This window comes from Malaclemys terrapin, chromosome 1 (assembly GCF_027887155.1).
Source record: "Malaclemys terrapin pileata isolate rMalTer1 chromosome 1, rMalTer1.hap1, whole genome shotgun sequence".
In the NCBI taxonomy this organism is placed as follows: domain Eukaryota; kingdom Metazoa; phylum Chordata; order Testudines; family Emydidae; genus Malaclemys; species Malaclemys terrapin.
In genome coordinates, this window is record NC_071505.1 from 313660324 (window position 1) to 313893422 (window position 233099).

At 43.9% G+C, this 233099-nt stretch overlaps 3 protein-coding genes across 6 annotated transcripts; 1 reads left to right on the forward strand and 2 right to left on the reverse strand.

The window, feature by feature from the left end:
• Positions 1-28802: 28802 nt before the first annotated feature.
• MPHOSPH8 (M-phase phosphoprotein 8) lies at positions 28803-71740 on the reverse strand. 2 transcript variants are annotated; one of them, XM_054015503.1, is made up of 15 exons: positions 71684-71740; positions 71014-71170; positions 61949-62104; positions 57913-58764; positions 55550-55655; positions 44496-44750; positions 43668-43793; positions 43496-43584; positions 42404-42544; positions 41611-41697; positions 39956-40110; positions 38125-38279; positions 31990-32117; positions 31178-31261; positions 28803-30071 (listed from the first exon to the last, which is right to left on the reverse strand). In XM_054015503.1, exons 2-15 carry the CDS (start codon positions 71014-71016, stop codon positions 30030-30032), a joined length of 2379 nt encoding a protein of 792 aa, XP_053871478.1. In that variant the 5' UTR covers positions 71017-71170; positions 71684-71740; the 3' UTR covers positions 28803-30029. The 2 variants fall into 2 exon arrangements, with proteins under 2 accessions (XP_053871478.1, XP_053871477.1); XM_054015502.1 differs by lacking the exons at positions 71014-71170; positions 71684-71740 and adding an exon at positions 70429-70690.
• Positions 71741-85698: 13958 nt separating this feature from the next.
• Positions 85699-189092, reverse strand: PARP4 (poly(ADP-ribose) polymerase family member 4). 3 transcript variants are annotated; one of them, XM_054015504.1, is made up of 37 exons: positions 189014-189092; positions 186312-186444; positions 178594-178789; positions 177277-177415; positions 168895-168973; positions 168153-168266; positions 163833-163982; positions 161675-161812; positions 159830-160003; positions 158537-158697; positions 156804-156941; positions 153497-153595; positions 153104-153287; positions 149835-149994; positions 149136-149260; positions 147338-147469; positions 147004-147090; positions 146239-146403; positions 145399-145445; positions 143471-143552; positions 142918-143055; positions 134616-134811; positions 134282-134352; positions 132933-133120; positions 130757-130856; positions 126581-126751; positions 126339-126419; positions 123979-124059; positions 121736-121831; positions 119620-119778; positions 118908-119024; positions 108443-108583; positions 101690-102997; positions 101189-101308; positions 90339-90441; positions 88102-88231; positions 85699-86393 (listed from the first exon to the last, which is right to left on the reverse strand). In XM_054015504.1, the coding sequence occupies exons 2-37, from the start codon at positions 186441-186443 to the stop codon at positions 86219-86221; spliced, it is 5877 nt and encodes a 1958-aa protein (XP_053871479.1). In that variant the 5' UTR covers position 186444; positions 189014-189092; the 3' UTR covers positions 85699-86218. The 3 variants fall into 3 exon arrangements, with proteins under 3 accessions (XP_053871479.1, XP_053871480.1, XP_053871481.1); XM_054015505.1 differs by lacking the exon at positions 118908-119024; XM_054015506.1 differs by lacking the exon at positions 101189-101308.
• A 4439-nt stretch (positions 189093-193531) lies between these two features.
• Positions 193532-224596, forward strand: CENPJ (centromere protein J). Its single transcript, XM_054015508.1, has 16 exons — positions 193532-193542; positions 195156-195590; positions 198979-199102; positions 201611-201758; positions 204688-204793; positions 205079-206720; positions 210449-210581; positions 212439-212604; positions 214382-214624; positions 215237-215336; positions 217202-217302; positions 219221-219322; positions 222814-222954; positions 223033-223117; positions 223210-223330; positions 224270-224596. The coding sequence occupies exons 2-16, from the start codon at positions 195156-195158 to the stop codon at positions 224460-224462; spliced, it is 3840 nt and encodes a 1279-aa protein (XP_053871483.1). The 5' UTR covers positions 193532-193542; the 3' UTR covers positions 224463-224596.
• Positions 224597-233099: the final 8503 nt, after the last annotated feature.

The following is a 233099-nucleotide window of genomic DNA, read 5'->3' on the forward strand; positions in this document are numbered from 1 at the left end:
CTGAGATGAGAGGTTTGGCACAAGTAGTATCCATTGGTCAACATACAGTTGCTCTCATGCTCCAACCAAAGGGCATAACACCTGGCATGGATTAACCCCTCTTCAGTTCCAGCTCAGACTATGCAGCTGTAAGAGAGAATTCTGGGTCCAGTAGAAGTTGTCTGTTTTCAATAATGTAAAAAACTATTTCAAATGGAGAAAGTTGTAAAAACTAGAAAATCTCCTGCCTTGTCCCTTCTCAGTCAGTGACAAGAACAAGTTAGTGCCTTGGCAAGGCGTACATTGTCACCAACCCTGATGGACACGTTTCACTTCCTGGGCCTGCCATCTGAAGTCCTCAGAGCTCTCAGCTCCAGCAAAGTACACGTAGCAGCTATCAGTGCTTTGCAACCTCCTGTGGAGGGACAGTCGGTTTTCACTCATCCTTCGACTGCCTGATACTGAAAGGGCCTTATATGCAAATACCTGCCCATGCAGCCTGTTGCTCCTCAACCTTGTCCTTACCATACTGATGAACTCGCCCTTTGAACCTCTGGCCTGCTGTTCCCTCTTACTTTCCTCGTCACTATTACCTCTGCAGGAAGAACAGGCAAACTGATAGTAAATGACCCTTTCTCTACATTCCATCAGGACAACATCTCACTGAACTAGCATCCCAGATTTCTACTGACAATGGTTTCTTGCATCTACCTCAACCAATCCATAGATTTTGTTGACCTTCTTTCCCAAACCGCACACTTCAAAGGAGGAACAGCATCTTTACTCCCTCAACATACAAAGCCCTCACTGATGAAAGCAGGTTGGTGTCTAAGACATCACTTTGGACACCACGGGACACAGCTGACAACGCAGCTAGAGCCATGAGGCTTTATTGTTAGGCATTCTGCAGGGAGATCCAGAGTATTCTTGAATGATTTCCCCTTCGATTAATTCAATCTCTTCAATGAGAATAGTCACTACACACACTCCTCTCTCTAGGCAGCCCCAACGAGAAACAGCTACAAGCAAACAGACATACCTAGACCTTCCCTCAGCCCAGCATTTTATCTCCAGCATCTTTACAAACCACCGTGCAAATGACAAAGGGTTGCGCAGCAGTTTTGACCTCTGCCAGTCCCATCCAAGGGTTTCTCTTTTGATAGGACACCAAGGACTGTGTACTTATTGATGGCATCCAGTATTGCCCCTTATTTTGGTGGGTGCCTTAATCGCTTTACACACTCAACGGGAGGGTGACAACAGACGAGTGCTAGAGATCATCTACTCTGGCTACACAATTGAGTTTCTCACCTCCCCACCACAAACTCCCTTCCTGGCCCCCTCTCAAGAGGAGATCCTTCATCAGGAGGATAACTCTACTCCAGAGAGGGACCCTAGACCACATATCACCCCAACCAAAGGGGTTCTACTCCCCATATTTCACAGTTCCCAAGAAAAATGGAGGATGGAGACCAATTCTCAATTTATTCAACTAATTGTATTTATTTGCAAGATTTTCATGATACTGCCATCAATAATTCCCTCCCTGGAGCAGAACACAGGGATCACGACCTTTGACATTAAATGTTTGCTTTCATATGGATATTCACCACTCCCACAAAAGGTTTCTCAGATTCATGGTAGGACAAGAGCACAGTCAGTTCAGAGTATTCCAATTCAGGCTGGTGAGAGTACCCATGGTCTTCATGAAAGTCTTCTCTGTGGTGGTAGCCCAGATGAGATGCAATAGCTACAGATCTTCCTGTATGTGGATGATGGGCTGGGAACAGGCAAATCAAGCCAAGAGGGCCAGTCAGCAACCATATTCGTACTCCATCTTCTGATATCATTCGGAGGTCTGTGTAAACAAAGAAAGTCCATTTTGACTCCTACAAGGACTACAGATTTCATAGGAGCAGCTTCCAGAAAAAGCTTACCTCTCTCTAGACAGATTTCAGTTTTTTGGCAGCCTGATGGAATCAAGTCACCCTTAGACCTCACGCCACACTAAGGGTCTGAGATCCTTCAGAACTCAAGAGTTCTAAAGGAACTCAAATGTGGAATTGCAGAACTACTAATTGTAGTATGTAACCTATCATTTAAATCACCTTTGTACCAGATGACTGGAGAATAGCTAATGTGAGGCCAATTTTTTAAAAAGGCTCCAGAGGTGATCCCAGCAATTACAGGCTGGTAAACCTAACTTCGGTACCAGGCAAATTGGTTGAAACTATAGTAAAGAACAGAATTATCAGATACATAGATGAACATGATTTGTTGGGGAAGAGTCAACCTGGTTTTTGTAAAGGGAAATCATGCTTCACCAATCTACTAGAATTCTTTGAGGGGGTCAAAAGCATGTGGACAAAGGGCAATCCAGTGGCTATAGTATACTTAGATTTCCAGAAAGCCTTTGACAAAGTCCCTCACCAAAGGCTCTTAAGCAAAGTAAGCTGTCACGGGATAAGAGGGAAGGTCCTCACTCACGAATCGGTAACTGGTTAAAAGATAGGAAACAAAGGGTAGGAATAAATTGTCAGTTTGGAGAGAGGTAAATGGTGTCCCCCATGGGACCAGTACTATTCAACATATTCATAAATGATCAGGAAAAAGGGGTAAACAGGTGGCAAAAATTGCAGATGATACAAAACTACTCAAGATAGTGAAGTCCAAAGCAGACTGAAGAGTTACAAAGGAATCTCACAAAACTGGCTGACTGGGCTACAATGTGGCACATGAAATTCAATGCAAAGCAATGCACATTGGGGAAAAATCTCAACTATACATATAAAATTATGGGGTCTAAATTAGCTGTTACCCACTCAAGAAAAAGATCTTGGAGTCATTGTGGATAGTTCTCTGAAAACATCCACTCAATGCACAGCAGCAGTCAAAAAAGCTAACAATGTTGGGAATCATTAGGACAGCGATAGATAGTAAGACAGAATGTATCATATTGCCTCTATACAAATCCATGGTACATCCACATCTTAAATACTGCATGCAGATGTGGTCGCCCCATCTCAAAAAAGTTATATTGGAATTGGAAACAGTACAGAAAAGGGCAACAAAAATAATTAGAGGTACGGAACAGCTTCCATATGAGGAGAGATTAATAAAACTGGGACGTTTCAGCCCGGAAAAGAGATGACTAAGCGGGGGGGGGGATGATAGAGGTCTATAAAATCATGATGGGTGCAGAGAAAGTAAATAAGGAAGTGTTATTTACTCCTCATAACACAAGAACTAGGGGTCACCAAATGAAATTAATAGGCAGCAGGTTTAAAAATAAAAAAAAAGGAAGTATTTTTTCACGCAACTTACAGTCAACCTGTGGAACTACTTGCCAGAGGATGTTGTGAAGGCCAAGACTATAACAGGGTTCAAAAAATAACTAGATAAGTTAATGGAGGACAGGTCCATCAATGACTATTACCCAGGATGGGCAGGGATGGTGTCCCTAGTCTCTGTTTGCCAAAAGCTGGGAATGGGTGACGGGATGGATCACTTGATGATGACCTGTTCCATTCACTCTCTCTGGGGCACCTGGCATTGGCCACTGTCGGAGGACAGAATACTGGGCTAGCTGGACCTTTGGCTTAAGAACAACCATATTGGAAGTGTTGGATCCAACAGCTGCCACCTGCATCCTAAGATAGTCGGAGACCTATATCTCCCCAGAGGACATTTTTGCTCTCCCTTATCTTCAATCCTCTCAGCTCTGACCTTATTTGGAGATGTTGTTACACTGAAGGAAGAAACCATCACAAAGACATAGGGCCAATCTCTTCTCCGAGCTGCGAACCCTGGTACCTATCCATTGGTACAGATGGTTTTGCCAGTCTATTGGGAACCAGCCCTTTCACTGGATGAGTCAGCAGACCCAGATGAACCTCTACCATTCATAGGGAGGCAAGCCTGGACAGAAGTTCCATGGGAGATTGGGGGTTCCCAATGCCATGGGTTCTGCCCCAACTCATGGACCTCTCATCCTGGCACTACTGTGGCTCCCAGAGGCCTTACTCTAGGCACCTTGGCTCTGCATGAATCCTTTGTACCCAGTCTTACCTGACACCAACCTCTATCTGAGGCCTGGTCTGCACTAGTCTGTTATTTCTGAATTAGCAGAGTTAATTTGAAAAAAAACAAAATGATTCCATCCACACGACCAAATGGGTTTTTTTTTTTAGTTAAAGAGCTCTTTAATCCAATTTCTGTATGCCACCTCTGCAAGTGGAGTAGCGCTTATAGCGAGATCGCAATCCCGGGTTAAAGGTATTGTGGACGTAATTCGACGTTATTGGCCTCCGGGAGCTATCCCAGAATGCTCCCTTGTGACCGCTCTGGACAACACTCTCAACTCTGATGCACTAGCCAGGTGGGCAGGAAAAGCACCGGGAAATTTTGAATTTAATTTCCTGTTTGGTTACCATCAGCACAGTCCACCATCACAGGTGACCATGCAGAGTCCACCATCACAGGAGCTCACGCAGTCCCGGATTCGCAGACAAGCTCCAGCATGGTCCGAATGGGAGGTACTAGATCTCATTGCATGTTGGGGAGACGAGTCTGTTATGGCAGAACTATGTTCCAAAAAAAAGGAATGCAAATACGTACGCTAAAGTCTCCAGGGCCATGACGGAAAGAGGCTACTCCAGGGACACAGAGCAGTGTTGTACAAAAATCAAGGAGCTCAGGCAAGCATACCAAAAAGCCAGGGAGGTGAATGGGCGCTCTGGGTCACAGCTCCATACTTTCCGCTTCTACTGTGAGCTGCATGCAATTATGGGGGGTGAGGTCACCACTACCCCACCACTGTCTGTGGACACCTGCAAGGGGGGAGTTGCATGGAGCGAGGAGGAAGAGTCATTGGAGGAGGAGGAGGACAGTGCACAGGCGGCAAGTGGGGAATCCGTTTTCTCCCCTAGCCAGGAACTATTCTTAACCCTGGAGCCAATAACCTCCCCCCACTCCCAAGGTGGGCTGCCCGACCATGACCCTGGAGAAGGTACTTCTGATGAGTGAGAGCCTGATTGGAGCCATGCAGTGGAGGGCAGGGGGAAAACCCAGCCATGCTGGGCTGTTCGCGTTTAGTTTAAAGGGCTCATCCCTGCTCAGAGCCTCATCGGAGCCACGTGGTGGGTGTGGGGGGGGGGAGGAGGAAACGGGGAGTGTTGTGTGTAGCAATCATCCCACAGGCCCTTCCTTTATATGGTAAACCCACTAGGCATTGCTTGCTATGGGAAAGGGGACCCAGCAGTTTGAAAGCATTGAAATGAATGTAGAAGAAGCAGAACCCCGCCTGCCCTTAGGCTGCCTGCACGCTGAATTCTGTTGCCCAGCCGTGTGTGATGACTTACTCACACCAAAGTGTCCCCTTTGTTCTCTGAAATGTATCTTTTAACATACTACCCTCCCTTTTTCTCCTCCCACAGGTGCAAATGTTTCAACACAGCCTCTATCTACTGCATCCCAGAGGCTGGTCCAGATTAGAAGGCGGAAAAAATGAACCCGGGATGACATGTTCGCTGAGCTCATGCAGTCCTCCTGCACTGATAGGGCCCAGTTGAATGTGTGAAGGCAAACAATTGCGGAGTCCCGTAAAGCATTACAGGAACATGAAGAGAAGAGGGATGCGTGCGATGAGAGCAGGCAGGACGCTACGGTCAAGCTCATGGGGGAACAAACTGACGTGCTCCGCTGTATGGTGGATCTAATGTGGGAAAGGCAGCAAGACCACAGACTGCCGCTGCAGCCCCTTTATAACTGCCCTCCCTCCTCCCCAAGTTCCATAGCCTCCTCACCCAGACACCCAAGAACATGAGGGGGGAGGCTACGGGGACCCACACACTCAAACCCAGAGGATCACCCAAGCAGCAGAAAGCTGGCATATGCGAACTTTTGATTTGGTTTCTGGCCTTGTCCTTCCCTACTCCTCCACCCCCCCCCCACTTCAATACCCTCCCCTCCCCCGGTCTACCTTCAGATTTCTCTCAATGTGTTGTGCAACAAGTAAAGAACAGTTTTGAAACAATTTTAACTTTATTTCCTTTCATATATATATATAGGGGGCAGGTAACTTCAAGAGAAACAAACATAACTGTCACACCATACCCTGGCCAGTCATGAAACTGGCTTTCAAAGCTTCTCTGATGCGCAGCGTGTCCTGCTGCGCTCTTCTAATTGTCCTGTTATCTGGCTGTGTGAAATTAGCCGCCACGTGAGTTGCCTCAACCTCCCACCCTGCCATAAATGTCTCCCCCTTACTCTCACAGATATTGTGGAGCACATGACAAGCAGAAATTACAATTGGAATATTGAGATCTAACCGAGTCAGTAAACTGCGCCAGCATGCTTTCAAACGTCCAAAAGCACATTCTACCACCATTCTGCACTTGCTCAGCCTATAGTTGAACTGCTCCTTACTGCTGTCCAGGGTGCCTGTGTATGGCTTCATGAGCCATGGCATTAAGGGGTAGGCTGGGCCCCTGAGAAGAACTACAGGCATTTCAACATCCCCAGCAGTAATTTTCTGCTCTGGGAAGTAAGTCCCTTCCTGCAGCTGTTCAAACAGACCAGAGTTTCTGAAGATGCAAACGTCATGCACCTTTCCCGGCCGGCCCACGCTGATGTCAGTGAAACGTCCCTTGTGATCCACCAGTGCTTGCAGCACCATGGAAAAGTACCCCTTGCGGTTTATGTACTTGCTGCCCCGGTGTGCCGGGGCCAAGATAGGGATATATGTTCCGTCTATCGCCCCGCCGCAGTTAGGGAACCCCAGCACATTAAAGCCATCCACAATGGTCTGCACATTTCCCAGAGTCAATACCCTTGATAGCAGCTGGTCAATGATTGCGTTGGCTACTTGCAGCACAGCAGCCCCCACAGTAGATTTGCCCACTCCAAACTGATTCCCGACTGACAGGCAGCTGTCGGGCATTGCAAGCTTCCACAATGCTATGGCCACCCACTTCTCAACTATGAGGGCTGCTCTCATTTTGGTGTCTTTGCGCTTCAGGGCAGGGGACAGCAAGTCACAAATTTCCATGAAAGTGGCCCTACACATACAAAAGTTTCACAGCCACTGGGAATCATCCCAGACCTGCAACATTATACGGTCCCACCAGTCTGTGCTTGTTTCCCTGGCCCAGAATCGGTGTTCCATAGCATGAACCTGGCCCAATGCCACCATGATCTCCAAATCGCCACATGCTGTGCTTCTAGGAACGTCTGTATCCAGGTCTTCATCAGTATAGTAATCACACTGTCATCACTTCCTCACCCAATTTTGCAGGTACTGCACATACTGCTGGATAATGCGCGAGGTATTTACAATGGTCAAAACTGCAGTGGAGATCTGAGCCGGCTCCATGATTGCCACGCTATGGTGCCTGCATGGGTAATCCTGGAAAAAGGGTGCAAAACGTAGGAGGCCTGTTTGGTTCAAGATGGCCGATAAAAGGTGGTAAATGGTTGTCTTCTGTAGCTTTCATGGAGTCGGGAAACTCGCTAAAGCTGCAAGAGTGGGAGAGCAGAGTTTGTGGCGGAAGCTGTGCAGCTCAGGTCACGATGGCCGAAAAACAGTGGGGAATTGTTGCTGTCTGTAGCTCCACGGGAGCCTAGGACTGACAACATGGAAAAAGCAGTGGAAGCTGTTTGGTTCAGTTCATGAGGGAAAAAACACGGTGGGGAATTGTTGCTTTCTGTAGCTTGCAAGCAAGCCCAGGACAGACAACATGGAAAAATTAGCTAGCGATGCAAGAGCAGGAGAGCAGAGTTTGCGGCAGAAGCTGTGCTGCTCGGTTTACAGTAGCCGAAAAAAGGCAGGAAATGGTTAGATAGAAGAGTAGATAGACAGACGAGAGGACATGCGAGGTGGATTCATAGTACCAGGAGACAGGTGGTGCACTGTACTGCACCGTCTGCCGGCAGTATGGCATCTGCTGTAGCTTTCACGGAGGGCGGAGCGAGTGACAGCACACACCCAGAAACACCCGTGAGAATGTTTTTGCCCCATCATGCACTGGGAGCTTAACCCACAATTCCAATGGGCGGCGGGGACTGCGGCAACTGTGGGATAGCATCCCACAGTGCACCGCTCCAACATTCGATGCTAGCCTCGGTACTGTGGATGCACTCCGCCGAATTCACGTGCTTTAGTGGGGACGCACAACACTGAATGTATAAAATCACTTCCGAAAATTCGAATAGAATAAATTAGAATTAATTTCGTACTGTACCCTGAGTAGGAGGAGGAGAAAGTTGAGCCAGATCTAATGGTTCCAGTGGCTATCTCGTCCTCCCCAGATGAGGTGCTCACCCTGTCTTTACCATCTCTGCCTGATGATCACAGGCTCAAATCATGAGCTCTTAGAGTGGCATTTGAGTTCCAGATCTAGTTCAAAGAAGTCCTCCAAGAGCACAACATTGACTGCTGGACATTTTGCAACTCTTGGGTTCCAGTTGAGAGGCTCTGCTGGTCAACAAGGCAGTTACGGTTCCAGCCAGCATAGTGGGGCACACTTCTGCCTTATATGCTCCTATCCCAAAAAAGGCTAAGAAGCACTACTTGTACCATTTAAAGGAGCAGTGTTCTTTCTTGTTCTCACACCCAATTTCCTGATGGTACAAGAAGCCAGAGATTGAGGCTGCAGCACTCCAAGATGACACCTTCAAATGCCTCCATCTCCTATGAAGAAAAGTTTCTCCTTAACAAGACTTCAATTTCAATTGCTATCTACCAGGCCCTGTAAGCAAAATACAATTTCACCAATTATGTGAAGATTTTGGACTTAAGAAGACAAATCCCATAAGACGATAGAGCCTGATTCCAGAACCAAATTGATGAGGATATAAACTCATGGCCAAAACATCTTCAGGCAGCAGTGGATGCTGCTGATACTGCTTACAGAGAGAAGACTACTCCAATTGTTCGGAGGAGAGAATCCTAGTTACAGTCCTCAGGTTTTTCTGGGGAGGTACAAAGTACCACCGAACACCAGCACTTTGATAAAATTAACTTGTTTAATGAAAAGACAGAATCTTTTCACTCTTTTAAGGACTCAAACAACTACTTAATTTGCTGGGCATCTATACCCTGTCCCAAAAAGTAAACACCAGAAACATGCGTACAGGCTGTAACTGTGCCTCAGTGGGTAACAACTGAGGATGCCAAATTCAGGACGAACTGCTGAGAAATAGGGCAGATACACCCCATGGCTAATTCCCATAGGATATACCAAACCAGCAACAAAAGTAAACTGTTTCACTACACTGGCTAACAAGAAGTCATAAAGGCAGTTTCCTTGGGCATTCCAGTTCTTATGTCACCACCAAAAATACTGGATTGAGAGATGAGTGGTTCTTTATAACCAGACTCATCAAATAATAGGTTCTTCTGATCCCAAAGGACCAGCCACACACCCAGGTCAATATATAACTCAGATCTTACCCAAAATTCATGCTGATGCCAATCCTTTAGTATTTAAAATCTAAAGGTTTATTTATAAAAAGAAAAAGAAGGGTGAGAGTTAAAATTGGTTAAAGGACTCAAATACATATAATAAATGCAAAGTTCTTGGTTTAGGCTTGTAGCAGTGATGGAATAAACTGCTGGTTTAATAAGTCTCTGGTTGCTTCCAAATCATTGGAAGGACCTCAGTCCCTTGGTTAGAATGCTCCCATTAGTGTAAGTCCACAGTCCAGAGATTTGAGCAGGACAGAGGCAAAATGGATGGGTTTCCAGGGCAATTATATCCTCTGCCATGTGGTGGGAAAGCCATTGTTTCAAACAAAAACCTCAGCACAAGTAGTGGAGAATCACAGGTGACCAGATAGTGTTTTGAGTCACATGGGCAAGTCACATGTTCATGCCCAATTTTGCTCAATCTTTGCAGGAAGCCATTACCTATGTTTCAGACAGCATGTTTACATGACAGCCCACTCAATGTAGATGGGCGTTTCCCATGGTCCATTGTGAGTTAAGTATCCTTTTGATGGGCCACTCAATTTGAATAGTCCCTCCAAGATGTGCTGGCTAACTACTTCATGGGCGTTAGCCCAGGAGCAAACATTTGAAATCCAGGTATTAGAGCCATATTCATAACTTCAAATACAAAAATGATACATACATATAGATAGCATAATCATAACTAGCAAATCATACCCTTTCCATAGATACCTTACATATCCTATTTTGTACAAGATTTGTTGCAAATATTGTGGCAGAGCTCTGACCTTGTCCCCATGGGTCCTGCGCTTCTAGGCGGTATATACTAGCCTCAGTGGCTCTCTGTGACCCTCCACATAGCCCTTCCCTCTCTAGGGCCAGGGTTACAGTCTACTGAGCCCTTTTCATCATAAGCCAGCAAGGAGGTTGGTGAGAGAATTCCCACAGTCTCTGTTGTCCCTAGGGCTTGTTTTAGAACAGTTTAGCCTCCTGTCCTGACAGGGGCCCGACTTCCCCTCCCAGGAGGTGTTCCTTGTAGTTGTGGGTTGGGGGGAACCCGGGCCCGCCCTCTACTCCGGGTTCCGGCCCAGGGACCCTAATGGTAGCAGCTGTTGGCAGCCAACCTTTCACTGCCAGAGTTGCCACATTTCCCTGGGTCACTTCCCCACAGCTCTCCTGCTTCTCCCTTCTTCACCCTTACCTTAGGGCTCCCTTACCAATAACTTGAGGGTGTCTTCATTAACCAGCCCTTCAGCCGCACTTCCTCTCCTCTGGCTCCCTGGCTCTCCTCTGCCTGACTGGAGTGAGCCCTTTTTATAGTATCAGCGGGGCCTTAATTAGAGTCAGGTGGTCACATTAGCTTAATGGCCTCACTTGACTCTTTGCAGGTTAATTGGAGTCAGGTGTTCTCATTAGCCTGGAGCAGCCCCTGCTCTGGTCAGTCAGGGAACAGAAAACTGTTAATCCAGTGGCCAGTATATCTGCCTTCTGCTATTCTGCTGTACCCAACTGGCCTGGGTCTATCACAATATATAATAGTGGTTGCAACAATGATCTATATAGTCATATTTTAATTATAACATCACACAGGCCAACACAGTTTCCTCCACTGTTTCACCATCAGCGCAGTCACAAGTTACCCTGCAAACAACAGAGGGTACAGAGACAGATGTACACAGCTTCTTTGACACCTACTGCTACAGCTCACCCTCCACCCTCATCAATCAAGAATTTTTTTTAATGGGACATTTGAGATCCATGCTCCTTTGTTGACGCCTCATTATTCTGCCCCCCTTGTTTTTAGTGCCCCCTTCTCCAAAACTGGAGGGCAACAACAACAGACACGTGGATGCAGAAAATTATTCATTCTAGCTATTCAACTGAGTTTGTCACCTCCAATCTACAAACCCCCTTCCCTGCCGCTTTTCAGGGACCAATCTCACAAGGAAATCCTACATCAGGAGATGGACTCTTCTCCATCAAGGAGCTGTCGAACGAGTGCCACCTCAACATCCAGGGAAAGGGTTTTCCCCTTATTTCTTAGTCTCCAAAAAGAACAAAGGATGGAGACACATTCTATTCCAAACATTAAAATTCTGCATGGTTACATTCCCATCAATAATCCCTTCTCTGGAAGGGGGCACATGGTTCATGGTTCGACATGAAAGACACTTACTTTCACAGACATTCACCGATCCTACAGGATGTTCCTCCTTAGGCAAAACCATTACCAATTCAGAGTCCTCCCATTTCGACTAGTTGCAACAGCAAGGATCTTTACAAAAGTCCTTTCAGCGGTGGTGGCTTAGATGAGAAGACACTGCTTTCCAAATCTCAATGACTGGCTCCTGCCAGGCATATCCAGCAAAGAAGTCGAGTTGGGAACCTTATTCCTACTCAACCTATTATCTTTCCTGGGAATCTGCATCAATGAAGAGAAGTCCACTTTGATTCCCACAAGGATCACAGATTTTATAGGCATGACACTGGACTCAACTACAGCAAGAGCCTACCTCCTGATGGAGAGATTTCATGCCATGAGTAATTTGATAAAACAGGTCACCCTCAGACTACAGTAAGGGTCGGCCTTTCCCTTCTAGGCTAGATGGCCTCATGCACCCACATAATGTAGGCAGTGGAGGTGGAGCCTGGCAAACAAAACTGGTTTCAGTCCAACTACTCACCAGAGAAAGACAACATAAATGGCAGAATAATAATCCTGGCCAATGTCACACCTTCTCTTGTATGGTGGGCAACCCACGAAAAACATTCAGGTGAGTTCCTTTTCTCCCACCCATAGGTGAGGCAACTATTATCACAGATGCTTCCCTCTTAGGTTGGGTAGTCCACATGGACAATCACATTGCACAAGGCACCTGGACCCCTTAAGAGACCAGGATGCATATCAATCTACAGGAATTAAGGGTCATCCATCTAGCCTGCAATGCATTCTTTCCACTCATTTGATCTCAATATATCCAGTTAATGTCAGACAACATGATGACTGTCTTCTACATAAGCATGGAAAAGACAATTCCTTCCTTTGTGTATGGAAGCTGTGTTAATTGGTGCATCAGAAACCACATAACTCTTTTGGCAGTATACCTACCTGGTGCACAGACAGTTGTCCATAGACCACCAATAGGAGATTAATTATTCCACCCCGAATGAGATTTTTTTACCCTGTGCGAAACAGTGTCTTAGAACCTCTGTCTCAGAGGTGAACAGGAAACTCTTCCTATAGTGCTCCAGAGCAGCTCTGGGCTGGGGCTCGAAGGGCAATGCCCTTCTGCTACCTTGCATGGACCACCTCAGATATCAGAGGGGAAGCCGCGTTAGTCTGTATCCACAAAAACAACAAGGAGTCCGGTGGTACCTTAAAGATTAACAGATTTATTTGGGCATAAGCTTTTGTGGGTAAAAAACCCACTTCTTCAGATGCACCTCAGATATGCCTTTTCTCTCATCCCACTAATATCGATGTCTAGTTGGCAGCTGGTATCAAGCGGAGTGCCCCCAGAGTCGGTCCTGGGACCAGTTTTGTTCAACATCTTCATTAATGATCTGGGTGATGGGATGGATTGCACCCTCAGCAAGCTTGCGGATGACACTAAACTGGGGAGAGGTAGATATGCTGGAGGGTAGGGATAGGGTCCAGAGTGACCTAGATAAATTGGAGGATTGAGCCAAAAAAAATCTGATGAGGTTCAACAAGGACAAGTGCAGAGTCCTGCACTTAGGACAGAAGAATCTCATGCACTGCTACAGGCTGGGGACCGACTAAGCGGCAGTGCTACAGAAAAGGACTTGGAGATTACAGTGGATGAGAAGCTGGATATGAGTCAACAGTGTACCCTGGTTGCCAAGAAGGCTAATGGCATATTGGGCTGCATTAGTAGGAGCTTTGCCAGCAGATTGAGGAAAGTGATTATTCCCCTCTATTCAGCACTGGTGAGGCCACATCTGGAGTACTGCATCCAGTGTTGGGCCCCCCACTACAGAAAGGATGTGCATAAATTGGAGAGAGTCCAGCGAAGGGCAATGAAAATGATTAGGGGGCTAGGGCACATGACTTATGAGGAGAGGCTGAGGGAACTGGGCTTATTTAGTCTGCAGAAGAGAAGAGTAAGGGGGGGATTTGATAGCAGCCTTCAACTACCTGAGGAGAATGGAGCTCCGCTGTTTTCAGTGGTGGCAGATGACAGAACAAGGAGCAATGGTCTCCAGTTGCATTGGGGAAGGTCTAGGTTGGATATTAGGAAAAACTATTTCACTAGGAGGGTGGTGAAGCACTGGAATGGGTTACCTAGGGAGGTGGTGGAATCTCCATCCTTAGAGGTTTTTAAGGCCTGGCTTGACAAAGCCCTGGCTGGGATGATTTAGTTGGGGTTGGTCCTGCCTTGAGCAGGGGGTTGGACTAGATGACCTGCTGAGGTCTCTTCGAACCCTAATCTATGATTCTGCAAAAGATTTGTCGCGACAAAGCTCAGGTCATCTTCAGTTCTGGTTCTCGGACCTGCTGAGGATTTCAATCCATCCTCCCATCAGCATCCAACCACCTCCAGATCTACTGATGTAACCAGGCATCCCAACCCAGGCCCTCTACAACTCATGGCCTGGTATTCGAATAGGCATCAGGTACAGAACGCTCGTGTTCGGTATCAGTCCAATCCACTCTCAACCAAAGCAGCACAGATTCTATCAGCAGATGCTATCTGGCCAAAAGGAGACATTTCTCTTTGTCACAACAGCACAGTTGTCTCCAGAATCCACAGGGATTTCTGTCATTTTATACTAACTACTCACCCTTAAGACATCAGGCCTTAATCATAAGCTCCTTATGGGTCCACCTTGCAGCAATCAGCGGCTTTGATTCGCCACCTGAGGCCCATACTATCTTCACTCAAACAACTAGATTCTTGAAGAGACTCCTCTGAACTTTTGCACTGGTGACGAAACCAACATTACAATGGGATTTTGATCTTTTCTTTTCAGTATTTAACAGACCTCCCTTCAAACCAATAGCCACATGTGCTATGTCCCACTTCTCGATGAAAGTTGCCTTCCTAGTCATCATCACATCAGCCATAAGGGTTAGTGAGCTGGAGCCTGTGACATACGGGGGTACAACCTAGACTAATGGGCGGCTGTGTTACCCCTGCCCTGCAACCTTGGATGTCTTACAATGCCTTGCTGAAGAAGCTCCCACAAGCCACACCCTGAGTGTCTATATAACTGCAGTCTGCCAACTACACCCTGGCTCTCACCAGCCTTGGTTATACTGCATGGTGATCCCAACACACCCCCAGTTCCAGATTTCCCCCCAGAAATGTATGTCTTGTACTGTCCAGGAGAGGGCTGGGAGTACAAATATATTAATCCCATTATTCCTTTAATGGAACAATATGCCACTTTATTACCTTAAATGGTTATCCAAATACTTCAACTAAAACACACTGGATTAGATAGAACAGTAAAACAAGTTTATTAAGTACAAAAAGAGAGTATAAATAATGAGACATAAAAGTTACTGACCAAACTTTTCAACAGCTGTTTTCTTTTATCTTCTCAGGTGCAGAGAATGTGATGGGCAGGGAGAGAGCAAGAGAGAGATGAGTGCCTTTGGAGTGTTTGTACCTCCTTTTTATAGTTTCAGTCCCCCTCTGGAAAAATATTTCCATCTGAGACCCACGAGACAAAGTTTACGTGGAAGAATATTCCCTGCTGGTTTGTTTTTTTTTCCCACCAGTTTGAACTTCTTTTGTTTTCCCTCACTGCTTGATGACCCTGTTTCCTGCTTAAATGCAAATTAAGGCAAGCACACATTCCTTCAAGACAGACCTGACTTCTGCATGGGTAAGGCTGTGGGGTTTGGAACATGCGTTAATATCATACAGGGAAATCTTATAACTTCACATATAATGTTGCCACACATTTTATTAGGACAATACTGACCAGCAAATTTCGAATGATACAAGGCACACCTTGTACAAAGATTTTTACAGTAGTAATAGGGTGTGAATTCTGCCAAGCCAACCTTTATGTACAGCCCAGAGAAAAGTCAGAGCCCTCATGGCAGATCCAACTATATACCACTTTTCATAAAGAGAAGGTCTCTCTTCACCTTCATCCAAAATTCATTCCTAAAATAACTTGCGAGTTTCTCACAAACTCAAACCATCTGCTTACCAGTATTTTTCCCAAAACCTCATGCTTCTGATGAGGAGAGAAGGCATTGTTCTCTAGACATCCAACAGGTGCTGGCATTCTATCTGCAGTGAATGAAAACAATTAAGAAAACACCTAGACTATTTATCATCGTAGCAGAGCGATCAACAGATCATGCATTACCTGCACATAGCCTCTCTAAATGGATCTCTGGCTGCATCATTTTTTGTTACCAACTAGCCTGAAGCACGCCCCGCTCCAACCCGCTAAGAGGGTAAGAGACCACTTTACCAGAGTGCAAGCAACCTCTACAGGATCTCTATGAGATGTACCTCTACTAGATATATGTAGAAGCTCTGTCCATGCTTTCACAAAACATTTTGGATTGGTCCAAACCTCTACTTCATATACAGCTGTGGGAATGGCAGTACTTCAGACATCCATGCTATCTGCATCCTCACACCCACCTCCTGTTTGACTACTGCTTATGTCCCACATGTGCAATACACTTAGGGACCATCACTAGAAGAAGAAATGAGGTTACTTACCTGTAACTGGAGGTTCTGAGAGATATGTGGTCCCTGTCTATTCCACTATCCAACCTCTATCCCCCTCTGCTGTGGATCACAACTGGATTCATGGTAAGAGAAGGAATTGGAAATGCGTTGATCCGCACTGCCCCATATATCATCCATTCAGAGCATGCGAAGAGCAACTGCACACACACGGAGCAACGGACACTACTTACTACAAATCTCTGATCTCAAGTGCATTGTGCACAAGTGAAGCCACATATAGAAAACAAATAGGGACCACACATCTTGAATCTCCAGTTACAGATAATTAATCTCCATTGTTTCCTTAGTATAGCTTTGGTAAACAATTTTCAATGAATTTTTAATAGTATTACAGGAAGGGAAGTTAAAGTCCTCACACCAAGGAACACCTCTTCCCACAGTACCCCAATATGGGTATCACACTATGCCCAGAACACCAGGCTTTAAAAACTGCTTCCTGTTCCTGCTCCTTCTCAGTCAGTGACTACCACTACCAACGCCTTTACTAGCTTGGGAAGTGCATATCTCTGCCAGGTGCAGTATTTGTCACTCCTTCCTTAGCTGCACCTGCCAGGTGTGGGAATTCCAGCTTTAAAAGCACCTCTTGGAGAAGGCTATGAGGCTGTGACCCAAGCCAGTGGACCCGAACTCCTGTGCATTGGCTAGAATCAGCAAGAAGCGTGCCTTCTACCATGAGGTCTGACTTAGGAATGAGGGTATACACACCCATAGACTCACTCTCAGGGTCTAATTGGGAAGGTAGGGAAAGCTCTCCATGTCTACTCTAAAGAGAACTGAATCAACCGTGCCCAAATCAACTAAGTCTTTGCCCTAAGCCCCCAAGTATTCAGAATGTTGTAAGTCTAAGAGCCATGATAAAAAGGCTCATAAGAGCAGGGCTCCATCAGTACAGACTCTGCACCTCCTTCACCGATGCTAATGATACCACCCAAGTCAAAAAACTGAGAGCCAACAGCACCAGTGAAGAATACCCACCAGGAACTTCAACCACTGATGGTACCACCACAACTCTGTACATCATCAGCACATAGTCTCCCAATACTTACTCCATTGGTACGGGCAGATGGAACCGTAGTCTCTAAAAGGAGAATGAAGACCTATACCACACCAGAGAACATATTTGTCCTCCCATATCCTTAATCTCTCCTGATATTGGGACTGTCCTTCACCAGAGTGACCTTGACTCCATCAAGGGACATGAGCTATGAGGGAAGTTATCCCCCATCCCCACTACCAGTCACAGCTTCACTCTGATGGGACTGGCTCCAGCAGAATCAGTCACAGGAGGAACTGTCATCATGAAGGACATCAGCTCAGGCAGGAGGTTGAAAGCCTCCTGGTATCACTTTGTGTCGAGACATTTCCCTCAGGCAGTGGTACCATACCTCAGGGACCCTCCTCAACCCCTCTTACTGGCCATACTGCAGATCATGGGACCCATACTCATGGCACACAGGTGGGTGTGAGCCATCAGGGAGTCTCTCCATACCTTCCCTCCTAGGGAACAGCCAGAACTTCCACTTGATCCCACAGAAGAGAGACTACAAACCACTTCTCCTGGAACTAGCAAGGCTATCCTTATCTCCAGATGAAACAGCCACCCCAACATCTCAATCTCCTCCAGACAACTAACAATTTTGGGAGCTATTATGCTGGAGCTCCTGTGCACCCTGATCTTCTTAGATGATGTCCAGGCTACACGACACAAACTCCTAGACATTCTGAAACCTATAGGGTCCAGCTGCACAGCACTTCAAGTAAATGAGGACATTCTGGAAATTGCCAGAGCTGTGTGCCATACACCAGCTAAATGTACTCCCACCCCAAAGAGGGCTGAGAAGCACTACTTCATCCTGGCTAAAGCAGTAGAATTTCTTTTTACTTATGTGGCATAAGAACATAAGAATGGCCATACTGGGTCAGACCAAAGGTCCATCAAGCCCAGTATCCTGTCCTCTGACAGTGGCCAATGGCAGATGCCCCAAAGAGAATGAACAGAAAGATCATCATCAAGTGATCCATGCCCTGTCACCCAATCCCAGCTTCTGCAAACAGAGGCTAGGGCCACCATTTCTGCCCATCCTGGCTAGTAGCCATTGATGGACCTATCTTCCATGAATCTATCTAGCTCCCTTTTGAACCCCGTAATAGTATTGGCCTTCACAAGGAGTTCCAGAGGTTGACAGTGCGTTGCATGAAAAAATACTTTCTTGTGTTTGTTTTAAACCTGCTACCTATTCATTTCATTTGGTGGCCCCTTGTTCTTGTTTTATGAGAAGGAGTAAACAACACTTCCTTATTTACTTTCTCTATACCACTCATGATTTTATAGACCTCTATCATATCCTCCCTTAGTTACCTCTTTTCCAAGCTGAAAAGTCCCAGTCTTATTAATCTCTCCTCATACGGAAGCCGTTCTATACCCTTAATTATTTTTGTTGCCCTTTTCTGAACCTTTTCCAATTCCAATATATCTTTTTTGAGATAGGGTGACCGCATCTGTATGCAGTATTCAGGGTGTTGGCATACCATGGATTTATATAGAGGCAATATATTTTTGGTCTTATATCTATCCCTTTCTTGATGATTCCCAACATTCTGTTCGCTTTTTTGACTACCGCTGCACATTGAGTGGATGATTTCAGAGAACTATCCACAATGACTCCAAGATCTCTTTCTTGAGTGGTAACAGCTAATTTAGACCCCATCATTGTAAATGTATAGTTAGGATTATGTTTTCCAATGTGCATTACTTTGCATTTATCAACATTAAATTTCATCTGCCATTTTATTGCCCAGTCACCCAGTTCTGTGAGATCCTTTTGTAGCTCTTCACAGTCTGCCTGGGACTTAACTATCATGAGTAGTTTTGTATCATCTGCAAATTTTGCCACCTCACTGTTTACCCCTTTTTCCAGATCTTTTATGAATATGTTAAATAGGACTGGGCCCAGTACAGATCTCTGGGGGACACCACTATTTACCTCTCTCCAGTCTGAAAACTGACTATTTATTCCTACCCTTTGTTTCCTATCTTTTAACCAGTTACCAATCCATGAGAGAACATTCCCTCTTATCCCATGACTACTTATTTTGCTTAAGAGCCTTTGGTGAGGGGCCTTGTCAAAAGCTTTCTGAAAATCTAAATATACTATATCTCCTTTGTCCGCATGCTTGTTGACCCCCTCAAATAATTCTAGTAGAATTCTAGTGGCACTGAGCTCCTTGGTTGTTCAGGCTACCTAAATGAGGTCTAGGAGGCCACCCCCTCCAAACGTCTAGATTTGTTGGGGAAGAAGGTTTTGATATCTACTTATCTTCAGTTTAGACTATCATAGTATCAGGCACTTGTGGCGAAATGTGATTTCCTGAACTATTCGAAGTATCTGGATTTCATGGACAAGCTACCCCAAGACAACAGGGCCAAATACCAGGCCCTTATCAAGGGTGGCAAACTGGTGACTAGAACCACATTACAATCAGTGGTTAATGCAGCAGACACAGCACCAAAGTCAATGGCAACTACCATTGTGATGCACTGAGTCATTCTCCTGAGAGGTCCAGAACACTGTTGAGGATTTGCCCTTTGATGAGGCCAACCTTTTCAACACAAACACTGATGAGTCCTTGCATTCTCTAAAGGACTCCAGGGCAACCATCTGCTCCCTAAGAATATATATACCTGCCCCAAAGAAGAAATACCATTAACACCCTACAAACCAAGGCCTATAATGCAACAGTTCTACCACCAGCTGTCCTATGAACTGCTTCGTAAGAGACAGCGTACAAAAATTATGGTACACTGCTCCTCCTGCGCCAACAACTCCATCTCACCTGCCCACCCCAAGCTAAAATATAATTTTTGATAGGACACTCAGGAGCTGCAAACCACTAGTTTTGCCATCCCAATCAACTCCACATATCGTTTGGTGGCTCCTAGCATTCTTTTTCCACAACTGGAGTGCAATTACAACGGACAAATGGGTATTGGATATTAAGGTTAAGATTTTGTGATGGTTCTTTTTAGTAAAAGTGAGGACAGGTCACGGGCAATAATCAAAAATTCACTGAAGCCAGTGACCTGTCCCTAGTTTTTTTTTTTTTTAGTAAAAAGGGACATTTTTTTTCACCAGGCAAAAGACTATATATTTTTTATTATATATATTATTGTAACAGGGTCATGCCAGAGGGCTACAGGAGAGTGATTGAAGGCAAATATATTAGCCCCAGGTTAAGTAGGTCCCTTTTCCCTGGGTAAGGTAACAGGGAAGGTTCCAGAACTATCAGGAACTTTCTGGAAACAATTAAGGCAGACAGGCTGATTAGAACACCTGCAGCCAATCAAGAAGCTGCTAGAATCAATTAAGGCAGGCAGACTAATCAGGGCACCTGGGTTTAAAAAAGAGCTCACTTCAGTTCGTGGTGTGCGTGAGAGGAGCTGGGAGCAAAAGGTGCAAGGAGCTGAGAGTGTGCTGCTGGAGGACTGAGGAGTACAAGCATTATCAGACACCAGGAGGAAGGTCCTGTGCTGAGGATAAAGAAGGTGTTTGGAGGAGGCCCATGGGGAAGTAGCCCAGGGAGTTGTAGCTGTTACAGAAGGCACTATAGACAGCTGCAATCTACAGGGCCCTGGGCTGGAACCCGGAGTAGTGGGTGGGCCCAGGTTCCCCCCAAACCTCCCAACTCCTGATCAGACACAGGAGGAGTTATCCCAGACTGTGGGTTCCACCAAGGGGAAGATCTTTGAGGTGAGCAAATCCTCCAATAAGTGCAGGACCCACCACGGTAGAGGAGGAACTTTATACACACACACACACACACACTAAGTTGTATAGAAACAATACTGTACACAGCAATGATGATTGTGAAGCTTGGTTGAGGTGGTGAAGTAAGAGGGTGGGATATTTCCCAGGGAATGCCTTACTGCTAAATGATGAACTAGAACAGCTGAGCCCTCAAGGGTTAACACATTGTTAATGTAGCCTCACACTCCACAAGGCAGCACAAATGGAGGGAGGGGAGACAGCATGGCAGGCAGACAGAGACGGAGACACACACCCTGTGTGTGAGAGAGAGAGAGATGCGCATTGCCCCTTTAAGTACGCTGACCCCACTCTAAGTACACTGCCTTTTTAAGTAGATCAGCAAGTTGAGACAGCAGCTGCTGCCAGCACGCTCCCTCTGTCCTGAGCCCTGTCCTGTCTCCTCCCACGCTCTATGGAGATGGAGTAAGTGGGGGGAAGGAGTGGGGGGAGGCACCCTGACATTAGCTCACTACTGAATTGTGTAACATTTTCTCTGAGTGGGGAATGCCCCACTTTGGACTTGTTTACCTATCAGACAAATAGGAAATGCATTTACTGCTGTAGGGGAGTTCAAAGGCAGCACTCTAGAAGGAATGTTCTCCTAATGCTTTGAATCATGCCTTCACATTGCACTACTGCCTCACATCCTACCGAAGATACAACAGGATAAGGCAGGGGTCATCTTCATTACCCCCAGACAGCCCAGGCAATTCTGGTTTTCAAGTCTTCTATGAAGGTCATCCTGCCTGCTGATCAATGCTCAGTCCTTCATGTATTTCTTGACCCAGGAGAGTGACAGGGTCCAGCATCCCAACACCGCAACATTTCATGTCCTTGCTTGGTATTTGGCTGGGCATCAAGCCCAGAATGTCCCTGCTCCGAAGCCATGTACATTGTCCTTAAGAGCAGAAAGGACCCCATCAGCAAATGCAACTTAGTCAAGTGAAATGTTTCTGGTATCTGGGCCCAGCAAAAGCATACAACTCCAGCAGCAGTGGCTATTCATGTTATTCTACACTATCTTCTTTTGCTCAAAACAACAATTTTCCCTAAACTCCCTGCAGGTCCACCTGTCATCCATCAGTGGATGGGTACTCAATTTTTATTCACCCAGTAACAGATTCTTGAAGGATCTCATTAGAACCTTCCCTCCAGTGAAGAAACCAACTCCTCACTGGGACCTTACCCTAGTACTTTCAGCTCTCACTAAGTCAACCCTTTGAACCACTAGCTACATGTTCCCCGTCCCTCCTGTCAAGAAGGATTGCCTTCTTCATTGCCATCACATTGGCCAGAAGGGTAGGCAAACTCAGGACCCTATCAGCTGGTCCTCCATACACACTATTCCATAAAAACAGTCTTGCTATGACTACACCCAAAATTCTCTCTTTAAGATAGCTTCAGATTTTCACGTAAGCCAGTCAAATTCATTTACCTGTGTTTTTTTCTGAAGCCCCATGTGTCGTGAGGAAAGGGGACATTATTTCCTCAACATGTGACAAGCACTGGTGTTTTACCTGCAAAGGACAAAACCCATCAAAAAATCACCTAGACTATTTGCTGCTACAGCAGAATGAATCTGGGGCCAAACTATGCTCAGAGAATCAAAGTGGATCTCTGGTTGTATGCTACTTTAGTTGGCACAGTTTCTTCCTCCACATAGGTAAGGGCTCAGTCTAGCAGGGTACAGGCGACTTCAGTGGAATCGTTCCAAGTGGTACCCCTGCTTGACATTTGCAGAGTAGTTATGTAGCATTCTATTCACACATTCACTGGTCCTGTCCCTTGTCCAATACTCCTTTGCTGATAGAAATTCTGTCCCAAAAGAATGTACCACCTGCATCCTTGCAACTGACTCCTCTCTGAGTACTGCTCATCAGCCACCCACAGAGGAGGACACATAAGGACCAGCACTCAAACAATGGGAAATTACTTATTTTAATAGGTGTACTTAAAGATGTGTGGTCCCTATTTTTATTCCATTACCTGACCCTCCTTCCACTGCTTCGGATAATCTGATTTGTGGTAGCGAAGGAACTGGAGAGGCAGTTGGTCCATCCTGCCCCTTATACACTTGTTTTGAAACACAAGGAGATCTAGGGCACAGGTACAAACCAACAGATACAGCTTGCAAAAGTTTGCAGGCTCCAGGCACATGCATACCTACAGTGGAAGACAGATAGGGACCACACATGTCAAAAAACTCCAGTGACAAAAAAGGTAAGTAACTTCCCTTTTGGAGAGCCCCTTCTCTCCTGTCCTGAGACAATGCAATATAAGCTAGTGCTAAAGCAACAACTATCATGTAGCAAGCAGGTACAGAAAGAGTGAATAATTAAACTAAGTTCCTGGGGGTTATGTACTTTTAACAGTATTAAACATGCTGAGGCCTCTGGAAACTACTGCTTGAAAAATAAGATAAGGTAGATGAAGGCAGGCTCCCTCCCTCTCAAATAACCCCCTTAAAGCACAATTGAGTTCCTCACTCAAATACAAGTCCAAAAACCCATTGCGAGGACTCCAGCAAAACCACCACAGCAGTATTATCTGTGAGGAAAAAAGAACTGAATGCACAGATTCTGTTTCCACTTTCTGAGCCAATTAACAGAAAGGTTGCACCAATGGAAAATTGCCTCCCTGCCCCATGTAGGAAGCAAGGAGGTGTAACTAGTGTAGGGTTACCATATTTCAGCAAGCAAAAAAGAGGACAGGAGGAGCCCCACCCTAGCCCCGCCCCTACCCCTCCCACTTCCCGCCCCCCTCAGAACCCTCAACCCTCCCCCCGTTCCTTGTCCCCTGACTGCCCCCTCCTGGGACCCCTGCCCCTAACTGCCCCCCAGGACTCCTCCCCCTACTTAAGTCTCCCTGCCTCTTGTCCCCTGACTGCCCCAACCCTTATCCACACCCCCACCCCCACACAGACCCCTGGGACTCCCACGCCCCATCCAACCACTCTCCACCCCCTGACAGCCCCCCCAGAACTCCCAACCCATCTAAACCCCTCTGCTCCCTGTCCCCTGACTGCTCCGATCCCTCTCCCCACTCCTGCCCCCTGACAGCCCCCCCAGAACTCCCAACCCCCCACCCCCTCACTCCTTGTCCCCTGACTGTCCCCTCCTGGGACCCCTGCTCCTAACTGCCCTCCAGAACCCCACCCCCTACCTAAGACTCCCTGTTCCTTGTCCCCTAGCTGCCCCCTCCTAAGACCCCCCCCAACTGCCCCCCAGGACCCTACCCCCTACCTGTACCCTGACTGCCCAAAATCTTCTCCACCTCCCCCAAAAAGCCCCCCCCGAACTCCCGACCCCCCCCTTGACTGCCCCCTCCAGAACCTCCCTGCCCCTTTTCCTGCCCCCTGGCCCCCTTACCCCGCCGCTCAGAACATGGTGTTGGGCTCTGTGCGGAGCCGGACACGTGGCTGCGCTCCCCAGCGCAACACACAACCCGGTCCCTGGCCCTGCACAGTACTGCCAGAGCGGGGCGCGGGGCTGCAGGGGAGGAGCTGACGAGGCCGATGCAAACGGCCCGGCCGGCTCAGAATGCGGGGGGGGGGGGGGAAGGGAGGAGGAGCTCTACAGCTGCTCCGGAATCTAGCCCGGCAAGCTACAGGGGGAAGGGCTCTGGCTGCCAGAGCCCCAGGCGAGAGGCTGACTTTCCTGCAGCCCTCCCAGCCGCACCTCGCTCTGCCTGGGGGGGAATCCCGGACATTTTGAGTGATTTACAAATTCCCCCCGGACGCTATTTTTAACACAAAAAGGAGGACATGTCCGGGTAAATCCGGACGAATGGTAACCCTAAACTAGTGCTTTTCCAACAACAGGAAGCACAAAATATGGGAAACAGGAGTATACCATGGACAGCAAAGAGGAACTCGACCAAGTTAAACTGGCTGCCGTGGGGTGTAGGGGGACCTCAAATGCCAGAGTGCTCACATTTTGCTGAGAGAAGCTGAAATGTGCAGGAGGAAGTAGCATATGTTTATGTAGGCTTTGTAAAGAGCTGAGGCAGAGCAATGCTAATCTCTAGTCTACACTACGAGGTTAGGTTGAATTTAGCCGCGTTAGGTCGATTTTATAAGCAATGCATCTACACAACCAACCCCGTTCCATCGACCTAAAGGGCTCTTAAAATTGACTTCTGTACTCCGCCCCAGCAAGGGGAGTAGCACTGAAATCGACCTTGCTGGGTCGAATTTGGGGTAGTGCAGATGCAATTTGACAGTATTGGCCTCTGGGAGCTATCCCAGAGTGCTCCAATGTGACCGCTCTGGACAGCGCGTTCAACTCCGATGCACTAGCCAGGTACACAGGAAAAGTCCCTTTTGGAGCATTCAGTGAGAGATAGAAAGTCTGGGTGATTTATGGGATAGTTTAGTCCTGTCTATGTAAGAAGCCAATGCCCTCCAAACATAAAAATTATGGAGTGTGTAATGTGTTCTATCTGTGTGGGGTTTAGGGGTGTGGTCAGAGGGAGGCTTTATCCTCAAAGACGACCATGTATGGGGGTTCCACCATGAAAGCCCACAGTGCTCCCACACGTCTGAAAAATGTCACTGCCCCAAGAAATGCTACTTTCATAGAATGGTGTAGCAGTGATTACCCCTCTGATACTTGAATCGTGTTTCTGATGAACTTGTTGAATTACCGGAGGTCGAGCATTGGTCTCCATCCACCAGAGTTCTTGTTAGGGGAAATTGATGGTTGGGATGCAGCAACTTGAGAAATATTGTTGTCCCCTCAAGGCCAGCGTCTGCGACCCTGTGAGGCAAATCACCGCTGTTGTTGTGAATACATTAGCCGGTGGTATCATTGGGATGTAAAGTAATTCCTCTGTTTTCTCTTAGGTTTGGGGTTATAGGTTCCCAAGGATCGGAGAGTTGCTTGTGAGTGAGTGGAATGAGTCGTCTGTCTTTTTGGTGAATACTTTGGGCTGGCAAGTCTTCCACCATGAATTGCACCTCTTCGGGTAAGCGAGAAAGATAGAGCCATGAACTTCTCCTTACAACCACTGTCAACGCAAATGTTGCAGCCCTGCCTCAGAATCAAGTGCTGCGAATTGTTCTCCCTTGTCTTGGCAATAAAAATCAATCAATTCAGACATTTTTGTGTAGTTTGTATAGTTGTATTTTGTTAGTAATGTTGCATAGTTGGCTATGCAGAGATGAGGGGTAGCCAAGGAATAAGATTTATTGCCAAAATTGATCAAGTCTTTTCCAGTTCTTACCATGAGTTGTGTTTCAGGGCTGTTGTTGCATGCCATATTGCTGGACTGCGTCTACCACTAAGAAATTAGGTGCTGGATACGAAGTCGACGCCCTTTGTTGATACACAGACCTTCCGCCGGCTGGAGGGGAAGCTGCAGGGGTCCACAGAATGACCCTTACAGGGTCCATCAGTGCCTCATTTATGTGAAGGGCAATTTTTTTTTTTTTAAACAAAGCAGATGTATGCAAAAAAATCCACTAGCTCATGCTGTATCACTGGGACTTCCTCAAGGGAGATGTCCAGAGAGGGCCACCCTCTCAAATAAGCTATGGAACAGTTTGAAATCATCCCCTGTATTAGGGGAAGGAGGCATAAAGGTGTCCGCTGTGGACAATGATGGCAAGTGGGTAGGTGATCTCCCCTGCAGGGGCGGAGGTTCTTCTTCCACCGAGGTTGCTGGTACAGAAGCTGTGGGGAATTAGCGTGTGCTGGGTCTGGCTGTGACAGGCAATCCCCCCTTGTGTGGGCATACGACCCAGGAAGTCCAGTATGCCCATTGGGATGGGAGCGGCATAGGGGGTCCCCATACCACTGTAAGTATCTGGGGACAGCATAATATGCCCCAGGACAGACTCCTGGGTTGACTGACTCCTGATGGATAGGAGCCGATGGGGGAATAGCTCCCTGTTCTTCCTCATCTTCCTCCTTCAAATAAGGAGCGAGTCAGTGAGTGATGTTGGGGACACAGGGAGACTTGGTGCCGAGGGTATCATTCTCATATCGGTACCGCAAATAGGGGGATCAGGGGCAGAGCCAAATAAATACCAGAAGCCTCTGTCTGAGGAACTGCCGCTGTGCTGGTTTAATTGGCCCCTGGGGCTGCCTCCTTGTCAGTGCCAGGGCTGCAGAGGGGAAGGCGGCACTGCTGGCTGCACCTCTGTGTGTGTTGGACGTGCCTTTGAAGAAGCCGCCTTTTATAGAGGTGCCATGCCGCCATTTGTAGATTGCAGTGCGGAGGCACAGGGTTTTGGTTACCCCTTAGTGCCTGTGTCGGAGCCGGCTCTTGTAGAGTCTCTGGCTCTAGGGGTGCCGGGGTTTTCCACCACCTTGGCTCCCGATGCTGCCAGCACAGCTGGTGCCAGCACCAGATACCTGCCCACGGAGCAGCTGTGGATTGTGGCATGGAGGCACAGGGCTCCGAAGTCTGTCTGCAGCGATGCCGCAGCTCCCGGCGCTGACAGCACAGCCAGTGCTGCTATTATCTGCAGGACAGCTGTGGGTTTTTATTTTTTATTTCTGTGGTGGGGACCCAGGTGCTTCCTCGAGTGACACCCAGCAGGGCACTCCAATGTGGGGTTGGAGAAAGCACTTCTGTCCGAAGCTGTGGCTGGTGAAGGGGGAGGGGGGAGAGAAGAGAGGGGTCCCAAGCCTAATGCCCCGAGACAGGTCCAAGAGACCTCTCCATTCCCTGTCTGTGAGCCTGAGGCAATGCAACACTGCCTGCAGCAGCGCGAGGCAGGGACCACGCATGTGCAACCCAACCAGCACTGCTACTAAAAGTCTCCTACTACAAGCACAAACACCTAAAGTGGAGCACCCACAAGGACAGCACTCGAAGAAGCATCCATGCACTATTTCTGCCCCCCCATTCCCCCCCCCCCCCCCCAAAAAAAAAACCCTGACAAAACCAGTGACTATGGTAACTTGGAGAGCAGCAACAGATGTTCCTGGAAATGTTTTAGGTTAGTTTTATGTACCTTGCACTGGAGAGAGTAATTTCTAAATGGTGGCTATGTTTATAAAGTAAGACTGCTTAAGGTAATCGGTTCAAAGATCTTTTGTCCCAGTCCTCACACAGCTCTTGAATTTCTCCAACCTCCATCACTGAAGGTTTCAGTACAAAAGCGATGTCACTGTGTAATGCACTCTGGCACATCAATCACATTTTGTTGAAAGTACCATGCATACATATGGAATTGTAAAACTAACTGAAAAATGACTACCCTAGTCAACTACACTTATCAAAAAGCCCTCGGAAATAAGAAAACAGAGATTCAGGAACAGATCCTGTTCCTATTGAAATCAATGCAAGTTTTGCTTCTGACTTCCATTGAAGCAAGCCCTCTCTCAGGGTTATTTCACAACAGCAGAGTTTAAGATGAGTCAACTGCTAACAAGGCAACTCACATAATGTGAAAAGTGCACTTATACAAGATTCCCAGATGCATGGGGTTGATTGTACTTGATCCTGAACTGGTGTTCACTTTCACACATCTATGATGTTGAAGTAATAAAGGAGATACTTAACATTACAAAATTTGTGCAGAGTAGCTACATCTCCCCTAGAACAGATTTGTTAATTTCCATACACAGTGCTTAAATAAAAAGGATAAACAGCTATTTTGATACAAATTAGAATGTATATTTGCAAAGGGCATGTGTCACTACTCTAGTTTTATTTAGTTTAATGTGACATTCCACAAGATTGAAATCATGTGAGTTAATTAAAACTATTGTAATTTGGTATCTAAAAAGTTAAACCCTTTAGCTTTTCTTTCAGAACCAGAAGTTAATCTGTTTGAAGTTACATAAAATCATAGTTCTTAAAAAGGATACATAATACAGTTGCACCATTTTAATGGTGAGCACTCCAATACAATAAGCATTTCTTCCACAATAGTACTGGTAACAATATAGGCACATAGCGGCATGTAAATTACACATAGCAACCAGAACAGCAAAGGCACAATCTGGATTTTTACCTTTCAAAGTGACGTTTAATTTACCAACAAAAATATTGTTCTATACTTCATGCAGAAGTTTTACATTTGTATTTAACAGCACAAAACCATTACAGAAATGCGGTCGTCTAATAAAACAGGTCATTTAAATAAAAGATAGCAGCTCTTTGCCTCGAGGAACTAATGTTTGGATTAGAGGGCAACATATGAAATTCCATTTCAAAGGGTTTAGACAGTCTGAACCCTGTGAGCATCCTTTTGTCTACAAAAGTATTGTCTGGCAACTGAAAGTAATTACAAGTTTTCTAGTTTATTGTAGGTATGTATTTATTTTCCTCTATGTCTACACAAGAAGACCTGAAGGATTAAGATTATCTGTAAAACTATCAATTGTTTCTCCAATATAAAAGTAGATTTTAAACTTTAATATAAACTATACTTTCAAAACAAACTTAGGCATTACTTGAAGTAACCATTGTTTAAATGTAACTGCTAGCTTATTTTTGTCATGAAGTCCCACTGATGACAGATCTCCTTTATCCACCATTAAGAATGCAGCCCTTAGCAACTCAAGGTAAAGTCTGTAATGCAGCAACTTTGAAGTTAATTCTGCCCACGGCTCCAGGAATATGACAGTTCTGCATTTTACATAGAAACATTACCATTAAGACAAGTAGAAAATTTGTGTTTACAAATGAAGATCTTCATAATTACTAAAAAAGACACGTTTCTTCTAATTTTCTTAACTAGCTCTTATATGCACCATTCCACATTGTGGAAAAGCTGAAATATGCAGTCTGGACTCACTCTACAAATTAAAGAAAAAAATGGAATTACAGGTATTGGCACAAATACTTACATTTACACCTGTACAAAATAAAATTGACAATCCTTTCCCACCAGTTAGAGTAGAACATTCATCTGCTATCCAACAGGTACTTTCAAATATAGATTGCCTGATTAAATGTGTTAAGATGGGAACACAATCTGAGAATAGTGGATGTGCCAAAAGTTCCAAACTGCTTCATCAGTCTTTAAATGGAGGGAGGAACCAGAAGTATGTCCAAAGAGCTCAGTGAAATAATTATTCTTGCAACTTCATGAGGTCACTGCAACTGCACTCTGTATGCCCCTATTAGCAACTTTACCTGCAAGAAGGAAAAAAATGCTTCAAATGACCATCCATATATCTTGCACAAAGGTAAAAGTACTGAGTGAAAGGGGAGGTGGAGGAAACTTGCTAGTAACTGAAGAAAATGCAGTATATATAATCTGTACTTGGTGGATCAGAATTTTTTGGACCCATATTCTAAAGTGAACAGTTTGAAAAATCAAAATTCAAAGGAAAGTACTTAACAATATTCTGAAGTGCCTTAAGCATCCTCTGTTCATACAGCAAACAAATTCGTAAATTAACGTACTCCAAACCTTGAAGAGAAGCTTCAATAGAATTACCTCCCTTTATCATGTTAGGCAGCAATCAAGTTTTTAGAAAAGCTTTTTGGATGAAATGCTGATGTATTTGATAAGCAGCATAATTAAATACAGGAGAACCTCATTACTCTGTAGTGCTAGAGTGAATAAGAACCACAACTCCTCCCAGAAGCGTTATTAGGACAGGATCAACCTATCATTACTCTTGTGACTGTTGTGATCACTGCAGGAACCATCTGGCAGCATCTAGCAGACTTTCTACACTTCTAAAAAGGAAATTGCACACCCTGATTTCAATGCAGGCTCTCGGGAACTGCTTCTGAACTTTCCATGGCACTGACACCAGTTACACGGGTTTAACAAAAGATGGCTGGTAGTTGCTCTGTGCCCACAATGTCATTCAGTGCACATCCAGTAGCTGCTACCTTTACTTGCTCCCTATTACCGACCTAGTAAACACCATTTGCAATACTTAGTCCAACTGCAATTTAAGCACTTCATTCTGGGGTATGAATTATTCGGGCTATTGTTTATTCATGACGGAAATATTTCCATCTTCAAAGTGAATCTCATCAGCGGTGACCCTAAGTGACTTTTGGCAACGTCACAGATAGACTGGGACAGGGGCTGAAAAAGATTGTCAACTGAACTGAAGGGAAGGAAATGAAGAACACTTTAAAGAATTTTACATTTATAGGCCAGGCCTATAATTTGGAGTACTGAGACTCCTGGAAGAGAAAGACATTGAAACTTCTGTCAAAATAAAATCACTCTCCCACCACCTCATTACAAACATTTTGTACAGGTAAGCATATCTCACCTTGGCAGTAGGCGCTTCTGTCAACCGTATAAAAAGCTTGTTAAGGCCTGTAACAGGACTGAAGGAATAAATAAAGTGACTATCCTAAAAGAAAAAATTACAATAAGTTAGTTAGTGCTGGTGTGTGGCAAACACTTCTCTGGGCACTTTGAGGTGAAATGCAGAAGCACTGAGAGATTGGAGTTAAGAACATCTCATCCATAGCTACAAGTGTATTTTTTGGAAAGATAGTTCTGAGACGACATTAATTAAGCCCTTTGGTGTAAATACATCATTCTCTGAAGAAACAGAACTAGGGAATGTGATTATATTGAAGCACTAATGAAAGGTAAACTAAGGGATACAAGTTTAATTACTACAAATTTCAGCATAGTATACTTAATGCAAAGCAGTTTAACTCAAACTTAGTTCTTTCATGGCTAAGAGACTGGGATTCTTGAGCTTTTGAAATTCTCATGTCACTGATTGAGGCTGACCAGAAAAGGCACTAAGATTGACAATTTGCCCACTTCCTGCTCAACTCCCTACTGACAGTGTTTCACCTCTGATACCCTGATCTTCACTAGCCTTGAAGACTAGAAATGGCTACTAAATATTCCCATTTCCTCTGTAGTTTCTCTATAGATCTTTCAACAGATATATATATTTTTTTAAACAAAGAAATTGCAATTTACTATATTAAAAGGCCTGTCACAAGAAACATGCTGGGACTGAAGTACAATTCAAATCCCTTGAAATTACACAGATTACAAGTTTGTTTTTTGTAGAGGTGCTATAAAAGCAGATTAACTAGTTAAATGGACAATACTTACCAAAAATACAGGAAGCTGGAATTTATCATTTAAAACCACTGCTTGCACACTACATGGTCCACAGAGCCGAGCAATAACTTCTTTACCAAAGAAGTTTGAATGGAAAACAAATAGAAGAATTCCAGATCCTAAAGAGAAGACAATTTGATCAATTTCATAAAGAAAATGTGATCCATCTGAAATTAGAAGGTTTATGATTTTAAAAAGTTACACCCCCCTTACCCAAACTGGTAAAGGAGACCTAAAACTAGGTCCACTGTACCCTTGAATAAATCCTCATTTAGATGGAGGGTATTGTGGTTTTTGTTTTTAAATAAAACTTCACACTACTACACTGTACATTATTATAAGATCGCCATTTTGGTTTTTGATGTTGGCAAATATTGACAAATACTAAACTTTACTGCTTTGGTGATGCATAACCAGTCCATAGTGTTGCTGTTCAGAACCACCAAGATTCCAGACTCCCAAGCCAATGGAAAGCAAGCTCATTAAAGGACGACTGCCTTCATCATTGGGGCAAGGTGTAGGATAAAAATGAAATTAAAGAATTAAAGTTAGCTTAAGTTTGGTAATGGGAAAAAACGGTTACCTACCTTCTCGTAACTGTTGTTCTAGATGTGTTGTTCACGTCCATTCCACATTAGGTGTGTGTGTGCTGCATGCACGAACGTTGGAAACTTTTCCCTTCGCAGTATCCGTTGGGCTGGTGGAGTCCCCACCTGAGTGACGCCACTGCCCGTGCATATATATCCCTGCTGGCCAGACCCCCTCCAGTTCCTTCTTGCTGGCAACTCCGACAGAGGGATAGGAGGGCGGGTGGTGGTGGAATGGACGTGAACACCACATCTCGAAGAACCACAGTTATGAAAAGGTAGGTAACCGTTTTTTCTTCTTCGAGTGCTTGTTCACGTCCATTCCACATTAGATGAATTACAAGCTTACCTTTGGAGGAGGGCAGGAGTCACGGAACAACTGATCGGAGGAGCACCCCGCCAACCGCCGCGTCCTCTCGGGCCTGCTGGTTGACCGTATAGTGGGTCATGAAGGTATGCACCGACGACCAGGTGGCTGCTCTGCAGATCTCCTGGATCGGGACTTGTGCCAGGAAGGCCGCTGAAACTGCTTGCGCCCTGGTCGAGTGGGCTGTGACCGCTGGGGCCGGAACACCTGGGAGGCATAACACACGCGAATGCAGTCTGTAATCCAGGAGGAGATTTGCTGCACCGACACTGGGAGGCCTCTCATCCTCTCAACCACTAACAGCTGCGTGGATTTACGAATGGGCTTTGTGCATTTCAAGTAGAACGCCAACGCTCGACGGACATCCAGGGTGTGCAGGCTGCAGCGACTCGGGTCCGCATGTGGTTTGGGAAAAAAAACACCAGCAGACAAATGTCCTGGCCTAGATGGAATTGTGAGACCACCTTTGGGAGGAACTTGGGTGCAGACGGAGCTGCACCTTGTCTTTATGGAACACTGTATATGGTGGCTCCGAGGTGAGTGCCCTCAGCTCAGATACCCTTCTGGCCGCAGTGATGGCCTCCAGGAAAGGTGGAGGAGGGAGCAGGTAGTGAGGGGCTCGAACAGGGGCCCAATGAGCTTAGAAAGGACTATGTTGAGATTCCATGGAGGAACGGGGGGCTTGAGTAAGGGAACACCCACTCCAGTCCTTTAAGGAACGTCCCCACCATTGGGTGGGAGAACACTAAAGCCTCTGAAAACCCCGGGTGGAAGGCGGAAATGGCCAGCAGATGCACCCTGATTGAGGACAGTAGATACTCTAGAATGATCAGCACTGGAGCCTGGTGTAGCTGAACCTGTTGGGGCCCACCGCAGCACGAGAACTTCTTCCACTTGGCCAGGTAAGTCGCCCTGGTAGAGGGCTTCTTACTACCAAGTAGAACCTGCTGCACAGGAAGGGAGCACTGGCTCTCCAAAGCGTTCAGCCATAGAGCTTCCGTGCAGTCAGATGCAGTGACTGCAGGTCGGGGTGGAGGAGCTGCCCTCCGTCCTGCGTGATGAGGTCCCGGTGCAGAGCAGGGTTACCGGGGCTTCTGCCGACAGCTCCAGGACCGTAGTGAACCAGTGCTGGCGGGGCCAGGCCGGGACGACGAGGATGACCGCTGCCCTGTCCCTGCGCACCTTGAGCAGGACTTTGTGCACCAGAGGAAGCGGGGAAAGGGCATATTTCAATTCCCCTCCCCAAGGGATCGCGAAAGCGTCTGCTATTGAGCCCAGGCTGCAGCCCTGGAACGAGCAGAACTGCAGGCATTGTTCTTGGTGGCAAACAGGTCTACCTGGGGAAACTTGCAAAAGAGCGAAAACACGACGTCCGCTCTGAGCGTCCACTCGTGCATGCGGTACGACCTGCTAAAGTGGTCCACCAGTTTGTTCCGTACCCCCGGGAGGTCTGACGCCTCGAGGTGGATGGTGTGGGCTATGCAAAAGTTCCAGAGGAGGAGAGCCTCGTGGCAGAATGGTGAGGAACGGGCTCCGCCATGCTTGTTTACATAAAACATGGCGGTCGTGTTGTCCGTCAGAACTGTCACGCTGTGACCACTCAAAGTGGTGTGAAAGGTCTGGCAGGCTAAACGAACCGCCCTGAGCTCCTTCACGTTGATATGGAGCAACCGCTCTGCTCCCTACCAGAAACCCTGAGTCCTGAGGTCCCCTAGCTGAGCACCCCATCCGAGGTCTGATGCGTCCGTCACAAGCGTCAGGTCCGGCTGTTGTGCGGCAAAGGGGATGCCTTCGCAAACCACTGTCTGGTACTGCCACCACCGCAAGGAATCTAGCACGTCCCCCAGGGCTGTCACTACCAAGTCCAGGGGGTCCCTGCCTGGGCAGTATGCACGGGCAAGCCAAGCCCGCAGCGTCCTCAGTTTCAGTCTGGCATGCTTGACCACATGCATGCATGCTGCCATGTGGCCCAGCAGCCTCAGGCAGCGTTTGGCCGTCGTAGTGGGCAACTGGCACAGGGAGGTCACTGCCTGCTGGATGGCCAGGAATCGTGATACTGAAAGGCTCGCCTTTGCCTGTACCGCATCTAGGACTGCCCCTATGAATTCCACCTTCTGCATTGGAATGAGGGTGGATTTGGGGACACTGACCAGGAGCCCCAGAGTGCGGAATAGTCTCAGGGCCACCTGCACGTGGGACCGAACCTCCTCTTTGGACCGGCCCACCAGGAGCCAGTCGTCGAGGTACGGTAAACTTGAATCCTCTGCCTCCGTAAGAAGGCCACCACTACCGCCATGCATTTTGTGAACACCTGTGGGGCTGCAGCTAGGCCAAATGGGAGAACCGTGAACTGGTAATGTTCTTGGTTCATGGTGAAATGCAGGAATTGGTGATGCCCTGGGTGGGAGGCGATATGAAAGTACGCGTCCTTCATGTCGAGGGCAGCGTACTAGTCCTCCGGATCCAGGGAAGGGATGATGGTGCCCAAAGAGACCATGCGGAACCGGGCCTTGACCAGGAACTTGTTGAGCCCGCATAGGTCTAGAATGGGTCGAAGGCCTCCTTTGGACTTGGGAATGAGGAAGTATCGGGAGTAGAACCCTTTCCCCTTTAGGTCTTTCGGTACCATTTCTACCGCCCCCGCGTCTAGGAACGTGCGAACATCCTTTTCCAGGAGGTGCTCGTGAGAGGGGTCCCTAAAGAGGGACAGGGAAGGGAGGTGGGGAGTAGGCAGGGAGAAGAACTGCAGCATGTATCCGTTTCGCACCGTGCATAACACCCAACAGTCCGACGTAATGCTGGACCATGCACGGGAGAAACGGGACAGGCGGTTCAGGAAACAAGGGGACGGATCTGGTGGTTGGTCTGGTACGCTGTCCTTGAGCGCACCTTCAAAAGCCTGGTTTAGGGCCCAGCTGGGACTTATGTTTGCCTTGGCTTTAGCCCGGCCTATTGGAGCTATTATTATTATTACATCGCCTCCTGTTATCCCTGCTTCGCCTGCAGTAGGGTTTGTGCCTAGGATGAGGCTGGTAGTGACGCTGAGGAGGCGGCTGTGGCTTGAAGGGCTTCCTTTGAGTCGCTGGGGTGTGCATACCCAGCGATTTGAGTGTAGCCCTCGAGTCCTTGAGGCCACGTAGCTTTGCGTCTGTCCGGTCCAAAAAGAGCCCGGACCCTTCGAAGGGGAGGTCCTGGAGCGAGTTTTGGACCTCAGGGGGCAGACCTTCCTGCCAAACAGGTCCAGGAGCTTCGCTTGGGATCCCCCTGCTCAACCGTTGCCTTGACCTGCAACCCCAAGTTATGAGCAACCTTACGCAGTAGCTCTTGATGGGCTCTGTGGTCTATTGGCGGAGGCCCTAATACTGCTGTGCCTGCTACTGCTTCATCCGGGGATGACAAGGAGGTCAGCAGATGCTCAGCTTCCTCCTGCTGGTCCCCTTTCCCTGCGGGAGGGGCTTCCAGCTCGGGCCGGGACAGCTGACCTTGGGGCAGCACCGGATTCTGTGCCGGTGCAGGTGGTCTGGACACCGTAGCTTCCCGCACGGAGGAGCGTCGGTGCGGGGACTGGTGCACCGAGTAGCTGGCCCTGGAGGGAGCTCCTTGCCGCTTGTGGTAGGCCCAAGGGGTCCAGAAGGGCCAGTGTCCTGGCGGTCCCCACTCGGGTTGCCACCCAGCCTGGTGTTCTCTGTTGTCCGGTGCGGGTAACTGTATCGGCCCAAGTCGGAGCCGGACTCCAGCGACGCCGAACGTGAAGGCCACGGCGATGCCGTCGATCTGTGCTGACGGGAGGTCGATGAGCGGCTTCTTGCCGATCGGGAACAGGACTGGTACCACTGCTCCCGGGACCGATATCGGCGCTCCCGAGACCTGGACCAGGACCAGGACTGGTGACTTCTGGAAGCCTTCGGCGATGACCAGCTCGCCTTCTCCGGGTGCCGGAGAGCGTCGGGTCCCTTGCACTAACCCCGTGCGCTGACTTGCCTCCGGTACTGAGACTTCCCTCTGCGTCAGGGGTAACTGAGAGTCCACAGACTCTGAGCTCGACTGGGACCAACGCTGGGAGCGATGCCGGGATGGTGTCTTCAAATGGCGCACCATTGCTGGCTTTCCCTTTGATGGCACCCCGGGCCCGAGTGCCGGAGGCTTCTCCCTGGTCGGGAGGGGGCTCACCACCGACAACCCAATGAGATCCTTCGCTGCCTCAAAAGGTGTCAGGCGTGGAGGGTTGATCTATTACTCCCTTGAGCCCGTCGTCCTCACTGAGTTTACTTGGGGCTGGACTCAGTGGGACTTGTGGCGCCGGTACAGCATCCATCATGCTCTTCCCGGTGCCCGGGCCCTTAGATGGTGCCGGTCTCCTTTGTGAGGTCTCTTGCCGACTCCGGGGCACTCCACACCAAGGAGGCTGGAGCCAGCGTCTGGTGCTCTGGCCCTGATGGCTGCAGGGCGGCCTCCATCAACAACTGCTACAAACGAATGTCTCTCTTTCTTTGTTCTAGGCTTAAACGCCTTGCAAATCTTACACCTCTCTATTTGGTGTGCTTCCCCCAGGCAATGTAGACAGGAGTCGTGGGGGTCACTAACTAGCATAGGCTTGCGGCACGTGGCGCAAGCCTTAAACCAGTGAGCGGGTGCTGGAAGCCTCCAACTAATCTGTTAAGTGTCCACAACAAGGGAATGCTAATGAACTGATAGCAGTTAAGTACTCTAAAGCTAAGGGATTGTTTCTCCTACGAGAGCAAGAGGTTGTTCCAACGCCACCATGGACGGTAAGAAGGAACTGGAGAGGGTTGGGCCAACTGGGATATATATGCACGGCGCAGTGGTGCCACTCAGGGGGGGGCCCCCGCCGGCCCGACAGGTACCGCTAAGGGAAGTTTCCGATGCTCGTGCACGCAGTGCGTGCACACCTAACGTGGAATGGATGTGAACAAGCACTCGAAGAAGAATGTATGTTGTAAAGAAAGACCCTGACTAATAAGGAGAAGGAAGGCCTCGAAAAACAACAAATTAAAAGGCCAAAAAGGAATGAAGTAGGGAGGATGTTTGATTCAAAAAATAACTAATGAAATAAGGGGAAGTTTCTGAAAACATGGAATTTGTGGTTAAATTAGCGTTGTGTAATACCATACATTGTTTTAACTGCAAATTAGAAACAGATTCTAATCTTACCTTCTGGCACATTCTGTGGGGGTTTATAGTTGAAATCCATAGAAAAATCTGGTCCTTCACAGAGACGATGACATGCAATCGGAAAGACAGGCTCCAGCAAGGCAAGACGAGCTTCAAAGTAATCCCTAATTGCATCTTCTGCTACTCTTGAGAGCCTAAATAAGCAAACAAATGATGCTTGGGGTACGTCTATACTTACCTCCGGGTACGGCGGTAAGCAATCGATCTTCTGGGATCAATTTATCGCATCTTGTCTAGACGCGATAAATCGATCCCGGAAGTGCTCGCTGTCGACGCCGGTATTCCTGCTTGGCGAGAGGAGTATGTGGAGTTGACGGGGAAGCCTGCCTGCCGCGTGTGGACCCGCGGTAAGTTCGAACTAAGATAGTTTGACTTCAGCTATGTGAATAACGTAGCTGAAGTTGAATATCTTAGTTCGAAGTGGGGGGTTAGTGTGGACCAGCCCTTATAGTAGCTTTAGACCAACTGTATTCCCTTCTAGATAAGGATCCTATCACTGTACAAAGTAACAGATGTGCACAGAAGGATTCTAGATGGCAAGATTTAGGATTCCATCCTGCTTTACATTTAAGAGGAGATATCCCAATTCCTGGAAATGAAGAGCTGCTATCAAATTTTATCAAGAATCTAGTTTGGTTGTGAGATTTGCTTGCTTATGTCTGATCTGCAGATGTTAAATACCACAATGAACTTCAGACAGGTACACCACAGAATCTTCAAAAAATTCAAACTGGTGACAGTTCTGGAAAGTTCTCCAATAAAGAAACAAAATTCCAACAGGAAATACTCAGCCCCCTCGGAATAACTCAATGGCCAGGCAGAGACAGCATCTCTACCAGCAGTGCTACTGTGCTGATTAGCACTTTGCTTGTAGCCAGGCTGATTTGCAGTTTTACTTATGATGCTTCATGTGAGAACAGACAGTTCCCAATTCATGTTGAGTAAAAATTCAATTTAAGAGAGATAAGACTCCCACTGAAGAGTTGATTTGTGCAGTGACTGTGATGAGGGAGTCAGACAAAGCCTTTCTACTAGCAGCAGACAACCAAACTTTCGAAGGGAAAGACAGCATCTGACAATAATATTTAGCATTTTAGACCTTTACAAGTAGGTTTTAAACACCCATGTGAAACAGGGAATCTTGAAACCGACGGGGTTAAATGACTTAACCAAGGTCAGAGGTGGAATTAGAACTCTGGGGTTCCTGGTTCTCAACTTTAGAGATGCTGATTTTAATTTAAAGCTTTAAATTATTCCTATTCAGTGATGACCCTCTCCCTGTCTGTGGTCGTTGAGATTATCTCTAGGACTCAAACTGAAACCTCTGGTTTTATCATGAGAGGCCTAGAGGGAAAATGGTGAGTTCTGGATCTGAAGGACTTTGAGGATTTGGAAGGGCCTAGTTTGCTTGATATTGGTCTATTTGTTTAGTTTTAATTGTTTCTTCCCCTCTACCTAGCAGTGCTACAAGACATTAGTCAACTAATAAGCAGACAGAAGGATAGGTGGGAATAACTACTGTGGGTGCTATTAAATAAGAGTGCCCCCAGAGCACTACACGGGCACATTTTTATAAAGTGAAATACCTTAGCCCTTGCTGCTTGTCAGTTACCTCCTCATTCTGCACTTTTATTCAAGGTTTCAAAAAATGGTTGGGTTACCTATCGCTACGTGATTTTGGTACCGCTTAATTTATTTTTTCTGCCAAGGGGAAACTTGCATTTCTCTGACTTTTTTCTCAGTGACTTAAGCCAAAATCATGAAGCACATCTGAACTTTTAGACAATAAAGAACTACACAGACTACTTACGTTTCCAAGTGACTCTTGAGCAGGTCATACACCAGTACGTTATTACACTGTTTAGCAAAATGAAGTGCACTGTTCTGATGCTTTGACAAAATGTTACAATCTGCTCCACTTTCAATCATAAGTCGTACTATGTCAGAGTTCCCTCTCTTACAAGCCTACACATGAAAAAAATAACACACACACATGAGAAATAGCAAAATACTCCGTAATGAGAACTGAATCACAGCAGAATCAGCATTTTAAAAACTAATTAAGGATTGAGGAGTTCATAAAATTGAACTCAATCACAATATTTACAGATTACACTCTAGTACTTTTAATTCTTTCTGGATGTTAATTTCATATTTTAATGACAAGTCTCCTACTTGTAAACCTATTATACATGGCAGCCATATTCTTTATGGTTCCCTCTAAATAGATTATGCTGTACACAAAAGTTATGCATTTCACTTAGCATGGACAATCTAACCCTAGTATGAGAAATTCAACATATGGAATTCCTTGCGAGAGCTCACGTAATGGGTCACTGGATAGAACATTAAATACAGTCCACCTGTCTGACTGTTCTTCCCAGGTTGTATGCAGCATAGCTGTAGCCATGTCAGTCCCAGGATATTGGAGAGAGAAGATGGGTGAGGTAGTATCTTTTGTTTGACCAAGCTCTTCTTCAGGCCTGGGAAAGGTACTCCCAGCATCAAAGCAAAATGCAAAGTAGAACAATATCATACTCAAAGGAAACCTGCACAGCACTTTCAAAAGATGAGCCTGGGAGCTTAAATTCATCAGTCTGCTAGATACTAAAAATCATGAACTGAACAGAAACACTGAATTTATGGCTTACGACAACACTCTTTTTGTCTTATGGCTGCAGAGGTGTTAATGGGCCACTCTACCTTGAGCAGTCCCTTACAATATGTGCTTGCTACTTACGCTAAACAACCTGTTTCTCCTTGCATTTTGCTGTGAATATGGGAGTACCTACCTTTCCCAGATCTGAAGAAGAGTGTATCTTGAAAGCTTGTGTCTCTTGCTAATATAAGTTGGCACAATAAAAGACATTACCTCATCAACCTTGTTCTTCCCAGGGACATTCAGGGTCTCAGCATTTCCCCATTACAACACTGACCAACCTTCTCTTGCTAGAAAAGAAGTACAGGAAAACCCTACTCTGGGTTATCACCTGAAGGCAAAAATAATTGGGTGTGGAGGCATCTCTCACTTTTTGGAGTTTTTGACTTCCTGCTGAGGAACCAGACTGGCCTGCAATCCTTAACTCACATTCTCTTGATCTGGGAAATGAAGAGGGAAACCACCCTGCAGTTAAACCTGTGTGCAGATGACACATGTATTTTGGGATTACATGCAACATGCAACTTTAGTGTTGCATTATCATAAGCTTTTCCATTTAGTAAGAGATGCATTAGTACACAGACAAAGATTACTGCACTAATGACAGTGGTCTGAGGGCTTTGACACAAATAGTAGATCTTTGTCCTATATTTAAAGCCTAAAATGTGGTTTGAGAAAAGACCATGGAAACAGACCTGGCCACAGACATACCTCTACATACCACATTGTCGTCCTCCTATAGTATGTTTCCTAAAATGCTGAATATTAGACAATATCAAACAATGTCAGGACAAAACTGCATTTACCTTCATTAAAGCAGTTTCACCATTGCTCTGCTGGACATTAAGATAAGCCCCAGCTTCCAAAAGAATAGCCACTGTAGTTAGAAAGTTCTTAAAAAAGAAAGAATAGAACAGAATAGTTAAACTTTAAATTTAAAAATATTTCAAAACAGTAAGCTAAATATAGAATGCAGAATGACCAAAATTTTAGTAGCATCTAAGACCCTAAAATAAGGCATCAAAGTGGTACTGCATTGCTCCTGGATGTCAGGTTCATCTGCAAGCTTTTAACAGCCCTGCCCCTAACCACCAACTCATCCCCTCCCAAAAGTCGTGAACAGGAGGATTTTCATTCTGAATTAAGATAAGTTAATTCTTCATGAACAGCTAACTTCCAAATGAAATAACTGACACTTTGTTACATATAAAACTTTACAGTAAGGTGTTTTATCATTTGAAGTTTCAAATAAATTGATACTGTCTTATTTCATTTACTTAAACACAGTAAGAAAATGATTAAATAAAACAGAAGTTTTGTCATAGGATCAATGTTACCTGCTTTGTCAGGGCAAGTCTTGACAAGCAGCAGTTTGATATTTACAATTTTCATACATTCATATTGCAACAGATTGTCTTCATTAACTACATTCAAAAATAGCAGTTGAAGGTCAGCAGTCAACTAACCAATCTGAGTAGCTGGCGCAGATGCAAATTTGGAACAAATACTTCAGTTAACTTAGATGCAGCAAGCTGAGCAATGACAGTTTGAACTTAAAGTAAAGGCCAAGACGTAGGAATACTGTTAAAGGAAACTAACCTTTTCAGCTGCGTGTATCAATGCAGTTGTTCCATTTTTCTGTCTACAGTTGACTTTAGCTCCTTTTCGGATAAGGAGCCGGAGGAGATCATCATGCCCTCCCGCAGCAGCAAGCATCACTAGTGTCATTCCACTTGAATCCTGCAACAGTTGTTTACTTTTCAGTCACAAACCTACAAATGGGAGCCTGTTTACACTAACTACACCTGCAAAGGCACCCGGTTATACCACAGTTCCATGTAAGTATAGGTTGGACCATGATGATGTCTCTGAAAATGTGCTACAATCTCTGCCAGCCCAGAGCTTCAGCACAGTTCAGGGATGCCATCATGGATCATCTACATTTAAAAAAAAAAAGTCAAGACATATATAAATGGGCTGGGGGGGGACAAGTGCACTATAACCAGGCCACATTCAAATCATTCCCACTAGCTCTGGCATAGATATAATGTATCCTCCTGGTTAGCAAGACTTACCAAATTTAGTGTAAATGCTGTATTTAGTTGCAAATCAACATGTTGTAATGGAAACCCGCCAATGAATCAACATTTCTTTAGGAAAATAACTAAAAAGTACAGATGCAAAACAAGATTAAAACCCATGATTTAATCAATGTTTCCCGCTTGCTGATTTAAATCATGATGAAAATCAGTGATTTAAGTCAATCTATTTCTCATGCTTATATATGTTTTAGAAGTACATACATTTTAGGAATACTTATCAAGTTTTACAGCATATAGTCATTTGCAATAGACTCGAACCCCCAAAGAGTTAACTGCCTGTTTTATTTAAAGGAAATGGAGGAGAAATCAATAACCATTCAAAATACCCAAAACGCAACTATATGTGTATGCTAAATATAAGCTAGTCAGATTTAAAAACCAAATATCTGAAAGTTAGTTCCTGCTTACCTGCCAATTTAGAGTCTAGGGTTCTACTTAAGTGCATTTATAATATTGAACTATGCACATATTTGCTTACCAATTTCAAATCTGAACAGTTTAACCTGAAGAGCTCTATGTAAAGTCTCCTCTTCCATAAACTGGATTTCTACAAAATTTCCCCTCAATACTTCCTCTTTACAGAGATTACCTCTTGATCTGGATTATATTCTTCATTTGAATTAAGCGCCATCTTTACTGTAACATAGTCTCCATTTTTAACAGCATCCCTCAGTAGAGCTGAAAGAAAATTCGTTCTATTGGTATATTCACTTTAGAACACCAGATAAGAAATTTTTCCCCTCTTCCCAAAAATTACTTACTACTTGATATTGGTTCTGTTGAAGAGTGAGTCTCATCTTCTCCATCCAAATGCTTCTGAAAGTCTTCCAGGGTCAGCCATTCTAACTGCATGTCCATGCCCAAACTCAAGACTTGCTGCCTGCCATCTATCACACAAACCCCAAACGAGTTACTTGTTTTGTATAGCCACCAAAATGTAATCACTGCCTGCTGTCTGTATTGACTGGCAGTATAATGTGCACAGAATCCTGCACATTTGTTTTTCCAGAGCCAAACTGGAGGTAATGATCCATAGTGGGGGAAAACGACAAATAAAGTGTTACAAACATTACAAACTGGCACAAGTGTTCAGTAACTTGGGGCCGAAAGTCTGAACCAGAGCCTGCCACTGTGTGGACGGAGCCCGAAGGCCTATGGCTGAAGCCTGCCACCCCTACTCACGGGGAAAGTGGAGAATTCACTAACTGCCTACACCTCCAGTGTTTGTCTCCAGAGCGGGGCTGGGCCCAACCACTGCTGGCGACCCTGGGAGAGGGGCCACTGCTTTGCACACCCTGCCCTCCCCTCCGCCCCCATCACAGGCCAGGAGGCTGTGGCCACAAGAAAAGGCCCTGGTGGCCACATTTGAGAAACACTGGTCTAGACAATATTATAATCCCTATACAGACTAGTGGAGAACCCTAGACATTTAAATCCTTTGCCAAGACTCCAGTGCTGTCAGTCAAGAAAAACAGATTCCTCAGATTGAAGCAATGTGAATGGACAGTTACAGCCATACAACTTAGTAGAACTCAGTAGGACTCCATTTTTGCACAGCAAGTCTCAGTGGACTTATTTTTACTACTTACCAGAATTCTCCTCCATTTGACATACATTGTCCACTTCCCGATCACCTTCTGCAGCAATGTAAGTCCAGGTATCTGTCTCATCTCTTGTGCTTCTCCTTTCCTTGTATAATTGTTTATTTTCTTTTGATTTGAATTCTTCTATGAATTTATAGTCCACTGAAGAGTCCTCTCTTTTTCGATTATTCTCAGAGTATTCATTTTTTTCTTCTGAAGATATATTAAACAAATCAAAAGCACTTTTGTTCTCCTTCAAACCTAGAATATAATTGAGAGATGTTTAATGGGATTGACTACACATGCAAGCCATAGAAGTTTATTAAATAATAAGTCCTGGTTGGCTGAAACAGTCAGAGTTTAAGAAAGTTTTTATTTACCTTCTAGAGGTTATCAATACCAAGGCCTGGAGCCAGGTTAAAAAATTTAGGGTTACCATACGTCCTCTTTTTCCCGGACACGTCCGGCTTTTTGGCACTCAAACTCCCGTCCGGGGGGAATTGTCAAAAAGCCGAACATGTCCGGGAAAATGGCGGCTCTGCTCCTCCCCTGACTCTTCGGCTCGGTTTAAGAGCCGAGCTGCCCGAGCACTATGGGCTTCAGGCAGCCCCCTTGCCTCCGGACCCCAGCCGCCGGTCGGGCACTTCCCCTCCCAGGCTCCGGCGGCACAGGGTCCGGAGGCATGGGGGCTGCCCGAAGCCGGTAGCGCTAGGGCAGCTCGGCTCTTAAACAGAGCCGAAGAGTCAGGGGAGGAGCAGAGCCTCCGGCCGCGGCGACTCTGCTCCCCCTGACTCTTCGGCTCTGTTTAAGAGCCGGGCTGCCCGAGCGCTACCGGCTTCGGGCAGCCCCCATGCCTCCGACCCTGCGCCGCCGGAGCCCGGGAGGGGAAGTGCCAGGCTGGGGGCGCAGGGTCTGGAGGCAAGGGGGCTGCCCGAAGCCCAAGCGCTACCGGCTTCACGGTTTGCCGGGCAGCCTCCAGACCCTGCACCCCTGGCTGGGCGCTTCCCCTCCCGGGCTCCAGCTGCGCTGGGGAAGCGCCAGCCGGGGGCACAGGGTCTGGGGGCTGCCCGGCAAACCGTGAAGCCGGTAGCGCTCAGGCAGCCCTTTCCGCATGGCTGGGAGTGGGAGGGAGCAGAGTTAGGGCGGGGAAGGGGCGGAGTTGGGAAATGGGCGGGGCCAGGACCCCGTGGAGGGTCCTATTTTTTTATTTATTAGGTATGATAACCCTAAACAAATTAGATCACTCATGCATGTGCAAAAGCCAAATTCAGTGAAGATTATTTACCTATGATTATCCTATGCAAGTCTGAATCCTGACTAGATTCAAAACCTAATTTCATCCCCCTTTAGAATGTTAATTTAACTAGAATTATAATATGAAAATATATTGCTTCTTTGTAGGACTGTCGATTAATTGCAGTTAACTCACATGATTAACTCAAAAAAATTAATCCCAATTAATTGCACTGTTAAACAATAGAATACCAATTGAAATATATTAGATTTTTGGATGTTTTTCTACATTTTCAAACATATTTATTTCTATTACAACACAAAATACAAAGTGTACAGTGCTCACTTTATATTATTTTTATTACAAATATTTGCACTATAAAAATGATAAACAAAAGAAATAGTATTTTTCAAGAATTAGAGGGGTAGCCATATTAGTCTGTATCCACAAAAACAACGAGGAGTCCGGTGGCACCTTAAAGACTAACAGATTTATTTGGGCATATGCTTTCATGAGTAAAAATCCCACTTCTTCAGATGCATGGAGTGAAAATTACAGATGTAGGCATAAATATACTGACACATGAAGAGAAGGGAGTTATCTTACAAGTGGAGAACCAGTATTAACAAGGCCAATTCAGTCAGTCCACTCCCAATAACTGATGAGGAGGTATCAATAACAAGAGAGGGAAAATTGCTTTTGCAGTAAGCCAACCACTCCCAGTCCCTATTCAAGCCCAAATTAATGGTGTTAAATTGGCAAATGAATTGTAGCTCTGCAGTTTCTCACTGCAGTCTGTTTTTGAACTTTTTTTGTTGAAGGATGGTTACTTTTAAATTTGTTATTGAATGTCCAGGGAGATTAAAGTGTTCTCCTACTGGCTCTTGTGTGTTACCATTCATGATGTCTGATTTGTGTCTCTTTATTCTTTTACGTACAGACTGTTGGGTTTGGCCAATGTACATGACAGAGGGGTATTGCTGGCACATGATGGCATATATCATATTAGTAGATGTGCAGGTGAATGAGCCCCTGATAGTGTGACTCTAGTGGTTAGGTCCTCTGATGCTATCGCTAGAGTAGATATGGGGACAGAGTAGGCAACAGGGTTTGTTATAGGGATTGGTTCCTGGGTTAGTGTTTCTATGGGTGGTGTGTAGTTGCTGGTGAGTATTTGCTTTCAATTCACCTCATACAAGTACTGTAGTGCAATCTCTTTATCATGAAAGTGTAATTTACAAATGTAGGGTTTTTTGGTTACATAACTGCACTCAAAAACAAAACAATGTAAAACTTTAGCGCCTACAAGTCCACGCAGTCCTACTTCTTGTCCAGCCAATTGCTCAGACAAATTTGTTTACATTTACAGGAGATACTGCTGCCTGCTTTTTATTTACAATGTCACCTGAAAGTGAGAAAAGGCATTTGCATGGCACTTTTTTAGCCGGTATTGCAAGGTATTTACGTGCCAGATATGCTAAAAGTTCATATGCCCCTTCATGCTTCAGCCACCATTCCAGAGGACATGCTTCTGTGCTGATGATGCTCGGTTAAAAAAAGAAAAAAAAAGTGTCAATTAAATTTGTGACTGAACTCCTTGGGAGAGAAGTGTATGTCTCCTGTTCTGTTTTACCTGCATTCGGATACATATTTCATGTTATAAACAGTCTCGGATGATGACCCAGCACATGTTGTTCATTTTAAGAACATTTCCACAGCAGATTTGACCCAAGGTTTAGGAATCTGAAATATTGTCCAGAATCTGAGAGGGATGAGGTGTGGAGCACGCTTTCAGAATTTTTAACAGAGCAACACTCAGATGCAGAAACTACAAAACCCAAACCACCAAAAAATAAAATCAACCTTATGCTGGTGGCATCTGACTCAGATGATGAAAATGAACATGCTTTGGTCCGCTCTGCTTTGGATCGTTATCGAGCAGAACCCGTCATCAGCATGGATACATGTCCTCTGGAATGGTGGTTGAAGCATGAAGGAACATATGTATCTTTCGCACATCTGGCACATAAATATCTTGTGACACCGGCTATAACAGTGCCATGAGAAGGCTTGTTCTCACTTTCAGGAGACATTGTAAACAAGAAGCGGGCAGCATTATCTCCTGCAAATTGTAACCAAACTTGTTTGTCTGAGTGATTTTGGCTGAAGTAGGACTGAGTGGATGTGTAGGCTCTACAGTTCTACATTGTTTTATTTTTGAATGCAGTTATTTTTTTGTAAAAATTCTATTTTTGTAAGTTCAACTTTCATGATAAAGAGATTGCATTACAGTAATTGTATGAGGTGAACTGAAAAATACTCTCTCTTGTTTTTTACAGTGCAAATATTTGTAATCAAAAATAAATATAAAGTGAGCACTGTACACTTTGTATTCTGTGTTGTAATTGAAATCAATATTTGAAAACGTAGAAAACACCCAAAATATTTAAATAAATGGTAGTCTATTGTTTAATTGCACAATTAATTTTTTAATCGCTTGACAGCCCTACCTTTTATGTATTCTCACTATTGACCTCACTGTTTGGTAGATGGCAGTGTAGCACTAACTATGCTAACTTCTTAAGATAGGAGAAAAGAACATTTGACCAAAAAAGGCATCATTAATTCACTTATTTCTGCCCTTCCCCGAATCTGTTAATTCTCCAAGTGATAACTGGGGATTCTTAAGTAACCTATATAAGGTTCTTGAGGTGTACGATCAGGGAGACTATCGCCTCAAATTGGCCTTCTGGGAGGAAGACTCTGGGGCTTGGGTAGTGTTGAGCACCGCTCCAATAAACTATCCTCTGCACCGGAGTGAGGGTGAATTTCTAAACGTTTATTAGTAGGCTAGAGCCTTGAATGTTGACTGGATAAGGTGGATGCTGTACTGATCCCTGACCAGCCAGTCGTGCTTACACGGGTAGACTTGCACCCCTTGTCTCAGGTAGGCCGTGACTACCACCATGCACTTTGTAAATAGTCACGAGGATGCTGACAGGCCAAACAGGAGAACTGCAAACTGGTAATGCATGGGGTTCACAATGAACCTGAGGAACCTTCTGTGATCTCAGAAGATCGATATATGAAAGTAGGCAAAATTCAAATTTGAGGGTGGTGGACCAGTCCCCTGGATCCAGAGAAGGAATAATGGAAACCAAGGAGACTATGTAAAACTTCAGTTTCTGGAGGTAGCTGTTGAGCTGGTGCAGGTTGGCTTTTGGAACTAGGACATAATGGGAGTAAATCCCTTTTCTCTTTAGATCCTGTGGAACGTCTTTCCATGGCTCCCACCCAAAGGAGCAACTGAATGTCACAGGCCGGAAGTTGCTCATGAGAGGGGTCCCTGAAGAGGGACTGGGAAGGAGGGGTAGAACTGAACTGGATGGTATATCCCACTTCCACCATGTTCAGCACCCAACGGTCTGTAGTTTTATGGGACCATGCTGACTTGAAGTAGGACAAACAGTCCATAAACAAAAGGGGAAACAAGATCCGGAAACTTAACCTGGTACAACATCCTTGAGCGTCCTGTCAAAGGACTTAGGGCCGCCCAAGTGTCTGCAAGAGGCAGACTGAAGTGGAGGAGGAGTTGTGGCCTACGCCTAAAGTCCCTGCTCTGTTTCTGTTGTGGGTGGGAGGGTCAAAGAACCAGGATGACTGCTTCAACCTGAAGTGCTTCCTCAATGTCGCAGGGGTATACAAACCCAGGGACTTAAGGGTTGCTCTGGAGTCTTTCAGACAGTGAAGCTTTGTATCGGTCTTCTCAAAGGGTAGGTTCTGGAGGGTATGCTGAACTTCCTGTGGAAGGCCCGAGGACTGAAGCCACACACTCTTACATGGCTACCACAGATGCTATGGACCTGGCTGCCGAATCCGCTGCATCAAGGGCTGCTTGCAGGGAAACCCTTGTTATGGATTTCCCCTCCACCACCAGGGAGGAGAACTCCAGTCTGGCTTCTTTGGACTTCAACATGTGGTACTCCATATTGAAGTCATATCTGTCCAGCAGCGCCTGCTGGTTAGCAATCCTAAGTTGCAGGCCCCCAGTGGGGTAGACTTTTTTCCAAACAGGTCCAGATTCTTGGAGTCTGCCAATCCCTTCTGGTGGGAGACCACCATGGATCTGGGTGGGGTGGGGTGGGGAGTAGTTCCCACTGGTGCTGGAGATTGGTGCTGAGGCAGGGAAGATTGTGGTGCAACCAAATGGACAGTTACCCTTTCAATGGCACTGGGCCCCCAATGGTGACCAGTGACTGCATACTCCCTTGCACCCCATGGCACTGACATCACCAACTCCTGAACTGCTGGTGATGCCAGCACCGACAGCAAAAGCAGGTCTGTGATGGCAACAAATGTCTTCGCAGTGCCATCTATACCAACAGCACCAGTACAGTGCCGACCTTCCAGTACAGTTGGGTCTTCTTGAGCCAGACTCAATGGTACCCACAGAAGGGCCTGAGTCAACGGCACCAGGTTCTGGGCGCACTCCGCTCTGCTCTCCGTGCCTGTCCTCCCTTGGGGATGGGGAACAAACTTTCTCAGCCAGCAGCTTCTTCTGCTTCTTCCTCGGCACCGGGGATGGCGAACGGTGCCGAAATTCCCGTGGTGGAAGGAGCACTCCTCACCCATGCTGAAGTACTCAGTGCCAAGTCCGATCGGCACAACTCATCCAAGCTGGATGAGCAAGCATTTCAGAGGTGATTAAGAAAAAGCAGAAAGCCGACAAGGAGTGGAAGATGGGAGGGATAAGCAAGGAAAGCTACCTTATTATGGTCAGAATATGTAGGGATAAAGTGAGAAAGGCCAAAAGCCATGTAGAGTTGGACCTTGCAAAGGGAATTAAAACCAATAGTAAAAGGTTCTATAGCCATATAAGTAAGAAGAAAACAAAGAAAAGTGGGACCGCTAAACACTGAGGATGGAGTGGAGGTTAAGGATAATCTAGGCATAGCCCAATATCTAAACAAATACTTCACCTCAGTCTTTAATGAGGAGCTTAGGGATAATGGTAGGATGACAAATGGGAATGAGGATATGGAGGTAGATATTACCAGATCTGAGGTAGAAGCCAAACTCGAACAGCTTAATGGGACTAAATCGGGGGGCCCAGATAATCTTCATCCAAGAATATTAAAGGAACTGGCACATGAAATTGCAAGCCCATTAGCAAGAACTTTTAATGAATCTATAAACTCAGGGGTTGTACCGTACGGCTGGAGAATTGCTAACGTAGTTCCTATTTTTAAGAAAGGAAAAAAAAAGTGATCCGAGTAACTATAGGCCTGTTAGTTTGACATCTGTAGTACGCAAGGTCTTGGAAAAAAATGTGAAGGAGAAAGTAGTTAAGGACATTGAGGTCACTGGTAATTGGGACAAAATACAATACGGTTTTACAAAAGGTAGATCGTGCCAAACCAACCTGATCTCCTCCTTTGAGAAGGTCATAGATTTTTTTAGACAAAGGAAACGCAGTGGATCTAATTTACCTCGATTTCAGTAAGGCATTTGATATGGTTCCACATTCTAAATTGGAAAAGATGGGGATCAATATGAAAATTGAAAGGTGGATAAGGAACTGGTTAAAGGGGAGACTACAACGGGTCATACTAAAAGGTGAACTGTCAGGCTGGAAGGAGGTTACTAGTGGAGTTCCTCAGGGATCCGTTTTGGGACCAATCTTATTTAACCTTTTTATTACTGACCTTGGCACAAAAAGTGGGAATGTGCTAAGAAAGTTTGCGGATGACACAAAGCTGGGAGGTATTGCTAATACAGAGAAGGACTGGGATATCATACAGGAAGATCTGGATGACCTTGTAAACTGGAGTAATAGTAATAGGATGAAATTTAATAGTGAAAAGTGCAAGGTCATGCCTTTAGGGATTAATAATAAGAATTTTGGTTATAAATTGGGGACACATCAGTTGGAAGTAACAGAGGAGGAGAAGGACCTCGGAGTATTGGTTGATCACAGGATGACTATGAGCCGCCAATGTGATATGGCCGTTAAAAAAAGCTAATGTGGTCTTGGGATGCATCAGGTGAGGTATTTCCAGTAAAGATAAGGTGGTGTTACTACCGTTATACAAGGCACTGGTGAGACCTCATCTGGAATATTGTGTGCAGTTCTGGTGTCCCATGTTTAAGAAGGATGAATTCAAACTGGAACAGATACAGAGAAGGGCTACTAGGATGATCCGAGGAATGGAAAACCTGTATTTTGAAAGGAGACTCAAGGAGCTTGGCTTGTTTAGCCTAACCAAAAGAAGGCTGAGGGGAAATATGATTGCTCTTTATAAATATATCAGAGGGATAAATATCAGGGAGGGAGAGGAATTATTTCAGCTCAGTACTAATGTGGACATGAGAACGAACGGCGGTGGGGAAGTTTAGGCTTGAAATTAGACGAAGGTTTCTAACCATCAGAGGGGTGAAATTTTGGAACAGCCTTCCGAGGGAAACAGTGGGGGCGAAAGACCTCTCTGGCTTTAAGATTAAGCTTGATAAGTTTATGGAGGGAATGGTTTGATGGGATAACGTGATTTTAGTCAATTAATCAACAGCGTGCCATCGCTGGTAAATAGTAGCAATGGTCAATGAGGGTCTGGCTAGAGAATCTTGCCTGCATGCTCGGGGTTCTACTGATCGCCATATTTGGGGTCGGGAAGGAATTTTCCTCCAGGGTAGATTGGCAGAGGCCCTGGAGGTTTTTCGCCTTCCTCCGCAGCATGGGGTGGGGGTTGCTAGCTGGAGGATTCTCTGCGACTTGAAGTCCTTAAATCACAGGATTTGGGGACTTCAACAGCTGAGGCAAGGGAAAGGGGGTGGGTCAGCTTTTGTGGCCTGCATCATGTGGGAGTTCAGACTAGATGATCATACTGGTCCCTTCTGACCTTAAAATCTATGAATCTATTTACCTCAAAGAAAATAGAGAAAGAACAGTTTATTATGCCATATAAAGCAGAGATCAATTGCTTAATATACCTAATTATACATTTTCCCTGCTTACTGAGTCTCAGTGTGACACTTGTGAATGCACATTATCTACCAGTGTCTTGAAATTCGAGTTGTAATTTGAAATAGCTAGTCAGATGCAGTCCTGCAGATGTGCATCTGTGAGGCTGGTGCGATACGTGGACTTGATCATCTTCATTTATGAGAATGCCATCTCACATAGATAGGTGGAACCAAAGCAAGCTTTCACTTTTAAAGCACAGGACAATAGAAGGGGATACTTTTCTTGGTTTACGCATTCCCAAAAATTGCTGTCCTTTGGTCTGGCTTTTAGCTCAATGTCACTTTGCATGGTAATTATCTCCATATCAATTCCACTACTTTGTAAATCAAACACCTGATGGAATGTCGCAGCCAACCTAACAATGTCTGCTAGAAAGAATGGATTTGAGATACACATGATTGGCTCCATCATGTCTATTTCTTGAAATCCTCTGCTAATTTGGTCAACTGGGCACAGAACTTTTCTGGGTGGAACCATTTTCCTCTGTCTTCAATTTTTTCTAGTATTTTCCCCAGACTCGGGAAGTGCTGCAGCATTTTATTCTTTAATTAGGAGGACCACAGACCCAATTTCAATTTGAATGCATTCACTGCACTGATCATATGTGATGAGTCTGTCCTTTCCCTGCAGTTCGCTCATTCAATTTGGATGTTATGTCAGTAAGGAACCCGAAGTCTAGCAGCCATGCATTGTCTGACATCTCATTGCACACTTCGTTCCTTGATTTTAGAAAAGCGATGATTTCAGGCATTAGATCCAAAAATCTGTGCAGGACTTTCCCCCTGCTTAAGCACCTCACACCTGCATGGAGGACCACTGTAAGCAGCATCCACTTCGTCAAGTAAATATTTAAAGAGGCGGTGCTGGAAGGCTCTTGTCCCAATCAAGTTTACAATTCTGACAATTATTTTCATTAAGTGTGAGAAGTCCATCACTTTACTCGCTAGTGCTTGCTGGTAGATTATACAGTGGTAATTCACAAATGAAGGAAAATCTGGATCATTTTTCAAAATGCAACAAAGCCAGCATGTGCGCTAAGCATGGCAGGTGCACCATCCGTTGTGATCAAAACAAGTTTCTCGATTGGAATGATTTTCTCAAGCATGTAATTTTTGAATTCATTGTAGATATCGCCTCTTGTTTTCTCTTTAAGAGGCAAAACAGTCAGAAGGTCCTCTTTAGTTATCGCATCCTTAAAAACCATTTGAACAAAAAACTACCTGGGTTGTGTCGGTCATGTCAACCGATTCATCAAACTGCAGTGAAAAGCATTCAAGGTCATTCAAATCCTGCTGTAGTTGCTGAAAGATGTCTTCGGACAAAGATTCCACCTGTTTTGCTACTGTGGAAGCCCCAAGTGATATGTTCTAGACTGCCGTCATTATTTCCTCTTTGTTTTTGAGATCTTTAAATAAGGAGTCCGCTGCCACAGTCATTGCCTCTTTAAATACTTCTCCATCTGTAAATTATTTCTTGTGTTTTGCCAGCAGATGGCAAACACAGAACGATGCTTCAGTAGAGGCCTCCCCTTTTGCTGCTGGTTTAGTAAAACATGACTGTTGAGCTTTCAAAACAGCCTTCAATTCATTAACTTTCTTTGTACGGAGCACGCTATTTAAGGGGAAACGGTCCTTAAATTTGCTATGTATTGTTTTGTGGTGCCTTTCTAAATTCCCTTTTACTTATCGATATACTTGTGTGACATGGAAGTCCTATGCACTTATCTTTCACTGTTGCAAACAGAAATTCATTTTTCCATTCCAAATGGAAGTTGTAGGTTTTCGGTTTCTTTTTAGATGGCCCGGGTTTGTAATTCATTGTTAACGCTAGCTAGGTATGTATTTTTTAATTATAAAAAGAGAAGAGGAGAGCACTAGCTACAACTGTAGTCTAACTGACACTTCTGAGCAGTAGACGTGCACGCCATGCATGATAAGCTTTTCTTTTTTCCCCAATTCTGCACTTGCAACCAAAGGTGTCATGAGTTATGGCGCCTCCTGGTTATTAGGAAAGAGGAGGAGTGCACTTCTGTACTTTGTGAGGATAAGATTGGTCACGCTGGAGCCTGTCTCTACCCCGGTTCAATGTGCAAAGAAGAAATAAAGTTTCACTAAAACCCAACAACCTTCAATGAAAGGGCCCTCGAGCTTGGTTGTTTCTTTGCATTCATCTGTCAGAGCCAAGTGCTCAAATCTGACCAGCACTTCATGCAGGCTTCCCAACTCCAGAGGGAGAATGAAGTCAGCGCTCTCTGCTTTCCCCCAACCGCCTTCCTTCTTGAGCAAGCACCCAGACAAAAGGAGAAACCCCCTGTAGGGCTTGCGGGAAGCATGGCTTTGCATTTTCCCCCTCAGTGTCCCCTGGCATGTAGGACGGCTGCCCTGCAGGCTGGTGACCCTGGGGAAAAGCCTGTATGGGCAGGCGCACCATGGGGTTTGGTGGAGGTTGTTTGCTTGACCACAAGCCCTGTAAAGGGGATGGTCTGGGCTGTCGTCTAACTCCGTCTGCGCTCCTAGCCAAGGAAGCGCTTTCTCCTCAATGCTCACAGGCATCAGCCCCAACTCCCCTTGGCGGCTGGTTAGCCGATTGCTTTAATCCCCCACCACGGAGCTCCCTGCTGAATGCGCACAGGCAATCAGTGCCAGCAGCCTTGCCTCTCCTCCTGAGGCTGGGGGGGCCGTACTCAAAGAAATACCTTCTTGTGGGCTCCAGGATCGACTGGTCGATTGCAATCGACCGGTTGGTGACCACTGATCTAAAAGCTCTTTGTTCTTTAACTGTGCAAAAGCCTGGATTATAACTTACTTTTTAATCCCTTCTGTTCTTTTCTGACTTTTTCTTCCTTTTCAGAGTCATATCGTTTCTGAGGTTTTTCTTTTATTTCATTTTTCTTTACTTCCTTTTCCTGGTACTGAAGGCAAAAGATAAAATTAAAGTGCTATGCTATATTAAAGTGAAATGACCAGTTTTCAAATGCTAAGGACCAAAGTTCAGAGTTCTGCATTTCTCTGCCAGACCCATCAGTAACATTAGTAATTAAATTAGTGTGGAGAGCAGGGTGATAATAAAATGGAGAGAGTGAATAGCACAGGTGACCTATAGTGGGAAACAAAGCCTTTCACACTTGATTTGCTGATTTAAAATCCAGACAAGGTTGTTAGAGAATAAAAGTCATCTTATCTGTACACAAACTTACATAAAAGGTGTTTAGTGCCCTTAGTCCAGTTCCTATTGAAAAGATGTTCACATGATAAAATTACCACCAAAATTAGCACTATTCAATCAATGCTTTAAGCAGCAGAGTTTGGACATACACAAGGACAGAATAAGGACATATTAGCATGACAGTGAATTATACTATGATGACTTTATAATGGAAGAGACTAGAAACTATTAGCATCCACATTTCTTTGTTCTTTCAATACCCCAAGTATGCTAGGTGCTTTTCTAGCACAAATAATACACAAAGTCTCTGTTTCAAAGAGCTTACAGTTACCCTTCTTGTGATATGTCTAAAATTAGGACAAACTGTAGGGAGCAGAAAGTGTGATGGAAGCCATGGGTAACAAAAAGATCTTGCTATTACTCAATGAAAACATTCACATCTTGCTATGTGCACAAACTGCAAGCAGGAATACAGTGGTCTCAGGCAGCTAAACAACATTACATTGTTCAATAGCATTTTTTATAGAAGGCCATTTTAGTTTTTCCCCAATACTGTACACTTATTCTTTACCTTTTCTACCCCAGATCCTCCTTAAAATATAATCTTGTGCTCAGTTAGGAACATAATAGTACCTCAAATCAAAGAAACAAACTGCTTCAGAAATGTTTTGAGATTAATCTGAAGAGTATGTGTCTTAAATGTTTAATTTCAGATGTTTATTCTATATTGTCTACATTCTATCTAAAAATAACCACAAGAAACTCTAGCAAGACAAGCCTCCTGCACAGCTATTTGGGAGACTCAGGTTTATAAGTGATTTCAGGATTCCAATGCCTAGTTGGATACCAAAATACACAAATTACAGTAATGGTATACTTAAAAACACAGAGATGGCATGTTAGCCATACCATATAAGAACACTTCACAGTGTGATAATGACTGGACACTCACTAGGTGGCTGAATGCCTTACTATAAAATAAGGGGAAGAATGCCAAACTAAAGGTGATCAGAGATGCAAGGTAAGGGACAAGTGGCTAAAATAGATAGTACAAGGGTTGTTTAGAATGAAATCTAACCACTTCTCAAACAACTGAAAAAAGGAAGCTGGAGAGATTCATAGGTGCTAACTCTATGGGTGCTCTAGGGCTGGAATACCCTCGGAAAATAAACAGTGGGTGCTAAGCACCCACTGGCAGCACTGCAGGTTGCACCTCCTCCCCCCCGGCACTTCCTGCCCACCAGCGGCCCTGTCAATCAGCTCCTCCCACTCCCTCCCACCACAGAACAGCTGTAGGGGCAGGAAGAGGAGGGGGAGAGGGTAGGAAGAGGCAGGGGAAGAGGTGGAGTGGGGACAGGGCCTGAGGCAGAACAGGGTTCAAGCACGCCCCAGCAACTCATTAAGTTAGGGCCTATCATAATATAATATATGGAGATATACCTATCTCATAGAACTGGAAGGGACCCTGAAGGGTTATCGAGTCCAGCCCCCTGCCTTCACTAGCAGGACCAAGTACTGATTTTGCCCCAGATCCCTAAGTGGCGCTCTCAAGAATTGAATTCACAATTTAGCAGGCCAATGCTCAAACCACTGAGCTATCCCTCCCCCCATGGAGAGATTTATACTCTATTGAAGACTAAACAGAAGGAAAAAAACAAGCTAACTTAATATACACTTACTTTTTTAACAGTTTTAGGATTACCTTTGATAAATTGCCTCTTTCCTTTGACATGTCCTCCAGATTCAGATCACACTTAGAGACACGCTTCTTTCCTAACATGCTCCCTTCTTTATTATGTTCAGTATACAAGGAAAAATTTTCAGAGTCTCCCCTATAGAGTGTGCAATGGGCTTCTCTTTCATTTTATCCTCATTAACTCTCCCAATTATCTCTTTGTCTTTGCGATCAGAAACAGTAGGCTTTTGAGGTGTCTGAAGTATGTCCCTGGCATAATATTTGTCTGATTTAAACTTTGTTTTTCAAATTTCATAACACTGCTTACCTCCCCAACTGAATCAGTCGACTTGCGTCCTTTTTCATCAGTGCACAATTTCAAACTTTTTTGCACTAGAGTAGGTGTAGGTGAAACTTTGTCTAACTCTGCAGAAGCTTTTGCCTTTTCTTGAGCTTTTTGTTTTTTGTGCATATTTTTCTTCTCCAAATAGGTGTCCTTTGTTTCCACTTTTCTACTTTCCTCTTTGTAATCTTCAGCCCTTTTAAGTTTCTTCTTTTTTCTTTTAACCTTAAACTCAATGCTGTCCTCTTCAGTACTTGCTGACCCATCTGGCTGCCTATCAGCAATGGAATCCTTCATAAGAATTTCTTGTTCAGATTTCTCTTTTCCACTTTTTATCTTTTGTTTCTCCTCTCTACCCTCAGAACACAAGTCTGAATTTTCATTGTCAGCTACTTGAGAAAACGAATCATCTAGGGTGCTTGACTCGGAGTCAAACTGAAGGTCACCATGTTTTTCCTTTCGCAATTTTTTATTTTCTTTAGAATCCTCTTTACATTTGGTCTTTAAATCTTTAATTTCTCCCTTCTTTTTCTTGATTTCTTTAGAATCTTCTTTCTTCTGCTTCTTAGGATCTTTTGAATCTTCCTTGGTTTCTGAAGTTCTTTTCTTTGGTTTTGAATCTAAAATCAAACTATCTGAGGAGTTTTCACGTTCCAGTCTGGGTTTCTCTTTGAATTTTGCAGATTTTGATTTTTTCTTTTTCAGATCATCTGGGCTTCTATCCTCGCCATCTTTTGATTTTTTCTTCTTCTTCTTTGGTGACGTGTCTTCTTTTGCTTCACTTTGCAAGTCACTGTCAGATTCTGCCTCAAATAAGTCGTCATTTAAAGACAGCTTCTATAAAATGAAGAAAAACAGAAAACATTTCTTTCCTCCTTTCCCAATTAAACTTTATTATTTATGTACTTCAGTGCACAACAGTGTTATACATGCTTAAATCCATAGTGCCCAAACCCAGGGTAGTGCAAGATTTCAAATTTTTAAATACATCTGCAATTTGTAGTGGTTATTCCCATTTTAGCTGACCATTACTAAATCCTCTTTGAAACGGGACTAGATCAAAGTGCATTAACAAACTTAATGCATGCCAGCAGGGTCCACAGGGACAGATAGTCCATGGCAGAATAGTGCAGGGGAAATTCACCCCCCCTGCTTCCTGTGAACGAATTATTTGTATAGACAAGCCCTTACTCAAGTTACTACCCCTAGAAGTGGCATCAACAGGCACATGGAGGAAAAATAAAATAAAAACAGGCAGGATGTATCTGGGTAGCTATGTTGAGCAGCAAAATAGAGCAGAAACTTGATTCTGGATTCTTTCTTGCTTCAAGAGTCGGTCCTGGTCTACACTTAAAGTTTAGACTGACCTAACTGCCAGTGTAGAAATGACTAGCTTCTTCCATCAGTTTAGCTACCAATTCTTGGGGAGGTGGATTTTCTCCTCCGAGGAAAACACCCTGTCAATGTAGAGAGTGTCTACATTACAACGCTACAGTGGCATAGCTGCAGCTGTGCCACTGTAGCACCCATAATGTAGACATGTCTAATTAACTTGATATTGCAAAGCTGATCTACTGATTCTCCAGAAGTAAGGCACAAGAGTCCAAAGAAACCTGTTGTAGGTTATTTTAAAGCACATGGGTATGTCCACACTGCCATAAAACAGACAGGGCTGGCCTGAGTCAGCTGACTTTGGCTTGCGGGGCTCAGGCCCCAAGGCTATAAAATTGCAGCATAGACATCTGGGCGTGGGCTGGAGCCCAGCAAGGGGGAAGAGGATCCCAGAGCTGAGCTCCAGCCTGAGCATCTACATTGCAATTTTATAGCCTTGCAACCTGAGCCCGATGAGTCCAAGTCAGCCAAAATGGGCCAGCTGCAGGGTGTTATTGCAATATAGACATACCCTATAAGAGTCTCTTCAAAACTCATGTGCCCATCATCCATTGCACTTACTATAAATTAAACAGGAACAAAGAAAAAATCCCAGAGATTACTGGGGAAAGAACAATCAAACAAGGCAGGGAGGGAAAGTACGGCTTCAAAGAACGAGTGAGCAAAGAGTTCTCACTGGAAGAGGATAGCGTTTGGTGTGGGGACAGTAAATACTGAATGTTGATTAGACTGGCCCCTTACCATTTAACTAAATTGGGCTTAAAATTAAACTTTGAGATGAATCTGGGTGAGGTACATTCATTCCCTGTCTGATGCAGAAAACTGTCTAAGACAAATAATAATAGCAAGGCTGAGGTTTAACAAAAAAAAAAAAAAAAAAAAAGATAGCGCAAAACAGAGCAGTGCTTTAAACTAAAAAGACTATCCATAATGGTCTCCATTCCTGCTGCCCTCCCTGCAAAAGCTTAGTCTACAAGAGACAGAAGAAAATGGTGGTAAGACTGATATCAGATTCTGCATTCTGTGCTTACAATTATTCCACTGGTATAGACACAACTGTTACTATTAATGAGAAACACAGTTCCTATCTGTAATTCTAGCTTTCAGAAGATAACTGCTTTATCTATGTAAATATTTAGTAATCTAGTTAACCTTGTTTCATAATATGGACTGAGAAGTAAGCATTCCAATATACAAAATGACTCTCTTGTCCGGGGGTTGGCAACCTATGGCATGCGTGCCAAAGGCAGCACACAAGCTGATTTACTGTGGCACGCTGCTGCCAGTCTGGGGTCCCCGCTGTCGGCCTGGATGGACGGAACCCGGGCCGGCAGCAAGCTGAGCGGGGCTGGCAGCTGGGACCCCACTCAGCCCGCTGCCAGTCTGGGGTTCCATCTACCGGCCCCTGTAAATGTAAAATGTATTACAGGCACACGAAACCTTAAATTACCGCGAATAAATGAAGACTTGGCACACCACTTCTGAAAGGTTGCCGACCCCTGCTCTAGTCTTACAGTGTAAGGATATCCAAACCAGCAGGAAAGCATGCAAACCTACAGTAGGCTTTAAAAGATTACATGTTCAGATGCAAAATATACCCATCAAAACTTAAGTGTTAAGGAATGTTTTCAAACTACTCTAATAGGAGAGCCCATTTTATATTGAAATGTAGAAATTTTTTTTATTTTTATGACTATTCTAGGAGAAAAGATAACTATACTAGCAGGTCATACACTTCATTTCTTGTATAGGCTGAGTTTATTGCACAAACCAGAGGTTCCTTCCATCCTCCCCTACAAGCTCTCTGTGTTGCCATCTCCCATTCCCCTTCTTTTTCAGGGATTCACTGTAACGCCCCACAACCTCCCTGCTGCCATGGGTTTTGCATGCCCCAGTTTCTCTCCCCCCGCCCATGGCAAAAGCTATATGCCCCCCCTTTGGGAGTCCCCCATGCTCCACCACCTATGACAGGAGCTCTGTGTGCACCCTTATTTCACCTCATTCTCTCCAGTCCCTTTCTCCCAAGCCAGACACTCCCAATTTATCTGGGTGATTAATCATTCAGGGCATCAAAATATTAAACTGTATTAAGAAGCCAAACAGGAGTATTTTTATGCCACAAGGCATTAACGGATGTCATCAATTAGCTGTTTGAACTATATACGATTGCAGAGGTGCCTGAAACAATGATTGTAGTAATCTGATGGTAGGGTTTCCATTTCTCGCCTTTTGGTTTTCCAGTTTCCCCAAAAATCAATAAGGTTCTGGCCACTGATGCCTTGCACATTCCCAATAACTTTGGAATTGATCAGATACTAGGTTCATAAGTTATTACATACAGAGAAATGCCACCAAATTAAATGTAAGGACCTCACAAGCTTGGCCAAAAAGGGCACTTACGGCATTTTTTCCCTAATTTAAGAGATTTTTGTAATCTTACCCAAGCTTTAATTAATAGTAACTCCCAAGCAAGCAAGCAATGGTCATTACAATAAAGGCCTCTACTACAAAGAAATTTTGATCATATTTTAGAGTCTGCACACAACTCCATGGAACATTTAATACCAGAAAATAAGGCCTAAAAAGGGAAAGCCGTCTTTATTGGAAGGTGAGGGGAAAGCAGACATACCTGTATGTCCTTCTTAACGAATTTAGGCTTATTATCCACAATTTTTTTTCTGAATTCAAGCAGCACTTCTTTACAGTCTTCCAGATGAACCTCTGGTTCCCAGGTATCATCATCTGAGGTATATCCCTTCCACCGCACTTTGTACAGAATTTTACCCTGTGAGAGCAAAAAGTACTTATAAAACAAGAGTTTATGAAGGGGGTGGGGGGGGGGGTTTCTACAGTATCGACTTGCTCTTGTGAATCTCAATGTATAATGGTTTAGTCTAATCTGACTTTATAGGATGAAAATGTTAATTCCTAAAAAATGAGATGAGCCGTGTTTTGCTATAATCATTCATCCAAACATGTTCTCATAGTTTGAAGTATTACACAAAAGAGGTTTTAAGTACAGTGAGTATAAAACTTATTTCTTACAGTAGTTCACTAAACTTCTGTTAACCATTTGGTTTTGCCTGAAGTTCTTTGCTGCTTCTCCAAACAAATTTAGTAATTTCATATTACAATGTGAACAAATCATTTTCCTAGATCAGGATATACTGTGATGGGACACACACATCATCTACTCAACTTCACAAGAATGAAGTCTGCTACAAGAACTCAGTTTTTTCCTTTCCTGGCTTCACATTGCAGCATACATGTGCCCAAAAGCACTTGAATTGAAGAGCAGGGTGGAGTTAAAAAAAAAATAGGGCTGTCAATTAATTGTAGTTAATGCACACGATTAACTAAAAAAATTAATCATGATTTAAAAAATAATCGCGATTAATCGCACTTAATAGAATACCAACTGAAATTTATGGAATATTTGTGGATGTTTTTCTACATTTTCAATATTGATTCCAATTACAACACAGAATACAAAGTGCACAGTGCTCACTTTATATTATTTTGTATTACAAACATATGCACTGTAAAAATGACAAAAGAAATAGCGTTTTTCAATTCACCTCATACAAATACTGAAGCGCAATCTCTTTATTGTGAAAGTGTAACCTACAAATGCAGATTTTTTTGTTACATAACTGCACTCAAAAACACAACAGTGTAAAATTTAAGAGCTTACAAGTCCACTCAGTCCTACTTCTTATTCTGCCAATCACTACGTTTCTTTACATTGACGGGAGATACTGCTGCCTGCTTATTTACAATGTCACTTGAAAGTAAGAACAGGTGTTCGCATGGCACTTTTGTAGCCGGCGTTGCAAGGTATTTACATGCCAGATACGTGCTGGGTCATCCTCCGAGACTGCTATAACATGAAATATATTCAGAATGCAGGTAAAACAGAGCAGGAGACGTACAATTCTCCCCCCCAAGGAGTACAGTCACATAAATTGACGCATTATTTTTTTAATGAGCATCAGCATGGAAGTGTGTACTCTGGAATGGTGGCCGAAGCATGAAGGGCATGCAAATGTTTAGCATATCTGGCACATAAATAGCTTGCAACACCAGCTACAACAGTGCCATGTGAACGCCTGTTCTCACTTTCAGATGACATTGTAAACAAGAAGCAGGCAGCATTATCTCCTGAAAATTGTAACCAACCTTGTTTGTCTAAGTGATTGGCTGAGCAAAAAGTAGGACTGAGTGGACTTGTAGGCTCTAAAGTTTCACAGTTTTATTTTTGAATGCAATTTTTGTACATAATTCTACATTTGTAAGTTCAACTTTCATGATAAAGAGATTGCACTACAGTACTTGTATGAGGTGAATTGAAAAATACAATTTTTTTACAGTGCAAATATTTGCAATAAAAATAAAGTGAGCAGTGTACACTTTGTACTCTGTGTTGTAATTGAAATTAATATTTGAAAATGTTGTAAACATCCAAAAATGTTTAAAATAAATGGTATTCTATTGTTTAACAGAGCGTGATTCATTTTTTTTTTAATCGCTTGACAGGCCTAAAATAAGTTAAAAAAAGATTTTAAAAGTCATGATTTATTTTATTTAAATGTTAATTCTTTACTTTCTTCCCATTTTATAGTGTTATCGTGCTAAAATAGATGTTTTGCATTTTTTTCTTAGTTTCCTAATTGTTAGGAGAATCTCAGATTTTAAGAGATCTCCCCCCGCCCCCACACTTCAATATTTATCCTTGCCGAAAAAGGAAAGTGCAGGGTCTTACCAACATACTCATTATAGTACAACTCTACCCTGATATAACGTGACCTGATATAACAGGAATTCAGATATAACGCAGTAAAGCAGCACTCCGGGGGGGCGGGGCTGCACACTCCGGTGTATCAAAGCAAGTTCGATTATAACGTGGTTTCACCTATAACGCAGTAAGATTTTTTGGCTCCCAAGGACAGCGTTTTATCAGGGTAGAGGTGTAACAACATAAATTCAAACACAAAATAGATAAGCAAATAATTGTGCTATATTTGCAACCAGCACCACCTTCTAATATATTGAACTTTCAAAAGTGAAAAAGCTGCAATGCTTAAACCAAAAACTGTACTCCAACAGGGTTTTGCACTCAAGTCATATCCCGTCTTGATTTAAAGAGGTCAAACTGCCTAAGAAGAACAGGAGTACTTGTGGCACCTTAGAGACTAACAAATTTATTAGAGCATAAGCTTTCGTGGGCTACTGCCCACTTCTTCGGATGCATATAGAGTGGAACATATATTGAGGAGATATATATACACACACACATACAGAGAGCATGAACAGGTGGGAGTTGTCTTACCAACTCTGAGAGGCCAATTAAGTAAGAGGAAAAAAAATGTTTTTGAAGTGATAATCAAGCTAGCCCAGTACAGACAGTTTGATAAGAAGTGTGAGAATACAAGGGGAGATAGATTCAATGTTTGTAATGGCTCAGCCATTCCCAGTCCTTATTCAATCCTGAGTTGATTGTATCTAGTTTGCATATCAATTCCAGCTCAGCAGTCTCTCGGAGTCTGTTTTTGAAGTTTTTCTGTTGTAAGATAGCCACCCGCAGGTCTGTCATTGAATGGCCAGACAGGTTAAAGTGTTCTCCCACTGGTTTTTGAGTATTATGATTCCTGATGTCAGATTTGTGTCCATTAATTCTTTTGCGTAGAGACTGTCCGGTCTGGCCAATGTACATGGCAGAGGGGCATTGCTGGCATATATCACATTGGTAGATGTGCAGGTGAACGAGCCCCTGATGGTATGGCTTACTTAATTGGCCTCTCAGAGTTGGTAAGACAACTCCCACCTGTTCGTGCTCTCTGTATGTGTGTGTGTGTGTATGTATATGTGTGTGTGTATGTATATATATATATATATATATATATATATATATCCTCAATATATGTTCCACTCTATATGCATCCGAAGAAGTGGGCAGTAGCCCACGAAAGCTTATGCTCCAATACATTTGTTAGTCTTTAAGGTGCCACAAGTACTCCTGTTCTTTTTGCGGATACAGACTAACATGGCTGCTACTCTGAAACTGCCTAAGCACATCCCTAAGTCACCTCAATCTCCTCCTGGAGGAAAAAGATTGGCCATCTTATGTCTCTCACTATAAGACTGTTTTCCAGACCACATATCATTCTTTTAGTATTTCTCCAAACCTTTTCCAATTTGTTAACATCCTTTTTGGAGTGCGGATACTAGAAATGGACATAGTATTCCAGTAATGATCTCACTAATATACTGAGGTAATATCTCCCTACTCCTATTCAAAATTCCCGATTGAACATCCAAGATCATACTAGCCATCAAGTACACCACATCACTGGGAACTCATGTTCAATGGGTTATCAACACCATGTCCCAACTTCTCTTCAGTGTCACTGAATTCCAGGATAAAGGATGGGGGACTGTAAGTGTAACCTATATTCTTTGTTCTTGGATGTATGACTTTTCATTTGGTTGTATTAAAAACATACGTTGGTCAAATGAGCCCACCTTACCAAGAGACCTGTCTCCACTTATATTTACCATTCCACCAATTTATATTCTCTGCAAATTCTACCAGCAGAGATTTTGTTATTTCTTTCAGATCATTGAAAGAAATATTGAATAGCATTGGGCTAAGAACAGATTCCTGGAGCATCCTGCTAGAAATACCCCCACTAGATGACTCCTCATTTAGTTATTTTGAAATCTTTTAACCAAGTTTTAACCTATTTTTATATGTGCTACATTGATTTTGTAGCATGTAAACTTTTTTAAAAATCAGAATATCATGCAGAATAAGTCAGATGTCTAACAGAATATGCTTTAACTTCTGTAAATGTGGTTACCATTATCAACCAATCTCACCAAAAAATAATATCAAATCTGTCTGACAAGACCATTTTCCATAAAACCATACTGATTGGTATTAATTATGTTACCATATTTTAATTCTTTATTAAGTACGTTCCATGTCAGAATATCCATGACATGAGACAATTTCACTAACTGAAAAGGCTCTGGATTAAAGCACTTTATATGCAAGAGGATTTTGTTTCTTTTGAGGGAAAGTGAACAGTGGTTCTCAAAAATTACATTGTTTTCCAACTATTTTGGAGAGAGAAGTTTCAAAAGAAATTTTGCTCCTCTTGACTATTCTAAATACATTTGTCATCAGCAAGCTCTGCATCTCACTGTTCACCCCCTTTTGCAGATCCTTAATATATTAAACACAAGACCTAGTACACAACCTTGTAACATCCCACTTAATCTTTTACACTGTTGAACACTTACCATTTATTCCCATTTGTTTTCTATACAAATCAGTGTCTAAGACTATGTCTACACTACAAATTACATCACTCAGGGGGTGATTACATCATTTTAAAGTAAAACATTTTCTGTTCAGATTTAGGAATGTTGTAAGCTTCAAATGTTCAATTTTCTTTTTTTTTTTGGTAAAGTCAGATTATTTTGAGAGAAATATTTTCCTTTCCAAGTTAAAAAGGACACTATCAAGGTATTTCAAAGAAAAAACCTTCCCCCACTATTTCTTTAAAGCCCCTCACAAACTTAAAACATATTGAACAATGCAATACTTTGAAAGAACATTTTGTTTTGGTGCAAGTTAACACTTACTTCAGAAGGAGATACGTCTTACACTGAGGTATATGTTAGTAAAAAGTTAGCTGTTTTAAGTAGAAAAATTCAAGAAATTAGGGCTAACTCCATAAACCAGAACTCTTCTGTGTTAAGCTGAGGTGTTACAGATCTGGCAGATAGTGAACATCAACAAGTTGCACATAAATGTAGTAAGTCTTGAAGCTTTTGCACTTCAGTTTTAATCTGAAGGACTATTTTATTTTCCCTCTACATTTTGGCTATTTCTCCACAATCAGAGTGCCTATAAAATTTTTTTATATGTGATGCAGAATTAGACCTATATAAAAACCACACAAAATAATACTTAACAACACTTCAGAGTTTCCATCATGTTCTATATAAATTTCAAAAGCAGGGCTCTTTGCTTAAGTCACATTTGTATCTTGCAGATACAAACCTTAATGCTTGGTCTATACTAGGAAATTAAGTCAGTATAACTGTATTTCTCCAGGGTGTAAAAAATCCACTTCCCTGAGTGAAGCAAATAAACTGACCTAACCACTTGTGTAAACAGAGCTAGGTTGACAGGAGAACCCCTCCTGTCAGCATAGGCAGCACCTTCACTGAAGCACAACAGCAGCACAGTTGCAGCAGCTTATGTGTAGACAAGCCCTAAGGGCAGGTCTTCACTACGGGGGGTGGTGGGGGGTGGTGTCGATTTAAGATACGCAAATTCAGCTACGCGAATAGCGTAGCTGAATTCGACGTATCGGAGCTGACTTTACCCGCTGTGAGGACGGCGGCAAAATCGACCTCCTTGGCTCCCCGTTGACGGCGCTTACTCCCACCTCCGCTGGTGGAGTAAAGAGCGTCGATTCGGGGATCGATTGCCGCGTCCCAACGAGACTCGATAATTCGATCCCCGAGAGATTGATTTCTACCCGCCGATTCAGGCAGGTAGTGTAGACCTAGCCTAAGAGTAGCTCAGCATTTCAAAGAAAGGCTAACAAGTTGTGAAAGACATTCCTGCTGTCTCTAATATTGTATTCCTGGCCTGAGAGATTCTGTATCCCTAATGGATCCATGAAAACTACCTAGAAACCACTACAAGGAAAGTAATTTCATACAACAGCAGTGAGAACTTAGAATACTTTTGATGATTACATGATTTAAGTTATATTCAGAAACAACTGGAAGTTCAAGATGGATTAAACAATGTGTTCATTGAGACAATACATTTACTAAAGGACCATGTTTGTCAGAATCTTATCCCAGTGAGCCACTGATCCAGGAAATGGGTATTTTCACAATGTATTTTACCACTGCAACTACCGGGGAAAAATTGTCAACATGATTTTTTTTTTTTTAATTCTTTCATCCAAAGCTACAAAAAGCCGTATTTTATATTAGAGGTTATATAATAAAAGCATTAAGATACAACACTGTTCTCATGGGCTTATAGCCCAACAAAAACAAAAAAATCATCCCAGACAAACCTGACCCACAAGAATACATATAACCTCAAATATCAGCACCTGTGTCTTTAATGGTTTTATGATTGGGACTCAAAAATGAAAGTATTTTAGGAACAATTTTCTGTCCGTGCCACTTTAAAAATGATTCTCCTTTGTGCCTTTATTCCATGTTACACAGAAGAGTTTCACCACTTCATGTAGCCATAAAGAAAGGGTTTGACTCTCCCAGCTTGAGATCCCAGGCTAACTGATCAACTGGGTAGAGACAGTTATGCTAAATGAAGTACTTAAAGCAAAGTATTTTAAATTAGCTTCAAGCAGCTTGAGTTATAAGTGGCCCATAAAAGTGGAAACAAAAAGAACAGAAACCCAAATTCAAGCCTATGCAAGATGCTGCCCTGCTACCTTTGGTTATAACATTTGAAAATGAAAGCATGTGTGTTGTGAGGGGAAGAGATGGGGAGCCAGCCCACATGAAGGCATCAGCTGTTTGGCTGTTTCCCTCACAGCCCCTCACCATAGTCTAGCCAGGGATCTAAGACTCAGGTGCAGAACAGAGGAATGCCTGGCCAAGGGAGAGGTGAGACAAGAGTGACACAGCGGCAGGAACTGTGGGAGAAGGGAGAAAGTCAGGTGGCTTCTGGGGAAAAGAAAAGAGAAGGGAATGAATGGAAGAGGTAACAGGCAGGGCCGGCTCCATAACAGCAGCTAGCTCCAGCTACAGGTGGAAAGCTGAGGAGTCTTGGTCTCCCTTCATCCACTCACTACCCCACCCAGCCAGTTCTCCTCTCATACACTGCCTACCCCCATCTCTGCCAGGCCAGCTCTCGCCTCTTGCAGCCTGCAGGGCCAGGTTTCCATGTCTTTCAATCACCCACCACACACACTCCCAGGCCGGGGCTCCCCTCATTCACGCCCCCCCTCCCCGAGCCAGGGCTCCCCTCATTCACACACACACACACACCCACCCTCCCTCCCTCCCCGGGCCCCTCTCATTCACACACATCCCCTTCTCCCCGGGCCGCAGCGCCCCTCATTCGCACCCTCCCTCCTCTCTCCCCGGCCGGGGTGCCCCTCATTCACACACCCCCCTCGGGCCGGGGCGCCCCTCATTCGCACCCACCCCCCTCGGGCCGGGCCGGGGCCCCCCTCATTCGCACCCACCCCCCTCTCTCCCCGGGCCGGGGCCCCCCTCATTCGCACCCACCCCCCCTCCAGGCGGGGGCTCCCCTCATTGACACCCACCCCCTCTCTCCCCGGGCCGGGGCCCCCCCTCATTGACACCCACCCCCTCTCTCCCCGGGCCGGGGCCCCCCCTCATTCGCACCCACCCCCCTCTCTCCCCGGGCCGGGGCCCCCCTCATTCGCACCCATCCCCCTCTCTCCCCGGGCCGGGGCCCCCCTCATTCGCACCCACCCCCCTCTCTCCCCGGGCCGGGCCCCCCCCACCCCCCTCTCTCCCCGGGCCGGGCCCCCCCCACCCCCCTCTCTCCCCGGGCCGGGGCCCCCCTCATTCGCACCCACCCCCTCTCTCCCCGGGCCGGGGCCCCCCTCATTCGCACCCATCCCCCTCGCTCCCCGGGCCGGGGCCCCCCTCATTCGCACCCACCCCCCTCTCTCCCCGGGCCGGGCCCCCCCCACCCCCCTCTCTCCCCGGGCCGGGGCCCCCCTCATTCGCACCCACCCCCTCTCTCCCCGGGCCGGGGCCCCCCTCATTCGCACCCATCCCCCTCTCTCCCCGGGCCGGGGCCCCCCTCTTTCGCACCCATCCCCCTCGCTCCCCGGGCCGGGGCCCCCCTCATTCGCACCCATCCCCCTCTCTCCCCGGGCCGGGCCCCCCCTCATTCGCACCCATCCCCCACTCTCCCCGGGCCAGGACCCCCTCATTCACTCACACACACACCCCCTCCGCGGACCGGGGCTCCCCTCGTTCACCCCCCCTCTCCCCGGGCCGAGCGCCCCCCTCATTCACACCCCCCGGATCCCCCTCCCCGGGCCGGGGCTCCCCTCAGTCACCCACCCCCTCTGTTTTCACATCCAGGATCTTCTCCACTTCGAACACATCCTCCTCCTCCTCGCTCTCGCCGCCCGCATCGCCCGCGGCCTTAACAGAACCCGCCGCTGCCGCCTCGTTCTCCTTCTCCGCCTCCTTCTCCACTTCAGCCGCCGCCACCTCCTCCCCGCTCCCGGCCGCCGCCATATTGGGGTGAATTTCAAGCGACTACACCGAAAAAAGCTGCGACAGCCACAACCAGGCGGGCAGCCCCGTGACGCGGCCTCCTCGGCCAATCAGCGAGCCGAAACGCAACGTAGCCCCCTCCCACGCCCCAGCGTTAATCCCAGCGGCCGCTAGGGTTTAGAGTGACAGGTCCAAGTAGCCAATTGGTAGCGCCGCAGGGAAGAGCCAATAAGAAGAAGAGGCGCAAAGGGGCGGGGTGGGGGAGAAGTTCCCGCAGCGTGCGCGCGGGGCGGCGCTCGGAGGCCGTTTGTCTGATCCCGGCGGGGAGCCGCAGGCCTGACCCCAGCAACGAGCCGGGGGCGGGGCGGGGCTGCTGTGACATTCCTGTCTCCTCCTCTAGCGGGCCCCTCCCTGCCCGCCGCTTGCCATGCCAGAGCCTCCGGGGCCCACCGCTGCCGTCTGCCTCCTGCGTCCCGGTCCGCCCCAAGCGCGGGTCCCAGGGCCAGGAGGGGCCACGGTGCTGGTCCGGTCTGACCGCCTGTGGAGCGCAGGCCAAGGGCTTCCCGTTGGAACTGGAGCGTATCTTTAAGAAAAAAACAGCTGATCTTTATTTAAAAATTGCTAGAGATGGAGAACCCCTACCCCAACAAGAAGGAGTTACTTTGGCTCACTTAGACCTAGAGCAGGGGGGTTTCATCGGCACTTATGGCCTTCCACCCTCCTGAGTTACCTGGTAGCGATGCCTAGTGACACCAACACAATGGTTAATGGTCCTCAGTGTTAAAAATGTGCAATCAGGGCCGGCTTTAGCAAGAGCGGGGCCCAATTCCTGGGGGCGGGGCTTGCAGCAAGCCCCACCCCCAGGAATCGAGCCACGCTCCGGCCGGGGTTGCCGGGCTTGGGTCCAACCCGGAGCCGTGCCGCGGGGGCCGGGCTGGAGCCGCGCCGCAGGGGCTGGGCCGGAGCCGCGCTGGGCTGCGGGGGCTGGGCCGGAGCCACGCGGGGGCCAGGCCAGAGCCGCTGGGGCCTGCGTGCTCGGCGGGAACGGGCGGCGCCTCCCCGGAGCCCTTCTCGCGCCCCCACCACCCCAGCTTACCTTGTGCTGCCGGCCTGCCCCTGCTTCTTTTCAGACTTCCTGCGAATCTCTGATTCGCGGGAAGCAGGGGAGGGGGTGGAGTGTTCAGGGGAGGGGAGGAGGGGAAAGTGAGCTGGGGGGCGGGGTGGAGAGCTGCAGCGCGGGGCCCTCTTGGCGCGGGGCCCAATTCAGCCAAATCGGCCTAAAGCCAGCCCTGTGTGCAATGCTTCATCATCATCAGGGCAAATACCAGAGCACAAACCGGATTGATCTCTGGCTAGGTTCTAATTGGCCACAACCTGCAGGATACAGGAATGACCCTTCCTCAAGGTTTCATTGGTCACTTGCCTCAGCAGCAGAGAATCTCTTGGCCATTTCAGCTATGAGGAGGATTGACTAAATTGTTGCAGGCGGTTGGCTTCAGACCAGTATAAACACCTTCAGGATGTAAACATACTAGCTAAGGGGGGTGTGGTGTACTGATCTCAGAAGGCCTCTCCTTCAATGCTCTGCACAAGGGCCCATTGTTTTGACACAATTTTAATATCTTGATCATAAAGGGTTGAATTCACAGAGGTTGTGTGTCTGTTACAGCCTCACCTACAAAACCAGCTTCTTGACTCAGTCTCTAGTGACTCATCTATTCAACTCTGGAGGTCCTCAGTGCAATCTCCAGTGTGTTGGCAAAGATGAAAGCTGTCACATTAACTCAAGCGTAATAGCCACATTATACTCATAGTAATTGCTTTCTGCCCACACGGGCATGCACAGAAATTCAACGTTGACCCCTTTTGGGGGGGCATGTTCAGCTCTTCCCTCCTGCCCCAGCTCCGGCTGGAGCTTGCTCTTCCCTCCTTCCATCCCTCCTGCTCCCTCCCTGCCCTGGCTCCAGGAAGAGCTCACTCTCCTCCCTGTAACCCCAGGCAGGAGGAGCTCGCTGTCCCTGCCACCGAAGCCTTAGGACTGGAGGAGTTCTGGGCCCCCAGATGATTATTGGGGGTGGGAGGCTGTGCTCCAATTTGCCCCCCCCTTGTGCATACCTCTGTGCCCACATTGATTATTAGTATTGTTTTACAATAATGCCTAGCAACCCCAATCAGGATCAGAACCTTCTTATCTAGGATGCTGTACAATCCATCACCCATATCACTTGCAAAGGCTGGTGAGCGCAGTGTTATCACTTCATGTCCTAAACTATTGCATATTTGCATTATTGTGTTTCATGTTAGAAGTGGCTTCATTTCAGGGGTGGATGATGTGGTCTCTCTACATAGTTTCTATAGAATTGGCAATATGAGTCTCACAATATTTACTGTGCTTCTTATAGCCCTAGGTCCTGAAGCTAAGAATCTCAATTTTCATTTATAAGACCCAGAAAACCTTATTAGCCTTCACGTTGCAGAGAATAGCCAGCAAATGTGAACCAAGTGTACCCTAAAGCTCAGAAATCACTTATGCTATGTCTACACTTAATACTCCTGGGGGAATTCTGCACCAAAAAATTAAAAATGCTGCACACAATTTTAAAAATTCTGTAAAATTCTGCATATTTTGTTTGTCAAAATAACACAATCATGCCAGTTTCAATTATTTTGGTAATTTATTTCAAAACACATGTCAGCAATTATGTCTGTAACAATACAGAGAACAAAAAAAGATTCAGGGAATGTTTTTTGACAAATAGATTCCTTACTAGGCATATTAATACAGAACTTTGAGCAATAATTCATTTAAACTACAATACATAAATGTATTTCCCATACCCCTCAGAAGCTGTGCAAAGGCTTGGGGGAGTCAAGGTGGGAGAGGGAAGTAATTGCTGGGAAGAAGCCTGGAAGTGAACTTGGAGGTTTGTTGAGTGTGGGTGAAAGAAGTATTGAACAATTTTTGGGGGGGGGGGAAGAGGGGGATTGTTAGGGAGTTGGGGAACCTACCCCATGCAGTGCCTCTCTCATTCAGCCAAGCACATCTGCCCCATCCCCATGTGTCCCTGCACCCTCATACCCTTTCAGTCAGGCATAACAGCACGTGTCCCCATGTGGCCCTGTACCCCCACTTCCTCCCATCTTCATGTGGCCTTGCACCCCCACTCCCAATTCAACCAGGCGTAGCTGTCCCTGTTCCCATGTGTCCCTGCAGCCACACTCAGCCACCTCCCTCCCCGCCCCATGTGGCCCTGCACCTCCACTCCCATTCAGCCCCTAGCTCAATGTTACCACACTAGCTCCTGTTCTCCTGGCCCAGTCTGTCCTCCCCACTAGCCCTTTTGAATCCCAGTCTGTGTGACCCTGCCGCCCCAGCACCCCCTTGTACCCTGCCCTGTCCAATCCCCCATATCCCATGCCTCCTCACCTGGTCCCACGGGCACAACGCTGTGAGGAAGGCAACCTCTGCCCCTCCTTCTCCATGGCTGGATACCCAGTAAGTTAGCTGCCCTCTCTTCTGGCACAACATCAGTCCCTGGTGAGTGACAGGTGTAATTGCAGTTTCCCTTTGCCTCCCCACCAGAAGCAATTATTCTGCGGAGAGGGAGGGGGGAATTTGGGGGTGATATTAATTCTACACTTGTGTGATAGTGCAGAATTCCCTCAGGAGTAATTAAAATGCTACAATGGCATACCTGTAGTGGCACATACACTGCAGCAGTGCTTCAGTGTAGACTTGCTACAGTGATGGGAGGGATTCTCCTGTTGCTGTAGGTCAGAGGTTGGCAACCTTTCAGAAGTGGTGTGCCTAGTCTTCATTTATTCACTCTGATTTAAGGTTTCGTGTGCCAGTAATACATATTAATGTTTTTAGAAGGTCTCTTTCTATAAGTCTATAATATATAACTAAACTATTGTTGTATGTAAAGTAAATTAGGTTTTAAAAATGTTTAAGAAGCTTCATTTAAAATTAAATTAAAATGCAGAGCCCCCCGGACAGGTGGCCAGGACCCGGGCAGTGTGAGTGCCACTGAAAATCAGCTCGTGTGCCACCTTAAGCACGTGTGCCATAGGTTGCCTACCCCTGCTGTAGGTAATCCACATCCCCAAGAGGGGTAGCTAGGTAGATGGAAGAATTCTTTCATCAACCCAGCCTGTCAACAGTAGAAGTTAGATTGTCTTAACTACATCAAACCCCTGAGAGAGACATAGCTATGCTGATATAACTTTTCAGTGTAGACCAGCCCCTTAGTCAAATAAAAAGAAACCAAATTTTATTATTTTTAGCTAACTCATGATTTTTGGGTCTTGACTCATTATTATAGAATGCTTGGGGTGGGCATTATTGTTTATAAATCATTTGAAACCCCTACTGTAAGCTCTTTGCAGCAGGCACATTTTATTACTTTAATGTACAGTCCCATCAGATTTAGGATACTCTATATAAATAGTAATCCAGAATGAAAAATGGATTATAAATGTAAAATTATTATCACAATATAATTTGGCAGCCTACAGATTACTTTTTAGCTTGTAAATGCTGCACATTCAGTCAGCCAAACGGGGTTGTATAAGTGTGGTACAAGATGCTTGACTCAACTGGTGGGCAGAGTATGCTGTTTTAGTACTCATAGGCCCTATGCACCCAAGAAGCTAGTGCCAAGCTAATATGAGCTCTCCTAGACATGCAGCTAACCCTTGCTTTCAGTCTACCTATCTCCCTCGCATATATTTCCTTGTCCTTCCCATATCCCCCCTTGGGTTTTTTTTCTTCCCCATTGTTGGATCTCTCTGTCCATCCTCCCTTTCTTGATGGTTCTAGGCAGCCACCCTGCTTCTACAGTGACAGCAGCACTACGTGAACATGCTGTGATCCTTATTTGGTTTGCTCTTCTGTTGCTGGTGGGTATCTCTAGGAGTAATTCTCTATACAACAGAGACATAAATGTGGTCCTTCACTAGTGATGGGGAGGATCAAAAGTTTGGGTGGGGACTGGGGAGAAATCCTTTCCCAGCTGCAGCAGATGATCCTGCCTGAGCTGATGCTAGCCGTAGTTCTTTTTCAGTGAACTAGCAGTGCTAAATTGACAAAGATCACATCAATTTCTTTGCTGTTACTCCTTGACAAGCACTGGGCAGCAGCAATGGCAATATACTGCTTTTTCCACAGAGGGATTTGAAAATACAGAGTTTGCCTGTGTAAGGGGTGGGGGAGGAATCTAACAAGCACTTCAGTTCATTTTTTAAAATTGAGTAGTATTTTACATCTGGAAATAATCTAGTGATGTTTAAAGACAATCCCAGCTCTGGTCAGATATCTTTGTTTTCTACAGAAGAGTCAGGGGGGAAATGACAGAGATATCTTCTTTCTGTAGGGGGAAACCACTTGCTTGTTTGACTGCATTTACTGCTGTTGGGATTTTAATATATTCCAGCAGTAGTTCCTATGGAATTCATGTCATTCAAATTAATGGAATGTCAGGCTGTGCCATGTATGTCTAGTTGCACTGTAGATGGGCATGTGCAGGCTACATCATGATCAGTGAAATGGTTATGCGTTGCTATTAATATAGTTAATGACGATGAAGGAAGGAAAGTTTACCTTCTATTCATATGATTATTTCAGTCTGTACTAGTGCATCCGTTTACATTACAAAAGCTTCTTCACAAACCACAGACTTAGAAGCGTTTCTTTTTATACAAGTACCTACCTGTTGCAGACTTTCTTGTTCTTAAGGCACTGGCATCCTAGTTTGTTTCCTTGTGAATTTAGCATGTGGCATAAATATGTTTTAACTGCAGCAAAGCCTACCAATTTTTAATGTCCCACTTTTAAACCCCTCCAAGAATGAAAAAATGGAGAGGAGTTGATAGAAAATAGTATTGACTCTAACTAAAAACTATTTAACCTGCATCCTTCCTTCAGGCAGAGATACTGGGATAATCAGCCAAATTCATCCCTACTTAACTCTATAGACTTCCTTTACGTCAGAGACAAATTTGGCATAAATGTTTGTTCTTTCATTCAGTCTTTCAGATCAGGCCTGAGGACTAATGGTTGTGAATTATTCACTCTTCTGTAGCTGAACTTTCAATCAGGTTTCACAGTTAATGTACCTTTTCCCCTTCTTTCATCGGGTTATGAATTGTAAGTTTTGGACAATATGAGGTAAAATTCTGGCCTCATTAAAATCAATGGGAGTTTTGCCATTGACTTAAATGGAGCCAGGAGTACACAGGTGCTCTTTTTCTTCTCCATTTTAACAAGTCTTTAACTCCTCTCCTTGGATTTTGGACTCAAGGTTCTCATTCCAGGGTAGAAGTTGATCAATTTGATACCACTTGCAGATTACATATCAACATTTGTTGATTTAAATAGGCATTTTAAAATTATTTTTAAAACCTACAATCTACAAAATCTATGGAAGATTCAAAGTCACTATTTCTTTTACTTTCCCCTTGCAGTATGGATTCAGCTTGAACCTACTAATATATGCAAGAAAATTAGCAAAATAAATAAATAGCTCACTCATGTTCAAATAGTAACAGAAATCTGGCAACAGTAATAAATTATAGCATTAATAGTGTAGGGCTTGCTTCTAATTAAGTCAATGGGAGTGAGAGCAGGGCTTCGATGAGGCATAACTCTAAGCACATGCATGGTTTCATTGAAAGGATTACTCACATGTTTACATTTAAGCAAGTATAAATCAACATTTTAGTACCAAATGAGAGTTGATAGGTTGGGGATGGTTTGTGAAAGACTTTGAAAGTGAGTACAAGTACCTTATCTCTGATACAATAGGGAAGGAAGAGTTGTGATTAGATGTTGATAGATGTTTGGCTGCATGCGTGTGTTCCCTCTGTGTGCCGCCCCAGCCCTGTGCAGACAGCTGGTAAGGCAGACCTCAAGAGAACCACCTAATGATCACAAGTTCCATTAAGGGACGAAGGCACCTAGCCAGGTTTATTGTTGACAAAACATGGTACTAGTATCCCGAAGACTCTAGCAGACCACTAGTACATGTATGCCCATAACAATGGACCAGCTTAGTGAACGGCGGGACGTTCCGTTCCTCCATAAGGCCAGACAAAGATACTCCCTCTGAGATACATCTTTATACCCTGATACAAACAAGTTAGTACTGTCTTTTGACATAGTTAGTTACTGCCACCTGATGTAGCTAGTTATCATCTTGTACATATTGGTTCAATCAAAACATCTCCATTACATACTGTCATCCTGACCTTATCTTTTAGAAGTGGTCAGTGTGTTCCTGTTATCCTTGGGGAATGTTTTTGTACCATCCTTGATATCGGGATGTCTGGTACTATTTGATATCGTGATGTGTTTGTGTGAGCACTCTGTGACTAGTACTTCTTAGGAATGTGTATTTCTGCAATATCAGCCCTGTTCTTACCAAATTCTGTGAGCAGGTCCTTCCTCATACTAGGCCTCTGATACAAGAGCTTATGTCTCAGGCTTTCTTCCTACTAAAAGAGCTTGTGAAAGGATTCAAAGAGAAGGGAGACATTGTCAAAGCTACAGGCTAGGAGCATGATTTTTGCAACAGCATTCTGAATGGATATGAACAGGGGAAGATTGGATTGGTCAAGGCCAGAGAAAAGAATGCAGTAATCGAGACTGGTGATAGTGAGAGCCTGAATGAGATTTTTAGCTGTGTGGATGGATAGGAAAGACTATACCTTAGGGATGTTATGCTGAAAATATCTGTAAGATTTAGACATAGCTTGGATGTGAAGACCTAGAGAGAGGTCTGAGTTGAATATGACAGTCATATTTTGGGATACTGCCTGAGTGACAGGCAGGTTGGTGGTGTTTTCCACAGTGTTCGAGAAAGGAGGTGGTGGGGAGAGTTTGAAGAGAAGGATTAAGAACTCTGTTTTAGTCATGTTGCCCTTGAGCTGACAGCTAGACATCCAAGAGGAGTTGCCAGAAATATAGGCTGAGATTTTAGCATAGACAGAAAGAGACAGGTCTGGAACAGAGATAGATTTGTGAGTCATCAGCATAGAGATAGTAGTTATTTGTTTTTGCAGATGAGATTACTCAGAGATAAGTTGGGGGGGAGAAGAAAAGGGGACCAAGGACAGAGCCCTGTGGAACCCCAGAAAAAGTTGAAGGGCGGATGAGGAGGAGCCTGCAAAGCACATGCTGAAAGAGCAGTTAGAGAGGTAGGAGGAGAATGAAGAGAAGGCAGTGTCATAGATCACAAGATTTCAAGAAGAGAGAATGGTCGACTGTGTCAAAAGCAGCTGACAGTACAAGGAAGATGAGGATAAAGGAGGGTCTCTGAGATTTGGCTAGTTATTAGAGAGCAGTTTCAGTGGAGTGCAAAGGGCAGAAGCTGGATTGGAAAGGATCTAGGATGGAACTGGAGGAGAGCAACTCCAGACAGCGATTGTAAACAATACGTTCAATGAGTTTAGAGGTGAAAGGCAGAAGGGAGATGGCGCGGTAGTTGGAGAGGCAGGTGGGATCAATGAGCAGTGTTCCCTCTAATTTTTTCCATCCATGTGCAGAATGAATTTTATGTGCACCATATTGAGGTGATGTGCGCCACCACTAGAAACCAAAAACCTAGATATAATATATATTTTAAAATGTTACCAGAGGGATAATTACTCCAGCCAGGACAGGTTAGGCATTTTAGAACTCACTACTCAAAGAATTAAATTTAAGCGTAAGAGAGAAATAAAAATTATGAAATGCATAGACCAGCCAAAAAACTAAAATAACACACTTTGAAAGAAGTATCAGGAAGTAACAACAACAACAACACAAGTATGTGTTGGGAGGTGAGTGTGAAAGACACTCTGTGTGTGTATGTGACAGAGATGTGTATTCCCCTTTTAAGAACCTCGATCCCACTTTAAGTACGCTTTAACTACCCTTTTAAGTAGATCAGCAAATTCAGACACAGCAGCAGCTGTCAGCAAGCTCCCTTTGTCCTAAGCCCTGTCATGTCCCTGCCCCCCAGCTTTGTGGAGGTGAGGTACAGGGGCGGGAGGAGGGGAACACCCTGACATCAGCACCCTGTTACAATCTATCAATGTGGAGGAAGAAATTAAGGATGTTATGGACCCCTGCTAAGAAGTCACAGGTACGGCTGTCCCTGAATTAGGATTGATCACCTAATTGATCTCAGTGCAAATAAGGATAAGGGACAAGAAAAGGTAAACTAAAAGGTGCTTTATTTAACATAAGGTAAGTATATGGACAAAATATCTCAGTGGCTTGCATGGCTATGAAGCCCAGAACCCCCTCCCTCTACAAATGACAGACAAAGGTATTTATACTTTACAGATCAAAGTTTGTCTGATTGTCTGTCTTGGCCTCGAGATGTTGGATCCGGACCTACCACTGTGCTTGGGAATGACAGGGAGTGCAGGAGGAACTCGGACCTTTGATGACTGCTGGACCAGGATTAGGATCAGAATCACCTCTCAGGTAAGTAGCTGTGGTGGTATCTCTCAGAGATCTTCTGGCGGTTCTTGATCCGACAACGCGGGCTGCTGCTAGGGAAGACAGCACCCTAGAGCCTGTGAGTGGGGCTTTTATATCCTCTAGTCTCTAGGCAGATTAGTGACCACCTGGCCAGTTCTTTTCCTGCCTTTTCCACAATAGAGCACGTAAGGATGCTGCCTTTGGTGGGACACTTCTGAGAGTACCAATTCAGGACAAATTGCTTAAAGCAGGGCAGTTACAGCCCAAGGCCAGGGTTCCTTTGCACACCAAGGCAAACCAAACCAGCCAAACAGAGACGACTTCGGTTTTACCCCACTGGCTAACCATAAATCACACAAGCAATTTCCTTAGACACTCCAGTTTCCCTGTATCACCACCAGTGCCACTCGTTATGGGGATGAATGGTTATGAAAACCAATGCCCCAGTGAAAGAAAAAGGTTCTCCCGATCCTAAAGGACTAAGCCCCAGACCCAGGTCAATATACAAATCAGATCTTACCCACAAATCATGCTGTTGCCAATCCTTTAGAATCTAAAATCTAAAGGTTTATTCATAAAAGGAAAAAGATATAGATGAGAGCTAGAATTGGTTCAATGGAATCAATTACATACAGTAATGGCAAAGTTCTTGGTTCAGGCTTGTAGCAGTGATGGATTAAACTGCAGGTCAAATCAAGTCTCTGGAGTACATCCACAGTTGGGATGGGTCATTCAGTCCTTTGTTCAGAGCTTCAGTTTGTAGCAAAGTCCCTCCAGAGGTCAGAAGTAGGATTGAAGACAAGATGGAGGAGATGCAGCAGTCTTTTATAGTCCCTTGCCATGTGGTCTCTGCTTTCTTTGTTCCAAAGACAAGCTATCCAGCACATGGCATAGAAAAACCTTACAGTTCTGTCCATAGGCATGTTCCTGCATACCTTGCTGAGTCACAAGGTGTATCTGCCTTCTCTCAATGGGTCAGTTGTATAGCTGATGGTCCTTAATGGGCCATCAAGCAGGCTAGACATGCTGACACCAAATTTCCTGGGGTGTTACCCAGAAGCGTAGCACAAGTTTGAAATACATACAGTATAAAGCCAATATTTATAACTTTAAATACAAAAATGATACATGCATACAGATAGCATAATCATAATCAGCAAATCACAACCTTTCCATAGAGACCTCACACGACAACCTTTGTACAATATTTGCTGCAAATATATAACAGTGGTTGCAACAATGATCTATGCAGTCACAGGTTATGTCAGTAATGTCACAGAGCACCAAACTCAAAAAAAGGGCACCAGAATTCCAAAGAGAAGGGTAGCCAACATGGCTGCCAAACAACTACTAGACATCATTCAAGATGGCGATTTTAACAAATTTTTGACATTACCATTACCCAGGTAAATAATTCTATGTTTGTGACTGGATTGAAGGAGGCGAGAGTTGTAGGAAGGGAAAGGAAGGCAAGGGAAGGTCACATTGTATTTTGTAAATTTTCCTGTTGGAAGCAATTAGCAAGATCCTGTGCAGGCAGAAGGAGAGAGGGCTTAAGGAGTGAGGCAAAGGTGGGAAAAAGGCAGGTGGGATTGCAGGTGTGGGATTCAATTAAGGTGGAAAAATAGAATTATTTAGATAGGAAGGCAGCAGAACAGAAGGGGGCAAGAATGAATTTGTAGTGGAGGACATCAGCCTGGTGGTGGGATTTATGCCAGAGATGCACTACAATGTGAGAGTAGGAGCAGAGGAAGAAGTCATAAGGGTTTGCCAGGGTTGGGGGGATCGACAGGATGTATCTTGTGGTGCGAGACAGACGCAAACAGTTAAAGGTGGAGGAAAGTGAAGCATTAAGTTAAAAGTGCCATCTACACAGCTGCCTGGCCATAGGGGACAAGGTGTGTCTCTCTGACCAAAAGAGGGCCACTCCACTTCACTGCATCAGGCAGCAGCACTCGGGCCCCACTGGTGGGACTGAGCAGTAAGCAGTCTGTAGTTCGTACCCTCCTAGAAGAGCCAAACCACCATTAATAGTCTGGAGTTCTAGCTTCCTTAGGCAGGGCAGAGTAGTAAGCAGTCTTTTGCCCAGAGTCTCCCAACTAGGGCAGACAGCAATTAACAGTCTATCAGGGAAGGTCTGGCCCTCTGGGCAGGACAGAGCAGGGAGTAGTCTTTAGCCTACGCCTCCAGGCTAAGGCAAACAGCACTGAACCGTCTATAGGGGAAGCTCTGGCCTTCTGGGCAGGGTAGAGCAGGGAGCAGGCTTTTGCCTAAACCTCCTGGCTAAGGCAAGGCATAAGTAATACACAGACCTTGGGGTACACTGCAGATGGCGGTCCCAGCAACTCCTCTCCAGGGTTGGACTCCTCCGGGGGCAGGGCACAGTGCAGGCTCAGCTCCAGTGCTTGGCAGTGATCTGGAGAGGTCTGTCTCCTTCCCCAGCTACCACTCAACTGACTGAGCTGCTGGGCCCTCCTTAGTATTTCCTGTGCCACTCCTGTACTTCCAGCGAGGAGGTCGGGGCAGGTTTGGCTCCACCCACTAGGGGAAGTGTAGTGATCCCTCGCTCTCAAGTCCAGACGGAGCCTCACTACAAGGCCATACCTAGTATGGAAGGAGGTCTTCCATTCATCTCCTTCCCAGATCCTCACAGAGTTATAAGCTCTGTGGAGGTCCAACTTTGTGAAGACCTGGACAGAGCAGAGTGTTTCAAGCAGTAATTAATAAGCAGTGAAAGGGTACTGGTTTGGATTGTAACCTTGTTCAGAGCTCAGTAGACCACATGAGGCTGGAGGAAGACATCTTTCTTTACCACAAAGAAGATCAGGGCCTCCCCAGGGGATGTGGAGGGGTGAATGAACCCCTTCTACAGGTTTTACTTGAGGTAGCTCTGGAGTGCCTGTAGTTCAGGTTCAGAGAGGGAGAAAATATGCTTAAAGGGAAGCTCAGCTCCTGGCTGGAGGTCGCTGGGGCAGTCATAGCTGCAATGGGGCTATAGAGTGTTGGCTTTTCTTTTGAACATGTTGGCATATGTTGATATTCAACAGGAATCTGTGCAGCCACTAGGTAGTTGTAGGGGTTGCCAGGGTCGCCCTTGGATCCTCTGTTAATGTTACTGAATTCTTTGGAGGACTGAGAAAGCCACAAATGGTAGCTGGTCCCAGCTCGGCTTTCGGGAAACAGGACTGTCAGCAAACTGGTAGGTGACAGTTCCAGCGAAAGGAGTGACTATAGACTTCCCTAACTCGGGGGAGTCCTTGCACTGGGTGGGAATATGGTGTGCTTGGGTAAAATCCAGATCAATGAAACTGCACAAGGCTCCCAATTCCACCAGCACCTCAGGTTGGTATTGGGCATTGCAGGGTGCTTGAGTTGGAGAGGTGTTGGGCGCTGATTGGCCATCACCAGGGAACTGGTGGGCAAAGTGTTTGAGTAGCCTGCTGGGGAAAGAGGAACGGCACCAACCCAGCCTGGACTCCCCCTATCAGGGCTGAGGGTTGGTGTTTTCTGATCGGGGTGCTACCTAGACCTTCACAGGGCAGCTTGATGCAAAGTGTCCTGGTTCCTCATAGTACAGGTAGAGGCCTGATTCCCAGCATTGATTCTTCTCCATGTCAGAGAGGTGGGGCCAGACCTGATCGACTTGCATGCATTTGAGCAACAGAGGCAGGAGTGGTGATATGGGAGGCTGGGGCCGGAAGGAGCTAGGAAGACTATCTTTTTTCTCAGCAACTCAGGACTAGGAGCCCAGCATAGGCGTCGGGTATAATAGGCCAGGGGAAATTCTGCCTCCCCCTGTGCTGCTGTGGCCGCTGAACCCCCAGTTGCAGGGTTTGGCAGTGAAGTTTTTGCTTTATGATGTCCCAGGCAGGTTCCAGGGTGGCTGAGGAGGCACATGCCGTCTCCTCAGACGCCCAGGAACCTGCATGGGGCATATCAAAAGTGTCTTCTAACAGACGCTTTTTCCCTGGGTGGGCTGGGTCCGGGGAGGGGAAGCATGGCACTTCTCTCAGCCAGCCCTGGGCTCCTCCAGGCTCTGGCTTGCCCAGGGCTCCTCCAGGCATGTGGATGGGGGGGACTCAGGGCTTCAGCCAGCCTGGGGCTCCTGTGGCCAGGGGAGGCGGGGGAAGAGGGGCCTTGTGGCTCTGGCCATTGGGGGGGGGGGGGGGTAGGGGTCTCAGGGCTCTGGCCATGGGAAGGGTACAGGTGGTTATGTGAATGCACTCTGCTGACACTAAGAGCATAGTGTAGACATATTCATATATGGAGATATACCTATCTCATAGAGCTGGAAGGTCATCGAGTCCAGCCCCCTGTCTTCACTAGCAGGACCAAGTACTGATTTTTGCCCCAGATCCCTACATGGCCCCCTCAAGGATTGAACTCACAACCCTTGATTTAGCAGGCCAATGCTCAAGCTACTGAGCTATCCTTCCCCCCCACGGTTTAATTAAATTAAATTAAATTAAATTACAGCAGTTTAATTAAAGCAGTTGCTATATGTTGGCATAACTTTTGTCGACAAAACTCTGTAGTGTAGACAAGGCCTAAATCTGCCCCAAGTTTCCCTGCCAATTTTTGTGATTTTACAATCACATTTCCTATTTTTCAAAAGAGTCTCTCTCTCTCTCTCCCCTTGTGTAAAAGACCCACACAAACTAGGGAATTTGACTATGTGCAAAATGCTGTTAAACAAACTGAAAAGAAAGCCAGAAAAATATACTTTTTTAAATGACTTTCAGTGATTAATCATCATTAAGTGTTTATTGTAACAACTAGAACAGGAGTACTTGTGGCACCTTAGAGACTAACAAATTTATTAGAGCATAAGCTTTCGTGGACTACAGCCCACTTCTTCGGATGCATATAGAATGGAACATATAATGAGGAGATATATATACACACATACAGAGAGCATAAACAGGTGGGAGTTGTCTTTGCTCTCTGTATGTGTGTATATATATCTCCTCATTATATGTTCCATTCTATATGCATCCGAAGAAGTGGGCTGTAGTCCACGAAAGCTTATGCTCTAATAAATTTGTTAGTCTCTAAGGTGCCACAAGTACTCCTGTTCTTCTTTTTGCGGATACAGACTAACACGGCTGTTACTCTGAATATTGTAACAACTGTACAGTAGATAAAAAGTTTTCAAACCAAAGTGAGATTTTTAGCATTATATTGTCTCTGTGAATGCAGATAACCATTTTCTGCGTTTGCAGTATTTTCCACATTGTCTTAAAATGCAGCTTCATTTAAAACACATTGCAGTAGTCCAACCACAAGGTGCCAAAGACACAGCTAAAAGTAACAGGTTTCAGATTAGCAGCTGTGTTAGTCTGTAGCCTCAAAAAGAACATGAGTACTTGTGGCACCTTAGAGACTAACAAATTTATGCTCAAATAAATTTGTTAGTCTCTAAGGTGCCACAAGTACTCCTGTTGTTTTTACAGGTAAAAGTAGCAATGTCTGTGTTGGAAAGAAAAGGCTGCTACCTGGACATCCAGAAGCAGTTGGGCATCTAATGATTCACAGATTGCTGACATGAGAGAGGCATATGCCCCTAATCATTATCACAGATACGCAGCTTCTTTTGGCTGCATTTTGATGAGAAACTCAACTGAACGAATTATCTAACTACCTAAGTGAAAACCTTGAAATGTTTATTTGCTTTTTATTATTCAGCTTCTTATACCTCTTGACATCAGTGTATTGAAATATTTCCTTGCTGATGTAATTCCTTTATTACATTACAGTTTTTTTATATAGTGCTACTGGTCCAAAGAAGTGGATAAGGTTTATAGAAGAAATCAAATTTATATTAAACACATTATAAAAGCATTAGCACTGCAAAATGGTTAATTTAAATTAAAAATTATCTAACATAGAAGCTAAATAGAGTTTTAGACAGTGAATTGCAGTATATGTTTACTCTTAGTAAAACACTATATTTAAATTTAAAATTACTGTCCTTATTGATGACAATATAAGAAAAAACCCCAAATTTCCATGTCTTTGGTTAATTTCCTGGATATTAAAACTACCTAATAATTATACAGATATAAAATCAAATTATCCTCTATTAATTTAGTGAACTCCTGTAATTTGTCTTATAATTGCAAAATGAGTAAAGTAGTTAACTCTTATAGAAGTCTTCTGTGATTAAATACTTGGAGGAAAGTTGGTGCTGATTAACTCGATACCCAACAACTTCTTAGTGGCAGAGTCCCAATCCTTCCCAAGTTCAAGTCGATAGCAGATGGCTGGAAATTGTCTGTCAGTTCTTCTTACCCATTCCACTGCTTTCTTTACTGAAGCAAAAGCCCAGTGAATAGCACTGTATATAGAAATAAAGTGTGATTATACTGAAATATGAGAACAGTGACTTAACTGAGCAGTTCCTGCAGCTGTCTACAAACTAAGCACAATCAAATGCACCAAAGGATACAAAAAGAAAATCTTGCCCTTGCCACCGAAGTCACTTGGTGGAGAAAATATCAACAATGCTTCAACCCAATCATTAACAAAAGATCTCTTTTTATATAATATATATATATATATGATAATTTGAGGCAGAGATTTCAAGGAAAAACAAAGTCTAGCCTGAGCAGCTTTCTTGGTCTTTTCAGAAAGCATTGTCATGGAGAAAGATGTAGGGTCAAATTCACCACAAATGTTTGGGCTTGTCTACATGGGGAAGTTAATGTGGAATAAGTTAGGGAGTGATTTTAAAGTGCACTGTCTACTTCGCACAAACTCCCTGCGTGGACACTCTTAATTCGCACTGAGTGCCTTTATGAACTTTAGCTTAATACACTTCCAAAGTGTAACAGTGCAGAGTAGTTAATGTGCACTAGCTACTTCAGTGACATAGGTAGCGTGAATTAGTCCATAAAAAGCATCTCATCAAGGCAGTAATATCAGATTTGACTCAATTTTTGGGTCCTCAATGTGTTCACATATATGCAGAGTTCCTCCCATTTTCCTTTTCTCCCTACTATGTTTTAACCCAACATCACATTTTATTATTATGTACTACATTCCTGATTGAGGTTACAGGACAAAACTAATTTAAGCATCTCTCTAGTTTGTTTAGGTTTTTATATCATACTCAACATGTAGTAGGTGTGTGCCTTCCAGTAGCGCATTAAGCAACATGACACATCTATCATATGTTATTTGTAACTTGTCACAGAAACCCTAGGTATATAGAGCCAGATAACATCTCCCACAGAAACACCTGAGGCAGGGAGACTACAGAGGAAGATTTCACAAGGTTTTCCTTGCTGCAAGTTCCTATAATTTTTGGGGGTGGGTGGAAGGAGCAGGAAGGTGGGGTATAATCCCCCACACTACATGCAGGGGTTAAATTCCCAGAATTCACATACCATGGGGAATCTGCTAGAGGCCGGAGCCATCTGTATGGTGTTCCTGTTCCTTCATGTGCTCCTAGATCTCTGCTGCGCTCCCCCTTCCCTTTTGGTGGAGTGGTGCTGACAGGCTCCCCAGCTGTCTGGTGTTCATTGTACCTCCTCAGTAAAGGGAAGTTCCATGATGCAGAGATCGCCCATACAAAACGTAATACAGCATGCAGCTATATTATATTGCAGAGGATTCTCATCTGGGGACCATCTGCATTGCCCAGGCCACTTGGAGGGTTAATGGACAGAGTGGGGATTGTGGTGTGGATGATGTTGATATCAGGGATGGACGGTTTGGTCCAGATGATCTGTGCCATACATCTAAGAGCCTCATCAAGCCCTAAAATTAATACTGTTCCCATTTACTATATAAATAAAAGTTTTTTGCTGATGCAGGACATTGTTTATGTATTTCTTAATTTTATAGACCACATTTTGAAAACAAAGATTTTGTTGTAAGAAGCAATGCATCGACACTGTCAATTATACTTTTCATTAACAGTCATATGCTGTCGTATATTAGTTACCAATACCCAATAACTATTCATTTCACGCATGTTAAAATGTTCAGCAGTTTACATTCATACATTAAATATTTAATGTATGCATGAATCTAAAGCACACCTTGAAGTAGGTGAATCATCCAGTTTCATTAGAGATTTGAAGGTTATCCCTTCCAGTTGCTGATTATAACGTATGAACTGCAGTACCAAAAGTGTAGCAATCAACTGCAATACTTCTCTTCCTTTAGGACCTAAAAAGGAGGGAAAAGGGTGTGATTCCTAGTATAATTGTTACTTGTCAACATTAATATTAATACTTGTCAACAAAGTTAATATTTTATATTTTGTAGTACTTACTGTCAAAGTAATAGTCATGCTCACATAATCTAGTTATCCTAATGCTGTTTAATTTTGTTTCATCACCCAATATACACAATAATCCATGCTTTTTTAAAAACAGTTTCAGAGACATATAGTTCGCTGCATTGGAGTCAGAACTCAAGGGCTGGCAGTGTGCTGCTGGGTTTTTGTGGTTTGGGGTTGCTTCCATCATGTTCCACTTAGGTCTTTGTGCAAGCAGCAAGGGGAAACTTGTACAATTTCTGATCTCTGATGAAGCACTGGAGCAGCAGCTTTGGTAAGACAGTGATTAAACTGCACATCTCAACCCAATTTTTATTTTTGCCCAGTTTGCACTCCCCATGCACACTTTAAGCACTGTCCCCAAGTGATTCAGAGAGGACAAACTTTGTTCATGTTAATTTTCTGCCTGCCAACAGCACAGAGCAATAGCTGACAAGGAAGAAGGAAATGTATACATGAAAGATGTAAACAACATAATGGGAAGGGGTGGGAAGAAACAGTACATCAGTGTAGTTTGGAATGTATGTGTGAACAAAAAGACAATCCCTGCCCCAAAGAGCTTACAATCTAAACAGACAACACAAACACGTGATGTGGAGGGAAGGGTATACATAGAAGCAGAGTGAACAATATGATGGCAGCAAATGTCCTTCTTCAACACTTAGCCAGACAGTTGGCGGTAGCGATCATTCGCCATTTGGTCCATTCCTGCACAACTGCAAAGGATTGACAGCCTGAGAGTCCAACATTGGAACAGACTTGATGAACCCATGTAATAGGAGGTCTGCCTCTGGGCCGCCTCTACACCTCGGTTGGTGCAATTTTATCCCGGATGTTACAAGCCACCCGGAGAACGGCGTTCGCTGGAATGTCTTGTGGCATCCTTGTGACATGTCTGAAAAGTATAAGGTGCTGCGTGCGGGCAATGGCACCGGTAGTCTGTAGACCCGAACAACCACAAACATCTGCATTACAGATGAAGTCATTCCACTTTATGCCCAGTATATAATGTTGACATTTTGTGTGGAAAGCATCCAGCTGGTCCCTGTTCACTTCTACCCTCAACCAATCTGCTGAGCAGAGGATTGGCTATAGGCATCCAAATGCCATGCTAGTTCCATTTTTATGGAAGGGAGAGGTAGCAGGTCAGCTAAATGGAAAGTGAAGGGAAGAGGGTGAGGGTGAGGGAGACAGGGCAGGGGAAAAGAGGGTAAAAGGGGCAACAAGTTTGGAGTAAAGCTAAGGTGAAGAGACTGAGGGAGAGGAAGGGAGTTTTGAAGCAAAAAGCCATTCAGCACAGGGCAGAGAAAGTCTAGTCAAAACCACAGAAAGTTCTCCGAGGTCCCTGCTTTGTTTGCCTGTCACTAGTGGCTGGAGACTCTGGCTGGCTCCTCTTTGCTGTTTATTTCCAAGCCCACATGAGGGAGAGAGTGAGAAGGGGCACTACCTAGGTCCTACTGCCCCCAGAATATAGGGAGGACTCCCCTGCATAGTTTTGGGTCCAGCAGGGTGCTGGGGGAGGGATGGCCTCAGCTGGGTACCATTTTGCCTTCCTCTCCATTATGTAGAAGTGACTCCACCTTTCTGAGGATGAAAGTGGGAACATTTGAGTCTGATTTTTTTTCCTAATACAATTAAACATTTCAGAGTTGCTTAATCTAGCATGTATAATAACCAGGACAAAAAGAACCTCCACTGCTGCCCAAAATATGCTGCCTCCATAGGACAGGCACACAGCAGCCAGGACACTGAAAGAACGCTCTAGCAGAAACTTGAATTTTTAAAAATTAGTAACTTCAGAAAACTTCAAATTGATAGTGTCTATTTAAAATCTAGGGTGAGCCAATCTTAAGACATTGTTAGTAATATGGAAAATATACATTAATATAAGCTCTACTGCACACACATGGTTATTACATTTAAAAAAACCAAACAAAACCATTAACTGTAATACCATCCAGCTACTTTTAATGAATGAGAAAACAACTGATGTACCTAGGGACCAAATGCCTTTTTTTGCAAGGAAAATATTGGTTAAATAATCCACATCAAGATCCAAAATAACCCCAAGTTCTGGGCTGAGATTCCAAAAGCCATCCTGTGAAATAAACCAAACAAAAAAACAGACAAAGGTCATTTAAGACATTGCAAAATTCACATTAAAAATATCAAAGTACAGATAGGAAAGTAATTACAATAAAATGTTCAAATGACTTATGCAAAAAATATAATGTACTTTCGTGAATTAGTCAGTGATCCACAAACTTTAAGATCTAAAATTCAAAAGCATGATGTATCGACATCATAATTTTAATCAGTGTAGCTAAAATGGATTCTTACTGTGAGCCTATTCCTTAACCAATCCACATACTACCTGGCTGCAGCCAGCGTACCAACAGTGACATATGTACCACAGTTGGAGAACCTCTGGAATAAATTATCTGACCAATCCTACATCAGTGGAGTACTAAAAACAAACCAATAAGATGAATGCAAATCATTAGCTTCTTTCCATTATTTATCCCACGTACAGTAATGTGTTATTTGCAATGATATGTGTGGGTTAGAATACTGAGTGGGGCGCTCTGACTGGGAAGTGAACCTCTTGGGGGATGGGGAGGTTGAGACAGGGGAGCAGAAAGCACAAGAGGTGGGAACATTGAGTTTCAGAGGGAAGTGGGACAGCAGTGGTGGCATCAGCAGCAAGTTCTTTATTTTCAGATACAAACCAAACAAACTATTAACTTGCAAAAAGTTTTAAAATAAATAATTTGAAAATTACACTAAAAATAATGCTCAAAGTAGAGTACTTCCCCAACTGAAATCAGCAGAAAAGGATCCACTCCACTGAGAAAACAACAGCCTCCATTAAATTAGTAAATGTGAAATACAATGTTAAGTTTATTAAATCCCATTCCATTTTATTTGACACAAGATTGGAAATTCTGATAAGTAGGAAAGAGACACATACTAGACAGTTTGCTACTCTCAAAACAGGCGGAACACAAAGCTTTGAACTTTCACATTCAAATCAAAATGTGTCCCAGTTGGTAAGTATAATGATCTTGAAATCAAATCTGATTTTGCATAAATTTAAAAATATTGATTCTCTAATGTTAAATATTCAATAGGCTGGCCTGAACTGGAACTGCATTTTTGTTCTTGCAGCTTTACAAGAACAAAAAACTGCAAATGCAATATTATGCCCACAGTTACCTGTGGACACAATTAAGGTAATTTAGATGACTAAATATCTGATTTAAAGGCATAATCAGGTAAACACAAAGTAACATTAAAATGGAGGCAAGGTGCTGGAAAATCTGTCCCCTTAAACTTAATTACAGTAGTAAATTACATTGTGTTAGAAACTTTTTTTCTTTAATGAATACTCAGGTTTGGCAATCCTGCAGGAATTATTTATATATAAAAAATGTTGTAACTCACTGGATTTGACCCCAAAGTGAAGAACAACTGCTATAGACAATACTGCTGAAGGCTGTTACAATGACCAGAGGAGATAGCCAACAGGAGTAGCAAATGAGAGTTTTATGAGGGAGTTTAAAGAGGAAACATGAAGCCAAATGTACCCAATAAACATTGTCTAAACTTAGGCCAATAATCACTGCTCCCCTCTCCCTGCCCCCAAAAACCCTACAAGTGTAAAGAGAATGCAGCCAGAAGTCCAGCATCAAAGTGAGGGCTATCCAGTTTATTGCACTGAATATAGCATGTATGATTACCTGCCTTGTGGGCAGGTGGCATGTGTGTGCATTCAGTGCAAGCAGCTCACCGAGACCAAGTACAGGCTCTTGAGACCAGAGTGAATGAACCAGATGAGCTAAGAGAGACAGATGTATGTAGAGGAGATTTTCCAGGATACAGAAGAACAGTCCCTCTCCCAGTATGATAGCCTCTGTGCTATTGAGGAGGTTGAAAGACTAGGAGAAGGAAAACATCAAACTGGAGTAGAGGGAAATAATCCCATAGTTAGGACTCTCCTTTCAGATGATGTCATGGTATCCTCTTGCACTGAGGATACCTGTCCAGGGGAGGGGACCCCAGTTATTATGAAGAGACAGTGTGACAGAATGTACCTGTGTCCACACAATTGTAATATTTTTTTGTACAAAGTATGTCTTGTAAGGTATCATTTGAAAATTCATAATTTTCTAGTAAATATTGTCCTGATGAAATATGTGTGGCAACATTGTATGTTAAGTTATAAGATTTCCCTGTATGATGTTATTAACACATGTTCCAAACCACAGCCCTACCCAAGCAGAAGTTGGTGAACAGGTCTATCTCAAACAAAGGAATGTGTGCTGTGCTTGAACAGAAAACAGAGTCATCAAGCATGAAGGGAAACAAAGAAAGCTGAAACTGGTGAGGAAAAAGCAGCAAGAAACATCCTTCCCCACAAATTTTTTGTCTCTTGGTACCCAGCTGGAAATGTTTTTTAAGAGGGGAACTGAAACTATAAAAAAAAAAAAAAAAAAAAAAGGGACACACCCCACAACACCTCCTCTCCCCGCCCATCGCACTAATGCAACCTGAAGCGACAAAGAAAGCATTCATTGGACTCTGGGAGAAGGGGTCCTGACTTAAAAAGTCTGTCAGTAAGACTGCTGAAAGCTTGTGGTGAGAAAACTCTGCTTTGAATTTAACATAGTTAAGATATGCACCAGTTGAGTTTTATCTTTATTTTTCTTATAACCATGTCGGACTTTATGCCTCATTACTTGTACTCACTTAAAATCTTTCTCCTTGCAGTTAATAAACTTGGCGGTTTTTTTGTTTTATCTAATCCAGTGTGTTTAAATTGAAATGCAGGGGAAACTCCATTTGCGGTGGCAAGTTGTATGCATACTATTTCTATTAAAGAAATAACAGACTTTATATAACTTCTATTGTCCAGGAGAGGGCTGGGTAGTAAAGGACATACATTTCTCATGGGAAAACTAAGACTGGGGGTATGTTGGGGTCACGCTGCAGTATGACCAAGGCTAGTGAGAGCTGGAGTCTAACCCAAATCTGGCTGGCATGCCGCAGTTACACACAAATACTCAGGGTACGGCTTGCATGCTGGAAGGCTATTTGTGAGCAACCCAGGTGGGAACTCCTTCAGGCATCGTAAGGCATCCAAGATTGCAGGGCAAGGGTGGCACAGCTACTCTTTAGTCTAGATCAGTGGTCTCCAACCTTTTTATGCACAAGATCGCTTTTTGAATTTAAGGGCAACCCAGGATCTATCCCGCCCCTTCCCCGAGGCCCCAGCCCTTCCCAAAGCCCCGCCCTGCTCACTCCATCTTCCTCTCTCTCCGTCACTCACTCTCCCCCACTCTCACTCATTTTCACTGGGCTGGAGCAGGGGGTTGGGGTTCGGGAGGGGGAGCAGGCTCTGGGCTGGGACCAAGGGGTTTGCAGTGTGGAAGGGGGCTCCAGGCTGAGCCTGGAGCAGGGGATTGGGATGCAGGAGGGGGTGAGGGGTACAAGCTCTGGGAGAGAGTTTGTGTGCAAGAGGGGGCTCCAGACTGGGGCAGAGTGTTGGGGTGCAGGAGGGGGTGCGGGTGCAGGCTCTGGGAGGAAGTTTCGGTGCAGGAGGGGGCTCCAGGCTGGGGAAGAGTGTTGTGGTGCAGGAGAGGGTATGGGGTGCTGGCTCTGAGAGGGGGCTCAGGGCTGGGGCAGAGGCTTGGGGTACAGGAGGGGGTATGGATACGTGGCTCTGGGAAGAGGGTTGGGGTGTGGGCTCCCGGCAGGGGGGTTCACTTACCTCAGGCAGCTCCCGGTTGGCGGCGCAGCAGGGCTAAGGCAGGCTCCCTCCCTGTCCCGGCCCCATGCTGATCCCGTAAGGGGCCAATGTGCCCCTGCAGCCCCTGGGAGGGGCACATGGGTACGCACACTGCTCCTGTCTGCAGGCACTGCCCCTGCAGCTCCCATTGGCCACCGTGCCACATTCCTGGCCAATGGGAGCTGCAGGGGTGGTACCGGCAGACAGGGGCAGCGCACAGAGACCCCTGCCCACCGTCCCCTTCCCCGAGGCTGCGGGGGTGTGCTGGCCCCTTCTGGGAGCGGCGTGGGGCCGGGGCAGGCAGAGAGCCTGCCTTAGCAGCAGCCCCGCTACACCACCAGACTTTTAGCGGCCAGAGATTGTGATTGACTGGGAAAGTCTCCGGGATCAACCAATCGCGATGAGGAAATTACTCACTTTGTGCAGTAACAATGGTTCTTTGAGATGTCTGTCCCTAAGGGTGCTCCACTGAAGGTGTATGTGTGCCCCTGAGCCTCTAATTGGAGATTTTTGGTAGCAGTATCCGTTGAACCCACATACATGCTCTCCCTCCCTCATGGTCTGCCTCAAGGCTATCTAGCGCTGCACGGGCGAAGTCCCCTCACTTCCCTCTCCACCCCAGAGCCCTATAGAGAACTCCAAAGTAGAGGGGAGGAGGGCTGGTTGTGGAGCACCCATAGGGACAGACATCTCAAAGCACCATCAATACTGCACAAAGTGAGTAACTTCCTCTTCTTCTTCGAGTAGTGTCCCTATGGGTGCTCCACTATACATGACTCCCGAGCAGTACCCACCACTGGAATATGAGATTTCAGAATGGAGTCTGTCACTACAGAGTGTACTGTGGAGTCAAAGATGGCGTTGGGGGCCAAATCTTAAGTGATCGCATAAATGTTCTGCAAAAGTATGGGCAGAAGTCCAAGTCGTTGCTCTACAGATTTCTGAGATAGGGATATCTTTAAGTAATGTGACCGAGGTAGAAATTTACCTCATGGAGTGCGCATGGACTCTGGATGGAAGCAGGTTGCGTCCTTGATAACAGTGATTAATGCAACCAGAGACCCATTTGGATAGTCTTTGAGCCAATATCACAAAGTTTTTGGATCTTTCTGTGGACGAAAGGAAGAATTTAGGGGATTTCCTAAAGTCCTTAGTCCTGTCCAAGCACAATGCTAGTGTCCTTATGCAGAATCATCTCCCTGTTGTCACAATACAGTTTTGGGAAAAAACAAGGAGATGAATCTGTTGATTCATATGGAAAGTGCAGAGAAAGTAGGGAGAAACTTGGGATATGGCCTTAGGGTTACTTTGTCTTTAAAAAAGGCCGTGAATGGTGGGTGTGCCATCAGGGCCACTATTTCTCCTATGTGCCTAGCTGAGGTAATGGCAATTGGAAATGCTGTTTTTATGGACAGGTGTAAGGGAGAGCAAGTTTTCCATGGACTCAAAGGGAGGTCTAGTCAAAGCCCTGAGAACTAGATTAAGATCCCAGACTGATGCGGGAAGAGATTCCCAATGCCTTTAAGGAATCTATGCGTCAGCAGGTGAGCAAACACTGAGAATCTGTCTACCCGGCAGTGGAAAGCCGTTTTCACTGAGAGATGTACCTTAAGGGAGCTGAGAGAGAGTTTTGACCTCTTGAGGTCTAAAATGTAGTGTAAAATCAGAGGGAGGGAAGATGAGGTTGGGTCTATGTGTTTAGAATGACAACAAACTTGGAATCGTTTCCATTTTGCAGGCGAATATGTCGAGTGGTCAACTTTTGGCTGTGTAGCGACATGTCTTTGCTCATCAGAGCATTCTGCCTCTAAGCCTTGGAACTAAGAAGGAGCCAAGCCTGGAGGTGGAAGAACCGCAAGTTGGGGTGAAGGATCAGCCCATTGTTTTGAGAGAGCAGGTGAGTAATGTGCCGAAGAGGAACAGGAGGGCATATTGCCATCAGTGTCAGGTAAGGGAGCCAGACTTGTCATGGCCAGGAGGGGCAATCAGAATAACTCTCGCTTTGTCTCACTGAATGTTCAACAGGATCTTGGACAGAAGAGGAAATTGATGAGGGCGTTTCCCAGTGAATGTTTCCCCAGGCTGGCCCTGGAGCAGTAATGACATTTTTTGTTCTGGGAAGTAGCAAAGAGATCCATAATCAGAGTTCCCCTTAGGGCGAATATATCTTGAAGCACCTCTGAGTTCGGTACCCACTCATGGTCGTGACAAAAATTCTGACTGAGACTGTCGGCTATCATGTTCTATATCCCTGGTAGATAGACAGCTGAGATAAGCACATTGTGATGGGTGCATCAATTCCAAAGTTTGAGTGCTTCCTTGCAGAGGGAGAGAGATCTGGCACACCCTTGGTGATTTATGTAAAACATACAAGTCATGTTAAGTCTATCATGACTTTCACATGGGTGTTCTTGATGAAAGGCAGAAAGTGTGCACAGGCATTCCTGACAGCCTTTAGCTCCCAAAGAGTGATATGGAAGGTCACTTGCCCTGAACCTTGTGGTTGTGTAGGTGAGCTCCCCAGCTTATTAGGAAAGCATTCATCCCAGGGTGGCGAGTCTGTGTAGTGGGAGGAACGCTCTCAAGGTTGGTGCGGATAAACTCCAGTTGCTGTACCGGGATTCGTGCACCACTAAAATGAAGAGAACCTTGGAGAATACCCTGGGTGGAGCAGTCTGAACTGATAATGGTCCTGCCCCAAAGGTAAACCATAGGAAATTTCCTGTACAATGGTTATATTGAGATATGGAAGTAGACATCTTGTAGGTCGAGTGCTGTAAATCAATCTCCTTGCTAGTGTGACCATCTTGAAAGTCTGCACCTTCCCGTATTTGTTTAATACCCTTAGATCTAGAATGGACCTCCGACCTCCCTTCGCTTTGGGGATCAGGAAATAATGAAAGTAAAGCCCTTTGCTCCTGAGTTGCACTGGAACTGGTTCAATGGCCCCTAGGCATAACAAATGATATATTTCCTGATGAAGTAGGTTCTTATGAGAAGGGTCCCTGAAGGGGGACAGGGAAGGAGGGTTGGAATGGGGAGGGACATGAATTGAATGGCATAACTCTTCGAAATAATCTCCAGGACCCATCTGTCAGTGCTGATATTCTCACAACTGCTGTGAAATAGGGCCAGGTGACTTCTGAAGGTGACAAGTGTGTAGTTGGCAGCTCATGTTGCAAGGTATAATTGTTCAGGCCCTTGACCAACCCGTCAAAAACGCTTAGAAGAGGCGGTTTGAGAGGTCGCAGACTGGGGTGTGGTCTGCTTCTGCTTTTGAGCTCTGGTCTTCTTACACTGTGGCTAATAACAGCCTGAGATGGTGGGTATTGAGGAGATTGTGACCTGTGCTGTGGCTGAGAGGTATATCTTCTCTTCTGTCCCGCAGTGTAGATTCCTAGGGAGTGTAATGTGGTCCTGGAATCCTTCAGGATGTGGGGAGAAGAATCGGTCTTCTCTGCAAAGAGTTTGGGCCCTTCAAACAGGAAATCTTTTGCAGAGCTTTGGGAAATGCAGAAAGGTGTAGCCAAGAAGCCTGCCTCAGTACCACTGTCCTGGAGACTGGGCGGGCTGCTGTATCAGCTACATCCAGTGCTGTCTCTAGCACCAGTCTGGCTATTAACTGACCCTGTCTAAGAATGGTCTGAAACTGCTCCTTGTGTCTCTCCAGTAAATGCTCCAAAAACGCATTCAGTTTCCCATAATTAATAAAATTTTATTTGACCATGACAGTTTGGTAATTCACGACTCTAAACTAATGTCGCCGGCAAATTTGCTTCTTTGGGAGGGATGTAGTACTTTTTTTTGCTGTGTTGCTGGTTGGTGCGGTGGAGGCTGGAGTCTGCTGGATGACTTTGGTAGGATCTAGAATAGCCTCATTAATTGGGAAGGCAACTCTGGATGAGGAAGAGGTGTGCAGAATATTCACCAACTTGTGATGTGTATCTGCCACCTCCTGTAGAGGAATCTGTAGCTCATCTGCCACTCTCTTGGTATGATCCAGCAAGTTCTTAAAATCATCACCTAGTGATGGCGGGGGGGGGGGAGAGACATTACAGCCTCATCTGGTGGAGATGAGGAGAAGTTTGCTTGGGGGGGTAGCTTCCCCTTCGAGTCTTTCTTCCTGTTCTGAAAAAGCTTCCTCCTCCCCCAGCTCAGGGGCTCAGGGGCTCTGGACAGCCAGGCTGTAGGAGACCATCTGGTGGACTCTCTCTGAGAGACACTGGACAGCTGCAACATGTGTGTATGTTGCCCAAGGACTGCAATATAGCCACGGGGGTGGGGGGAAGGAGGGCAGGCTTGGGCAGAGGGGTTACTCCAGGTGGCCTGTATCACAATTGTGGGTTGGCTCGATGGAATTGGGGAGGACCCTTGTATTGTGATGGTGGGCCACGATGAGGAGTCAGGGAAATGACCTCCTCCTGGCCACTGTCAGACTGGTCACTGGGTAAGGGCACACAGATGAACACTATTTCTGGGGAAGAGTCAGCATGGCTTTTGTAAAGAGAAATCATGCCTCACCAATCTATTATAATACTTTGCTGGGATAAACAAACATGTGGACAAGGGAGCTCCAGTAGATATAATGTACTTGGACTTTCAGAAAGCCTTTAACATGATCCTTCACCAAAGGCTCTTAAGCTAAGTAAGCAGTCATGGGATAAGAGGGAAGATCCTCTCATGGATCAGTAACTGCTTAAAAGACAGGAAACAAAGGGTAGGAATAAATGGTCAGATTTCACAGTGGAGAGAGGTAAATAGCGGGTCCCCCATGGGTTTGTATTGGTACCAGTGCTGTTCAACATATTCATAAACAATCTGGAAAATGGGGTAAGCAGTGAGGTGGCAAAGTTTGCAGATGATACAAAATTGCTCAAGACAGTTAAGTCCAAAACTGACTGCGAAGAGTTACAAAGAGATCTCAAAAAACTGGGTGACTGGGCAACAACATGCCAGTTGAAATTCAATGTTGATAAATGCAAAGAAATGCACATGGGAAAACATAATCCCAACTATACATACAAAATGTAGGGGTCTAAATTAGCTGTTACCACGCAAAAAAGAGATTGTGGAGTCACTGTGGCTAGTTCTCTGAAAACATATGTTCAATGTGCAGAGGCAGAGAAAAAAGATAATCGTATGTTAGAAACCATTAGGAAAGGGACAGATAATAAGACAGTAAATATCATCATGCACTATAAAAATCCATAGTAAACTCACACCTTGAATACTACGTGCAGTTTTGGTTGACCCATCTCAAAAAAATATATGTTATAATTGAAAAAAAAAAATACAGAAAAGAGAAACAAAATTGATTAAGGGTATGGAACAGCTTCCATATGAGGGGAAAGAAAAGCGTAGAAAAGAAACGACCAAGGGGGATATGAAAAAGGCCTATAAAATCATGAATAGCGTGGAGAAAGTGAATAATGAAGTGTGTTATTTACCCCTTTACATAACACAAGAATGAAGGGTCACCTGATTAAATTATTGTAAACAAAGCAAACAAAATGAAGTATTTCTTCAAACAACACACTGTCAACCTGTAGAACTCATTACCAGGGGATGATGTGAAGGCCAAAATTATAACTGGGTTCAAAAAAGAATTAGGTAAGTTCATGGAGGACAAGTCCATCAATGGCTATTAGCCAAGATGGTCAGGGATGCAACCCCATGCTCTGGGTGTCCTAAGACTCAGACTGCCAGAAGTTGGGATTGGATGACGGGATGGATCTGTAAATAATTGCTCTGTTGTGTTCATTCCCTCTGAAGCATTTGGGCCCACGCACTGTCAGAAAAGAGAATAGCAGGCTATATGTACCATTGGTCTGATCCAGTATGGCTGTTCTTTGTTCTCACTCTAGCTCCCATTAATACTTTACTAAAGACTCTGACTGCTTATTAATTGTACCAGAACACTGAGTTGAAGATTTAGAAAATTTATCTTATAATTTCAGCATCTCAAAAATATTGAGACACATCTCTTGGTTGAGGAGGCTATTTTGAGGATTCCTAGTCTGATCACTGGAGCTGCCAATGAAATCAACAAATTCAACCAAGATTTTGTCTCATCATGTATCTTACAAAATTAGATTATAAATAAATAAGAAAGATGAATTTGCACAGTGCAAATCTGCTTATCTGATGGCAGGACTGAATGGTCTCAAAGTGCAACTGCTTTTTGAACAACAAACTGGCTTTCAAAAAGGCAACATATTGGAAATTGATTTCTTTCTGAGTAAATCTACAGAATAAATTAGATTGTTGATAGGGTGGCTGCCCCTCACTGGCAGAAAAGGGGTTAAAAGCATCCCTAGGGAGGCTGTGCTGGAGGCAGCCAATCAGAGAAGGGTTGTAGGGAGCGGCCAAGCAGGCCCATATAAAAAGGGAGCTGCATGGCAGAGAATGCAGTTCCCTGCTGGGAGCCCAAGGAGGAAGGACTGTGTCTCTGGAGGGCTGAGAGAACTGCCAGCACCCTGGACAGAGCAGTGCTGCTAGCAGGGAGGGGGGGGGGGAGGAATGGATGACAGAGGCCCTGAGGCAAGGGCAAAGAGAATGCTGGGGCCATGAGGAAGTGGCCACACAATCCACTGCAGTAGCCACTAAGGGAAGTGGCTGAACAGTGAACTGCAGGTCCCCTGGAAGGGGGAAGCACAGTGTGTGGCACGGCCGGAGGGCTGTGTCGCTGAAGAGGATGCCATGGTCCTTCAAAAGATGTGGGTCCTAGAGCAGGAGTGACAGCGGCGAGGCACTACCCGAAGAGGGCACAGTAACATGCAGAGCTAATTCCCAAGACAGCCAGCAGAAGGCGCCAGAGTGGTCAGCGCACCCTGTCAGAGATACCAATATTGTTATTTATATTGAGGAACCCTGAGGAATACCAAGTAAATTCTCCTGTAGGATCCAACAGAAGTAACTCTTCACTAGACACAGATTTACATTTAGATGCCAACAGAAGAACCCAAAGTACACTATTTGTAATAAAAACAATTTTTAAAAAGTTATTCCTTGTATCTTGCTTTTAAGTAACGCAGATATGGAAACAACGGCACTGTACCTGATTTTGGAGCTCAAAAATCTGAGTCCAGGTTACAGCACTTGGTGGACTTTGTTGAATCCTCATCTGTGGTAATGTTTTACCAAGCTTTTTTTCCCTCATTGCTGTTAAGACAAGATCCTTAAAAAACAAACAAACAAAAAAAAACAACCACACACAACAGAAATATTCACTAAGAACCTGATTCTGCCTTATTCATATTAAATAGTACTTCATCACACAACTAATTCCACTGAGATCTATGGGACTACTAGTGTAGTAAAGTAAGTTTAATCAACATGAATAAGGGTGGCAGAAACAAGATCCAAGTTTATATCACTCCATTAAAAGTTAATTAAACCTCCAAAATATAAATCACTATAAAACAGCAGAATTTACCTCCTCTTCTTCAGCATCCCTTGATGTGGAAGTCCAGGGCAATCAAGAGCAACTACTCCTGTTTGTTTTGGCTACATGTTCAACATCAGAGAAAGGCAAAGCATAATTCAGACTTCTACTAACCTTGCTGAGCCGATGATGAAGTTTTTCTCTACGCTTTGGTGCAGTTTGTAGCATTGGTGATCCTAGTCTTAACCTAGCTGGTGAAGCAAGAACTTCAGGAGTAACTTGTGCTTCAAAATTTGCCTTCTTCAGGGTTCTGCCCACAGGAGTAAATGAGCTCTTTATATATGAAGAAAGCCCCTGAGTGAATTCAGGAGAGCAAGGAGGAAGGCCAAAAAGAGAGCAAGGAGCTTGGCCACCAAAAAGAGGGCAAGGAGCTAGGCCACCAGGAGGAGGGCAAGGAGGAGGAGGAGGAGCTTGGCCACAAGGAGGAGGGCAAGGAGCTGGGGCACCAGGAAGAGGGCAAGGAGCTAGGCCACCAGGAGGAGGGGCACCAGGAAGAGGGCAAGGAGGAGGGCAAGGAGCTAGGCCACCAGGAGGAGGAGGAGGAGGGCAAGGAGCTGGGGCACCAGGAAGAGGGCAAGGAGGAGGGCAAGGAGCTAGGCCACCAGGAGGAGGGCAAGGAGGAGGAGGAGGAGCTTGGCCACAAGGAGGAGGGCAAGGAGCTGGGCCACCAGGAAGAGGAGGAGGAGGGCAAGGAGCTGGGGCACCAGGAAGAGGGCAAGGAGGAGGGCAAGGAGCTAGGCCACCAGGAGGAGGGCAAGGAGGAGGGCAAGGAGCTAGGCCACCAGGAGGAGGAGGAGCTTGGCCACCAGGAAGAGGGCAAGGAGCTGGGGCACCAGGAAGAGGGCAAGGAGCTAGGCCACCAGGAGGAGGGGCACCAGGAAGAGGGCAAGGAGGAGGGCAAGGAGCTAGGCCACCAGGAGGAGGAGGAGGAGGGCAAGGAGCTGGGGCACCAGGAAGAGGGCAAGGAGCTAGGCCACCAGGAAGAGGGCAAGGAGGAGGGCAAGGAGCTTGGCCACAAGGAGGAGGGCAAGGAGGAGGGCAAGGAGCTTGGCCACCAGGAAGAGGGCAAGGAGGAGGGCAAGGAGCTTGAAAAGAAAAATTAATGCCAGTAGCCTGTGAACGTTGAGGAAAAGGCGGACGAGCTAGAGGCTTGGAAGATTTGTATTGTAAAGGTGATTGAATATGCATGACGAATTTTGGTTGTGGCTCAGAGATAGATGCAAATAGTCCAACTTCAGTGGCACCAGCATCATATTCAACTTCAGCAGTCTTTATAAAACTGAATCCAATGGAATCTGGTAAGATGCACTGTTCAACCAAGGGAAGTTCTTTGTCACTTTGAAATTGGAGACTTTTCGGCTTATTATCTCCTCCAATTTGGAGGTGGCCAGAAAAACCACTAGTTACTTCATGAAAAGGAACCTGTCGAGTAAAATTATAAGAAAACAAAATATTTCTGGAGTTTAAACCAACTTTTTTTGTGATTAAGACCATATTTTCATTAGACACAGTATCAATCTATCATCATCATGCTCAATACAAAGCCTATTTGTCTTGTCAATTAAACAATTAACTTCTTTCCCTGCAGCTGAAGCCAGGCAAAAATTCAGACTAGAAATAAGGTGCACATTTTTAATAGTAAGGTATTGGACTAATTTCACAATTTCTATGCAATTAATGAAATCATGATTTACACAGGATCTTACCCATTGTGGGATCTTGGCTGAGGATGTGTAGAACAGGGTGAAAGGGAAAGTATTCTTATGAGCTGGGTGAAACCTTGTTATGGGCTAAATTAAAACATCTTTGAAAGTGGGTGTGAATGGACCCTACAATTAACATTACTGTCAGGATAAGGTTGGCAGGATGCCCCCCTAAGATAAAAGGGGTGTGAACCCATCTAGGAGTTTTGGACTGAGTGTTTAATGGGGTTATTCTGAATACTATTTTGATATGTATGTTCCCTGGGTGGAGTCACAACTGCTTTTGTTTAATGAAGGGTGGGTCCTGCTTAATTTATCCTGACAGTCATGTTAATTGTAGAAATAACAGGAATACTTGTGGCACCTTAGAGACTAACAAATTTATTAGAGCATAAGCTTTCGTGGACTACAGCCCACTTCTTTGGATGCATATAGAGTGGAATATGCTCTATATGCATCCGAAGAAGTGGGCTGTAGTCCACGAAAGCTTATGATCTAATAAATTTGTTAGTCTCTAAAGTGCCACAAGTACTCCTGTTCTTTTTGCGGATACAGACTAACACGGCTGCTGCTCTGAAACCTGTTAATTGTAGAGTGCATTCACACCCAATCTCAAAGAGACGAACAGCAAGGCCTTGCCTACACTACCAAGTTTTGTCACCAAAACTGCCGTTTGTCGACCCAAACAGTGTAGACACTGCAAGGTGACTTTTGTCAGGGAAAATGCCTGGTTTTGGCAACAAAAATACATCCACCCTCATGAGAGATTTCTGTCTTTTTCCTCTACATTTTTCTCGACAAAGTGCCAGTATAGACACCACGCTTCATTTAATTGCTTTAATTAGCCTCCAGATGGTGTCCCACAATGCCCAACCTGACCGCTCTGGTCAGCAGTTTGAACTCCGCTGCCCTGCAGCCAGGTAAACAACCTCCCCATTAGAAGCCCTGGGAATTTTAGAAATTCCATGTCTTGTTTGCTCGGCATGGAGAGGTCTCATCACATCTTCCCAGGTGACCATGGTGGGTTATCGCAGCAAACACTCTCCTGCTTGGACCACTGCAGAGCTGTTGGATCTGATCATCATATGGAGGGAGGAGGCTGTGCAGTCACCGCTGCCTTAAGCCATAGGAAGTGGGATACCTACAGGCACATTTCTCGAGACTTGTGCGAAAAGGGCTGTGATCAGTCCATGCTGTAGTACAGAGCGAAGATAAAGGAGCTGAGGGAGGCGTACCATAAGGCGAGGGAGCAAACCATCGCTCCAGTAATGCACCTAAGATCTGCCGGTTCTATAAGGAGCTAGATGCTATCCTCGGTGGCGACCCCACCTCCAATGCCAAGAGCCTTGTGGCAGCGGAAGGAGGGCCTAACCTGGAGGGTGAAGTTATTGATAAAGAGGTGGAGTTAGATGAGGATGTTCAGCTCCTGGTGGGGTCACCTGGTAGGGTAGGCAGCCAGGAACTGTTCTCCACTCCAGAGGTGTCTAGCCAGTCTCAGCAGTTGCTCTCTGGCAAGCAAGAAGCAGGAGATGAGACTCCTGGTAAGTGACTATGGCTTGTGTAATGGAGAGGTGGGTTCAGGGCATAGAAATATGGGAGGCTGGCTCTGTTTCTGTGAGATGGACATTTCCCTGTGTAGCTAATCTGTACAGGGGAAGAGGGTGTTGATGCACCCCAAGATCTCATGGGAATCCTGAAGAGAGATCTCCAGGAAAGTTTCCTGGAGGTACTCGGTAATCTTCTGCTGAAGGTTCCGTGGCAGAGCAGCTTTGTTCCTTTCCCCATTGTAGGAAACTTTCCTGCACCATTCGGCAATCACTTGTGCAGGGACCAAAGCAGCACACAGGCGAGCAGCATAGGGAGCAGGGCAGAAGCCACATGCATGGAGTAGATGTACCTTTGTTTCCCTGCTTACCCTTAGCAGTGAGATATCTGCTAGAATGACCCCGCCTGCGGAAAACTGGAAGAATTTTCATTTGTTCCCTAATATGCTGCACCATGACCCTTGCAAAGAGTGTGTGCTCTTTTCTCCATGTGAACTGCCCCCCACCAACACTCAAAATACTTTGGGTGTTCGCAGAGATGTGTGCCTGGCTACGGTCAGTGAGAAAGTGATGGTAATGTTGCAAAAGGTGTATTTAACAGAAATGTTTCAATTCTGTATGTGAATTTAACAATCCCGCTTCTGTGCATTGTCCCCTGTGCTTCACCAGATGTGGCCTTCAGGAACACCCCATGCACCCCGGCCGAGATTCTCCACCAGATAAGAAAGCGCTCAAGATGCAGCAAAGAAGACATGTTCCGGGAGGTCCTGCAGTGCTCCAATGCAGAAAAAAGGGAATGAAAAGAATGCTGTGAAGCCGAAGGGCAGGACAGAAAAGAGAATCACCCTTCCCTCCCCGCTCCACCTGCACATTCCTTTCCACCTTCCAGGACTTCTTGGTTTCCCCTTTACTCCACCCCCTCAGACAACTTTCACAACAATAGCTGGACCTACACACAGCTGTGAAAGTCTGTCCTTCCCTGGTTCCTCCTTTCCTGCCAAGCATCTGTGTGTTGGTGTGTGCTGTTTCTTGTGCAATAAAAGTAAACTTTGATAATGGTAAATCATCTTTAATTTTTTGCTACAAGGTGGGATTGCAGGCACTGCCAATAGATGCACAGGCATTTTGATCACTTTATTACAGGAATATAAGGCTCCAAATGTCACCATTGCCCCCTAGGAAAACTACATGGCATGTAACATTGAAGCAACTCAGACAAAGATATATGTTACTGGTGGTCATTGTCAAAGTGCTGCCTCAAAGCCTCCCTGATTCAAATAGCTCCCCTCTGGGCTCCTCTGACAGCCCTGGTATCTGGCTGCTCAAAATGAGTTGCCAAGTGGCCTGCCTCAGCACTCCACCCCTGAGCAAACCTTTCACCCTTAGTTTCACAGAGATTATGCAACATACAGCATGTGGCTATGACCATAGGAATATTATCCTCAGTGAGGTCCAACCTGCCATGATGGCATCGCCAGCGCGCCTTTAATCTGCCAAAGGCACATTCAATTGTCATCTAGCACCTACTGAGCCTGTTGTTGAACTGCTCCTTACTGCTGTCAAGGTGTCCCGTGAAAGGTTTCATGAGCCACAGCTGTAAGGGGTACACAGAGTCCACCAGGATCACTATGGGCATTTCAACACACCTCACTCTAATCTTCTGGTTAGAAAAGAAAGTCCCTGCTTGCAGCTTTCTGTACAGGCTGGTGTTTCTGAAGATGCGTGCACCATGCACCTTCCCAGACCACTCCACATTGATGTCAGTGAAACACCCATGGTGATCCACAAGCACTTGCAACACCGTGGAGAAGTACCCCTTCCTATTAATGTACTCTGTCACCATGTGGTCTGGTGCCAAAATTGGAATACGTGTGCCATCTATTGCCCCTCCACAGTTAGGGAACCCCATTTCTGCAAAGCTGTCCACTATTTCACACACATTTCCCAGAGTCACGGTCCTTCGTAGCAGGATGCGATTTATTGCTCTGCACACTTGCATTAACGCAGCCCCAAAGGTCGACGTCCCCACTCCAAATTTATTCATGACCGACTGGTGGCAGTCTGGAGTTGCCAGCTTCCACACAGCAATTGTCACACGCTTCTCTACCAAGAGGGCAGCTCTCATTCTGGTGTCCTTGAGCCGCAGGTCTGGGACGAGCGCTGCGCACAGTTCCAGGAAGGTGGCTTTCTGCATCTGAAAATTCTGTAGCCACTGCTCGTCATCCCACACCTGCATGACGATGTGATCCTATCATTCAGTGCTTGTTTTACGAGCTCAAAAGCGACGGTCTATCCTATGCACCTGCTCAGTGAATGCTAAAAGCAATCTAAAGTTGCTCCTATCCATATCATGCAGAATATAAGGCACCTGTGAGTCTTCCTCAGTTAGAAACTTTCCAATTAACTGCACTGACATCCGCAATGTCTTCATAACAGTTAACAGAGTATAGGAGAGCAGTGCGGGATCCATCCCTTCTCACAAAGATGCTAGGGTGCACAGCAAAGAAGGGCCGTTGAAAAAACACAAAATAGGCGGAAGCCCATGGAGTGCCGGGACAGAAAGCAATACATCATGGGACATTTAACACTGTCCCAACATGCGCCGTGATCCGCTCCGTCGTTCCACAATACCCAGCAACAGAAGGACTGTGGGACAGGTACCCACAGTGCGTTGCTCATACTGTCCATGATGGTACCCCCACTGTGGACATGATCTTGTGACAGAGGAAGCAAGTGTGAATATGAAATTGTGATTTTTATTATGTCAGCATCACTTTTGTTGACACAAATTGGTAGTGTAAACATGGCCCAAAAGAGTAAAACAGCAGCCTCTAATGTAAGTATGGTATAAGACCCTGAAAAAGCGAGGGAGAGAGATCTTTAGCTAGCACTAGACCCAAAGAGGCTTGGGGCTATAAGCAAAGAAACTATTTGTTTTCTGGTTCCTCCTGCCTTCGGGGACATAGGACCTTGTACATTCCTTGTTAATAAACAAGACTGCATTAAAGATATACCAGACTCTTTCATCAATTTCTACCCCCAACCGGAATATCCCCAGCGCCTCAAACTTTTACTAGCTGTTTGGGTCAAAAAGGGGTAGTAGTATTTTGTGGGGGTATTGTGGGTGCTGAATGAGGCATGGTGGATGTAAGAGAGGAGGACTCCGCCAGCAAACTAAGGTTTACTAGCTGAGGGATATATGACATCCCACATATAAATCGATTTAAGCAGCCTTGGTACAGATGCAAGGACAAGCCTGAGAGAAGTACCACCATCTGAGTACTCTAAAGAAGACAAGGCCTTGGACTAGACAGACAGGGAAGAATTTACACTGGAAGAGAGTAAAGAGCGACTAGCTCCCTCTTCTCTCTCAAAGATCTCTGCTGCAATGGGGCCTGATGCCATAACACCTTTTATGTACCTTGCCTTTCTTTGGGAAAGAGTCCTCGAATTTTTTTGAACTTCATACAAACATTTATGTAATTAATTGCATCCAGAATAATAAGAAATGGTGCAGACTTTATAAACAATTACCAACTGCTACCTTATAAACCATCTACTACTACAACTGAGTAATACACAAAAAATGTTAAAAACAAGAACATATTAAGCATATTTACCGATTCACCCACTCCTCTATTAGAAAACAGGTATCCATATCCAGATGTATCATGCTCCCAGTCCATGTAGGGTAAAATGTCTAAACGTTCTGGAGCCATAGGAATGTTTGGAAGACCAGCATGCTGAACTTCATTAGCATCCTAAATTAAAATTAAAATTAATTAAATTTTAAAAAGCAGCAGGTTTAAAACAAATACAAGGAAGTTCTTCTTCACACAGCGCACAGTCAACTTGTGGAACTCCTTATCTGAGGAGGTTGTGAAGGCTAGGACTATAACAGCATTTAAAAGAGAACTGGATAAATTCATGGTGGTTAAGTCCATTAATGGCTATTAGCCAGGATGGGTAAGGAATGGTGTCCCTAGTCTCTGTTTGTCAGAGGATGGAGATGGATGGCAGGAGAGAGATCACTTGATCATTGCCTGCTGGTCCACTCCCTCTGGGGCACCTGGCATTGGCCACTGTCGGTAGACAGGATACTGGGCTAGATGGACCTTTGGTCTGACCCGGTACGGCCGTTCTTATGTTCTTATGTAAAATGCAACAGAATTACAAACTAGAGAACTGTCTTCAATTTTATTGTAATCCTTAAAAGTGATGCTTGTTATGCCAGAGATTCCCTGTCTATCAGACAATGTAAGGTTGAGAGTCAAATGCTGGGTGAAATTTGCGAGGAAATATAGAGAGGAGGTGTATTCAGTATATGAAAGATGCTCGGTATACACAAACACACAGTAAATGTAACTTTAGAATGCCTGACTGCATTAAGGGTTGTTGTATCATAACACACTATTGGTAGTAAACGGACTGACACACTACACTGGCAATGCACCTCCATGTATTTTGAGAAACCTCTTCAGTATTTTATGTAACTTCAGTTCAGAAATTACCCTCTCACTTGCTTTCAAGCAAGCAGATCAATCAGACAGTTTAAAATTTTGGATGTCAGCTGTTACTCATTTGTCTCTTCCCCATCACAACTTCCTTATACAAGTTAATGGTTGAGAGCAACCCAGCACACCAATATGTTGTAGATTACCACAGTTTATGGTGGTAATCTCTATGTAATTTGGAGAGGTAAAGCCACGATCAGTTATGGTTCAGTTAATTGAGTGACAGCGTAGAAGCATCTCACTGGCACAATCGGTGCAGCTGACTCTGACAGCTTCCAGTGCTGACAACTCCCTTGGCCAACAACCCTCCTCAGTTCCCCAGGTCGGAATCCCCTCTTTGCCCATAGCCTCTACAGCAATGTCCTGTTCAGATTCCCCCTACAAATGCTCCCCAGCCATGGTACCACCCTTCCATAAGCCCCTGCTCTGTGCTGTAGTCTCTCAGCTAGCGGAGACAGCAATCTCTGTCCCCCACAATGCAACAATACTTCCTCCTCCACCAGCAAACATGCCTACCCCCATCTCCAGTAATCCCCCCACTCTGGCTGAGCCACTACTAAAATGGAGATTCAGTTTTGGATCAAGAGCTGATTCTCTTGCTTGCATAAGCCACCGGATGCTTGTCAGAGTGAACTATCAGCAGCCACCTGGGTCTGCCAGCAGGACAGGAGTGACCAGTCCCCCTCCTCACACTCCCTCAGCTACCAGCTCCACACTGCCACCTATGGTTTGTTAGAACAAACATATCAGCTTATGATCCACAGAGGGGTCACCAGCTAGTTGAATACTGGAGATGGGGGAGAGAACATTAAATCAGGTTGGTGATCCATAGCTGAGGCTCAGTGAAGGACAGTTACCTGTTCCATAACTGGCGTTCTTCGAGATGTGTTGCTCAGGTGTATTCCACTATAGGTGTGCATGCTCGCCACGTGCACCGGTGCCAGAAGTTTTTCCCTTAGCAGTACCCGTAGAGGGGGAGCACCGCTGCGATCCCTGGAGTTGCGCCTCTATATCGTGCCATAAAGGGGACTGTGTGCTCCCCCCACCCTAAGTTCCTTCTTGCCAGACAACTCCGACAGAGGGGAAGGAGGGTGGGATATGGAATACACCTGAGCAACACATCTTGAAGAACGCCAGTTATGGAACAGGTAACTGTCCTTTCTTCTTCGAGTGATTATTCATGTGTATTCCACTATAAGTGACTCCAAGCTATACCTGATGGAGGTGGGTAGGAGTTTTAAGTGTTTGGGGTTTTTTTTAGGGGTTACCCGGGCGGAGCACCACCCTACCAAACCCTGCGTCATCCCGTGTTTGGGAGACGATCGCATAATGTGATGAGAAGGTGTGGACAGAGGACCACGTAGCAGCCCTACATATATCCTGAATAGGGACGTGAGCCACATAGGCAGCTGACGAGGCCTGGGCTCTCGTCGAATGAGCCTTCACTATAGGAGGTGGGGGAACCCCTGCCAGGTCGTAACAGGTGCGAATGCATGAGGTGATCCAGCGGTAAATCCGCTGGGTGGAGACCGGTCGCCCCCTCATGCGCTCGGCCGATGCAATAAACAGCTGGGGGGGGACTTTCTAAATGGCCTGGTTCTATCTAGGTAAAAAGCCAGCGCCCTACGCACATCTAACATGTGCAGGCGTCGTTCCTCATTGGAGGAATGGGGCTTAGGACAGAGGACCGGGAGGAAAATATCCTGATCCATGTGAAAAGCCGCTACCTTCGGCAAAAAGATGGGGGGAGGGCGAAGCTGAACTTTGTCCTTATGGAAGACCGTATACGGTGGTTCAGAGGTCAGGGCCCTGAGCTCAGAGACCCGGCAGGCTGAGGTGATAGCCACTAAGAACGCCACTTTCCACGACAAGTAGGACCACGAACATGTGGCTAAGGGTTCGAAAGGAGGCCCTGTGAGGCGGGAGAGCACTAGGTTCAGGTCCCAGAGCGGGACTGGGGGTCTAGCATAAGGGAATGCCCGATCTAACCCTTTTAGAAACCGGGACGTCATGTGATGTGAAAACACCAACAGGCCCTGCACCGGGGGGTGGAAAGCCAAAATGGCCGCCAGGTACACCCTGATAGAGGAGGGCGCCAGCCCTTGGGTCCTAAGGGACAGGAGGTAATAGAGAACAAGCTGGATAGATGCGGAAAAGGGAGAGAATCATAGAATCATAGAATATCAGAGTTGGAAGGGACCTCAAGAGGTCATCTAGTCCAACCCCCTGCTCAAAGCAGGACCAATTCCCAGCTAAATCATCCCAGCCAGGGCTTTGTCATAGAGGAACCTCTATCCCTCACCCACATAGAGAACCGATACCATTTGGCCAGGTAGGTTCGATGTGTGGAGGGTTTCCTACTTTCCAGCAGGACCCGTCGCACATCCTCAGAATATCTCCCTTCCTCCTCATTCAACCACGGAGCAGCCACGCTGTCAAGCGGAGTGGGGCCAGGTTGGGATGGAGGAGATGACTCTCCTCCTGGGAGAGGAGGTCTGGGCAAAGCGGCAGCTTGTGAGGGAGGGCCGCTAAGAGTTGCAGTAGGGTCCCGTACCAATGTTCATGGACCCAGTCTGGGGCTATAAGGATGACCCGCGCCCCGTCTGACTTCACCTTCTGTAGGACCCTGCCTATCAGGGGGAAGGTCAGGAAGGCGTACAACAGGGGCCCCGATCATGGGAGCAGGAACGCGTCCGAGATCGCACCCTCGCCCTCTCCCGCCCTGGAGCAGAACCGGGGACACAGTCGATTCTGGGCGGTGGTGAACAGGTCTACCTGGGGAGTGCCCCACTGTAGGAAGATCCACCCGGCCACCTCCCTGTGCAGGGACCACTTGTGCTGTTGGGAGAACACCCTGCTCAGGCAGTCCGCGAGCATGTTGCTCTTGCCGGGCAGGTAGAAGGCCCTCAGGAGGATGTCGTGGGCTATATAGAACTCCCACAGGAGCAGGGCTTCCTGGCATAAGGCCCGGGAACGCGTACCCACTTGTCTGTTGACATAATACGTCGCGGTCATATTGTCCGTGAGGACTCTGACCACCTTCCGCTCTATGTGCTGGCAGAAGGCCACGCACACCAGGCGCACGGCCCTGAGCTCCCTGACATTTATGTGCAGGGTCAGTTCCTCGGGAGACCACATACCCTGGGCCCTGAAGCCCCCTGACGAGAGCTTCCCAGCCCAGATCCAAGGCATCCGACACTAGATCTAGTGAGGGAGGGGGATACCCCGAAGCATGTTGCTCGGGAGGGACCACCAGTGCAGGTCTGCTACCACCGTTGGTACGACCTTGTCCAGGCCATCCCTGGCCTGGGAGTACCGGGAGGCCAGCCACAGCTGAAGGGGCCTCATCCTGAGCCTGGCATGTCGCACCACAGAGGTGCATGCTGCCATATGGCCTAGGATTTGAAGGCACACCCGTGCCATAGTTACCGGAAAGGCCGTGACCGAGGCGATGAGAGCTTTGAGCGTCTCGAATCTCTCCCGTGGGAGGGAGGCCGTGGCCACCCTGGAGTCTAACAGCGCTCCTATGAAGTTTATGTGCTGAACCGGGACTAACATGGATTTCTCCTCGTTTACCACTAGGCCTAGAGCTGCGCAGGTGTTTAGCAGGAAGTTCATCTGCTCCTGCACCTGAGACCGAAACTTGCCCTTGAGCAGCCAGTCGTCAAGGTAGGGGAAAATCTGCAGTCCTTTCCTCCTGAGGTGGGCCACCACCACCGCCACACACTTTGTAAAGACCCTGGGGGCAGAAGACAGGCCAAAGGGAAGGACCATAAACTGGTAGTGGTCCTGGCCCACCAGGAAACAGAGGAAGCGCCTGTGACCTTCGAAAATGTGGATGTGAAAGTACACATCCTGGAGGTCCATAGCCGTAAACCAATCCCCCGGGTCTAAGGATGGAATAATAGTGGCCAGGGACACCACGCAGAATTTGCAACGAACCAGGAACTGGTTGAGATTCCACAGATCGAGGATGGGCCGAAGCCCGCCCTTCACCTTCGGGATGAGGAAATACCTGGAGTAAAATCCCTTGCCCTGGAATTCCCGAGGTACCCTCTCCAACGCTCCCAGGGAGAGGAGGTTCTCTACCTCCTGACTGAGGAGGAGGGTATGCTCCGGGTCCCCGGCCGCTCCCGGGACGGAGGATGGTGGGGAGGGAGCGAAAGGAACTGCAACCTGTACCCTTGGGAGATGGTGCTGAGAACCCATTGGTCCGACATTATACGGGACCATTGCAGGCGTCAGGCTGATAAACGGTTGGTAAAACTCAACTTTATTAACTGGGGGGGGTTTACACTGGCAACAGGCCCGATGACCCCCCCCGCAACGAGTCAAAAACGCTGTTTCCCTGGCCTCTTGGCCTTCGAGGGCCCAGGTTGTGGGGCCGAACGGGATTGGCGTTGGGAGCGATGCCTCTGCTCTCTCTGCCTCTTAGGCGGGGGCTCGTATCTGCCCCGTGCCGGGGGAGCCGAGGGCTGCGGTCTGGGCTTGTCCTTGGCAGGTGGGACATACAGATTGAGTGTCTGCAGGGTGGTGTGGGAGTCCTTCATCCTGTGCAGACAGGTGTCTGTCTGGTCTGCAGATAATGCTTTGCCATCAAATGGCAGGTCCTGCATTATAGACTGGGACTCCACCGACAGCCCTGAGAGGGAAAGCCACAATGCCCGCCTCATGGAGATAGCCGTGGCCATCGAACGAGCCTCCGTGTCAGCTGCGTCTGAGACAGCCTGAAGAGCTGCTTTAGCTACAGCTGTACCTACGTCAAGCAGTGCTTTGAACTCTTCTGTTCTGCTCTTGGAGGGAAGGTTCAAACTTTGGCAAAGAGCCCCACAAGTTAAAGTCAAAGCGACTCAGGAGGGCTTGGTGGTTTGCCACCCTGAGTTGGAAACTGGCTGAGGAATAAACCTTTTTGCCAAATGTGTCCAGTCTTCTGGCCTCCTTATCCTTCAGGGTCGGTGCGGGTGGGTGTAAAGAGTTCGGAGTGGGGTGGGTGTAAAGATACTCGTGCCCTTTCGTGGGCACGAAGTATTTACGTTCCGCCTTCTTAGAGATAGGCGGGAGGGAGGCTGGGGTCTGCCATAGGCCTGTGGAGATGTTTGCCACTCCCTGGAGAAGTGGCAGTGCCACGCGGCCCGGTGCTGAGGAGGAGAGGACATTAAAAAGATTGTCCGATGGTTCCTCCATCTCCTCCGCCTGCAGGTGTAGGTTGGCGGCTACACGTCGGAGGAGCTCCTGGTGCGCCTTGAAGTCCTCTTGAGAAGGAGGAGGCGGTGCCGCTATGGACTCATCTGGTGCCTGCAGGGCGACCAGGATGGTTCTGAGAGCATTGGGCGGTGCCGGTATGCCACAGTCCGCATCAGGGTCCGGTTGCAGTGTCGTCGGCGCGGCACCGGAGGACTGCCCTTGGTGCCGAGACGGGGACGCAGAGCGGGCTTGGGATGCCCCAGCCAGAGAACGGGGTCCCGGCGGTGCGGGCGCCTGGGGCCACGGTGCCCCCTGGCACCACTGTCCTTGCCAGGGTGCCCCTTGCCACTGCGCCACTTGGGGTCCCACCAGGGTTATCTGTTCCTGGGGAATGGTGCGGGCCAAGGCAGAGGTGGCCGAGGATCGCATGGTGCCTTGGGAGCAGCTCAAGCGGTGCCGTCCTCGCCGGCTCCTGCCACGGGATTTCGACCTTGACGATGAATAGGTGTAGACGTCGGAGGGCGTATCCCTGGACTCCCTTCAGTGGCTCTGGGCGCGGCATCGTGGTGCCTGGATGCACTCCAAACGTGGCGATCATCGTGGTATGATCGGCGGTGCTGTCGGCGTCGAGATGCACTCTCACTTGACGCGGAGTGTCGATGCTTCCCATGTCGGTGCCTGCTGCCTCTGTGGGTCGAGGACGACTCAGGCGATTCACTCCCAGGTGACCCCGACAATGGAGTGGAGGTATGTCTGGGGCTACGGGAGGGTCCAGCAGATCGGAAGGAGGTCTCCACAACTGACATAGCCGGTGAGGGCTGGAAGCCCAACGGTGGTTTCCCTCGGGACCGGGGCCTCACCTCGGACGGCCCGCTCGGTACCGGCATGGCGAGGATGTCGCGCGTCGCCTGGGCTGCCTCTGGCGTGGAGGGAACCCGTATCAGCGCCGAGGTCCATGCGGAAGGTGCCGGACTTCTCCGCTCCGCATGAGTTGGAGGTCTGGGCCCCGGTGGGGATCATGGGCTGTCCAACTCAGGTCTGGCCTCACCCCTGTCCTTCTCACGGCATCGCTGGGATTTGCCCTGTTTCTTGGCCGGGGAGTGATGCCGACTGGTGGATGGGGCTTTGCTCCGCACCGATGACGTGGTACCCGGGGCCGGGTCGGGTCGGCGCGCCGGTGCCGGGGCCAATGTCGATTCCATAAGGAGGGCCCAGAGACGAATCTCGCGCTCGCGTTTAGTCCGGGACTTAAACGATTTGCAAATTTTGCACTTCCCACTTATGTGAGATTTGCCCAGACACTCGGAGTGCGGATCGCTTCTGGGCATGGAATTGCGACAGGAGTCGCATGATTTGAAGCCTGGGGCACGGGGCATGCCCCGAGCCAGGCTACTAACTAAAGAAGCTATCTATCGATGAACAAGGACGACTAAGGCTAGAAGCGCTGCAGCCAAGGCTGGAGCACAAAGTTCCGACTACCTTCACTGGCGGCAAGAAGGAACTGGGGGGGGGGGGGGGGAGCACGCAGCCCCCTTTATGGCACAATATAGAGGCGCCACTCCAGGGGTCGCAGCGGTGCTCCCCCAGTATGGGTACTGCTAAGGGAAAAACTTCCGGCACCGGTGCACATGGCGAGCACACACACCTATAGTGGAATACACATGAGCAATCATTCGAAGAAGAAAAATTAGTTTGCTTTAAAAAAAACCCAACAAAACAAACAAACAAACAAAAATCACAGCAGTACCACTGTAAGTGTTTGAATTTCATGGGCTATGCAGGGCTGCTGACCCCCGCTGACCCCTCAAATACATGCTCATTTTCCAAATAGCGGATCCTGGTGTCAGCTCCTTGCCAGCCAGGCAGAGCCAGCACTGCAGTGTCTCTCTTCGGCCTGCTAGAGGCTGCTGTTGGTAGGACCATGCCTTCTAATCTCTGTGCACTGTCAGGGATATCCCCTGTCCCCACCAGCTGGCCAGACAGGAAAGCAGCAGTGGTGGTCTGGGGAAATACAACCTAGATGAAGCTACTATTAGGTGCATAATTGGTTGGAAAACCATTCCCAGAGAGTCGTTATCAGTGGTTCACAGTCAAGCTGGAAGGGCATATCGAATGGGGTCCCAGAGGGATCAATCCTGGGTCTGGTTCTGTTCAATATCTTCATCAATGATTTAGATAATGGCATAGAGATACACTTATGAAGTTTGTGGAGGATACCAAACTGAGAGAGATTGCTAGTGCTTTGGAGCATAGCATTAAAATTCATAATGATCTGGATAAACTGGAGAAATGGTCTGAAGTAAATAGAATGAAATTCAATAAGGGCAAATGCAAAGTACTCCACTTAGGAAGGACAATCAGTTACAAAATGGGAAATGACTGCCTAGGAAGGAGTATTATGGAAAGGGATCTGGGGGCGTCACAGTGGATCGCAAGCTAAATATGAGTCAATAGTGTAACACTGTTGGAAAAAAAGCAAACATCATTCTGGGATGTATTAGCAGGAGTGTTGTAAGCAAGACACAAGAAGTAAATCTTCTGCTCTACTCTGTGCTGATTAGGCCTCAACTGGTGTATTGAGTCCAGATCCGAGTGCCACATTTCAGGAAAGATGTGGACAAATTAGAGAAAGTCCAGAGAAAAGCAACAAAAATGATTAAAGGTCAAGAAGGGGAAGAATGAAAGAAATTGGGTTTGTTTAGTCTGGAGAAGAGAAGACTGAGTGGGGGACACAATAACAATTTTCAAGTACATAAAAGGTTGTTACAAGGAGGATGGAGAAAAACTGTTCTCATTAACCTCTGAGGATAGGACAAGAAGCAATGGGCTTAAATTGCAGCATGGGGGCGGTTTAGATTGGACATTAGGAAAAACTTCCTAACTGGCAGAGTGGTTAAGCACTGGAATAAATTGCCTAGGGAGGTTGTGGAATCTCCATCATTGGAGGCTTTTAAGAGCAGGTTAGACAAACATCTGTCAGGGATGGTTTAGATAATACCAAGTCCTGCCTTAAGTGCAGGGAATGGGACTAAAAGACCTCTCGAGACCTCTTCCAGTCCTACGATTCTATGAAACTGAGCACAGGCCCCAATCCCTGCCCCGGGCCTGCCAGTCAGTGCCACATGTTGAGACATTCCACCCCCAGGACAATGCTCTCCCCCTCTCCTCCCCATGAGCAGCCAAATGAGCCCAATTCCATGATTTTTCCAACAGTCTCCGGGCTGTAGGAAAAATCATGGTATTGGGCTAATTTCACAATTTCCATGTAATCCATGAAATTATGATTTACACAGGACCTTATCCAGAGTGGGATCTTGGGTGAGGATGTGTACAGCAGGGTGGAAGGGAAAGTATTGTTATAGGCTTAGTTAAAACATCTTTAAAATTAGATGTGAATGCACCCTTACAATTAACATGACTGTCAGGATAAGTTAAGCATGACCTCCTCACCTAAAACAAAAGGGGTTGTGACTCCATCCAGGAGTATTGGACGGAGTAGTGAATGGGGTTTGGGCAAAGAGTGTATGTATGTTCCCTGGGCGGGTTCACAACTGCTTTTGTCTTGGGTGGGCAGGGGCTCCTGCTTAACATATCCTGCCAGTTACGTTAATTGTGGGGTGCATTCACACCCAATCCCAAAGAGGCAAACAGCAAGAGAGCGAAGCAGCAGCCTGAAAGACCCTGGAAAAAACTAGGGAAAGAGATCTTTAGCTAGCACTAGACCCAAGGAGGCTTGGGGCTACAAGCAAAGAAACTGTTTTTTGTTTCCTGGTTCCTCCTACCTTCGGGGACCCAGGACGTTGTACATTCCTTGTTAATAAGCAAGATCAGTATTTTTTGATGCAGCGCCTTTCATCAATTTCTACCCCCAACTGGAATATCTCCAGGGCCTCAAATTTTGACTAGCTGCTTGGGTCAAAAAGGGGTATGTAGTGTGGTGACGGTCGTCCCTCCCCATCTGGGTCGGAGGGAAGCCACACCACCTCATTATGTCACTGGGATCACTGCTTAACATCAGGGGAATTAGCAAATCAGGTGCTAATGCCCCAACCCTCTCGGTGGGGCAGCGCACCAAACAGTATGTGGGCTCTGGCCCTCGGGCTGGGCAGAACACTACACAGATTGTTACCTCAGCTCTGGCAGACAGAAGACAAACACAGGTCTTTTTGCCTATGGTGGGGAGGCTGCCACTCCTGGGTGGGGTTGGCACAAGGGGGTAGGGGAACCCAGGCCCTCCCTACTCCACAGGTTCCCAGTCCCAGGCTGTAAGTAGCAGAATGTTCTGTCACTGGGTCAATGGGGATCCGCCCGAAACACACTGACCTGGATTCAGGCAACCAAGCTATACTCTAGTGTCCCTGGGCCACTTCCTACTACCTCTTAGTACCTTGGCTCTGTAGGTGTCATCCATCTCCCCGAAGTAGCTAGCCATCAGCAGCTCCTCCCTGGACTCGGTCTCCTCTGGGGTCAGGGCACCGCCTGGTTCATCAGCACAGTAAGAGGTCTGCAGCGAGCAAGATACGTCTGTCTCCTTCCCTGGCTCGGTGCCAACTGAGCTGAAGGTTCTGCCTTTTGTACTTCCCATCCTGTCTCTCAACTCCCAGTGAGAAGGGTGAACCCGGCCTGACTCCACCCACCCAGGCACAGAAAGTAGTTCCTCCCCTCTGGATCGAAGGGAGGCCACACCACAGGGTAACAGTATTTTGTGGGGGTATTGTGGGTGCTGAATGAGGCCTGGTGGATGTAAGAGAGGAGGACTCCGCCAGCAAAGTAATGAGGTTTACCAGCTGAGGGATATGTGACATCCCACACCTAAATTGATTTAAGGAGCCTTGGTATGGATACAAGAACAAGTCTGACCCTGATTCAGGGTGGCTACGCTGGACAGTTAGTTGTATTGTACTTATTGAAGTACCACGGACAGAAGTACCACCATCTAAGTACTCTAATAAAATAAAATTAAAAAAAAAATCCAGAATAATAAGAAATGGTGCAGACTTTATAAACAATTATCAACAATTACCTTATAAACCATCTACTACCACAACTGGGTAATACACAACAAATGTTAAAAACAAGAACACATTAAGCATATTTACCAATTTACGTCTGCCAAATCCCACTCCTCTATTAGAAAACACGTATCCATGTCCAGATGTATCATGCTCCCAGTCCATGTAGGGTAAAAAGTCTATATCTTCCTCAGATATAAGTTCAAGAATGTTTGGAAGGCCAGCATGCTGAACTTCATTAACATCCTAAATTAAAATGCAACAGAATTACAAACTAGAGAACTGTCTTTAATTTTATTGTAATCCTTAAAAGTGATGCTTGTTATGCCAGAGATTCCCTGTCTATCAGAGAATGTAAGGTTGAGAGTCAAATGCTGGGTGAAATTTGCCTGACTGCATTAAGGGTTGTCGTATCATAACACACTATTGGTAGTAAACGGACTGGCACACTACACTGGCAATGCACTGCCTTGTATATTGAGAAACCTCTTCTGCATCTTATGTAACTTCAGTTCAAAAATTACCCTCTCACTTGCTTTCAATTTCAAAGGCAGATCAATGAAACAGTTTAAAATTTTGTATGTCAGCTGTTACTCATGTGTCACTTCCCCATCACAACTTCCTTATACAAGTCAATGGTTAAGAGCAACCAAGCACACCAACATATTGTAGATTACGAAAGGAAAAGAGAATATTTCTTCTGTGAGAATGTAATGCAGTGGTCTGAAATATGTAGATGAATGTACAGAATCCTAATATACAAAGGTGATGTTTAAATTTCCTTTTTTTTCTCATATATGAGCAAGATACATGACCTGCTTTATTATACTTATATATGGGAAAGATATTTTCCAACATATTGGAACCAGTATGCTTTTTAGCATGTTATCTGATTTTATAGTGCCAAGTTTATACTGTTTAAGTTTAACTGTTGTTTATGATATTTCACAGTAATCAGAGAGCCTGAGTAGAATGGCACTTTGTTTATAAAATTTGTATTATATAAAGATAATTACTAGGAGGTAATGACAGAGATGATTACATTGTCTGAAAATCAGAGACAAGAACTGCCCGAAGAGTGAAAGCTCTGACTAGTCTCTTGCTAGGGAGTTAGTGACCAAGTGCAGAGCAGATAGTACAGAGAGTGTCTCACAGAGCTTAACAGTAAATCTTTGGCTGATTAAGGAGCCGTATTTACAAGAAAGGGACAATAATTCCACCAATAACTATTATACAGGATTGCTGGGATATTATACATGCGATGACATCTATCAAATGTGTAAGTTATATTCTTAAAAGGCACAAACAAAACAATACTTATTTCTATGAACAAAATCTGTGCCAGCCTATTTTTAGTTTGAAATGCAGTATAAATGTAATTGTCCAAAATATGGACATGTCTCCTGTTCCTTAAGTTATCCCAACTTACTCAATGCCCTCCATGACAGTCAGATAATTATACCGTAATAGGGAATTGATTATTTTCCTTTAGTATACTTATAATCCTAAATAAATATTAATAAATAATTAATAACGATCAGTATTACTTATATTATAATAGTTCCTAATGTGCTAGATGCTGTACAGACATATGGGAAGACGCAGTCCTTGCTGCCTGCAACCCAAAGAGTTTCTTTCAATTACAGTTGCAGCAATACATTGTAAGAGTATTGTTCTACTAGATTTAAAAGTTCTTTCTGGACCAGAGATAGTGACTTTATAGGAGTTGTGCCTACAGATATAGTCCAAAAGTCAGAACACTTGCACAGTTCTGAACTTTGCCACATACATACACAGATACAAAGAGAAAAATGCAGTTTCTAAATCATTAAAAAAGCAAGTATCTTCAAAATAAACATAGAGATTGTGCCTCTCTGTTGGTTCACTTGCAAACATCCAGTCTGGGTAGGACAGACACAGACTTTGTTTGGATGCCTAGGTGCTCCAACAACGTATGATATAAAAGAAGCTTCATAAAGAAAGTAACATATCATTCAAAAAGGACCAAAGAACACAAGCTTTTGCAAAAATAATAATTTTAGTTCTTCTGTAAAATAACTAAAATTGTTCACTGTGATAATATTAAACAATATGTGCTTTAATTCTTACAAGATTACAGTAATTGTTTTTCTTTTCAGTTATTTTCTAAAGACTTTTTAGAGACATATAGACTGTAATGGGATATTTTAATGGAAACACATACCCTTTTTTCTACTGCCACAAAGCTTGTAAACTGGGTTATGATGGAGTGCTCCACGCTGAGGTTAATAATCAGGACTTTCAAAGTGTGTTTCTTCATCTAGGTTGTTATATAATAACAAAATATGTTTAAAAACAAAACATACAGTGAAAACAATATTAGCTAAAATAAGTGTCAATGTCAAAACTGAATATACAAATATGTTCTTATGTACTATGGACAGAAGTAAACTAGCTCAGCTTGCAGCTATTTCTAAGCAGAGCTTATGTGGTTATGTTTGTGTACCCAATTTCCTGCTTCCTGTTTAGAAGTGTTTTGAAGGGAAAGGGGCTAATCCTAACCCTCTCAGCTACTTGCAGATTTATCCACTTGTGCTGGGGGAGAGGAAACTGGAAATGGTAATTCTTAAAGAAAAACTGCACTGGAATGGTCTTGTCACAAGTCACTCAGGGCTCCATTGGGCTTCCAGCTCCTTCGAGTGCAAGCATAGGACTCCTTATCAGATCCTAGATCAATGACCGTCATTACTGAAACCTAAAGGGCAGCATGTCAGCAGCCCAACTAAAGCAAAATACCTTGCACCTATGGGACACAATTTGTGTCAAGTCAGGATTGAAAATGCTCAAGCCTGTTCAGGACTCAGAAACATCCTGTACACAGACATACAATATACTGAGACCTCTCTGAAAACAACAAACACTCTTGTTCTTCAGAATCTCAGCTTTCATTGAATGAAAATAAAGTAAGCCTCTAGCTGTTATGGCTGTGAAGAAAATCTCAGAAATGTGAACTGAGTGTAATGGGTGTGGAGATTTCTGTTGGTATGCAGAGCATGGACCAGTAGCTCTGAAACGTGTGACTGGCCTCCCCATGAACTCATTTTAGTGAGGTGTTACCTCAAATGCCCAATGATGATAATTTAAATGTCAACAATGTTAACTATTTGTAAGAAAGCAGTATGAGGGTGCCACAGATTTGCAAAATTTACTATCTGCGAATTAACTGTCTCACTTTGGTGCCTCAAGAGGATGGCATTTGGAAGGTACCATCACTTATTTATTCCCCCCAATTTGCCGAAGAGCACATGGGCATAATCAAGTCCCAGTGAGGAGGAGACAAGCTCAAGGAGACTAGCAGAGCTCTGAAAACATGCACCATCATATTTTAAACATCTGGACAATTTACTGTGATGCAGCATTACACCCACCTCACATGGATGGAGCTTATTTTGTAGGCAGAGCTGTGAAAAGTACCACTACTATATTTTCCCTCAGTCTAACCCCAAAGCTTGGGACCTACTCTTGCAAACTTTTCTCACATCAGGGTCCTACTGGCTTCTAGAACTCTGACTTCTAGTGGGACTACTCAGGTGAATAAAGTTTGCAGGATAAGACCCTCACACATGCAAGCAAGTAAAGGTTTACAGGATTATGCCCTCATGTCTATAAACATATGTGAAACTGAATGTTGAAAAATTGGAAGGTGTTCAGAAAAGAGCTACAAGAATGATTTAAGATGTGGAAAACATGCCTTCTAGTGAGACACTTAAGAAGTTCAATCTATTTGGTTTATCCAACAGAAGGTTAAGAAGTGACATGATCACAGTCTACAAGTACCTACATGAGGTAAAGATTTCTGACAGTAGACAACTCTTTAACAGAAACTAAGTGGAACAACTTATCTAGGGATGTGATGGGTTCACCATCACCTGAAGGTTTTCAATCAAGATTCTCTCTCTTTCTAAAAGATATTCTATAGCTCAAACAGGGCTGGCTCCAGCTTTTTTGCCGCCCCAAGCGGCGGAAAAAAAAAAAAAAAAAGCCATCAATTCGGCAGCCGGTCCTTCCCTCCGAGAGGGACAGAGGGACCCGCAGCTGAAGACCTGGACATGCCTCCCCCTTCCACGGGCCGCCCCAAGCACCAGATTGCTGCGCTGATGCCCGGAGCCAGCCCTGAGCTCAAACAGAAGTGATGGGCTTGATGCAGAAGTTACTGGGCATATTTTTTTTTTGGCTTGTGTTATCCAGGACATCAGACTAGATGATCATAATGGTCCATTCTGGCCTTAAAAATCTATGGGATTCATACTGCAACCTTCCAATTTCCACTCCCAAGTCAAAGATTCTCTCCACCTCTCCTTTTCCCATCCCCATTTCACTGAACCCCTTTAACAGTTCTTGTTTTAAGCATAAACTGAGATAAAATAGTGGTTCCTAGTTCATATTCTTATCTTTAGAATGACAAACCTCATGTTCTGTTTCATTTTCATGAAGTATCCCATCTTCATAATCCCTAATGAGGGCTCTTGCTGTGAGTTTGTGGAGAAGCTACAGTAAGGAAAAAAGACAAGTTCAAATGATCACCAATTTAAAACCCTGTATTTAAAAATCTCAATTTTATGTATTAGGTTTTATGATTTTTAAAGTCTTCTGATCAATGATGATCCAGTTTCAGGATAACTGGCATCTAAAGTTACATTTTATTGAATGTTAAAAGTTTCAAGGGAGTATTTTCCATAGAGGAGCATTACAGCCCACACCTTGTTTGAAATAATTTTGTATTTTTATGATTAGTGCTCATTTTTTTAACTTTTAAAAATCATCATACCTTTATACCATCAATAATTCCTGCTCTGGGGCACAGTGAACTATGCAAACTGGTGATGTAATTTGTTTCAACTGCACCTCTCTAGCCAAGAGGAGGAAAATAATCTGTACATCTGTAATATGTTAAAGCCAACAGGGAGTGGGAGTACTGAAGACTGTTAAACCCAGCCCAGTAAGGACATGGAGCAATGGGTCATCCAATCATCTCCTTAGGTCCATTTAAAAACAAAACAAAACACAACATTGACTGACTCTGAAGGGGACCCCTGGTGAGTCCTTTTTGGCCAGATGTTGGTAGCCACAACAAAGGGATCTTTCTGGATAAAGGGGAAAGGAAAAAATGGCGGGAATTCTCCGATTCTATGTGAGGCATAGAAAAATAACACTCATCTTCTAAATTTGGCCCAGATTTTCATAAGGCAGCTTCTTCTTTTGCAATCACAATTTGCACCTGTCAAAATTGCATTTGTCCTTTCTGCACCTTTGATTAGTCTTGGGGTCAAAAGAAGGAGTATGATTTGTAGAGGTACAAACTACAAACTTGACCCATGAAGAGGAATACTGATCTGAAGCCCAGATGAGAATTTGAACCTCTCAGGACAGTAGTTTAAAGAGTACCTGACTCATTAGGATAAGTGAGTACCTCCCCCATTCGCACCAACCCAGTTTGTCTGTATAAGAGCTTGGAAATTTACTGAAATAGCTTTCAAAGTGGATTAAGCTAAACAGCAAAAATGCACTCTGATTCCAGAATAAAAACGCTCGCACATGAATTTACATCAAAGTAATAATTTCAAAATAATTATTAATGAATAATTATTCTGGAATAGTTATTTTGGTGAATTTCCAGGAGTAGACAAGCTCTGAAAAGTAAATAAATGCCTTTTAGCCATTTTCCTCTTTTCAGTTTAGAAAGTTATTTAGGACTGTTGCCATGCTTTCCCATAGGGAGTGGATTTGAAGTTTCTTCAACATTAACTGAAACAGTCACAGCCTTTGTTCACATTGGATAGTGCTGCCTTTTAGGATCCCTCCTCTCTCAGGGCATGTCTACACTACAGATTTAAGTTGACCTTTGTTAGGTTGACTTACAGCCATCTCAGTAATTACTGCAGTGACTGATGTCCACAGTACTCTTCTGTCGGTGGTGCGCATCCTCACCAGGAGCACTTCCACAGACTGAAGAGGGGTAGTGTGGGGGGCTGAAAGCCAGGACTCTCAGCTCTGCGCAGCTCACCGCCAGGAGCCAGCTCGGCTTCTTGCCTCCCAACTGGGAGCTGAGGCCAGTTGCCAACCGGGTTCTCAGCTTCTCGCCTCCCCTCTGGGAGCGGGGGCCAGCCACCTGGGCTTCTCGCCTCCCTGAGCTTTTTTATCAATTTCACGGTTCCAGCATGGAGCCCTGAAATTGCCAACAGCCAATGTAAGTAAAGAGGTATCTACACAGACACTGCATTGCCCTAACTACACCCACATATGCCCTATGCCTCTTGTGGATGTGGAGTTAGTGTATCGGTGTAGTAAGGCACTTACATCATCGGGACAAAGCTTTAGTGTGTATACTGACATAATTAGGTCATAACTAGCTGCCTTATGTCGTCTAACTATATAGTGTAGATCAGGCCTCAGTTCTTTTAGAATTTTTCCAAAAAGCAATGGCTTAAGTATTGAAAGAGAATGCTGCTGCATCATCCCCAGCAGAGGTCAGCTAACATCACCTCAGCAACAGAAACTACAGAGGTAGACCCAACAAATTCCTAAAATGAGAAGAACCACCTTCCACCCAGGTAAGTTTATATTTTTCAAATCAGTCTGGGCCAGCAAACATGCAGGAAATGTGCTCACTTATCCCACATAGGTCAGCTGCCTTTTTAAAAGCTTCCTTCAAATGAGGCTGAGGTTCTTTATTAAAACAGTAGAAGCCAAAATGCCGAAAACAAGGGTATGTGCTATTTTAAAACAACATATATATGGTGTGTATAAATAACATTGGCCTAACTCACTGTTCCTGTTGTCTTCTGTAATTCAGTGGTTGATACCATTGCTTGCAATTCTTGGTCATTTATTAGTGCATTTAAGGTGGCCTGAAAGAAATAAGAAAAGTATTCCTCTCATTTTTCCCTATCATTCTGTGCTATCAGCACTTCTGCAGTGATGCTCAGTTTCCAGAAATGCAAATAGAATTGGAGTTGTGAGTAATGAGATGCATATCTTTAAAAACATGTTCCCTGGTATCATTCATTACCTGAGTACAACGTGGGATAAATCCATAGACAAGAAGTCTTTCATTGTTAAATAAAGACTGTATTTGAGCAGGAGCCTGCAATGGCTCTGGTGCATTTGAGTCAAACTGTTGCCATTTAATAGAGACAGAACTGCATCCTGGAGAAAATATTCTGGATGTCTGGCTTTCTATCTGTGTAAAAAGATGCAAATGAGTTAAATACGTTACTCTACTAGGAAAAATATCACAAGAAGGGGTTTTCTTGTCATGGCACCTCCCCGAGAGATACAGGTCTGTCTCATCTTACGCGGGGGTTCCGTTCCGCAGTTAGCGCGTAAAGCAAAAACTGCGTATAGCCAAAATTCCATTGAGTTCAATGGCGGGCAAAATCACCCGCACTACAGGTATAGTATTAAAATTGTTATTTTTCTCTTTTTTGTTTTTGCCGATCGTGTAAAGTTGAAATCGCACACGTTAAATGCACATAAGAAGCGACAGACCTGTAGTAGGTAGGATGACGGAAGTATTCTTCTGTTGACCTAGCTGTGTCTACACCAGGGGTTTAGGTTGGCATAACTGCAGTGCTCAGGGGCGCGGATTCTTCATAAGAACATAAGAGTGGCCATACTGGGTCAGACCAAGGGTCCATCTAGTCCAGTATCCTGTCTTCCAACAGTGGCCAATGCCAGGTGCCCCAGAGGGAATGAACAGAACATGTAATTATCAAGTGATTCATCCCCTGTTGCCCATTCCCAGCTTCTGGGAAACTAAGACTAGGGACACCATCTCTGCCCATCCTGGCTAATAGCCATTGATGGACCTATCTTTCATGAACTTACCTAGTTCTTTTTTGAACCCTGTTATAGCATTGGTCTTCATAACATCCTTTGACAAAGAATTCCACAAGCTGACTGTGCATTGTGTGAAGAAATACTTCCTTTTGTTTGTTTAAAACCTGCTGCCTATTAATTTCATTTGGTGAACCCCCAGTTCTTGTGTTATGAGAAGGAGTAAATAACACTTCCTTATTTACTTTCTCCACACCAGTCATGATTTTATAGACCTCTATCATATCGTCCCTTAGTCATCTCTTTTCCAACCTGAATAGTCCCAGTCTTATTAATCTCTCCTCATATGGAAGCCATTCCATACCCCTAATCATTTTTGTTGCCCATTTCTGAATCTTTTCCAATTCCAATATATCCTTTTTGAGGGGTGACCACATCTGCACGCAGTATTCAAGATGTGGGCATACCATAGATTTTATATAGAGGCAATATGATATTTTCTGTCTTATTGTTTATCCCTTTCTTAATGATGCCCAACATTCTGTTAGCTTTTTTGACTGCCGCTGCACATTGAGTGGATGTTTTCAGAGAACTATGCACAATGACTCTAAGATCTCTTTCTTGAGTGGAAACAGCTAATTTAGACTCCATCATTTTATATGTATATTTGGGATTATGTTTTCCAATGTGCATTACTTTGTATTTATCAACTATGAATATCATCTGCCATTTTGTTGCCCAGTCACCCAGTTTTGAGAGATCTTTTTGTAGCTCTTTCCAGTCTGCCCTGGGACTTAACTATCTTGAGTAGTTTTGTATCATCTGCAAATTCTGCCACCTCACTGTTTACCCCTTTTTCCAGATCATTAATGAATATGTTGAAATGGACAGGGCCCAGTACAGACTCCTGGAGGACACTACTATTTACCTCTCTCCATTTTGAGACCTGACCATTTATTCCTACCCTTTCTTTCCTATCTTTTAACCAGTTCCAATCCATTAGAGGACCTTCCCTCTTATCCAATGACAGCTTACTTTGATTAAGAGCCTTTGGTGAGGGACCTTGTCAAAGGCTTTCTGAAAATCTAAGTACGCTATATCCAATGGATTCCCCTTGTCCACATGCTTATTGACCCCCTCAAAGAATTCTAGTAGATTGGTGAGGCATGATTTCCCTTTACAAAAACTATGTTGACTCTTCCCCAACAAATTATCTTCATCTGTGTGTCTGACAATTTTCTTCTTTACTATAGTTTCAACCAGTTTGTCCAGTACTGAAGTCAGGCATACCGGCCTGTAATTGCCGGGATCACCTCTAGAACCTTTTTTTAAAAATTGGCATCACATTAGCTATCCTCCAGTCGTTTGGTACAGAGGCTGATTTAAATGATAGGTTACAGACTATAGTTAGAAGTTCTGCAATTTCACATTTGAGTTCCTTCAGAACTCTTGGGTGAATACCATTTGGTCCTGGTGACTTATTACTGTTTAGTTTGTTCCAAAACCTCCTTTAATGACACTCAATCTGGGACAATTCCTCAGATTTGTCACCTAAAAAGAATGGTTCAGGTTTGGGAATCTCCCTCACATCCTCAGCCGTAAAGACCAATGCAAAGAATTCATTTAGTTTCTCCACAATGGCTTTATCATCCTTCAGTACTCCTTTAGCATCTCGATCATCTAGTGGCCCCACTGGTTGTTTAGCAGGTTTCCTACTTCTGATGTACTTAAACAAAAAATTTGTATTACTTTTTGAGTCTTTGGATAGCTGTTCTTCAAATTCTTTTTTGGCCTTCATACCCCTGCATGCTGTAGCTATGTCGACCTAAGTTTTAAGTGTAGACCGAGCCCTAATCAAGATGAGTACAACAGAATCTGACATTAAAAGTAGAGAAATAAAATAAAATTCATGGAGTTTTTTCACTTTATTTTATTCTCTCAGTGTTGTAAACAAGGAACAAAACTGAAACTTGGTTCTTATTCACACCAAATACCATCTCCTTTTCCCTCACAATGTAAATTACATTAAAAACAAGGTGAGACAGTAGTGAAAACTGACAAGTTTCTGGTTGAAAGCAAACACTGCTGCAGCTTTCCAGCAGAGGTTACTCAAAGAGTAGCAGCCAACATCGCCTCAGCATCATAAACTACTGAGATAGCCCCACCAAGTTCCTAAAATGAAAATGTGATGGGGGGGGACCTACCCCATGCCAGCCCCAAAAGGGTTAACTGTGCTTTGCAGGCTGAGGAAGCCCCGCCCCTCCAACCTTGCTGGGCATGTTCAGCCTGGAGGCAGAGTATAAAAGGAAGCAGCCTGCTCAGCTCAGTCTGGGCAGGCTGCTGAAGGGGGAGGACGCAGACTGCAGGCTCTCTCCAGTGAATTGCTACATGCCCCATCTATAGAGCTATGGCATGCAGAGTTCCAGACAGACTCCAGGCTGTCTGACAAGCCCTGAGAAGAGACTGCGCCGGCAGGAGCTACGCCATTTGAGGACCCTAGAGACCTGTGGGAACCATGGAGCATGCCGAGGGAGAAAGGGTAGAAAGCAGCCCAGGGGATTTAGACTTTTCTCCAGTGAGTGAAACGGAGAACCAGTCAAGATGTTTTGGGAGGATTCCTGCTGACTCAGTGGTGAGCACCTCCACCATGACCAGGGCCCCAGGCTGGGACTCGAAGGAGCAAGGAAGGCCTGAGTCCCCATGCTCTGGGCACCACACACCGCAGCGAGCCAATAGTACCCCAGAAGTGGGAGCCTTTATTGACTTTAGCCATTAGGCCACGCTGCCCTGAGTAGAAGGGCCGCCCTCATTGACTCTGGCCATTAGGTCACGCTGCCCTGAGTGGAAGGGCCACTTTATTGACTCCGGCCATTAGACTGTACTGCCACGTTTTATAGTCAGGGTCACGAACACAGGACCCAACTGGCTGCTATAAAGTTTTTTCCTTTCTTCTCACCATATGTGACCCGGCACTTGGGATGGAGCGTACATACCCTGTGAGAGAGAAGTACCACTTTTCACCCACATGAACTTATATTTTAAAAATCAGAGATGTCAAAGAGGAAGAGGGGTGGGAAGATATTTCAGAAGCTTTTCTTTTTTGTGAGGTCCCTGGTCTGAAACTGGTATGGTATCTGAAAGTTAGAGGGAGTTGCTTTTCAGGTGGAGTCCAACGTCTCACTTAAGGGGGAACTGCTCTTTGAGACACAAAGGCCCCATTCCCCAATACAAAGAAGTTCTCCATCTGTTAAAACACCAAGAGTACTCCTGTCTGAAACAGCAAGGCCTCACAATCCCCAAAGATGCTCCTCCCAATTTGAAACTTTGAGGCTCCCAAAGAGTTCCACCCAAAGCAGCTGCTAAAAGTGTAAAATTCAGAAAAAATATATTCAGGATTGATAAAACTTACCTTTTTTAGCCAGTTATACTTCGATTTTGGGTCAAAATATTCATATGCTCCAGCACCATATTGAGACAAAGATCTCAGCATGTGATGATTTGCTGTGGAACTAAGCACATTTTAAAATATATTTTTTTGGTTTTTAAGTAAAAACTGATTATCTGAAATTGATTCCAAACATTTACATTTTTTTTAATAGAGTAGCAAGTTCTCCAATCTCTCTAAATCCCCCTCCTTCATTCACATCTATACTAAACAAAGCTCAGAACTGGCAAGATCCAACACATGCTCCATCCTGACAGAGGGTTGCTTATATTTATCACTATTCTAATGCTATCAAGAGTGAAAACCAAGAGCAGCAGCGTTTCCCATGTTCATCCCCAGTGCATATAGGTTTAAAACCCACGTCCTAGCTCTGAAAATTCAGCATTCAATTAGTGCAAATCACACACAGAGAAAAGCCAACTCATTGGTTTCCCACTGGATGTAGTGAAATGAGGGATGAAGTACATGTTCAGAGGGTTTTAAGGAAAATGCATTCTTGAGTTTCTCCATAACAGATGTAAGATCTTTGAGGCAGGGGTTTTTCAAAGGGGCCTACATGAAATAGATGCCCTACTTCCATTGAAAGCCACTGGCATTTCATTTTGGACTGTCAAGCAATTCTTTCTGGAAATGGTTGATCTTAAATCAAGATTGTGGGGCCAAAATTGCTTAACAGACAAGAGTTTTTACGTAATGCAGAATTTTGCATGATCTATTTATAAAGGATGGAAGCTATTGTAATTAAGTAATGTGAAGGGGAAGGGCAATGAATGTATAAAATAAAGAGACCGCCTAACAAAATGGATGACATGGAAGACAAGTCTCAAATAATCTGTAACTCTAAATTGGGTGGCATTAGGGAAAAAAGAAAATAGGATTTGATAAACCCATTTTCTCAAGATAAAGAACTTACTGCTAAAAAAAATGCTACACCACTGACAATGAAAATTAACTGAAAAAAAATAAAAAAGAAGGAATAAAATTGCATTTACCTCAAAAACAGGACAAAATTCACAGGCCTGAGAGAAAGTGTGGCATGCACAATTTTAAAGTCTCTTTACAACCGTTGTTACACTTTGCAATATTCTAAAAATTCTAACCTTTCACTTAAAAAAAATCTATTTTCTTCAGCTGCTGATATACAACCATCACAATATAAAAAGATGCACTGCTTCTCTGTTAATTCAGCTTTGCAGAAAACTGTCTCTATTCAAACAACAGCATCAGGAAAGGTGTGAACTTATCTCTGTTATGTCTCATTCACCATTGTTACTTTAACTCAACCAGTGTAATATGTTAACAGTATACTTTGAGGTCTGGTCTATGCTTAAAAGCTACATCAGTATAAATACGTCAGGTGTAATTTTTTTATTGAAATAGTTATACCATAAGAGCCCTAGCATGGATTCAGTTATACAAGTATAAAGGTAACTTGTAATGTTATCGTTATTCCCTTACCCATATGGGAATAGCTGTACCAGTGTAAAGTACTTTAATACCAATATAACTGCAGCCACGCTAGAGGAGGTTGTACCAAAAGTGGTATAAAACTTTCTAATGTAGACAAGCCCTAGACTTTTGCAACATGTTAGTCAAAACATGTTAGCTGACACCTTTTAACACATCTTTAAATCCTACTCTAGACAAAGCCTAATTAGAACCAATTAAGTGCTTATTTTAGTAAGCAATGGTAATTTCTTTTTAAATCTTTATTTTTAAAAAAATATCAATGCAGAAAACTATGTTACTGCATTATTAAAGTTATGGAGTCAGGAAATGTTAAAAGTTAAAGTTTCAGCAATGTTAACTACTTTCCCATTCTAAGGCATGCTTTTTATATTAAGCAGGAATATATTAAAATTACACATTTCAGAAGAATGAGAGAAATAGACAAAACTACATATGTGCAAAGTAAATTCTACTGAAGGAATCTCAAATTTGAATTTCCTGTAATTTTTTATTTTAATAGTAGAATGTGGCATTCACTTTTTGCATTCCATCTATATGTACATGATAAAGACAGCACATTCACAAACCTGATGATCCTCAACACATTGACATTTCATTTCAAGTAAAATGATCAGTGATTTTTAAGCCTGAAGCACAGCACAGTACAACTGTTTATTCATTCTGTACTTACCCAACACCACATGTAAATAACCTGGTGTGTCTGACATTCTCTTTCACAATTTGGAAGGTCATGCTCTCATTCTGAATGTGCCCATCGGATAGAAGAAGAATGTTACGCTCTCTTTGAGAAGGATACAACAAACTTAAATAACGTAAGGTTTTCCATAAGTCAGTATTTCCCATTGTTGGTGTAGCAGACTAAAGAGAAAAAATAATAAAATGATTATCTGAAAGTCTGGATTTAATTTCTAACTTTCCCTAGAATAAACTATAGTGAAGAGTTAAGTTTCCCTTCCCATGGTAAATTTCTCCTGGTTTACAAGTACAAGTGATTGCTCACTTCTTAATTCTGAGCTTGACTTCTGCCTTTCTGTAGTCAGGGCCGGCTCTAGGCACCAGCTTAGCAAGAAGGTGCTTGGGACGGCCACTCCGGAGAGGGGCGGCACATCCAGCTATTCAGCAGTAATTCGGCGGAGGGTCCCTCACTCCCGCTCGGAGTGAAGGACCTCCCGCCGAAGTGCCGCAGATTGAGATCATGGCTTTTTTTTTTTTTTTTGGGGGGGGGGGGGGGGAGGGGGAGGCTGCTTGGGGCGGCAAAAACCCTGGAGCCAGCCCTGCCTGTAGTTATTATTATCTGCATTGTGATAGTGCCTATGTGCCCCAGTCATGGACCAGAACCCCACTGTGCTAGAAGTTGTACAAACACAGAGCAAAAAGACAATCCCTGCACTCCAAAATTTACAATCTAATCTTCCTTCCAAGATAGTGCCAATTGAATTTTGCCTTTCATTGGGACGACCAAGTGCACTGGCATATTCAAGTGCTGTCTTCACTGCCAGTTTTCCTGTCCTGCTGCAAAGTCACCAGAGGGCAAAGGGAGGGGGCATGACATTTTAAAAGGTAAAATTTAGGAGGGACATCAGGAAGATTTCCTGGTAGTCAGATTTATTACGCTGCAGAGAAGTTTTCTAAAGGAAGGAGTGGAAGCTCCATCACTTGAGGAGTCATTTAAAACCAAACTGGACAAGATAATAAATAGAGAATAATCCTGCATTTCAGGAAGATCAACTGGATGATCCAATATGACTCTCCCATCTCCAACTTTTATTGTCCTATGACTAACACCTACCATGAGTTACCTTAAATTTTCACTGAGCTATAACAGGACATACAACAGAGATGATGCACCTGTTACCAGGGAAAATGGGCTCTTGTATACTACTGAAACTAAGCCATGGAAGTAATTTAGAAGGTGGCCTCAAATAAAGCCACAAAACAACGTGATGGTGGACGTTACATGGAATCCCTGCGGGCAAAGAAACTCTCAGTAGCCTACAGAGGAAAAACAATTTTACTTACTATAATAAACTCCTTCACTTCTGCAAGATCACTTTTGATATTCTTTGAATATGAAGAAAATTCTGTAAAATCTGTGGAATGAAAACTGAAATTAAGCTCTTCCTTTCAACGTTAAGTTATATTTCATTAACTAGGAATGGTGACATTACCTCAGTGACTGGTTTCATTTTTAGTATTAGAAAAACCATAATAAAAGTATTCTCTACTACTAAATAATAGAGACCGTCAGGTTTCCAGTTTAATATATTACTGCTTGTCTAATAAAAAAGATGAGCATAAAGATAAGGATGACAAGAAAGTAATAAAAGTGAGCGTCTAACAAAAGAAAACTTACTCGTGCCAAATCTGATAACATTCACTCTCTGTCCAAAACAAGACATTTGTAGAACATGGAGAGCAATCTGCTTTGCTTGTTGCAGTGTTGAACCCTCCATGGAATTGGAGCAATCTAGACAAATAATAATTTCTCCGGACAGTTGGATTCCTTTAAACCTTGTTTCAAACTTTGGTTGAAATACAAGCATGCATGCCTGAAGAAAGAAGAGTTTGATAATCAACACAATGGATCACTGTTATTTATATAGTGCCAAAAGGGTGCTAAACATTTTACAAAGATCACTATGTGTATCGAGGTTTTCAAAAGGTCACCCATTATTGTGGTATCTGAGCATAATAAAGCCAAATGTCTAGGGCAGTTGTTTTCAACCTGTGGTCCGTGGACCCCGGAGGGTCTGCAGGTGGTCTAGTATTTCCAAAGGAGTCCGCACCTCCATGTGAAAATTTTTAGGGGTCCACAAATTAAAAATGGTTGAAAATCACTGGTCTAGAGGTTAGCAATTAGGTTTTTTGTTTGTTTTTGTTAAATCTTGATGAGAGTAGCTCTCCCTGTCCTGTGTCCCTAGCTTATCCCTCGTGGGTGAGAAACTCAGTGGGAAGTTTGCAAGTGTTTTCTGTTCCCATCTATTTTACTTTTCTGCAATCAGAATGGAGTTGTTTCTCAGAAATAAGAAACAGGCTTATTTTTTAAAATCATCAACACCATCATCACTTCATGCAAAGTCCTAGAATTTTAAAAATAAATTTATTTCAAAAGTACAATGTTTTTCCTGAAGAAAACAGGAGAACAAGTGTGCACTGTATTGCCTTGCACTTGTGATTGGTTAAAAAGTTCAAAAACCTGCATTCTCTAAGCTTATAGAGTGGAAATACAGAAAAGAAACCCATGAATTCAATAAAAGTTTATTACAGTAGGTAGCTACTTTGTTATAGAAAAGATTGTATGTATTGTTTTAAAATTTTCTCACATAGTGGAATCCCTCCCTCCAGTATGATCATGGGTTATCATCTATGGTGTGGTGAGATGAGCGTATTCCATCCTCAGCTGAACCATGATACACTGATGCTAGGACTTGAGACAGGCTACAGCTGTGGCCTATTAGGTATCCGAAAGGTAAAACCACCAGCTTTGTCTTATGAACAGAGAGACTATAAAAAGCCCGTGTACAGAGATTCTGAGGTCAAGGCTTTAATTTCAGAGACCCGCCTAGCTGATGCCGCCGCCACCACCAGGAACACAGCCTTCCATGACAGGTGGGAAAGGGAGCAGGAACCCAGAGGCTCAAAGGGTGGGCCGGTGAGCCTACAGAGGACCAAGTTAAGATCCCACTGTTGGACAGGAGTCCGTACCTGCGGGAAGAGTCTCTTGAGCCCTCTCAAGAATCTGACCGTCATGTCATGGGAAAACACCATCTGTTCTTGGATTGTGGGGTGAAAAGTGGAAACAGCCGCTAGATGCCCTCTAATGGAAGAGTGTGCCAGACCCTGGTGCCTCAAATGGAGCAGGTAGTCCAGGATAGCTTGTATGAAAGAATGCGAGGGAGAGATGCCATGCTCGGATGCCCAGCGGGAAAACCTCGTCCTACTCCCCAGGAAGACCTGTTGAACTCCTTCCAGACAGGTCTGTTCCTCTGGATTCAGCCATGCAGCATCCACGCCGAGAGGTGGAGGGACTCGAGATTGGGGTGGAGGAGCTGACTGTGGTCCTGTCACAGCAGGTCCGGGAGGTTGGGCAGGGGCAGGGAGTGGCCACTGACAAGTTCAAAGCGTGCCGATCCAATGTTGGCCACGCTGGGGTGATCACAACAACCTGAGCTTTGTCTCTCTTGATCTTTGCCAGGACCCTGCTGATGAGTGGAATTGGAGGGAATGTATACATCAGACTCCATGACCACGACAGGCATCGGGGAGGGGGTCCTTGCTTAGACCTTGCAGAGAGCAAAACCGGTGGCATTTCCTGTTCTGTCTGGTAGCGAACAGGTCCACTTGGGGAGTTCCCCACCTTTGGAAGATCATGCAGGCTACCTCTGGATGGAGTGACCACTTGTGGTGAGAGGAGAAATCCCCACAGAGCTGGTCCGCCAGCGTATTCTTGACACCGGGAAGGTGACAAGCTTCCAGGTGAATTTAGTGGCTGATGCAGAAGTCCCATAGATGGAGCACCTCCTGACAGAGAGCCGATGAGCGCGCTCCCCCTTGCCTGTTGATGTAGAACACCGAGGCTGTGTTGTCCATCAGGACTTGTACCACCTTGCCAGACAGGTGGGGCAGGAAGACTCCGAATCCCAGACAGACTGCTCAGAGCTCTGTGACATTTATGTGCAACTTCACCTCCTCTGGGGACCACATCCCCAGTGTCTGGAGGTTGGTGAGATGCACACCCCAGCTGAGGTCCGAGGCATCCAACACCAACTCGATAGAGTGATGCGGACTGTCGAACAGAACTCCTTTCAGGATTGTCCTGTGGTCGGTCCACCATCGCAGTGAGGTAAGTATTGCCTGGGGAATGGTAACGATCTTTTCCAGGGACTGGGAATAGACCGTCCCCAGTCATGGTTGCAGGAGCTGCATTTGGAGCCTGGCATGGTGGACTACATAAGTGCACGCTGCCATGTGACCCAGGAGGCACTGACAGACCCTGGCTGTAATCAGAGGGAATGCGGAGACTTCTGCGATGAGGTCCATCAACGTGTGGGACCTTTCCAGTGGCAGGAATACCCTGGCACAGATCGAGTCAAAGATTGCTTCGATTAATTCTATCCTCTGCACTGGCACTAACATCAACTTTTTGTTGTTTACCAGTAGGCCCAGAGAGCGGCACGTGGCCTGAAGCACCGCAACATCCCTTTGGACTTGACACCTGGAGCTGCCCTGGATGAGCCAGTCATCGAGGTACAGGTAGATCTGAAAACCCCGGCACCTGAGGCAAGCTGCTACCACCGACATACACATGGTAAACACTCTCGGTGCTGTTGCCAGGCTGAACAGGAAGACCGCAAACTAGTAGTGGGGGGGGGCCACCGTAAACCAGAGGAAGCATCTGTCTCCTTGAAAGATTGCTATGTGGAAGTATGCGTCCTTCAAGTCGAGGGCGGCATACCAGTTGCCCGGATCCAGGGAAGGGATAATAGAAGCCAGGGTGAGCATGCAGAACTTTAACTTCTTTAGGTACTTGTTGAGGTCTGGTAGGTCCAGGATGGGCCATAGACTGCCCTTGGCCATTGGGATTAAAAAGTACCAGAAATAGAACCCCTTGTTCCTGTACTCAAGAGGAACTTCTTCCACTGAACCCAGCTGTAGTAACCCCTTTACCTCCTGTGCAAGGAGATTCTCATTAGAGGGGTCCCTGAAGGGGGATGGGGAAGGAAGTGGGAAGGTGGGGGTAGAAAGGAACTGGAGGGTATAACCCTGTTCCACTGTGCTGAGGACCCATCGGTCCAAGCAGGGAGGAAGAGGGAAAGGCAGTTGGAGTACACTGGGAAAGATGGATCTGGGGAATAGTCTGATAGGTGGCCCTCTCAAAACGACCGTTTGGCCCCCTGCTTATTACAGGTCAAGCCCCCTGGGCAGAGGGTGGAGGTAGGTGGCTCGGGCGGCGCTTGTAGCTCTTGGCTTGTTTATGGGGCTGGTCTTGTGAGGTTGACTCCCGTGGCCCTGCAGCTGCTGCGGTTTGAACCATGTTGGGGCTGGGACATAGAGACCCAGGGTTTTCAGGGTGGTGTGGGAGTCCTTGAGGCCATGCAATTTGCTGTCTGTTTACTCCTCAAATAGGGACGAGCCATCAAAGGGCAGGTCCTGCACTGACTGCTGAGCCTCGGTGGACAACCCAGAGAGGAGCAGCCAAGAGGCTCGCTGCATGGAGATAGCGGAAGCCCTGGTGCGGGCAGCAGCATCTGATGCTGCCTGGAGGGCTGCCCTGGTCGCGGTCGTGCCCTCATTGAGGATCGCTTGGAACTCCTTCTTGGAAGCCGTGGGGAGCGACCTTTCGAACTTGGCCATGGCTTGCCACATATTGAAGTCATATCAGCCAAGGAGGGCTTGGTGGTTGGCCACTCTCAGCTGAAGACTGGAAGACAAATAAACCTTACTTCCAAAAAGATCCAGCTTCCTTAAGTCTTAATTTTTGGCGGTGGCCCCAGGTTGTCCTTGCTTCTCCTTGTGGTTAACCACCTCAACCACAAGGGAATTGGGGGCAGGGTGGGAGTATAAGTACTCATGCCCTTTGGTTGGCACGAAGTACTTGTGTTCGGCCCTTTTAGAGTTAGGGGCCAGGGAAAAGGAGGTCTGCCACAGGGCATTAGTGATCTTAGAAACGCCTTAATGAAGGGATGGAGTCACGCTGGCAGGAGCTGCGGAGCAGAGGACGTCAAACAGGTTGTCCGAGGGCTCTTCCAATTCCTCTGCCTGAAGCCCCAGGTTAGAAGCGACCCTCTTCAAAAGTTCCTGGTGTGCCTTGGCGTCATGCTGAGGAACTGGGCGAGGGGGCCCCGTGATAGCCTCATCTGGCGATGATTAGGATGATGCCTGTGCCTTGGGAACCTCCACGTCCATTGGTGGTCCAGAAGCTTGCTCCCCTGCGTCCTCCTGGACCTGTGGGGTCTTACCCCCAACGTCTCCTGGGAAGGCTGGGTGAACCCCCATGGGTTCCACGGGTACCATTGTGCCGGGCACTCCACTTGGGGCCATGGGACAGGTTTTGGAGCTGATAATATAGTCGGCACCATTGGTACCGGGGCTTGTCCCACAGTCAGGGAACCTCACTCTGAGCTGGAGCTACCAGTGGAGTCATCTGGCCCGGGTGACCAGGATTGGGCTAAGCAGTGACTCTTGTCTGACTGGTGCCAGTTGCTGTGTCCCAAAGCCGACCTGTCCAAGTGAGACTGTCTTGGTCGGGCACTCAGGGACCGACGGCGTTCAGTGGATCTGCGTCAGATATCTGGCAATCCACGCCTCATGCCTGTACCGGTACCGGGATGTTGAATGGGACTGGGAGCTACTACGAGCCAGTTGCCGGGAGGATTGTCCTGAGTAGGGTGACCTTCCTGTTGGAGATGGGTGATGACGCTCTCTGGTGCCCATATCGGTCCCGGGATCAGTACTGAGCCCTTGAAGATGGTCAGGGCCAGTCCTGGAGTTCTTGCCAGGTGGTGCATGCCTCCGAGGATCTGTGCCAATCTACTGTTGAGGTACGCCTTGAGTCCCTCGATTGGTGCCCTGGTGTGGGGACCAAAGAGGGCTCCGCTGAGTCTGCCTCTCCTGTCCTGAGGCGTGATGGCTGTAGGCGGGAGAACGCTGGTGACACATCCCTCTCGATGGGAAACGGTACTGCTGAGGCAGGGACACACACATATATCCCAACGCGGGTGTTCCCCGAGATCGGGGTACTGCTGGAGCTGGTGAGGGCGGCACTGGGAGCATCAGGATCTCCTGAGCTGCTTGAAGGGCTTCAGGCGTTGATGGCACCTGAAACTGGCTGCAGCCTGTACAGCTATCTGGAGTTGCAGGCAAGGCATGGGATGGGCTGCACCGCTCGACTTGAACTGGGGCCTGACTTCCCGAGGGGGCGTTGAGCTGCCTGGCACGGTTGTTGGCTCGCCCCCAGCCCTCTCCTTTCCCTTGCAGGAGGTAGGAGATCTTCCCCTCACAGTCTTTTTCAGCTTCTTGACTGGAGCTGTGGAGGGAGACTGGTGCCGGGTCGTGGACGGCACCAGCGAGCAGTGCGCACAGAGGCCACGGTGCTCCGTGCGGAGTCGGGCCGCTGCTCCAGTGCTGGGTGAGTGCCGACTCCATTAGGAGCACTCTTAGATGGATACCATGCTCCTTCTTTGTCCTAGGTTTGAAGGACTTGCAGATATGGCTCTTGTCACTTATGTGCCCCTCGCCTAAGCACCTTAGGCAGCTGGTATGGGGATCACTGACAGGCATAGGCTGTTTGCAGTGAGCACAGGGCTTAAAGCCTAGGGACCAGGGCATGCCCCGACCCCCAGCTGGGTCCTGTTTGGGACTAACAGAGAGTTTGAGAACTACTACTAAGAGTAACTAAGAAAACTACTAACGATATATAACTATTTTACAGGATTTCAAAGTTCACAAGAACTGAGAAGGAATCAATGCTAGCCGAAGCAACAGACGTTCCAGCACCATCACTGGTGGCAAGAAGGAACTGAGGGTAGGTGGAGCTGGCGGCACCCATTATACTGCGCCATGCTAGTGCCACTCAGAGGGCACCAGAGCCAGTCCCCCACGGATACTGCTGAGGGAAAAAATTTATGGCACCGGTGCATGTGGCAAGCACACACACCTAATATGGAATGGACATGAGCAAGCACTCAAAGAACCACCTTATATTTTGGTTCACCTTTCATCTCTGGTTGAACCACTGTAGCATTTTCCTCCTCTTAAAATGGAATATTCAGCAGATAAATAGCAAATACCACACACAAGTGTAAGAGATTAGACAGTGTCTTAAACATTTTTTGGCAACTCTCTCTTAGTTTGGAGTCACACATTTTAAAATGCATCTTTTAGCTTTTCCTTTCTTTGTGTGCTTCAAACTTTTATAACTAAAATCTGTTTCTATATGTGGTATTAGTAAAATACTTTGTTTTTAAATCCTTTTGATAAACCAGAATTTCAGATATTGTTCTTACGGATGCATTAATATTTTAATTTCCAAACTTTCTATTGTGCAGGTCAAATCCCTTAAAATAGAACCGATGCAGTTCCTTTAAATGTTTTCTTGAGTGTGTGCAATTATAACCTGTACATTCAGTACACAATGACCCCTTTGTTGCTGATCTCTGCTAGAGCTTTTGTGCCATGATCCTGAATGCCAGCTTTCCCCTGGATGTGACATTTCCAAAGGACATACCGGATGACATCTGACAGTCCTGGAGATGCATTTTTCCCCACATACCTACTACATCAGTCAAATGATGCAGTTAAGGAAGACACTTTGTTTTAATTGATACCAATATGTTGTTATTATCCCCCAAAAGTATTATTTTTCCCCAAAAGTATTCTACTTTTCTGCCCACTTATTGAAGTTACATATTTCCAGACTCACCCAACAATTATCGGTTCATTTTAACTCCTGCAAAGAATACAGGAGTACTGATGCAATAGAAACAATAGGAGTTGCAGTGTCAATATGGAGTCACATCCCTCTGAAATATATATGTCTGCACAACTAGCCAGAGAAAAGCGTGCTCAAACAGAAGTAGGGATAATCAGAAATATTAATAATGAATTGTCTGTGATATCACTTGTGCTTAGAAATTTGTTATAGTATTATTTCTGATAATAGGCCCCAGTCCAGCAAATACAGTTCAAAGGGACCACTCCTTTGAATAAATTTAAGTTTGTGTGTGCATGTTTGCAGGACTGGGGCTTATATCAGAAAGATTCTGTGGAAAGTTCAACTAAAATAAAAGATAGAATTATGAAAATTCCATTTAAATGGAACTATGTCCTGATAGGAACTATTACTAATTTGTACTTGTTGGCTGCGAAGATGCAAATACAATAGTTGAATATTTTAGTTCCCTTCTCACTCCTCAAGACATTTTGGGTGAAATCCTGGCCCCACTGAAGTCAATGGGAGTTTTACCATTGCTTTTAAAGGGGCCAGCATTTCACCCCTCATCTTGCAGTACTTTTTTCCCACTGAACTTGGCAAATATGGCTGCTTTATGTTCTGTGCACTGTGAAATATATAACTTTCTTCAGATTTAAATCTGAGTAGAAATCTTTTCTTTATATAATTCTAAAGACCAACAAGAAAATGCTTCAAATTAACAGTTAAGGAGATCATTTGTTGCTATTGTGCATGTGCTTTAACGCTGTATATAAGAAAACTTAGTTATAGAAATTTTTTCAATGTACCTGCTTTATAATGTTTTAAAGTGTACTTTAAAGTTAAAGACCAAGGATGGAGCACTTGCTAAATAAAATATGAAAGCAAACTGAAGGGAAAGGGTCACATAGATCAATAAGATGAATGATTGTACAGACTGAATTTGTTAAATTGATCAAAAAGATATTACCGCAAGTAAGTCTGGTACAAAGTGTATATTCATGACAATTACACAGAAATACTGTCCCATAATCTTTTTTTCTTTTTAACATTGATGGCTTATATTTCTTTAAAGCTTTTCAAAGTACATAATTAACCATATCAAGCCAAATTCTGCTCTGACTTACTCTTCACTAAATTCAATAGGATTTATATGAGTGGTACGTCCTGGCAGAATTTAGTCAATCCATTATCTGATAACGTATAGTAGAAGTAGCAGTTGTACCTCACTCTCTTTGTTTGGATGCTTCTCTACCCACATTCTGGGTAGATATACTTGAGAAATCCAGATTTCTAGAGCAAAGCCACAGATGTCCAAGGAACTATTCTCCTCAGTCCTGATTACGGCTTTGCAGTCTGTTTTCTAGAGAGTAAAAAGCAGACATTTATCAATTGCTGCCAAAAAAGCATTCAATTGTACAAAACTGCATGCTTTTAAGAAAAACTCAGGCTTGAAGATGTAACATTAGGTATGAGATGTCCCAAAGTTTTTTTTTAACCATTAAGATGATGGTTTTCATTTAAAAATATATATTTTTCTTTAGAGTGACATTAAATGTTCTAAATGTATTTTAAGATTAAAAGACTTCCATTGAAGTGGCTCTAAAAAGTGCACATGAAAAATTTTTTTCATTTGATATAAGGAAACGGAATTACCAGTTTACATGATGAGTCCTATATAAACATCGTATGCAATTTATTTTAAAAATATAAAAGGGTCCTTTTAAAATACAAGACATAAGCTCTAAAACAGAAAAACAGTTGCAAGATTTACTTACCTTTATTTTAAGTGTGTGCGTCCAACTATGAATGCGTTCAATGCTGTATGGCATTTCAATAGACATGGCCACACAGAATCCACTAAATAAAGAAAAAACAATTGACACACAAGGCAGTTTTGGAGAAGAGGATATTTGGCATGTATGCCATGCTTCCTCCATCAGGAACACATCAGTCTATGTTCCCTATCCTTCACAGCTCTTAGGGTAAAGGCAATAAGCAGTGCACTACTTGTAGACTCATAGGCTGGGTCTACACTACCCGCCTGAATCGGCGGGTAGAAATCGACCTCTCGGGGATCGATTTATCGCGTCCCGACAATCAATCCCCGAATCGACGCTCTTACTCCACCAGCGGAGGTGGGAGTAAGCGCCGTCGACGGGAAGCCGCAGAGGTCGATTTTGCCGCCGTCCTCACAGCGGGGTAAGTCGGCTGCGATACGTCGAATTCAGCTACGTGAATTTGCGTATCTTAAATCGACTCCCCCCTGTAGTGTAGATGTAGCCATAGACTTCAAGGTCAGAAGGGACCATCATGATCATCTAGTTGGACCTCCTTGCTTTCTTCTGCCCCATGCTTCCCTTGCAAAACCCTTTCTATCCCCAAGACACTCCAAACAGCGTACATGCTGATTCACTAAGGATATTCATAGATACATGGACAGAAGAGGCCATGAGATCATCTAGTCTGAACTCTGGTATAAAATAGACCATAGACTTTTACCTAATTACCCCTGTAATGAGCCCAGTAATTTGTGTATGACTAGAGAGTACCTTCCTGAAAAACCATCCAGTCTTGACTTGAATACATCAAGAGATGGAGAATCCCCCATTTCCTTTGGTAGATTAGCCATAGGAACAATCACCCTCACTGTTAAAAAAATTGTGCCTTATTTCTCATTTGAATTTGTCTAGCTTTAATTTCCAGCCATTGGTTCTTTTTATGTCTTTTGCCACTAGATTAAAGAGCCCTTTGGTACCTGGTATTTTCTGACCATGAAGGTACTTACACACCACGATCAAGTCATCACTTGCTCATGTATTTGATATGCTAAACATACTGTGCTTTTTAAGTCTCTCACAATATGGCATTTTTTCTAACGCTCAAATCATTTTTGTGACTCTTCTCTATACCCTCCCAGTTTTTTCCAACATCCTTTAAAAAATATGAACACCATAGGTGGGTTGTCAGTAGATGCTCAGCACCCACCATTTTTGCCCTGTGGGTGCTCCAGCCCCTGTGCCTATGGATTAGCCCTTTTTGTTGCAACATTGTGTGCATGCATGTACATGGATGTTATGTAGTTTCCAACACTGAAAATTCAGTTCCTGGAGTAGCATAAGTGCCCATTAAAGCTCTTACTGCTTTTACTAGTAGAATAGCTCATGAACAGGAGCAAGTGGATATCTGCAGAGGCACTGCATGAAGTAGAACTATAATTATCAATTTCTCAAGAAGTATTAAGTTATCAGAAAAAAATTCACAATTTAATATTAAAAAAATATTAAAGATGCTAATGAAAAGAAAAAGCTAACAATCAGTTCAATTTTAAAAAGTACACTTTCAGATAGTGCAGGCCCAAGGGATTAGGTTTTGTGATGCAAAGTTTTTATAAAACCTGGTATTGAGAGAAATGTTTTCAGGAAACAAACAATCCAAAATATTCAATCAAGTGCAGTGGAGATGGAGTTTGCCTAAAAATTATTGCCGTGTAGTGTTTGCAACCTAAATACAGCAGCAGTTTTGAATCAAAAGTAAAAAGTCCTTTTGTCATCCAACCTGAACGAAATGCCATAAACCCCACATAAATAGTGAAAAATAAATTTTACACGCTGCTTCACATTTAAGAATCTAAGTTGTTAGTAACAAAAATAAGGAAACTTTAAAATAATTTTTTATATCAAATACCTTATTAAATGTTACTTACCCCTTTTTTGTTCCTATTTGTTTAACACAAACCTTCTTTACTGTATCCTATACAAAATAAAAAACGGTAAATATATCATTGTTATGAAATATGCAGATCTTAGTGCCACTCTTGGTTTTATTAGAAAAGCAACTGTAGCACAGCACCCAGCAGTTTTCTCAGCTTCTTTCACTTTCAGAGGTCAACTCTTTCCTCAATGTGCGAGTATAACATATGGGAATGATACACACATATGAGAAGAAGAATAAGCTTGATGATATTTAAAGAGGGAAAATATACTAAGTCATTTGTCCCTTCTTGCAAACTGTTCTCTGTGGGCAAACCTCTATGCCCACATGGAACATCACTGAAGTCAATAGGATGCAGGAGGCCACCTACATAAAGTAGCCAGCCTATAGGGACCTTAATTACTAACACTGCTAAATTTACTCATGTTCTAAATCAGTGGTTCTCAACCTTTTCCATCCTTGGACCCCTTTCCCCATGCTAGGCCTTCATCCCATGTAGCCAAGGCCACTTTCCATTTAATAATATGGGCAGGCTGGTCACAATACCAAGTTGCGAACCCTGTCTTAGAGCTATTGTTTTGAGCAGATTCAGGCAGGCATCACTACGTTGATTTATTTGTTGTTTTGGTTCACATTTTTGGAGGCTCTTGCTTTTAGCCATGAGGGTTAGAATCAATTTTAAATGAAACGGTAAGAAACATATAAAAAGGTAAGAAAGGGAGGATGGTTGCAACTCCCCTCAATCTCGTTGTGGAATCACCGCCCTTAGAGGAGCACTTGTGCTCCAAACCAAGAAGATGCTACTTTAAGTTTATATTTTAAATGCACAAACCTGTGTGTTTTCATTTAAGGCTTTGTCTTGTTGCCAAGGCGCCACAGCAGCAGGCATTTGAAAAGTAATACAGCCGTTCTGAAAACTCAGCTCAGTGATGTAGGTGACTTTGATAAGAACTGTGGTTTTAGGTGGTAAGTTTCCAACACTTACAGTAAAAACATCCTAGAAAAGAGATGCTTGCATTAATCTGTATATTTAAACTATATATTTTCCAAAGCAATAAATCATTTGTTTTGTCATGTACAGAAAACAAATGCTAGTTTTCTATATTTCTTCAGAGAAGTGGCTTGAAGAAAACGAATTATGGTGATAAAGGGCAAGGAGTTAATGCTATTTTAACAATTTACTAAAAATTCCTGTCTGGACACAACTCATCAGTAGTAACTATGCATAAATCAATATTTTACAGAGAGAGTTCAAATTGTTTTTTAAAAGAGGTTTTTACGGAGAGTTAGCAAAATCTAGTTTCTGAAGGATGTACAGCAGATATTTTTGACTAATTTCCTGAAATGATCAAATGTGCAGCCTAAATAATTTCCATTATTTAAAAACAAACAAAACAAAAAATCCTTCCCATTAAAGACATGATTCTGCAACGATTCCAATGGAACTACCCATATGTGTAAAGTGAAGTTCATGTGTATTTGTGGGGTTGGGGATCAATTCACTTGCTTTGTTTGGTATCTGACTTCAACAACTAATATACAATGTGACCAATCTGGGATTTCTAAAATGCATAGTAAACCATGACATTCAACATACTGGGGCATCCTGGTCCATCAAGTAAGCTCCATCACCTCGACTGATTGCTTCTCTATATTCCTTATGTGCTTGTGCCTTTTCTTTAACCTGCAAAAGATTGCTCCAAAATCATTAAATGAACTATTTTTATATGGAACACAGTTAACTACCTTGTCTCAATTAACCAACAGTCATTTAGTGGGACACCATCAACTTGAAATCTAGTTAAGTGACAATGGTATAAAATCAGAGTGAGAGTAGTATTAACACTAATGTTGTGCCTCTTCGCTCATTAATGCTTTGAAATTTTCGGGTTGAAAGCACTATAGAAGAGCAAAATATTAAATCATCTTACCTTTCCAACAATATGTTTCCCATTGATGAAAGCCTCAAATCCACATACAGCCGCTGTGCCATCCAAAGGAAAGACATATTTTGCCTCAATGGAATTATTGTTCTGATTGGTGTATGTCTGAAACACTACTATCTGAAATAGAGAAATGGATCTCTTTTATAATCCTACTAAGTGAAAAAAATATCATGATAAAAAAAGAACAGGTAATGAGTATATCTTCTCACAGGTCATTCTGCACAAGTGGTTTTGGTTTAAATTCACTATTTTAAATTTAACAGCATAAATGTGCTATTATGTTTCACACTACAAAATGTTGCTAGGAGGCAGAGTGCAACTTGGTTTATCTTTCTGAAGACCTATTTGTACACGAATACCCCAAACACATATACATATAGTGATTACAACAAATCTACCGGTGCTTGGGGGAATGGACAGTTCAGGAAACTGGTAATGGAATACAGACACTCTCCGGGTTACGCAAACCCGACTTACGCATATCTGCACTTACAGAAAAAGTTCCGTAAATCCCGTAAGCTTTTTTTGGGGGGGGAGCGGGGGCGGCGTAATTGTCGGGTATACGTTCCCGACTTATGCAAAATTCGACTTACGCAAGGCGTTCTGAAACAGAACGCCTTGCGTAAGTTGGGGAGCATCTGTATGGAGTTTTTGGGGAGCATCTGTATGGAGTTTTTCATCTCTAGGTCACCAATTCAATTCTCCTCCAAGTGAAGAGTAAATAAAAATAATTTCCATCTGATGGCTATATGAAAATCCTAACTTTACAAATATCACCAATCTAGTGTCTACAGGATAGGGGTCTACACCACAGAAACCACCACTGCAAATGTGCTGGTAGCCTCAAGTGTGACTAAAGGACTGAGTAGGCAGGAAGGCAGATAGTGCAACCAGGTTAAGCTTTTCTGACATGGCTACTTGGGAAACCTGTGCTGTCTCTCCAGGAACAATATCTGTTCTGTAAATAGAGAATTTCAGTCTTCAATGCCAGAGGTTCCAGCTGAATTTCTGTCCACACCTGTTCCTCTCTGCACTCCCTGTCTATGTCCCCAGAAAGTCCTGAGACCTTCTCATCAATCACTGCCTGGCATATCCAAGATGGCCATTCATCAGTCCCGAGGAGGAAGCTGGATGGGGAAATCTCTGCGAATGTGGGGCCTTTTCGCAGTTCCTTGTCTGTTCATGCATCTGGGCAGTGTTCCTCTGGACAGTGTCCACTGACTCCTTAGACTTCTCGGAGCAGTGGACATGGTCTAGAGTTCTCTGCTGAGTGTACCCCCTTGGATCCATTGTTTTGATCCTGGACCTCCATCCTCTTTTTTCATTTATTGTCCCAGATAATCTGTTGATTTCTGGGTTTGGGGCCACTCCCTCATCCATGAGGGTTGGCCTTTCATTATTTTGGTAAGCTCAACCTACCAGTCCTAGTTATCAAATAGGCAGGCAAGAAAGCCCCTTAAAAAACAAACAAACAGCATATTCCACTGCAGCAACTTTCTTCCTGGCAATGACTTAACCATACATAGGCAGAAAAATTATTCTGAAATATGGAATTACACAAATTCACTGATCTTTTCATTGTCCAAAGAACTTACAAAAGCAATTTGTCTGCTTACCTTTAAAAATTAAAAATACTTTGAATTAATGTCAGGACCTGTAAGAGACTGACCTTCATTTAGAGATCTATTTTTCTAAAATTGACTCAACAGCACATAACAATTTGAATTAATTCTCAGTAGTCAGTTGCTGAAAAGTTGAGCTAATAGTAAACAGTGCACTGTACCTGTGCTATGAAGTCTATTATCCTCCCCTTGATATGAATATCTTCAAGAGGGACTGGGTTTCCAGATGTGTCCTGAAGACCAGTTTTTACATGGTTTAAAAGATTTACACTTGGTAATGCATAGTCTAAATATAAAAAATTGAAGAAAGGTTAGTGTTTTGGTTTGGGTTTTTGGACGGTGGTGATGGTGGGGTAATAGCCAATCCCACACACCAATGGCAATTTGGCCCATGTTTACAACTGTAATTCACCATATATGGATTAAAAATAATACTCAGTGTCTGTTATGAATTCCCACAATAGTATTGTTCTATTGCTGTGATAATGGCTGCTGAGGGATCATAAGTTGATGACAGGTTTTTCATAAGACCTTTGTTTAGCCTTTAGGGAGTAAAATGTGAATTCTTTAAAGAGCGTCTGATGACTTATGCAAGAGTACTTTTTGCTAGGCCTCTTGAAAGGCACTCTGTCAGGAGGAGAAAACCAGCCTCAATATTTATTCCCAGAGGAAATCTGTTAAACAGATGCTTCCAAGATACCAATATTAGTCAAGAATGCGTGGTGACAGCTGCAAATCAATCCAAAAGAATTTTTGAATTATATTAAAAATGTATTTGATCAGTTTTATTCAAGAGTTATTGATTAATAGCTAGAGCATTTATGATGTAAATACAATTATAAACAAGAAATATTTCCCACCTTCGGGTTGTAAATGACAATGTGAGGTCGCTGGCCGATCTTGCTCTAATTCTGTCTCAGTTCCAGGCTGAAACTGCTTTACTTGGTCTCCAGCAAGGCAAAACTTAACAATGTATCTCATTTTAACCTGACAGGTTTTGTATACAACAAATTCATCATCCTATTGCAAGGAAAGAGAATTATTTTACAAATATAATAAAAGCTACAGGTATTCCTACAAAGACTGTAAACCGATTTAAGAGCTGATCTAAAGAGACATCTCAACTGAGATATGCAATATGACTGTATGGTTTTAATACTAATGCTTTGCACTCTTCAAAGAACTCCACCTCTGTCCTCTTCTCATCCTAGACCTTCCTACGCTGCCCAAACTTCACTACTGACTACTCCTTTCGTCTCCATTTCTCACTCACAAATTTATGACTTTTTTCATGCCATCTTCAACTCGGCAGAAAGCCTCACAATGAAGTTATCCAGGTGCCCGACCTCTCTCTCTCTCTCTCAAAAAAAAAAAAAAAATCCTTAAAACACAACTGTTCCTCAAAATAATTCCAAATATAATTATCACTTTTCCTTCTCTGGCTGGCTAGACAGCAACTGTGCTTATTTGTTTGCATAGTATTGCACCTATTCCTACCTTTACAGTTTAAACAATTTGGAGCAGGGATTATATTTAATTTTACACATTAATAGGACAGTGGAACCCTCTTTCATTGTTGTTTTCTATATTCCATATGTGACAGACTGACAATATCCAGAACAAACCTTATGGAATTAAAATAAGTTTTACAGAATTAAATTAAACCTTATTGGAGTATCTATGTGGTATTGTGGAATTGTATGTACCTTCTTTAACAGAGAAGGAGAATGCTACTGAACTTTCTCAGTTATCAGCCTTTGAAATCCCCCTGGGGACATATGCATACATTAGTCCAAACTGGACTCTCCTGAGACCCACAAAGAAAACACTTTTGGATAAAAAGCCTAAGTTTAAAATGACTCAGGGCCTTCTTCCTGATACACCAAACAGGCAGGACCCCATTCCATGGAGTGCACCAATCCTCATGGGAACACTGGAAGAATTTAGCCTAGTGAGACCTCAAAAGACTGTGTGCTTGTTCTGAACTGAAACTGATGTATTTGTGACTACAAAAAAAACCCTTGGGTGGCATAATGCCTGGTAAGCTTATTAGCATGCATGTAGGTTCTTTTATTGTTTTAAATATGTTTTCTCCAAAATATTTTTTCCTTAAGAATAAAGTAGGCCTGGCTGGAAAGAACTGTGTGGTAAGTTATATCTGTAGCTGTAACACTATTATTAAGGATACAATTTAGCCACCGAGGTCATGGATTCCAAGACTTTATCAAACCTCCATGATGTCGGCTTCAGCTGTCAGTGGCGGGGGCGGAGCTGGGGCTGTTCCTCCCCAACCCATGGCTTCAGGTCTGTGTGCCCCCCTCCCAGCTGTGGCAGGAGCCAGAGCAGTGCATCTCCCTGCCCCACAGCTTCAGCCGGGGCCGAAGCCTGAGCCACCGCTGTGTGCCCCATCCCTCAGCTTTGGCCAGAGCTGAAGTCAAGACTGCGCACTCCTCCCCATGGCTGCAGCGGGGGCTGAAGCTGGGGCTGTGCCCTCCTCCCCCACAGCGGTGGGACTGTCAGTCCCCCCCCCGTGGGGCACCTGCTGTCATTCCTTCCCTTCACTCAGCCCTCTCTACCCTGTTATTTTTAGTAAAAGTCATGGACAGGCCATAGCTCCAGTGAATTTTTGTTTATTGCCTGCGACCTGTGTGTGACTTTTACTAAAAATAACCATGACAAAATCTTAACCTTAACTGTTATCCATCTCTGAAGAAAAAGCAAGAAGGTCTGTCTAGGCAGACTAACTGTGCTGCGAATTACACAGAGAAGGCCAGGGAGCTGTCCAGCCTGGAAGTGCATGTCTCCACCCAAGAGTGGCAAGATCTGGAAGTCTGAGTGTCAGGTCCTCTTGCTGAACCTCTGAGGGGAAATACAGGTGCAGATGCCCTGAACTGTGACACCATACACAAAAAATTTTCGGTGTGAGTGAGCATGCCTCTAAATAACTGCTTAATGCCAGGAGTCACAATGCTCACCAGCAGGTATGGGAAAGGAGAGCAGCAGAAGGTTTCGGGACTAAGGCACAGCAGCATCTTCCATGCATGCTGCAAACATAACCCAAGAGGGAGATGAGACATGAGACCCTGACAGCAGGGCAGGACATCTCGGCAGGGCAGGGGGCGAGGCAGATCAGGAGTCTTCCTCCCAAGTCCTGAGCAGCATGGCCAGTGGTAACAGGACAGCAAAACAGCCCAAACACTGCAACCCACAACTGCTAAAAAATCCCCGCTGCTGTCAGTTATAAATAGCCCAATTGGGCTGCAAAAACCGCATACTTGGCAACCTCTCTACCCTCAGTGCAGAGCAACTTTAGCAAGACTACTCAGCTCCTCTTTACTCCTTGCTGGGAGCTACTGTGGCAAGACTGGGAACCAGGATCCTCCTTGCCCTTTCCCTCTACTATGTGAAAGTGATAATTATAGGATGCAGGGGAAATTTCCTTGAAATGTAGCATTTAGCACCTCTCGGATAGAATTGGTATATTCCAAGGGAAATAGCACAATGCAAATAATTTATAGTGGAATGAAAGTTCACTGTAAGTGAAGCAATGCTTTACTAAAGGGATGTGTCTATATTAGGAAAAGAAGTTGTGATTCACTGCTGCAACCCTGGTGGAATATGGTTTTCAGCTAGTACAGACAGCCTATGTTCAACATCCATTACACAAATCCTGGTTGACCCTTCCATGGCTCCAAATCCTATTGGGTATGTGGTTTATGTGACATGAAATTCTGCTGAAATGTAGCGAAGTAGTTCAGGATTTTCACCCCACTTTGCTATAGAACCAAGTTCAATATAAAATCTCTCTCAGCTATTTATAGGAGAATTCCACTGTAATATAAAATAATATTAATACTTTTCATCCAAATAGTGTCCTTCATGCCACAGTCCAAAAGCACTATACAAATGTTTAAAAATCCTGTGATGCAGGTATTATATGCACTTCACAGATGGGGAAATGGAGGTAAAAGTGACTTGCCCATTGCCACATCGTAATTCAGTGGCAGAACCTGGAATAGAACCTAGGTGCTCAGTCTCCTTCTGTCCTCTTATCTAACACTGGCACAATAAATCCAAGCGTTTTAAACAACCTCAGTGCCTTTTTTTTGGTTGGATCGGATTTCAATACCTCAAAATCTGAATAGATGTTTCCTCTTTTACGGACTCCATGCACGCTGTCATATCCTGCTGGCGCATTAGTCAATGACAAATCTTTTTTATACAAATCCAAGCAGGTTCCAAGTGCCACATTACACACAGCCAACAGTCGAGTTCCATCCATTTCACTTGGTGGAGAATACTTAGTGCTTGTACTATAGTTAAAGAAAAATCACACACACAGACACATACAGTTTATATTAACATGCATTTCTATTTTAAGTTTCAATAGAAAGTAGAAAAATGGAAAGGAATAACTTTCAACATTAAAGTTTTCTTAAAATTCCTCTAAAACATTACAAAAAGAAACTTAAATTTCTTTAAGAGTCAAAAGAACCCAATATTATAACTAAGTATTTCAAACCTGATAGAATCACTGAAATAAATGCCACTCCCCAGCTTCCCAATATCAGTTCTTTCCATGCCATGATCTTCAACCACTATCTTTGGTAAAAGGAGACCTCTAGAAAAGAAATAGCATCAGTTAATGAAGGTAGAAGGATCCTGACATACAGTCCCGTGATTAATACATACTGAGTAAATAGGGTGCCACTGATGAACCAGACAAAATACAGTTTACAGAAACCATCGAAAGGGAGTTCTGGAAAATGTTCAGTAAAACAGAGACATTACTGAGTTGGTCACAATAGGGAAAATTCCTGGGTGAGGTTCATCAAGAGGATATTACAGTAAATACTCCTTATTTGTCTAGTTTTAGCACATAAAAACTGCAGGTTACAAAGTGAAAACAAAATAGTGATCACTGGCAAACATCCACATTAACACAAAACCAGCGTTTAATATTTGTCTGTTATATAAAATAGTGCTACTTTTCTATAACCTATACTATGTGAACACCATATACCTATCACAGATACATACATTATCTAAGCAAAACAAGGGTGGGCAAAAAAGGTAGAGTGTCCAGGAGTGAAGGGCAGTTTGATCCTTAACTTTAATCTTCTTTTATGAAAGTCGGTATTGTCAAACAAAGCAGCTTTAAACTTTTGATGAGATTACAAATTTGGTTGCTATTGGTAACTGCATAGATTTAATGTACTTAGACTTTTGTAAGGCATTTGACCTAGTACTGCATGACATTCTTACAAAAAAATTAGCACTATATAATATAGTTAAAGCACATCTTAAATAGATTAAGAGCTGACTAACTGACAGAACTCAAAAAGCAGTTGTCAATGGGGAATCATCATCAAATGGGAATGTTTCTAGTTGGGTGCCTCATGGATTGGCACTAGGCTCGATGCTGTTCAATATTTTAAATCAAGTGATCTGGAAATAAATATACTGTCACTGTTGATCAAATTTGAGGAGGACATAAAGGTTGGCAAAGTAGTAAATAAGGATAAAGACAAAGTGAGGACAGTCATACAGAGTGATCCTGATCAGTTGGTAGGCCAGGCCCATTCAAACAAAATACATTTAAATACAACCAAATTCAAGGTCGTACATCTAGGAACAAGAAACACAGGCAATATCTACAATATGGGGGCTGGTATCCTCAAAGCTGCGACTCTGAAAAAGATTTTGAGGTCACAGTGGGTAAGAAACTCAACATGAGCTCCCAGTGTGACACTGTGGCAAAAAGGGATGACACTGTTCTTGGACGTATAAACAGAGAAGCTCTAAGATTATTTTACCATTGTTTACAGCACTGGCGAGACGGATAGCAGAATACTGCATACAGTTCTGGTTCCACATTTTTTAAAGGATGTTGAAAATTTGAAGCGGGCACAGAGAAGGGCCACAAAAATCATTTGAGGTCTGGAGAAAATGTCTTGCAGCGAGAAACTTAAAGACCTTAATAGGTCACTTGATTACAGTTTATAAGTACCCTGACAGGAAGAAAATACCTGTACTGAGGGGTTCTTTAATCTTGAGGAGAGAGGTATAACAAGAACCAATGGCTGGAAGCTGAAGTCAAACAAATTCAAATTAGACATAGGCAAATATTTTTGAAGGTGATAAACCTTTGGACTAAACTAACAAAGGAAGTAGTAGATTCTCTATCTGTTGATTTCTTCAAATCAAGACTGGATGGTATGTTTTAGTAAAAGAAATACGATATTGGGCTCAATGCAGGAGTTATCAGCTGACTTGGTTTGCAAGGCTCATGCTATGGGGCTGTTTAACAGTGGTCTAAATATTCAGGCCCAGGGTGGAGCTCAGGCTCTGGGACACTCCCTCTTCGTGGGGTCCCAGAGCCTGAACGACTACACCACAGTTAAACAGCCTCAAAACCCAAGCCCTGCAAGCCTGAGTCAGCTGACACAGACCAGCTGTGGGTCTTTAACTGCAGTGTAGACATACCCTTAGTGGCCTGTAATATACAGGAAGTTCAACCAGACAACCTAATTGTTCCATATGGCCTTAGAATCTATGAATTCTGTTAAGATTATGACAGAAACTAACTTTATTCAAGAACAGATTTGGCTATAGAAATAAAACTAACATTGTATTATTTATACAGTATCATAGGTGTGCATGGCCCTTTACAAGCAAATAAAGTTAACAGATTCTTGTCCTCAGGACCTGCAATCAAAGTAGATGATCACATGAACACTCATTAATGAACTCAGTACTTACTACTGTGAGTAGTCACATAGAATTTGTCAGTACTACTAGCTACTACTGGCTGCAAATGTTTGACCCTTAATTAGATCCAACGCAAGGGATGAAAATAAACAGTGTGTGTGGTAAGATATGGGTCACAACAGAAGAAGACAATGATGTGAGGGGAGGGATAGCTCAGTGCTTTGAGCATAGGCCTGCTAAACCCAGGGTTGTGAGCTCAATCCTTGAGGGGGCATCTTAAGGATCTGGGGCAAAATCAGTACTTAGTCCTGCTAGTGAAGGCAGGGGGCTGGACTCGATGACCTTTCAAGGTCCCTTCCAGTTCTAGGAGATAGGACATCTCCATTTTTTTTTAAAATGTGTGCTTAATATTACATACACACATATATTTTAAAAAATAACATCAAAAAATGGAGGATGGAGGTCAGCAATGGAAGACTTGCTAGAAGAAAGGATATATTATTAGGATATATTATTCACATTTATTACTGTAAAAAGCAACAGAGAGTCTTGTGGCACCTTTAAGACTAACAGATGTATTGGAGCATAAGCTTTTGTGGGTGAATGGGACATGTGTCTGATGAAGTGGGCATTCACCCACAAAAGCTTATGCTCCAATACATCTGTTAGTCTTAAAGGTGCCACAGGACTCTCTGTTGCTTTTTACAGATCCAGACTAACACGGCTACCCCTCTGATACTTGACACATTTATTACTCTTTCCACTCTCTCTCTATTTTATTAGGGTAGTAATTAAACTTAAATAGAACACTCTGAAAAAAAATTAAGTTCTTTCTCTATCCAGGTATTTAAATTATGCTTATTACCATGATATCTGACCACTTATATCCACCCTAGACCCATTTTCAAGAGAATATCACATCTTCATAATAGAAAAATCTACCTTTTCTTTTGAACAGATGAATTATAATGTACCTGCATAAATGTTAATGCTCAAACATTAAAGTAAACGTTTGCTTAATGTCAAAGAAAATGAGTCCTTTATAAACTCAAAATATTAAACAAAAAAAGTAAAAAGATGCTGGAAAACCTTAAAGAAAAAATACTGCAAATTCTTACCGGGAGAGAATTCCAACGAAGTTGCGCACAGATGATGCGTGGAATAAGGATTGAACATTCCCAAGATTGCTCAGAAACTCTGCTGTTTCACTTATTCTGCCAACTCTGTATATTTGTAAAACTTTCACTGGACAGTCACTGCAAGAAATTGAAAATGAACTTTGAGGCAATGTGAGTTAGAAAGTGTATTCAAATTCAATTAATAGCTAGAGGGTGAAGAACTAATATGTACCTCAAAGAAATGACTACTCTTCATTTGTTTTTCTTTCCTAATTACAAGAACCAGACACAGTACAAAGGAGCATTTACTGAAAATGCACTGGAAATATTTAAATATTAAAGGCAAATAGGAATACAAATTGTAATTCTATAGCAGCTATCTAATCTGTGATTGCCTGTAATCTCATAGTAGGTGTCCCCCTTTTCTAGACAATGTATTTATGTTTCACGGAGTTCAAGCTATGGCAGAACTGTGAAAAAATCAGAATGTTAGTTTTCCAAAATTTTAACAAAAACAGATTTTTAAGTTTCCATCTATCAGGCCTACTCATTCATTGTCCTTTTGGAGTCAACAGTCTGGGTGACCTAAGAGGAAGAGCTTCTAGCTTATGATCTGCACAGAATGTAGCTGCATTACACTACAACTCCCAGCAGCCACTGACACTTGTCTGTTGAGGCTGTAGACAGGACCAATGGCTGCTGGAAGTTGTAGTACACTGACTAAGGCTTAAAAGGTACTTAGGTGCCCAACTCCATGAATCAATGGGAGTTAAAGATATTTAGGCCCCTGAGGATCTGGGCCTACAAGCTCAGTCCGAACAATCCTGCCACAAGCTCAGCTACATACAAAATACATAATTACAAAACAAACACCATGGGATCCTCTCTTAAAGATATTTAAATAACAAATTCAGAGTAGTAGGAATAGGTGCTGAATCCCTCAGTAGCACGAGCAGAGAGGAATTTAGCAAAGCTTTTTTAAAATTTGCCTTTTTTGGTATCCTTTCAGGTCCTGGGAAGTCCAGACTTGGTGCAGATCAGTGGATCCTGCTCCAGAAACAAACACAGAAGCCATAAAATCTAATTAAAACAAATTTAAAAATAGTTCCTTCCAAAAAGGAAGATGATGTGTTTTTCAAAATTATTGAGGCCTTGAATAATGAAACAAAAAATAGTTTTATCAGTCTCATCAGACACTGTCATAATGAATTTGTTTCTATTCAATCCAAATGTACATCATAGTGGAGGAAGATATATCTTATTCAGCTGATCCAAGCAAAGATGGGCAGGAAGAACAACTGGGGCCAAGATCCAGCTGTTTTTAGAGTTGGGAGTGAGCTACCAATGGCCTATCATCATGCTGGCTGTACAATCTGCAGGGCCCCAAGCAAGGACACAGACCCAAGCTGCTGGAGCTGATGACTGGGCATGAATTTCTTCCCATCTGGTTCTGGTCCTAGGGAAGGTATGGGAGCAAGTTCTTTCCTCTTCCTTTGGTCTCAGAGATAGAGACGGAATAGGACAAACACCTGACATGCTATGCCTGCTTACTTTGCTTTTGTAAAGGCCAGCCCTTCCTACTCCACAACCCTGCTGGCTCTGGAGTGGAGTGGAGTGTTCCAGAAGCCAAAGATCTCACTGCTGTGGCAGAATCTGGTGGCCCACTCCTCATGTATTTTATGCATTACTCCTATAATACTACTGAGGTCATCTTATCACTTTTAAACACCCACCTGTGATTATTTTTCAACACCTGCTGTTTAACATTGAGAAATTCTTCATTGTTTGGATTGATAGCTTGTATCTTGCACCTTAAAGCCCGGTATTTAGCAAGAGATGGTGGGTTAGGGCTTGACGTACTTGTTTCGCAAACATTAAGCATGTCTCTGATTAGCTAAAATATAAAGATATAAATTAGAATTGATATGTGGATAATATATTGTAGTGACTAGTGAACAGTGTTCTAATTCTCTACATTTTTGGTGACTTTTGGGGGGCGGGGGTCATTTTATACTGGTTACATTTAATATAGAAAATAACCAAAACCCAGAATAAAGAAAAAGAGAGAAAATTATAATAAAAGAAAACCATTCACACTAATTACAGTGAAATAATACTGGAACTGAAGATAAAAGCAGAGACTGTTTCAACTTATCCGTTAGCATGAATAGCAAGAGTGAGACCAGGTGTGGCACCTTACGTAAACAAAACATGGCAGATACAGTTAAACTGTTTTCATAAAACTCCAAATCAATCTCACAACAACTCAGCAAGCCAGTACTTTCTGTTGGCTGGCTGCCATTTTGACTTTGCTCCTGGGACTGTCCTCACTCCCTGGCTGCCACTCAGCAGCCATCCTGTGTTGTCAGCAGTGCCATTGGCCAATCAGGAGGACAATGGCACTAAAAGCAATGCACAAAGCTGGGCTTCCCAGCCTAGGAGAGGGGGGAAAAGGTGAGGGATTGAGATCATGTTATCACAAGACTCGAATCAATCCAATTCCCAAACCTTAGCAGGGAGTTGTCCTGCTCTGAGGATAGAGACAGGGTGGGGAGGCCAAGCAACCCAGCACCAGCTTGTGCCTGGATAAGTGGCACATACACATTTTATTAATGCATATTCATAGATTCCAAGGTCAAAAGGGACCATTGTGATTATATAGTATGATCTGTATAAGAACATATCATGATGGGACACCTAACCTGCACACAAACTAATTATATCACATTAAACTATAAAAACATTATATTGTTGCCACATCATCAGTCATGGGCAAGATTTATGGGATGTGAGACTTCTGGTATCAGAAACTTTCCTATGGCCAAAGATAATTATATCGAACATATTTTAAATGTAACTTTTTTGCACCGCTAGTAAGCCCCCCATTGCTATTTGGATTCACAATGGAACTACATTTTAGTAGCCCTGGCAAGAGTTAAAAAATATCCTACTCACTGGCGTAACAGTATTTATAAGTGACACTATACAGGACATATCAGTGCTTACTAACAATCTGAAAGTGTTACCTGACAGAGGTCCTGTTTGCTAGATAACAGTTTTTTGGTAATATTATAGTCTATTCCATTTTTGTGACGTATAATTCGATAGAACTCCATCATCATCGCTTTCAGTGCCTTTGCTTCTGTTCCCTCATTCATTGCATTCTTTATTTGAAGTAGAATACCTTCCCCTTTGCTGACCTTCAAGAGAAGAGATTATTAAATATGAAATCCTGACAAAACAGTCCAACAAGCCTGAAAAAGGTAAATACTAGAAATAGAGGGTAATTTCTTTCCACACTAAGATAATACTTTTTTGTTTATTCTTTGTTATTGCAACATCAGTACAATTCCTTTTTGTATCTGAGTTTGGCATTCAAAACCAAGGACCTAATTCTACCTTCATGCTGAGATACTCTGCAAGTAGTCGTGCTGATTTCAGTAGGACTACTGACCAAGTAAGGGGAGCAGTATGTACCCCAAGTATATAACAAAAAAAGAACATGGATTTTATTAGCTGGCAGTGCCTCTTAGTTTCTTGTAAATTCACAATGTCAGACTAACTCTTTATTAAATAATGGAATCCCAGAGGGTTTATGGTTGGAAACTACAAGAAGATAACAATAAATGTTAATGAAACTTCTAAATCATTAGTTTATCTAACGGTACATAAGGCAAACACCTATTTATAGCAAGTGTCTGAAGATTGCACTGAAGTACCATTATCCATTTGACATTCTGTCCAAATTTGAAATAAAACAGGAAATAGAACATAAGAACGGCCATACTGGGTCAGCCCAAAGGTCAATCCAGCACAGTATCCTGTCTACCGACAGTGGCCAATGTGAGGTGCCCCAGAGAGAGTGAACCTAACAGGTAATGATCAAGTGATCTCTCTCCTGCCATCCATCTCCACCCTCTGACAAACAGAGGCTAGGGACACCCTTCCTAGAGGAAATAGATTTGCTCGCATAGCTGTACTGAATTTCAGTATAGCTGTTACTTGTAATACATTCCCATTTGATCCTTTCTGCAGAATGCCAGGTGATAGTTTGATGATCACAGAGCAGTAGGGAAGAGGCAAACTTCAATATAATTTACACAAACCATAAGCAATATCCAGTAGTGTAAAAGTGGTTACATAACCCAAGGACTTCATAACAAAGCTCTACTCTATATCAATATTGATCCAAGGCTGATCCTTGCTTCACAATGGCCCTTTGGCAACATTGCTAACTGAACCACAGCTTCTAAATTCTTATATTTTAAAAATTTAAGACTATTTCTTAGGAAATTGCATATAATGATGTTTCTCTTACAAATTAACTACTTTGGCAGTGAAGCCAGTCAGAATATATTAATTTTATCAAATTAATTCTTACAGAGGGACACATGGGATACAGACCTTTTCACTTCTAGGACTATGGTTCATATCTTACCTACATTGGCAATGATTGAATGTATCTATCAAATGCCTGGTGACTTATGTGAAATGAATAGGAAATCGCAGTAGACAGGCTCCCACATCTCCAAATGGTATGTCTAAATTTACTTTAATGTATATATTAATTGATTTATAAAATGCACCCACCACAGTCTCTGGATAGATATATATTATATATACACACATACACACATACACACATACACACACACACACACACACACACACACACATTATATACATATACATACACACACACACACTAGATACAGTTATGGAGGTGTGTTTAAATACTACTGTATCTAGTATAGTTCTGATCCGAGGTTGGAAAGGGCAAAATACTCTTGCCTGGAAACAAAATACTTATATTAATACTTAGATAACACTGGTTCCTAAAGAGTAACCATTTCTAAGCAAAATTAACTTACATCATTTAGGCTGATGTTGTTTACTGGTTCAAGTAGTAAATGGTCCAAATGACCAAGTGCTTCTGCCCAGATCAGTTCCACAAAAGCACTAATTTCTTGGGATAAAGTGCTTGAATTTATGGCTTCCTCTAGAAGTAGCTGCAGTAAACAAATATCAGTTAATAAAAGAAACAGAGATGCAGAACTTGCTCCTCCAGTTCTCACACTGGTAAAACTCCCATTGATTTCCCTGTTCTCATAAGCGTTACACTACAATATATGTGTTAAAATTTACTATGACTTACTTAGGCCAATTGACTTGAATGGGAGACTTGCTTGCAAAAAGTCTCCCATTCAAAGCGTGAGGTCATATTCTTACTTGATAGTTGAGTGGAGTATCTGATAATGAATGGGATTTATTATTAAAATATAGTGCAAACAAGCTCCAGATGAGGTGGTATATTCTGCCAGCTCTGCTGGAACAAACTCAACAAAAAACTTTACTACACTGCAATTCTTTCTCCTTTCTCTTTACACCATTCCCAAACCACTTTCACTACAGTCATAACTCTTGTGAACAATTTTTCTAATCAATTCCCTAGACTCATACTGAGTCTCTGTCTTGCACAGACTCTTCAGCTAACTCAATTGCTCCCTGCTCCCTCTTTCCTTTCCTCCATTATTCTTTGTGACGGACTACCCCAAAATTGCTTCCAATGCCTTTCCCAATCTCAGTGAGGGCAGGAGCCAATCAGCTGCTGATTGATGGATCTATTGCTTATACAATGAATAGGACAAGGGACTGCAAACAGGAAGCTTTGCTAGAATGGACTGCATGTCCCTACTATTTTCTTTATTATGCAGTTAATACTGTAAGTTCAGGATGGATGGATTCAAAATGATTGTTGTCTTCATTTAGGGTGCATACTATTTCTCCTGGTTCAAAAAGCCGCAAAAATTTTTATAAGTCTATCACAAAGACATTCCTCTCATACAGGTAAAAACTGGGGATGCAAAGCTAGAGAAGAAAGGAAGGGCCATGAAAACCAGTGCAATCCATACATCCAAAGCAGCTAAAGAAAGTATGGAGAGATTTTCTAATGTGTACTGAGGAACATTATTAAAATATTTGCTTTGGGGTTTTTTTTTGCAGTATTTTTGAGCTCCAGTGGTTGCCATAAAGTCAATGTTTTCCAACAGTTACTGCACAGCAGTATCAGACACAACACAAATGTTTCTCTATGCTTAGAATAGGAAAGAACTGTTGGAAGGTAATGAAGTTTTAATGACAACAGCTGTATTGCTTCAGAGAAAACAATACAAGGGATTCTAACTTTCCTGTAAAAAGCAACAAAGAGTCCTGTGGCACCTTTAAGACTACCAGATGTATTGGAGCATAAGCTTTCGTGGGTAAATACCATGCGTCTGACGAAGTGGGCATTCACCCACGAAAGCTTATGCTCCAATACATCTGTTAGTCTATAAGGTGCCACAGGACTCTTCGTTGCTTTTTACAGATCCAGACTAACACGTCTACCCCTCTGATACTTAACATTTCCTGGATATAGGTGATATCATCTTAAAGCCAGTTTTGTGTCAACACGTAGTTTAGCTTATCTGGGGCAAAAGGGAGGGTAGATTGCTTACAGTAAAAGGATACATGGAAAAAAAATGGTATCACACTGTCTATCAGCTATTGAAAATAGATGTAATCAAACCTATTTGAAACATACTCCTGGGGCCAGGATCCAACTCACTGTTGTCAATGGGAGTCTTCCTACAGACTTCAGTGGAAATTGGATCAAGGCTATGAACATAAGTAATGAGTGAGAATTCTGGCACTTGAAAACATCCAATTGTACAATATCCTGACATCATTTTTGGGTACAACTCCCACTGACTTTGATGGAGTATTCTATGTACTTACCTATGGTGGAATAAGGGAATTCTCTACAGCGTGATTAATTACATTTGCTTTTCATATGTTAGAGTGAAGTAATGTGAACCATTAGTTCATTATTCCTAAAAATCGTTCAAAACATTAGCAGATAAATACCATTTTCCCTAACCTATTATATTCTACTACTTAAATCTAAACCATAATCCTCACACTCAGAGAATCAGAAACTAATATAAATCATTAAGACCAGAAGAATACAAACAAATAAGTCATACTAACCTCTTGTAATTTCATAGAGGCTAAATATTCTGCACCAGGTGGAAAGGTTTCTCTTAATAGAAAATCCTGGTTCTTCAAATCTTCAACATAAATCTCATAATTTTCTCTTACTTCTTCAGAAGTCTTAGTTGCAATGAACTGTTTTTTACTCTGTGAATGACAACATCAAAATACATAAGAAAAAGAAGACTTACAGAAGTGTGCCAGTTTTGTGGCATGTCACACTACCAGCTGAGAGACTTGTGCGCAAGGTTAATCTAGAGCTCTAGCATAACAGGTTTTCAGAGTGTGATGGGGTATATAAACTCTACATTGGGACAGAAGGGGTTGAGGAGCAATTCCGGGCCCAGATGACTCCAACCCCTCCCCCCACCCCCCCCAAAAAAAAAATTAATGGAGATATCCCATCTCCTAGAACTGGAAGGGACCTTGAAAGGTCATCGAGTCCAGCCCCCTGCCTTCACTAGCAGGACCAAGTACTGATTTTGTCCCAGATCCCCAAGTGGCCCCCTCAAGTATTGAACTCACAACCCTGGGTTTAGCAGGCCAATGCTCAAACCACTGAGCTATTCCTCCCCCCTCCCACATACTAAGCTTGCTCCAGTTGGAAGAGGATCTTAAAAGGGAAACAGACAATTTGGAAGGGGGGAATAACCTTTTTGGACATAGAAAAAGCCTATGATGTGTTATGGAGAATACGACTACTTCATAAAGTAGGCTCCCTGGGTATTATCGGAAGAATGTATATATGGGTCAGGGACTTCAGCAAATGAACAAGTCTGAATAGGGAAAGCTTTTCCAACACATACACAACTGCAAATGGAACTCCACAGTGGAGTGTAATTAGCCCAACCCTCTTTAACATCATGATAAATAACCTCTCCAAGGAGATGAGTACAGGAATAGGGATCACATTATTTGTTGATGTCTTGCGTCATACAGACCAAAAGCAGAAACCTTTATTCTTTTGGCAGCGCTTTCAATTATGCATTTAAGGGAAGTGCAGAATAGGGAAACAGATGGGCCTTCAAATTCTCCATAGACTAAACTAAGGGAATGATGTTCACAACAAGGAAAACCCAAACAGATGTAAAGTTATAGCTACATGACTGCCTCTCATGGACCATACTGAAAATATTAAAGTACAAAGGTAGAATTAAGTTACTTAAAAGTATCTCCGGAACATACTGGGGAGTGGATATGAAAAAGGTGGTAAGGCTATACAGAACAGGAATTAGGTCACTTATTGAGTATGGATGCCAAGACTTTAGGTCAGCTGTGAACACAAATCTGAGAAAACTAGACTATATCCAAGTACAGCCATTGCATATTGCATGTGGTGCCTTCATTCTTATGCCTCTATGTGCACTACAGAAAGCAGCCAATGAAGTGCCTATCACTCTTAGAATGAAGTTCTTAGACTTAACCTTTTGGGCCAAAGTACTAGGTAACACTCAGCGAATATATAATGATTATTTGGAATTAAGTGGAGGCTAAGTAGGGCAAAAACTCAAAGTTCCCCATGTAAACAAGGTACAGAAGTGGATAAAGGATCTTAATGAAGAAAAAAAAAAAAAAGGACTAAAAGAAATCAAAATCTACAGCTATTGGGAAAATTATCTGTCATTGGAAAACCATTCCCCTTGAGGTAGGCATGAAATAATATAATGAAATAAATAAAAAAGGAGAAGAATGATAAATATACAAGATATAAGAAATCAATATATTTGTGATAAGTGGGGACACTATGGCCATATATATATACAGATGACTCAAAAGACAAAGGAACAGGAAGAGTGGGAACAGCCTTCTGCGTGTCCTCATTCAGACTCAAGAAAGTTCTAATGCTAACTAACTTTGTATCCATTTTTACGGTTTAGCTAATAGGGATTGTGCTAGCATTAAACCGGGCTTTAAATGTGTGATCAGCTGCCATGGTCATCTTCTCTGATTCCTTATCAGGACAGCAGGCAATTTACAATGGAAAGTCTGACATCAGAAATTATATTCTGAATGCAATATTACTGCTAACAACCAAACTGGCGCAATTGGATATAACCATAGTAATAGCATGGATTCTGGTGCAGGTAGGGATAGCAGGTAAAAGATTGGAAGACAAACAGGCAAAAGGGCTATTAATTGTGAACAAATTGACCAAGGAATCTTCTTTCCTTGGGGGGGGAGGGATAGCTCAGTGGTTTGAGCATTGGCCTGCTAAACCCAGGGTTGTGAGTTCAATCCTTGAGGGGGCCACTTGGGAATCTGGGGCAAAATCAGTACTTGGTCCTGCTAGTGAAGGCAGGGGGCTGGACTTGATGACCTTTCAAGGTCCCTTCCAGTTCTAGGAGATGGGATATCTCCATTATTTTTTTTTTTTTTTTTTTTTTTTTTTAAGCAAACTGAAATTTAAACACCTAATGAAAAATGAGTTAAGGAAGGAATGTCAAGAACTGTGAGCAAGCTAAATGAAGGGGAGAAAATTCCAAGTAGTATGCCAAACAGTTGACAACGTTGATATAATTCAAGACCCTGCAAGGAAGAATGAAGTGGTTCTTTTCAGAATTCTAACAGGGCATTGTGGGTTAAGCAGTAATTTATTTCTAATTAACAAGAATAAAGATGAATTATGCGTAACAGGTCCAGGAAATGATAGATCATATTCTTTGGGATTGTAAAGACTGTACCAGTGAAAGGAGGTGTTTATACAGAAAACTCAGAGGCCTTAAAATAATAAAATTTTCCTTGAAACAACTATCAAGGATACAAGGAAAATGGGGCCCAATAAAAAAATGCTCTTCTGCAATTCTTTAAGAATACTGGGAAAGGTGCAAGATCCTAAGCCAAGAACATGGTATGAAGAAGAAGGGGGGAGACCTACCTTGGGAGCTCCTAAGTAAGAATGCAGCAGGAGTCCTGGCTGCAAGAGTAGTTCTGCTAGCAGCAGTTACCCCAGGTCCTAAAGGAAGAGCTAGCCGTTCCCTAAGAGTAGGGAACCTTTTGCTCTAGCTTCTGGAGGATCACTTAATGAGGCATTTGACCACATCTTGGACTGGGGAAGCAAGTGGTAGGAAGTGGCTCAGGGAGGCAATCCTGAAACGGGTATATGCTATCACTGCCTCTCATAAGGTTCCTAGGTCAGAGCCTGGTGGAGACAGAGGGCTTGGCTCCCATACCAATTGCCCTTTGGGTGGAGGGGCATAAACCCCTTTCTCTCCCCCAACCTTGGAGAGGAGAGTACAGAGATATTGTAAGCCTTGAGTCAAGACTGTGCCACCCACAGGAGTCTGGAGGTGGGTTAAAGACCCTTTATTTTCTGGGGGCATTGGACTGTATCTATTTTGTTGGACTCTGCTACCCTGAAAGGAAGTGAATGCAGTTGGTGATCCAGCCGGAAGGCCTAGTTGCTACCTACCAAAAGGTGGACCACTTAGCATTAGAACAATTGCTGGAGAGGGACGCTGGAAACGGACCAGAGCTGGCACCCAGTGGTATAACCACTAGGCAGCACCACCCGTACATGTAACCCCCATCACACAAGGTACGTTTTCACTGCAATATAAAACCTGTTGCACCTAGTCTCAGAGCCCAGGTCAACTGACTTGGGCTACTGGGACTCAGGCTGTGGGGTTAAAAATAGCAATGTAGATGTTTAAGCTCAGCCTGAAGCCCATGCTCTGAGATCCCCCTCCCCTGAGGGATCTCACAGTCCGGGCTCCAGCCCAAGCCCGAACGTCTAATCTTCAATTTTTAGCCCCACAGTCCGAGCCCAAGTCAGCTGACCCGGGCCAGCAGCAGCTGTGCCCCAGGTCTTTTATTGCAGTATAGACATACCCAAAGAGGCAATGCTTTTAGGATTGCTGGAGAAGAACCAGAGGGTCAGGAAGGGCAAGCATGCTGCATTACTCACAAAGTCTGTAATGGCTGGGTAAATTCTTAAAAATAAATGACAGGAAAAGTCATTTTACCAACTTTGAAGTGACAGGACTGGCAAAAAATTGGCTCCAAGTAGGGCCCTTGATGCGACACAATGGGCCAAATTCACCCTGGTTTACGTTCAGATAACTGAACTCATTTGTGTTACACTGACACTGGCTTCAGTAGTTGCAGGAAAGATTAATTAGCCTCATTGTGTCTGGGAGCCTACTTTCAGTCAGTTATGTCAGGCAAAAGCTAGTAGAATGACCTTTTCTTTTATTTATATTTAGTAATCTGATTGCAAACAGGAATGACAAGCATTTGGCACGATGGGATGGATTTATTAAATATACTGAAATAAACTAACAAATCAACTTGCAATAAATGACAAAAAACAGCTCATACCTTGAATCCATCTGACATGCTGAAGTGTGCAGATATTCGAAAGGGAAACTCACACGATTCCTGGGAACACTGCAATTCAATAACTACAACTTGTTTGCCTTTCTCAGTACTAATCTGAAAAACAACAACCCTTTTATTTCAATACATGTCCCGTTCATACTGTCATTAATGTTTTCTTCAACTGTTTGTTGTCATAACATATACTTCCCCACGTTCCCCCACATTGTATAGGGAACCATCATGATTTACTGCTATGAAAGCATTAGTGGAATGTGCAGCAATTATTTATTATTTTCATTACTACAGCACCCAGAAGCTCCAGTCAGTATCAGAGATTCACTGTGCTGGACAATGTACAATTTCTTCTATATTTTGAGATCTGAAAGTCTTCTCCATTTTGAAATGAAAACTTACTGTATTTAAATTACATTTAATTTATTTATATGAAATCTTTGTTAACTGTATAAACTGCCAGAAGAATATACATATTACTGTACTTTGTTACCTTGGGGATGCTATAGTGATAAAAATTAGAATTTTGTTTCAAGTAAAGTTAGGCTGCACTGAAAGATGTACTACTTGAAATTGGTTTGTCAATAGTGTTCTTTGTTTTTGTGACCCTGATGGCATAATAATTTGTAAGATTAAAGCAAAAAATTAAAGTAATGCATACAGAACTGCAAACCATTTATTGATCCTACTGCATTCTACTAACGCAAGAGATGTCACTAAAGATGCTTACTTTTTCAAGGGCATCATATTTTGCAACTTCAAAATCTTGTGGAAAATAAGGAATATCTTGATCATTTTCTGTATAAAATCTGAAATCAGAATAATTGAAATTCTCTTAACATTTTAAAATAAATCTTTGAAATTAGTAATTTTACAAAGTTGCAGCATCACACTAAGTGCAGGGCCTGCACTTATACAATATAAGCGTATTTTCCCACAGCCCAGAAAAACCAAAAACTTATTCTGAACGAGTAAAAATCAGTGCCACACAGCTGCTGACCTGCACTAAAAGGTCATGGATACTTTGACTGATCAGTGTGTCCAACCTGAAGCTGAACATGGAGATTGGCTTTCAGCTTTACTCATCTTGCAAAAAACATTGGGCAACCAAATGAACAAATGTAATTTACCTGCCTGGCCCACTAATTTGCTAAATGCTTTCTCTGGTTTTGCCTATCCAGTTGCATTTTAGCAATCCTAAATATCAGTGGGAGATTAATTCCCACCCTGTCCTTAGACTTTAAATATGTGTCCTAATATTAAAGTCATGCCCTTCAACATCTAGTATTTTAAGCAAATAAGTATAATTTGTAACTGATTCATTCCTAGAAAATAATTAACATCTATTCTACCACTGATGGCTTTTAATGCCAGTGAAATATGTGTTTTATTAATAAGTTCTAAAAATGTGAGTGTCTTAGTTGTTTCTTCTTATGCAACTTGTTCTCTCCTTAATTACAGTAACAATCAGCCCTTTGCTCTCAACTGGCATAGGAGTAACTTCAATGCACATGATATTCAGCTGTGCTGGGGGCTTTATGGTAGCTGCAGGTGCTCAGCACTTCTGAAAATCAGATTCATTGAGTGTTCTGTGGCAGAAGGACCAGACAGGAATGTAAACAAAAATCTATCTGTTTTAGCAGAGAAATTCTGTAGCCAGAGAAATTGCTATAGTGAACAAAACTCTAGTTTAAGATAGCGTGGCCTTTTAAAATCATAATCAATTATTTTATATGATATTATCATAATTATAATAAATTATAAATATATTTTATGTTATAATATTACATTTTTTAAACACAGAGCTTGAGCCCACAGTCTTTTCTGCCTATTTAATTCCCAATAAGATCAATGGAAGTTTCGCATGTATCAGGAATGCAGGATTGAGTTATGTGTGTTTATTTAACCAATACAAAAGCTAAGAAAGTCCAGGGCCACCCGGGGTGTGGGGGGGGGGGAAATGGGACAATTTGCCCCAGGCCCCAGGCCCCGCAGGGGCCCCTGGCTCCGCCTCCACCTTCCCCCATCCCCCGGCGCCTCAGCGTGCCGCGTCAGGAGCAGCCCTGGAGAGCGCTGCGGGCCTAAGCTCCTCCCACTGAATCAGAGCCGTGTGGTAAGGGGGGGTGGGCTGCGAGCTCCGATCCCGCCAAACCACGCCGCTGCAGCGCTGTCCAGGGGCCAAGGCAGCTCCTGGACACGGCGCGCTGAGGCTTCGAGAGAGGGGAGAGGTGGCGGTAACCCAGGAGCGGCCCTGGACAGTGCTGCTGGGGGGGGCGGTCAGTTGGATCGTGGGCGTTCTAGGGGTCTGTCAGGATGCAGTGGGGGGGTGGATAGGGGTCGGGGCAGTCAGGGGACAGGGAGCAGGAGGGTTGGTGGGGGGTGGGGTCCTGGGGGGGTGGTTGGGGGGGCGGTGAGGGGACAAGGAGCAGGATGGGTCGGGGATTCTGAAGGGGGCAGTTGGGGGGCAGGGAGTGGGTGGGGGTCGGATAGGGAGCAGGGCCAGGCTGTTTGGGGAGGCACAGCCTTCCCTACCCTAAAGCTCATTCAGCAGTTTGAGGCTTGCAGACAGCTATTTAACACAATGAGCGAAGATGTTATCTTTTCCCTTAGGGCTACCATCCCTTTCACTTCTCAAATGCCAAATTATAGTCTACATTTAATTTCAGTGCCATAGGGAGATTCATGTCAGGGGAGGGTAGCTTCATTTAAAATTAGCCACTTTAGATTCACAGTGATAGAGCCAAGAGAGCCATGGGGGAGGGATCACGGGAAGAGCAATATCATACACCACCTACTTCCTTCCCAACCCTACCAAGGGAAACTCCCCCCCGCATTCCCTGAGGCTCCAGAGGGGTTAATTCAGTGGTTCTCAAAGTATAGAACTGGTGACCCCTTTCACATAGCAAACCTCTGAGTGTGACCCCCCCTTATAAATATATAAAAAAGTGTTTTTAATTTAACACTATTATAAATGCTGGAGGCAAAGTGGGGTTTGAGGTGGAGGCTGACAGCTCGCGACCCCCAGTAATAACCTCGTGACCCCTGAGGGGTCCTGACCCCCAGTTTGAGGACCCCTGGGTTAATTTAATTTTAGCACCCTGTGTCCATTCACATGCATGTGCTATTTTGAGCATTTCAGTTTTCACAACATAGGCTCATCCCAGATTCTGGAACAAGCTCAAATGCTCAGTTCGTGGAGTATGTACATAGTCTACACTAAAGACAAACCCACAATAACCATCTCCAGTTTGTGAGGGACCCCATGGAGCCAGTCTCTAGGAAATAGATAAATTCATGGAGGTTATGTCCATTAATGGCTATTAGCCAGGATGGGTAAGGAATGGTGTCCCTAGCCTCTGTTTGTCAGAGGGTGGAGATGGATGGAAGGAGAGAGATCTCCCTCTCGGGCACTTGGTAGTCAGTAGACAGGATACTGGGCTGGATGGACCTTTGGTCTGACCCAGAATGGCCATTCTTATGTTCTTACCTAAATGAACCCAAAGTTATGGAGACAGATAGGAGTCAAGAAAGCCAGCAGTGTATCAGAAACCTGGAAAAATCTCTGACTGGATGGGCTCAGGTGTTTGGTCACAAGTTGAGGTGGTTCAAAAGTTTTGGATGTTTTTTTAAGCAGAATTTTTTTATTGTTTCTTTAAACAATCAAACACAGCAAGCAGCAAATATTTGGCCACACACTTCTGAAACCCCAAACCATGTTCAGGTTTTGGCAGACTAATTTCAGCTTTTCAATTAAAACAACCACAACCAATTTTGAAGGAAAGCAGACATTGTCCGTGATTTTTTCTGCTTTTTAAAAACCCCTAGTTTTCGATCCAAAAATAGTTCTGACGGAAAATATTTGTCCAACCCTTTTAATGAGTTTTAGTGCCTTTTAGCACTAGCTGATGCTGAGAACCAGTGATACCTTGTAGAGGTGACTTGAAAAGAAGTTCTCAAAACTGGGTTTGTGCTGAGATGCAGAAGGTTTTTAAATGTTTATTTTTCCCAGGTCTGCCCGGGGGGGAGAGGGGGCAAGTGGGGCAATTTGCCCCAGGCCCCGCAGGGGCCCCCATGAGAATATAGTATTGCAACTTTTTTTTATGGAAGGGGCCCCCAAAATTGCTTTGCCCCAGGCCCCCTGAATCCTCTGGGCGGCACTGAGAAAGTCAAAGTTAAAGGTGATCTGAAAATGGGGAAAAACTTTTTTTTTTTTTTTTTGCTTTCTTAAGATGCATAAAAAAAAAAGGCCTGGAGGTTCTCTTTCATAAAAAGTGCTTGGGGTTTTTTTAATTGGAAATCTCCAGTTTGAATTGCCTGTTTCTGATGGAGGACTCTCTGGACAGCTTGAGAACTAGCAGATTAGATGTCACAGGAGATTAAAATCTGACAAAATGGAAGGGGAATGGGAGAAAAAGCTCTGTTTATGAAAGATTCAATATCCTTGCCTCTTTAATTGAAAGCGCATACAGTTCTCTAGGCCTCTAACAACATTAAGGAAGACAACCTTTACCACTCCTGATATTACAAAGCTTAAAAAACATTTTTTATTATTTTTTTTTAAGAAAAAGCACAATGATTTTTATTCCATTCGCCTTTGCAGGTCACCTTTCAGATGACTGCTTCACAGTCAGCTCATTCTGTTGTGTGATGATACTACAAAATTAAATGGAAAGCAAGATCCTCATCTTCATGTTAAGCGAATCCAATTTCCCCATAAGAATTAATGTAAATAGGGGGATTAGGTTCCAGGGAAATTTTTTTTTGTCCGACAAAAGGCATTATATACATTTTAAACAAGTAATTTAATACAGGTACTATACTATAGTTGGGAGGTGCCCCTGCCTTACCCTACACAGGCACAGCCCACTGGCACTGGAGATGAGGCAGGCAAGGAGGCTGAAGGTGCTGTAGGCTAGGAGAAGCACATTGCGCAGCAGCAGCCACAGCTTCCCCTACTCTGCAAGCACTAGGGGTGGGGGGCTCAACCCTCAGCCCACCCACTTCCCTCCTTCCCCCAAGCCCCCATCTTTGATCTGCCTCTTCTCCCCCTCCACCTTCTCCCCCTTTACTTCCCATGCTCCTCCCCCCTCCCTCCCCTCCCTTCTAAATGCTGCAAGCCAGCTGATTGCCCTAGGCAGGAGAGGGAGGGGGAGCCTGCGCACCGAGTACTTGCTCCTCCCCTCTCCCTCCTCCCTCCTGCCAGGGGCAATCAGCTGGCTTGCCTATAGGAGGCAGGAGGGAGGAGCGAGGACTTAGCGCAGGCTCCCCGTCCCTCCCCCCCCTCCTGCCCGGGATAATCAGCTGGCTTGCAGTGTTCGGGAGACAGGGGAGGGAGGGGGAGCCTGCGCGCCGAGTACTTGTTCTCCCCCTTCCGTTCTGCCCCCAAAACGCCGCAAGCCAGCTGATTGCTGCTGGCAGGAGGGGCAAGGTGCTGATCTGCGGGGTCTGCCGGTGGGCGGGAGATGCTGTGGGGAGGGGGGGGAGTGTAGGGAGGCTGTGGAGAAAGCAGGCAGCCAAACAACCTAAGAGTGGAGCACTGCACAACTTTAAATGAGCATGTTCCCTAATCGATCAGCAATGTAACAACGAAACAACGTTAACTGGGACGACTTAAAGTGAGGAGTTACTGTATGTTCTTGGAGAAGGTACTTGTGGATAGCCCTGCACTGGTATGCGAGACAAAAGAGAAGACACAAGCAACTTCCCCTCTCTTCTGTGACACTACAGAAGAACCAGAAGCAATCAGAATAGCAATAGTGGCAGAACTGCTTGGCTTTCTGAAAGTGGACAAGGAGGGAGAAGGTGACTACCCTGTGCTGGCCACCTAAGCACAAGAGGAATCCCACATTATACCTTGTAAGAGGTTGGTAGAGCTCCAGTGTGCATGCCCAAGGGAATTCTAATGGAAACATCCAGAATTCCTCCAGGAAATCCTGTTGCTGTGGGCCCCCACAACAACTTCCCTTCAAATGCAGCTAGTGACTCAGGGTAACAATATAGACCCTCAGCATCAGTTTATACTTCTGTAAAATGAGGATAATATTTATTCACCTACCTCACAATGGAAATGCTTGTAAAGTCAGTGGGGAGTTTTGCTACTAACTTCACTGGGAGCAGGCTCAGATCAAATCAGTGATTAATTATTGTTATTATTTTTAATGTATCTTTTCTAAAACTCCCAAGATCCTAGGCTGCATTACAGAATAATAGCCTCTAAAATTTCTGTCATTACTTAACCCAGAGGCAAGTTAGAGCTTTTACGAGTGGAAAGAAAAAGCACTCAAAAACATTAGGGTTTTAGAAATGGTTAAGTCTTTGGGGCTGTTGGCGGGGTTTTCAAAAGTAAATGTAAATTTCACACACATATCTCAAAAACATGAAACATGAAAAAACAATTATATCTGAAGTTGCAATGTGCTAATACTTTGTGCATACACTGATCTGGAACAAAAGTCAAATCAAATCTCAGAACTAGGATTCAAAAGCAAAAATGGTTTCTTAATTAAAACAAGATATGAGAGCTCTATATATGGTCATGTATATACAATACAGAAAATAGAGACTATTCCAACTATAGAAACTAAAATGGCTAAAATGAGAGTATTGTTAATCACATAGGCAAGTATCTCAAATTTGTAAATTTCTTTTTCCACAACCTAGCTAATAAAAACCAAGGTCACATCCATCTCTCCCATGCAGAGTGTTTTCACCCCAAACTGACTATAAACTATACACTGTGTTTTCTGTAAATCAAATATACTGTGAATAATTTGTCCTTCACCTCAAATTAGCATATGCACAGCTGTTTGCCTTGTGAGTCAGATATATATCCTTCCATATGTGAAAAATGCCTCTTGTTCTATTATAAATCCTAAATAATGTGAAATACTTATGTATAATCAAATAAAGTATGGAGTATGTCCTCCAAACTTAGAAGATTGTAAAGATTTTGTTGGTTTTCATTGTAAATAATTGTTACACTCTAGAATAGGAATCCTCTGGCCTATGGAAGGAAAAATGTTAAAAGACATAAACCAGGGTATAACTTTGGGATATTAAGAGAAATTGCTTAGATTGGGGGAATCCCAATTGATAGTAGGGCCAAAATCCTTGAAATCAAAGGTGGATTAAAATTTATTGGGGCCCTGGGCACAAAGAACATTGCCCCCCTACATCACCCATGGGACCACGCCCCCTGCTCCCTCCCTTCCCCCCATGGCCCTGCCTTCTGTCCTGGCTGGAAGTCAGGCCATAGTAAGAGCTGCCAAAGGAGCCTGGGATGCTGTGGGGAGCCCTGGACCCTCCACCATGTCCTCGGGGGCAGGGACATGGGCCGGGGGCTGCTGTCGGGCACCCAGGCTCCTCGCTCAGGGCAGGTAGAGGGTCTGGGGTTCCCCAGAGCTGCCTGGGCGGCTCTTACTACAGTCTAGGGCAGTGGTTCTCAAACTTTTGTACTTTCACATAGCAAGCCTCTGAGGTGCAGCCGCCCACCTTATAAATTAAAAACACTTTTAATTATATTTTAACACCATATAAATCCTGGAGGCAAAGTAGGGTTTGGGGTGGAGGCTGACAGCTTGCGACTCTCACCCTATGTAATAACCTTGTGATCCCTTCAGGGGTCCCAACCCCTAGTTTAGGGTGACCATATGTCCTGTTTTGGCCAGCACAGTCCCTTTTTAAGCCCTGCCCCGGACATCACAACTTTTCTGACAAAAATGGGCATTTGTCCATCATCAGCTGGCAAGAGAAAACGAGACAAATGTCCAGTTTTGCCAAAAGGGACTTGGGGCAGGGCAGCTCCACGCAGGGAGGGGAGGAAGAGGGAAGGAGAGGGGCTTTGGGGGTGCTGCTCCGCACAGCGGGAATATGCTCAGTGCTCACCCTACTCCAGCTCCTGCGTACCTCTGTCTGGCCTGGCCAAAGGGCGGGGCCCCCAGGGGAGGGAGGAGGAGGAGTAGCAGGGCCAGAGTTCTGGCCTGCTTGAAACGAATAAAATTTTAAAAGCCTCCGATATAAAAAGGATTAAGGAAATTTGTTATATACCATCGCCATCTACTGGGTACCAGTGGAAGCAGAGCTAAAATCTCAGCACCCACTTGGCACATGCCCAACAGGAATCATAGAGTGGCCTCCTCGCTCCTCCAAGAAGTCTTGAAGCTAGAGTACATAAAACTGAGATCACCATGTGCTAGAGAGAGTAGACTGAACGTAACACAAGAAGCTGCAGAATCCTAAGTGCAACTGATGCCTGGACCAGACATATGGAAATAACTCTTCCCCCTCCCAGCTCCCAGGGTTAGGAGGATAAAAAGTGGTGAGATTTCTTTTCAAAGATTAGAAAGGGAAAAAATCTTTAATATAAATAACTGTAGATTATCTTGCTGAGTTTATACTCCCTAGCGATACCTCAGGTAACCATATTTTAGATTTTAACTCCAGTCAAAGTCCAGTCCAGTCAAATTGGTGTAAGAGAGATTGAAAGGAGTTGTTTTAAGCAACTGCTTTTAATATTGTAAGCTTGTCCCTTTTGCACCAATCTCGCCAAAGAGAAGTAAGAAGTAATGCCTTACAGACAAGTGCACCTTTGGACTTGTGATAAATGTGTTAGGTACTAACCGATTGAGAATTGTTGATCCATAAGTAAATGTAATGAGAAATCTTGGTAATTTGCATTGCTCTCTGATAGAACTACTGAGCTTCAACTCTGGTCTGTGATAATTGCTTGTAAGACCGTATTATGTTGTAGTACACACACTTGGCTGTGTCTACATTTGTGTGGGGAACTGTTGATTATTTATGTTAATGTGGTTCTGGTGAATTAATAAATTGTTGGTTGGTTAAGAATAAGCAAGTGAGCAGTACTTCTTAAATCAGGACAAGCTGAAAGTTGCCCTGAAAAGAACCTAGTGTTAAACTAATAAGCTAATGTTCCCTGGATTCAATGAAAAGGGTTTATCCTATTGGATTCTATTACATATTGGGGTAAACATAGTTTGTTAGATTTCAACTTTAAAAATCTAACAGGCATGCTGGCAAATTCATAAACTGACCCCCTTTCACACTTAATATCAAAATACATTTTTTCTTTTATGCTGGGCAGAGGGATTACCTGATGCTCTCCATATTGGGCCCAACGGAGCTCTCACTGACTTCCAAGGAAGTGTGATCAGGGCCACAGTTTTCATTCTTCTCAGTGGCATCCTGTTTCTCTTTAATGTCACGCTCAGAAGATGAGTGGTTTTTCTCACCTGTTATCAAAATACGTTACTTGGCATAATTCCTTCTACCTGGTTTACTTATGTTTAACATATTAATAGCTCAAAAAATCAATAATGCTACTTAGCATTTGCAAAGTGCTTTATATGTTCAAAAAACTGTATGGATGCTAAATAATTAATCATCAAAATACTCCTATCAGGTAGCTAAGGTAAACAGTAGCAGGTTACAAATAGAGAAACTGAGGCAATGAGGTAAAATTATTTGGCCAACGGCCAACAGTGAGTCACTGGTAGAGCAGAGATTAGAACTCAGGGGCCCCTGACTCCTAACCCTATGTTTATTTTTCAAGACCACACTGATCCATAATATTAATTTATCCATGAGATACTAAATTCTGCATTACAAGGAGTTCAGAAAAGTATAACAACATCTTTATTACAAATTTACGGAGGGGGTGAACAACACACAAAACTCACAGATGACACTTCATTAGGAGACACTGCTATCACCAAAAACCAAAAAGAAATAAAAGTTTCTTAGAAGTGTTAAAAAGGGGGGAGGGCATGAAATAATGAACCGTCTCAGTCTGAAAAAAAAATTAAGACAATGTATGAGGGGACTAATAACCTAAAACAGATTATTTGGTCTATTTTCAAATTCTTGGGTAGTCTCTCATAGTGTCACTACAGACCTTTTTTACTTGTATTTTTCTTTTTGAGTAAAATTGAAATCTGTGTATCTTAATTATAGTATTTCAAACCCTTCTTCCACACTCATTACTATTAATTTCATACTTCTACTATTACATCCTGTTCTCTAGATTTCATAATTCCTCAAAGTTTGTTGTCTCAGAAACTAACACTATTCTTTGTAGCTTTCCGTTAACCCAACATATACTGTTGAATCAAACTAAAGCTTTTAGCTAACTACAAGTGATATTTTTTCAGTGTACTCAAAAAGACCGTCATGATTGATTTATTATTTTACCCATATTCCTGATCCAGGGCTTGATCCAAAGCCCATTAAAATCAATGGGAAAGACTCCAATATGGTGTGGTCCATTACGCCCAACTTCTTTTCTGCAGCTTCTATTTATATTACTTTTTTGCAAACAACCATTGTTGCTAATCCATTTGAAATTAGTTCTAAATTAAATCTTCCTTTCCAAAGGTACCAGCCCATAAAAAACTTCTCTAAATACACTTACCGTAATGGCTTGGCTTTTGGTCAGAACTACCTTCCAATGATTTACTAGACTCATAGTCATCAATCGGTAAAAGTTTTCCTTCTTCAGCTGATTTCCACACAAAATCGGCACTTACAATGGGGAGTCGATACTTCTCAATAGTTTTCAGATGATAAGAGCTGAGTACAGCAACATTATCCACAATGACATGTGTACACTAAAAACGAGGTTAAAAATCACAGCCATTATGCAGATGCAAAAATAGGTAACTACTGCAGTTTAGTTTGTTTACTCAATACTAATTTCCTATTAGTAAACAACATAGTGAATGCCAGTGGATGGGAACCTGGGAGGCAGTGACCATGAGATGGTCGAGTTCAGGATCCTGACACAAGGAAGAAAGGAGAGCAGCAGAATACGGACCCTGGACTTCAGAAAAGCAGACTTTGACTCCCTCAGGGAACAGATGGGCAGGATCCCCTGGGAGAATAACATGAAGGGCAAAGGGGTCCAGGAGAGCTGGCTGTATTTTAAAGAATCCTTATTGAGGTTGCAGGAACAAACCATCCCGATGTGTAGAAAGAATAGTAAATATGGCAGGCGACCAGCTTGGCTAAACAGTGAAATCCTTGCTGATCTTAAACGCAAAAAAGAGGCTTATAAGGAGTGGAAGATTGGACAAATGACCAGGGAGGAGTATAAAAATATTGCTCAGGCGTGCAGGAGTGAAATCAGGAAGGCCAAATCACACTTGGAGTTGCAGTTAGCAAGAGATGTTAAGAGTAACAAGAAGGGTTTCTTCAGGTATGTTAGCAACAAGAAGAAAATCAAGGAAAGTGTGGGCCCCTTACTGAATGAGGGAGGCAACCTAGTGACCGAGGATGTGGAAAAAGCTAATGTACTCAATGATTTTTTTGCCTCTGTCTTCACGCACAAGGTCAGCTCCCAGATTGCTGCACTGGGCAGTACAGCATGGGGAGAAGGTGACCAACCCTCTGTGGAGAAAGAAGTGGTTCGGGACTATTTAGAAAAACTGGACGTGCACAAGTCCATGGGGCCGGATGCGCTGCATCCGAGGGTGCTAAAGGAGTTGGCGGGTGAGATTGCAGAGCCATTAGCCATTATTTTTGAAAACTCATGGCGATCGGGGGAGGTCCCAGATGACTGGAAAAAGGCTAATGTAGTGCCCATCTTTAAAAAAGGGAAGAAGGAGGATCCGGGGAACTACAGGCCAGTCAGCCTCACCTCAGTCCCTGGAAAAATCATGGAGCAGGTCCTCAAGGAATCAATTATGAAACATTTAGAGGAGAGGAAAGTGATCAGGAACAGTCAGCATGGATTCACGAAGGGGAAGTCGTGCCTGACTAACCTAATTGCCTTCTATGATGAGATAACTGGCTCTGTGGATGAGGGGAAAGCAGTGGATGTGTTATTTCTTGACTTTAGCAAAGCTTTTGATACTGTCTCCCACAGTATTCTTGCCACCAAGTTAAAGAAGTATGGGCTGGATGAATGGACTGTAAGGTGGATAGAAAGCTGGCTAGATCATCGGGCTCAACGGGTAGTGATCAATGGCTCCATGTCTAGTTGGCAGCCGGTTTCAAGTGGAGTGCCCCAAGGGTCGGTCCTGGGGCCGGTTTTGTTTAATATCTTTATTAATGATCTGGAGGATGGTGTGGACTGCACTCTCAGCAAGTTTGCAGATGACACTAAACTAGGAGGCGTGGTAGATACACTAGAGGGTAGGGATCGGATACAGAGGAACCTAGACAAATTAGAGGATTGGGCAGAAAAAAACCTGATGAGGTTCAACAAGGACAAGTGCAGAGTCCTGCACTTAGGACGGAAGAATCCCATGCACTGCTACAGACTAGGGACCGAATGGCTAGGTAGCAGTTCTGCTGAAAAGGACCTAGGGGTCACAGTGGATATGAAGCTGGATATGAGTCAACAGTGTGCTCTTGTTGCCAAGAAGGCTAACGGCATTTTGGGCTGTATAAGTAGGGGCATTGCCAGCAGATCGAGGAACGTGATCGTTCCCCTTTATTCGACATTGGTGAGGCCTCATCTGGAATACTGTGTCCAGTTTTGGGCCCCACACTACAAGAAGGATGTGGAAAAATTGGAAAGAGTCCAGCGGAGGGCAACAAAAATGATTAGGGGTCTGGAGCACATGACTTATGAGGAGAGGCTGAGAGAACTGGGATTGTTTAGTCTCCAGAAGAGAAGAATGAGGGGGGATTTGATAGCAGCCTTCAACTACCTGAAGGGGGGTTCCAAAGAGGATGGAGCTCGGCTGTTCTCAGTGGTGGCAGATGACAGAACAAGGAGCAATGGTCTCAAGTTGCAGTGGGGGAGGTCCAGGTTGGATATCAGGAAAAACTATTTCACTAGGAGGGTGGTGAAACACTGGAATGCGTTACCTAGGGAGGTGGTGGAGTCTCCTTCCTTGGAGGTTTTTAAGGCCTGGCTTGACAAAGCCCTGGCTGGGATGATTTAGCTGGGAATTGGTCCTGCTTTGAGCAGGGGGTTGGACTAGATGACCTCTTGAGGTCCCTTCCAACTCTGATATTCTATGATTCTATGATTCTATGATTCAGTGAAAATGAGGTAGATTCTGAGGCTAAAATAGAGAAAGAACAAGTTAAAAATTACTTAGGCCTTGGCTACACTCGCAGATTCACAGCGCTGCCGCGGCAGTGCTGTGAAGCACGAGTGTAGTCGTGCCGCCAGCGCTGCGAGAGAGCGTGCAGCGCTGCAGGCGCTGATTACACTGGCGCTTTATAGCGCTGCATCGCTGTGCTCGGGGTGTGTGTTTTTTCACACCCCTGAGCGCAGCAAGTGCAGCGCTGTGAATTGCCAGTGTAGCCAAGGCCATAGACAAGTTAGATATATTCAAGTCACCAGAGCTTGATGAAATACATCATAGAATACTCAAGGAGCTGACTGAGGAGATATCTGAGCCATTATCGATTATCTTTGAAAACTCATAGCAGATGGAAGAGGGCAAATATAGTATCAATCTATAAAAAGGGGAATAAGGAAAACCTGGAGAATTATAGACCAGTCAGCTTAACTTCAGTACCCAGAGAGATAATGGAATGAATAATCAAGCAATCAATTCACAAACATCTAGAAGATAGTAAGGTGATAAGTAACAGTCAATGAGGATTTGTCAAGAACAAATTGTGTCAAACCAACATAATAGCTTTGACAGGGTAGCAAGCCTTGTGGATGGGGGGGGGGGGAAGCAGTAGATGTGGCATATCTTCACTTTAGTAAGGCTTTTGATATGGTCTCACATGACCTTCTCATAAACAAACTAGTGGAATATAGCTTAGATCAGTGGTGGGCAACCTGTGGCCCACGCCGCTTCTCGCAGCTCCCATTGGCCAGAAATGGTGAACCACGGTCACTGGGAGCTGTGGGTGGCCGTGCCTGCGGACGGTCAACTTAAACAAATGGTCTCGCAACCCACCAGTGTATTACCCTGACAGGCTGCGTGCAGCCTGCGGGCCGCAGATTGCCCACCACTGGCCTAGATTGAGCTACTATATGGTGAGTGCATAAGTGGTTGGAAAACCATTCCCAGAAAGTAGTTATCAGTGGTTCACAGTTCCAAGCAGGAAGGGCAAATCAAGTGGGGTCCTGCAAGAATCAGTCCCGAGTCTAGTTCTGTTCAATATCTTCATAAATGATTTAGACAATGGCGTAGAGAATATGATTATAAAGTTTGCAGATGATACCAAGTTGGAAGAGGTTGCAAGTGCTTTGGAGGATAGGATTAAAATTGAAAATGATCTGGACAAATTTGAGAAATGGTCTGAAGTAAACAGGATGAAATTCAATAAGGACAAATGCAAAGTACTCCACTTAGGAACAATCAATTGAACACAGATAAAATGGGAAATGAGTGTCTAAAAAGGAGTACTGTGAAAAGGGATCTGGGGATTATAGTGGATCACAAGCTAAATATGAGTCAAGAGTGTAACACTGTTGCAAAAAAAGCAAACATCATTCTGGGGGTATATTAGCAGGAGTGTTGTAAGCAAGATATGAGAAGTAATTCTTACACTCTAGTCTGCGCTAATAATGTCTCTTCTGGAGTATTGCGTCCAGTTCTGGGTGCCACATTACAGGAAAGATGTGGACAAACTGAAGAAAGTCCAGAGGAGAACAACAAAAATGATAAAGGTCTAGAAAACATGACCCACGAGAAAAGATTGAAAAATTGGGTTTGTTTAGTCAGGAGAAGAAAAGACTGGGGGGGGGGGGGGGGGAGAAAGAGAAGGAAGAGACACGATAACAGTTTTCAAGTACATAAAATGTTACAATGAGGAGGGCGAAAAATTGTTCTCATTAACCTCTGAGGATAGGACAAGAAGCAATGGACTTAAATTGCAATAAGGGAGGTTTAGGTTGGACATTAGGAAAAACTTTCTGTCAGGGTAGTTAAGGACCGGAACAAATTGCCTAGGGAGGTTGTGAAATTTCCGTTATTGGAGATTTTTAAGAACAGGTTAGACAAACACCTGTCAGGAATGGTCTAGTTATTACAGAGTCCTGCCTTGAGTGCAGGGGACTGGACTAGATGACCTCTTGAGGTCCCTTTCAGTCCTATGCTTTTATGGTGTTCCAAGAAGGAGGAGTGCTAGGCAAAGACGGACTCCACCTAAAGAAGAGAGGGAAGAGCATCTTTGCAAGCAGACTGGCTAACCTAGTGAGGAGGACTTTAAACTAGGTTCACCGGGGGAAGGAGACCAAAGCCCTAAGGTAAGTGGGGAAGTGGGATACTGGGAGGAAGCACGAGCAGGAGAGCACAAGAGGGGAGGACTCCTGCCGCATACTGAGAAAGCAGGACAATCAGCGAGTTATCTTAAGTGCCTATACACAAATGCAAGAAGCCTGGGAAATAAACAGGGAGAACTGGAAGTCCTGGCACAGTCAAGGAATTATGATGTGATTGGGATAACTCACATGACTGGAGTACTGACATGGATGGATATAAACTGTTCAGGAAGGACAGGCAGGGCAGAAAAGGTGGGGGAGTTGCATTGTATGTAAGAGAACAGTATGTAACTGCAGAAAAACCTGAGAGTCTCTGGATTAAGTTTAGAAGTGTGAGCAACAAGGGTGATGTCGTGGTTGGAGGCTGCTATAGACCACCAGACCAGGGGGGTGAGGTGGACGAGGCGTTCTTCTGGCAACTAACAGAAGTTACTAGATCACAGGCCCTGGTTCTCATGGGGGACTTCAATCACTCTGATATCTGCTGGGAGAGCAATATAGCGGTGCACAGAAAATCCGGGAAGTTTTTGGAAAGTGTAGGGGACAATTTCCTGATGCAAGTGCTGGAGGAACCAAGTAGGGGCAGAGCTCCTCTTGACCTGCTGCTCACAAACAGGGAAGAATTAGTAGAGGAAGCAAAAGTGGATGGGAACCTGGGAGGCAGTGACCATGAGATGGTCGAGTTCAGGATCCTGACACAAGGAAGACAGGAGAGCAGCAGAATAAGGACCCTGGACTTCAGAAAAGCAGACTTTGACTCCCACAGGGAACTGATGGGCAGGATCCCCCAGGAGAATAACATGAGGGGAAAAGGAGTCCAGGAGAGCTGGCTGTATTTTAAAGAATCCTCATTGAGGTTGCAGGAACAAACCATCCCAATGTGTAGAAAGAATAGTAAATATGGCGGGCGACCAGCTTGGCTTAACAGTGAAATCCTTGCTGATCTTAAACACAAAAAAGAAGCTTACAAGAAGTGGAAGATTGGACAAATGACCAGGGAGGAGTATGAAAATATTGCTTAGGCATGCAGGAGTGAAATCAGGAAGGGCAAATCACACTTGGAGTTGCAGCTAGCAAGAGACGTTAAGAGTAAGAAGAAGGGTTTCTTCAGATATGTTAGCAACAAGAAGAAAGTCAAAGGAAGTATGGGCCCCTTACTGAATGAGGGAGGCAACCTAGTGACAGAGGATGTGGAAAAAGCTAATGTATTCAATGCTTTTTTTACCTCTGTCTTCACGAACAAGGTCAGTTCCCAGACTGCTGCATTGGGCACCACAGCATGGGGAGAAGGTGACCAGCCCTCTCTGGAGAAAGAAATGGTCCGAGGATGCTAAAGTAATTCGTGGATGTGAAAAACATAACTAAGACCTAATGCAAGACCTGTCACTTTGTGTGACACCTTCCCTCGGTAATGAGGAGAAGAATAATGGCGTGGTAATTTTTCTCCTGGAAAAAGACTGCCATCAAAAATGACACAGTAAAACAAAGTAAAGGTGGACCATACGGTCCTTTTGTGGACAAAAAGGATATTGCTCTTAATTTTTATGTGACACCTAGAGATTACAGTGATAGATACATTACAACTGCACTGATAAATAGAACTACACCTCTACCCCGATATAACGTGACCCGATATAACACGAATTTGGATACAACGCAGTAAAGCGGCGCTCTGGGGGGCGGGGCTGCGCCATTGTTGTCTAAGAGAAAGACAACAGTGCTGCTTGGCAGCACAGTTCAGCTAACAACTCTCAGTGCGCAAGCCAACAACCCTTCCCCACCCCCTGAGCGATCACAGGCGCGAGCAGATACAGGACGCACCAGCCAGCCCGAGACGGCCGGGAGTGGAGCCCGTCAGCCCCCCATGCCAAGGCGCCAGCACACACGAGCGGACCCATCTCTACCTGCACAGAGCTCGTTATTTTGCCACCATATCGGACACGCTTCCGGAGCAGCCACCCGGAGCGCCAGTCTCACCTGGCTCCTGCATCTACCGGCGATCCGGGGCGGCGGCGGGGTGCAGCAGAAGGGCACAGCAGGAGAGATGTGGGAGCTGCCAGCACCCTGCCTGAGCCTCGCCCCACCCCACCCCACAGGTCCCAGTTCCCCATCGAGAAGTCAGGCCACATAGTCCCTGCTGCCCACGTTGCAAAGGCTGCGGCCAGCTGGCGCAGCCCTCAGCAGGGAGGCAGGACCGAGGAGCCACCTTACCCAGCAGGTAGGGGAGAGAGGACAGAGACCGAGCCCTTGCATGGGGGGATCGCCAGGGGCAGGAAAACAGGACTTCCCTGTTCCCTACCTAGAGCGAGATTGCAGCAAATAGCCCGGGGGTAGCCGCTGTATAACTCAGACCCACTGTGGTCACAGCTGCCACCATGATGGCCCCTCAGCCAGGGCCGGCTCCAGGCACCAGCCTAGCAAGCAGGTGCCCAGGGCGGCCAATGAAGAGGGGGGCGGCACGTCCGGCCCTTTCGGCGGCAATTCAGCAGCGGGACCGTCACTCGCTTTGGGAGCAAAGGACCTGCTGCCGAATTGCCGCCGTAGAATGAAGCGGCGGTAGAGCTGCCGCTGCGATCGCGGCTTTTTTTTTTTTTTTTTTTTTGCGCTGCTTGGGGCAGCAAAAATGCTAGAGCCGGCTCTGCCCTCAGCCTATAGTAGGGGTTGTAAGAGCTCTAAAAACTAGCTGGGGACCAGAGAGCTGGGAATCAGTGTCTGTCAATCGAAGGCCAAAGCAAGTTTGATAACGCACTTTCACCTATAACGCTGTAAGATTTTTTGACTCCCGAGGACCACGTTATATCGGGATAGAGGTGTATTTATATTAAAACTTCATACATGAAAGCACTCTCACGCACTCTGCCTCCACCAATTTTGATATTTCTGCCAGAGGCAAAAGTTAACCTTCTTCAGTATTCATTGGGGGGGGGGGGGGGGGGGGGAGTGAAATATACCTCATGATTTAGCACAAAATAAATTATTCCACCATTTTCTTTAATGCATGTTCTCAGTCTATTCTTCTCCTGAATGGGTAAGTGTTTCACTTTAAGAAAGAACACACAGTTTGCAAAGATTGCCACAGTCATCCTATTAAAAAAAACAAACAAACAAACAAACAAACAGTGTTTTAATTCACAAAACTTCCAGAATTTCCTTGCATACCATACCCCAGCCAAGTGGCCTATCACCAAACATTACAGCCTTGTCTACAGTAGGGACATTTTAAAAGATTCCACTGTTATTAATTCTCTTTTCCGATCCACCAAGAAGGCCACTCTGAATTGGTTTTAACCATAGTTTCTGAAATGCTGCTGAACAGTGTCTGGCCTGGTCTAGACTTGCAGATAAATCATGTTCTAAACCAGTTCAGCTGCACCTGCTGCTCACATCTGTTATTAGCAGTGGACAATTTTCTTATTTTAGACAAGGCCAAAATGACTCAATAGCATTACAGTACATGTAAATTCCTAGAGCCCTGCGGGGATATAAAATTTTTATCTACATCCAATCAGTGACCCGCAAACATGGTCTGCAGATCTAAAACGGATATCTGCAGATTTGCAGAGCTCTACAAATTCCCGATTTCATCTTATATACATTTCCATTTATAGGCAGAGACACTATACATTTTTCACAGATCCACAGGTCCAGTATTCTCGATCTCAAACAGCTCTGCAACAGTCCCTGGGATGACCCCTTCCATGCGTCAACCCCCTCAGGGTCACACTCTCTCACTGGGCTAAACCTCCTGGCTTTACCACCTCCTGGGACTGAACATCGGAGCCTTCAGCACCCCTGTTTCACATCATGAACTCCCCTCAGTGAGTCCACCTGAATTGGACACCTGGGGAAGACTTACACACCCAAAGGGAGCAATGCACCACTGATTTCCTCATTCTGGAGTGACTCTCGGCTAGTGTTGTAAAAACAGAAGGGTTTATTAGATGTTCTTAGTTAGCATGGAGAATAGAAAGTTACAACAAAGTCTCTCTGGGTCAGACCAGAACCAGAGCCCTCTCTGACCCCCCCTTGAGTGCCAGTCCAGAAGTGTCTCCTGCTTCCTGCAGCCCACACTTAACAACCCCACCTCAGTCCTTTGTTCTTGTTCCCAGGCAAACCTTGTCACCTGGCCATCCATCCTCCTTAGCCCTTTGTTCTCCAGATGATCTCAATGATGGTCGGGCAAATGTCGGGCCCAGGCCCCAGACAGCTAGGCATCAGTCACACCTGAATCTCTGGGTCTATGCAAGGAGTAAACAACCTTTCCCCACCATCTAGTTAACCATGTAACACATAGGGGAAACTGAAATACACATGACATTCACACAAAACATTATGAAAGATGTCCACTTTGTCACATTACACACAAAAAAAATACATTAAAAGAACAATATGTTTCCAAAGTCAAGCTCTCAGAAGTTAGGAAATGCCCAAATCAAGGTTGCCCAAACAACCTTAATTGAGCTTCTTTGTGTGAATACATTATGATTACATGCTACTTTACCCATACTATTTCTGCCTCATTCACTGCACAGGATGGACTGCGCTCCAGTGATGAATCAGTATTGCGTAGTTAAACCACTGCCCATTTGTTGAAGAAGTTGGAATGAGGGGAACAGTGGAAATCTGAAACTATCTGAAGTGGTAAAAATCTTACAAGATCAATAGAGCTCTTGCCATTTTGGTCCCTTTGATGTGAATAGTCATATAATTTCAGCACTGCCAGACCCAAACCCTAGACTGAACCTAAACTAGATTTGAACACAGTTTCCACAGACCATCTCAAATCTGAGAATGTACAGTTGCCAAAAAGAGGATTTTCTCAATATAACCCGGGGTCAGCAATCTTTCAGAAGTGGTGTGCCGAGTCTTCATTTATTCACTCTAATTTAAGGTTTCGCGTGCCAGTAATACATTTTAATGTTTTTAGAAGGTCTCTTTCTATAAGTCTATAATATATTACTAAACTATTGTTGTATGTACAGTAAATAAGGTTTTTAAAATGTTTAAGAAGCTTCATTTAAAATTAAATTAAAATGCAGAGCCCCCTGGATCAGTGGCCAGGACCCGGGCAGTGTGAGTGCCACTGAAAATCCGCTCGCGTGCCGCCTTCAGCACACGGGCCATAGGCTGCCTACCCCTGATATAACCTCTAGAACTGACTGTGGCCCGCAACCCCCTTTTAAAGTTTGATGTCATACTGACTCTTAGAAAAATAATGTACCGTATCTGTGCAGCCAGAGCAATGAGATTATTTCTAGAGTTTAAAGTAAATGAAAATAATTACAAATGTCAGTCTAGCCACCCAGATCTGATCCCGCAATTCAAGAAACAACCCAAACAGATGGCAATAATTCCCGAAAAAGTACCATAAAGGGCATTCCTATTACACTTTCTCTGTCAAACTACTTACTGCTCAACTAGAAAAGGGAGAAGTTTCTTAAAGAGATGAGGCCTGAAAATACAGTTAACATCTGAATTGCCTAGTAAACAGAGGAGGAAGTGCAAATCCAAGGGGAGGAAAGATTTCACTCTCCCTCACCTTCCCCCTTATTCGTCTGCAACCTAAATAAGAAACACAACTCTATAGATGTAAAGAAGCACCCGAGTCCACCCCTAGACTAAAATCTAGTGTTATAGAATGAGACAAACTCACTTGCTGGGAGCGAGCTCCCTGCCCAGAGGGATCTTCCGGTATCTGCAAAGATACGTGACAGAGGCTGCGTGTAATGACGGGAGGGGGCGGAATGTTCTCCTGTTCCAAAGGCACTAAAGGAAAACGCCCGCCCAAACGGCACAAAAGACAGCACTTGACTGCAAACCCGACGATCAACCGAATTGAACAAGTATCAGGTGCTCCTACTGGGCAGCTAGGAGCCGCAGCCGTCTGCACCGGCGCTGGAAGTAGACGGTGATATTAACAGTGCAAGTGAATTCTGGGGGACCTTTTAGGGATTAGGAAACTGAATCCAGCCCGCCCCTGTTTCATCCCTGTGGAGACTACAGAGGGGACGCCACAATACTGGGGCTGCCGGGCTGGGTTTTCAGCTGCTGTTTCTTTCGTTCTGTTGATGGGGGAGATTATTTCACTCTCTCTGCGTCTATTACAGACTCTTCTCCACCCATCCCCAGAGGGAGAGACTTCAATACAGACAGCAAAATCCTCCCCCTGGCTAGTGACCCAAATACATGTTTGTTGTATTAGTTTTATAGATATAATAATGAGTGTCACTCATCAGGCAACTATGTTCTATTCCAATCAGACACCTTTATTTGGGGATCAGCTTGCTATTAAGGATTAACACAAAAAGGTTTGCCTTTTACTTCCACACACTGATTTCCAAAATCAGTCTAATATGATCAGGATTTTTACCTGATATAGGATCTGAATTTAGCTTGTGCTCTTTGATGCATGTTAATGAAGCATTTGCCTTCATTTTTTGGAGCTGCAAAGCTTCACAATAAGGGTCCATCCACACTACACAAGTAATTCATTGATGATAATGGTTGTCAGCAATGAGCCTGACACCTATCACTCATCAACTGAAGTTGAAAACGATTTGTTTGCTAGACAAGTCAGCTTTCCCCAACACTGTTATGTAAAGGTATTCAACTGTTTACAATACCAGATGAGGCAAATGAGGTACAATACCAGATGAGGCAAAGGAGGGGACATGTGAGGGTGGAAGTGGAGGGGAATCTGCAATCTAAATCCATGCTGGTGGGCCTCCACCAGGGGTGAAAGTAATTTGAAGGATTTACTGGTATGCTGGAGTCCTGAGGTGTGTGGGAGGGGGGCTTTAGAGCCTCAGGCCCTTTAAATCCAGATTTAAAGGGCCCCGGGCTCTGGTAGTGGTGGCTGAGAGCCCAGGGCCCTTTAAATCACTGCCAGAGCTACCAGCTGCAGAGGTGGCTGGGAGCCTCAGGGCTCGGGAGCCATTTAAAGGGCCTCAGGCTCTGGCTGCCGCTACTGCAGCAGAGCCCCGGGGCCTTTAAATTGCTGCCTGAGCCCCAGGGTAACGTGTTGTACTTAAAGTACTGCACAGGATCTTTTCAGGGGGAATAAGACAAAACGCCACATTTATTAGTAATACATGTATTCATTAACACTGTATTATATGCATATAATATATTACACTTACACTCACACACACAAGCACACTCCGTCTTGTTGTTACCAATTAGTTGCTCCCCTTAACTTCACTGGCCAGGTGAGTTAGATAGGGGAGGGGGTGGAGCCGGGCTTCTGCCGATCGGGATCGATGCTCCCATGTTGACAAGACGAGACCCGGGGTCCTCTGCAAGACACCTCACTTTTATAGCAGCTTTCCTCTTATGCAAATCTATATCAGATTCAAACTCTGTGTCTATGTCCATTGGTCCTTTGTGCTGCTTTCTTTTGAGTGTTGTCCCAATGCTGCAAAGAGGGTGTTTCCAAAAGAAGGTGCTTGCTTCTAACCCGGTCGGTATGTCTGCTTGTTTTTAATGAGCCCACTTGACACGTTTTATTTCCTTGGGTCTGGCTTCCAGCCCCTCTCCAACAGTTGAGGCTGTCTGGAGGTGCTGCCTTTCATGCCTTGCTCATCCACACCTCATTCATTCAACAGGGCAATTGATTAAGAGTGGGGGGGGAGAGCTCTTGTTCTACTGCTAGCAAAAAGAAATTTTTCTTTTATTTTATTTTATCCTTAGGGGCTATAATATTATACCAAGGGCAATGCAAAGTTTCTAAATGAGGCTTTGATACAAAGTCCCATGAAAACAGAGGTCACATGTGGGTAGATCCACCACAAGGTTATATGAAGAGGCACAATGTAAAGTCATATGAAAATTATCAGAGATTGATCTACAAACGGCGGTGGCTGGGGGCTCCAGCAGTGATTTCAAGGGCCAGGGGCTCCCAGCCGCAGCTACCGCAGCGGAGCCCTGGGCCCTTTAAATTGCCAACAGAGCCCAGGGGGTCCCAGCTGCTGCTGCTACCCTGGGGCTCCGGCAGCAGGGCTCAGGTGGCAATTTAAAGGGCCCAGGGCTCCGGCCAGTGCTGGGAGCCCTAGGCCCTTTAAATTGCCACCTGGGAAAGCTGGTCCGGTACACTGTACTGGCTCTTGCCAGTATGCTTACTTTCACCTCTGGCCTCCACAGAATCCTATTAACCTCAAGAGGATTTCATGAGGACACTGAGATTAAACTGCAAGATCGGAGCCATTGTTAGCAATGGGGTTTGTTTTGTTTTTAGCATAGATGAGAAGTCAAAGAGAAATCTTTAATGTCTAAGAATAGAATTTTGGAGGGCCCACAGGGTTTTCATTATAAACAAATACCAAAGGCAAATCACTACAATAATTTATTTAAAACTTTATAATACAGGATCCCAAAATTCAGTGGTTTAAAAAAAGGATATATAAGGTAAATGTGGAAGTTCTTGCCTTTTACACAACACTAACTACACCATCAGTGGTACAATGTATGCAGTATGGGGAACAGTCATTTAGGAAAGATGTAGACAGACTGCAAAGGAAGGATACAGAAAGGTTTATGGACAGGTTCCTGCTGACAGTGTGTGTGTGGAGGGGCACAACCCCCAAAAAGCTGGAGTCAAGCCCCCCCACCCCCTTCTGGGAGTCCTTCCTGTTCTGGAAAGCAGCAGCCCTTCTGTGCAGCTCCCAGCTGTTCCTCTGTCTCTCCCCCAGAGTTAAAGCAGCAGCAGCTCCCAGCTGTTCCTCCCCTTCTGCCTCAAGCAGGCCTGGTTCAGCTGTTCTGCAGGGAGGTGCCCTGTGGCACCATGTGACCTCACATGCCCTCCTGCCTATATTTCGCCTCTGTTTAGGAGGATGCAGACTTGGAGGATATGTGGAAGAAATTAAGATATACTGAGGTGAAGACCAGTATTGGCAACTAGCAAGGAATTAAAGAGCTGCATCTAGTTCATGCGAAACAGAACCCATTGTTCCACTCTCTCCCTTGATACAAAGGTGTGGAGACAAGTTCTAGCCTTTAGAGTAGCAGCCGTGTTAGTCTGTATCTGCAAAAAGAACAGGAGTACTTGTGGCACCTTAGAGACTAACAAATTTATTTAAGCATAAGCTTTCGTGGGCTACAGCTCACTTTTTCGGATGCATAGAATGGAACATATATATATATTAGATATAGATATATATACACACATACAGAGAGCATGAAAAGGTGGGAGTTGTCTTACCAACTCTGAGAGGCCTCTTACTTAATTGGCCTCTCAGAGTTGGTAAGACAACTCCCACCTTTTCATACTCTCTGTATATATATCTCCTCAATATATGTTCCATTCTATGCATCCGAAGAAGTGGGTGCCACAAGTACTCAAGTCCCAGCCTGTTATGTACCATTGGCCGCTGGGTGCACAATGGTGAGTCACCTGCTGCTGGAACTGAGGGTTGGTCACCTAATGCGCTTGTTACCTGGAAACCAAAAGCGTTCACAGACCTGCCTAAAATGGAAAACTTACAAAGCCCAACACTTCCCCTTTTGTTTACTCCTCCTGCCCTTTCCCCGCCTGCTCCCCCCCCCTTCAATTGACACTAAAGACTGTTATTAAACAAACACGCACACACCCTAGGAAAATAACATGCACCCACATTGAAGGGAATCCCAACACGACTCTAACGCCTCCTAGTCCACCCTGGCAGGCCCATGCCTCAGTTTATGATTATATCTGATGCTATTTTACAAGATTGCAGAGCTGGGGGCAAGGGCAGCACACCGGCTGTGGCTGGCCAGCAGTGCGGAGGTGTCACAGGCTGTCCTGAGAAACCCTCGGCCCCTAAAAGCCGGAAACTCAACATCGCTCACAGTCACCGCCCCAACCTGGCAGGTGGGGAGGGGTCGCCCTGTGGGGAAGGCAGCGAGGGCCTGAAGGGGAATAGCGGAGGGGAGCGGCAGCGGTTGGGGAGGAGACGGTGACTGATGATTCAGCCCCGCCCTCTAACTGCCACAGGCCGGGGAAGGTGGGGGCGGGGAGCTCGAGATTTATCATTGAAGCCCAATAACGTCCCGGCTGCTGGCCGAGGCTCTCGGGAGCTGTAGTTCGAACGCCGAAGCCTCCCTCGCCGCCCGGAGAGGAAGTCGTCGAGTTGGGACTACAACTCCCACAATGCCCCGGGCCCGGCATTGTCCAGCCTGTGGCGCTGGGAGGCGGCACGATGGCGGCAGGTTTGTAAAGGGAGCTGGCGGGCGGCGCTGGGCCGAGGAGCTGCGGGCGCGTCGGACATGAGGAAGCCGGGCGTAGGCCGCACTCGGCTCAGCGGGTGCCTGGCTGGGGGTTGTGTGGAGTAACTGCCTCGGTGCGCAGGGCTCCGGGTGAGGTGTTGGGCGGGGGCAGCAGCTGCTTTCGCGCCCCCTCCCCCGCAGGTGTCGGAGGCAGGGGCGAGGTTCCTGGCGGGGGGAGGCTGTTGTGCCCACCCCAGTATTCACGGGGGTGATGCTGAAGTACGCACACCACTGGGTCCTGGGCCCCGGGGCGGGGTGTCCCTCGCTTGTAACAGTCGGGACGTGGGGGCGTGTTGGGCAGAGGGACTGTGGTGAGTCCCTCGCACCCAGTGGTTGTGTCAGGGCCCGTGTCCCCGGGGGATGCTGCAGGTGATGAGGGCGAATGCTGCTGTAGCTTGAACCAGCGGGGTAGCTGTGTTAGTCTGAATCTGTAAAAAGCAACAGAGGGTCCTGTGGCACCTTTAAGACTAACAGAAGTATTGGGAGCATAAGCTTTCGTGGGTAAGAACCTCACTTCTTCAGATGCAAGTAATGGAAATTGCCAGATCTGTAGCTTGAGTGTATGAGGGGAGGGTTGCCAGGCTTGTTGCCCACCCGCTTCAAATCTGTGGTGTGATGTCCCACCTGCCAAGTCCTGTTTGTCAAGAGGGAGACGGTCTCCTTTGTACGTTCATCTAAAGACTGCTTTTAAAAGCATCGACTTCTCATGGAAAAATGACTTTTGCTTTGTAGAACTATTGGAAAACTCCCTGGCTGGAATTGTCCTGGCATGACGTGTGTAGTCTGGGGAACCCTGTCGCCTCCTGTGGTTGCCCGAGTGGGAACTTGCCCGTCCCTGTCTTGCCTCGTTGTTGTAACAGTTTGCAATTCAATTGCAATTCAGAAGCTGCAACAGGGTGTAGGCTTAAGAATATGTTGTACCTTGAACAAGAGTAGACACAAACTAGGACCCGAATGAAGTGTTTTCAAAAAATGAGCAAGATTTTAAGTGTTTTACTTTCCGTGAAACAGTAAAATTCACCATATCTAGATAGAGAGACTTTAAACACTGCCTTAAAATGAATGCCAAATAGGTCGTCTTGGCAGCTCCTCGATTTTTTTTTTTCTCTTCCCACTCTTGGGGGCCCTATTTAAAAATCTCAGAGCTCCATCACTCTAAATATGTTACTTGATTCACTGCTTATATATGCTGTATCTTTTGGCATATTTGGAATGTTATTCATTTACTTGATTGCAATTGATACTAAATTTAAAAGCTTCATTGGTTGTTTTGCTTTATATAATGTGTATTCCTCAGCAAGTGGATGTTTAAGTGGATTCTATTGTACTAGGAACAATACACAAGGATTTAGTTTTATAAATATGTTGAGTGGATTGTAAGCAATTTTATGTATTATTTGTAGGTACATTTAACAGCTTTTTTTATTCTTTTCATGTGTAACTTTCAATACCTGGAAATATTTTTTTTTAAAGTTGATAACCAAACCTAACAGATGTTACTTTGCCAGTTGTACTGCTGCTTGCATAACAGATTAAATTGAAATACGTTTTTCCAGATGGGCACTGCTGCAGATTTAAATAGTGAACAAAATGTTATCATACACTGGATGTCCAATGCTTCCTGTTCCGGAGATATACTAAATCCTAGTTTCCATATTTGGAAAACCAATAGAGATGGACAGTCATCTGGAACTGTAAACATAAGTCACCCAGTTAAAATGCTGCATGTTTCAAACAGCAGTTCTATAAGTGAAGACTCCATGCATGAAGAACAAATCTTGGAGTCTGGCTGCCCTTGTGGACTTCAGTTAAATACAACTGAAACAACTTTTCCAGTTGCAGCATTTCATTTGGTCAAGAAAAAAACCATGTTAACACTTAAAGATGCTCCTGCTCTGTGGAAAGCCCCTAAAACTGACTCTGTATGTGATGAGCGGGATGATCAGAATGAAGCAGATTACAGCGATCCACTTCTACAAAAGCTTGAACAGGTAAAAAAAACTTTTTTTTCCCCTTGACATGACTTCATTAGGATTTCTTGTAATAGTCTATAATTACATCTTCTGTTAACTGCAAGGGTGGGTAGGTCTACACTTACCTCCGGGTCCGGTGGTAAGCAATCGATCTTCTGGGATCAAAGATGCGATAAACCGATCCCGGAAGTGCTCGCCGTCGACGCCGGTACTCCAGCTCGGCAAGAGGAGTATGTGGCATCGACGGGGGAGCCTGCCTGCCGCGTCTGGACCCGCGGTAAGTTCGAACTAAGGTACTTCGAATTCAGCTACGTTATTAACGTAGCTGAATTTGCGTACCTTAGTTCGAAGTGGGGGGTTAGTGTGGACCAGGCCAGTGACTGCAGCTACCTAAACATGGCAAGAGGTATTGCTTGCTTTCAGAACAATGCTAGTTTAAAGAGTGAATTCCAAATCACAATAGATCATTAATCTAGTTCTCTCTTCTTCATTATACTCCATATTGAGGGCCAAACCACTTTTTTTTTTTTATATAAATATGGAGATATATCTATCTCATAGAAAAGGAAGTGAGCCTGAAGGGTCATCGAGTCCAGCCCCCTGCCTTCACTAGCAGGACTAAGTACTATTTTTGCCCCAGATCTCTAAGTGGCCCTCTCAAGGATTGAACTCACAACCCTGGGTTTAGCAGGCCAATGCTCAAACCACTGAGCTATCCCTCCCCCAACTCCGAAAGTGAATTGCTTTAAGTGAAAGTGTATTTATTCCTTCAGCTACTTTAGAATGTTCCATCATTTGTCCCACTGAAGTTGAGAGAAAACGATGCAGTTTTAAAAACCTGTAATACTAAAATGTTATGCTAAAGTGTGATTGGAAATCCAAAAGATAGAGACAGTGAAGGTTTTCATTTTTTTGTTATTGATTTCTTCTATAGCAAAATATTCTGTTAGTCCTTAGAAAATTTATATACCAATATATTTGGCTTTAAAATCTCTCTCCATCTGAGTAGTTTTGCATCTGGCGAGGAAGAAGCCAAACCAATACCCTGGTCCTGAAATGACATACTCTGCCTTTGTGTGGGCATAGGGCTGCACTCATGTAGATGCCATGGCAGGATCAGGGACCTTAGGATCGAGTCATACAGCTGATTACATCACCTACATGTGATCACTTACTGGGTGCACAGCTTTGTTTGGACATGCACTAACAGCTTATTTTTTAAGTTGTCAAAGTTAGATGACGGAAAAGATTATAAAACCAGACGTGGATAATCCAGATAAAATTTGTGAACAGAAGATGAATCTTTTGAGTTGGGAGTAGACTTCATGTTTTCAAAGTGCTGTTAAATTTTTTTTTATGTACAATACTTCTTCACTAAAGATGAATGAGGAATAAAGGAATATGCAGCTTTTGGAAGCTATTTGAGTTGCTATTTGATTATAATTTTTGTTTAATTTGGGTTAGGTACATAAAATATTGGAGTCAGATTATTATGAAAACAAAGCCCTCTTTGATAACATTGAAAATAAAATGACACTCCAGATCAAAATGTCACAACTCACCCCCAAAACTGTATTTTTTTCAAAAGTATTTTACATATGAATAAGTAAATGAATACATCACCAATATGGAATAATGGTGAGGTGCAAAGACTATATGTAATTTTGATATTTAAAGAGGAATTGTTGATGGTTTAAAGAGCACCGTATGCCTCTTTAAAAGCATTGATGTTCTATTTAGGGCATGGCTACACTTGCAGTTGTAGAGCGCTGGGAGTTAAACCAGCCTTCGGAGACTGCAGCAGGGAAAACGCTGCTGAGTGTTTACGGTCTCAGCTGGAAGCACATTGGCGTGGCCACATTAGCAGCTCTTGCAATGCCACAAAGAGCAGTGCATTGTGATAGCTATCCAAGCATGCAAGTGGCTGCAACATGCTTTTCAAATGTGGGGGTGGGGTGGAGTGTGACAGGGAGTGTGTTGTGTGTATGTGGAGGGAGAGAGAGTGGGTTTTTGGGGGGCTGAGAGCGTGTCAGCATGCTATATTGTAAGTTCAGACAGCAGCAGACCTTCTGCTCTCCCCCCGTCTCTCTCTCTCTCTCTCTCTCTCTCTCACTCAAAGCAAGCAGTATTCCTTTGTCCTGGAGCAGATAAGCAGCCAGCTGTCAGAAACGGAGCTTTGAAAGGGCATATCCGCATTCCTACAGCAAAGTCAAAATAATGACAAGAGTGGCCACTTGATTTACGGGGATTATGGGACGTTTTCAGAGGTCAATCAGAGTGCTGTAATGCAACATCTCGTTCACACTGGTGCTGCGGCGCTCCAGCAGGGACGCAGCAAACGTTATTCCACTCGCCGAGGTGGAGTACCAGCAGCACTGTAGCTGCGGAGTCAGAGCGCTCTATGTGCCTTGCCAGAGTGGACGGGTAGTGAGCTGGTGCACCTGGGGCTCCTTTATTGCGCTGTAACTCGCAAGTGTAGCCAAGCCCTTAGAAACCATTCTGACTGCACGTGTGCATGAGTTGTGATACGTTTTGGAGGTGGTTACTTTCCCATTTATTTAACGAAGACACCAGCATGAGAATAGAACACTTTGTGAGGAAGTACAACTTAGTGGTAAGAATACAAGAGTTGGAGTCAGAACCTGGAATCTGTTCTCAACTTGACCACTAACTGTGTGTGTGTGATTTGTCACCTCTATTCATGTTTGAGTAGTATTTTACTTTTACAAGTAATCTTTGTTTTCAATGGGATTGCCTGTGGAATACGACACTATTATGTAAGGATGGCAATTAGGGACCCATGGTTAAGTCACTTAGTACCTCTGTACTTTAATCAGTATAAAACTTCCTTGCCTCACTGGGGCATTAAGACTCTAAATGTTCTTTAGTGCTTCTTGTTTTTCATTTGCTCTGTTGCATCAAAGCTTTTTCTGCTGTAACTAACTGAGATGTCACATGTTATATTATGACTTCAAATAAGAAATGAGCAACAGGATGAATTCCTATGATAAGGATTTTATTTTCATTAGATATTTCAAATCTTAATAAAAAGATACTAGTACAAACATAAATATTAGTCAAATCTTGATATCTTTCAAAAAAAGTCTCAAAGTCTTCAAGGTGGGGTTTTCTATATAATTTACAAGTTGGTCCATTTAAAGGCTAGTGGAACTATTAAAGAATTGGTCACTGGAGGAAATACCTTCAGTATAATTTGTTTAAAAATATACTATCAGTGAGTGTAGGGCTTAGTTTTAACATCGCTTGTTTACATCCTGTTCAAATGCCACTTGTTATAATAAAGCATCTTCATGCAAGAAATATAAAAAGCATTTCATGCTAGTTATTCTCAGATTCTAAGAAAACTATTGACTTCAAACACATTTGGTTTTTATGCTTGATAAAGCTAAAAGAAATACAACAGCAGAAACAAGAACAGTTGAAGAAGCAACAGATGGAACAACTTCAAAGGCTTATGGAAGAGCAAAAGAAACTACTTATTATGGTATCTGGCCATCAAGGACTCCCTGGTAAGTGGAGAAGTAAAGCATACAGTATACCTTAAGGAAATGGAACACTTTAATTTTAACATTCTATTTAAAATGTTGAGTACTGTTTCACACAATATCACAAAACTACTAGATTAGTCCCAGGTAAACACTGCATTATTTAAAATAATATTTTAAAAACTACTAATCAACATTCATATTATGGTAGCATCCAAACACCTCAACCAGGACTGGGTTCTTGTTGTGTTTGGTGCTCTACAAACATGTAGCATGATAGGGCCCTTGCCTTGGAGAACTTAGTCTAAATAGAAAAGACAGAAAAATAGTGATAAAAACAAAATTTAAAAAAGTGAATCTTAAACTCCCCCCCCCCCCCCAAACATATCCCTTTCCCTTCTCTCTGTTCAGCTATCTCAGAAAACCTCCTTCATCACTGTTGACCCAAAGTGCCTTTTTTCACTCTTCCCCACCCCACAGAAATAACCTTAGGCTTCATCTGGAGGGGAAGAAAAAAAACCTTTAGCTACAGACTGGCCAGATGTGTGTAAAAAACACCTGTTCCTGCCAGGAACTCTAGGGAGTGGGGTCCATTTGACCAATCCAATTCTGGAGCTGCTGTCTCCTCGCAGAGATAACAATATTGTAATGGAAATACAAAGCATAATGCATTTTTTCCTCCCCCTTCAAGACTGTGCTCAAAAGTCAGGAGATCGGAGTCAGCGATATGGACATCCAGCTAGTTCAAACACTGTGCCTTACTTGCCACCACCTGTGTACCAGAATCTCAGTGGAGATAGTGCTCAGATCCTGGATGATTTTTTTTTTTTGTTTCTTCACGTACACAAGAGTAAATTACTACAAAAATTAAACAAGGAATGCATCTTATCTTTAAAGAGCAGTTTATCTTCAGATTCTATCAGTGAGAAACAGTGTCTAGATCAGCGGGTCGCGAGCCCGTTTTAATGGGATCACCAGGACTGGCTTAGACTTGCTTGTGCCAGGGGCCCGAAGCCAAAACCCCAGTATCTGGGGCCAAAGCCCGAGGACTGGCAAGGGCTTTGGCTTTGCCCCACTCCTGGGGCAGTGGGACTTTGGCCCCCCCGGGCTCAGGTTTCGGTCCCACCTCCTGAGGTCAAGTAGTAATTTTTTTGTCAGAAGGGGGTAGCGGTGTAATGAGAGCCCCTGGTCTAGATGCATCTCTGAAAATGCAAAACAATTTGAAGAACGAGGACCACAAAAATACTACTGGTTAGTTAAATTTATTGAAAGAATTTTCTAGATGAGCTGGAGTCTTTTCATAGTTATTGATCTTAGTATCTTCCTAGGCTACAGTAAACATTTAATTTTCTGTTAACTATTGGTTCATTTGATGGTAATTAAATCCTAGTTACCTGTCACTAGGCTATATATTTGTCAGCCAATGGGCCTAATTCTACCCCTATTGAAGTCCAATGGGAGTTTTGCCATTCACTTCAATGTCAGCAAGATCAGGCCCTTTATATCTTGTGGCCTCATGCTTTTTAACCTTTTTGTCAATGAGCTGGAAGAAAACATGAAATTATTACAGATAAAGTTTGCAGATGACACAAAATTGGGGGAATGGTAAATAATGAAGAGGACAGGTCCCTGATACACAGTGCTTAGATCACTTGACAAGTTGCATGCAGGCACACAGTATGCATTTCAGTACAGTCAAATATAAAGTCATACATCTGGAAACAAAGTATGTAGGTTGTACTTGCAGGATGGGGGACTCTATCCTGGAAAGAACTGATTCTGCTATTGGAGTATTAGGATCACAGTGGGTAATCAACTGAACATGAGCTTCTAGCATGATGCTGTGGTCCAGAGTTAATTTGAGCCTTGGAAGTATAAATAGGAACATTGAGTAGTAGTATTATATTACTTCTGTATATGGCAGTGGTGCGACCACTCTTGGAATTCTGTGTCTAGGTCTGGTGTCAACAAGTCAAGAAGGAGGTTGAAAAATTGGAGGGGGTTCACAAAAGAGACAGAATGATTAAGAGATTGGAAAACATGCCTTATAGTGATAGTCTCAAGTAGATCAATCTATTTAGTTTATCAAAGAGGAAGCTAAGGGGTGACTTGATCATAGTCTAGAAGTGGAGAATAAAAATTTGATAATAGATGTTTTTTCAACCTAGTAGACAAAGGTATACCAGAATCCAATGGCTAGAAGTTGAAGCTAGGCATATTCAGAATGGAAACAAGGTGCAGATTTTTAAATGACTAAGTATCCATTGGAACAACTATCAAGAGTTGTGGTGGATTCTCCAACGCTGGAAATTTTTAATTCAAGATTGGATGTTCTAAAAGATACTCTAGTTCAAACAGGAATTAATTGAGGGAAGTCTCATGGCTTTGTATTACCCAGGTCAGACTAAATAACAATAGTCCCTTTTGACTTCATAATCTGTGAATTGCCTCTGAATGTTGTTCCTGGTTTTTAAAATACAAGCTGAAAACTGATTCCACAATAGAAAAAGACTCCTATCCATCATTTCATAGGAGAAAGCACTTGGTGTCCAAAACAAAAGATGGAAAAGTCTGTTGGAGGTGAAGACAGTGACGCTGATCATTTATGTTCAAGAAATGTAGATTTGTCTGAAAGTCCCAATGGAAGAAAATGCTTACAAGCAGCTAACATAGAGGAAAGGTAAATGTAAGCTTATAAGTAATAGTTTTATCCAATCTTTTTTGACCAAGTTCTAAGACCTGATTGAAAGTGGTTGGGGCTTCTAGATACTACTCAAACACAAATATTAAATTTTAAACCAAGTGGGCCCCCATTGTTATAGGCATTATACAGAGATATGGTAAAAGAAGTCCCTGCCCCTAAAGTCTTATGGTGTGGCATAACAGGTGGATGAAATAAATGAGTGTAGGGATAAGGTAATGGTAAACCAAAATCATGTTTTGGCATAGCTTTACTGTGTGCACAACTATAATTGTAATGAGTCAATCCAGTAGCAGTAATCATAACTTTCTCTGGCATAGCTATTATCAGATGGCCTTTTTCTGTAAGCATCATGGCAGAGGTGAGTCTGAAGGAGAGATGTGGAAGAGGATAAGGTGATGGCTTTATACCTCTTGATAGGGAGTCTCTCTTGTGTGTGGGGGCAGGGGAGGGGGTGTAAAATGGACTAAAGGGTGGTAAAGACTGGCATTAATGATGAAGTGAAACCAAAATGAACATAGGGTTAAATAGAACAGGGCTAAGTTGTGCATGTCCTTGAAAGCATGGACAGGAAGTCTGTGTTTGATGAAGTGAAAGAGGAGGGATGATCTAGTCAGAGTGACAGGCTACGAAGATGACCTTAACAATAGCATTTTGAATGCCCTCAGTGCAAATTTGGAGAAATCAAGACACAAGGAGTATGTCTACACTGCAATAAAACACCTGCAGTTGGCCTATGCCAGTTGACTGTAGCTTGTGGGGCTATAAAATTACAGTGTAGATGTCTGGGCTCAGGTTGTCACCGAGGATCTGGGACCCCTCCTCACTCTTGGACATCTACACTGCAATTTTATAGCCCTGCGGCCTGAGCCCCATGAGCTCGAGTCAGCTGACATGGGCCAGCCATGGGTGTTTATAGCAGTGTAGACATTTGGAACATGACCAGGGCCTGGATAAGAGTTTGGCATAGTGGAAGGATAAGATCTTTGACATCCAGTGTAAGAAGCAGCAGCAAGATTTAGATGTGCTGTGACTAAGGTCCTAGTGGGGAGCCAGCTGTGGTCACTCAATTAGGGTGAACTGCAAAAAAATGGGGCAGACAATCCCCATAAAGCTGGTGGATATTCCAATACCTAGATTTACCAAGCCAGCATAAAACAGCTTCTTTATTACCTCACTGGTTACTCAGAAGTCCAAACAACACAATTCCCTTACAGTGATCCAGCCTCAGGCTTCCATCCAGGTACCCATGTCAAATATGATGATAATTTCTGTACGTCTTATTTCATTATATAAAAGAAAAAGTTCTACCAATCCCAAAGGATTGGACACATTACCTCCCAGGTTAATGAATGTTTCAGATCTTACCCAAATACATGCTACAGCCAATTCTTATTAACTAAACTAAAATTTATTAAAAAACAAGAGAGAGTATGGTTAAAATATCAATATACATACAGACATGAGCTCAATTCATTGAGGTTCAGATTCACAGCAGAGATGGTGAGCTTTGTAGTTGCAAAGAGTTCCTTTAGAATTCAGTTCATAGGTCACAGTCCAATGTCCAAATCTCATATCCAGGGCGTACCAGCATAACTGGGACCTCTGTCTTGCAACTCAAACTTCCCCTGATGAGATCTAAGCAGATCTGAGGTGACCGAATCAGGACCCAAGGATCTTTTATACAATTTTACGTCTTTTGACAAGTTGGAATTCCTCAGGGAACAAAAGGTAATTAGGATGACTTTGAAGGAGGTCCATCACTGGTACTTAGCTATACGAATTAACATAAGGGTTTGCTTGTTCCTCCACCATTCACAGTACATTTCAAAGAGAGATGAATACTGAGATATCCCATGTTTGCAATTCATTTACATGATAGACTGTTCTTTTGACCTCTGAATTATCAGAATACAGCATAGACAGGGACTGTTGAATATATTGTCCACCCTACTCATACATAAATATTATTTCCCCACATGTCTTCTGTGGGTTATTTATTTTGCAGGATGTTTAACCCTTTCTAGCCATGCGTCACACATGCCTTTCATGGTTACTTAAAACAAACGTGATAAAGTACAGTAGAACCTCAAAGATATGAACACCAGAGTTACGGACTGATCCGTCAACTGAACATCACGTGAAACCAGAAGTAACCAATTAGGCAGCAGCAGAGACCAAAAAAAAAGCAAATACTGTACTATGCATTGCATCTTAAAGGTAGGGACATCTGGGCTGCCTGTCCCCACCCCTACCCCCACATGCAGGACACCAACTTACTGCTAGAAAGTAAGAAAGTGAAGATGCTGAGATTCGCAGGCAAAGCTGTGAACCTCCACTGCCAGCCCAAGGCAGCCGGAGCATAAACAGCACTGGGGTCTGCACTGCTTTCCTATAAGCCGTGGATGCTGTTTTCACCCTCTCCCCCGGCCAGGGGGGGAGAGAAGGGGGGAGGAAGCGGTTTTCACCACCTCCCACCGGCTGGGAGGGGGGTATGCTCTGTTTTCTTCACCACCCCTCACATCCCCCTGCCAATCCCAGTTGAGAGGGGGACAAGCTTGCCGGTAAAGTAGCTGCCTCTGTAAACTGGTCCAGAGTGTGAACTGCTGGAGCCGGAGCTGCATTTTATTCAGAAGAACTCAGGGATTCCTGAGGTGTCCGTAACTCTGAGGTTCTACTGTAATATCATTGTGCTTGTCTTTGATAATCGCTGGTAATCTAGCATATTCTTTAAATTAAATAGCCTTAGCTTTGCCACTGGATACCTAAATGACTAAAGAACTTTTTAATTCCTTACCTGCTTATATAATTTTCATATGTTGTATGATCAATTACATTTTTAATTGCATTGTCAAACAGAGATTTAACTTTAACATTGGCGTTTGTAACTTTAAAAAAATTATACTAGGCCTATTAAAGCTGGGATTCAGGAGAGGAAACAGACTTTTGAAGAATTCCTTGAAGAACAGATACGATTAGAAGACCAGCGCCTGAAGCAAAAAGAGGAGCAACAGGTTAATTATTATTAACACTACAGTTATTTATATACTTTCCCAAAATGTACTAGAAACTTTACAAACATGTGAGAAGACAGGTCCCTGCTCTGAAGAGCTTACAATTTTATATATGCAATATTCAAGTTCTTAAAAACAATTATTCTATTTTGTAAAGATTTTCACCTTCCTTAAAACTATAGTGGGACAGGTACTGTGTAACTTTACCTATTAGTAAGCCTTACTTAGATAAGTCTGTAAATATATAATGGAAGTTTTAATGTTGTGGTGTTGTTGTTTTTTAAGGAAGTGGGAAGGTCAACCTTTCAGAAACTACTGACAAGACGACCCTTTCTGAAACGGGGAGAAGGCTTAACTAGGTTCACTAATGCCAAATCTAAAGTAACTAAGTATAAAGAAAGCAAACTGATGACTCAGCAAAGTACTTTGGAGGACAGAAATGTTGTTAAAGTGGACAGACCACAAATACAGCGGAAAACTGCACCTTTAAGCAAGGAACAGGTTTCTGAGAATTTTGCTGTGCCCTCTAAAAAATGTAACCGAGCAGCTAAAACAACAAATGATTCTGTCTTCCCTGTTCAGAAGGCCATAGTACTCAAGAATCATATTGGAAAAAATATATCGCCACCAACAGCGAGACTGCAGACTGAGAAGAATCTTGGACAGTTCAGAGATTCTTTCAGATCAGAAATCAACAGCAAATTTGAAAATAAAGAAAACATAATGGAGTTTGCCAGGCCAACTGACAAATTTTCAGATACAGAAAAGCCTCAGCTGTCCACAGAATTTACCAAAACTTTTTCTCTTTCCAAATGTTCTACAAGTCACCCTGTAAAAGATCCAGAACTTTCTTTTGAACTTTCATTCCAAAATAAGTTGGAAAACTGGGAAAAAGAAAAGGAAAAAGAGAACATAGAATTAGATGAATTTTTGTTTCTAGAACAGGTTGCTGATGAAGTATCTTTCTCGAGTAATTCCTCATTTGTACAAATGTTCTTGGATCGAGATCAGCAAATTTCAAAAGGCCGTAGAATGTCTTCTACCCCTGTCAAAGCAATGCTGCAGCAGCAGCAGCAGATGAATGCCGTAGATATTATAAATAACAAAAATAAAAAAGCAGAAATTATCTTACAAGGAAATAAAAATGACAGGGCAATTACACATACAGCCTTGGATTTGAGGGCATCTATTAGACTAAGGGACCAATTCAATAAAACAGATAATAAAATATTTCAGACTTCTTCCACTGCAGCATCTCCATCTTTAAAAAGCACTGAATGGAATGTAAATGAAGATAAAGATGATGGAAGCAGTGTCATTACTACAAAGTCTGAGGAGGAACTTGAGACCACCTTAAAATGTGCAAATGAAGATGCTAAAAAGTTCATTTTGAGCATCAGAGAAGATAATCCAGTATTCTGTGATTGCACAGGACCTGTCAAAGACCTCAGTAAAGAAAGCAAAAGTAGGGATGTTGATCTTGACTTATCGGACAAAGATTATAGTAGTGATGAATCCAATTTGCTACCAAATCAGAGTAATAGCAAAGTGTCTGAATCTCAAAGGCGTGTTTCATGTACAAATAGGAATAAGGTTGAATTTGATGATGAAAGAACATGGACTGACCTTCAAGAAAATGAGATTCAACATGAAGCACCCCAAAATGATACCATTAAAGTACCTCCACAAACTGACTATTACAATAAAAGTGAAATGGCTGCCCCAGATAAAACAATAAAGAGGAAGGTTGCTTCAATAAAGAAGGGAGATGATTTGCCCAAACAGAGTGTGACAGATGGTGATGCAAGTACACCTCCCACATCAGACCTCATGATGAAACTCTTTCCTTCACTGAAACCTAAACAGAAGCCAGACTCTCATACAAGGCATGAAACCAAATCAAATGTGGGACAAGAAGAAGCAGGAGGTAAGAGAATAATAAAACACACATACATCAGTGTAGAATGAGCACTAGGTGTTCTTAAAACATGCAATCAAAATAATGGAGAGGAATGAAAAAATTACTGGTGTTGTCTTGCAGTTTCTGTTAATTATCAGTCATGCGAATTTAGTGTGTGCTGTCATAAACTTGTGCTGAACTGTTGCTATATCCGCAACAAGCAATAGCTAGAGCTGTGCAAATCTGCAGATATTTGTGATTCGTTTTTATGGCTTGGATGTAGATACAAATTTGGTATCCGTGCAGCGCTCTTGCAATAGTATTAGAAAAAATGTTTGTGACCAGTGACATGATTTCAAAAAAATTTTTTTAACTAGATGCTCAGATCACTTTACTTGTAAATTTTATTAATTGAAGTTACTGAAAGGGATTCATGCCAAATATCAATATTTAGAGTCTGATTCTCCACTCATTGATACTGCTGCAAATCATGAATAGTGGCAATGAAATCTGGAATTAGTGTGTGTTTTGATAAAGAATATCAGGGTTGGAAGGGACCTCAGGAGATCATCTAGTCCAACTCCCTGCTCAAAGCAGGACCAAGCCCCAGACAGATTTTTGCCCCAGATCCCTAAATGGTCCCCTCAAGGATTAAACTCACAACCCTGGATTTAGCAGGCCAATGCTCAAACCACTGAGCTATCCTTCCCCCCACTTGTCTTACTAGTGTAAGTAAGAGGAGAATCAGGCCCTTAGAACTTTGTTCTAGAGTGGGCTGTAATTTGAGATTTCTGGTTTGCAAGAAATTTTGCTACTTTTGAAATTTGGTTTTGTTCCAAATCAGAATAGAACCAAATTTTTCAAAATGTGTCGAACTGGAAATCCTGAATTTTTTTGGGAACACCAATACTTGGTATTTCCGAAACAAAATACGCTCCTTAGGTCTGGAAGCTGCTGACTGTAATTTGACACACTTTTCATTTTCATAACTGCTAATACCCTCAGAAGTCAGTCAGCTCTGGGGCTTCCAGGGTCTCCATCTCCCAGGGCTGGCACTTGGGAATTGGGCAGCAGAGAGGCAGCTGGTCTGAGAGTCTGGAATCATTGGGGTCTCTGGCCGAGGTATGTCCATCCAGATGGGGTTGCCTAGGAGCCCTAAGCCCAGGTTTCCAGGTTCCCAGTTCTTTGAGCTGCTGGCTCCACAACAGGGAGGCTGGAAGCCCTGGTGTGATAGGGCTGCTCTTCAACTGTGGACTGTGGGAACCTGGGTTCCATCAGAACCCTACTAGTGACTTGACAAAAGTTCGTTGAATCTGACCTGGTTTCACTAGACATTTTGGGTTCAACAAACTGGTGTTGTCTGACAAAACTCCGATTTGTTAGAAAATTTTCAACCAGCTCTACCTAGTTCATAATTAAGGCTACGTTTTAGTCACAGGTATTTTTAGTAAAAGTCACAGACGGGTCATGGGCAGTAAACAAAAATTCACGGCCCATGACCTGTCCATGACTTTTCCTAAAAATACCTGTGACTAAAACTTGGGGGGGGGGGCGGAGGGGGCTGCCCAGGGGCCCTGGAGGTGTGGGGGGAGGATGGCCTGAGTGCTGGAGAGGGGGACAGGTGGCAGTGCATGGCTTGGGATCCCCGTTGGAGGGGGGACTCTCACTAGTGCTGGTGAGGGGGGCAGGCAGCAGCGCGTGGCCTGGGACCCCCACAGGTGCTGGTGGATTGGCGGGGCTGGCAGGCTCCCTGCGTGACTCCTCCCTCCCTACTCCCCCACCCGCAAGCAGCAGAGTTTGGGTGGTGGGAGGGGGCAGAGTGGGCATGGGATGGGGTGAGGCAGGCCCTGGGCGGCGCTTACCTGGTGGGCTCCCTGGAAGTAGCGACATGCTCCTCACTCAGCTGCTAGGTGGAGGTGTGGCCAGGCAGCTCTGTGTGCTGCCTTCGCCTGCACGCACTGCCCCCGCAGCTCCCATTGGTTGCTTCCTAACAATCTTCAGAGCACAATTCTTCTTCCTACTAGAGAGTCTTTAGGCTTGTAGCTACATTTCCTTTGATAGTTTTTCATCATCCTTTACAGCAACCTAATTTTAATAATTTAGATTTGCTGGTCAGTAGGATTCTTTAAGTACACAAGCTGATTGTTCTAATGCAAAAATATGAGGGAGCATGGTTTGTTGTGTTGGTTTTTTTGGGAGACCTGGACTTTGTCAATGGTTTAGTGGTAGCAAAATGCACTGCAGCCTGTATGTTAAGAGTTCAGATCCTGGGTTGTTCGGTTTCGTAGACTATTGGGCCTGGGAAGATGGACTCAGCACTACATCTGTGTATGTAGATGATTTAGAAACAACTTTGTTACATTGTCAAATGTAATGCCACTTCCCCCCCATTGTTGTCAATCTGTATTCACATCTGCCTTCTCTTAACTACCTGAATAAATTCAGCAATTCTAACAAACCCTTACTGGAAAAATACTTAGCAAAATTGATCTAGATACATACTAAAATACAAAAAGCACATTGCTGATCATTTAATATCTGGCAAAATAATTTTATACCATAAACAGGGTATGGATTCAGATTTGTCTTGTTATCCAGAAGCTGCTTGCTTGCTTTTTTAAATTAAAGTCTCTAGTGTTTTGGTTGAGAAGAAAATTTAAAAAAGTCACTGTGTAACCAATGCAGAGAGAACTGCCTCATTAATTTTAGGAAGGCGTTTATTCAGATGCCCAGTGACAATGATTTAAACATCAATATTAACTGTTTCATTCCTCATGTAAGAAAGGAGATGAAGGATCATAGATCTCCACAAGAAACTTTGAGCACCATTTCACTTTGGTGCCCCAAGTGGAAAGTGGTTAGGAGATACCACCATTTAAAAACAAACAAACAAAAAAAAACCTTCCAATCAAGAATAGCCTAACCGAGCCCATGTGTGTTTTCGAGCCTTACTTATGTCTAGAAAGCTCACAGCAGCAAGACTCCCAGCCTGGATCAACAGACTTAAGCTTGCAGGGCTCATACTACTACTTTTTTTTTTTTTTTTTTTTTTTTTAAAAAGGCAGTGTAGACAGCTCTTCGAAGTAGCAGCTTGGGCTCTGAAGCCAAGGGAGGAAGGGGTAGGCTTCAGAGCCCGAGCTGCTATTTTGAAGAGCTGTCTATACAGCTATATATATCTCTATCTATATTTTTTAAGAGACCTAGAAAATGCCAGAGTCTGTCAACCCAGGCTGGGGGCTTGCTGCTCTTTGCTGGGTAGATGTACCTACTGAGGTTGAGCCAAGCTCACCGAACCCAGGGAGTATGAACAATCATTCTTTGAATATCTGCATACTATACTTGGAAGTTGATCTTATTTTGCTGACATGCATGGGCAGAGTTTATTTTGTGGGCACAGCTTTGAAGAGCCTGACCACCTCCCTTCCATGCCCCCCACCCTGTATGAATCCTGATCATAACTTCAATGAGAATTACTCTATTTTGAAGACTAATTCAGATTTAAATTTGTATTCCTTGCATACCCTGTTGTGCCTGTACAACAAATATATTCAAAACCTGAGATGGTTGAACAAGAAGCACAGATTGCTTTGATAAGGACTGACTTATTTATCACCTACTGTATTATTTGGAGACTAGTTATTTATACCTCAGAGTAAGATCAACTGATGAAATCATTTATATCTGACAATTTAGTGTATACTTCAACACTCTCTGTATGAATGCCTCTTAACTTGGGTATACCTGTTCCCTGATAGGAGACATTGTTCGATCCCGGGTACTCAGAGAGAAGCTTGTTGAATTGGAAACAGAAATTGAAAGATTCAGAGCTGAAAATGCATCTCTAACAAAACTCCGTGAAGAACGAGAGAGCTCTTTAGAAAATCTCAGGTAATTTTTCAATGGAAGTATTTCACTGTATTTTATTTGCTTAGTAAATACATCTCCTTAACTGTTTGTTTAGAGCAGGGGTGGGCAAACTTTTTGGCCTGGGGGCCGCATAGGTTTTCGGAAACTGTATGGCGGGCCGGTTAGGGGAGGGGGTTGTGGCCCATCCCCTATCCACTACCTCCGGGACTCCTGCCCCATCCACCTCTCCCCGCTCCCTGTCCCCTGACTGCCTCTGGAACCCCCGCTGCCCCATCCAACCCTTTCTCTCATTCCTGACTGCCCCCCTTCAACCCTCGTTCCCTGCCCTCTGACCGCCCCAATCCCTATCCACAGTCCCGACCACCCCCCCCCCCGGAACTCCCCTGTCCTCTATGCACCCTCCCTGCCCCCTTACCATGCTGCCTGGAGCACTGGTGGCTTTCGGCACTACAGCCACGTTGCCTGGCTGGAGCCAGCCACGCTATTGCTACTGCGCAGCACAGAGCACTGAGTCAGGCTGGACTCTGCAGCTGCGCTGCCCCAGAAGCTCTCAACCCCGCCGCCCAGAGCATTGCGCCGGTGGCGGAGTGAGCTGAGGCTGTGTGTATGGGGCGGGGAGGAACAGCACGGGAGGGACCGTGGGGTAGCCTCCCGGACCAGGAGCTCAGGAGGGTCCCGCGGGCCATAGTTTGCCCACCTCTGAGTTAGAGCTATTAATAGGCAAATGAGCAAATCTGCAGGTAAGCACAGCAGTCTTGGGTAGTAGTAAATATTACAGAGATCTATTTCAAGGGTGGCCAAAGTTACTGATCCTTGGAGTCGCATATGATGATCTTCAGAAATCTGAGTTCTGGGTGCACCTGCTCGGGGTGAGGTTTGGGGCTTCAGCCCCATGAGTGGCGCCTGCTACTGTGTGGGGCTTCAGGAAGAAGGGGCTGAAGTTGCAGCCCCTAGACTCCCTTCCCACTGGGCAGAAGCCCCGAGCTCCACCTGCCCCAAGTCTGGTAGGTGGAGAATGGAGGGGCTCTGCGAGCCACACTTTAACTGTAAGAGTCGCCTGTGGCTGGCGAGCCACAATTTGGCCACCTCTGATATATTTAGTATATAGGTAAGTAATTGACATCTCTTAGAATATAATAGTGTAGATTTAGGTTAAAAAAAGTTTGACACAATAGGTAGTTTAAATGTATAACATGCAATAAATAGCCTACACTGTGTAATTAATCACTCAAGCTGCTACTCTAGAAAATGGATCAAAACATGATTTAAAAAAGCTATACCCAACTTGTTCAGTATGAAAGCTCATATGGTTGGGAGATTTTTTTGTTTTATATACTTTGACTCATTTAAAACTATCTTTCAAAAAAAAAAAAAAAGGAATAAGAGATTTTTCCAGCGCTTGATGCTTTTACCTGGTGTCTTGCTAAAATGTGAGACTGATGCTGTCTTTTTGATCAGATGTTTGTTCCTGGAAAAACCTTCCTGGGCACATGTAGGCTGGAAAAGGGGTAGAGTTAGGGACGGGGGAAGGAGAGGGAATAGCTTATGTTGGATGATAGCGATCCCTTTTGTCAATTAAGGAATGTTATTTGCAGTCTCTGAAAAAAGGTCCTGTCCAGTTGTCAGTCAAAGCAACAGTAAATATGGAGGGGATTCTTGCTAGTGGGAACTGCAGAGATGATTCTTAAGACTTCAGCAGTGGCAGTGAGGAGATCCTTCTGACTAAATATATATTGTGTGTAATTTATTTACAGTGGAAAGTCATTCTGGGAACAGGAGATACTATTTTGAATTACTGAGGTGTAAAATTCTAAATAAATACTCCAAACGTCAAAGTTGTTCTATTCCCAAACAATAAGCTACTTTGTGTAATTTCAGGAAAGAAATAGCAGACTTTGAACAGCAGAAAACAAAAGAATTGGCTCGGATAGAAGAAGTTAAAAAAGAAGAAATGAGAAAACTCCAAAAAGACCGTAAAGTTTTTGAAAAATATTCCACAGCAGCTAGAGCGATGCCAGATAAAAAGGAGCGTGATGAAATTCAGGTAAGAAAAATCTAAAGATTGTTCTGATCTTCAGAGTGAAATTTCAGCTTTTCACAATTGTGCAATTTGGAATTCGTAGATTCTGTTAATTTGAAGGGGTTCGATAAGAGAGAATATATATTTTCTCAAACTAGATCAAGATACTTGGCATCCATCAGTAGTTCCCACATTGAAAATCATAGGCGTCACACAAGTATTGTTTTGCTTTAAAAAACAAAACAGAAACACACTACTGAAGAACTGTTGTCCTTCTGTCAGACTCCCATAACAAAAAAGGTTCAGAATGGCACTAACAAAGAACATGACAGCAGACCAATAAACCTAAATCAAGTTGCAAAATATTACTGTAATAAATATGTTGCAAACAAATTCATTCACTGTAGTGAATTGAATGCAAAATTGAACCTGTATCAAGCATCATTCTGTCCATAATTGTTGCGTTCTAAGCACAGTTTTATCTCATAATAGATGTTGATTATAATGTGTCTGATGCATAAACATGTCTTCTCATTTCTATCATGTTTAATCCTATCGCTTTGAAAAAGATAAGACTTGTTAGTCACTACGAGGGTGAATAATGTAGTTTATTGTAATCTTGGTATCTCATAGATCTTTCTCTCTCTATCTTTTAGAATTTTGGATTTCCTTTTTAATATCTTACCATAGTTAGTGATTGAATTATCCATTATTATATGGTTAACTCAATCTAAGGTGGCAATTATTTAATTCAAATTACTTAATTTCTGATCTCCTGTGAGCTTGTTTGGGGAGAAAAAGAGGAATAGAAAATGTTTTTGGTATTTTTTGTTTTGTTTTTTAGGCTGCCCTAAAAATCCTTTCATTTGCTATTAAGTTTATAACTATACATGATGTGCTTCCTGGACCATCATGCCCAATGGATTTTTTCTATGCATATTTATATATATTCAGTGTTGATTTTTTGGCTTGAAATGTGAAACCAAATATAATCTACATGGCAGCATGACCCTTGTCAAACCGTCTAGCCAGACGTCTCTGTATAATAATGATGCCTAATTATTATATAGCATGTTTCATCAGTAGATCTCAAAGTGCTTTACAAAGGTGGTATCGGTATCCTTATTTTACAGATGGGGAAACTTAAGTTGCTTTTTTTTTTTTTTTTTTTTTTAAATTAAGAAAGACAAGAATACAATCTTGAACACTCTTAAGAAAAAGTCCTTTTCCTTCCCTAGGACTTAGGGTGAGATTTTGTTACACTGCACACAGAACTTGCAGCCCAGGGAGAAGGTGAGCTAAGTTGGCTTTTAAGCCTCCTTAGCACCTTCCCTATCTTGGGCTGCTCTGGAGGCTGGAGAGGCCACTCGCATAACTTGGGCTGCCCAGAACCTCTGTAGTGCTGCAGCTCCATCCTCAGTATGCCCCTGAGGCCAGGTTTGTGAAGGATTCCAGTTCCTGTACCAGGGTAATCCTTCCTCTGCCAGAGCAGGGGCTTTTAAAGCCCCTTTACACTGCTCTGGACCTTTTATCTGGTGTAAAGGGGCCTGAGCAGGGATGAAGCTTGCTGCCTGATTGCGAGAGAGATCAGGCAAGTTAATACAAAGTAACTCCTGCCTTTAGAAAACAACACACACTTCCTGCCCTTCACACAAAGATTATTTCACTTGTTTTGGGTCACTGTCTTCTGTGCTGTCACTGCTAATGAAAGATTACTATTTTCTCTAGTCTGTGTTTTAATACAGCAGAAAATGACTGGCTTGTATCCTCCTACAAACAGTTGATACTTATTTTTTCTAAGGCTTTAAAACAGCAGCTTGCAGACTTGCAGGAAGACTTAAAGCGAAGAGAAGCAAAATGGTCAACTACTCATGGTCGCCTTAGAAACCAGATAGAAACCTTAACAAAGGAGAACACGGAGTTAAGGGAAGAGATCAAAATCATGGAAAGATTTCGTCTAGAAGTTTGGAAGAAAGCAGAAGCTGCTGAAAGCAACAGGAAAGCTGAAAGTTCTGGAATGAATTTGAAGAGAGCAGAGTCTATAGTAAGTTGTGCTTGTTTTGAGGTATTTTAAACTGATTTTTGCAGATATATATATATATATATATTGATATATATTTTTTTTCAATTGGTACTCAGAGACCAGTTGGATGTTTCATTTAATTTAATGGAGGTGTATTGGTGTTGTAAGACAGTACACTGCTGTTGACTTCTACTGCCCCTATAATCCTGGATCTTCACTGTATGCAGGTACCATGCTCTCCAGGATTTTGCTCTCTCCAACTGAATTATTTTGGAGTTCAATGGGGAAATCAGTTGCAACTGACTTTGGTGCCTTTGCACTCTAAAGATTAGCTAGTGAAACCAGCCAGTCTTCACTGAATGATTTCACAGTTAAACTAATGTAAGTTTTAGTAGTCTGAGTATACGTGAACTGCACCAAGGTCAAATTTTGGGATTGTGCATGGTGAGGAAGCAGAGGAAAGAGAAGCTCAGTGTTTCTTCTCTCCACAATATACTTTGAAAGTGTATAATTAAGTCATTGCAATAAAAATTATGGGCAAGTGGTCTGTGTTGTTGAGTGCTATTGCACTGTAATAACATTGCTGAATAAATCATTCTTGAACTAAATAAATTCTTGATTATATATTTTCAGAGTCCACCAACTAGATTTCAAAAAAGCCAGTTTCTGTCTCCAGTTCCTCAAATAGAAAAGAGTAGCAAGATGAATGGGAAAGGTTATTCACCAGTAAAAGGTATAAACATTTATTCAAAAGGAGAATTGTATTAACTCTTTAAAAGAAAATTGCCAGTTTTAATGTTTGTTTGCAGCAACTGACAATTGGTAATCTCTATTTTCCTCAGGCAATCCATGTATTAAATAGTCCAAAAGTATAATGGATGTGAAAGTTTAATAGTCAGACTTAATGCTCTGATAAATAATAAATATTGTCATTGATAAGATTGTGGAGAAAGTTGTGGATACATCTCTCTCAGTATGTAGATGTGTCCCTGATTTCCTTCCCACTCTGGGTACAGAACTGGGTATGGCCCAGAGACTGCATTGGTCAATGATCTCCGGGCAATGGATGAAGATCAGGTATCTGTGCTAGTAGTGTGCTGCCGTGGATACCGTTTTGATCGCCAGGTAGTGTTCTCGTGCCTACAGACTCTAGTGGGAGTGCCCAGGACTGCTCTTCAGTGGCGTGATTGTTTTCTCTCTCAAAAATCACAGAAGAGGTAGTTGAAAGCAATTTCTGAAGACCTCTAAAGTGGGGGATGTTGCAGGGTGCCATTCTGTTAGCTCCTCCTGTTCAACATATATATGGGGCCACTAGGTGGGTTAGTAAGAAAGCATAAAGTGTGTTTTCAGTATGCTGATGACACCAAAATGTATATCTGTCATTTTCAACTCAGATAGCTTCTAATTAAGATTGGGCCATGGATGACTGAGTTGGCTGCTCAATCCAGATCAGAATGAGGTGAAGGTAGAGGTGGTGGGGAAGCAGCTGGAGATAATTGGTCCCTTTGATTTGAGGGAGTACATCCACCATTGGTTACTAAGATTTGCATTTTAGGAGTGGTGGTGTTGGTTTTTTTTTTAGATCCCAGCTGCTGTTTGACTCTCTCATTACAGCAGTAGAGGAGTTTTTTTTTTTTTTTTTCGTTTTTACATCTGCTTGTGGCTAGGAGGTTGCAATCTTTCAGATGTGACTCTTGCTGCTGTTTGCAGTTGTCTTAACAAAAGCATAGCTATGCACTCTACATGGGGTTACATCTTTAAAATCATTCAAAGAAATGAAGCTGGTACAGAACGGTGTGGCTCACTTTTTGAATGAGGCATTTTGGTGGGAGCGTATGATGCTAGGATCTTCACTGGGTGTTTGTTGGTCTTTGGGTGCAGTTTAAAGTCTTGGCTTACGACCTATAAAGCCTTATCTGTCTTGAGACTGATGTACCTGAGAGAGTGCCTTTCTTTTGGTCCCATGTTGCACAGCTACAGTCTGCAACAGTGCCTAAGCTGGACATCCCTCATAAAAGAGTGGGTACCGGGAAGGACATTTTCTATTCTGTAAGGGTTTCGAGATGCTGGAAATTGTTCCCCTCGCTTGCAGCATTCTTGGAAGATTTGGAACAAGGACACACATTATAGGGTTATTTTGGAAAAGGACAAGGATGAGCTGCCTATAAATAAAAATGGGTAGAAAGGAGTCTCTGTAGGTGTTTTGCTGGCTGAGTTCCTATTGGAATGATTATCTCTGCTGTTATTTCATTAATAAATGAGTTAGGCACCTGGAGCTTTGGAAAGGTGCCTTTTTATAATTTGAATCTATACATAATAATAAATGTGCTATCTGTATTATATTTTATGACTTTATTGTAGCTCTCTGCTACTATAGCAAGCAATAATATATCTGAGGTAACACACTTAACTGGATATTAATTCTTCTCGAGTAGCTGAAGATACTGCTTTCAAGTTAATACTGCACACGAGGTGTGCAGATATCCAGTATAGTTTATCTATCATTCTGATCATTACATTTGCTTATAACACCCAAACTGCTTCTTGGCTGCTGAGACTATGTAAAATTAACAATTTTTATAATTTATATTTGAACAGAAAAGCCTTCTAGAAGACCTAAATCAGCACCTGTTAGTGATGGGAGTAACTTTGACAAGACCGTGACGACACTAGAAGATTCCTCTAGGACTTTTATGATAGTAAGTCCTATACCAGAATGTTGTCTATTTTGACTTGATTCCAAATAGAATAGTTATCTGCATTACCCCAATGTGCAGCCTGAAAAGTGATTTGTGAAACTGCCATAAGAACACTAGACAAGATCGAGTAATGACTACACTATTAAACTACTCTCTAGTAATGCAGAATACCGGTACAGAAAATTACACTTGCATCTAGTATTTGGAACCCATTTTTTTTATTATTATTATTAGGGGGAGATGTTTGGTGATGGAGATGTTCAATTGCAGCTAAGCAAAATATCTTACAAAATTTACCAAATTTTAATAAATATTAGCAGAAAAAAATGGATGTTTATCTCCTACCTGAAGAAAGAACAGTGAATTTTGTAAGAATGCAGGTAGTTAAGACATACATCTTTATCAATTACTGTATGTAGCATTTGCTAGTAGTATATGAAACTCGAATAATGATTCTGTGCCTTGGAATCTGTTACTGATCTTTTAAGTTAAGAACCAGATTGGAATTTTTTGGTAAAATGGATCTCATTATAATCTAGGCAAAAGCTGATTTCCAAAACCTAACAGATCTTATGTCTGGATTTGTCATTATCCAATAAGCTATATCAAACCTCTTCTCTAGATGCTTTGGGTTGATGATTCTCTTGGTCCCTCCTTGCTTTCATGAGCTGCCTTCTCAACTCCAGAAAAATCCCTCAAGTTTGGCTGCTTTAATAAAAAAAAAAAAAAAAAAAAAAAAAAAAAAAATGCCAGATGTAATAGAAAAGTTAGGTTATCTTTATGTTCCAGAAAAATGGAGCCTGATTTAATGCTGTCACATTCTGGGTTGCAATCCAGACCAGTGAGGGGCTGTATCGCCACCTGCCTTGCAACTTGAGGTGTCTCACAATGTTTTGGTGCTGTAAGCTCCCAACCTGGGCCCCTAACAAACAGCATGCAGGTCACACCCTAAGTGGCTATGTATAGCTGCAGCCTGCCAGCGCAGTCCAGTCACACACTAGCTTCCACGAGCCTTGGTTACCACTTGCATGGTGATCCCAACACACTTCCAGTCCCAGATTTCCCCCAAAAATATTTTCTGCCCTGTCCAGCTTTCTCCTGGACAGTTCAGATATTTTAGGTTTGTTGCCCCTCTAAGGGGATCCAGATCCAACAATTGGTTACTTTTAAATGGAGTTACCCACACAATTCAGTTTAAAGACAACACTGGAGTAGTTTTGATCAAAGAATAAAACAAGGTTATTTAATTACAAAGAGAGGTTTTATGTTAGTATAAGGCATTAAAGTAGAAATGGTTACAAGAGAAATAAAGATAAAATGCTTCCTAGTACTAAAGCTTAACACTCTAGACTTGGTTCAAGGTAAAATCTTTTACCACATGTTTCCAGTAACATTGCTGACCAAAATTCTGAGGCCAGGATTTGCTCCCAAAAGCTGTTTCTTTGGTCATCTTGGGTGAAAGAATGAGAGGTGGACAGGGAGAGATACCTTAGGGTGTTTTTGTGCCCTCACTTTATAGGTCAGTCCCCCTTTGAAATACATTTTCCTGAAGGCTACCCTTAAATGAAGTTCATTTCCGCTATGAGGCTGGAGTCTTGTGGTGAAAAAGGTTTCATGCTGTTGTTTGCTAAGTTGTAGATATTTGTTCCAGCCCCCCCTTCCTTGGCAAGGGGCTTGTCCTTTGTCTTTGAGAAACAGGTTTATCCCCTCCCCAGACTTGTCTGATAAACAAACTTCAGTCATGATTTCAATTTTACATGCACACATTTCATCATGATATTATTGACAGCGAGCTATTAGTTTTCAAATGATACCTAACAGGGCATCATTTGTACAATGATTATTACAATAGTGTGGAGGGTATTAATACAGGGTTGCATTCTGTCAGTTGCTTACTAAAGAAATATTTTCATTTCAGGACATGTCCCCTACTGAAATATGTGTGCCATTAGAGCCCCCTACTCTTGTGTCTACAGGCAGTGAAGAAATACAGGGAGAAATTAACTATCCTGATGGAAAGGTAGGATCAGATTTCCTTTAAGAGGCTACAGAGAATAAATCTGGGTAATTAGTTCACTCTTCTAGGGGAACTCATCTTTGTTAGGGCTGCGGTGCCTCTCTTGTTCACTTTATATATGGGGCTGTTGGGTGGGTGTCCCTTTCATTTGTGAGAGAGTTAGAGTCTAAGATAAATGTTGTTAAAATCTAAATACCTAAATCACTATTTCATAAAAATTGTGTTGTAAACTGTTCCATATGTACACACAAGATAGTTTCTTTCTTGAGTCCAATTGGAAATGACCAAACCAGCAAAAAAAGGAAAATGAGGATCTCATTTGTTCCCATCCTTCCCCCCACCCCATTAGTGTTTGTCTTATACTTAGTCCCTGACCCAAAGAACTTTAAACTGTCTTTTTATTCTGTTTGACTGTTAAGTTAGGTGCTGTACAATGTACGTGACTGAGGCTCCTGAGTGCTATGATATTACAAATAATATTTCAAACCGCTATTTAAAATAAATACGTCCTTGGGCCAGATGCCCAATTTAACAAGAATTTATACAATTAAGGGAAAAGAAACTAGTTTCTTTGCTTACACTGGTCTACAATTTTTGAGAAGTCGTCTGTTTCAGAGATAAAATGTGCTATTTATTATGTATTTTGATGTGCTGAATTCAAATATGACAATTAAAACAACTGGCTACTGTTTCTAAGATATTTAAGTTTTTACATTTTATGTCTAAGTATATTGTGTAGATAGTTTTAATCATAAATTGTAAACCTAGGTCTTTTTCATGTGTTTATGGTTGCTTTACATGATATTTCACCTGTCCTGTTTATGTAACACTTTAAAAATCAGCAAAAGGGTTATATAAATAAAATTTATTATGAAACAAAAGGCAAAAAACTATTATGTACATAGTTTAGTCCTATTCAGTGTCTACTCGGCGCTTCTTGGCTTGTCTCTTGTATTCATTAAATGGAGCATCTCTGGTCACTGTCCAGCAATAGTCTGCAAGCATTGATGGGCTCCATTTGCCCTGATAGCGTTTCTCCATTGTTGCAATGTCCTGGTTACATCGCTCACCATGCTCGTCGCTCACTGCTCCGCAGTTCGGTGGAAAAAAATCTAGATGAGAGTGCAAAAAATGTCTCTTTAGTGACATGTTGCAACCAAGGCTTTTGTATGCCTTGAGGAGGTAGTTGTAGTTGTCTGCCTTGTTGTTTCCGAGAAAATTTATTGCCACTAACTGGAAGGCTTTCCATGCTGTCTTTTCCTTGCCACGCAGTGCATGGTCAAATGCATCATCTCGAAGAAGTTCACAAATCTGAGGACCAACAAAGACACCTTCCTTTATCTTAGTTTCACTTAACCTTGGAAATTTTCCACGGAGGTACTTGAAAGCTGCTTGTGTTTTGTCAATGGCCTTGACAAAGTTCTTCATCAGACTCAGCTTGATGTGTAAGGGTGGTAACAAAATCTTCCTTGATTCAACAAGTGGTGGATGCTGAATGCTTTTCCTCCCAGGCTCCGATGACTATCGGAGTGGCCAATCTTTCTTGATGTAGTGGGAATCTCTTGCACAACTATCCCATTCGCAGAGAAAACAGCAGTACTTTGTGTATCCAGTCTGCAGACCAAGCAAGAGAGCAACAACCTTCAAATCGCCACAAAGCTGCCACTGATGTTGGTCATAGTTTATGCACCTCAAAAGTTGTTTCATGTTGTCATAGGTTTCCTTCATATGGACTGCATGACCAACTGGAATTGATGGCAAAACATGCTTTAAGACTAGTCTTCGATGAATCAATGAACAGTCTCCACTCATCTGGATCGTGAACGATGTTGAGGGCTGCCATCACACCATCGATCTTGTTGCAGGCTACAAGATAACCATCCATGAAGAAGAATGGGACAAGATCCTCTTGACGGTCATGGAACATGGAAACCCTAACATCACCTGCCAGGAGATTCCACTGCTGTAGTTTGGAGCCCAACAGCTTTGCCTTACTCTTGGGTAGTTCCAAATCCTTGACAAAGTCATTCCGTTCACCTTGTGTAATGAGGTGTGGCTCGGAGGAGGATGGGAGAAAATGTGGGTCCTGTGACATTGATGGTTCAGGACCAGAAGTTTCTTCCTCTTCCTCTTCCTCGTCTGACTCAAGTGAGAATGATTCTGGTGCATCAGGAACCGGCAGTCCTTCTCTGTGGGGTACTGGGCGTATAGCTGATGGAATGTTTGGATAATGCACAGTCCACTTTTTCTTCTTTGACACACCTTTCCCAACTGGAGGCACCATGCAGAAGTAACAATTGCTGGTATGATCTGTTGGCTCTCTCCAAATCATTGGCACTGCAAAAGGCATAGATTTCCTTTTCCTGTTCAACCACTGGCGAAGATTTGTTGCACAAGCATTGCAGCATATGTGTGGGGCCCACCTCTTGTCCTGATCTCCAATTTTGCAGCCAAACTAAAGGTGATAGGCTTTCTTAACCATAGTGGTTATACTGCGCTTTTGTGATGCAAAAGTCACTTCACCACAAACATAGCAGAAGTTATCTGCACTGTTCACACAAGTACGCGGCATCTCTGCTTACTTTGGCTAAACAGAAATGTGTCCCTTTGCAAAATCAAACACTGACAAATAAGAGAGCATGACACTGTATGATTTCTAGAGCTGATATAGAGCAATTTGTTCAGCAGAGTGATGTAAGCTTCATTATGATTGCATCATCCATGATTTCTAGGAATAACATGATACAATTCATATCATGTGTGGCGCAATACCAGCTTCAGATTGCATCATTCGTTGTTTTGCTTAAAAAGCAAGTAGTGTCCAAACCCAGTCATAGATTTATTCATAGATCCAGTCAAAGGTGTATTTTAGTCATTTCTGGTTTAAATTGAGATCCCTTCCCTTTATAACTCACTTATCCTCCGCCATTCCCAAGTCAAGGGTCGTATATACTGACCCAATAGCATATCTTGAAAACTAGAGCCAATCAACAATTTTAAGCATCATTTTTGTTCTCAGTGACCCAGAATTAGTGAAGTTTGACTACATTTATTTCAGAAGCATTTTGGCTGTAGAGCAGTGTTATTGGAGAAATGGTTTGACAAAATGTGAGAAACACAGCTATCACTTTGAAACCTGTTTCAAGGATGTGGCTGACAAATTCATAAATGGCTATTCCTGTGTATTGCTTTCTGGTTCCACAACAGCATCTCTGGCTGTATTTTATTACTACTATTGGATCAAACCAGACAATGGAAAGTTATGGAAATTCAGGATTGGATGAGAAGTACAAACAAACTTTGGCTCTCAAAGAGCTCAGTCTTAAATTCTGGGCAAAAGTCAGATAAATTCTTCATCTAATGCTGGTTTACCTGTCAATAGCTAGAACTGTCAAACTGCTAAAATGGCCAAATTTAATTTTAACTGACATGGTTGTTGAAAACTTTACCAGTTTTATTGCTGAACATCCACTTTTATGTAATTTACCTTTTAGGTTGAAAAGGTTTTAAAAAATGGCTGTCATCTTATATTTTTCCCTAATGGAACACGGAAAGAAATGAGTTCGGATGGAAAGACCATAACTGTAACCTTCTTTAATGGGGATGTGAAACAAGTTATGCCTGATCAAAGAGTGGTATGTATCCAAATTTTTTCCAGCAGTTTAATATGGCCAGATTTTCTGAAGACCCTTATGATCTATTCTTCTCTACAGATTTACTATTATGCAGATGCCCAGACAACTCATACTACATACCCTGATGGGTTAGAGGTCTTGCATTTCTCAAATGGGCAAATAGGTAAAAACTATGAACCTTTTATCTGTATATTTTAGTTTTTATATAAAAACTTTCTATAGTTATTTTGAAACAAAATATACACATTGTTACAGAAAAGCATTACCCTGATGGAAAGAAAGAAATTACGTTTCCTGACCAAACTATTAAGAATTTATTTACGGATGGGAGAGAGGAAAGCATTTTTCCAGATGGCACTATTGTTCGTGTGCAAAGGTAAATTTTTTTCTTTAAATATACCCTACAAATTCCCACACAATGGGGAGGGGCGAGGGGGAGAGAAAAGTTCTTGGCACACTGAAGTTCATCCACCCTTCCATGAATACTCATTTTCTGTGTACAGTGCTTGTCTTCAAGTTAAGATGGATATATTATATGAAAGGATGAAAAATGAATATTTGTATATAACTGTGTGGTATATCCACTAGTAATAGAGAACTTTTTAAAACCTTATTCAGCTTGAAGCTTACACTTGAAAATGTTTGATACATCATGTCTGATATATAGAAGAAATGTAGCATTTTATAGTGAATAATGTATTTACACAAAGTACATCTAGTAATCTGCTTTTAAGAGACAGGAGTCCAAGCATTCATTTATTTAATCGCATGTACTAATATAGGCCCTGAAACAGGAAAGCACTTTAGCACATGCTTAAATACTTTTCCTGAATCAGGGACAAATTTATTTGGGCCTTCCAATGCTTCAAATAGGATGGTAAGCTATATTCCGTGCCTTGATTTAACTAAATCAAGAACAATCTTTCCAAAGATGCATGTTGCTAATGATTCCCATACTTTTACACTTCAGTGATCTCTACCCCTCCTTCCTTGCTTTAACCTATTAAGACAGCCTCTCTGAACTTTTTTTTAAATTGCCTTCAGAATGCAGCTTTAGTATTGTTTAAAATTAACTGCAACACTAGTGATCAGCTGAGATGGTATTTATCAACTTTATAGTTGTCAAAAACAAACTTTCATTAAATCACAATAAAGTTCTGGAAAAATAGTGCATGCTCTTTCAGAATGTTTACAAAGTTTCTACATTCAATTAAACCCCTGCCTACTAACTTTTAGTATGGTGTTGGAATTTCAGTTTAAGGCTGGCTCTGTCAGTCTATTTTATATTTAATTGTATACACTTTATTTAATACAGAGATGGAAGCAAAACTATAGAATTTAACAATGGCCAGAGAGAGCTGCATACGCCACAGTTCAAGAGACGTGAATATCCAGATGGCACTGTCAAGACTGTGTATGCGAATGGACACCAGGAAACAAAGTATGTCTGTGGGAGAGTAAGAGTTAAGGACAAGGATGGTAATGTTATAATGGACACCAAGTTATAACATGACTTATGAAACTCTTGTAAGCACCTAGCAAAAGTGTAGAAGTGTATATTTGTTAAAACTTTACCCAATGTATATATTGTACATAATTTTGTTTTTGATTGTCTAAAATAAATTTATTTTTAAAATAAACAGTGAAATTAAGGAGATGTTTCTGACTTGGTCTGCCAAAAGGGCTTATTTTGAGAAATTTCAATCTGCTTTCATATGTGAGTTAAGCAATTACTTCCTAAATTCTCTTTCAAGTAGCATTTATCACCAGATGCAAGAAGTCTTGCTCATGAAAGAAACCAAGTGCTGTTGTCAACTACAGGAGTTAGTCTTAAGTGATTAAAACCTTATGCTTAAATGAGTGACCCCTTTTTATGCACAAGATTACTTTTTGAATTTAAGATCAACCCAGATCTGCCCTGCCTCCCTCCCTCTGTTGCTCGCTCTCCCCCACCTCACTTTAACTGGGCTGGGGCCAAGGGGTTCGGAGTGTGGAAGGGGGCTCCAAGCTGAGCTTGGGGCAGGGGGTTGAGGTGCAGGAGTGTGGGGTGCAAGCTCTGGGAGTTTGGGTGCAGGGGTCATGTGGTCACACTGCACCTAATCTCATAGAATCCACTGGACATTTCATGAGTTTTACTTATTAGTGTCGTGTGTAGTTTATAGATCCAAAATCCTTCAGGGATTGTCACAAATCAGTGTAACAATCTCAACTATGGGGACTGCATTGGCTAAACCTGGGGCAGGAGTGAGGGGTGCAAGCTCTTGAAGGGAGTTTGGGTGCAGGAGGGGTCTTAGGGCTGGGGCAGGGGTTTAGGGTGCAAAGTGCAGGCTCTGGTCGGGAGGCATATACCACAGGTGGCTTCCTGTCGGTGGTGTAGAAGGGCTCAGGCAAGCTGCCTGCCTGCCATAGCCCCAGGCCAGTCCTGGAAGCAGCTGGCATGTCTCTGGGGGAGAGAGGGTAGTGGGTCTCCATGCGCAGCCTGCGCCCACGACCTCTGCGATCAACAGGTTGGTGACCACTGGCCTAAGGGTTCAAGGAGACTTTATATTAGACATCGAAGAGAGATGCTAAAACTAATTGCCAGCTGATAAGGTTTTTGGTGCTAGAGCTGAGTCCTAACTAGCCAGGAACATAAGAGCTAAGCTGCACATAATGCTGCAAGACCACCTGAAGCAGAATCTAAGCATCAGTGGTGCTTATCACTTTATTTGGACAGCATATAAAATGTGAATTCTAGCATTTGTTGACACTTGGGACTCACCAAATGGACTTGTTGCATGGCAAGAAGAGGTTACTTACCTTACAGTAACCCAAGTTCTTCCATAGGGACATAAGACAAAACTTGGTGCTCCTGTGCGCATGCTTGTGCACTCTCAATTGGGCATGCAATATGGTGTCTGCAGGCCCATGCTTGCACAGAGCAGTTCTAGTTGCTCAGAACGGGGCATCCAGGGAGGTACAAGCCTGCTGCTACTCAGTTCCTTAACTGTGAAGCCGAATTCAACATCAGAAGGGAAGGAGAGCAGGAGGTTGAACACCCCTAAGGCGAAAACATCTCCAAGACCTCATTACTGGAAGGTAAGTAACCTCTCCTTCAAGTATTTCCCTTATGGGGGCTCCACTGTAGGAACCTCCCAAGCGTAACTCAGTGAGGTGAGGGGTGCCGAAGAGGTAAGTCCAGGTTACTTTGAATGTGATGTCTCTGGAAGCAGGTAAGATGATATAATACTTGGCAAAGATATGGATAGAAGACAAAGTAGCAGTCCAATGTCCTTCAGTAGTGCTGTAGCTGTGGACTGAACACTAGTGCAGGGGTCGGCAATCTTTCAGAAGTGGTGTGCCGGGTCTTCATTTATTCACTCTGATTTAAAGTTTCGCGTGCCAGTAATACATGAACGCTTTTAGAAGGTCTCTTTCTATAAGTCTATAATATATAACTAAACTAGTGTTGTATGTTGTCAAACAGATAGTTAAGGGTTAATGCCTCTTTTACCTGTAAAGGGTTAAGAAGTTCACCTAGCCTAGCTGACACCTGACCAGAGGAACCAATGGGGGGACAAAATGTTTCAAAAGGAAGGAGGGAAGTTCCCTTTGTCTGGGTCAGTTTCAGTTTTGGCCAAAGTGGAAAAGATCAAGGAATCAGCTTCTTATCAGAGTAGTGAGTATTAGAAAAGGAATAAAGAGGTTTTATTTATTTTCTTTTTGTAACTTGTCTTGTGCAATTAGGGAATAATCAAATTGGGTATTCTTTTGTGTAACTAAGTTTTGCCCAGGGAAACATCCTCTGTGTTTTGAATCTGTCCTCTGTGAGAGTAGCTGGTATGCTAATCTCTCCCAGAGGTTTGTCTTTCACCTCTTTTCTTTCATTAAAAGCCTTCTTTTTAAAAACCTGATTAATTTTCCCTTGTTTTTAAGATCCAAGGGGATTGGGTCTGGACTCACCAGGAATTGGGGGGGGGGGAAATGGGGGGATAGTTAAATTCTCCTTGTGTTAAGATCCAAGGGGTTTGAATCGGTGTTCACCAGGGAATTGGTGGAGGAGTCTCTCAAGGCTACCCAGGGAGGGAAAGGTTTTGGGGATGAAGACAGTTTCCCAAATAACTCATAAATCATTTGGGTGGTGGCAGCCAGACCAGATCTAAGCTGTTAATTGAGCTTAGGGGTTCACATACAGGTCCCCATATCTGTACTCTAAAGTCCAAAGTGGGGGTGAAACCTATAACCTATGTAAAGTAAATAAGGTTTTTAAAATGTTTAAGAAGCTTAAATTAAAATGCAGAGCCCCTGGACTGGTGGCCAGCACCTGGACGTGAGTGTGCCACTGAAAATCAGCTCGTGTACCACCTTTGGCACACATACCATAGGTTGCTTACTCTTGCACTAGTGGAATGTGCTGTTACTCAGGAGGGGTTGCACCGTTACATTTTCATAGCAGGTCAAGATGCAACCCGAAACCCAGCCTACGAGAGACCTGGAATGGTTTAAGTTCTGTCCAGCTAGAAAGCAAATGCCCTTCTGACATCCAGTGAATGAAAGCTTTATTCCTCTCTGGAGGCATGAGGTTTTGTGCAGAAAACTGGCAGGCAAATTTCCTGGTTAATGATTTCAAGGAGACCTCTGGGAGGAAGCAACGATGGAGATATAGTATAACCTTGTCTCTGCAGAAGGTGGTGTATTGTGGGTCCTCCATGAGTGCTCCCAGATCACCTTGTTGAGGGGATGGTGATTAAGATCAAAATTTTGAGGGAGAGGTGGAGGGAGAAACAGGTTGCCACTGTTTCAAAGGGACTGGGTTTTTTTTTTTTTTTTTAGTGTTTAAAACCAGGCTGAGGTCCCAGGAGGGGGGGTGGGCAAGTTGTCGAACAGGAGAAAACAAGTTGCATAGGCCCTTAAGAAATCCAGTGCCTGTGGTGTGTTCTGGCTAGGTTAGTGGAAGGATGTCTCAAATAAGCTCTATCACAGCCTGTGTTTTGAATCCCAATACATAGTCCAGGATCTTGGAAAGTGGAACTTCCAAGGCTAGAGAAGATGAGATGGAGCACCAAACTGGAAGCACTTCCACTTCTGGAGGTGACTCTTGCAAATACTGGCCTCTCTCTTGGATGAGAGAACTGACTGAATTTTAACCAAAAAGGGCAATTCCATGCTCTCAGATTCCAGGAGGAGGGGTTAGGACAGATGAGGGCCCTAAGCTGTGTGTCAATATGCCTTCGAGATAGGAAGTCCGAGGGGTGTTACCTTTGAGAGAGAGATGAGGTTTGAGTACCACACTTGTCTCAACCAAGAAGGGTGCTATGAGGATACCTCACAGTGCAGCTTGAGAACTACCTATATCCTTTAAATCCTCAAGACCCTTAACACCATGACCCTGGACTCTTCTTTATGCTTATCAGGGAAACCCCTAGAGAGTTGTAGCCATAAACTCCCTTGGAGTAGAACAGATGACATTTTTCACTGTTCGGATGGCAGAAAGGTCTACCCTAGTCTGGCAGATGCTGCGGAAGCTAGTTTTGTGCTCCTCTTTGTGATCTCGCCAGATGTGCCTGCTCAGGGAATCTGCAATTATATTCTGGAAGCCTGGTAGATAGACTGCTGCTATTTCTACCCCATGAGAGAGAAACCATTTCCATAGCCTTAGTGACTTTGTGCATAAGGACAGACCGCTTGCTCCAGCTTGGCAGTTGAAGTAATACATTGCTGCTTTGTTGTCAGGGATTACGCTGAGTGACCTTATATGGCATGAAGGAAGCATATCATACTGCTCTTAGCTTCAGTATAGTGATACTGAATGCAGATTCCTGTGCTGACCTTTGGCCCTGTGCTGGCTATTGGTAGGTGGGCTCTCCATCCCAACAGATGCATGTGTTATGCCTTTGAAGGTGCTGGATGCAAAAATGGAACTCCAACACAGACCCTCCATGGGTCTTTCCACCATCTAAGAATCCAACACCTTCCAAGCACTGATGCATTTGGACAGGCTCTGTGTTTTGGCTATATGCTGTTTTTATCCATGTCTGGAGGCATCTAAAGTGCCTCCTTGTGTAAGTAGTCACATACATTGAGGCTGACGTGACTCAGACCTGTGGACAAGTCCTCTCTATTTGTGGGCTGCACTGTAATGTTGAAATTAGGTTGGATTGGGTAGAGAATTTCTCCTTGGGTTGGTAGGCTCTTGGAGTCCAGAGTAGCTCCCTGTACTGCAGCTAGTATGGATTTTTTTTGTGGTTGATGTGAAGGGCCAGAGATTGGAATACTGTTAATGCTCTAGGTGTTGCCAACTGGACCTCTTGGGGCAACCAGCCTCTGAGAAGCCATCCAAACATGGGAACACTGAATTTGAGGCAAGCTATCACCCCAGAGAATTTTTGTGAACACCCTGGGGCACCAGAAGAGTCTAAAAGGGAAAACCTCAATATTGACTGTGCTCTCTGCATAGTACAAATCTTAGGAAACACTTGTGGGAGGGGTGGATGGCTACGTGAAAGTAGGTGTCCTTAGGGTCAAGTACAACAACCCAGTCTCCTGGATCTAAGGATGGAATTAGGGTAGCTAATGTTACCATTCTGAAGTGCTGTGCTAGGACAGTTACTTAAGTCAAGGCTTGGTCTGCATCTTTCTTAGGAACAAGGAAGTAATTGGAATTGCACTCTCTTCTGATGACTCTGGTCAGGCTGGTTCTATTGCTCCCAGAAGAAGAGTGAATTACTTTAGCCCCTCCTTCTAAGAGGCACTTTTGACACCTTGGTTGAGAGCATAAGTGGGTAGAAGTATGGCTAGGAGATACCTGTTTCTGTAGGCTCCTGCTGCTTAGAGAAAGTGTGCTGATGGTATTGGAATTATCTCTAACTTTGAGCAGCTTGGGATCTACTAAAATGCCTTTTCATTACAGGCACATACATCTCCAGTGATTACAACACTGCTCTGGTGTCTGAGTATGTGGAGAGAGGAGTCTTATGTTCACTGAAGAACATAGGCCCTTCAAACACAAGGTCTTCCACTGTTTTGAATTTTTCTTGGAAGTCTTGAGGACTGGAGATGGATATTCTTCTTGTGGCCATGGACCTGGAGGCTGTGTCAGCAGTATCTTGGGCAATTTACAGGGAGGCTTTCACAACCAACTGTCCTTCAGCACTGATAGATTGAAACTGATCTTTCTGGTCTTGTGGCAGGTGTCCAATAAAATGTGTAATTTGGAGTATATGTTAATCCTATTTTGCCATCAAGGCCTGGTAGTTGGCAATACCAACTCCCAGGATGAATATAGGCAAACATAGGAATGCAGGGGCAAGATTAGAAAGGCAAAGGCACAAAATGAGCTCAAACTAGCTACAGGAATAAAGGGAAACAAGAAGACTATCAATACATTAGAAGCAAGAGAAAGACCGGCTAGTGAAGAGGGAGAAACAGTAACAGGAAACTTGGAAATGGCAGAAATGCTTAATGACTTTTTTGTTTCAGCCTTCACGGAGAAGTCTGAAGGAATGCTTAACATAGTGAATGCTAATGGGAAGGGGGTAGGTTTAGCAGATAAAAAAAAAAAAGTTAAAAATCACTTAGATGCCTGCAAGTCACCAGGGCCTGATGAAATGCATCCTAGAATACTCAAGGAGCTAATAGAGGAGGTATCTGAGCCTCTAGCTATTATCTTTGGAAAATCATGGGAGACAGATTCCAGAAGACTGGAAAAGGGCAAATATAGTGCCCATCTATAAAAAGGGAAATAAAAACAACCCAGGAACGTACAGACCAGTTAGTTTAACTTCTGTGCCAGGGAAGATAATGGAGCAAGTAATTAAGGAAATCCTCTGCAAACACTTGGAAGGTGATAGGGAACAGCCAGCATGGATTTGTAAAGAACAAATGAGGTCAAACCAATCTGATAGCTTTCTTTGATAGGATAACGAGTCTTGTGGATAAGGGAGAAGCTGTGGATGTGGTATACCTAGACTTTAGTAAGGCATTTGATACGGTCTCACATGATATTCTTATCAATAAACTAGGCAAATACAATTTAGATGGGGCTACTATAAGGTGGATGCATAACTGGCTGGATAACCGTACTCAGAGTTGTTATTAATGGTTCCCAATCCTGCTGGAAAGGCATAATGAGTGGGATTCCGCAGGGGTCTGTTTTGGGACCGGCTCTGTTAAATATCTTCATTAACGACATAGATATTGGCATAGAAAGTGTGCTTATTAAGTTTGCAGATGATACCAAACTGGGAGGGATTGCAACTACTTTGGAGGACAGGGTCATAATTCAAAATGATCTGGACAAATTGGAGAAATGGTCTGAGTTAAACAGAATGAAGTTTAACAAAGACAAATGCAAAGTGCTCCACTTAGGAAGAAAAAACCAGTTTCACACATACAGAATGGGAAGAGACTGTCTAGGAAAGAGTATGAAAGAAGGGGATCTAGGGCTTATAGTGGACCACAAGCTAAATATGAGTCAGTGTGATGCTGTTGCAAAAAAGCAAACATGATTCTGGGATATATTAACAGGTGTGTTGTGAGCAAGACACGAGAAGTCATTCTTCTGCTCTGGTTAGGCCTCAGCTGGAGTACTGTGTCCAGTTTTGGGCACTTCATTTCAAGAAAGATGTGGAGAAATTGGAAAGGGTCCAGAGAAGAGCAACAAGAATGATTAAAGGTCTTGAGAACATGACCTACGAAGGAAGGCTGAAAGAATTGGGTTTGTTTAGTTTGGAAAAGAGAAGACAGAGGGGACATGATAGCAGTTTTCAGGTATCTAAAAGGGTGTCATAAGGAGGAGGGAGAAAACTTGTTCACCTTAGCCTCTAAGGATAGAACAAGAAGCAATGGGCTTAAACTGCAGCAAGGGAGGTCGAGGTTGGACATTAGGAAAAAGTTCCTAACCGTCAGGGTGGTTAAACACTGGAATAAATTGCCTAGGGAGGTTGTGGAATCTTCATCTCTGGAGATATTTAAGAGTAGGTTAGCTAAATGTCTATCAGGGATGGTCTAGACAATATTTGGTCCTCCCATGCGGGCAGGGGACTGGGCTCGATGACCTCTCAAGGTCCCTTCCAGTCCTTGAATCTATGAATACGAAATTGGCAAGCAGCTGAGAAGCTCTTCATTCCCAGCTAGTCCAGCTGTTTAGATTCTCTGTCAGATAGAGACAGTCCTGAGCAAGCTTGATGGTTCCTCATTAGTTGCATCCACTATAAGGGAATTGGGATTACAGGGGGAGTAGTAGCACTCTATTCCTTTCAGCAAGATGTAGTATTTCACTGCCAGATATGTATGGAAGATAAAGCCTCAGTGATTGTTAAGGTAATCCTTCCCTGAGGATTGATGTTCCAGAGGTCCACCAAGGAATGTTTCAACTTTGGACTTCCTCTAGTGGGATCTGAAGTCAGTCTGCTAGCCTTTTCATGATTTCCTGTAAGGTCTTAAAATCATCAGAGATGAACAGAACTTTACAGATGGAGGTGAGATCTCCTTAGCATGAGACTCTTGCTCCTCTTGTATATCATCTGGTAGGAGAAGTAGGTGGTACCACAAGATGGTCTATAGGTGCCACTGGTGGGTACCGATGCTTTCTCTTAGACAGTGCTGGAGTTGGTCACCATTGGTCCCAGTGGAGGGAAATCAGGGATGGGACCCCATGATCAATCTCTGGACCTCCAGGATCCTCTTCATGAAAGGATCTCATGGGGATAGGTTACTGGGGGGATGCCTGTACAAAGATCTCAGAGGAATCTTCCCACAAACTAAGGTGTATGTGTGACAGAATGCCACCTGATTTGCTGAGCCTGCCTGTTGTACCAGCCTGGACACCCTTTTTACCTGTCTTGCTGAGCCAGGCGATTAAGGTGCTTCTACCGCACACACAGGCAGGGCCATACCCAACTGCAGAATGAAAGACACTGAGATCAGTTCAGGGAAGGCTCATTTTAAGGACTTGCCCCAGCACTCAGGTGTCCATCTCCCTTGGAATGCAGACCCAAAGCTATATTATGAAATCTGCCTCCTCCCTCAATGTGGAGGAAGGTATGCACAGCCTCTTATTTCCCCCCCCCCCCCCCCAATTATGAGTAGCACAAACTGGGTTATATTATAAACAAGAAATAAAATCCACCTTTTGTAGTTAAACTTAAGTGAATATAAGAGAAGAC

Bases quoted from the DNA above. Each gene is read 5' to 3' on its own strand.
- PARP4 (XM_054015504.1), bottom strand. From the start codon at position 186,443: ATGACTGTGGCAATCTTTGCAAACTGTGTGTTCTTTCTTAAAGTGAAA. The intron at 102,998-108,442 runs GTAAATATGCTT...TTTACTCGACAG, and splicing joins ATAGAGGAGTGGGTGAATCG to GTTCCTTTTCATGAAGTAAC. The intron at 88,232-90,338 runs GTACATCAGTTG...CCTCCTTTTTAG, and splicing joins AAAAGGCATTTGGTCCCTAG to GTCCTAAAGGAAGAGAAGTA.
- MPHOSPH8 (XM_054015502.1), bottom strand. From the start codon at position 70,608: ATGGCGGCGGCCGGGAGCGGGGAGGAGGTGGCGGCGGCTGAAGTGGAG. The intron at 43,794-44,495 runs GTAAGTAGTAAA...TTTGTGTGATAG, and splicing joins TCAAATGGAGGAGAATTCTG to ATGGCAGGCAGCAAGTCTTG. The intron at 38,280-39,955 runs GTAAGTAGTCTG...TTGCTTATTTAG, and splicing joins CTCAAGAGTCACTTGGAAAC to GCTCTCAAGAGTAGCAGAAG.
- CENPJ (XM_054015508.1), top strand. From the start codon at position 195,156: ATGGGCACTGCTGCAGATTTAAATAGTGAACAAAATGTTATCATACAC. The intron at 210,582-212,438 runs GTAATTTTTCAA...GTGTAATTTCAG, and splicing joins AGCTCTTTAGAAAATCTCAG to GAAAGAAATAGCAGACTTTG. The intron at 215,337-217,201 runs GTATAAACATTT...ATATTTGAACAG, and splicing joins AGGTTATTCACCAGTAAAAG to AAAAGCCTTCTAGAAGACCT.